The sequence below is a fragment of the Spea bombifrons genome, chromosome 13, assembly GCF_027358695.1.
Source record: "Spea bombifrons isolate aSpeBom1 chromosome 13, aSpeBom1.2.pri, whole genome shotgun sequence".
In the NCBI taxonomy this organism is placed as follows: Eukaryota; Metazoa; Chordata; class Amphibia; order Anura; family Pelobatidae; genus Spea; species Spea bombifrons.
The window spans coordinates 23816276-24090055 of record NC_071099.1 but is presented as its reverse complement, the minus strand read 5'-3'; the positions used below and the strand labels follow the sequence as shown (position 1 = coordinate 24090055).

Here is a 273780-nt window from a genome sequence, read left to right as displayed (position 1 = left end):
CAGGAGTGATGAGAGTGATAAAGGGTGATGAGAGTGATAAGAGACCTCTGTACGCCTATGAAGATTTGCCGTTTCCAGCTCTTGTTATTTTAATGAACAAAAACAAGGACAGTTTGACCCCAAACCTTCGAACGGGACCCTTAAGTAGTCCTGAATGAACTGATTGAAATCTGATTGGAATATTCTTTTATTTTTATTCGCAGTGTTGTCCCCCCGCCATGCACCTGGATGCCTTTACCCTATGAGCCATTCATTTTACATCTTTCAATTCTTTGCAACTTTATTTGTTAATAAATGTATAACAATTTGCAACATTGTTTCTTCACTGCTTTTATTGATCACAGACCAACGTTTATCAGACAAATACATTTTTCAGTGCAAATTAATTTTTTTAAGCTCAGATTTACGTTTTTTTTAAGTCTTTGGGTCACGTGAGGACTGCAGCCACCGTAGAATGTCTTGCAATCCAGTGCCATCGCGGGCACTTATTTCCAGAACTGTGATTGGTTGCTTGGCACAGGAAATGATGTCATCCATTCTGAACAATGATTTAAGTTCTACGAGCGGCATACAGCTCGGCAGGTCCCTGCAATTAAGAGAAGGCATATTTAATGACAATAGGGGACATTATTTGACAGCCAGCATCACACAATTAGAGTGGAGCTTATACCATGCCTCCCAACGTGGTGGAAAGGGGTACGTAATAGTGTTCCCCTTTAAAGGGTTTTAACCCCAGGAAAAGGGGTTTATCGCCAATCAATCCATTGACGGTTCCATTTAAGCTTAAGGAAAATGCTTACATCTTATTGAACATGACGAGCGCCGACGCGGAGGCCAGAAGATCAGATGAAAGCACAGACAGGAGCTGGATACAGGATGCAGACACCTGGACTGGGTTAGAAGCATCGACTACGAACTAGAAGAAGAGGGAGAAATCGAGATATCATTCATAAATACGGCGATCGCGCTGGGAAATCGCCGCCCCGTGGACACAAGAGATCTAGAAAGGCCACCTATTACGAGTAGAGGAACGGTGGTTCCATCTTGAACCGAGAAGTAGTGCTGAAAGTTTGAGTGACGCTCTACCTCCCAAGCTCCAGCCTTCCCCCACTGCCCCGAGTCGAAGTTGGGAGGTATGAGATACTGCTCAAGAAATAAGTGGTGAACACACGCTCACCATCACACGCACTCACCATCACACGCACTCACCATCACACGTTTGCAGTCCCTGTAATAACTGTGCCAGATCGGTCCCATCGACCCACCGACCTCTCGCACGGTGACCCTCGTCCGGTGGACAGCGAGGTCGGTCAGGTTAGTGCCAACCTAGAACAAATCACAACGAGCTTCACCAGGACATAAAAGTTCCCGAGGAGTGTCCGAGCGGTCCATGTCCGTAGGACTTACCGTGGGCTGGGTGGGTGGCACGTCCATCATGTCTTCTGAATCTTTAGAGCTCAGCTTTGGAAGAAGGTGGTTAAAGATCCGCAAAGTCAAGACGGGAAGGTCTGTATTTATAAGGTGATGATGGCCTTAACAAAACTTAACGGGTAGAGGCTAATAGGGTGAGGGTATTAAACATGCATGGGATAGACATACGGCTCTTGAAGACCAACGACTGATTAAGGTTTGAGTCTTTACAGCAGGAGAAATGGGCGACTAGACAGGGGCCGAATGGGGGCCGATCTGCCAGAAGATTATATGTTTCCATGGGACCCGGGTGACGTGTGTAGGTAGAGCTGGAGGTGCCATGACATATATTGGTAGCGACGCTTCGTTTACACCATGAGACATAATGTAGGATTTTACACCCTGCTTTGGGCATATGGCTGGCTGCTTCAGCACCGCAATACAGGGAGTGCTGCAGCCTGGCGCATGCATGCGTTAAATGCAATAACCCAAATACCCCATTAAATGCCCCACTTCTAAAAGGATATTTTGAAGCCTCTTCATTAGCAAGGTCTTCCCGACCCCAGGGGCCCCCAGGAGGAGACACATGGTGGGTGAAAGCGCTCAGGGACCAGGGGTCCCTCTACACGTCACCGGGTATAAGGGCACATCTGTACGCCTTCCAGCTCCTACGTCTCCATGGTTACCACTAGTCCCCGCCCAAGGGCAGAGGAGCTGGCGGTGTGGACATCCTTTCACTTCCGTAGACTCCCGGCTCCAGTAGCCCCGCCCCTCCGGTTCCGGACAGCTTTGACGGAAGCGGAAGAGGAGCTTTGTTTTCGGTGTCTGTGTCACGATTGCCTCCGTTATCGAGATGGGGAGAGGAGCCGGCGCGTTTGAAAGGCTGCTCGGTGAGGACGGGGGATGAGGGGCTGTCCCGGGCTACCCCTGGGATTAGGGTCGTGATATGGGGTAATCCCACCTTCCCAGACACTTACCCCCAGGACTGGATCGTCACACCCTAGTCTGACATTTGCCCCCACCTCTAGACCACCCACCCAAAAACCTATATACCCCCCCAAAAGACTTGTACCCCCCAAGACTTCTCCCCAACCCCACACCTGTAATCTTAATCTCCCTATCTCACCGCCTGGCCTGTATTTTTTTCCACCCCCCAAGACCTCTGTTCCCTCCTCTGTTCGCTCATCTCTTATTTTGGTCAAAACGAGATCTGTTATGGTTTTCTCCCTTTCGTTTTTGTAGATAAAGCAACCAGTCAACTCCTGCTGGAGACCGACTGGGAGTCCATTATCCAGATCTGCGACATGATCCGGCAGGGAGACACCCAGTAAGTGCTGCCTCTTCGTCTGTTAATATTAGTTTTGTTTGTACCGATGACCCCCGCTAAAGGAAACACCGCTCCGTATATCTTCTAAGACAGACGTCCTCCTGGGTCTTTGTCGGGTTAATGTGCGATAATGTTAACTGAGCTGTATTGCCATGAAATCCTGGGGTCTGCAGCCTTAACGGTCTATAGTTCATGTATTAATGTGAGGGACGGGCCCGGGGAGGACATCGAGCTAAAGGTGTGATGAGGCTGCGTCTTGTGTTTCAGAGCAAAGTATGCTGTGAATGCAATCAAGAAGAAAGTCAACGACAAGAACCCGCACGTGGCTCTGTTTGCCCTCGAGGTGAGATGCCAGAATGTGGCTTGATACTCGCTGTTAGAATTGGGTCTATTCACTAAAGGGAGAACTCTCTGGAGAGATGTGTTTCAGCTCCTTGGCTTCACTGTTTGTTATTAAGGCAAGGTACGGTTTATATAGCCGCCAGCAGATCCCGGACTGTCCCGGCCAGCAGGCTTATGTCTCATTTAGTGGCACTGCTGACTGTCCTTCTAGCTCGTTAGGGTTGCTTTGATGATTAGAACGGAGAAAAGGGTCTTCCTGTGTTATATCGCTGAGAACACATCTTGTTTCATGCAGGTTCTGGAGTCTGTGGTGAAGAACTGTGGGCAGACTGTGCACGATGAGGTGGCCAACAAGCTAACCATGGAGGAACTGAAAGAACTGCAAAAGGTAACCGGCGGATAGGAAACTGCCAAACCTCCTCCCTTTAACTGGGGGCTGTCAGGATTCTAGTATGGTTTCTATTCTAAACACCGATCCAGCCGTCTGCGCGTTTTTCACAGTTCAATTATTCCTTAGAATTACTTTATGGGATTGCCAAGCATTCTCGGATCCCATTCACTGCCTCTGGTTTTACAGCCGCCGCCAAAAACATGGGCATTCCCCCCCCATTAAGAGCTAAGCCTTTTTTTAACCCAATGTTACCCGTGGAAAAGTGAATGTGCCTCCAACTCAGGGATAAGCAGTCCTCCGGGTAGCCAAGGGATAAGTGTGAGTTGGGGTTCATCAGCTGCCAGAGAGTTTCATTGTGATAGTTTTCCTAAATTGCTCTCCTTTTAGGAGATCTGCTTTAGTATTGGTTATGTCCCCATCACCCCCCACCCCAGCCGTGTGTCCTGAGCAAACCCTTCCCCCAGTGTCTGTATTTTGTTTCCTGGGGGTGGTAAACCTCGTTGGAAAGTCCTTATAATGGGCGGGCTTCTGAGTCATGTGACCTTGTGTCACAACTTCCTGGTTAGTCAGGTGAGCTGTGTCATTCACACAGTTCCTGGGCTCATGATACCCTCTGACACCTAACACATGAAGATTAGGCTTTGGGGTTTTGCGGAGTATCCCTTTCTTTATCGCAGCAGAAACTAGCAATTTCCTTCAAACCCAAACAGGTCCTTTCTTCACTCAATCATTCTCTTCTCTTTCCCCTTCCTGAAACGGCTTGTTAAGATCCCGGTGCCTTCCTAGAACGTAAGCATGTGACGGCTCTTCTGTTTTTTTTTTTGTCTTCAGCGCCAGGTGGAGCCCAACGTTCGTAACAAGATCCTGTACCTTATCCAGGCGTGGGCCCACGCGTTTCGGAACGAGCCCAAGTATAAGGTTGTTCAGGACACGTACCAGATCATGAAAGTGGAAGGTAAGTAAAGTGGGCGACGTTACTCGTGTTTACAGATAATTAGCCGTACGGTGTGTTGAATACTTATGTGTGAAGCAGGCAGCATATAGCCCTTCTTATGGCTTTTTTGGAATGTTGTTATTGTTCCACTTTTGTTCTCTACCTGTCAGTTTTCTTCTATTCCCTTCCATGTTGATCACAGCTTATTTCACACTCATCGTGTAATCTCCGGTTTTGTGGAACACGCGGTGACGCTGACCTTATTTTCTTCAATGTTTCAGGTCATAACTTCCCTGAGTTTAAGGAGAGCGATGCCATGTTTGCGGCCGAACGGGTGGGTCTGGTAAAGGTTCTGGTTACATCTATATGGGTATAAGAGATTAACCTGGCAGCTAGCGGAAGGATGGAGTACGTGTTCTCAAACAAGCAATGTCTCTTATCCGCAGGCTCCGGACTGGGTGGATGCCGAGGAGTGCCACAGGTGCCGTGTCCAGTTTGGGGTGGTGACCCGTAAGGTAGGTCGGGGTCTTTATATTTCTTCTATTTACCTTCACGGGGCCGAGTGCTGTGTTCCTCAACGCCCCCGTCCCTTTTTACAGCACCATTGCCGGGCCTGCGGACAGATCTTCTGCGGGAAATGTTCCTCCAAGTGTTCGACCATCCCAAAGTTTGGCATTGAGAAGGAAGTTCGTGTTTGCGAGCCCTGCTATGAGCAGCTGAACAAGTGAGTGCCAGCGTGCGGCGGGTTCAGTATCTGAGTGAGCGTCTGCTATGCACTTGCCGATGCACGCTATTCTTCTTGTGAACTTCTGTCTCCCTACTGTCCATCGCACCCAAAGCCTTTGCTCCTTTTCTCGCCTGCCGTGTCCCATGAAACGTTCTCGCTAATCCTGTTCATTGGATCTTGTGTTGCAGGAAGGGCGAAGGCAAACCCGCCACGGCTGCAGAATTGCCTCCCGAGTATCTTACCAGCCCTCTTTCTCAGCAGTCACAGGTGAGTTACAGGGACCCGCGTCTCCTCTGTTAATTTGGGAACTGAACAGAAAACATATTAGATAATAGAGGATTTGAGTTTTTGGGAAAGGTAAGACGAGGCTGTGTTTTACCAAGCAGATCTCAGCCTGTCCACCGTATGTTGTTACCCACTCCATTCCCAAAGGCATTTATAATGTATTTGTGGATGTGATGATTGTGATGATCAGCTAATATTTCCTTCTCCATCAAGGTTATGAGGCTAGGTTTTTTTGGGTGGCCGGTCCTCGCTTTACCTTATTTTCTTTTTCTATAGATGCCTCCCAAGCGGGACGAGACTGCCCTACAAGAGGAAGAGGAGCTGCAGCTGGCAATTGCACTGTCTCAGTCTGAGGCCGAGGAAAAGGAGAGAATGGTGAGTATAACTCACTACCGTTACTATGGGCAGGTGCCGGCGCAGTGTCATTGAAGTCACGGGGTCAGTGGTGGCAAAGGACCATCGCCCGTATAAGACACTGGGATGTGTTCAGGACTTGACTTCTTTGTTGTGGGCAATGTGAGATTGTGGAAGGCTTCTTTTTTTTTTAATTTTACTTATTTTATGTAGCCTGTTTCTTTTCAGAGGCAAAAGAACACATATGGCATATATCCAAAGGCAGATCCGGCCCCTGTTACCTCTTCTGCCCCTCCGGCCAGTACGCTCTACACGTCTGTTGTAGTAAGTAACTCTTGTGACGTATCTGGAAAAACAGTGGTCTCAAAGGACCCTTGGGGAAAGGGCTTCTCCGATATCCAAAAGTCTCCAATGCTCTTTCTTTTTCTCCCCAGAATTCTTCTGCTCCCCTTGCTGAAGAAATTGACCCAGAGGTAAGGAGAAAAGTGTACGTTTTTGCAGCATTTGCGCTTCTGCTCGCGTTTCACCGTCTTTACAATCATTTCTCTGTCTCTCGCAATTCAAACATAGCTCGCCCGTTACCTGAATCGAAACTATTGGGAGAAGAAGCAAGAAGAAGTGCGAAAGAGCCCCACTCCGTCTGCACCCATCCCAGTGGCAGAGCCGGTGGTCCAGCCCAGTGAGGTGCCAACAAGCATGGTTAATGTGATGGAGGTAAGAGTGGGGTAGGGAATTTATTGTTTTATTGTAGCAGCTTTGTCTACATGGGGACGCAGACTGCTGGAAAGGCGTCCCGTGCATCCACCACCCTCTAAGCGAAGCCGGGGCTGACCTTTCCCCGTGTCTTTCAGCAGCAGTACCAGAACGGAGAATCGGAGGAGAATCACGAGCAGTTCCTGAAAGCCTTGCAGAATGCCGTCACCACCTTTGTGAACCGCATGAAAAGCAACCACATGCGCGGCAGAAGCATCACCAACGACTCCGCTGTCCTGTCCCTCTTCCAGTCCATTAACAACATGCACCCCCAGCTCCTGGAGCTGCTCAACCAACTGGACGAAAGGCGCTGTACGTATCTCGTTCGTTGGCAAGAGGACTGCAATTGTACTACATGTTGCGCATGTTACAGGAGAGATGTCTGTGCCACAATGTCCCCTTGTCATCTGGCTTCTGTGCCAGGAGCTTTATGCTCAACGTGGGCACTTTAACTTAATTTTGTAACCTTCCTCCTGCCCCACAGTGTACTACGAGGGTCTGCAGGACAAGCTGGCCCAGATCAGAGATGCGAGGGGAGCGCTGAATGCCCTGCGCGACGAGCACCGGGAGAAGCTGCGCCGCGCGGCAGAGGAGGCAGAGAGACAGCGGCAGATCCAGCTGGCACAGAAACTGGAAATAATGCGGCAGAAGAAGCAGGTAACAGTTTGCAGCGACACTGCGTGACATGCGTTGGTGGTGCAGCGTACATGCGCATGGCGGCACGGTGATGCAGGATAAGGGCAACATGCAGCACAGGTGCAATCTGTTGCTTCATCTGGTAGAGCATTTTATCTCCAGCTTCTGATGTGTGGCATGTAAGATTTAAGGAGGCATGCCTTTGGGAGCCGGGTGTATTAGAAAGTGTGATGGGGTATTCTTTTAAATAAATATAGATAGGGGGTCTCCGTTTCTTCAGTGCTGTTTGACTTTCAGCTGATGGTTTGCTGCCCCTCTGAACCGAGGCTTTGCGTTTGCAGGAATACCTTGAAATGCAGCGCCAGCTCGCCATCCAGCGCCTGCAGGAGCAAGAGAAGGAGAGACAGCTCCGTCTGGAGCAGCACAAGCAGACCATCCAGATGCGAGCCCAGATGCCGGCCTTCTCCCTGCCGTATGCGCAGGTATTAACGGGTCTTACGACTATTGAACGTGTCCAATGATCTCTAGCAAGCGCTAGATCGCTAAGTGCACCTCTCTTTCAGCTACAGTCGCTGCCGCCATCTTCTGGGGGAGTTATGTACCAGCCCTCCGGCCCCAATGCCTACCCGGGCACGTTCAGCCCATCCGGCTCAGTGGAGGGGTCCCCCATGCATGGTGTTTATATGACCCAGCCTGGACAGGCAACCTCTGCACCCTACCCACCCATGCAGGTGGCCGGCACAGGTGAGAACTGCGTGGCTACAGCATCTGGGGCTTGTCCCTGTGAGTTAATGGCTAATGAGGTGCTAAAGTTAACTTTCTGCCGCAGATCCCGGTATGGTGAATGCCTACATGTATCCAGCAAGCTCCTCCGCTCAGCAGGGGCAGCAGGTGCCAACTACCAACCCTGCCTACACCACTTATCAGCCCACGCCAACACAGCCCTATCAGGTGAGTGTGAGCAGAGGGGCCAGGGAAGCAGAAGCTTACGTGTGGAAAGGGGTAGTTGATTTATTTGCATCTTGGGTTTTTTGAGGTTTTTTTTTTTTTTGCATTTAACATCAGAAAACTGGAGGGTTGGGTTAAATTTGAAGGCCCTTTGAAAACGGGGCAGGTAGTGGTAAGATGATGGACAGTATTTTGAGTTGCATTGAATTCATATTTTGACCTCCATAGTTCTGCTTTTGTGTCCTTAGAATGCGGCCTCCCAGAGCCTCCCCCCAATGACCCAGAATCCTCCAGCAGCAAACATGGGTTACATGGGAGCTCCGAATGTCTCCATGAATTACCCGCCGTACAATATGCAGGTAGGAAAAGTAATGGTTTCCCGCTTCACCATTTTGGTTTTTTTTCCCTCCTCTCTTTCTCTACGTTATTGGCAGCCAGAACCACGTTCCCTGTTTATTTATTTGGACTCCATATAATGCTGCAAGTCCTGACATCTTTGCCACGATTCTCTTTTCCAGAACCTCATGTCCACGCTTCCTGGCCAAGACCCCGCTCTAAGCAACATGCCCTCCCAGCAGCCTTTCCATGGAGGGCAACAGCAGATGTACCAGCCGGTAGGTGTTGGCGGAGGTCTGTGCTTGGGCTGTACATTTTACCTGTTTATTTTTAATATGCATTAGGCAGGGTTACTGGAACATAAGGCATGAATCTCTAGTGACTGTCCTCCTTCTTCTTCTAGATGCCAGTAGGATCTGGCCAGCAGCAACCTCCGCAACAGCCGCCGGCACCTGGCCAGCACGGGCCCGGCAGCAGTGAAGCCCAGCTAATCTCCTTTGATTGACCGTCCCTTTCAACATGTCCAGCTCAACGATCCTTGTCTGCCGCTTTCCCCTCCCCAGTGTGTGTAGCATGTAACCTGCCCCGGCAATACACTACATCGATGTGCCCGCTGCCTGAGACGACCCGATCCCGTGCCCGTGCTGACGTAGTATAAAAACTGTTCACAACGCACCCAATAATAAGCTGTATTGATCCACGTCTCACAGATCCTAATGCTTCTCGATGTCTATGTGGAGAGACGAGCCACGAGCAATCGTCTTATCAATTAATACCATCCTTCGCTCTTTAACTGCTGCCTGTCCAGCTGCTGTAGAGCTGCAGTTCCCATCGCTGAGGTCCTAGATGGCCTTATAGGCAGCATCTTGTGTATAGGACGTGTAGATTGGTCTCGTTTCCATGAATGAATGAATACCCCCGGTATTTTCTCTGTCAAGCGTAATGCCCGTAATCTAAAAAATCTGGAATGCGGTTTTGGCTTCCTCATGCGATGGCAGGGAACGGGTTAACTCGAACAACTTAGTGGACTCGTCCCCACTCCGGTCCTATGGCCCCCTTTGTGTTGTTGCTGGCTTTTTGTGATTGTACAATGTGAACGGTCGCAGCCTGTATGCGAGGGATGCACAGCTGTTTGTATTAATCTATGGCTTAGTGCCCCGATACTTATTAGTGAAATAATAAACAATTAAATGACGTCTCCCATGTGTACGGTTATTTAAATCTGTTACTTTTGGCCCATTACATGGATGAATGTCATGCCATATGGCCAAGGTAGGAGTCTCTAAGGTATATCTGGGTCTAGTTCTGCACGTGGGACAATGATGAGCAGATTGGGCCCCCACGCCGTGGATCTGGATCTAAATCCGGTTAGTCTGAGTTTAAATAACTTTATGGAGATAAATAAACATCTGAAGCAGATCTATTACTTCCCCAAATACAATTTTGCAAGCAATCGTATGAAGCGAGCAGAAACCCACGTTACGTAGGCAGTAGGAGCAGTCGAGCAGCAACTTCCTGTTCTGAGGAATGACACTACTACCCTTTGGAGGAAGCTGATTGGCTTTCGTGGGGTGACAGAAGGCAATTAAACTAATTTTGATTGTGAAAATATGGCAATTTACATATTAAAAAATATTCTAGCCAAAATGTATACAGAAACCGACTCTGGATATGTTATTTAAAAATCCGTTTTTCATTAAAAAATAAAGAACAGATTGTTCCTTTAACCCCTTAATGACAATTGCCGGTCCTGGCACGGCACGGAAAAGCATGTGCTTTACGACAATTGACGTGCCAGGACCGGCACGTCTTTAAACGGGTGCAGAAAGCGACCTACTATCGCTTTCTGCACCCAAAAAGCGTTGCTGAATGCCTCGACCTCGAGGCATTCAGCAACGCCGCGATCGGCACGAAGGGGCCATCTCTGGCCCCTCCACGGGGCGTCAACATCCGCCATACTTTGTATGGCGGCGGACGCCCGTTTTAAAAGCGTTTAGAAGGGACGTACTAAACAGCATATTGGGGATGATGGGATGATTGGCTGCAATACTCAGCACTGTCAATAGGTGTCAGTATACTTTTTACACTCATGGTAAATCAAAGGATGTTCTTTTTGGTAGTTCTTGATACTAAGTTGCAACGAATACATTGCAAAAAGAAGCTGCAAATGTTTAACTGTTTACTTGCTGAAATATATACAGTTTTATAAAGGAATCATGGTAAATTCTATAGAAATACTAAAAATATTTTAAGTAATCAACATATTGATATAATATGGTACATGTATGTGCAAACACCATATTTTACCTGTTTTGATTGGCACAATATGGGAATATATATTATTATCATTTTTATATGGGGATTATGGGTGGAATATTATAGTTATACATGCTTAGGAACATATTTCACCCATTCCTGATAAGAATATGGGAATATTATTATTATTTTACATGGGGAATATGGGTGGAATATTATAGTTACATATGCTAAGGAACATATTTGACCCATTTCTGATAAGAATATGGGTATAATTATTTTTTTACATGGGGATTATGGGTGGAATATTATAGTTAAACATGCTAAGGAACATATTTGACCCATTTCTGATAAGAATATGGGTATACTCATATTTTACATGGGGATTATGGGTGGAATATTATAGTTACACATGCTAAGGAACATATTTGACCCATTTCGGATAAGAATATGGGAGTATTATTATTTTTATATGGGGATTATGGGTGGAATATTATAGTTACACATGCTAAGGAACACATTTGACCCATTTCTTATAAGAATATGAGAATATTATTATTTTTACATGGGGATTATGGGTTGAATATCATGGTTACAGATGCCAAGGAACAAATTTGACCCATTTCTTATAAGAATATGGGAATATTATTATTTTTACATGGGGATTATGGGTGGAATATTATAGTTACACATGCTAAGGAACACATTTGACCTGTTTTTGATAAGAATATGGCTATAAATATTTTTTTACATGGGGATTATGGGTGGAAAATTATAGTTACACATGCTAAGGAACATATCTGACCCATTTCTGATAAGAATATGGCTATAAATATTTTTTTACATGGGGAATATGGGTGGAATATTATAGTTACACATGCTAAGGAACACATTTGACCCATTTCTGATAAGAATATGGGAGTATTATTATTTTTATATGGGGATTATGGGTGAAATATTATAGTTACACATGCTAAGGAACATATTTGACCCATTTCTGATAAGAATATGGGTATAATTATTTTTTTACATGGGGATTATGGGTGGAATATTATAGTTACACATGCCAAGGAACATATTTGACCCATTTGTGATAAGAGTATGGGAGTATTGTTATTTTTATATGGGGATTATGGGTGGAATATTATAGTTACACATGCTAAGGAACATATCTGACCCATTTCTGATAAGAATATGGGTATAATTATTTTTTTACATGGGGATTATGGGTGGAATATTATAGTTACACATGCTAAGGAACATATTTGACCCATTTCTGATAAGAATATGGGAGTATTATTATTTTTATATGGGGATTATGGGTGAAATATTATAGTTACACATGCTAAGGAACATATCTGACCCATTTCTGATAAGAATATGGGTATAATTATTTTTTTACATGGGGAATATGGGTGGAATATTATAGTTACACATGCTAAGGAACATATCTGACCCATTTCTGATAAGAATATGGGTATAATTATTTTTTTACATGGGGATTATGGGTGGAATATTATAGTTACACATGCCAAGGAACATATTTGACCCATTTGTGATAAGAGTATGGGAGTATTGTTATTTTTATATGGGGATTATGGGTGGAATATTATAGTTACACATGCTAAGGAACACATTTGACCCATTTCTGATAAGAATATGGGTGTACTCATTTTTTACATGGGGATAATGGGTGGAATATTATAGTTACACATGCTATGGAACACATTTGACCTGTTTCTGATAAGAATGTGGCTATAAATATTTTTTTACATGGGGATCATGGGTGGAATATCATGGTTACAAATGCCAAAGAACACATTTGACCTGCTTCTGATAAGAATATGGGAATTTTATTATTTTTACATGGGGATTAAGGATGGAATAGTATGGTTACACATGTTTAGTACCTTATTTAACAAGTTTCTGTTAAGAATATGGCTATAATTATTTTCTACATGGGGATTTTGGGCGCAATATCAAGGTTACACATGCCATGGAACATAATTGACCTGTTTCTGATAAGAATATGGGTAAAATCATTTTTCTACATGGGGATTATGGGTGGAATATTATGGTTACACATGGCTAGTGATGTATTTCACTTGTTTCTGGTAAGAAAATGGGTATGATTAATTTTTTTCATAGATATTATGGATACTATGATATGATTGCATGTGCCATGTAACATATTTGATCTATTTCTGTTAAGAAAATGGTTTATAAATGTTTTTCTACATGGGGATTATGGGTGAAATGTCATGGTTACACACCTTTAGTAACATATTCGACCCATTTCTGATAAGAATGTTGGTATATTTTTTTCTACATAGGGATTATGGGAGGAATAGAATGATCAAAGGGACACATTTGACCTGTTTCTGATAGGAATATAGTTATAGATATTTTTTACATGGGGATTATGGGTGGAATATCATGGTTGCACGTGCCTAGTAACATATTTGATGTGTTTCTTTTAAGTAAACGGGTATAATTATTGTCATATAAAGGGATTATGCGTGGAATATCATGGTTGAACATGCTAACTCTAATATCTGGCCTTTTTCTGATAAGAATATGGCTATCATGTTTCAACATGGGGATTATGGGTGCAATATCATGGTTACACATGGTAAGGAACACATTGGACCTTTTTCTGATTGAAATATGGCTATAATTAATATTTTTCATTGGGAATAATGGTGGAATAGCATAGTTGCACTATGATGTTTTGATATATTTTTCATTGTAATTGGCCATTAAGCCATCACTTCTAAAGAGGATTGTTTTTTCTTTTCTTATGCCGGTAAATATATAGTGTCCGAGGTGTGGCATAGTGCACCATTTCCACCGGTTTCATTAATTACCTAATTAAGATCGAATCATTGTCCATAATGTATTTTTATATGGCCAAAACATTGCAAAAGTTCTTATTTATTTCTCTAAGCATTTTCATTTGTACCCTGCTGCCTGCTGACTACCACGCTTGGCTACCCTGCCCTGTGTGGCTGAGTACCTTGCACAGCTACCCCATATTCTTATGAGAAAAAGGTCAGATGTGTTCCTTAGCATTTTTAACTATAATATTCCACCCATAATCCCCGTTTAAAAAAAAGATTATACCCATATTCTTATCAGAAATGGGTCAAATATGTTCCTTAGCATGTGTAACTATAATATTCCACCCATAATCCCCATATAAAAATAATAATACTCTCATATTCTTATCAGAAATGAGTCAAATGTGTTCCTTAGCATGTGAAACTATAATATTCCACCCATATTCCCCATGTAAAAATAATAATACTCCCATATTCTTATCAGAAATGGGTCAAATATGTTCTTTAGCATGTGTTACTATAATATTCCACCCATATTCCCCATGTAAAAAAATATTTATAGCCATATTCTTATCAAAAACAGGTCAAATATGTTTCTTAGCATGTGTAACTATAATATTCCACCCATATTCCCCATGTAAAAAAATAATTATACCCATATTCTTATCAGAAATGAGTCAAATGTGTTCCTTAGCATGTGAAACTATAATATTCCACCCATATTCCCCATGTAAAAATAATAATACTCCCATATTCTTATCAGAAATGGGTCAAATATGTTCTTTAGCATGTGTTACTATAATATTCCACCCATATTCCCCATGTAAAAAAATATTTATAGCCATATTCTTATCAAAAACAGGTCAAATATGTTCCTTAGCATGTGTAACTATAATATTCCACCCATAATCCCCATGTAAAAAAATAATTATACCCATATTCTTATCAGAAATGGGTGAAATATGTTCCTTAGCATGTGTAACTATAATATTCCACCCATATTCCCCATGTAAAAAAATAATTATACCCATATTCTTATCAGAAATGGGTGAAATATGTTCCTTAGCATGTGTAACTATAATATTCCACCCATATTCCCCATGTAAAAAAATAATTATACCCATATTCTTATCAGAAATGGGTGAAATATGTTCCTTAGCATGTATAACTATAATATTCCACCCATAATCCCCATGTAAAAAAATAATTATACCAATATTCTTATCAGAAATGGGTCAAATATGTCCCTTAGCATGTGTAAATATAATATTCCACCCATAATCCCCATGTAAAAAAATAATTATAACATATTCTTATCAGAAATGGGTCAAATATGTTCCTTAGCATGTGTAACTATAATATTCCACCCATATTCCCCATGTAAAAAAATAATTATACCCATATTCTTATCAGAAACAGGTCAAATGTGTTCCTTAGCATGTGTAACTATAATATTCCACCCATAATCCCCATGTAAAAAAATAATTATACCCATATTCTTATCAAAAACAGGTCAAATATGTTCCTTAGCATGTGTAACTATAATATTCCACCCATAATCCCCATGTAAAAAAATAATTATACCCATATTCTTATCAGAAATGGGTCAAATATGTTCCTTAGCATGTGTAACTATAATATTCCACCCATAATCCCCATATAAAAATGATAATAATATATATTCCCATATTGTGCCAATCAAAACAGGTAAAATATGGTGTTTGCACATACATGTACCATATTATATCAATATGTTGATTACTTAAAATGTTTTTAGTATTTCTATATAATTTACCATGATTCCGTTATAAAACTGTATATATTTCAGCAAGTAAACTGTTAAACATTTGCAGCTTCTTTTTGCAATGTATTCGTTGCAACTTAGTATCAAGAACTACCAAAAAGAACATACTGTGATTTACCATGAGTGTAAAAAGTATACTGACACCTATTGACAGTGCTGAGTATTGCAGCCAATCATCCCATCATCCCATCATCCCCAATATGCTGTTTAGTACGTCCCGTTTAGAAGGCGATCAACGATCGCCTCCTAAACTTAAATGGTGTTGCTGGAATGCCTCGATCAGGAGGCATCCAGCGACACCAAACACTAACCTTTTGATGGGCTGTGACCGCTCCGGAGAGCGGTCACAGCCGCAGCTGCCGGCAATCTTCGCCATCAAGGAAGATGGCCGCCGTCCTGTAACAGGAACCACAAATTTTAAAAGTTCGCTAGATGGTCCAGACCATCTAGAGAACTCTGGCTCCACTTGCAGGTTGAATACAGGTACTGCATTCACCATGCAAGTCAATGGAGCCCAGCTTTCTAATCACAGTGTGATTAGTAAAAATAAATTAAAAAATAAAATTAATAATAATTAGAAAAAAATAGTAAAAAAACAGTAAAATGTAAAAATCATTTCCCACTGATGTCACTATCAGGGGAACCTCCAAGTTGAAAAAAAAGTTAAAATTTTTTAAAAAAAATTATAAAAAAAAAAAAATATATATCTAAAAAATATATTTTTGTGAGCAAGTCCTAAAATTAGCATATTAGCTTAAAACAATTCTCGCATGGAAAGAGTTAAAATACTGGCATATTAAATGCCCGTGGGGTGTCTACTTTTAAAAAATGTATGATTTGATGGGGTAAATTGAATGGGCCAGGTTCAACAACGTCCCAATTAACACGGGGGGAAGGATGGCCACACATCTAATTTCCAATTAGAAAAATGCACACGTACCAAATGTGGCCTTTTAGTTCCCCCCAAAAATGACAAACCCATGCATGTGGGGTATCACTGCACTCAGGAGATGTTGCTGAACACATTATGGGGTGTCGTGTGACAGCGGCATATACCAGGAGCTGTAAATTCATACATAAAGTAGGTGTGTGTGGGAAAAATACACACACAAAAATATTACTGCAAACTTTGAAAAAATGCTGGTGGTTAAATGTGTGCATGCAAAGAGTTAAAATACCAGCATTTAAAATACCCTGTGGTGTCTAGTTTTGAAAAATATATGGTTTTGTTGGGCACACTGAAATGGCCTGGCTCAAAGATGTACCAAATAGGGCATGGGCAGTGGATCCCAAATGCCAAAGTTCAACATTGAAAAAAGCGCATGCCCCAAATGTGGCCCTTTTGCCCCCAAACAGCCAGGCAAAATCATTCATGTGAGGTATCGCTGTACTCAGGAGATGTTGCTGAACACATATTGGGGTGTTTTGTGATAGTGACATATACGAGAACATTTTAATTCATACCTGAATTAAAATGTGTGTGGAAAACCAAATGCAAACAAATGACTACCACAAAGTTTGACAAAGACTGGTGGTAGATATGGTGCATGGAAAGAGTTAAAATACTAGCATTTGGAATACCCTGGGCTGTCTAGTTTTCAAAAATATATGACTTGATGGGGTAAATTGCATTGGCCGGGTTCAAAGATACCCGAAATGGCACAAGGGGGGAAGAATTACCAGATTTGGAAAAAATGGCTTTGAAATAGCAAAACGCTACCTGTACTTATTGCCCCATAATGGGTAGAAAAAAAGCAAAAAAACATTGGGTATTTCTAAACTCAGGACAAATAGTAGAATCTATTTAGCAGGTTTTTTCATTACCTTTTATAGATGAGTAAAAGATTTTTCAACTAAAAGTTAGAAACAGTCATTTTTTTCTAAATTTTTCACCATATTTTATAATTTTTTTAATAGTAAATAATATGATACAATCAAAACAATGTCATCTAAAGAAAGCCCTTCTTGTCCTGAAAAAAACAATATCTAATGTGTGTGGGTTCAGTAAACGGGAAAGAAGAAAATTACAGCTAAACACGAGCAGCGCAGAAATGTTAAAAAGGCCATTGTCACAAAGGGTACAAAAAGTAAAAGCAGCCTTTGTCTCGAAGGGGTTAAAAGTGTCGCTAACAGTACAGACTCACTCCCGTACCTGATCTGTTCACTTTCCACCAGAAACATTGCGGCGCTGCGCGCAGGGGAGCTTGCTGACGTCACTCCCGAGCGACTCCTAAGCTGTGCATTGCTTGCTTTATAAAGTTGTCCTTGTTGCACTGGTGTCGCGGTGCATCCTGGGTAGGTCACAGTGTGGAGGACTCCATGTGTTGTCGCCGGTGACAGAGTGGGAAGTGGAGCCCTGACCTGTAACGCGTCCCCCCGGAGAAAGCGCTCAGCCATGTTCCCTGCCGCCCGGTGCTGCCTGAGACTGCGGGCCGCTGCCTCCTCCGCCTGCCGGTATTTTACCCCGGGGGGGTATTTTTCCCTCACACCGTATAGCTTTAAATGGGGTCTCTGAATGAATTAGTGCTTTCTCTTTATATACCCCACTTGTACCCCGGGCGTAGGGTTACCCTATCATTATCACATTTGGGGGGCTTTACTAATCAGTCTACCCTCTTTAAATATTAACCCTTTCATGGCACACCCTGCAGATACTATGTAGTCAAATGTCACCCAAATGACCTCATGTAAACCTTGACTTTGTCATTTATTTAAGATCCATTTAATTGAGTCACCTGCATTCAAGCAGGGAATTAACTGTAGCTTACTAGGAGAAAATGCAGCAATTGGGGGGTCTTATGGCCCTAGGGGTTCCAACGGCCCTTTATCACTCCCATCACTCCTGTGTTCCAATGGCCCTTTATCACTCCCATCACTCCTGTGTTCCATCTCCATAAACGTTTGTTTTTCATTAGCTGTGTGATGAACGATCTCCACCGCTTGCTTTGCGGATATCCGTTTAGATCCAGTAATGAGCGTTTTCTTCTCTTTCAGGCTGGAAATATCCGCAGCGAGACTCATCAGGACGTCGTGTGAGTTGAGGAATGAAGCTGTGGCCTCCCCGACCCTGGACAGTGGTCCTAAGCAGTACCCCCCCAAAATCCAGCAGCTGGTTGATCAGATTGCCGCTCTGACTCTGCTCGAGGTCTCTGACCTCAACGAGCTGCTTAAGGTGGGTTTTATTAGCAGGGCACCCCCCCCCGTATTATCGCTTATATTCCCAATTATATATTGAACTAACAAAGCCAGGCACAGATTTAAAAATGGCGAGCTTCGTCGGATGGAGGAGTCGGCCTGTGGGTTTGCGTTATGATGCGTTCTCACTGATGTCATACTTCATATCAGCCGAGTATAGAAAGGAAAAGCCAGCTGTGTGCGGAGCTCGTTGGTAATAGCAGCGAAACCTAGACGTGAGGAAGCAATTCCTGGTTGCCATAGCGACCTTGCACTTGGGGCCATTGCTTAAGACCCTTTGTGTTCTATTGGTTCATTTATAAGGACTATATATTAAAATAAAGCATCCAGTCAGAAAATATTTTCGATACGTTGCTGTTCAACGGGAACTTTGTTCTCCTGACCAGTGCCCACCGCTGTAATAACACCGACTGCGTGCGGCCCGACCAGACAGGCTGATACTAAATGTGCCAAGAAACTGGTAATGAAGTCCTTTTCGTCTCCCCCGTGAGCGGCATTTGATGCCAGACTTTGTGCGAATGGGCCAAAAACGATTTTGATGATTTTTGGTTTTGGTCCATTTGTTTTGGAACAATGAATTTAGTTTCCTACCCTTCTGTTGTCACTCGCTCAGTCTCTAATGCCTCTGTCTGTCTCGCTGTGAGTGTCTGTCTGTCTCGCTGTGAGTGTCTCCCTACCTTTGCCGGCGACCGCTTCTGTGTCCTTTTTCCGCAGCTCCGCTTCTTCTCTTGCTTCTTCTTCTGTCTTCTTTCACCGTCCGCTTCTCCTCGCTGTCGGCTCTGTTAATCAGGCGTCCCGGAGCGCTTCCCCAAAACGGTGAAGACTCCACGCCTGTTGAGGAAGGTCTCTGAGAGGCCTGATTAACGGAGCTGATACTGGGGGGCAGAAGACAGGAGGACATGAAGAGGCAAGAGATGAATTTGAGCTGCGGAAACGGTCGGCTGAGAGAGAGGAAAAAAAAGCAACAAAGTGCAAACTGATTCAGAGGTCTCTGCTTCGTTGGGGTCCCTCCTTGTTTTTGGATAACAGAATTGACGAGTCTAGTTGATAGAATTACTATAGAACCCGCGATCTGTATGAGCGGCAGCAGCCGGCTGACTTTATTATTAAATATTTATTATTTTTATGGCTTTAATTCCACGTCCGCACACCCGGAGTCCGTAAGATCTTCCGTAGACGCCATCAAAGTTTTTACATGTAAAGGTTTAGAACTTGCTATATAATATAGTGTGTGAGGTGTTGACTCAGCCCTGTCTCCTTCCTAGAAAACGCTAAAGATCCCGGATGTTGGGATGATGCCGGTTGGCGCGATGATGCCAGGAATGGCGGCAGCACCTGCGCAGGTAAACGGGTAGAAGGGGGGCTGTCGGTTCGGGGGGGGCGGCCGGTATGCAGACTTTGAAGCTGACGGCTTTCTTGGGGTCGTTTTTTTGTAGGCGGCAGAAGAGGAGGAGGCGCCGGCGAAAAAGGAGAAGAGCCACTTCACGGTGAAACTAACGGAGGTCAGCGCCGTGGACAAAGTCAAACTGATCAAGGAAGTGAAGAACTGCGTGCAGGGGCTGAACCTGGTGCAGGTGAGAAACGCGTCGGCGGGAAGCGAGACCCCCCCGGCAGTCCGCTCGCACCGGCGCTGCTTCTGTGATCTCTTTCCTTTCTTTTAATACCTCTTTTCCCCGATCCTTCGCAGGCCAAGAAAATGGTGGAGTCTCTACCTCAAGAAATCAGGGCGAACGTTTCCAAGGAGGAAGCCGAGAAGATAAAGGCTGCGCTGGAGGCGGCGGGGGGGAAAGTCGTGCTGGAATAAAGCTGTCGGACTGCTTAAGACTCTCTCTTTGTGCGAGGTCGTTACCCGCGGCCCCCGTGATGTCTTGTTCGAGGCGGGGGGGACTCGGCGGAAGCAGCGCGGAGATGCGCTCTCCTCTTCTGGCCTCGCCTGATGATGTCATGGTGGTAACACCCTCTTAGGGCGGGGCTTGGTTTGGGCACCGTGGGGCCAACCTTCCATCCGTGGATGTTGGCCCCCTGAAGCACTTCCCCCCGTTATCATTGTGTTTAATGTCACTCTATCTAATCTCGTTTTATACATTAAACTCTTTCCCGAGGCGGCTCCCTGCGCGTTTACCTTCCGATCGAACGTCTGTCTCTCTGTCCGTTTCTCCTGCCCCGGGCTTTACGATGTCCGTCTGTCTGTGAAACCTGCCATTAAAGAGCTCCGTCATGCAGAATCCCTTCTTTACTGAGGTCCCCGGGATGGAGCGCAGCTTCCCGCCCCTCTGCGGCTGTTCGTTTCTTGTTTAGGAGGTCGGCTGTGTGTTAAGAGAGTTGTAGTCTGATGGCGGTTCTAGAACTTACCCCACAGCTACCTCCACCATAACGCGGCTTCTGCCCTAAATCCGGGAAACAGAGAGTCACAACCAGCGATTACCTCGTAGCGGAGCAGGGAACGGGCTGGTGACATCACACGATGAATCTATTAGGTAATGTTTGACCTGAGCGTTTAGCTGGTCGCTCGCTGCGCGCGTATCCTCTCCCGCCTCCGCTGGGTTCTCGGTGTGTTTACGGGGGTGATTGCTGCCTGAAAAACAAGTTCCGGCAGGCCTTTACTCCACTCCGCTTCACCCAGAGCTGCGGGGCTTCCGTGCCGTCCCATCCCATGTCTCCGATCCGTAGGCGAGCGTCATGATGTCATAATCACACGTATGACTGATAACCCGCTGCAGCGGCTCCATCCTATTTCACAATCCAACGGTTTCTTGTGCAAGAGTAACCCTTTCAGTGCCCAAGCAGAGTACACTTTCTACTGTTTTATTACCGTAATTCTATTAATATGTGCGTCCTTTGTTAAAGGCTTGTACCCCTAAAGGCAAAACGTTACTCAGTTTCCCGAGTAAAATGCGATCAGAGATGCGTCGTACATGCGCTGCGTCCTTAGCGAATCGTGCCTTAGGTTTGTTACGAGCTGCCCTTACAGATCGTGTGAAGGAGAGTATTGGGGCTGTCAGCCCGTCCGTCCTGTCCCGTCCCTCTAGTCTTACTGCGGTGTAACCTTGTGTTATTCCAGTAACCGCAGCAGAGAGCAGGTCGATATTTTGAAAATAGATAACCGTAATCGTCCCGAGGGCCGAAGGTGACACGTCTCGTAAAAGGAAGAACAACATAAGAACTGCAAACACCCTGAACCCGTCCGGCCCCCGTCTAGTCGTTGGTCTCATCTTAGATTCAGGAGCCATGTGTATATCCCATGCAGTTACTATGATTATGGCCCCTGAGGGCCGCAGGCTCCTGCCCTCTATTCCTTGGACGAATATATGCAGGCGCACAGATACTCGGATGAGGTTTCTGAAACTGGGAATGGAGGTCGGGGTCGTCGGGAAGATGATGGGAAGACGAAGGAGATTTCAGCCCGTGTGACGTTTTCATTCCATAGAAAATTGGAGAGTAAAAAAGAAATGGCGCTGAATGTGGGGGAGGAAAATTGGGGTAAATGTGGGGGGAAAGTTCTACGGAGCCGTCGATCGGAATGGGCAATCAGGATGGAGAGGGGAGCTTTTATCGGAGCGCGGGGGCTTTATCTGGAGAGGGGGGGGGCAATAAGATTCCGGAGTGACTCTAATCGGGTTATTAATGGATCACGGGTTGCGGTAAATGCTTGTCTTGTGACGCGTGTGCAGCTCCGCATTATACCCGGCAGGAGGCTGTAACAGGAAGGAGGGGTCCTTGCTCTGTGAGCTTACACTCTAAAAGCAGGTTGAGGGGGAAGAATGTCTATAACTCCCATCATTCTCAGCACGGGTGCATGTGCAGTATGGAAAATGAATCCCGCTGCGTTTCACTCGGCCTAGAAGCAATGCAATGAGGCTCATTCATCATGCATTTTGCATCGCCTGCATACGCAGTGGTGCAGCTCATCCCGCTGCATTTCACATCCCCTGCATGTCGATGTGGCCCTAACAGCAGCAGATTAATGCTTAGGGCCCCTGCATGCAGCGAGGACCGGTGAGAGAGGTCACTTTGCTGCTCGCGGGGGTGAGTGTAACAAACACGAGTGATCTTTCACCCCCTTCGAGTTATGATGAGCTCAGCACAACACGTCTGACTGTGGGGCCCACCCCCGGCGGCGCCCTTTTAAGTAGCAGTCTCTCCTGGCTTGGCAGGGCAAGGGAGGGAGTGGGCGTGACTCGGTACTCGGCTACTTGTGATTGGCTGATGCTGGAGCGCACTGGCTCCTCCCTCCCTGGTCCCTATACTGGGCCTGGAGCCCGGAGAGGGGCACAATTTGTACGCCATGGCGGAGCAGAGGGTGTCCCGCTGGTACTTCGGGGGTCTGGCCTCCTGCGGGGCCGCCTGCTGCACCCACCCGCTGGACCTGATCAAGGTGACGGGCCACATGTGTGTGACATGCCCCGACTGGCATGCATGTGCCCGGGGGCAGGGCATCTGTGTGCCGTATGTGTGCATGAGGAGTATTTAGTACATGTGTGTGAATGCATGAGGGGTATTTAGTGCGGGGGGGTCAAGCAGTTGTGTGTCTAGCTGTCATGCTGGTAGGTAAATCCTGGCTGGGGATCATGGGAGTTGTAGTTCAATAGCTGTATGATGCATGTGTGCTGGCCATGGATGAGTGACTCTGTAAATAAGGTCATAGAGGTTATATGTAGAGAACACGCGTGTGCAGGACCTGCTTACGGTGGATTTTAGAAAAACAATAAATCAAGGAAAGTATTTCTGTGCCTTTATCTATGGGGTGTCTGCGCCCGGGGGTGACCCAATGACCCAGCGATCCAAAACTATAGGGTCAGAGGCTTAGATTTAATGTAAGGACCTTTTACCTTACCGAGAGCGTGGTGGATAAATGGAACAGCCTCCCAGCAAAAGTGGTAGAGGTTAATACAGTGAGGGTATTAAACATGCATGGGATAGACATACGGCTCCTGAATCTAAGACGAGACCAACGACTGATTAAGGGTTGAGTCTTTACGGGCTGGACGGGGGCCGATCTGCCGGCAGGTTCTGTGTATCCGGTTAGTATGATGGGGATAGAGAATGAGTCTGTAGAATGTCCGTGTGCGGGAGACGTTCCGCTCGTATACATATATGACGTTCGCTGTGTTAGGAGAACACGTCTGTTACATGGCGGGTCCCCGTGTAGCCCTTGTCTCGGCTCCCCTAAGGAACGCCCCAGCTCCGTGACCTTTGGGTTTGTCTTTGGTTTTTAAGGAGCGCGGAGATGTTTGGGAAACCAGTCCTGGGCCATACCATGTGTGAGACGGGGGTGCTTGGAGGACACTGTGGGCCCGGGGCACGGCCGTGATGAGGACTCGTTTTTTTTCCCGCTGCTTTTGTTTTTCCCCGCGGTCGCGTTCGGTTTCTAAACGTTACTTTTATTAAATCGGGGGGCTGTGACGACCGGTGGGCACCGTGTTTGGGGCCGGTGGGGGCCGGGCCGAGGTTGGCATTGGTTACGGATCAAGACTGGGTGAAAAAGTGATTTTTGTCATTCTGGGATTCCCAGTTTCCTTGACTTTTCAGTTGACTTCTGCATCATAGCCGTATGCCTATCCCATGTGGCGCATGTTTGTGGGGCGGGGAGTGCACTTTGCTCTCTGGGCTCCGTAGTAAAAGCTCTGCGTGCGACCATGTTATGTAACCCTTTGTGTTCCGTGAAGCCCTTGTTTTTAACCCTCCGCATCCCGTGACGCCCGCTTCGTTTCTGTTTCCTGACCAGGTGCATCTCCAGACTCAGCAGGAGGTGAAGCTGCGCATGACCGGAATGGCTGTCTCCGTTATCCGGAACGACGGCTTCTTTGCTCTGTACAACGGTCTGAGTGCGTCCCTCTTCAGGCAGGTGAGACCCCCTCTCCGCCCGCTCCCCCAACCGATACCCCCACGCCACCTTCTTTAACCCTCTCTGTGCTGGCAATGAGACGAATAAAGCCGGGGAGCTGACCGCACCCCCCCGAGCCCACCGGGTAACGCGGCGCCTCGCCTCATTAACCCCCTCATTTCACAATGAATCCGAATCCGTTGGCTTTCCGCAGATCACGTATTCCCTGACGCGTTTCGCAATCTATGAAACTGTGAGAGACCGACTCGCCGAGGACAACAAAGGGCCGCTCCCGTTCTATCAGAAGGTGCTTCTGGGAGCGTTTGGGGGTGAGGAGCTCAATGCGTGGGGGCAGGAGGAGGGCGTTAATTGCCCCGTCACGGGCGCCACGTGTATAATTAACCGCAATTAGCCGACAAGATCGTCCCGCAATGCGTTGGGGTCCGTGTTGAAACGCGAGAGGACTAAATATAACGTCGCGTGGAGCAGTCCCTCCACCTTCTCCTCCCCGGGCAGTTGCCGCAAGGTCACGTCCGGCGGAGTCTCGCTCGGCAGCTGTCGGTCTCGGGATTCGGGGAAGGGGGTCTGGAAATCGGGGGTCTCGTGTTTACTTTGTTCGTTTCTTTGAAGGCTTCACCGGAGGATTTGTGGGGACACCGGCTGACATGGTGAACGTGCGGTAAGTCTCTTCTGTGAGTTATGGGGGGGGGTCTCAGTGCCCAGAGTCTGCGGGGGGGGGCAAAACCTAATGTCGTCCGTTAACTAAGCAGTGCGAGGGGTGGAGTCGCCGGCGGCAAACCAGGTCTTAGATCATAAAACGCCATCGGCGTCACATTTAGTAAATAAGTCCCTTGAGAAGAATAGCCCGGGGCGATGCAGTTCTCGCAGTCACCAGCAGGGGGCGGCTCTGCCCAGGTTCATGTCCGCTAAACGGTTTGCCGGCTCTGAGGTTCCGGATCTCTTTTGCAGGATGCAGAATGACATGAAGCTGCCGGCACATCTGAGACGCAAGTAAGACGAACGACGGCGCGTTCGCTGCGGCCCCCCGTAGCTGTGTTGTTGTCCCGTGAAAGCATGCGCGCCTCCTTCACCCGCCGGGCTGTAAGTTCTCGCTGTTGTAACCCCCGTTACTCTCTCTCTAGCTACGCTCACGCCCTGGACGGCATGTACAGAGTCATCCGAGAAGGTAAATGGCACGCGTGTGACCCGGGCGCTGTGTATGTTAAGCTGTTGTGTGCTGTGAGGCTGCCTGGGATTAATAGGAGTGTCGCTGCAGTAGTTGCTAGAGCTACACAAATTGAGCCCCTGCCCTGATCTGCTTTTTTTATTCTGTCCCCTTAGAGGGATTTAGGAAGCTGTTCTCAGGAGCCACGATGGCCTCCAGCAGGGGAGCGCTAGTGACCGTGGGGCAGGTAAGAAAACATATACCCCCCCACACACCTAATCCCATCTGCCCCTTAAGCTTTTAGCATGGTCTTCTTCTTATCACTCCCATCACTCCTGTGTTCCAATGGCCCTTTATCACTCCCATCACTCCTGTGTTCCAATGGCCCTTTATCACTCCCATCACTCCTGTGTTCCAATGGCCCTTTGTACAGCGCTGTGGAATATGCCGGCGCTATATCAACGAGCGGTTGTTGTCTTTTGCAGCTGGCGTGCTATGACCAGGCCAAACAGCTCGTCTTGACCACAGGCTTCATGAAGGACAACATCCTCACCCATTTCTTGGCCAGCTCCATTGCCGTGAGTCTCTGATTGTGGTTGAGCCGGTAACGATGTTACATTTCTTTGCCAACACCGTGCCGTTCTTTATGAGTTACAATGTATCGGGTTGTTATGTATTCATTCTGCTTGCTTTTTCCTCCCCGCACGTCATCTTTTAATTTTTTTGGGGGGATTATGGCTTCCGTCTTCGTACTGAGTGCGACCTTTGGGTGAAATATCTTTATTCTTGCAGGGCGGATGTGCCACATTCCTGTGCCAGCCCCTGGACGTCCTGAAGACGCGGCTCATGAATTCCAAAGGAGAATATAGAGTGAGTATCGCAGCCTGTTTGTCCGTTCCCCATAAAGCCCAGGTGTCCCCGGACTCGCCAGGGGATATTTACCCCCCGCGTAGGGTTTCATTGACGTTATTGGGCCGGGCCGCGGTGTTTAGAGTCTGGTGTTCACGCTCCTCGCCCTCCGGTGTGTTTTTTAGGGTGTCGTTCACTGCGCTGTGGAGACCGCGAGACTCGGACCACTGGCTTTCTACAAGGTAAGATCCGGGAGGGTGATGGGTTCTGGACTATGTCCGTACGCCGGGCTGCTTGCCCAAGCGCCTCCTCCCCGATGCTATCAGAAGTGTTCCCTCTAAGGCGACCAATTCCACCTGCGAGGGAACCCCGACGAGTCACCCCCCCCTTCTCTGTTCCAGGGTCTCGTTCCCGCCGGGATCAGGCTGGTTCCACATACTGTTCTGACCTTTGTGTTCTTGGAGCAGCTGAGGAAGTACTTTGGGATCAGGGTCCCGGCATAAGGACCACCGGACCTCTAACGTCCTCCAATGCTGCATCATCCAGCATCACACAAGGACCACTTGTGATCGGAATCACGGCTGCTTTAGGGACTTCTATGCGAGGGGGAGGGGGGGGGCTGACGGGATTAACAGAAACCATTATTATTGTCCGGCTGGGAAGAAGTTAACGTAGTTAGCCCTTAGCCATTCCTCTTATATAGACGTCTAATCAATCTTCAGGATGTGCACAAACTTCTAAGCGAGGAGCATCGTCAGTATTTTAAGTACCTCTTAATCACTGGGGAAACTGGAAAAAATATATATTTTTTCCCTTTTTTTTTTTTTGTCTTTGAGTAATTCCTTACTTTTCCAGGTAATATGTTTTGATCGCGAACCAACATATAAGCTGGCAAAAGTGTTGGTTTCCATCAAGGGGGGGCAGTTTAATGCCCAGATACAGCCTTGGTGCATTTATATAGCAGCCGAAAAAAACACAAAAATACACCGTATTCTATCGAACGAAAACACTGTCGATTTCATATATAAGCGGGAAAAAAATCTTGAATTATGGTTGGAATCAAAGCTTTTGGCACGTGAGCTTTTTTGTCTTTTTGGGTCTTGTCTGCCTTCTCCCCGTGCCCGTCTCACACTCCCCGCTTTATATGTGACGTGCTGATGGCGCTCGTAAATCCTTTATTTTAATTGTATGGACTGTAATTGGTTAATTTTTTTTTGTGTATTTTTTAATGGAATTAATAGGAAATGTGGACATCGTCATAGGACGGTTTAATGTTATTTCGGTAATATAGTATCATGAAACTCACCTATATGGTGCTAACGGAAAATGCATTTACAAGTTTTAATAATGTGAAAATTGAGTAAAATTAATCGGGGTGGAAAAAAAATAAACGAGTGGAAAGGTAACTTTGTGTGATTCGTCTCTTAAACTCTGCCTTGAATTTAGACGCTAGAATTATTGGTTTGTTTTATAAAATGCTCCTTGATGATATTATTATTAATAATAATAATAATAATAATAATAAATAGAACCTTCCATAAGTCAGCATTCCAAAGACATTGTGCTTTATACATTGTAGCTTTGCCTGCACTTCCGAGAAAGTCCACCAGAGGGCGCAGCGTCCACGCTGCGTTTCCATGCTCTGTTCTGAAGGCATCACCTTATTTCTGGCACTTTGGGGGTTAACAGACTGGACCTGATTTGGGGGCTTTTTAAAATGCACCTTTTTTTCTGGATTTTATAGTTTTTAAAATGATTTAGTTCTGTAATTCTTACCACCCCCCCTCCCTTCCTTCAGCCCCCTCAAGTCTCTTCCATTCTCTCCGGGTAAATGTGTCCGGGCCGTAGTGGTGAAGCAGGGCGCTGGCCCCTGTGCCGGTATTTAGTAGCCGGTCCTGATGGATCTGACCCTGCCCTAAATCCATTACAATGAGCTTGCAGTCTAAGTGTCGCTAGGAACGTGGTTAAGCCCGAGGTGTGATCCGGAAATTCTCTGCCGTGATCCTCGGTGTTACCCCAGGGATCGCTCCAAGGTGACCCCCGTCAACTTTATCTCTTCAAAACTCACTTTCACTATAACACCAAAGCACGTCCTGTTTACACGGATAACAAACTCCTGTCTGCAGCCCAGGAGGGGCAATTACTGGGGGGGGGGGGTGTAAATACCCAGACTCCTGGGGTAGATTTACTTAACGGTGAGAAGCTGGAGAGTGAAGACCACTCACGAGACCCCATAGAGTTACGTAAGGGTACCCTGGGGGTATTAAAGGGGTAGTGGGTCGAGGCGTTGGTGTCTGGGGGGGGCATCCGTTTAATGGTGGAATTCACTAATATTTAGAGTCATCACCGTCTCCCGGGCCGAGAAGCTGGAACCGGACGGCTTCTGTGGGGAGCAGACGGGGTGAGACGCCCCAAATAACCTCCGACGGACCCGCTATCTTTGATTCAATGATTCTGGCAAGCGAGGAAGCGGCTGTGCCAGCCGGCCGGTGACTACTACAGGTTCGGTTATGAAATCGGGGTCATAGGACAGGTCTGCCGTTGGTAGCCCAGATGGGCATGCGCGGCGGACTGTGCCCTGGCACGGTTTGGCAGGTCCACCTAGATCTAGGGTGACCTTTGGTCCCGGCTGCAGAATGCGCTCCTGGGCCGGCCCCGGCTGGAGAGGGGGAATGACGGCACGCGGCCGGCGCTTTAAAAAACATGTTTTCCTGCACTATGCCCCCGATCTTTCCTCTGGGAATCAGGGGGCGGCTGCAGTCCCACCGGGTATAAGATCCTGCTAGGGGAGCGTGGGCGTGAAAGGGTTAATGGGCCTTTGTCGGTTGGGAACAGATCCGCCATCTGCCACATAAGAATTTTTTTTTTTGTGAAGAAAGGTTTTCTAAGTTTTCATGTTGTTTGCAATTCCACATGCAGCCACGGGAGAGCAGAGAGTAACCTTTGCCTTAATTTACCCCCTGACTGGATCCTTTCTGTGCTCCAATTTATGGAATCCTATCCCTCGCTCCGGTTTCGCATGGTCTCTGCCAGCCTGTTATACCCCGGGGTATCTCTGCATTTTGCGGCACCCCCTCTACTGTTCTTGTCCTATTTGACCGCGTGGGGTGGATTTGGGGTATTTTGGATTATATTGCCCGTAGTATAAATTGCTGACAGACCCGATAATCTCCACAAATTGGGGGCTCTCCATGCTTTAAATGACTCAGCGCCCCCCCGCACTCTGTGGCTCCCCATTTTCTTTCCCGTGCCCCATCCGCACCCCTCATTGCCCCGGTGTCAGGGTTTTGGGGCACCCCGGGGAGCCTCGTCTTCCTCCTGGGGCTCACCGAGTCCCCGACCCTCCGTGCCGCTGCCACCTGCTGGGGGTGTGGTCTCATTCTGACGTCACGGAGTGGGCGGAGAGCAGCGGCTCCGCTTTGAGAAAGTTCAGTTCGGAGCGGAGGATGCGGCCGGAGAGGGTGAGTGCGGGGCAGGGGGGCGTCTGGGGGTCCCGGGGCCCCGCAGCACCAGAGAGGACTTAGACCGGGGTGCTGAACGCTTAGCCTATTTGAAGGGTACTGAGTACTGGGAGTGTGAGTGAGGGATACGGTGAGCACTGGAGGCTGTGAGTGTGAGATGCAGTGAGTATTGGAGGCTGTGGGTGTAAGTCAGATAGGCAGTAAGTATTAGAGGCTGTGAGTATGAGTCAGGGATGTGGGGAGTATTAGAAGCTGTGAGTATTGGAAGTTGAGTGTGGGTCAGGGATGCAGTGAGTATTGGAGGTTGTGAGTATTGGAGGTTTGTGAGTGTGAGTCAGGGATGCAGTGAGTATTAGAGGCTGTGGGTGTAAGTCGGATAGGCAGTAAGTATTAGAGGCTGTGAGTATGAGTCAGGGATGTGGGGAGTATTAGAAGCTGTGAGTATTGGAAGTTGAGTGTGGGTCAGGGATGCAGTGAGTATTGGAGGTTGTGAGTATTGGAGGTTTGTGAGTGTGAGTCAGGGATGCAGTGAGTATTAGAGGCTGTGGATGTAAGTCGGATAGGCAGTAAGTATTAGAGGCTGTGAGTATGAGTCAGGGATGTGGGGAGTATTAGAAGCTGTGAGTATTGGAAGTTGAGTGTGGGTCAGGGATGCAGTAAGTATTAGAGGCTGTGAGTATGAGTCAGGGATGTGGGGAGTATTAGAAGCTGTGAGTATTGGAAGTTGAGTGTGAGTATTGGAGGATCTGGTTGGGATCTGGGTGTATTCCCTTGTTTTGGGACTTTCTACGTTACAAAAGAAGCATTTACCGTGCTGTGATTGGTCACTGTCACACTGTGATCCACCCGTATTCCTCATTCTTCTAGGAACAGATTGCTTTGCAGATCAGAGTAGAACGATGTATTCTAGGAATGAATCACGGGGGGATCGAATATATATCGATATATTTCGTGATCGAGATCTTGGTGAATGTCGCTCGTTAGATTCTGCAGTTCTCTGTGTTAACATGTCTGGGATCCGGGATCCGGTGTAACTCCAGATACAGGAGATGATCGGCATCTAGATGGATTTCCGTTTGATACAGAGAACAGATTAGATTTATATTAAGATGGTTCCTCTTCCTTTATTAAACATAGAATGTTCTAGGTTTGTTCTAGTGTTGTCTTTCTAGATAGTGATCTGTTACGTTCCATGGTTAGCAGAGGGATCTAATGAAAACTTGATAGAGAAGATCTCGCGTTCCTGTGGGGTGTAAGGTGGATCCTTCGACTTCATTGCTCTTCTATCCAGACACTGAGTTTATAACCGTGTTGAAGCGAGTGACGCTCGGTCCCTTCTCTGCTCTGAGAGCACGTTCTCCGTATCCAGAACGGTCCATCGTCCACCTAGACAGAGCTGAGAAACCCTACACGCCCAGCCTCCACTCGCACGGAACGTTCTAAACCTCATATCTCTCTTTTGTTCCTACAAAAGACCCCGTCACTGGTACTGATCCCCCAGAACCTTACTCCTACTTCCTTGTACTACCCTGCCCACCTGTACAGAGGCTCCAGAACCTTACATCTACCCTGCCCACCTGTACAGAGGCTCCAGAACCTCACATCTGCCCTGCCCACCTGTACAGAGGCTCCAGAACCCCACATCTACCCTGCCCACCTGTACAGACGCTCCAGAACCCCACATCTACCCTGCCCACCTGTACAGACGCTCCAGAACCTCACATCTACCCTGCCCACCTGTACAGAGGCTCCAGAACCTTACATCTACCCTGCCCACCTGTACAGAGGCTCCAGAACCTTACATCTACCCTGCCCACCTGTACAGAGGCTCCAGAACCCCACATCTACCCTGCCCACCTCTACAGAGGCTCTAGAACCTTACATCTACCCTGCCCACCTGTACAGATGCTCCAGAACCTCACATCTTCCCTGCCCACCTGTACAGAGGCTCTAGAACCTCACATCTACCCTGCCCCCCTGTGCAGAGACTCCAGAACCTCACATCTTCCCTGCCCACCTGTACAGAGGCTCTAGAACCTTACATCTACCTTGTCCACATGCACCGAGCAGATAATTTTCATATCTCCTTCTCCACCTGTCCAGAGTTTCCAAAATCTCACATCTTTTCTTCACCTGTGCGCGGCTTCTAGACTCCTGCCTGCTACACATCGTCTGACCCTGAACTTTGCCGACCACGCAGATCTCTCGTTCCCGTGTTCAAATATTACAGGTTCCCTCCTCTGTAAAGAACTTTCCACGCGCCTCATGCTTTCTATTCAATCATTTGGGAAAAAAACGGTGCAGGAATCCAGAAAACAAACGCTAGACCAGAAATGCATTCTTATTACATCTCTCTAAGGGTCGCTGGGTTGTTTGTTGGGTGGGTTCTCTGCTTAGAGTCTCCCTTGAAATGGTCACCTTCTGCTCCAGAACGTATAACCCATGCTTTCCTTGCTCACCCTGCTGCATATAGAAGTACAGAGTATGACTTCTGGAGACCTGAAACATCACCTCATCACCTGCAGACCCTCAGAGATATATTAAAGGGGGTCTTCCTATATCATGGGACCAGGAAACTCGTTACCAGTGTACCACGGTGCATGCGCATAATGATACCGAGTACATCCCGTAGATCTATGGTTCCTGCTGCCCCTGAAGGAGTTTGGAACGCTGAAGTACATGAGATACCATCGAGATTTCACCCGGTGCTGGGGGGGGCACCCGGTGACGTGTTTCAGTAATTTAGGTCACAAGCAGTCGGGTCGGGGTAAGGGTCTCTTTTTCTCATGGGACCCCCCAGGGTGCTGAGCGCAGAACGTGCGTCCCGGTCTGATTTAGTGACCGTCGATGACGTCGTTAGTGACACGCTTTCTCCTGATGTCTGTGTACTCTGTGTGTAATCAGCACGGGGCCCCTGGCACGGCACACGCCAGCCTCCCAGAGACCGTGAGCTTTCGAGAGCCGGCGCCTGCTCGTATTAACCGTTTAAGGGCCGGCACACACCCCCTCCGGCTGTGTAGATGAGAGCGCAGGGAAGTTCTACATTCGGGTTTGCAGACGTGATACAAACGGAACAAACACGCGATGATACGGCGCTAGACAAACACACACCCAACGTTGGGGCTCATGGAGATCTCGGCACGTGCGGGGCTGCGGCACAGCTAGACACGCGTGCGGCACAGCTAGACACGCGTGCGGCACAGCTAGACACGCGTGCGGCACAGCTAGACACGCGCCCAGCAGTGTTGCATTAAGGATACACACTGATATGGCACAAACACACCCACACACGGCATCGTCATGTATGCTACAGTGTGACACACGTATAGAAACACACCCCAGTCATTGTAACACACACAGTCATAACTTCCATTGGGTAAGAGGGACAGCTGCCCCGGGTACCGCAAGGCATTGCCCCAACGCTTCTGCTTCCAGATCCGGCCACAGGTGCCAACATCCCTGTGCTTATACATACCAACCCTGTCATGTGGAATCTACCGTTTCGTAAAATGTCCTAGAATTTTTTTGCCGATTTTTATCAGATTGTATTATTTACGAGGTAACTTAACTGGTTGCTTGATTAAAAAAATAAAATGGAACTGTCAGCTCTTGGGACCAGACGACTATCCTGTACCCTTTCCAGTGTGTTAAAGCGCGGACTCTCGCTTTTTATTAACCTGCTGCAGCTTCCCGGTACACAGAACGCCAGCGCTTTATAAATAATAGGAACGCGGGTATAATGGTCCCTTTTGTTCTGTTTCGGAAATGTTTTCCTCGTCTTCCTCAATAAATTATGCAAATCTTACCTGGCTGCATATTTATTTTAGGGGTGTGGCTGGGGGCGGGGCTTTACCTAAACTTTTTTTTTGGCTTATTGAAACAATTAATTTACACATTATGGGGGCTTTTAGGACCCCGTGATACCCTCCTGCCCAGCAAACATTCTGGGATCCTAGGAAAGAGGGCCATCGGGGAGGAAAGAGGGGCATCGGGGGAGGAAAGCGGGGCATCAGGGATATAGGGACGAAAGAGAGGGTGTCCCTCATAAACAGACACTTGGCAGCTATGGTTAGTAATAGGAGTTAATACTATGCCATGCTGACCTACAACTCCCATCATTCTCAGCGCACCTGAATCTAGAAACGAAGCGCCATGTTAAGTTTGCTGATTATTGTGTTTTTGGCGATGGGCCGGATTTTGTCGTTAAAGGGCCAGGCATCCCCAGGGGGTATGTGTGAAAAGCGAGTCTGGTGCAAGATTAGGAACGCTGTCTTATAACCATGGCAATGGGTTCCTGCTGATTGGACGGCTGCGTTGGTTGCCATAGCAACATTTAAAAAGGTGAAAAAGAGACATTTTTGTGTCAGAGGAAGTGAGTTTAGGCGCGGCGGGGCTGATAACGATATTCTGAAGTAGAATGATGGGTTTCGTTTACCGGATACAATAAATAAACTCACAATGTGCTGTTTATAAACATTTTATTGAAACAATTAAGTTTGTAGAACCCTGCGATCCCCTCGTACCCAGCAAACATTCCGAGCTCCTAGAAAAGAGGGGCGTCAGGGGAGGAAAAGAGGGGCATCAGGGGAGGAAAGGGGGGCATCGGGGGAGGAAAGAGGGGCATCGGGGGTTTGTGGATCAAAGAGGGACTGGTTAACCTATGCAGGGACACTTGGTATGTTGAAATTATTTTTCCGTGGGTGTTGATGAGTTTGCGGACTGGACGCACGGTTAGAGTTGGCTTTGCCGAGGGACCGGGTCACCTCCACCCCCGCCGGTAATCCCCGTGGAATGCGCTCCGGTGGGGGGGGGCGCTCTTTAGGTGTCCTGGGCGAGTGTTTTGGGTTCTGATACCGAGTCACTCGGAGGTCACGGGTCGCACCCCGCGCCGCAGACGCTCCAATTATCCAGCAATTATAAATGTTTCCTGCGCGCTTCGGGAGAGGCAGCCGCTGATCCTGGGATTATTCCGGAGATTCAGACTGAAAATCCGGGGGGAGGGGGGGGCATTTCTAATTCTACTAACCTTAAGGGGGGGGGCAGATTCCTTCCAAACGATCCAGCGTATAAAGGGTGCACTTTGTCTAGTTGCAGAAACCCCCCCCCCCTTTACCCCCCATTGCCCAATTTAATTTGATGACTTTGCTTCTATAGAGCTTTTACACGGAGCTGAATGAGTCATTTGGGGGCCGACGCACGCAGCGGAACGCTTCAGATAAACCGATGATTAGAGACGGTTTTTATAAAGAAAACCACGCTTTTTATAAAGAAATCAAATTCATATTTCTTTAGTATTTAAAGCATTTATTTAATATCTGTATGCGAAATAAGACGAATAAGGCTTTATCTATTGTAACAAGCAGCGTTACGATGGGGTCTCGGCACCGAGTTAGTAGATAAGGCCCACACTTTTTATTACATTTTATTTCATGTGGAACAGAACGTTAAGGCCACGTTTCTGGTTGCAGGTACCGGTTTCCGAATCTAGCCGGATCCGGTGCAGGAATGCAGCCCCCGGGGGGTGAAGTGAGTTGGAGGAAAGTTACGCGTCCGGGTTTAACCGACTCCGGATTACGCGTGAAAATGCGAGAGGGTTTAGGCTGCCTAATGAACGGCTCCTTTTGTTTCGTGAAAATCTAAGTCTCTTTGGGCTGAGATCTCAGAGCCAACGTCCCCCTCGAATGCCGGTCACGACGGCCAAATCAGATTAAAATCCTCGCGCAAGCAGCACCGCCGACTCGTAGCCCACGTGGCCTAAAGAGATCCTCTTAGGTAGCCTCTTGACATGCTTGTTTTGTAGCCTCCTCTTCCCTTGGGTAGACTTGTTGTGACCCCAATACCTGGCGTGTCTTAGTGGGACGATGCCTTCCATTCAGGCCAGGACTGGCCATCTGGGCAGCTGCCAAGTGGGCCACTGGCCGACAGAACCAAACACTTGCCCGATCTGAAGCACATTGGACTGCGGCCATACTTACGTCGTCAGCCGGACCACCTCTGCTTGCTTAACCTCCCACTCTAGCCATGGGAGGTCCTCAACCTCAAGCCTAACGCTATATACCTCTTTATCCATCCCTACGACATTACGTTTATCAACCGAGTTCCACCAAGTTCCATCGCGACATTACCACGGGGGGGCGGTGACAATTAAGGGAAACATTTAAACGAGCCAAATACAATGTGACGATAAGATTAAGTTAAGGCGCCCTGGTATAGAAGAAGAAGAGGGTCCAGCTCTCCCAGGCTTACCATCGATCTTCCTTAGATGCCTCCATTCCAAGAACTGTCACCAAGTATAAATGTTTAGAGTAACGTTTAGAAATATGTTTTTTTTTTCTTTTTGCGGTTACATGAAATAACTTTCCAGCTTAATGGGTCAGAAAAAAACGAGTCCACAGTCTCTGTACAGAATGTATCTTGGGTTTCCTTCCCGTGAGACCTGCTCTCACGCGCTCTCCTCCGCTCGGTGGCTCCCCGTTGGGTTTGAGTTGGGTCGCCGTTGAGGTTACGGGGATCGAGTGTTCCGACCGCAATCAGAGCACAAAATGCATTGTGTGTGATGTCATCGTTCTGCCCTCTCTCCTCGTCCGTTGCCCACCCCGTGTGTGCCGTTATCTCGGTATTAACCCTTAATAGCCATGTACGCTGTGGATGCCGTTGCTTTCCATGGTGACCGATTTGCTGAGGAGGTTCTCCGTTTTTTTCTGCCCCGTGGAAGAAGACAGCCCCTGTTGATTGCTAACGAGCGTCTCTGACTGGCATGGTCCTATCTGAGCTGCGGATGATAGCAGCTGTTGCGTGTGAGCCACGGACAGCAAATCCTTGCTCGGGAGCGTGAAATATTCCTGACATTAGCGTGGCTGTCAACAGTTGGCTTACGTGGGTTATTAATGACCAGGAACGAGTCTCTGATCTAAGCCCAAAGAAACACAAAACATCCTTCATGGATGGTGAGGAGCTGATGACACCTTCTCGTTCCTCCTCACTTAAGAACCGTCGGTTTTCTACATTAAGTGCTTCATCCAACAGAGCAAAGCAGGGCTTGGGGATTTAGAAGCCTCAACTGCCTCATTTCCAAGAGCCGGTTGGAATTTGGAACGTTTTTAGCGAAGAACGTTGCCATCCTGTCGCTGTTTCTGTAGAAACCTCCCAGTTGAGGAGGATTTTTTTATATCATGTGAAGTGTTTTTACAAGTTTTTGGAAAGTCGTGGTGTATTCATTCTTTTTCTTTGTCCCGCCGCAGGATCTGCCCATTCCGCAAACTCTATAAAGAGGGACCGCAAACTTCTCCAGATGAGGTTTCCAGAGCTACGGGATGCCCCGGCCTCTCCTCCTCCGTGTTCTGTGGGTGCTGATAATCCAGTGCCAGGTACTTGAGCTCTTAATGTGTTAATGCCTCGGAGGTATCAGCATTACGTCAGTGGAAGCCCTTACCATGGTCCTTTGTGAAGACCGGCTTATTGTATCCTACGGAAGGTTTCCCCGCAGTGGGATGTATTTTAGTTATCTTTCTTTTGGTTGAAGAAGTGATAACGTCCTCTTACACAGGATGTGAGCGTCTTGTGTGTTTCTGCATTTTTGAGACCGTGAGATGTGTGCTCTCTTTTTAGGCTCCCTCTGCACAGATCATGGATTATTTGATAGAAAGCTGGAGGAAGTATGAGATGGAGTGCCAACACAACATGTCCATAGAGCCACCTCCTACAGGTAAATCTCCAGGATGCCAAGCTCTGCTTCCAATACATTGTAGCTGGATGGGCTTCCACCAGTGATGACCAATGAATGGCGCCCCACTTCATGGGAATCGTACGCCACAGTGGCTGTAGAGCCGGCATTAGCCATCAATGGTTTAGATCCCAACTTTCCAAACACTCACTGTCCCACTGTCCCCACAGGCCTGGTCTGTAATCGAACCTTCGACAAGTTCTCTTGTTGGCCGGACGCAATGCCCAACACCACAGTCAACGTTTCTTGTCCCTGGTACCTGCCTTGGTATAAGAAAGGTAAGATGCCACCAGAAACCCAAGCCCATTTATTGCTTGTTCTTCCGTACAATAGGCTAAGATCTACTCCCAGAGGTGGGACTTCTACAGCAAGAGCTACTGATTGGGGGGCTAAACCAGGTGCCTCTTCTGTATCTGATTTACAGTCTTAATGATTTTGCCCCATTCTTAGTGCAGCACGGCCTTGTCTACAAGCACTGTGGACCGGACGGGCAGTGGGAGCCAATGCTGAACGGAACCTTACTTCGTGACGCTCGGGAGTGCGAGTTGGACAAAAATGACCAGCGTGACCAGGTTTGTTGAGTATGTGTTTTGTTTAATCCAAAATGCTTTAGCTTTAAGAACATGGGTTCCAAAGTGTAGATGATGCTTCTGGAAAGCTCTTTAGGAGAAGGACACTTCTGGTAGACAAAGGGGTTTCTGCCTACAGTGGTCACTCACACTTCCACAAAGGAAGGGAACCTCAAACTACCGTCCTAACAATACAAATCTATTCCAGTACCCAGATCCTCTAGGTGTGGCCCCACTTTCCAGATTCTGAGGGCCCCAAAACTCTTTCGTGTTTCATGTGCCTGCCGTGGCACGGTCAAGGGCTCAGGGTACAGGTCCCAATATTCTGATGGGTGCAGGGGTCCGTGCCGTGACCTTTTCACTGCCGCTCGTCATTCTTGATGGGTACAGGGCTTTGCGTTTTTATTGTGAAGCTGCCAAAAAAGAAACCGTTTTGAGTCTTTACTTCCTGTAAAAGCAGAACACGCAGAATTAAACAAGCAATTCATTAAGAAACAAACCCCAGCCGTGTTTATCTCCGAGCCGCACTCGGCCGCCATACCCCTGCCTGTCCCTCTTGCTCCATCTGACTTTTCCTCTACTAAGGGGTCAATGTCAGAGTCGATCTGATAGGAATGATACATTGAGCAGGGCTGCCAATTCCCAGCCGTCGGCAATCGGATGGGATGGGGAAAAAAGGGGGGGGGCGGTCGTCCTAGAATTGCCAAGGGAGAAGATGTCTATCTGAGGAATTCTGGACAATGATGGGTGGGTTGTGAAGAAGGAGCCATGCCAGGGGCAATCTACAAATACATTTGGCATCTGCAGGGTTCTGAAGGGAGATCAGAGGGGGGTAGATGAGTGGATGGGGCAGAACCTGGTTGGGGCAATATTTAGCTACAGCTACGCAAGGCGATGGGCAGGGGGTCTGAGGGTAGAAAAGGGTCAATTTGTTGAGCAGCATAGGATGGGCACAGATATGAAGGGGAGGTTACGTGGGTTTAGTGGCCATATGGGTTGTGTTGGGCAAGTAGGAGCTATAAAGAGGAGCGAGGGGGCAGTGGGTTGCCCTTGGGGGCCATTAAGTGTTGTCATTTCCTTTGGATGATCCGTTGTCTGCTTTCCAGGAACAATACGGGCGGACGTACAACAGCTTTAAGATCATGTACACCGTGGGATACTCGGTGTCCTTGGGGGCTCTGATTTTGGCCCTAGCGATCCTCGTGGGGTTCAGGTGAGTACCTGGGTGTAGTGGGCTGGTAAAGTTACTGGTATCACCGTAGCTACCAATGGAATGTCCCTGCTCATTGAACGTCCCATTGGTTCCAATGATTATGGGATGTAAATGGGTGGGGATGGGGTTGAGCCCCTCCCTCTTTTGGCTCAATAGGAGCCTCCATAATGCACCGCCATTGGTACGAACCTTATAGGGAATCTGGTCCTGGATGTTGGCATCAGCCCAGTTGCCCCAGTACCCCTCCAGCAGTGATGTGTATGGTTCACTTAGACCTCATCTATACCTCGATACAGCCATACAGTCCAACTGCTAACAATATATACTGTATATGTTTACTGGTAGTAAATTAACCGGGTTCCTTTAAGCGATCACGTATGTTGTACTCTATGGCCATGTGCGTTTATTGGTGTTCTGAGGACAGTAAGAGCTGCCGGTTGCTCCTGCCCGCCGGTTGCCCCTGCCCGCCGGTTGCCCCTGTCCACATAAATAGTGTTTGGTATGATGCGGAGACGTCTGTATGATTAACCCCGCCGTGATTTCGTTGCACGTAGTTGTTCAGCGGGGACCTTTCGCCTGTTCTCAGCCGGTTGCGACACAGAACAGAAGCAACTTTGTTACCCGACGGGGATTCATTTGTATTCAATAACGGCAGCACCCGGATGCATGCGGCTGTGTATCAGAAGCCTGAGGCTTTCCATCTGCTTTGTTGGTGTATAACTCCCATCACATTTAGCCAGCCGGGAAGCTGCAGTTACAGTCGCTCTCTGGGTTTTAGATCTTCTGCCGCTATTAACCCGGGAGACAGCGATGTCTTCCCCGATCCGTGAAGGTCCTCTATCACCCGTACCCATTTTTCTATTTGATTCGCCGGCGATGTTACTGTTAAGCAATGCAGTGGCACTCAAGCTGCATTGGACTACAATTCCCATCATCCACCCATTCAAAATAAGAGGCACTGTTGCTCTGATCTGTGTTTCTTTGGCGCGGTAATTATTATGTATACTATGCTTAACATTGTGCGCACTTTAAAGGGTTAATCTGGTCGTTGCAGAAGCACATTGCTTGCACGAGACCTCTTTAATAGTTGCCCCTGCGCTGGCTGTTCTGGTTTTGAGTCCCCTCGGGGGGATCCATCACCCAGTAGCGTCCCTGTGTCTGCAGAAACCGCATTAGCAGAGACCTTCACGTCCACGCATCGTTCTCGCTGCAAATTTTTTTTTTTTTAGGTTTTTACAGTATTTGCCCTTCTTTTATGCTTGTATCGTATAATTTTATATAGTTTGCTGTACGGAAAATACATTTATTCGTTGCCCTGGAGAGAACGAGGTGTTAGCCTATACATCGTGCGGGCCAAGTTGATGGCAAAAGCGTATAGATAAAAGTGCTCTCTAGGCTCACTTTAAGGTTGTTCCTCCTCTACCCGCCGCACTCTCCCCTCTTACCCCATGTTTACAGACCCCGTTCCTTTATCCATCCCCGCCGACATTTAAAGGGGCAGAGAGGCGTGTCTCTTTAAGAGGGTGTGGTTATGGGCGTGGTTACGGGGCAGGGGGCTTTATCTGTTTTGAAAATGTATTTTTATTTATTTATCACATTTCCTGCTGTTTGTAAACGTAACACTGTAACATTGTAACAAGCCTGTGATAACCAGCAAACATTCTGAGCTCCTAGGAAAGAGGGGGGGCATCGGGGAGGAAAAAGGGGCATTATGGATTTGGACGTTTTATTCATGTTCCCGATAACCGCTAGATCTGTGTTTTCCCCCCCACAGTAAACTGCACTGCATGCGCAACTACATCCACATCAACCTGTTTGTCTCGTTCATTCTCCGCGCGGTGTCCGTCCTCGTGATTGACTCCCTCCTGAAAACCATTTACAACGAGACGATTAACGATGATTATGTGCAGCGCTGGCGCAGTAACGAGGTGAGAGCCTGCCTTCGCACTAAATGATCTGCCTCCCAGCAGAGCCGGTAAACAGACTTTACAAGTAGTGTCTATTTCTAAACTTTTCTTTTTTTTTTATTTAAATTCCTTGATAATTGGCCAATATTGTTCCATATAAGTTCTTTCAGAAGCATTTCAGTTCACCCCGATTACCCCACGTTGTGTCTTTGTGCCACCCCTTTATGCTCACTCTGGCTTGTTGCCCCCCAGGTCGGGTGCCGCGTGGCTACGGTCCTCATGCAGTATGGGGTGATTGCTAATTATTGCTGGTTACTGGTGGAAGGGATTTATCTGCACAACCTGCTCGTCCTCGCCGTCTTCTCGGAGAGAAGTTACTTCGCCCTCTACGTCTGCATCGGTTGGGGTAAGTGTCGCTTCTCACCGTAACGAGCACCGAGTACATGCCAGGCGGGGGAGAGTCTCCTGCATCATTCACTCACTCGCGCCTAATAACCGGTGTCTCCCCCCCCGCAGGTGCTCCGATTATCTTCATAGTCCCGTGGGTGGCCGTGAAGTACACGTATGAAAAAGACGCGTAAGTCCTTCATCACCTGCGTGTGCATAGAATGTCACGGCCCACATTCAGGAGCCGTATGCCTATCCCATGCGTGTTTCATGTTAGTTCACAAGTTTGGGGTCACTTTCATGGAAAACGAGGACATTTCTGGCTGTAACATAATTACAAAAGAGTTTCTAACCATCAATCAGCCTTTTAAACTTAGACAGAATGTGCCATTGGAACACAGGAGTGATGGGAGTGATAAAGGGCCATTGGACTACAGGAGTGATGGGAGTGATAAAGGGCCATTGGAACACAGGAGTGATGGGAGTGGTAAAGGGCCATTGGAATACAGGAGTGATGGGAGTGATAAAGGGCCATTGGAACACGGGAGTGATGGGAGTGATAAAGGGCCATTGGAACACAGGAGTGATGGGAGTGATAAAGGGCCACTGGAAGACGGGAGTGATGGGAGTGATAAAGGGCCATTGGGACACAGGCGTACAGAGGCCCTTTATCCCTCCCATCACTCCTATGAAGATATTCAAAGAATAGTCATTTACAACATTAACCCCGTCTGTGCTGGATTTTGGATCCTTTGTTATTTTAATGGACATCATCTGCTTTTCAATTAAACAAGGACATTTGTAAGTGACCCCAAACTTTTGAGCGGTAGCATGTGTGTATGTGTGTAAGTGTGTGTATGTGTGTGTGTGTCTCTGTGTGTATAATTATATATAAAACTAGATAACTCGCGGACAGAATAAATTATTGCGCATTAGCGGTCTGATTGCTGAGCGGCTCGTAAACCACTTTCAAGAACGATGTTTATCAAACCGACCGCATTCGTTCCACGGAAAAAAAAAAGTGCAGATCAAGAGGGGAAACGCGGGGGTGGGGGGGGCGAGACATGCTGATCTGTGTCAGTTAAACGCATTAAGAGACCACATTCTGCAATAACACTTTTTTTTGTTTACATCTTGAAAACCTATATGTGCCGGAGGTCATCGCTCAGTAACTTAATATACCCTTATAAAGATTAAAAGGATATATACAGCTTCAAAGTATTTAAAGTTAGCTTTAAGGAGCACATAGGGTTAAAAAAAAAAAAAGAAGACATCGGCTCAAACAAGAATAAAAATACCCGCATTTTATTTTAATTTATTTTCATTATTATAATAATATATTAAAATATATATTTCCCAAGTCAGTAGGACGCAGCCTTCAGGGGGATTCAGAACTTCGTTAATCTCCGCCATTTATCGATGTGGACGGGGCCGTTTGCCGGCTTCCGATTGGTTCTTAGGATACTTGCGTGACCGTTTAGCCAATAGGAACTGCCGGGTACAGGAGACGAGAGAACCAATGGCCGTTCACCTTTCGACCTCTAGCGTATAATTGTGGTTTTATGAGCGAGGCTCGGGATCCCATCTTCTGGAAACGACGTATCATCTTAGATGTTGTTGACTGGATTCCTTACTCTCGGGGTTTCTGGATTCTAGAAAGAGAGCAGGAGAGAATTAGCTGTAATAACATTAACGAAAAGGTAAACAGGTGATGCTCACATGCCTCCATTCACGTGGAATGACTTCTGTTTATCTAGACGCTGCTCTAGATAAGACTCATTACCTTCTGTTACACTGATCAACCAATTTCCTGGAGCTCTGGAGATGAGCCAGATGTTCAGATAGCGCGTCTTAACGCTTTGGCTGCTAGGGCCGGGGAGACCTTCCCTCTGGAACACGGGAGGAATATTAGTGTTTATAAAGTGAAAATGGTTATTTTATAGTGTTTTGGGAGAATTTTATTTCTCCTCCACCTCTGGAGATAAGAAATGGTTTATGTGTTTAGACTTTTCAACTGTAGCAGCTTTACCCAAACTACATATTTTCCATGAGGAAGACTTGTGGTGGAATCCGAAGGCAGATATGTTTTGATGAGGACTTCTTTGTTAAGATGGCCAGGAACGGGCAAAGCTTAACCCTGAGATCTCAAACATAACTTAAGGACCTCTTCCTAAAAGTAAAGAGTTAGTTCAGACATAGACACCTCATTATGTTTAAGGAGATGTTGACCAAGTCTCGTTGGTGAAGTCCATCCCAAGTGGGGGATTGGCCATTGGACGTTCTTGGTTGGGTTAGAAATGTTTCCATGGAGTAACAGATCTTTTTCTCTTTCTTTCCATCTCAGGTGCTGGGTCACAAATAATAACATGGCCTACTGGTGGATTCTCAGGACACCGGTATTCATTGCCATACTGGTGAGTCATTAATACATCATCGATGGAGTAGCGTTTGGACAAGTGATTTTTACTAGAGGGTATTTTTGATGATAAAGACTTTTGAGGGTGTGATAGACGCTTAAACGTCTCGAGTTTGTACATTTTTTTTGTTTTGTTTTTAGATCAACTTCTTAATTTTCATCCGGATTATTCAAATTCTGGTGTCCAAGATGCGAGCTCATCAGATGAGGTACACAGACTTTAAGTTCAGGTGAGAGGCTTGCAGGGTCATTCGCGGTCTCGCAGACCATTCGTGACATCGAAGAGCGGGAAACGAATGAGCTAAGATGTGTGACGTCTTTCTAGGTTGGCCAGGTCTACGTTGACCCTAATCCCCCTGCTGGGCATTCACGAGGTGGTCTTTGCACTTCTCACCGATGAAAACGCCCAGGGGACCATGCGTCTGGTCAAACTCTTCTTTGACCTTTTCCTCAGCTCCTTCCAGGTGAGTCCCACACCACTTCTAATCAGTCTTTCCTCCTAATACCCTCCTTCCTCCTATTCCTCACCCCGAGAGAGTCCATCTTTAAGACGTGAACGTATATTGACTTCTCTGACGTTCTCCGCAGGGCATACTGGTCGCTGTGCTGTACTGTTTTGTCAACAAGGAGGTAAGTGTCGGCATTTTCTTCTGGATCTTTAGCCCCGAGTGGGAAACCGATAAGACGTAGAGCAGTTCATTTCTCTTGGCTCCGAGCCGTTTTATCTTCACGGTGACCTCTTTGTTATATGTAGTCATGCAGTCGCATTCCACCGCTCGCCGGGAGGACGTGATATTTTCCGTGTCTGCGGGGCGTGTTCGTTTTCGCTGTCGTTGCCACTTTAACTTGTCATCGGCGACATATGCCATAGCTCAGAGATGTCACTTGTTCCACGGATTCCACTTCCTGCTCCGAACATCTGTATTAGTATTTACCAAACGAGATATATATATATAAACTGAAGTCTCAAGCCAAACCCTAATGGAAATGCGTGGGGGGGGGGGAGCGGTGTCTGAACTGGCGATGGGAGGGAGAGGACAGGGAATGGCGTCTGCCGAGGATGCTTCAAAAGTAAAGAGGGACCATGGAGCGGACGGAGAGTCATCCATCAGAAGGACAATTTGACCGTAGAATGGACTTGGAATAGAGAAGTTACGGCAATTATGGGAAAGGGGGCCAGTATCTAAGAATGGGCTGGGTTCAGGGGTAATAGGGGTAATGCGGTGTCAGGGATGGGGCAGGTGGCAGTAGTGAGCAGTTGTGGGTGCAGGAGAAATTGGGGCATATTTTATTGAGCCAGGGTTCTTACAAAGCATGTGATTAATCGCCTTCTTCTAAAGCCCTTGTGTTCCATCTGGCCGCAGGTCCAGTCCGAGCTGCTGAAGAAATGGAAGCGCTGGAAACTCGGCAAAGACATCGAAGACGAATATAAGCACACTTACAGCCAGACGCCCCGTGCTGGCACCGGCAGTGTTTGTGAAAAACATAAGCTGGTCGGCAGCTGCACCAACGGGACGGGGAACTCAAACAACTGCTCCGGCATGCACTATCGCGATAAGATAGGCGTCAGCACCACCGAGAACATAACACTGAGCGACAGACAACTCAGCTTCGAGTATCCGGACAGCGTGGAGAACGTCCTCTGAGCCCAGAACGGGGAAGCAGAGTCCTCCTCTACACTGGAGAGAGCCGGGCCCATAGGCGGCTGCTGAAGGATCGGGTGCATAAATAAGAAAACAGCTAGAACGGTGAATTTAGCAAACAAGAGACGTGGGGACGTTGTTTGGGCACCCCATTGTACAGCGCTACGGAATTTGATGGCGCTATATAAGACAATAATAATAATAATCTCCTTATGGAAGCAACATCTATGGTAGAACACGTTTCAGCCCCAGTTCTGTCTGGCGGACACGCTCCTGACATGGCTCCCGCTCCTTGCGCATCCTCACCATGGTGGCTTCCCGTTATCTGCTTTGGCCAGGTCAACCAACAGCTGCTCTGGCCTTCTATACCCAGCACATGCTCCAAAAGCACAGGATGAAAGATGGAGAACACGTGTGGCGCATGAAAACACAGGTCAATGTCACTTCTGGCCATATCTTCGAGGATATCACACCCCCCATGGCTCACAAGCTGTACCTGAACTACAACTACTACGATACAGACTTGGGGTAAATTAAGCTGGAGACCACCAAGTGGTGGAGAGTCATAGGTTGGTTTTCCTCATTGGTTGAGGTACAGCGGTTGATGTAACCGACATCTTCTCAGACTGATACAGTGTTACACATTACTGGTGTCCAGTAGATATCTCAGTGACTTCTGCTGGACCTCCAGAAAACGTTGGGCGTTGGTAAGCACGTTGGTGTCAACTGGAACCAACTTAAGACCAGGCATCCCAAATACTACCCTGAAAGAGTCCTCATACACCCTGTTCTTACACAGCTCTGGCCCCCTGATACATGGTGCAGACTCCGGCCCCCTGATACATGGTGCAGACTCCGGCCCCTGCTCCTGGGGTCATTGGCCATGGTCAATTATTAATGAATATTTGCGCTGGGTCTGTGTATTTACCTGCTCCAAGATAATCAGATATAACGAGCGCTCTTCTTTTATCCGTTACAAATTTACAACCCCCCTCCTCAACAACCTATAGCTGCAGATATATCGATTCCCACCACTTATATAACAACTTATACAACATCCCAGAGTATTTTCTCAGAACTAAGTGCTTTGCTCGTGGTTTTATACATTTTCCAGTCTCTGCCTCGCGTTGTACGGTCGTTTCGCGTGATGGGAATATAATTATCCTGAAGGTCCATCTACGCATCAACCAGCCTTCCCTCCGACGTTCCACACCTAATTATAGTGTCGGTGCCTGCCCCTGCCCCTAGCCCCCGTTTCTGCACAACGTTCCCTTGAGGTTTTCTAAGTTTTTTTGTTTTTCCATTAGTCCCGTTATCCCACTTCTGGCTCGACTCAAATATAACCCCCAACCTCCCCCCCATCCCATCCCTTCCCTTTCTTTTATCTCCTAAATGTAAATTCTGTCACCACGGAAGTAGCTTCTGTAAAGACGGTTTTGAGCCGGGTCCAAATCACAGAATTCTCCCCATCCCCCCCTTTTTGTTGGCCGTGACCCCTTTCTGGCTTGTATTAAAGCCTCGGTCTGAGTAACCCTTTCAGTGCTGCTTTTGTGACTCCTCCAATCAACTCGCGCCTTCTTCCCGACAGCGAAAGTGGTCAAGTGAGTCCAATAAGCCAAAAAAAAAGTTGGATTATCCAACCCCGAGCGTTTGAGCATAGCCTGTATTTTACTGAATTAACCTACTTTTGACCGGTTGCATTGTCCGATGGCGTTGGGTTGAAATCTGCCCTTTTTGGGTTTAGTCGCCGTACGACCTGTGCTTAAATGTAAATATGTATATATGAAAGTATATAATATTCCGTTTTCTATGTGAAAATCCGGTTATTCTGCAGATTATTGGTAATAAACATCTCTCCGCGGATTGGATTTCATGGTGTCCGTGTTGTTATTGAGTACGGCAACGCCGGGAAGAACAAAAATTCCCCAACGTTCCTCTACGGAACGTTCAGATCCGTGAGCTCGGTTACCGAGGGGGTAGTAGATAAGTAGCCCAGCCTCCCCGCAGACAGAAATGGTAGAGGACGGTACAGTAAAGGAATTTAACGGTGCGTTCAGAGACCCGTAACATTATATAAGATAAGACCGCGGCCGACCCCGGGTCTTCCCAACAATCGCAGCTCTGTCCGCCATATCCGTGCGATCTCTCGTTTGCGTTAAACAGAGCGGCGCTCCTTGGAAACGGGAAGCTGCGGTATTTATGGGAACATCGATCGTTCACCGCGAGGAAGGGGTCGAGAAAAACATTTGAATAATAATTTGGTTTCCTAGCAAAGAATGGAATATTGATCCGCCGTTAAAGAGAAACGCGTCTTTCCGTCCATTAAAAGAGAGAGAACCTCCGACGCGGCCAAGGGTGGGAACCGGGGGGTTTGATGGAGCGAGGAGGCGGATGGAAGGGTGAGAGAAAACAGACGACGACGAGCGAGAACGCGTAAAAAATGACTTAAAGGCACAGAAAAATTATCCAAAATTATCCAATAATTTAGATTATATATTATTAAAAATAGTAATAAATATGAAAATATTATTACTATTTAATCATTATTTCAAGTAAGCTATTTAATAATACATTATATAATATATATATATATATAAATTAAGCATAATTATTAAATAAGGCATAATTTAATATAATAAATTAAGCAGATTTTATTAAATTAAGCATACATTTATTTTATAATTGTATTATAATAAAGCATTTTTTTATAATTATATTAAATTAAAAATAATTTTATTATTAAATAAGGCATAATTTAATATAATAAATTAAGCATATTTTATAATTACCGTATATTAAAATTAAGCATAAGTTTGTTTTTATAATTGTATTATAATTAAGCATTTTTTTATAATTATATTAAGTGTAATTTTATAATATTAAATAAGGCATCATTTTATAATAAATTAAGCATATTTTATAATTATATTAAATTAAGCATACATTTATTATTTTAGAATTGTATTATAATAAATTAGGCATTTTTTAATAATTATATTAAATTAAGCATAATTTTTTTATTATAATGTATTATATTAATCAATTTTATTATTTTATAATAATTGTATTATTAAATTAAAGCATGATTATTTATAAAAGTTCTCTCGGATAGAGACACAGACTTTGACGGCTCAAACCTTAATCAGTCGTTGGTCTCGTCTTAGATTCAGGAGCCGGATGTCTATCCCATGCATGTTTAATACCCTCGCTGTATTACCCTCTACCACTTCTGCTGGGAGGCTGTTCCACTTATCTCCCACCCTCTCAGTAAAGTAAAACTTCCTTGCATTACAGCGAAGCCCCTGATCTAACACTTTTGGTGACCTTCCAAGATATTTCTCTTTGAGAATAATTCCGACTTTCTCCGAGTCGCGGATATTCAGTCTTTGGTTTGTTTAAAAAGCTGTCAGCGCTCTTGTATATACCGACAGCGGACGTTAATCCACTGTTTATTCGGTACGATGCTTTAGAGGGGCAAGGGGGCTTTGAGCACGACCGACGCAGAACGGAGCGTGCTGATTGGCTGGCGAGCGAAGCTCCAATGGGCGCAGATTTTTTTTTTTATTCTTTTAGGAGAATACGGAACATCGATCGGCTTTTAAGGAAAATCGTTGGAAACGTCCATTTGGCTCAGCCGTGTCTGAGCAGACGGTAAAAGCGGCTATAATGAGAAAGATGTTACAGTCATCCAAAGAAGGGACCTCTGAGGTCTTTACACCGTCAAATACCAGTCCATTAACACCTATCACAGCTTAATACAATCTCCCTTTACTATTAAGACGATCACATTCTAGAGCGTTTGGTTACAGTGAACCTAGAACAATCTAGAAAGGCATCACCCTTTCACATATCAAATGTCACTCTCATATGAGACGACCTTGAAGAATGCAGTTGATGCACCCGATTATTCCTCCCCAATAATTTATTTCATTTAATGGCGTCTTTTTATGTAATTATGCAGAATTACCCCCAAAAAAGGCACAAGGTTTTTTCTCATCCCTTGACACAGACTGCTTGCCTACTAAAAGATGGAGCATACCTTCTAAGTGTCCCTGTTTAGTTAGGCCAGTCCCTCTTTTCTAGGCGCTCAGTTAGTTTGCTGGGTAGGAAGGTATCGCAGGGTTCTACGGCCCTAAAAAGGAATGGCTTTATACATGTAACCCGTAAATAAAATATATTCTTCTTCTATGTGTCTTACATTGGTTCAAAGTCATATAAAAAAAAATGGTAAAGCCCCACCCCTGGCCACGCCTCCAACCACACCCCTAGAATATAAGGGGCCCGTTTTGGAGCCCAAGAGCGATGCTTTCAAGGCTTCACATTCTATGGCGTTTTAAATACGACCGTCCTACATACTCACGCACCGGGGAGGAATTCCTGGGATCTTTGTGTATACATTTCCGCGGAAGGCCATATATCTCGCCTCGTTTACTGCGTTACTATCCAGACGGAGGTGTAAATTTATACCAGCGCGGGGATTAAACGACGACAGCTAAACCTCCTCGCCTAAACAGAGCCGTCCTACAGCTACACGCAGAATAGACCGATACATCAGCAGGGGCAAAAAAATCCCCCCCGTCAAGAATGGGGTGTGGCTTGATAGCCCCACCCACAAGCTACCATGCTCCACCCAGGTTAATAATCCTTTAAATTCTCACCAGTATCAATCCTTTAGAATTCCTACAAATTGGGTAATTTTGTCAAATTCTGCCCCGTTGATATCTTGTGGACTCGCAACTTCTACCCTAGGAAAAGAGCTTTTAGTTAAAAGATGTTGCCATAGCAGCAGAAAAAACTGCTTAAACAGGATGAGAGTTGGCATCATGGTTATTCTCGGTCTCATTCTGGTTGGCTGGGTTATAACCAGCCCTCCGTTCTCTTTAATAATGCAGGAAGGGGCAATTAGAGAAGGCAGGAGACGCACAAAGGCTAACCGCTTTCTTATTGATTGCTGGGGAGACGGGCGCTTGCAGCCGCCGAGGCCGTATTACGTCCGATCGAATTCAGGCAGGATGACTGTTAAGCGATGGATTTGGTTTCACGCGACGCAGATAAAGCCTTCCCGAGGGGCTCACAAAATAAAATTAAGCTATTGCTGGCAATTACCGCAAAAAAAAACACGACCCTGGGGGGGTCCTCCAGAGGCCTTCGCACCACACAGCTGAGCCTTACCTGCACCGTCTGGTGATAATTACATATAATAGATTTATAGGTGAGTAAAACGGGTGTAAGTACTTTCCTTAAGTAGAAGCTGCAGCTCCCTGACTCCCCAGTGGTCCGACGATTGTTGCCACTTATTGTCTGGTTGAAGTAGCCAATCAACGGCAGGAAACCACTCCCGACGGAATCTCTCTTCCCTAATCCTGACGCTTGCACGACTAGCCATAGGGTGACCCTCGACATTCTAGCAACTTATACTGACACATTTATACCAACACCATACACTAAACACCCTACACACATGCTAGCACCATACACTAACACCCACGCTCCCGCTAACACCATACACACACGCTAACACCATACACTAAACACACACACTCCCACTAAGACCATACACACATGCTAACACACACGCTAACACCATACACTAACACACACGCTCCCGCTAACACCATACACACACGCTAACACAATACACTAACACACACGCTCCCGCTAACACCATACACACATGCTAACACCATACACTAATTATTGGGGTTTTAGGGCCGTAGAACCCTGCGATACCCTCATACCCAGCAAACATTCTGACCTCCTAGAAAACAGTGGGAATAAAAAAGGGCAGAGGGGTCTGAGAGAGGGACTGCCATTCTTAAACAAGGACACTTGGGAGGTACACTCCATCAAACTCTCCCTGGTAACCAGTTGGCGGCGAGGGTCGTGCACATCGCCTCTAAAAGTCTTGCTTGTGACAGAACACATGAGATATCGATTCCTCCGCAAGCCATCGCTTTAACAAACACGCTAAACTTAATTTATTTTAAAGATGGCCGCCCCCCGCATTCGCGGTAAAAGCGGACAGGAAGTTATAAAAAGTATATAATTTCACTTTCATTCGCCGACGTCCATCTTCTCTCCATCAAATTACGTTCAATTATCTATAAGGACAAACGAGGATTCATCCATCTGCTACAAAAATAACCGGAAACGTTCTAAGTGCCTCAAAAAAAAGCCCTCGTAATTACCCAGGTAATGTTCTGTCGTAAAGGGATGTTATCGCTATAGGATAGAACTTTAATACACTTTTTTCCATTATTTATTGATTGCAGTCTTGTTTACCTTACGCAGGATGGGTTATCGTGTTCTTTCGTCATCTTTTACACCCTGCTCTTATTAAAATAGTCATGTATAGGTATATTCTGGGGTGGAAAAACCACTGAAGTAACCAAAGCCCCCCCAAAAAATAACCCAGAAATAAGGCGGCAAGAAAGGTAGCTGCCCCAGGGGGGTCACACTAAACTGCCCATCAGCAATACCCCTGTGCCTACTTATGCTTCAACGAGAGGACTTGGTGTCATCAGGGTTCAGGAGGACCTCCGGCCCTGCCCCGGGTGCCAAGAGTTCTGTCCGGAAATATCGGAGTCCACAGTGTAATATGAAATGAGGGATAATATTTGGAAGTTATGGGGTTCCTACGCTCTCTGCTATTCACTAAACCCAGCGTCGTAGCCACCAATACTTGACCAGGATTGAAGTGAATCCTCAACGAGTGCGGCCTCCACATCTACAGCAGGTTAGGACCTCGTCGCAAACTCTACAGCATCTTACAAATCCTAGATTAACCGAGACAGTTTTTCCCCAATTAACGCTGCCAGGTGCGCCAAAACTCGCACCAACGTCCCCAAGATCCGGTTATTATTACTGTAGAGCTGAACTTCGGCCAACACAAGGCTTTAGAACCCTGGCTGCGACGTCTGTCTGTCTCATACTACATTTCAAATTAAACACATAAAAAAAGACTGGATAATTAGCACCAGAATCTGCATTTTCTTCATTGTCTAAAAATCCAAAGCCTACATGAAAGACAAAATCTTATTGCAGTGGGTGCATGATCCCCCCCACAGTCCATGGCGTATGACACCCCCCCACAGTTCATGGCCCATGACCCCCCCCCACAGTCCATGGCGGATGATCCCCCCCCCCCAACAGTCCATGGCGGACGATCCCCCCCAACAGTCCATGGCGGATGATCCCCCCCCCAACAGTCCATGGCGGATGATCCCCCCCCCAACAGTCCATGGCGGATGATCCCCCCCCCAACAGTCCATGGCGGACGATCCCCCCCCCAACAGTCCATGGCGGACGATCCCCCCCAACAGTCCATGGCGGATGATCCCCCCCCCAACAGTCCATGGCGGATGATCCCCCCCCAACAGTCCATGGCGGATGATCCCCCCCTCCCAACAGTCCATGGCGGATGATCCCCCCCCCCAACAGTCCATGGCGGATGATCCCCCCCCCAACAGTCCATGGCGGATGATCCCCCCCCCAACAGTCCATGGCGGATGATCCCCCCCCAACAGTCCATGGCGGATGATCCCCCCCCAACAGTCCATGGCGGATGATCCCCCCCCCCAACAGTCCATGGCAGATGGCATCTCTGCTTAAGGCTGAGCACTCTAACAGTTGATGCTGGATGACTTAGGAGACCTCCAACACTTAATAGTAATGTTCCAGCTGTCTCATCCACAGAGTCTTCATCCGTCACTTTATTCTGCTCATCCCCCTTTATGTTCTTTGTGATCTCCGCCATATCAGTAAAATAGTTGTGGCCCCCCGTATTGTTATCCCCCCCTCAATTCCCTTATCACGGACGTTACATTGAAACTCCACTTTACTTTTACAGGACTACAGTAAATGATGTCACATTGTGCAGCGAGACAGAGGGGTCTGGGATTATGGTCTGGTGTCTCTGCCAGGTGGCTGAGCAGTCACATATACGCGCCATGTCATGGTTTAGTAGGTGAACATGCGCTCCTACATGCCCGTCTCTAGGAAAGGACAAACCTCAGTGTAACATTCAGATACCCTCACCCTAGCTTCTTATCCTTTAATATATAATTAGCTCGGCTACTCTTCTGGATTCCACCTGCTGCAACGCATTCTCAGACCCAGCTTCCTCTAGGGACAAATTTAGCTACTTTTGTTCTTTAATAAGTTATAACCGGTTAATATTTCACTCAGAACAACTGATATTTGCACCACATACAAAAGTTGCTACTTTTAACCCTCTGTGTCCTCAAGGGGCGAGCAATGGATTGGAATACAAAGGGTTACCGGGCTTTGTTTGCACATAAATAAAAAAAGAAGAGGTTAACTCTAAACTAAAAAAAAAGTTGGGTTATTTGTATTCTTCGCAAAGCTGCCCCCCCCCGAATGGCAAAACCAAACTCGCTAATCTTGATAATTGTCACATACTAATTAGACGTGTAATTATTCTGCCTGCGTCCTACAGAGACGGTTTCCAGATGGATTAACACCCTGAAGGTTGGCTACTTGATTGGCTTGGAAACCGACAAAAACAAGGCTGGGAAGGTCTCTCTTTGGACGGGTTTCAAGAATCAAGATGGTCGATGTTGGAGAAACATCTCAGATGCATAAGAGACGCGGTCCCCATTCTTCAAGAACTCGCATTTGAGAAAAATCAGAACGTCCTCCAGACTACTAGACGGTCCCAGGTTCCAGACGGACGACCCACGTATCTCACTGTGTGTGAAAAAAAACATCACACTTCTATGTGGTCCTCAGGCTTTAGAAGTTCCATGGAACACGTGTGGTTCCTCCACCAACAAAAGGCGTCTCCCTCGCAATCCGTGGTTCCTTTATCGCGAAACCATGCCTTGTTACACCGCAAGTAGCTCTTTCAAGATTCTGGGTCGTTCCTCCTTTGTTACAGGTGCATTCTGACTCGGTTATCTCTCCTCAGTCAAGGCATAAGACTTCCCCTATGAGTCACAACGTTTCGTAAAGGAATATACGCTCCAAGTCGCCCAATGGAAAATACATTTACGTCATCGCTTCGGTCTTGGTCTCCACCATTTGAGGCTTGTCCTGGTCTTTTTTTCCTTGGCACCTGTCTTTCTTCTTATCTAAGCAAATTCCAAAAGTAAAAACAGGTCTTATCTGCCATCTTTCACTCTAATTAGTCACCAATTAATTTGTCTAGTTCTCCGGCACAGTGTAAGGTGCCAGGTGGTTTCACGTGATGAAGAGTAGAGGTCATCAGGTTAAACCTCTTACCAAGACCCTTCACCTTACGTGGCCCATAGAAAGGGCAGGAAAGTAGGAACACTGAATAACCGAAATGATATTTTAAGTCCAAAAAGTTCTCCCTAAGAGGGAAAGTAGCTTTTTTTTTTTTTTTTATAGTAGGTCATGAAGTCACCAGGAAGTCCCCGAAATCAAAGTCTACATCTTTGGCTATTTAGAATTCTGGAACGTCAAACTGACCATAGCAACAGAAAAATATTTATGATTTTAAATATATAATTTCTTCCAAATCCAAAATAATCCTTTGTTCAGATGTTTTAGTTGAAGATCCAGATATCTTTAGACGACAGAACTAACCGCGGAAGATCTTTATTAGTCGGTTGCGTTCTGAGGAACCATTAGAACCTTCTACTAATTGGGGATCACTAGAGAAGATCCTTCTTCTGTAGATAATGTATTCCTCGTTCTCCGTCCGGAGTAAAAGTTCCAACATAGTACAGACTCAGCAGGGAATTAAACACCTTTCAAGCCAAGATGGATCACACACATTCTATGAAACCTAAACAAAGACTTTCACATCGGGAAATATTCTTCAATGATAATAAACATACCCCACTGTATAGCCAAACAGAGAAAGAGCTCACTATTCACGGCTCAGAGTGGAGCTTAATGTGTTGTGTGAAGGGTTATGAGTCCATAGATTAGCTTTGGAGGTCTTAAATCAGCCCGCAGCCAAACAGCTTGCAAGGGAGAATCTAATTTAGTTTTATGGACCGCAATGTGGGAAATGAGAGGATTGTTCAGGGAGGGGGGGGTTCGAAGGAGGTTAAAAAGTTCAGAAGACATCAGTATGATTGGTGTAAGTCATGTCTCAATCTCACCAGGTACATTAACTGATAAGTGCTTGCCTTTCGTGTAAAATAATGATAAAGTATACTTGCTTATTGTGTGGAAACAAAATGGAGGATCTCCAGTAAAGGGGCAACTGGAACTTAAGATCATCTACTCAAGGAAGAACTCACGTCTTCAAGGAAAACACCTCATCTAACTGCTATAGAACATGCATTTTTCAGAGCAGAAAAAAACAGCCTCATAAGAAGGTCCAACGATGATTAGATATAGGCTACCACAATTAGGCCAAGATAATCGAGGAGACCTCTTTTATACGTCAAGACGATAATTCACAAAAAGAAGCTGTTAGAACCCAGGCTCACTCTCTGATAGAACCTAAGCTTGTGCTGGGACCTAAACTCCATCACAAAAAGACGCTGTTAGAACCTAAGCCTGTTGAACCACGTGTTGGAAGCTGAGACTCATGGGAGGATTTACCTTCTGCTGGAACCTAAGCTTTTAGAAGGGCATTTACCTTTTTTTGGAACTTGGGCTTCAGGAGATTGCTGAACATGTCTTCTCTAAGAAACTGGGCTAGCAGGAGATACCTGGTAAAGCAGAAGTCCAGCTCAACTCCAGTTTCAAACCAATGCCCAACGAAGGGTCTTGTCTACTGGGCTACAGGAGAGAACTCACTTCTGAGCTTCTGGCAAAAACCTGCCCCTTAGGTTATCACGATCTAGCAGAGCTAGATTAGTCCTAGAAGGGATTTAGGACCTCCAACTGATCTTCAGAATTGCTCTGAAAATTCTTGACTTTAGAATGTTTTAGTTGGGATTGACCAACCGCACAATATAGAACGGGACGCATATACTTAGAACAATGTAGCTAAAAGACAATGGGTTTAGCAATTCCTTGGCATTCCTAAGAGTTAGGACTTTATATGGTGACCAGCGAACCGGGCATCAGAAATGATCGAACGCAGAAGAGGACTTGCATATGCAAGCTTTTTTTGTTTGTTTGTTTGTTTGCTAAGAGCTAAAACCTATTGACATCGCAGCGTGGCAACGAACGTGGTTCTATGGTTCCGGAGGCTTGATGTGTCCTGTATCCTTGTTAATTCAGAGAATTTCTCACAGATTGGAAAATCTTTTTTTTAGGCCACGTTATATCAGGGCCAGTATCCTTGGAGATCATTCAATTAGTACGGACTTTTCCCAGTTTCTTCCCCCGGGGAAGGAGTAACCTGGGTTTAAACATGTCTGAGTGTGACAAACACTTTCAACTAGAAAAAATAAATTCACCCATCTGGATGAGATACTCAACTATTTTACATATATAAGGATACTGATAACGGCACTCGTATGTTAACCCTTTGAGTGTCAGAGTGGTATACCCTACAGGTCAGCATTTGCGCTATTTCTACTGTCCCTCTTTAGAATGCCACAGATCTGCCCCTTCCACTTCTCACCAAGACCCACCCAATACCACCATGCACTCATAGTTTGTATGTCATCACGTGTCTGGTCCCGCTTTACGGGTCGGGCCACACCATTTCCTAAAATATACGTCGCTCTCTTTCCAATTTTCTGCCCAATGGATGAGCCCAATACAACAATGAGAACTGATCTCCTAAAGTCTCTCCCTGTGGTCTTCCCAGTCTATGATACCATTGAAATAAGGTCCTTGTACGCTCAGCCACTGATACACCAAAGCTGAATAAGGACCATCAAATGTCTGGTGACCACCCCTGGACTTCTCAACCCATGCCAGCCCACCTGAAGCATCAGGGGTGTCTAAGGGATAGACGTAAAGTAAGTGACCTAGATTGGAACAGTCCCACCAGGGGCACTAATGAGTGATCACTAGCCCAAAGAGTTACATTGTACAGCGACAACAGAGGGCAACTTGTGGTTATCAAAGGGCCAACAGCAGCACCATAGTCCAAAAATGTCAGCCTCAGTGTTAGTCTTTCCTCTGGCTTTTCCCTCTTTCAGACCTTTACAGCCATGCTTTCTTTGGCCTTTGGCTCTCAGAGTGTTAAGCGTAGTCGTCCGAGTCGTCCCCCTTATCTCTCTCTCGATGTTCAGAGTAGACATTAAAGGGTTGGTATATATTTGGGCCTTGCTGACATCACCAGAAAGCTCTCACTTGGTTACAAGAGTGTAATTGAAGTAAATTAGAGCTACACCAGGCACTTTCTGGTCAGGTAAATATAATTACTCACTATTATCTTGTCCAGATCGTCACGGTAACGTAGGATTATATTCAGTGAAAAGGGCATGACTACACAAACAGCCGGATTAAGAGACGATCACCTGTCCAGAAGAAACCTCCATCGTGGGCCTTGGGTACGACCAAGAAACCCCCAATAACCGACACACAACCGGAGACACCCTCATTGTACAAGGACGGGGCAATCATCCCCAACTGTACCCTAACCTGAATGGAGTAACGAGCCAAAGAAACAGATTAATCATTTAACCTGTTACTTATAATTAGGGCTGATTTTCATACAGGTCATGCCAGGTCGACGATTAGTTCCGTCTGACCGGCCCGGCGTTGTCCCTCCACTATCTTTTATATTCCACTGCCTACTCCATAAAAGGAAAAAAGGGGTGGAGCCAGAGGCTGTGTGCTTTTCTATAAAAGCCTGAAGAAGACTTCAGAACCTGGAGAACTTGGTGAAGGTCAAGCTGCATCTTCACACCCCAGGTTAGGGATAGACATTACCTCTTAGTGTCATGCGAGACCACCCAATTCAGCCATGAAACCAGTTAATAATCATTTGGTATCCACTTAATAGTGATATCCTTGAATAATTTATCTTGGAGACGAGTCAAAGTTCTACTGGTCAGGAGGCAACCCAAGAAGACAATATAGCCAACACATTGGTATAATCGTTCCAGCTGGACCATACCATTAGAACACAATAGTGTTGTTTGCCTGTAAGGCATGTTTTGCGGTGTAAAGGGTTCTATAGAAAGCAAAATGTTTACATTCCGAGTTCTTTATAGGACCACGCGCAGTAAATTCCAGGTGCAAAGTCTGTACATTGATCCCAGAAACAAAATGATCACCTGCGGGAGGGGTGAGACCCAAACAACCGTACAAAGGAGACCACGCTTTAGAAATGGAAAGACAAAGGGGACCACAGGCCAGGAGCACCAAGCTCGCAATCTATTTACAAATCGGCACAATACAGCAGTCTAAAAACGGCTCTCTAAATAATCGCGGATCATCCGGCGGCACAAAGAGAAGACGAAGGCTTTAATGCTTGTGTGCGGGACGGGGAGTGGAGCGAGGCGGTGGTGAAGGGTGGGGGGGCTGGATAGCGTTACCACGTTGGGAGGTTATGTCATGAATGGACATCGCAGAAAAAGGCAGCCTGAGCGCATATTCCATAAATTCTAATGATTTAATACGAGACAGAAGACTCATGTGGCCCCCATACTTAAAAGCTGGCCAGGGCCACCATCAGAAATCTTGGGGCCCGGTACAGGCTTACCATACAGTAACACACACATCCACAATACATGCACACACTATCCACACACACACTGACCCACCGAGAGACGCACGTGGCACAGGCATGGCACAGCATACAAAATAGTGACCAAAGCCCAAGGACTTGGCTGGAAAAAAAACTCCCCGAGACGTCACCCGCGCAGGACTGCCAGAATTACACGGGAGTGTTGGCACTAAAACTCGAATAACGTGCTCGGAGTGTGGTTCGGGATACAGTGTAGCGATCCGGATGAAGCGCCCGTTAGCCGTTCCCTCGCTCGCTTTATCTTTAGAGAACGCTTTCCACGGTTTGTTTATTTAACCCAGAAGCCGGTAAGCGAGGCTACGCCGGAGCGCCAAAATATTTATACAGCGCGCCGGTGGGAATACATGTGCCGGGGCCCGTGGAATAGAACGGGCGCCGCTCTGCGGTACCCACTCCCGGTACCTGCTCCCGGTTTAAGGGCAAAAGTGAACGACAAAAAAAACGGGACTGTCTCTCAAAAACCAGGACTGTTGGGAGGTATGCAACATGTAAAGGGTAAAAACACGTAAGGGCAGAGAAGTTTCTAATAAAAGGGAACGAGGAATGCGAGTGAAGAAGCGTGGGGCGCAGGGAGACTGACAGCGGGATTAGTAACGCAGAAATATTATTTTCATTAAAATAACCAGATCTCCACATTTATTTAGAATCTTATCGCTCGCGGAAACGGACGGAGCGACCAACCCCGCTATACCAACAGAGATAACCGCAGCATAAAACCAGAGCGGCAGAGGCTTCGGTGAAATGGAAGCAAGGTTTACTTTACTGAGACGGGGGTAGATAAGTGGAGCAGCCTCTCAGCAGAGGTGGTAGAGGGTAATACAGCGAGGGTACATTAGAAAGTACATTAAAGTGCGTTTGGAGTAAACAAAATGCATTCTGTAAAAAAAAACCAGCCACTTACCTTAGGGGGGAAGCTGCAGCTCTCCTGCTCAGAGACATTGCACAGGGGCCAAAGAGGGACTGGCCAAATGAAACAAGGTAACTGTGGAGGTATGATTATATCCGGCTTCAGATCCCCATTACATCCCGTCTGATATTATTAAGTAGAATGCGGGTCTGCAGCGGCCCCTGAGGATACGCCGTTATTACCCATCCACCCTGGTTTTGCCCCGCTGATTGCCACACCTGGGAGCTTTCTAAACGAGCTGAAGCTAAGTATTAACCCTTTAATGGCAACAGTGAAGTTTCCATGTAATGAATCTCCAAACGTGGACCCCCCCCCCCAAATGGCTCCAACACCGGCCCTCTTGGAAACCTTGACTTGCCATTATTTAGGGATACACTTGAGTCACCTGCATTCAAGCAGGGAGATGAACCATAACATACTGGGGGGGCAAAAGCACCAACTGGGAGTCTTATATCTGATCCCAGCGGGGGGAGAATAGGAAGGAGTCAGATCCAGACTGTGTGACCCCCACAATCTGCCCCTTCACCCCGAGATGGGGGGGGGCAAACCCCCGAGAGTTCCCGATATGTCCATCAGGGTGAGGGAGAAATACCCGATTGGGGGGGGGAATATTTGGATACATAAAGGATAAGAAATAACGCGCATGCGCAGCCCGTAGAGCCGCCCGGGGGCCGGAGACGGACGCTGATGGTGAAATCATATCTTCTGTGCAAACATTCACTGAAGTTCTGATCGATAAAAGTTCAAGTTTAAAGTCACGCGGGGAGAAGCACTGCGAGCGGGGGACGCAGCGAGCCTCTCCTGCCCCCTGCTGGGCAAATAAAGCACGAGGCGCAGAACACCCTCCGCTGCTGCTGCTGCACGACATCGTGAATCGTTTACTTTACTGAAAGGGTGGTGGATGAGTGGAACAGCCTCCCAGCAGAAGTGGTAGAGGGTAATACAGTGATGGATTAAACATGCATGGGATAGACATACGGCTCCTAAATCTAAGGCGAGACCAACGACTGAAACAATTCATATCACTCTCAGCCATATTCCAGAAATCACTTAGACCGAATGCTCATACCTGCCAACTTCCATGGGTATTTGGTAGAAATGTGCGGCATCATTTGGTGAAAGTTTTCATTTTAAGCAAGATTTCTGAGGCCGGAGACCCCGCAGATGTTGCTGATGGCCGGCGCTCGGTCATCTACGTGCCCCCCCGCTCATACTTGGCCCCCAGAGGGTCCGAAGGCTCTACGTTTATTAAAGTGTCCCGGGTAATGCAGTTGTGCGTGCGCGGTCCACCACTGCCAGGACCCTCTGCACGCAGACGTCACCAGGACTGCTCACTAAACGTCGAGCTGCAAGTCGCATCACAGGGGGAGGTCGACTTAAATCAACCCCCCCCCCCAGCAGCACCAATGTGGCCCTTCACAGAAAGTTGAGTTGGCGTTGAGCCGGGTTGAGTTGGCGTTGAGCCGGGTTGAGTATGGTCCAGTTGAAGATCTCGTGGGTCTGGCTGATTGGCCGCGGTCACTCTGGGGTGGGAGGGGGGTCCCGCTCGCTCTGAACGGTTCTGCTTCCCGGAGTCTCCGCCGGCCGGTCCAGTTGGTTTTGTTAAATTGGATCCATTCTTCAACATGGTGGCCAACTGAACCGGCACCTCGACCATCTAGAGTAATTCCAGGATTAGAGTGTAGAATGCGCGTGTGCAGCGAGGAGGGTTGCGGTACTTTTCAGGACCTTCATTCGACTCTTATCCTGCACTCTAAAAATACTCGGTTACTCTAATCCTAAACCTGCTCTAAATTACCCGAGATTTACTCTGAAACACTCTAATCCTAATTTAGAGTGCAGTCTTAGAGTCCTTGGAGTCGTCGCTCCTCTCCAGTCGCCCCCTGCTGGGGTAATGCAGTGATTATATAGCACCGACATACTCAGCAGCGCAGTACAACGTTTTCCATAACTTCACGCCCTTCTCCGCAATCTAACGAAGGTCCTGAAAAGTACCGCAACCCTCAAGTATCCCCGACACACTCGCTGCACACGTGCATTCTACATCACCTAATACACCGGAGCAACGGCTTCACTGCCGGGTCCAAAACACGCTAACAGAGCAGACGGCCCGAGGATGGTATATAAGTGGAACAGCCTCCCAGCAGAAGCGGTAGAGGGTAATACAGTGAGGGGATTAAACATGCATAGGATAGACATACGGCTCCTGAATCTAAGACGAGACCAACGACTGATTAAGGTTTGAGTCTTTACAGCAGGAGAAACGGGTGACTAGACGGGGGCCGGATGGGGCCGATCTGCTGGCGGGTTCTAGGTTTATTCCCTGGGTGTACCACCTCCCTCAGGCTGCAAATCCCTGCGATGACTGTGCATTTTGTGTGTTTATCGCAATAGGTCTATCTGGCTCTGAAATTCATTCTCCGTGCCGGGTTGGCCCCGAGGAGACGAAACAGCCGTGATCTCACCCCGAGCGGGCGATCATCAGGAGAGCACACGGCCATAAATCAAAGACTCACCAGAAAGGTCACTTCGAGGCGTCGGGCTGAAATAAAGCAGGCATCTCGGCCCCCCCCCCGGACATGTCTACATAGAATATGACGGCAGACAAGAAGCATTCGGCCCGTCCCACGCGTGTTTAAATCCCTTCACTGTATTACCCTCTACCACTTCTGCTGGGAGGCTGTTCCACTTATCTACCACCCTCTCAGTAAAGTAAAACTTCCTTCCGTTCCACCTCAGCCTCTGACGCTCCAGCGCTAGCTTGGGGTCTCTTGTACTTTATTAAACCCCGGTTACATGCCGAGCACAATAAATGCCACACAACGGAGGTTACGGGTAAGGGCGATTCTGGGGCAAAGTGGAGCAACGAGTAGGGGCATTCTGTTGGTTACTATGGTAACTGCATCATAATTGCTCGTTGTACATAATACCCCAGCGCAGCATCCTTCATCAGGTGCCAAGCGATGCGCTCTTACCCCTCTCGCTGGACTGTCTCGCGTCACACGGTGCGTCACACCTGTCCCCAATCACACGAGATACGGAACCACGATGCCCCGCCCACTGCGCCCGCATGAATTAGCGCAAATTATTACTCCAAATAGCGATTTTATTGCTCACTTTGTATCGGATTAATCCGAGGATCATTCTGGTATTTGGTGGCACGGCTGCTTTAACTATTCAGGGTGTTCTTTGATAAAGATGGCGGCAGTTAAAGGGTTAAGACGTCCGGCACGCACGCTTCGCTTTAAAGCCTCTGATGCCGGTCCCTTAACTACCCTGGGTGGTGGCTACAGACCCCCGCTTATCGGAAGCAAAACGTTCCGCCGTCTCGAAACACAAAAGAACGGCTGGAAAGGAGTCATGGGAGTTGTAGTACCGGACCTTGCAGACCAAGAGGCGGGGTGGCGCGAGCTTATGGGGTCTTTTCATCACTTGCTGCCACTAATCCTAACTGTTACACGAAACGCAATGATATCCCACCGATGGAGCTCGGGGGCTTTCCAACCAGCCTCCCCGCCGTAATTATATCCCCCCCGGGGGGGGGGGTTGTGTTTTTCCACTAAGATCAGGCTGACATTGTGCCAAATCAACCACTAAGCGGCGCGGCCCGGGATCAGCGCGGGGTGGATACAGCATCTGGGGGGCTGCCGGACCCCCTCAGCTGCGATCATAACGGCCCGACCCCCCCGGAGATCCAACGCAACAGAATGCGTCACCGGTAACGCCGTCAACCTAACGGCTCCTTCTAAACCGGTGCGCCCGGGACCCCTCTGCTCTCCGCACCGTTCCTCGTCACAGCGGACCCTCATTTCTATAGCATTTGCCCCCTTGTGCGTCGCTAAACACCCCCCCACACCATCTTTTACAGCAGAGGTACAATCACGGGGGACTTTAAAGTTATAATCAGTTTAATAGCCAGTCAAAACGTTCTACGCGGCGGCAGCGAGCGGCAGAACATCGTTCCACAGCCGGCCGCCGCGTCCACATTCTTGTTTAAAACGAGGAGGAAAAAAGAAAAAAAAAAACAATGGAAAAAAAAAAGGGGGGGGCAATGTTTCCTGGAATCAGTCAGTTTGTGGGTGAAGGACGCACGGGCCGCAGGGGGTCCGAGGGGAGTACGGGGCCCATTCCTCACAGTACAGTCTCAGAGCCGCCCCTTTATGTTACCAATGAAGACCCCCCCAAAAAAATATATAAGAACATGAAAGTGCGTCCAAACTGTAAGACTGCGCGTCCGCGGCGTCCCGTTAAGACTTTTTGGGGTCTTGTGAGTTTCTCCTCTTTAAGTCGTTCAGGTCGATGGGTTTGAAGGCTGCGGAGGAGCAGAAGGAGGCTTTAGACGGTCTAAGAATTCACACACTTTGTCATCAATACAGGCGCATGAATGGGCTCATTCACAGCTCACGATCTGGGCGATAAGTGGAAGCGCCTCCCGGCAGAAGCGGTAGAGTTTAATACGGATTTAAGCATGCAAAGGATGTCTATTAAACATGAGACAGAGGATCGAGTCTTTACAGCAGGACTAGACGGGGGGCCGATCTGCCGGCGGGCTGTGTGTTTCTATGACTTACACTTCAGAATGGCGCTGGGGTTCTTCTCTACGTATTCTTCTATGCCGGACGCCTGGCCCCGGAGGTCCCTCTCCACGCACTGCCACACTACGGAAGGCAAAAGAGTGAGCGGAGTAAGAGTGAGCGCTGCGCTCTAACAGACGACGAGACGGGGGTCCCGCGCGCGAGTCTCACCTTCATAGATAAAGCGCACGTTCTCCTCGTGGGCCGGCGTGAAGATCTCGCTGCTGCTCGGAGAGCGCGTGTTGCTCGCGGGGCGCTTGCCGTTGTAAACCACGCGGGACACTGGGGAGCTGCGGAGACACGAGAGAGTGAGAGAGGGTACCCCAAAAACCGTGAACCAACGCACGCGTACCCCGAAGAGCGCGGTCACCTGGTCATCGCGGAGCCGGTAGGAGCCGCCTGGACAGCCGTGTTCTGTTCTGACGGTCTGTAAGAGAGACGACGATGAGATGTAACAGACTGGGGGGCCACAAAACATGTAGATGGGATATAACCCTGACTGGGGGTCCACAAAACATGTAGATGAGATATAACCCTGACTGGGGGGCCACAAAACATGTAGATGAGATATAACCCTGACTGGGGGGCCACAAAACATGTAGATGAGATATAACCCTGACTGGGGGGGGGCCACAAAACATGTAGATGAGATATAACCCTGACTGGGGGGCCACAAAACATGTAGATGAGATATAACCCTGACTGGGGGGCCACAAAACATGTAGATGAGATATAACCCTGACTGGGGGGCCACACAGTACCCAGCCCCCTGCGCAGGTGGAGTGACGGGCGTAGAGGTTTTTGTATCAATGCAAAAACACACGGTTTAGTGAATAAAGCACAATAACAGCATACAGTATATGCACACAATACACACCGTATACACACAGTATATATACACCGTGTACACACCCAGGGTCATATTACTCACCGGCCCCGGAGCCTGCCCCCAAGCCCCGGCCCCCGGCAGGTGTTACCGTGTCAAAGGCCCAGCCCCCTGAACTGTCACACAGACGGGAAGTGGGGAGGGGGTTAAACCAAAACAAAGAGCCCCGGAAGGCTGCCCTGGGGGTCCCTGCTCGGTGAGCTCGCTCCCGCTCCCCCGCCTTACCCCGGTGTATAACTTGAGCTCCGCGTCCCCTTGTCTGCTGCGTTGTTTCCGGTTACTCACCGATCTGCTGGTTGCCCCGGCTTCCCAGCTGGCAGGCCCGGAGCGGAAACGACGACACAAGGAGGCGCGCGAACGTGCACCTGATGCGCGTGCCTGACAGGAAGCTGCTGGCGCGAGGGCTACGTGAGCCTGGAAACGTAGTGAATGTGAAGGGTCTGCCAGGGGGGCAGATACACTGGGGTCGTATGGGGGTCTGCCAGGGGGGGCAGGTGCACAGGGGCCGTATGGAGGTCTGGCAGGGGCAGATACACAGGGGCCGCATGGAGGTCTGGCAGGGGCAGATACACAGGGGCCGTATGGAGGTCTGGCAGGGGCAGATACACAGGGGGCCGTATAGGGGGTCTGAATTCAATAGGATCATATATATTATCTGTGTATACTGCATATATATATAGGCCTGTATATATGTTTATCATATATAAATATATATATACATATAATATTAGCGTGTATATTGCAGGAAATCAGACTGCACAATACCTGAAGAGCTGGATTTTAGGGGGCTGTCACCATAGCAACCCCTGAATATCCCTACCGCCGGGACTGCACTTTATACGTAACCCGATGTTTTAGTAACACGACTTGAGTTGGAAACAAAACCAGTTTAATGTTTGTTTGTTTTTTCAGCCAATAAAAAATAAGCTGATTGCGAAATCAGTAAAATAAATCACCTTCACATACAAAAATATAGCATAGAACGTTTTTGACCTCTTCAGTCGTTTTTCTGGTAATATTGGCGAGGGCGAGAATAACCATCCAGATGCTCTCAGCCGAGTAATAGTGTGTGTGAGTGCATGTGTGTGTGAGGAAGTGTGTGAGTTGTGCTTCAACAATAAAAGTGTCTGGATCAATGGTGCACCAAGCATGTAGTCTGTGTTTTAAAGGTGCATGTAATGACCTGCGCAACACGCCTGACGTGGAGCTTTCTCGTCTTAGATTCAGGAGCCATATGCCTATCCCATGCATGTTTAAATTCCCCCGCTGTGTTAGCCTCTACCACGTCTGCTGGGAGGCTGCTCCGTTTATCCACCACCCTCTCAGTAAAGTAAAACTCACAATGCTGGCACCTGAGTGAATCCAGGCTTACCCAGGGCTTAGCTTATCCTACCTGCTTCACAGCTTTTAAAATAACTAATACGTTCATTTTTGTTTTTTATCTACCTGTAGTTTGTGTAGGTGTTTAGTAATCTGGAAGAGAATTTATGGGGAGGAATAAACATGCGGATTCTGGGAATAGAGGTTATGACGGCTTCTCCCGTGATACACACATGGGGAGGGGGGGTCATATTACATAGTACATATCACTGTGACCTGTAAATAGTATTATATTGGCTTCAGACCAATGATGGACGGGGTGGACGCGCTCCGTAACAACGCAAAAGCCGTTCCTTTAATTTGGGTCGATGGGGTTAATTCTCAGACAATATAAATAAAAATATGTACATCTCTGGGCATTCCGCGTGCAGACATACATTGTATCCTGTGGGAGTTCATGGTGAGTCAGTCTTCCGGTAACGGGGTACAGTCCTCGGGTAACCCCACGCTGGGGGTATGTATTTCCGGACCCCCCACCCCGATACCCCATGTGACCATTTCTTGATTATTATTTTTTTTTAAGCGAGACAGATTCAGAAGAATTTTCTGCAGTCCACCATTAAGTCCCCAACCACTAGGGGGCAGCGAATTAAAAAAAAAAGAGAATACCCCCTGCCGGCTGCTTATTGGGGGGGTCATTCAGCTGTCTTTTTGACATCCTTTGGCCTGAACATCTGCACGAGCTCCTCGCAGTCCGAGTCTACCAGCTCGCTCGGCGTTTCCCCGTCGCTGTTTATGACGTCCTTTCGGGCCCCGAGGGCCAGGAGGTACCTGAGAAAAGAGAGGAACCCCATTAAGATTCTAGAAACGCAGAAAAAAACAACAAAAAGGATGCCAAGAATAGTACTACAGGTCACTCAAGTCATAAGGGTAGGGGTTCGATAAAATAATAATAATTAAAGGGTTAACAGATTGAAGGCACTCGCGGACGGGTGATTCTGGAAGCTCCAGGGTATGCCGGTCACCGGTCAGCGACCTGTTTGTTAGGAAAGGGACTTTGACTTTGGAGCTGGATCTTTTTATTACTTAATCGAAACGTTGTGGGGGGTTGCGGAGTATCTGCCGCCTGCGCGATACAATCTGAACCCGCTCCAAAAAGCTTCTTTGCAACATGAAAAGTCTCCATTTCAATTAAAATTTATAAAAACCCTAAGTCCATGGGTGTCCTTAGGGCCCAAATTCATGTTCCCCTTTTTCCTCCTCTGATACCCCTCTTTCCTCCCCTGATGCCCCCTCTTTCTTCTTCCTATGCCCCTCTTTCCTCCCCTGATGCCCCCTTTTCTCCTCTTTCCTCCTCTGATGCCCCTCTTTCCTCCGATGCCCCTCTTTCCTCCCCTGATGTCCCTCTTTGCTCCCTTAACGCCCCTCTTTCCTCCCCTGATGCCCCTATTTTGTAGGCGTTCAGAATGTTTGCTGGGTATGAGGGTCTCACGGGGTTATGTGTATAAAAACAGCAAGAAATGGCTTTATAAATTAAACGGTGTACATAAAACGTTATTCTTCTTTTTTAACGTTTTGGTGTTAAATGGCACTAAATAGGTTGCAAAATGAAGCCACACCTCCAGCCACACCCCCTAAATAAGAGTCACGTTTCTATATCTCAGACACATATAGGAAATGGAGACTGACAAAGCTCCTATTGTCTCCACGCACACAACGAGACCTAGTATACAACAAATGACTTACACATCACACACGCGCACGCAGCGCGGGTTATACTCGTTATCTGCCATGTGGCGTATCGCGGTGACCTTTATCCCGGTGACATTTTTCCAACGTACACGTCAGAGGCTACCTGCGGTGCCAATCGCTGCGCTTCATCCCATTCCCAACCATAATCACTGAATCATAAGTCTCTTCTTCTCCCGAAAAGAATTCGTTATTCAAACCTCCGCCGTACGATTAAGTCATACGGCTTCTGGCCCTCGCTTTCCATAACTCCTTCTAACGGTTTCATTTACTGACGATTCATTAAAATATTCATTAAAGCCATTTTTCCAGCCTCGTTCGGTGAGTGACATTAGTTTGCCCGACTCTCCATGACATCATAACCTGGCAATCCTCTGACCGTGACGCATCTTCACGTGTCTCAGAAGGTATGAAATGTACCACCAGCGTCTTCTTCGTTATCGCTCTTAAAGGCAGATGAAGGTCAGGCCTTCAAGTCTTAAACTTTTATCTCTGCACACAGCAGGCATGCGACATAATTGCCACTTATAACATTAGCCCGAATGCCTTCCCTGAAAATCCGAGAAGGAAGCCAAGGGGGAGAGAAGCTTCTCATTTTACCGAGAGGGCTGGCTGTAGGATCACTGGTGACCGTGTCTGAAACATGTCAGGCCCATACCCTACCCCCCACCAGCAACTGAATGCTAAGATTATACCAAGGAACAGACTAGCTCCGTGCGTGTTACTAGCTAGCAGGAGGTCTTTGGCCCCACCATAGAGAAGGGCTTTCAGACCAACGTCCGCCTTCTGCAGAGCGCATGTGTATTTACATAGTGTCTATAGTAGGAACGTTTTAGAAGGTCCCTGGTCCTTAAGTCACTAAGTCATTAGGTCCACGATCTTACATTGTTGGGTCTAAGAAGACACCTCTAAATTTGTGATGGACCAGGAACGGGTTGAGGAAAAATGCGGAGCCCATGCAGGGCATCCAAAAACAGATCCCAAATAAGTCATTTTAAGGGTATGGGATTTGGGGGTTAGGTGGTTGACTTTGGCTCCACCAGTCCCAAGAGGTCCACCATGGGAGTCAAGCCATAATATCTGGTGGACTGATCGTGAATCACCCATGTATGTCTGGTGGGGTCGAAGGACATGTGAAGAGAACACACTGGTGGAATAAGTGGGACTCTGGGAAGGGACGGTTGGCCGTTGGGAGTAGAGTGACGATGTAAGTTGGAACATTGTTAGTAACGTGTACACGCATAGGTCCCTGTGTCCCGACGGTACCAAATGTTGAGGTCCTCACCTGGCAATGTGCGGATGCCCATCGCTGCAGGCCATGTGCAGAGGGGTCCAACCATTCTCATCCCGCTGCTCAATATCCGCTCCGTATTTCACCAGTAACTTTACACAATCCAGGTTCCCGGAAAGCACCGCCTCGTGCAGGGCGGCCATACCTGGGCGAGATGTGAAAAGGCTTATCAGTGTCTCGGACGCCTGCGGTCTGTTCCACCTCTAGGACAATAATCTCATAGATTTATACAAATACCCATTTGGGACCTAAGATTTCCTATTGGCTACTTGGGTGGCTTCAACATCACAGCGGCCAATAGGAAACGGAGCCCTTCGGCCATAAGCATGAAAGACGTGTTTATTGACCCAATAGGAAGTGCGGTAGACATTCCCTGCGGGACTGCACCTGCGCGGATACGCACTGGACGGTGCAGGGGGCAATCTGCTTCAGCTCTGGAGCTGCAGCTTCTCCCCCAGATTTATTATTGTGCGCATTGCTAAAAATTAAGCAATCTAAAGAGGCCAAAGCACAAGAGGCGATTAATAAACTTAGTTTTATAAAACAATAAATAATAATTATTAAATCCCCTCACTGTATTACCCTCTACCACCTCTGCTGGGAGGCTGTTCCTATTTCTCATCATGTAGGTGATCTATTAAGGCTGCTGACGGGATCATTCTTGCGCTATTACGCGCCTTCTCGATCTACGCACCTGAGTTTTCAAACCTTGGAAGCCATCCATGCATTGAGTCCACTACGCCCCAGCCCCAGCATGCTAATAACGCAATGTGACATCACACCCCCAAAAAAATCTATTATCATCCTAATAAACACCGGATTCAGCTTCATTATAAGCGGTAATTAACATTAATCCTCGAAGCGCCAGCACAAAAGAAATTTAAATCCTTAAAATATTTTTTATCGAGCGCCCATCGCCGTTTAATCCTTTCGGGACGTCGTGTAGGATTTCCGATTAATCCGGAACCAATGAGCGTTCGGTTCTATTAATTCTCCGTTAATACGGTTCACGTCCAAGCTGCAGCTTCATTATGCAAATGAATCAAAACATGTCCCCCCCCACCGATAATCAGACCAAATTATTTCAGATTTAGATTTAAAAAAAAAAAAAAAAAAAATGAAGATAAAATCGCTAGACATGGAGAATTAACCAAGTTTTTTTGGGGGGGCCTCCTCACCTGATAAGTAAATGGTGTCGATCGTCACTTTCCTCGCCCGGATAAACCTCCCAACTTGTTCCAGGTCACCCTGCCGAATGTGATCCAAGAAGAGTATGTCGTTAGGGAAGCGCACGGTCCGCGCGCGTGAAGCGCGGTGCGTGGGGTAATACCGCATTCTGAGGATGCCGTGATCAGGGGCGGCGGACTGGGAACTTAGCGCCAGCTCTGTAGGTAACGATATCCGCCGGCACAGAATCGGACGGGTCTCCCCCCTTCCCACAAAACGTGGTCCTTCCCAAAAAAACTAAGTTTTTTTTTTGTTTGGTTTTTAAAGCCCCAGGTCCGGGTTCAGCATGCCGCGGGTCACCGGTCGGCGATCTGAAAACGCAGCTCCCACCGAAGGCAGAGTCCGAAAAAAAAACCTTTTATAGCCCTGCCTTGCCGTCTATTTAAGGGACTCATCTCATCGCGCTGCAAGGCAACGGGGCAAAGCAGACGCCCACTGCAGCTCCACCGAGGCTCATCTTACCGGGTCAACTGATTAGGCGAGCAGCTGCTCCCAGCTTCTCAGGGTCACAACAGCAAGAACCAAAACGCAGCAGCAGCAGGGTAAGGGGAGGGGGGCATTCACCAGAAGACCTGCCAAGCTGCCAAGCGATCAGCATCGCGAGTCGCCCGAGAAGCCGCAGGCTTTCACCGCGTCTACGATACTTAAAGTATACGGGACCGAGCAGGGGTAAAATATACTTCGGTGGGAGTGGCGGATACGGTCTAGAGAGGGGATGGAGGGGGTAACACTGCCAGACTACAGACCACCCAAAGAGTTAGACATGGCGTTGGATGGACAGAAGAGTATAGGACTTGAGAACATTTTTTTATTAACTTTGCAACCAGTTTTTTTTAATGGTTTTAATGGATAAGTAGGGTTATAGAGTAAGGAATCTGATTGGTTAAGCAAATGTTTTGGGAGGAGTCAGCAAGGAGTATAAAGTCAGAATCCGCTCAAGGGTCTTCATGGCGTCCTACCGCCCCTGTGCGCAGACCCATCACACCAGACTTATACGAGCAACCTAACAAGACGCGGCTCGGGGCGTTTTACCCAATTTTACAAACGCATCGGAGTGGCGCAGCGTGGTGCGAGCCGATCGAGCCAGAGTGCACCACAGGAGATAGAAGGGCCGACGGCATCAAATACTTTGGCTACCAACATCTCATCTTCCACGATGGACCCTGCCATGCCTATAAAGCCCCTCTTGCATTAAGCAGCCCCATCGCAACAGCCTGCAGCGGTCAGGAGATTTACAAAAATGTATCCTCTAATTACAGGAGGTAGAAGAGAAAGAAGAAATTAATCTAATTTCCCTTGTGACATCGGCGTAGGATTAAAGTCCTCCAGCCCCAGTTATCAGAAGTATCAGAAGGTCGCACCTCGACAACTTTCCCAGGATTTATAGCATTTGTTAAGCTGCATGCACGAGAACCCCCCAGCGTCCCCCCCATTAGCTACACGTACAATACAAAAATGGACAAATTTGTTTTATTTATTAAAATTATTATTTTTTTTTTTAATTTGGCCAACAATTCTCGTTCCATCTTAGGTAGGGTGGAATGCTTCCAGAATCAGACTGCTTCTGATCACACTGTCACAGACCAAAAAAAAACAAGTGTCATTAGTTGCTTTCTCAAATCGTGGGCCCTTCCGGACGGGACAAGAACAGACTAATTTATACAAAGTCGGGGCCGCGGAGGTGTTCGTCAGGGCCTGAACACTGCAGGAGGAGAGTTTTGAGTAGTGTTAGACAGCGAGGGCCTCTCTACCCTCCCAACTGCACCGAATACTGAATTCTGCACGGAGCGCGGGGGCACCTGGCATAGGAGAGTGACTGGGGCTTTAACATGCGCGGCAGGACTAACCTACAGCGGAAAAAGGGAGGCCCAGGGAGCAAGCTACAGTGGCGGTGGGAGGGTAAAAGCCCTTTAATTCTGTCACCAGCCATGGGAGGGATTCTGTCCCATCATCAAGACAAAAAAATAAAAATAAAAAATACAGAAAGCCACAAGTGCCAAAATTTACACAAGTATAAAAAAAAAACTGCATCACAGTGAGGAAGAAAACAAAAAAACCTTACAAGTCTCAGCTCCCTTTACCACAAAAGACCCTACAATAAAATAAAAAGAAATACATATACAGTTTGACAAAACTAAAATTTCCCTGGATTTTCAGAGCTCTGATGTCACAGAACGTCGCCTCCACCCTCTTAGTGTCCTCTAGCTGGTGACTTTCACGGCTAGAAATTATAACTCGTCTTTCTTTGGTTGGTCGTCATCATCATCGTCTTCCAACTCTGGTTCCTCTGCATCTTCCAAATCTTCAAGGTCCTATAGAAATGGGAAAAAGTTAGAGGTTATGGTTTTTAAGGTAACTCTACCAAGAGGGCCGATAGTAAGGTATCACCAATAGTACCCAATGTCATGCCTGCTGGGTAGCCAGCTTCATGCCAAGACAAATTAAGTGCCGTTTGGACCGATGGGGTAATACTAGAGCAGCGAGTTATCAATGAATGGACAGATTCTGGTGTAAAGTCAGAAGAGCGACCCAGTGCCCGGACCATGTACTCAACTTAATGTACTCATCGTAATGACTTAATACAGAAGCCTTTCGTTGAGAACCAGCACTGGATGGCTCGGTGGGCGAGATTTATGATCAGCAGACATAATATCCAACAGATGTCTGAAGTCACAAACATGGCGCAAGTCTCTGCTCTGGGATTCTCCGGCTAGGAAACACTTCTACACCACGTGACATCGATACTCACTTCATCAGCAGCGCCATCCTGGCCCCCGCTTTCCAGGAACTTTGTAAATCCGTCCAGCGTCCTCTCCCCGTTATAATCTACTACCTGGAAGTTAATGCATGGAGAGTTGTGAGCACGCGTGTAAGGAGAACCGCCGCACACACATGACTAGGTAGGAAAGGCGACACCATGTACATACTTTTTTCTCTGCTCCTGCAGGGAAGAATTTTAATGTGGGGAAGCTGTGGATTTTCACAGCTTCAATCTCATTGACTGTTGAGTCCATCTTTGCGATAACGATGTTTTCATTGTCCTTGAACTTCTCCCCTAATTGGTCCCAGATTGGTGCCAGCTGCTTGCAGTGACCACACCACGGTGCATCTAGACGGAGACGAAAAATGTTACATTCCGTTAAAGATCAAATTCAGCTTTTACGGTTATGAGGGGAGGTAAGTAAGAAAAAATAAAACACTTACAGAATTCCACAAATACATTTTTGGACTCATCAAAGGCCACTTCTTCAAAGTTCTTTCCCACCAGTATTTTCACGGGGTTCTTGTCCCAGTCCTCAGGTATATCTTGGCTCATAAGATGAGGCTAAACATAACAAGAGCGCTTACAAGGTGACCCAAGCTACAAATCTCACGTTAGATATGAACATTTGTAGAGTGCAACTCACCTTGACCTTGCCCTGCAAGAAGAGGTCGCAGAACTCCTTGATCTTCTCGGCAGAAAGGTCATCGGACTCTGGCTTGTACTTGGTCATCTCTTCTTCCAGAGTAATGAGACGAACAGCTGGACATTCTTCCTTCTTCAGACCAAAGAACTCAAGGATACGCTGGTTGTCTGTGTGCTCGCTATCGATGAAGATAAAGAGGATCTATGGGGAGATATGGATATCATTAACTGCGCAGATCCCAGGAGAACAACAAATACTGGTACATAGAAGAGAGCGGTCACTTCACCTTCCCCTTGAAGCTCGCAGCAGCTTTCTTGAAGTTGTCCAGCTTGTCTTGGTAGTCAGAGGCACTTTTTGGCAGGAAGAATAAGATATGAGTCTTGATTTCGCCACCAAAGATCTTTGGTGCAGTCTGTGGAACACAAAAGAACATGAGACGACATTGCAAGGATAGAAAAGGGAACAGAAACCCCCCAAAGACAAGACAAAGGATACAACTTGCTCACCTGCTCAGTAAATTCTATAACAAGAGGCAGCTGGTTGGCATTTATGAAGCTCAAGATCTCCTCTTTTGTGGCCTCGCCTTCAAAGTTGTTTCGACCTTCATCAAACTGGAGGAGCAATAAAAAGGAACATGATCTCAAACCGACAAACACTTAAGCCAGTACAGGAACGATGCATGGAAAGTCTTGTATATGCTACACAAGTTGTGACGGATTACTGCCACGCGGTCCGGTCATGCGCACAAGGAACATCTGCCCCTCGAGTCACAGGTGGGCATCAACAGATCCAGAAGGAGCCTCCCGACAGCCAGTGAGCAGCGGCAGTGAAGTAAACTTGGGACATGTTGTAACAGAGGTGTGACCAGAGGAGGCACATGCCAGCAGCACATAAATACACTGACAAACGGGGCAGATGCACAAGACTCCAGAACCGGTGCCAAGACCAGCTTCATCAGAGAAACTTTCCAACTGCCATTTCTGAGAACCCAACCCCCCTTGGCCAGGAATGAAGGTCGACAGCCCAGGACAGAGTGTTAAGCATAACATGTCAGAAGACCAGAGCCACCGAGAATTCATGCTCTTGCACATGCAGCGGATGAATCAAAGCCAAATCTGCGCGCAGTCGTAACGCAGAGCAAAGCACGTCCACCACGTGGGGATAACTTGCCGCGTCATGACAACCAGATGGGTTTCAGAAACCTTGGTTTGCCGCCGCCCCCCCACCAATGAAGAAGTGTCTGGGATCCCGCTAGAACCTTACCTTTTTGAAGAGGACAACGTTGTCCTTCTCGACTTCATATTTGGAGAAAGCAGCTTCGTTGGAAGTTATCCCGAATGGAACGTCGTCCACTGCCTCGGCCGCTTGCAGGAAAGCTTTCGCTAGGTCGGACTCCGTATCCTGAGAAAACCGAAAGCGATGGGGAAACAGACGAGTCAGGCCCTCTGCGCAATAAAGCTAGATCTAGACAGCCTGTGTTAAATAGTTTATAACTAAGGAGTCAACAGAACTACATGTATTCATCTGCCCCGAGAACGATCGAAATCCGTATCTTGGCCTTCTCACTACCCATGCCGACGGCACAGAGGTTTGTATGACAGGCTTGCTTGCTGCCATCTGGGTGGGGCAGTTAAACATATCTGCGGTGTCTACCTAGTGGTAGATATCAGAACAGAGTCCTGTTATCCATCTGCGCCAGCAGACATGTTCCTATGATATCAAGTTCAATGGGGCAAAGTCAAACAGATCCATAACGCCCAAGTAAGTTATCCTACCATAAGCCTGTACTACGCAGCCATGTCCAGATCGGGACTTTATTCATCTACCCTCTCTTGCCGTTTATCGCAGCACGACGGAGGTCTAAATGCCAGCCATACCTGAAGGACTTTAAATGATATTGGGATGTGGAGTTACTGTAACTGACAATATGAATGGCTTAAGTCCATTGGGGAGGATCTAAAATGTAAAAGCTACAGTATTTTGGGTGGGCCGCAGCGTCAGACACACAAAGACCTTTTTATTTTGCTCCGCACCTTAAAGAACCCAATCACTGCAACTTCGTTGGCCTCCACGAGGGCTGCCACAGCGGCTTCATCGCTCAAAGTTGCGGCGGCTGGACCTGTCCGTTTGTTCAGCCAGTTCACGATGTCGGCTGCCTCCCTGCCAGCTGTGTGAGAACCAGATTATTACCATTACACATCGCCGTACAAAACAGGGACCACCACAAGACCCACCTGACGGGCGCAGCTAGTCAGGTCAACATTAGCCAGCCATTAGAACAGCCCCGCCATACTGCTACTAGCCCCTGGTAAGCCCACTCTGGCGCACGTGTAAGCAATTACCTGAATATTCCTTGGGGGAAGTCCTGTCGCCATTCTTGAAGAACTTGATTGTTGGGTAGCCTCTAACACCAAACTGCTGTGCCAGCTCAGACTCCTCTGTGGCATCTACCTTGGCCAATTTGATCTCGGAACCTTCTCCTTTCAGTATCCCGGCAGCCTTCTCGTATTCCGGTGCCAAGGCCTTGCAGTGACCGCACCATGGAGCATCTGAAAACGGAACGCACAAGAAGTTCACCGCCACCGAATTTAGTTAGCCAGCCTAGAACTGCATCGCCAACGATTCTGGAGCCTTCCTGCCGCCAGCTTGAGGCTCACGCGATCAGGAATATCGTAGGAATATTCTCTACATCGCCGATCCAATGCCGTCGGCACGGACGGGACCCGGACAAAGTCCATCAGACCCGAACTAATTCAAACTATGTTTACGAAATAGATCCAGCAAAGCTCGTTGCCGACGGCCGCGATCAAATAGATTTCTCGTGTTGCCAGGGGTTTGCACAGAAGCCAGGGGAACGTGACAACTTTCTTCTGCATTCAGAAGGACTTTCTTGCTTCGTTTCCAAGAAGTATTTCAACATAAACTTACTTCCTCCACTAGCTTCAAAAGAGCTTGCAATTATGTATTCAATTACAAGCAGCGTTAGGGTCTGTTACTTGTTTTATGTAGCGCAATATTCTGGGGTATAAATGTAAATTATATATTATATTTAAAGGATTCTGTTAAAGCCAGCCCCCGAATACAAGTCCCCCGTCGCTGCTGAAAAGTGCTAGAGGTCAATGATCCGTGCACGTACACGCAGGTCTTCGTCTTCTACCCCTTATACACACCAACATGGTATGCAGACCAGATGTCTACGGCGAGTCACGTCTACACATCAGGGGCAAAGTTTAGGAGGGGTACAAGAAGTGATCTCAGGAAGTCAATCCTTTACTAAGGGAGTTTGATACAAAGTTCTCAAAGTTGCATTGATACTCAATAGGAAACCACGCAAAGCAGGAGCACCAGGAACGCAGAAATCTGCCTGTCATTTACAGGACGTAGTAATACCCCCCGGGGTGCTCGTTAAACCCCTCATTAAGCACACAGCCAATGCTGTAACTTTACTAACTCTCCACAAAGGTCAACGTTACTTGCAGAAACACAACGGCTCTTAAACATTGGTGGAGCCATCTTTAGTAACACCCACTGTACTGCACTACAGAATAGGACGGCGCTATGCAACGCAAATAATGAGATTCCCGTCTCATACCTGCCTATTTAGGGGGCATAATTCACCAATAGCTGCCATGAATCCTTAGTGACGTCAGATTTTGCCCTCTTCAGGGTACTTCGTCCACAAGTTGGCATTAACCCATTGAGCGATATGCAATTTCTGGTTAAAAAAGGCAGGGTTACAGCCCCACCAATACCCTCTGCCATTAAGTTATCAAGGGCAGTCATTGTACAGCTGCCCCCCTTCATACCCCCAGGGGTGACATGTCTACTTGGTAAGTACACGTCAACCAAACTTGCAACCACCACCCGCTCCGCTGAGTCCCGCCTCCCCCGCGCGACGATTGGCCGGTAGATTCTAGCGCCATCGCTGATTGGCCAGGACACTTGTAGATCAAATTGTAGCGCGGAGCACTGCGGAGGCCCAACCGGCGCTACCCTGGTACTTTGGAGTCAGTGGAATTAGATTATGAGGCCCAGTCCCCCCGAGTCCCGCCCAGGCCCTATAAGGGTCGCCGCGGTGTCACTCACAGAACTCCACCAAGAGGTACTTGTGTTCCTTCAGCGCCTCATCGAAGGTGTCCTTCTTCAGCACCAGCACATTGTTCTCCTCCGGGATAGCGGCCCGGATCAGGCTGAACACACAGAGAGCGAGCACTAGGCGCAACATGACGGATCCGGTGTACGGGACGTGGCGCTGTGAGGCCGCCCTACGCGCATGCGCCTTATATCAGCGACCCAGCGGCTCGTGGTGACTTCTGACTGGGCCGCGCGCTGCTTCCGGGGCCTGCCCCCTCCCACGTGACCAGAAAAGTGGCGCAGGAAGGCCCCTTATTGGGCAGAGGGTTGTCACTCGGCTATGACAGTCCAAAGCCGCAGAGATTACCAAAGGGGTGGGGAGTTGGGGGTCCCACCAGGGGCGTGACGGGCGACTGGGAGCAAGAGAGTTACCCCCGCCACTCCTCGTATAAGAAGAACCGCAGAGCACCCCAGGCCTTATACAGAACCAGAACTCCCAGTAACAGAACCACACATCTCCCAGTGCCACCAGTAACAGAACCACACATCTCCCAGTGCCACCAGTAACAGAACCCCACATCTCCCAGTGCCACCAGTAACAGAACCACACATCTCCCAGTGCCACCAGTAACAGAACCACACAGCTCCCAGTGCCACCAGCAACAGAACCACACAGCTCCCAGTGCCACCAGCAACAGAAACACACAGCTCCCAGTGCCACCAGCAACAGAACCACACAGCTCCCAGTGCCACCAGCAACAGAACCACACATCTCCAAGTGCCCCCAGTAACAGAACCACACAGCTCCCAGTGCCACCAGCAACAGAACCACACAGCTCCCAGTGCCACCAGTAACAGAACCACACAACTCCCAGTGCCCCCAGTAACAGAACCACACAGCTCCCAGTGCCACCAGCAACAGAACCACACAGCTCTCAGTGCCCCCAGCAACAGAACCACACAGCTCCCAGTGCCCCCAGCAACAGAACCACACAGCTCCCAGTGCCCCAAGTAACAGAACCACACATCTCCCAGTGCAACCAGCAACAGAACCACACATTTCCCAGTGCCACCAGTAACAGAACCACACAACTCCCAGTGCCACCAGTAACAGAACCACACAACTCCCAGTGCCACCAGTAACAGAACCACACAACTCCCAGTGCCACCAGTAACAGAACCACACAACTCCCAGTGCCCCCAGTAACAGAACCACACAGTGCCCCCAGTAACAGAACCACACAACTCCCAGTGCAACCAGTAACAGAACCACACAACTCCCAGTGCAACCAGTAACAGAACCACACATCTCCCAGTGCCCCCAGTAACAAAATCACACAGGTCCCAGTGCCCCAGTGTGCTTCCAGTAACAAAGCACTCCCAGTATGTCCAGTAGCAGAATCTCCACGCTCCTCCAGACCCTTTTCAACATAACCGGCCACCGCTGCTAAGGGTGGGGGTCATTCGGGGAGCTTTTTGGTAACTTCCTGTTTTTATGTAGTTTTTTTAAATTGTTTAAATCAATGAAAACCCGCAACGCACATGCTGGAGCGCCAACGGGGGGCAACTGGGCGCCCTATTTGCTTTCTTGTTATGCGTTTACCGGGACAGCTGGCATTCTAGTAGTTGGGTGATACGTTTTGTTTGCCAGAGACCCAATAATTGCCCCACTAGTCCTAACGGCTCGCAGTGGACTGCGTTTTAACCCTTTTTGCCCTGATGTGACCCTCTAGACCTTCTTAGCTGCTTCGAGATAGGGTGCTACTTCTAGATTGCGAGCTCCTGCGAGGAAGGCTCTCCCAGCCCCTTTAATCAGTGCTAATATTTGGCCAGCAGAATACGATGCCCCTTTTAAATGGATAATGGGGGGCATCGGAGGGTACAGTGGAGGCTGTGTGACGGCAGACTGAGTACACTGTCGGCACGCCGAGCGTCGGGGCTGTCACACCAGAGGCGGGAGTGTTGGCATGTGAGATCACTCAGGACTCTTGCACCATAGGGATGTGCTGTGTTTGCTCAGCGAGGCGTGTGCCGTTTAGGACACGTCACCCCAGTCTGCCAGCGTGCCACCGGGCCAGCAAGCTGCACGGGGGACGAGGGGCAGATCAGCCCCCCCCGCGGATAATCCAGAAGCAGATCTGGTTCCTCCGGACCATCGATGAGATATCTGGAACACCCAATTAGCACGTGGCTCTCCGACCTGCTGATCCTGTTCGCAGTAACACCCGAAGGGTTAACCCATTAAGACACGGCCGCTCCAAACCTGCTGCACGATTATTCAGACAAAGCGATTCCCATCACCGGCTTCCTCGTCTTAAAGAACGCCCGACACTTTCTATAAAAAAAATACGTTTTCTAAAATCTTGTTTTCTTTTTAAAACCGTTCTAGTTTTTGCCCCGTAATATAAAGTTTTGAGGCAGCTGCATAATAGCCGCTTGTTTGAGTTCTCGCTCTGTTATCTGATCCCCGATCTACTAGACAAACACTCCGACTCCTTATTATACTGCCCATGGTAAACAATAGAATACCTCTGTCTTAATCACCCAGCCAGATCCTCTGACTGATAAAAGTCTATGGAGGAACGGACTTCACTAGCGCTGCTGTAAAGCATCAGCTCAGTGTGGTGTTTGAGTCGGGAAAGTCAAAATATCACATGACTGATTCTATTACTGTATACAACGCTGGGGGTTATATTACTGTATACAGCGCTGGGGGGTTATTACTGTATACAGCGCTGGGGGTTATATTACTGTATACAGCGCTGGGAGTTATATTATTGTATACAGCGCTGGGGGGGTTATATCACTGTATACAGCGCTGGGGGGGTATATTACTGTATACAGCGCTGGGGGTATATTATTGTATACAGCGCTGGGGGGGTTATATCACTGTATACAGCGCTGGGGGGGGGTATATTACTGTATACAGTGCTGGGGCTTATATTACTGCATACAGCACTGGGGGTTATATTACTGTATACAGCGCTGGGGGTTATATCACTGTATACAGTGCTGGGGGTTATATCACTGTATACAGCGCTGGGGGTTATATCACTGTATACAGTGCTGGGGGTTATATCACTGTATACAGCGCTGGGGGTTATATTACTGTATACAGCGCTGGGGGGGGGTATATTACTGTATACAGAGCTGGGGGTTATATTACTGCATACAGCACTGGGGGTTATATTACTGTATACAGCGCTGGGGGTTATATCACTGTATACAGTGCTGGGGGTTATATCACTGTATACAGCGCTGGGGGTTATATTACTGTATACAGTGCTGGGGGTTATATTACTGTATACAGTGCTGGGGGTTATATTACTGTATACAGCGCTGGGGGTTATATTACTGTATACAGCGCTGGGGGTTATATTACTGTATACAGCGCTGGGGGGTATATTACTGTATACAGCGCTGGGGGTTATATTACTGTATACAGCGCTGGGGGGTTATATTACTGTATACAGCGCTGGGGGTTATATTACTGTATACAGCGCTGGGGGTTATATTACTGTATACAGCGCTGGGGGTTATATTACTGTATACAGTGCTGGGGGTTATATTACTGTATACAGTGCTGGGGGTTATATTACTGTATACAGTGCTGTTGATATATTTGATATAATTTATATACGTTTTCGATATCAAATAAAATCGTTGTTTAGTAACTGTTGGTTAGTGTTCTCTGCCGATCCGCTCAGGTGAATAAATATACGCGGTGTCTCTTTAAAGATAATTCATATTTATTCTGCTAAGTAAACCGAGGATCTTTAGAGGGAAGAGGAAATTCGCTTCTTCAGTAAGTTCTGATAAAAGGATTACAGAACGCAGCGTTCCGCGCCCCGCGGCTGCCTGCCCAATCCGAGCGCCCGGCTTATCGCCCGCAGTAGATAATCCCGGACAGGCGTCGCTAGATCTTGTTTCACGTTGATGAGCGGACCTCGCTCTCTTGCAGATATAGTCTATAGAGGGTACAGGGGCTTCCTTATAGCGAGCCTGGCCATGCCATATGGACCAACCAGGCGTCTGTTTTGGGCACCACCATGAGGTTCTTGAGGTACGACCCAACGTTTCTCATCATGTCTCGCCTACGAGCCCCCATTTTAACCATGGTGGTCTACAGTAAGCTGTGGTAGCTTCTGGGGGCCCACAGCTGTTGGCGTGCAACCCCCCCCCATCACCCTGAGAGAAGTTGGTGGTCCAAACACATCTCCTGACCAGTTTCCTAACCGCAAGCCGCAGGACCAGCCTGACTCTGAGCACACGGGTCTGAGGACCTCGAAAACCCTGCGGAACGTTCTCATCTTCAGCTGATCCTCAACGTTCTGTCCGACAACAAACGAAACGGCGCAGGTTATATAACCCTGCTTCGGGGCGCAGCCATGTGGCTGCCCTGCTCCTCCTATCATCCTCAGCCAGAGAGGCTCCATCGGGCCGCCTCATTATTTGCGGTCAGCGTGTACAGACGTGATGGTCGTCGGGTCAGTGCCTGGACTTTCCAGCAGCTCGCGGTGACATGACCTCCCCTACTACTCAAACACAGCTGCCCCAGGGGCTGTCCCACGGCCAGCGCCAGTAACATTATCCGCCACGATCCGCCTGACACCCGCACCGGGGATTTTCGGTGCTTCTTTTTAGTTAGAACACCATTTATGGTCATTCTTGGGTCTGACAAGCGCCGGATCCCCTACGGAACTTCTAACAGGCATGGAACACGCGTTACTTTTACCCAAAAGTAATTAAGTAAAAAAGCTTAATTAAGTTCGGGCGCCTTGCCCAGACGTTCACTTGCCCCATGCCCCAGTTGCAAACATTAACCCTTCAATACCAACCCATACATCACCCAATAGAGGTTTCTGCAAAAGCTACAGCTATCAAGTCTTACGAAAGCAGCAAGGTGCTGATCACTTGCAGCCCTAGGATGCCCCCTGCTGGTGGTCACTAGGAGGCAGCTGCAGTTCTGTATCGATGTTTAGAATGATGCCAAATCGGGTTTGACCCTGCAGCAGCGCTCTGCCATACTGGCTAAACAGCAAAGACAGCACTGTGGTCTCTTGGAGGGTGACCTCTTTTCCGGTAACCTCTTGCAACACGCTCAAAGACGGACAGGAAGTGGAACGCGGCCAGTCGGAATACTTTTATTTCTCATAAAAAGGAAAGCAGATGACAATCATGCTGATCTGGCTCGGGGAGAGGTTACAGACAAAAAAAAAACAACAAATACAAAAACAAAAAAGTAAAACACAAAATGTTCTCTCTGTCCACAAGAGCAGGAAGCCAACCCCCCCACCCCTAATATTCTCCAGCCTGCGATGAACAGAGACGGCCCACCGTATCCCGGCTCAAGGCACCAGAAGCTGTCGCCCTAGGGTGGCACGGTGTGTTCAAGGAGCAGAGGAAACACGCGTTATCAAGGCAATAAATATGGGTTATCCAGGAGCAGGGCGCTGTCAGGACATCCCCCCCGGGCGTAAGGCAGCCTGTCTGAGCGACAACTCCACATTCATATGTCAGTTACTAGCGCTAGTCGCTACTAGAAGTCAGACGGGACGCCGCGCGAGATGAAGCGGACGAACCACAGACAAGCAGCTCCCTAACGATGAGAGCGGATAAACCGGCACATAAAATCATAAAGCACATGCCATAAAAAAAAAACAACAAAAAACTGGCCGGATCCAGCACCCCGGTGCCCGGGAAGGGGCGAGGTGGGCGACAAACGTCGGACATCGATAAGCGTTAGTTTGGTCCTACGTGATGATGAAGGAAATAAAATCTCGGGATATTACACAGATAAGTGCCGTGCGACCGTGACAAAAAAATATATATTAATAATAATTAGGAGCAGCTTGTAATTAGCGGGATGGCTCCGCCCAGCGGGGGAGGGGCTACCACGCGGGGCAGATCAGTAAAGCGAGGCGCGCCGAGGAGCGTTACGTTAGAAGAAGACACCGACCCCTGTTGCAACAGATCTACTAATTATTAAGGCAACATGGCTACATAAAAATAAAAACACGCACACACGTTGCAGGACGGGCGGCAAACCAGGAGGCAATCACAATATTTATGAGTCTGGGTGGATGGGAGGAGAGGGGGGCTCGTCACGGCTGACCCTGCCTTTCGGGGAACAGAGAAGCTTCGAACCCCTACTTTCAGCTGAGGTGACAGAAGTGGGCAGACAAACCGTCCCCTCCATCCCAGATGTCCTGCAGCGCATAACACAGGAAGGCAGAGCCGGGTTAGACAGACGGCGCCCACTACAGACGGAAATGTCAAACCCACTTGGCATTTTCGGGGGGGGGCGGTGGGGGGGGGGAGAGGGAGAGGAGACACCACTCTTCTCAGAGAGTGGAAGGAGTGGGGGGGGGCGTCGGGACCCCTTTCGGGAGACTGCTCTGGCTCCGGCCTAGTTCTTCCATTCTTTGCTGATGTTCAGGTTCCACTCCCAGGAGAGGTGGTTGGTTTTGTCATCATCAGTGAAGAGAGATTTCATGTTGTAACAGCCTCGAGCCAACAGGCCTTTGGGAGCCTCCTCGATTGGGGTGAGGAACTCGTACTCGTCGGCACGGGGGCCATAACTGCCAACCATGTAGTTTGACTTGTCCACTGCACATAAAGAGAGGAGCTGGTTATAACACGTCAGGGGGGGGGTTCATCACCTGCTCTCCAGCGTCACCTTCAAGGCTGCAGTAGCTTTACCATAAAGAAGATGGGAATGAAAGGGTTCGGCACGAGACGCAAACAGCGACCTGCGCGGAAAATCCTACTTACGCCTCACGCCTTTTCTGTACGTCTGCTGCTGGTACTTCAAGCCGGATACGATCTCCTTGTTCACCTGCAAAACGAGAACGGCCTCCTTGTAACATAAACGCTCTCCATGCCCCGACCAAGCCCTGCCGACAAACCCCGACCCGGTGGTTTTATTCTGCTTTATTTCTGATTTGTGAGGAATAAAGGAAAATGAGTGGGAAAACAACTTAAAGAATAAGGGTTAGAGGATCTAGTGAATTGTGGCTCCCGGGTCTCGCTTACGTTGGGTTCTTGGGTACTTAATGGACATCGGGAAGCAGCAGCCTCCACTGATAAAGCTCTAATGGCCCATGGAGGGTGCTGATGGCCCAGGAGGCTCCTCACCTTAAAGCTGATTTTAATCCTGTATTCCACACCTTCTTTCAAAGTGAACGACTCCTTTTTGAACTTCTCCAGATCACCTGGTGACAGAGACAGAATCAGTTGGGTTAAACATTTAGATTCCACTGCCACAAAATCTCAGGTGACAACTCTGGAAGCTGTGGAGCCCCCGCGGTTATACAGACTCGTCGGTTACTCGTCGGTTACTAGCATCCAAGTAATAGTGCCGTATTCACTCGCCAGCGTTAGTCTCGCTCCTTCTGTAGCCACGAAGCCATAATGGCTCCCAACAAACGAGTGACATATTTATAAACGCTATATGGCCAGAGGATGAGGAATTGGATGGGTGAATAATCAGCATAAGGGTAAACCCACACCTACCCGTCAAATCCAGCTCCAGCGGGCCAGGGGCGCTCGCACACACCAGGGTCAGTTTGGTTACCACCACATTCGGAGCATGCGGGTCTAAGAAAGACAACGAAGAATAGTTACAGCATATCCGACACCCTATACGTACCCTTCATTTATATACCGCCTCATGCTGTATATAATGCCCCCCCCAAGGCAACGGACTCACCAATGGCAGCCGGCAGCGGCCCCAGCAGCGCCTCCTTGTACTTGCGCAGACTCTCGTCGTCCTGGTCGAGCTCTTGGATTTCCCGGATGGATTTCTGGGCCGGGGGTCTGTAGTTGACGGAATGCTCGTCTTCCTCGTTCTCTGCGGCAATCTGGGCCAGCTGCTCTGAGGTGGGTTCGTGCTCGGCCATGTTTCAGCGTGGCACGCTGGGGAGGAAGAAAGGGCAGGCGATCTCAGCTGCACGTTATTTAACAGACACGTTGCCACCGTTTGCCACCTGCTCAATGTATGCCTGCGCGTGCAAAAAGCTACTTACATGCACAAAAATAAAATACGCGGGGTCACAGGGATCCACAGCCCAACTAATTAACAATATGCTCATCAGACCCCCCCCCGACGCCCTACCCTCCTGAACTCACATCAACGCAGAACGCGTCCCAGTACCTAACCAACCGATATTTACTTATAACGCCCTAAAAATCAACAGATCCGGAAACCGTTTACATTAAACATTTTGGATACTTTGACAACGAGCACTAATTCCTCCCCTGCACTATAGTTCTTATTTTGGAAAAAGTGTGATACATATATATATATATATATATTTTATATTTTTTTAATATCGATTTATATATATTTATTGATATATATATATATATTTTTTTTTAGATATATCTATTTATTAATATTTATATATTTATTAATATATCTATATATCTACTAAGATATATCTATATCTTTGTATATAGTTATTTTTAGGTATTTATTAATATATATCTATTTATATATTTATTTTTAGGTATTTATTAATATGTATCTATTGATATATCTATTAATATATCTGCATAAATATTTTTAGATATCTATTTTTGAATTTTACTTACCGATATCTATTTATTTTTGAATTTTATTTACTGATGTATATATCTATTGATATATATCTATTAATATATTTTTATATATTTATCTATTTTAGATATATCTTTTTATATATCTATTTTTAGATGTTTCTTGATATTTATCTATTTATATATCTATAGATTTTTAGATATCTGTTTATATATATTTTTTATGTGAAATGACTTGTTAGCGTCCGTATTGTTAACGGTGTATATAATGATAGAATATATAATAACTTTGTATATAATCTGTAATATATTATGAAATGAATACATTTAGATACATATATGATTATTAGTGTTTATCATCGCTCGCTACTTTATTGTGTCTTTACGAAAGAGGCTTCAAGGCGCTGAATCGGGCTCGGTGGTAAATAAGTGGTTTTCCTCCCCACCCAGCAGCTGTCACGAAGTCGCTTGTGTTCCCGGTCATTGTAAGCGATGGATATTTATACACAAAACACGCTATGCTGGAAAAACGCCATTTAGATTAAAAAGCCAGAAATCAGCGTTTATAACGAGTTTCCTGCCGTAACGATCGGAACCTTCTGCTTCTTCCGCGCTAACAAAGGCTGGGGAGGAATAAAAACATACATGGAAGCACAGAATCTGCCAGCAGATCAGACCCGTTTGGCCCCATTCCTTGGAAATCAGTGTATAAGTCGCTACCACTTCTGCCGGGAACCTGTTCCACTTATCTACCACCCTAGCAGTAAAGACAAGCTGACAGGGCGGTAGCTACGGCTCTGATCCTAATAATCATGTAGGTCCTGATCGCTCCCATCGCTAACATGGGTTCCTCATACATATTAGTTATTAATTTTGATCCATAATCCCGTTCCATGGTTTTGTTAAGTAAATTTGGGGAAAAAGTGACAGATCTCTAAAGGTGTCATCATTACAGTGCTCTGCTACACAGTCCTGGAGTCTCATAGTTTATTAGGAGAGATTCAAATGTCAGATTTCTTTCAAAATATTCAATTCCAAAATGACAAATGTATTTTATTTAATATCTGAATCATTTGCCCATTTATTTATTTTTTTTTACCCTTTCCTCCCCGCTGCAGGAGCCCTGTCTTGATAAAGATGCCCTGTGAGCTACAAAGGATTGCCCCAGCACCATGGGAAGAGGGGACAAATGGTTACCGGGGCTTATTCTGAAATACCGGGTGCGGCACCGGGCGGGTCCCTTACGGCTTATTGCCGGGACAGTATCATTTATCCGCACACACCGAATTCAGGGGCCGCCCCTCAGGTGTCACCCGCACTGTCACTGCCCGGCTGCCCCCGGCCTGCTCGCTGGGTCACATACCCCGGTTCAGGGGCATCTATTACATAGGGGTTTATATGATATTAAAGACCCCACGGCTAGTCATCCCCAGCAGACACTCACCGGTCCCGGCTCGGATCCCCGCTTTCTCAGCTCCCACCCTCAGGAATGGCGAATGAAGGCCGTACACGCCCCGCCGTGCGCGCTCCTCGCCGCTTCCGGGAAGGGCCTTACTTCCGCTGGGGCGGCCATCTTGCTACACCCACACAACAAACCCGTTCAGGGAGCGCGGAAAGTCCTTCCTGCCAGTGCCCCCAACGATCTAACGCTTCGTGAATCCCCTTCATATTTAAAGACACAAAAAGGAAAGCGGACAGGGTGCGCTTCACGAAAGCGAATGGAGTCCCAATATGCCGGCCGATAGTGAACACAGAGCGCGCGCCCGCAGGGGGTGGAGCTAAAACTGGACTCTTAATCAAGATGGCGCCGTCCACTCCCGCGTGAACGGCCTTTGTAGAAGCCATGACAGCAGCTCATTCATATACCCCCATTACTCATTTTATTTCTGACCTCATTACCCACCATCCCCCCACCCCAAATTCTCAAAGAATCCTGACCTCAGGCCTCCGTCACCCAAGTACCCCCCCTCCATATATCTCATCTTTTATAAGACTTTATTTAAGCCCCCCAGCCACAAGAAGTATATAAAGGAAGGAGTTACAGACAGCTTGAGTCACTAGAAAATACGTTTATTTAAGGTTTTCGCTGAGAACACTAGTCTTTAAAACATTAAATACAGTTACAAGCTAAGTTACCATTAGCAAGTAAAAACCAAGTGGCCCTAGGCCAAAAACTGCATGAATAACCCGGGCTTTCCAACCAGGCAGCTTGATATAGGAGATTGTAGTGGAGTACAGGCTATTGGAACAGGGCAAACATTTAGCCGTCCCAGCACGTTTTGATGCAATCACCATGGAAACAAATGGAGGGATGCCAACCGCTTCACAGTTCTTGGATTAGGGCTACGTTGGCGGCCTGTAAATGGGGTCCCGGGGGCCCCTTTCCCTTTACAATAGGGAAGAGACAGATGCGTTATGTACAGCAAGAGCTTTGAATCATTGGCACTACGCACGCCCTTCAACGTGATCCTGATCAGAACGGACATGCAGACTCTTCCTTCAAGAACATGAAAGAAATACATTTGGGATTTTCTTTTCTTTTTTTTTTATTATTTTGTAAAGTGAAAAAAAATGAGAACCTGCATACACTCAACAAGTAAAACCCATCCTCTGAACAAATGCATACAAAAAACAGGTCTGCTAAAGAAAAAATAATGCAACTTTACACAAGTTTAAAACCCTATCAGAAATAAAAGCCAAAAAAACAAAAATGCAAGTTGGTAGAAAGGTTCGCTGAGCCGACAGCAGCACGATATATGAGGGAGAATCGATTAGCTGGTGTCCATCTGGGGAGGAAAGAGGCGAGCGTTAGACAGGGAAAATATGGCGGTGCCATCAAAGAGACCCCCCCCTATCATTTACAGCAGCTGTTGCGAGACAACAGCTGCAGCAAACATCCAGCACCTAAACGTTAAGGGGGCTTTTATACGACAGACTGGTAGTTCTGTACCCAGCTCCGATAACCCAGGGGAAGATGTATGGCCGGGACGTGGCGAGAGCCTTGGCCAGGACCCAGCTGTTGATACAGACTGGTTTTCTATAAGAAATAATATGGTTGGATAATAACTGCCAGCCGCCTGACGGAATCTGGATGGTTACTTAGTCTTAAGCGGCCAAGGCTACCTTTTTTTCTCCCTGACAGGTTTAGGAAATGTTGCTTACTCTGGCGTTGTAGGCGTCGAGCTGTGCATCCAGTTCTTCTGCTGAAAGCTGCTGCTTTGTGTTTCTCGCGGCCCCTCGGCCACGGCCTCTGCTCCCGCCTCTGCCCCCTCTCCTAGCGCCAACCGCGCCGCCAAACCCTACAGACGCCCCTCGTGGTCGAACCATGCCGCCCCTTGGCTGACTGTAAGAGAAAGCAAGCGTCAGGCAGAGGTTCCACAATACAGAGCTCTTAAATCCCACCAAGGAAGACACGCACCTCTGTACTGGCCGCCTCTGAGCTTCTATCTGTGACGTGACCAACTGGATGTTCATCGGCCGACCTACAGGAGAAAACCACGTGTTCAGAACACATACATGATGGGGGGGGGGTCGTTTGGACACAATGCCTCAATCGCTTCTATTTCCGTTAACTCACCATCCAGGGGAACTCCGTTATACTGCTTCATAGCCTTCAGCGCATCTGCTTTCCTCTCAAAGTGCACATCGGCCGTGCCTAAACTCCGTCCCGACCGGTCGTAGTGTACAGCGGCCTTCTTCAGGGTCCCAAACTCAGCGAAGAGCTCCTGGACAAAATATATCCGTTATTCTACCAGCACGAGACGCAACGCACCATTCCTTTACTACAACGGAACCGCGGGACCCATTCAATAAACCCGGAACACTAATGTTATGTCGCAATCAAGAGCATAAATGGTTAAAGTACCACTAAAGGGGGCAAATAGAGAAGCTCAGGTCAAGAAGCCACAATGAAGACTTTGCCAATAAGTTACTTTGTAAAGATACTCAAACATAGTTGCACTTTTGGTAGAAACACTTTAACTGATCATATCCCAAGAGGCAGGGCCCTCCTCATTTATTACACTTGTGTACTGCGCTGCAGACTATGATGGCGCTATACAATTCCATGAGAGACATTACACTGCATGGAATACTCACAGCATTCTACTTCCAGCCCTTGTTTATTAATGTAATATGACCCCCCCCCCCTCGGGCCGGACACTCACCTGGATATCCGCATCAGACACCCCGAAGTCCAGGTTGGAGACCAGCAGTTTGCCGCCGGTCTCCACTCCGGCTCCCGCCCCGAATCCGCTGTCAAACAGGTCGTGCTGCCACTTGTCCGGGAGCTGTTTGGGCTGAGATAACAAACATGAGTGAGCGGGAACCCTCAGCCAGCACAAGCAGTAACCGCCAGAAAAAACCCGGACTACCAGGCCCCAGCCAGCCCTGAAGAGGGCCTGAACACAGCCCAAGCCCACCTCCCGTCCCCCCGGAGCGGCAGATCCCGGGGCGGCCCCCTCATCCCCCGCTGCTCAAACCTTCTCAGGCCGGGACCACCCCCGGCTCCACGGTCTGCGCCCTCCGGCTGCTCCGGGATCTCACGGCTCCAGCAGGCCTCTCCGAGCGGCTCCCTCCTCCAGGGGCCTTTCCGCCGCCGGCCCTCCCAGCCGGCCCCCTCTCCCCGCCTCTCCTACCCTGCTGTACGGCGTGGGCCTATTCCTGCCGCCTCGGGTGAGCGAAGGTCTGGTCCGCAGAGAAACTCCGGCCCCACGGCCACCGCCTAATCGAGCACCGGCTCCACCGCGGCCTAGTCCGCCGCGGGCGCCGCGTCCTCCCCGACCCCGGCCGGAGGTACTTCTCTGGGTACGGTTCATCTTGATGATGTCGTCCAGGGACATATCCATCTTGTCCCCCATGCTGGCTACGGTGGCGGGTATCCGGGGTACGGGTGACGTGCTCGGGTGCGGCTTCCGCTCCAACAATACAACGACTGGACTCAACCGCGCTTATATAGCTCCGCCCAGCGAGTTCGCAAGCCTGGGGCGTCACTTCCGCCGCTTGGCGCGCAGGAATGCTGTGCGTTTCACGCCTCGTCGTCACTCACTTGACCATGTGAAATGGTTATGTCAAGCAGGCGCCGTATCAAAGCAAAGCAACGAATGGGTTTCGGGGACAAGATTAGCAAAAACGAATGATACTAAAACATTTCATGAATAAAGTCTGTAACATGAATACCAGCTGGCCACGATTACTACTGGTATATATACCACTGGCACAAATCTTTTAGATTTGGGGACATCTATCTATCTATCTATCTATCTATCTATCTACCTATCTACCTATCTATCTATCTATCTATCTATCTATCTATCTACCTATCTATCTATCTATCTATATATATATATATATATATATATGTACTTTTAAAAAAATGCTGTTGCTATGGCAATTGCCCTACTCTCATTTGTCAGGGATTATCGTGGAACAGCTGCTTCGTACTTTCGGGTTTCATCGTAACCCCCCCCCAACCGCTCCCCCAATGGCTCAGAGACTGAAGGCCGGGAACAGGTGGCCGTATCCATGCCGTAACCCAGTACCGGGCCATGCTGGACATTTAGTGTGTTAACCCTTTGATGTGTCACACAGAGTGCTAGATCTCTGTATATATTTTAGGGTTCTACACAGGATGTTGGGGCGCAGAATTAGGCACAATTTAGCGTAAGCTTGCGAGCCGCTGCCTCTTTTGTGAATGTATCGGTTCGTCTGTCGGCTCTAGTCCCGTAAGACCCTCTGAATGTATGGGCTGTAAGATACGCTACGGCAATTGTTGGCGCCATGTACATTAAATACGCCCCGCATACGCTCAGAACTGTTAAGCAGCAATGCAATCATTCCATTAGGAATGTAAAGTAAAGACAAATTGTGTTACTTCTAGAGGGGAGATAAGACCCTCTCGTTACAGAGCTCAGTAGGAATCCATTACTACTCATATAATAATAATACTCCCCTCCCTCTGTCTGAACTAGACTGTAAGCTCGTTTGAGCCGGGCCCTCCTCACCCGTTGTCTCTTTAAGTCAAGTTGTTATGTTTTATACTACTTGTTATGTCCTGTCCACCCATTGTACAGCGCTACGGAATTTGATGACGCTATATAAAACAATAAATAATAGCTAGAAAACTAAAAGTTGCCCATATCAAAGATGTCTCCCGCCTGCTTCAGCCTGTACAGGAAATTACGTCATCATCAAAAGTGTCCGGAAGGGGCTGATTGTAGAGCAGATGGATTCGTAGACCAGAGTAATCAATAAGATAATATTTTGAACGGTGGGTGTAAATAGGGGGTAGGAGTGAAAATGGGGCAACTGCTATGGGGTAATAGTAACGTTTCCAGCTTTATTTCACAGGCTGACATGAAGGTCCATGTTAAGTCCTGGAACGGAGTGGCCTCCTGGCTGTGGGTGGCTAATGATGAGAACTGTGGGATCTGCAGAATGGCTTTCAATGGCTGCTGTCCAGACTGTGAGTATTTCACTGAAGAGCAGCTCCTCATTGAGTGTCCCTCACCCTGTGCATGCTGAGTGCGAGCTGCCACTCCATGCACGGCATCCCTCACCTCACAGTGCAAGCTGCCACTCTACACACGGCATCCCTCACCCCATATAGCACATTTTGATCTATACCTTGATTTATATATAAATCACAATGTATAGATCAAATGTGCTTTCCTACATAAAATGCGTCTTGTTAAAGCTTCACTTTGGGAATGTGGGAGAAAATCCACATTCATCGACATACAGAAAGTTTTTCAAATTGCCTTTTATTTTCTCGTCCTTATAGATTTCTTTCCTTAAGGGCCACGGAAGGGCCAACAATAACATTTAATGAGCTGCCCTGTCTGTGATATAATATACTCATAAAGATTCCATATTCAATCTAGACTGTAAGCTCCTTTGTTTGCCCATTGTGCAGCGTTATGGAATGTGACGGCGCTATATAAATTAATAAATAATAATGATACTAAAACACTTATGGCAGACTGCACTGGTTGCTATGGTAACTGCCTCAAACATAGTACATTGCCACATTTTTTTATTAGAAATTTGTAATTAAATTAACTTTATTGGCTGGATCGCATATGACTGTACCACCGTTTAGTTAAAATACACATTTTTTTTCCATACAAAGCCCTGGAAATGCTCCAATTTCGTCTTTATTCAGCCAGATGATGGAATTGCACATTTTAGTGAATTAATTAGTTACTGTTTGTGTATACTGTCCATTTGAAACATTGTGTTGTGTATAAACATTATCCTTTCACTTTCGCCGGACCCCTCCCTTATAGACAATCGCCCGTCTCGCTGATGTAAATGGCTTCCTTTCACTAACAGACCCCCCCTTAACCGTTTCACGCCCAGTCTTTGTGACGCCCCTGTTATACGTTATACACGATCCGTAACACCTTTTCATTCATCTATCTGCATACCCCCCCCCCGCTGTGATCTCTCCCTACCTGACCCATTCCCGTTCTGGGGGCCATTAGCATTCCGCTGTTTATGTTTTGTATCCTATTTGTTATTCTTATATTCAGCCAATGCCGTGCTCTGTAATGTAGCCGTATTCTTATAGTATTACACCATCATTTGGTTTGCCCTACTATTTTCGTTTGCTTTCTGGATACAAATATCACGGTCATTTTTTTTAGAAATTTTATTTAAAAATAAAAAATATTGTCTATTAAAATAACATTAAATGGATCAAAAATTCAGCGCAGGCGGGCTTAATGTTGTAAATGATTATTGTAGCTGGAAACGTCTGATTTTTAATAGAATTTCTTCATAGGCGTACCGAGGCCCTTTATCACTCCCATCACTCCTGTGTTCCAATGGCCCTTTATCACTCCCATCACTCCTGTGTTCCAATGGCCCTTTATCACTCCCATCACTCCTGTGTTCCAATGGCCCTTTATCACTCCCATCACTCCTGTGTTCCAATGGCCCTTTATCACTCCCATCACTCCTGTGTTCCAATGGCCCTTTATCACTCCCATCACTCCTGTGTTCCAATGGCCCTTTATCACTCTCACCACTCCTGTGTTCCAATGGCCCTTTATCACTCCCATCACTCCTGTGTTCCAATGGCCCTTTATCACTCCCATCACTCCTGTGTTCCAATGGCCCTTTATCACTCCCATCACTCCCGTGTCCCAATGGCCCTTTATCACTCCCATCACTCCTGTGTTCCAATGGCCCTTTATCACTCCCATCACTCCTGTGTTCCAATGGCCCTTTATCACTCCCATCACTCCTGTGTTCCGATGGCCCTTTATCACTCCCATCACTCCTGTGTTCCAATGGCTCTTTATCACTCCCATCACTCCTGTGTTCCAATGGCCCTTTATCACTCCCATCACTCCTGTGTTCCAATGGCCCTTTATCACTCCCATCACTCCCGTGTCCCAATGGCCCTTTATCACTCCCATCACTCCTGTGTTCCAATGGCCCTTTATCACTCCCATCACTCCTGTGTTCCAATGGCACGTTGTGTTCTCTGATCCAGACTTATGGGGTGAATACCATACAATAAAGAGAATTTATCTTAAAAACGGCGCCGTTCCTGGAGGGAATAATACGTCAAGCAGAGACCTGGGGGCTTTGGGTTCTGTGGGTGTCTGTGACTCTCTCTGCCTGTCTGGGAGTCTCTAACCCCCTTTCCTCACCCTACAGGTAAAGTCCCCGGGGACGACTGCCCCTTGGTGTGGGGTCACTGCTCGCACTGCTTCCACATGCACTGCATCCTGAAATGGCTCAACTCCCAGCAGGTCCAGCAGCACTGCCCCATGTGCCGGCAGGAGTGGAAATTCAAGGAGTGATGGCCGCGCACCGCTCATACGTCTCCCTATCGTCCCCGATCTGTAAATATTCATCGACACTCAGACACCCCGAATCTTCGCGATAAAGACAAGGAACGTTCCGGCAGCTCTCATTCCCGTGGTTTTCTAATAAATATTTCTGTCTGGCGTCTACGATGGCTTATTTCGTATGCATTAGCTGCAGATGAGATGTAGAAATGTCAATCCTCATTCAGCATGCGCATCCATCGTATATAAACCATCGTGATTTGTTACCTGCATCCCATGCCGTGTTTTCTATATTAAGGGCGAGGGAATGCGTCCTCATATTGAAGCCATGCTAATTTCATATCCACGGTGGTTAACGTGCCGCGGGTTACCTGCTCCTGAGACCGTGCTTTGCGTAATATCCTTAAATGAAAGGGTCTATTATATATATATACAAATATATCCACTGAGGATAGGGTTAGGCAACCCCCATCATGCTCAGCCAACCAAAGACCATCAGAGCATGATAGTTGTCATCCACAGCAGATAGAGATGGGTTATCCTTGGTATATCACCATTGGGAAAACCAAGCAAGGCTACCCATAGGGCCAAGTCGGGGGCTCCTGCCAGGTGCCACCCACGGCATTAGAGAGTCGCTGTGGCCCCTGCACGTTCCTAACGTGGGGCCCTAATTTGCTATCCATGGCCGGTGACATCTCCTTCTCTTTTATCCTTGCTATAATGTCTTTTATGTTCAATCACACGCGTGTTTGCTCAGGTTAGATCTATCCGTGTTTCCGAGAACTCCCCAAGTTTTGATCCGATTTCTTTTTTTTTCAATAAAATAATCTGCATTTTCATAAAATTTCCCTTTCATCTCTTTATTAAGCTGTTTATCTTTTGATGGAGATGGAAAGAGAGATTTAGCTCTTTTTTCTCTCTCTTTTTCATCATTCCCTGTCACTTTAAATTTGGCTTTTCCCCCTCTGATGCGTGTTGCGTTCCTTTTGATTTGATTCCGTGTATACCTCGTCGCGGTGAGTCACATGCCGGCGTGTAAATTCATACGAGGGTGAATAGTCTGGAAAGACTCCTATCGGAGACATAACGAAGCGAGGGAGGGGGGAAAAAAATCTATATAAATAAATAAATTCCGAGCGTTGAAAATGAAGCTTGCAAATGATCTTGTAAAAAAATGTTTGGCGGAGGAACAGCTGCGCTCTTCTGTATCAGCGGAGCGGTGAGCGGCTCCGCCAGCTGCGGGGTGAGCGCCCTCCTGGGCAAACGGTTTAATATTTGGGACGTCAGCCGGCGCCCCAACGGGGGCCGCTTAAAAAAAAAAAAAAATAACGATTCTCGTAATAATATAATATGCAGCCGTTCCTGGATGCTTGTAACGTCCTCGCTGATTACAAGCCAGAGATGGCGCTTGTTTCAGGTCCTGAAATGGTTAAAATTAGCCGTGGGCAGCGTCGTGGTTAACCCTTTGTACTCGATTATTCTGCACCCCCTGTGTTAGTAGCTACCGGCAGAAGCTATAAGGCTGTAGATGACCATTTCTGACCTGGGCGATAGACCATGGCTGGTGCCCTCATGAGCAGGTTCTAGAATCCCGTAATTGAGAGCGTTATGAGTGTCAGATGAGACCCCCCCTATGCAAAAGTGAGGAATAGGGGGACCTGAGGAGTAGCCGACCCAAAGGGGCTTGTAAAAAAAAAATAGAAGATCTGCTCTTTTGCGTAGGGATAGAAAACAGTCATGTCCCGGCCAGGTGACAGCCGTGAGTCACTGCCACGGTGACAGTTCTTCTGCATAAAATGAAGAGATAAGAAGGGGTCGATCGATTAGCCGTCGGATTAACTGGAAATGCGCGGCACGGCGTATTGGAAATGATAACGTCGGAATTTTAGAGCGATCGGCGTCCCCGCCTGCGGGCGGAAGGGCGACTTCTTAAATCTATTGCAGTTTAATGCGAGAGACAAATCGATCGGAATTGGGGAAAGTATATGAAAGAATTTACAGATGAGACCGTTTATTTATTTATGTTTCCGGGGGGGTGCGCCCGGTGGGGTACCTCGGTATGAGGCCAGTGGTTGTTGAATAATCTAGCTGGATCGGTCTAAGCGAAGATTGAGTCTTCATCAACCATGAAACCGTTTATTGGGCCAACGTAGAGAAACATAAGAAGTCTCTTCTTCTAGAAAAACCTTAATGAAAGTGGGGTTCTAGAGCAACAAGCTCAGGAGAGAGAGGTGTTCTGGACCAGGCATTACAGAGAAAACTAAGCTCTAGAACGGGCTAGAACATATAACAATGTTCTGCCTGGAAGTATGAGTTCTAGAACAGACTGAAACTTCTGTAGCTAAGTCTGGGTTCTAGGATTGGGTTATAGGACTGAATACAACATTTATAGATAAGACTGTTTTTCTGTAAGTGGCTCACAGAAGTCTAGTTTCTAGGACGGCAAGCTTCTTACAGAAGCCTGGGTTCTAGAACAGACAGCAAGCTTCTTACAGAAGTCTGGTTCTAGAACGGACGGCAAGCTTCTTACAGAAGTCCGGGTTCTAGAATAGACGGCAAGCTTCTTACAGAAGTCTGGTTCTAGAACAGACGGCAAGCTTCTTACAGAAGTCTGGGTTCTAGGCCACTCTACAAGTGTCACATTCCACCCTAAAGTCCTTGAAATCCTACTAGTTACAAAAAAATAACATAGGAAGATGGGCTGAGAACTGGAGCTGATTGCACCTCTTGGATGATCTGTATCTAGAAAATAAAACCCTGTCTGGACCAAGTGAAACGCTCTCTTTCATCCAATGATGTTCTTATCTCCAGAGGCTGATAGATACGGCATGGCTGCGTATGGAGCCGGACTATGTGGGTCACCCTTCACACCGTGTCCGGTATCCACGCTTTATCTCGAACTCTCCGTGTTATCTCCTGCCAGTCACCCTCTATCTGTCACTCGCCAGAGTATTTCCATTTACATTGCCGTGGGCTTCTCACTGATTTAGTGACTATCTCGGAGCTGTCATATATTTAATAAGAAAAACACCAGCCCCCCTCCTTCAGACCTCAGTCCCCTGTCTCTCTACTACTCCCCCCCCCCCGATCTGTCGTTGGCACTCGCTGTAGTCTCCTCTATAAAAGCCAGCGTGGTTCCTCGCTCTCGTAGACCCACTCCTGACAGCTGCTAGCAGGCTCCAGACAGTCATCATGCTCTCTTCAAGTTCTCGCTCCTCTCTCCGCCTCACCCTGCTGTGCAGCGTCCTGGCTCTTCTGCTGTCCTGCCAACGAAGCCACGCGTGGTACAAACAGTCCACCGGCCCCAGCTATTACTCCGTGGGCCGAGCTTCGGGGCTGTTGTCCGGCATCCGCCGGTCACCCGACATTCGCAGGTCCGAGCCTGACAACGGAGACGACAGCACCGAAAACATGGAGGGCAACTTCCTAAACAGCCTGGGAGGACAGAGACAAGGAGCTCTCCTTAAGAGTATGGTGAGTATATTTGGGGACAGAATGGGTTTGAGAGCTCGTTTGGGGGTGAAGACCACGAGTGTGACCTGAAGAATGTGAGCAGGACATGTAGTGAGTGGACGTAAGTTGGGAATACGAGTGTGTGAGAAAAGAATGAGTGTGGGTTGAGGGTAATGAGTGCATGAAGGTGTGAATGAATGGTGGCAACAAGTAGGGGACTGTTCTATGAAGGAGATGTGAGTGAAGATTGACCAAGAAGACAATTTCCATGAGAATTGTGAAAAGTGGATATGTGGGGTGGAGAAAAATGTATAAAAGAAGCATTGGGAACCATGTGACTGTGAGCCAGAAGCCCGGAAAAGTGAGAAAGAGTGTATCTCGGGTAGTATCGGCATTGGGTCATCGTCATGAGCACCAACGTTCCGGGCAAGCTTCTGCTAGACGCAGTCCAGGCAGGGCAGAAGGGGTTAAAAAGTGGGCAAAGAAGAAGGTGAGAGGGAGCGCAGAAGGAAGGAGGAGAACTGCCGAGAACACAAAACATTTTACCCAAAGCGAGGGCAGGAAAGGGAGCTAAAGACGGGGCAGGAACTTTGATAGATGGTCTTCCACAAGGTTCTCGGATGTAGAGCGTAAGAGTGGAATTAGAAATTTCCAAAAATTGCAGATTTTTTCCAATATATGGTTTTTATTTTTTTGCGTGCAACAATATTTTACCCCTTCAGTGCCAGAGGAGAGTGCGATACCCATATCCACAATACCGAACTAACGCCAATGACGTTGATCGAGGTGATGACGTTCTAGGTGACCCAACGTCCTTGAACGGAACCCGGTTGACACTAATGGCGTTTTTTTTTATTTTTTCCCCCGAATTTAAATGTCTCTTTTTTTCACCGCTTTCTGTCTCTCTTGCAGGCGCTGTGCGTCAAAGACGTCTCTCCAAACCTCCACAGCTGCGAGCTTCTCCCCGAGACCTCCAGCACCTTCCAGTGCAAGGCTCAGATTTACCTGTCGCTGGACAGCTCAGACTGCCTGAACCCCTGACCCCCCCACAAGAACCCTAAAGACTCTACGACCCCCTCCCCCCACACCGCGTCCCTCCTGCCCCTCGCTTCCGACGTACCCCTAACGTTTGCTCTGGGGATTAACTCTTTGTGTAGGTTCGTTCCGTATCTGCTGCATTAGAACGCGTTTGTTGAAGAATAAGAATAATAAAATGTTCTCCGTCCGTCCGTCTGTCCTCTGAGCCGATAAATAATATTTGTGGTTAAATAAAGTTTATGATACTTTCACGGCAGAAACTGTGCTCGGCTTTCTTTGTCCTTTCATCGCGATCGCTGTTTTGTGTCACTGAATCTCCAAATAATACAAATGGGGTGGGTGAAATCTGCCGGCAGATCGGCAACTATTCGGCCCCCGTCTGGTCGCCCGTTTCTCCCGCTGTAACGACTCAAACCTTAATCAGTCGTTGGTCTCGTCTTAGATTCAGGAGCCGTATGTCTACCCCATGCGTGTTTAATACCCTCACTGTATTACCCTCTACCACTTCTGCTGGGAGGCTGCTCCACGTATCTACCCACAAAGCAGATATGATGTGGTAAAAAAAAAACATATCCAGAGCACCCCCCAAACTCCAGCTTTCCTCTAAAACTCAATAATAAAAATGCAACTTTGATGACTTTATCTCGTGAGGATAATGAATCCCCAGAATCTGAAACAACATTCCCTTTGATAAACTCTCTCTCTCCCTTTTCTCTTTCTCTATCTCCCGCTTACACTCTTCTCTCTCTCTCCCTCTCTCTGTCTCTCTCCCTCCCTTCCTCTCGCTCCCTTTCTTTCTTTCTTTCTTTCTTTCTTTCTTTCTTTCTTTCTTTCTTTCTTTCTTTCTTTCTTTCTTTCTTTCTTTCTCTTTCTTTCTTTCTTTCTCTCCCTCCCTCTCTTTCTCTCTCTCCCTCTCTCTCCCTCTCTCTCTCTCTCTCTGTCTCTCGGGGTCAGTCATATAATAAAATGAGAAGAAGGAAAGTCATTAAGTTGCTCCGGGGCAGGAATCAGTCGCTGTGCAAACAGACTGCGGGTAATTGAATCAGCGGCGCTCTATTGTGTGATAGTTAAGAATATGGTTATACGGCTTGTGGCACTCGCAGGGTTAAACTTCCACTCATGACTTATTATCAGGAGTGGGTATGACAGCTCCTCAGCCCAAACCCAGTTATATTCTCCGCGTTCCCCTCGTCCCCAATCCGCGAAGCTCCGTCTGCGGCCCCCCCGGCGCGGGGTTTATTCATATTTTATATGATTTTTATCCGCTTGGATTTCCGCCTCATTTAGTTTCCAAGCAACGGAATGAGGACCCCCAAAGAACCCGTTTCTGCCCCCCGCGGGGTCCTCTAACTAACCAGACACCTGCAGGAGAATCCGAGCCAAGCCGGCCCACAGGAGAAATATCCATCCCTAGCATGCAGGAGACTTAGGAGTCGCCGAGCAGTTATTATGCCTGCGCCGCCAACGCCACGCCGAGCTAATACCCAGCCCCCTCCTCGTCTCCGGTAGAGTGCAAGCTCTTATGATCAGGAGCCTGCAGCAAGACGATGGCACACAGGGCTGGACTGGGGGGGGGGCTTTAACCCTCTAGACTGTACGCTCCTGCGCGCAGGGCTCTCCTGTTATTGTCTTATTGTTGTATTAGATACTCATTGTCATGTCCTGTCTACTCGTTGTACTTCGCTATGGAATATGGCGGCGCTATACATGAACCAATCATATTAACCGATATAGAATGCCCTAATCGTACCTCTCTTGTGTAGGTCTACCTGTGCCACACCGGCCAAGTGTCCCTGTTTACTCTGACCAGTCCCTCTTTGAGACCTAAATCCCTGTGCCCCCTCCATCTCGCCTCTCTTTCCTCCCCGGATGCCCCTCTTTTCTAGGAGGTCGGAATGTTTGCTGGGTATGAGGGTATCGCAGGGTTCTACGGCCCTAAAAGCCCTGATAATGTGTATAAAAGAATAAATAACATGTTTGTAAACAAATTGCGTAAACAAAATTCTTCACTCGGATAAATATTTCTCGATGGGTCACAGAAGTGGCATAAATACTTAGTAAAGCCCCACCCACGGCCACACCCCTAACCACGCCCTCTAAAAGAAAAGTGCCATCTGAAATGTCGGGCTGGTTAACCGTTACCATTTCTGCTGGGAGGCTGTTCTACTTATCCACCACAGCAAAAACTACTTTCTTGTATTGTTAGTAAACTCGAGTTGTTGCCGTGAACCTCATGGATATTACTGGTTATTAATAGCGTCGGAGGCAGCCGATTCTCCCCGGTTCGCAGATAATTAGTCACGGAGTTTGTAGATTGAAGAATAAACGTCCCCTGCACCCCCGCCCCTCCCCCGCCCCGGGGACGCTGGTGACATTCTCGGCTCGGCGCTGGCGCGGTGATTAGCAGGCCCGTAACGAGGGTCACGGTGAATCTAATGCTCTCCTCTAATCATCAGATCAATTCCCAGGCAATTTTCCACTTTCTGATTTGAATAACTGAGAAAACAGCAAATTAACGGAGAAAAGACGATACCTTGAGAGATCGGGGCGGAAAAAGAGGGGGCGGGGGGGGACCAGGGAAAATAATCATCTAACGGACGGAGGGTTAAAGCTCTGAAAATATAATACAATATAATAATAAAAAATAATAAACATTATAGGGTGGGATGCGGGGCAAAAAACGAGAGGGGGCAAAAGGAACGAAGGTCGAGAAAGGAAAGGGAGTGAAGGGTAATTAGGATTTTTAACCCCTTGTTTTATGCCGCTTATGTCCATACCTGGGAACTCTCACAGTTTTTGCCCCGGTCTCAGGGTGGAGGGGCAGATTCTGAGGGTCACACAGTCTGGATCTGACCCCTTCCTATTCTCCCCCATCATAAATAGATGGGGGCTCTGGCTACCCGGAGCCTACTCTTGCGGGGCACTCTTGGCCACTGACCTTGGTGGGCGTTCCCGCAGATGTTCCTGCTGCTGTCAGTGGGCGTACCCTACAACACCCCCTTTTAAAGAGGAAGTGGGTGGGGAGAGGGGCGTGTCAGGATCCCGCTTCTGGTACCCGGAGGACCCGGAGCCTCCCCAGGTATGTCTGTAAGACTCCCCGTTGGCCAGTTTTCTCCCAGTATGTTATGGTTGATATCCCTGCTTGAATGCAGGTGACCCAATTACGCGTAAAAGCTCTGGCCCCACAGTCACCGCGATATGACGGCCGCGCCGGCTTATGGCATTTTCCGGGCTGTCGGACCCCCGGCTGTAAGCCTTTGGACCCAGCTTTCCTTCAGCAGCACAAACCCTTGGATGATTAAAGACAAGCGAGTGGATAGAGCTCAGTAATTATAGTACCGGATTAAATGCCATCACGCTCTGGGAGTGTTTTTCCTCCCCGGGATATTAAAGCAGCTTCGGTATCTGTTTAGAAATGCCGCCGTTTACTTGCCGGAGACTCTGGAAACCCTGAGCTTGGCCCGGACTCCCTCCCATCACGATTCAACTCCCTTCACCCTCATCCAACGTGACGGGGGGGGGGGGGGGGTCTGATCGACACTAACAGCCGAGCCAAACGAGCCCCCAGCAACAAACAGCCCCCCCCACCATAAATAATTCAGCATTTCCACCTATGTTAGTAACTACCCCCCCGGGGGCTTTTGTTTTCCGCGAAGAGTAAAAGCGCATCTGACTGCTTTACCTTTTAATTACCACAGCTGTCAGAGAGCGTTACCGAGCAGAGAGAGAGAGAGACCGAGGAGGTCTCCCCCGTCACGCAGACAGCGGGCGCGTCTCGTCGCCATTTAGTAGACGTGGGTGGGAAGCGACGGCTAACGTGCTTCAGATCATCGCTCGAGTTGTGATGTCAGGATATTCATCGTTAGGGGCCGCGTTACCATTACAATTAACCCCCCGAATGCCAGAGAGCTGCCAGCCTATCCTGTAAAGCGCCCTCTCTACCCCACAAACTGCGCGGACCCAGACAACCAATTAGAACTCTTTAATTTAAAACGCATACATAAGACGGGTCTCCGGTGAGCCCGGGGGGGGGGGTTGCTTAAAATCACGTAGTCACAAGTTGCCAGTTCGGGACCCCCCTAGTAATGACTGTTGGGGGGGGGTGTTAGGTGGGCAGCAGCAGCTAATAAGACATCCCAGTCCCTGTGAGTTGGGACGATGGGTCAGGATGGAGGGCGAGACTTGTTAATGGTGGGGCATCCTGATACAGGGTTTGGTGCAAGGACCCTGATTAAAGGGCATTTCGAGGTACAGGTGCCTGGTGCAGTTTAGTTGTGCTGATAGTCGCTGACCGGCGGAGGGCAGGGTCTACAGGTAATGAGCGAGGGGCTTCTGGCTCTTGCACCTCCCGGATCGTACCAGGGCCTTATTGCTCTTCCCCTTCAATAATCCTTTCCTGTCTCTGTTGGGCTTCGTAGACCGCAAGCTCCTTGGCTTCCTTCTTCTGGTTTCGAGCCTCGTACTCCAACCTGCGAGGAAGAGCATAAGCAGGCTTAAGGTGGGCGGACATCACATACAACCCATGGGCATCCTCTAAAGTCACCGGGAATTCTCACGCAGAGAGAATAACGACGTTTTGGAGGATTAAGTTAATACTTTTGAAAAAGTTGGATGGCCTTCAAGCCAAAGCATGCATTTAGGGTACGACCAATTTAAAGGGACAACGGACCTGTTCTTTATTATTCTCTGAACGATGTCATCCGTGGTCAGGTTGTTCCCGCTGTCCACTGTCCGGAATATTCCACGCCTTTTGGGTTCCTGAGAAACAGAGAGAAAGAACTCCCTTAAGGAATGGAGAATGCTTAGAGTTATCACGAACGACTGTGATGGACTACCTTCATCACATAATATCACCTCTGGGTGAAGAAGAGAAAAGTTGGGAGAGACGGGTCATTGGGACAGGCCAAAGCATAAGAACAAAGTCTGGTTCAGGGGCAAAAAGACTGATGGGTGAAGACTTACTCCATATGGGTCAGATCCATCCTTATCAGGCAGAACTTCTGTCTTTCCGTGACAAACAATGTCAACCTGAGAGGAAGAACCATGAAGAACATTGTATCAAATGTCTTCTACTCCATTCTACCCAAACCTCTCTGTCCCACAGCCCCTGGTCTTTTACGAGTAACCCACCTTAAAATGATCGATCAGGTCTGCAGTCACAGAATATGGAGCCCCAATGACTACCTCAGAGACGTACTGCGTGGAGGAGGGACAAAAGTGTGATCAGAAGAGGCGAGATGGAGATGGGTATTTAATCCTACTTTTAGGATAAAGATGGCGAGAATTGGAAGCCAATGGAAACTGTGGAGCTCACCCTGCAGGCCAGGACACTCAGTGTCCTCTCATGGATGTTCATGATGGGATAATTCTTTCTCTTGTAGTGGTTGACCTCCTGGAAAGGAAAGGTTAGAGAGTTGACCTTGATGTAAAGAGAAGAACCAACGATACAGCGGTACGGAAAGTGGAGAAATGATGGGCCACTCGTGGAGGTAGCTGGACCTTGTGTCTAAAAGGGTCCTTCTAGATGCAGCACCTGAATGATGAAAAAATGATTTCCCCACTATATATTCTTTTTTTTTCTGAAAAAGAGAAATATCAGATTAAGAACCCTTCCCTCCTGGTTCTTAGATCAAAAGGGCATTGGGATCTCAACCATTCAAGTCAACATCCATGTCCAGAGAAGGACATTGAGGTATGGAACGTGGGGTGTGTTGGAGTGTTCTAGAAGTTTAAAGACTGGGCCCTCCATTGCTGGTTTCTGCTACTGGATGATGTCATTGGAAATATCACCTGGTCGAAATGGAGCCCCGCAATGACGTAAGGTTTGGAAGCCAAACTGTGCACCTTCTCGAGAAAATCTATATGTCCGATATCTGCAGGAAGGTGTTAAGGGAACGTTGGAGAAAGCAAGGAACATGATGAGGGCAAGAACGGAGATGAAAGATGGAAGAACTATAGAGCGAGAGATTAAAGGTATCATTTGGGCTGAAAATCAATCCTTCAGAGGGTTCACAGGTAGGGAAAGAGCCAGCGAGATGACTCGAGGAAGGGTGAGATGTGGTGGAGAGATGAGACGGTCCAGGGATGGTGAGGTAATTGTCGTAAAAGGATACGAAAAAGATCAAAGGCTCCAGCAACATAAATGATGGTATCTCCAGGCTCAGGATCCTTCCCGGAGGCAAACTGCATAATCTTTTGTGAGGTCTGGAGGAACTGAGACACCCCTGTCCAAGGACTGCGGCCCCGAGGGTCCTGCACGGGAAACAGAGAAACATCAGAGAACATCCTTCCCTCTCCTCCAGGGGGCGCAATGTAGACACTAAAGGCCTTAAGTAAAGTAATAAAATATACTAATATACTAATCACAACATTTCAAGCCACGTAGAGGCGGACAGGTATATCCTGCAGGCGTTTGGGTTTTTCCGACTATGGGATCTATCAGGTTCCAGCAGATGCTAACATCAGAGACAGAAATTCCAGGAAAACCGTTTTTTGGATCCACCCAGGCTGAAGTCAGAAGCGATATTTCCTTGAGGATGGACGTCGGGACCCTGACGTACTAACCATCGATCACAAGCTGCATCCCCAGCCCATAATTTGGACAACACAGCGTTTTCTAGATTTCTGTCTCTTAAGAAAAAATTCTGCGGTAATATAACAGATGCCGGTTATCTCTCGTCGTCAGAAGCGCCAAAATAAGAGTTTATCCACAGACTACCACTAGAGGGCAGTGACAGTGAGAGAGACAACGGCAGATGCTGATAGGTCCAATAAACACAATCGTTTGATCTATACATACCTTCCCAAAATTGTCTCTGTGCTGCTGATAATCTAACGTGGCTTCCTTCAAGAGAAAAACGTGGTCAGAGCCTCAACCTACCCACGTACCACACGTCCTCAATACAAAGCGTTACACTCCCACGTTCCGGATCACACAGCCACACATCCTACCTGCGCCATGTTCCCCCAGTACCTTGTGTCCCACCAGCCATATCACAGCTCTCCACCTTCACTTGGTAAAGTGTTCCCTCTGAGGTGAGCGTTCTAGCGGAAAACCTCATAGCTTATTCTTGACCTGCCGTCTGTAGGAGGGACCCTCGCTCCAAGCCACATTGCCCCACCCGGGATTGTCTCCGCAAAGTATTCCCCCCCCCAAAAGTGACCACCCCGTGCCCAGAGGCCAAAGGGCAACTCACTATACTGTGATGAGCCTTAGTCATGAGCAACATCCGTCCCACCAGGTCTGTTGTGGAGACTCCCTGTGTGCGCTGACACTCCCTGAAATAAAGAGACCACGTGAAGACCATGCGAGTGCTCCATGACGCGCCTTCTTATACCGGCCACGACCACTGACCTGTATCGTCCCTTCCTACTGACCTGTATCGTCCAGCCTTCTTCACCTCTTCGTAGGTATCCTTACCATCTACTGTCAGAGTGATGTCGTCTACGGGGGAACAAGACAGGAGTAAAATGGAGTGGTGAGTAGAGCGCCGTCACAATCTCTAAGCTCCTGGCGTGGTTGTCAGAAGCGAGGGAGAACGCTAGTACCCCAAACGCCACATCATGCAGTTCCCATGTGTCTAGACCCACTGCCCCAGAACCCCAATGTAACGTTGTTTAACTGAAGAAAGCAGCAGGAACGTTCCATTGGTTCCCATAGCGACTGCTCCACTTTCAGTTCTTTGCACCACAATTGCTCTTTACACATAAACCCCCCAACGTGAGCATGTTTGGTCAAAACGTCATGGTACGGTTGCCCCCCGTGACACCCCGTCTTCTCTGTAAGACCGATCCCATTTCACGTACTTCCATGGACGCAGAAGTCACAGTTGTGCTTGTCCAGGGTGTCCAAAGTGGTTACGTACGGAGCCCCGGGGACTATCTCATCCACCCATTTGATCGCCCGCACCATCTTGTATCTCTCTTCTTGAGTGAAGACCGGGGGACCTTTGTGACGGGAAATTTCCTCTAAACACAGAAACATAGTTAGAGAAAACCTCAGGTGCCACCAAGAGCGAGACTCACAAAGAAGACAGAAGATGAGGTAGAAGTTCCATTGTGGGAGTGAAGAAGGTTCTGAAACCAGATGACACCAATATGGCGCAGATAGAATCAATGAATGACACACAACGCTAGGGGGATGGGATAAAGGAGCTGAGACTTGGCCCTCTATGTAGGGGAAAAAAAGTTGGCCATGTCCATCAAGGACTTCTTATCACTCGGAGAACAAAATAACCCCTAAATATTGTGAAACGTTCGATAAGTCACCAAATCACCGCGACACGGAAACAAGGTCACAGATTTCACATCGCCCTGAGCCTTGGATATAACGATAAAGGTTATTGCTTGGGCGAGGTCCACCTCGTTCCTCGCCACTGAGGTCAACGAGCCACCGGCCAATCGCAGAGCGGCTTTCATCAACGGCTCGGAAAATGTTACTTTGATTGTATCATGGATTCGTATGGCAATAGATGAAATACATTGGGGGGGAGAATTCTACTGTTAACTCTTAACGCTCTTACCATCTGTATGCACCCCGACAATCAGGTAATCCCCCATGGCCCGTGCTTGGCGTAGTTGGTTGGAATGCCCATAATGCACCATGTCATAGCTGAGAAAAGGAAAAACAAAGAAGTGCTACTGTGATGACCGGCTCATGGTGGCGACCCAATGGTTCTAATAATGGTCAAGGCGTAAAGATATTCTGAATGGAGTCACCTGTACTCAAGCAGGGATTTCAGCTGTGATACAGCAGCCCTGACATTGGCATAAACAATGGAGGCTCTAGGGCAAGTTGTGAATGAGTTCCCAGGAGCAGAAATAACTTTTGTTATTAAGCAACATACAAACGCGGAAACGGCGGCGAGAGAGATTTCCGCACGATGGCAGAACATTGTTTGCTTTGACAAGAAGCCGGGGGAAGCATATTTCCCTTGCACGCTCCACTTCCTGTTGATAAATCAGCTTCCTGCTCAGCGCGCACACCTTATTGGAAAAGGTTTTTGGCAATGGATGTCTGACCACCTCTGGCCGGAGAGACGGGGTACACGTGGAACTGGCCGGCCTCGTTCCCTGCAGACATCGCTCCCCCGTTGAAGGGGACCCTGCCGCCTTTACAAACACCGTTGGCCTCCTTCTTATTTGTCGGATTATTCCTCCTCCTCGGCTCCCCTCCCCGGCCGATGGAATCTGATATCTCAGAGCAGCACTGGAGTACTTCCAAAGAGGTTACATGAGGACAAGTGAATAAATCCCCTGCGCTGGTAGGAAACGGCACAGGGAGGGCCCCCGGAGAGGCCGACTGGCCCCTTCCCCAAAAATCATTTTTAAAACCCAAAGGGAGGGAGACGGCGACCTCTAAGCCGATACTTTATAGAGTAATTCTTTGAGTATTTTGAAGGTTCTGTTCTCTCGCTCTGTCCGGCCCTCGGCGCTCTTGTTTTCATCGTCTGTTGTTTTTACCACGGCTGAAAGGAACCTGAAACTGGATCAACTACTCTACAGCCCCAGGCAGCGGGTTAGTGCGGGGACAGGGGGGCAATAAAACTCCACTCATTTGTTATAGAATGCGCACAGATTTATACCATTCCCACCGAATGTTCAGCAACATTCTAAATCTGTTTACAAACAAAAGTAAACAAAGCAGGACAATGGCGTTGCCACGGAGCCGCTTCCAGAGCATTAGAGCGCGCTGCGGCCAATCGGCTCGCATTTAATGCAGTATTAAATTATTTAAGCGAGCCGGTGGGACGGAATAAACTGCTGCGTGTTTACTGAGAAGCAGCAGAACGGCACAAAGGTCGGCATCACATGACACGTAGCTGGTGAGCGTGTAGCCTGACCCATGATACAGGGATAAACGTGATACATGGGACCCGGTCACGACACCCAGGCTGCAGCAGCATCACGATTCTGGGCAGTTACACCTGTAATAGCATCCTGTAGCCTGGGTGAGAGGGTGGTAGCTAAGCGGAGCTGTCTCCCAGCAGAAGCGGTAGAGGGTGATACAGTGAGGGCATTAAACATGCATGGGGTAGACATCCGGCTCCTGAATCTAAGACGAGACCAACGACTGATTAAGGTTTAACTATTTACAGCAGGAGAACCGGGTGACTAGACGGGGGCCGAATGGGGCCGATGTGCTGCCACTGAGGACACAGACAGGTCACAGGGAGAGACCCCCCCCCATGTGACATACAGAACCAGCAGCTGCCCCAACTGGTAAAGATTCTGTACTTCTTATCCCTCCCCACTTGGCAAATTGTCAACTTTTTGGGTAATATTCTTTTTTTCGCTCTATTGAATAAAACCGATGAACAGGTAAAAAAAAAAAAATTTAAACCCACAAAATAGCTTTACATCAGAGGAGCAACAAAACATATATTACATTAAAAACACTTAACCCCCCGGATTTCCCAGGTTAACCCTTTGCGAATGGACCTGCTCGGGCACCATTGCATTTCTGCTGCCCACTACTGGCACACCAATCCTCTTCCAGCACGCAACTAGTTAAAGCACAATCCATCCCAGAGTCCGGTGCCGGTTAAAGTGCGTGTGAAGAGGGGGTTAACGGACAGGGAACCGATCTAATACCGGGAATGTAACCTTAATGTCTCACCAGCCATCGCACCACACCCGAATCGGCCTGCGCCCGGGATCCCGCTCTGGGGTGGAGCCGCTGTGCCCGTTCCGTATCATCCCGGATTGAGAGAAGTGTCAAGAAACCGGAAGCAGCAGCAAACCCCCACAGGCCGCGCCCCAGGAAGTGACGCGCGCAACTGGCATAGAAACCACAGAGGCATACAAAACAACAGAGCAGCCATCTTTACTGTGGGCAGACATTACAAAGAGGCACCAGCCCCCTTTCAACCCAAACACTTTAAATAATACATTTTCGGTAAAAAAAAAAAGGAACAAATGTCCATAATGTGCAGATTTAAGAGTCCCATTATCATCTTTTCTTCTTCCTCCCCTTGGTGCATCCTTTACCAAACCAGCCCCCGTTCAGAGGCTCCTTGGAAGGTGTAGAGGTCTGTAACAGAGGGTCCTTCTCATGTAGAACAGGCATTATTGGTCGGCGACTGTGGCTGCCTTCTTCCCCGGGGCGTAGAGGTACCGCCGTCGAAAAGATCGGATCCAGAGACCTACAATAAAAAAAAAAAAGGAAAGAGGACTTCAATATAGTAGAGAGAGAAGTGGGCGAGAGAGAGAGGGGAGGAAAAACATTACATAGAGCACCATCTTTTGAAAGATGGTGACCTTTAGTAAAAAGGAGAAAGAAGATCCAAAGTGGCTACAGATACCTGTCATATTCCGGAACATCCAGGTTCAACTCATTCATCACGAGCTGCATGACTTCATCACACTTCCCATTAAGCTTCAAGGTAGCCATGGAGTCTTTGGGCGTCCACTGAGAGGAAGAGAAGGAGGAGGAAGAGGAAGAAGAAGAAGACATCACTGTAACGCAACCATCCAGGCATCGCCACAAAACGCTAGCCAGCAGCCCACCAGACTCATCCCGCCCTACCTGTAAATTCACGATGTAGAGCTTGGGGCGCTTTGCCAGCGGTTTGTTCATACCCCACAGGCAGCGATATTTCTTCAGTACCTGGCGAGACAGAGTTAAGTGAATACGGATTAGATACGTTACTGCGGACAGGGGGGTATTTATAAGGCCAGCGTCAGGAGGGGATCATAAAGCACGAGTACTAAGCAGTGTGATCTGTACTTTGTTGCCCGGCGACGTACGAATGAAGAACAATAATGACCGTACCTTCAGACTCGAGCCCAGACACAGAATGACGTCAGCCCGTTCCGCGGCTTCCGTTGCCCCTGCCCAGTTCAGCGGCTGCGGCAGTTTGCCCCGTTCTCCAAAGTGCACGATGGAGTCGCGGAGCTCCCCTCCGCATTTGTGGCAGAAGCGGCCGGTACCATGCTTATGGAGAGCCGTGCGCTCCGTCACATCAAACAATCGCACGTACTCTCTATCCGGGGAGCAGGAAGTGCACACCTGAGACAGAGGAAAAGCGCGCGTTACCCAGAGTGCCTGGCTTTTACACGTGCAGAGGAGACGGGACGCTGCACACGCACGGCCCTCAACTCACCTCTATGTACATGTTCCCGTGCACCTCGGAGGTTGCTGCTCGGGGTAACCCGCTGCGTAAGTGAAGCCCGTCGCAGTTTTGTGACACCACATGCTGGACCTACATGGAGCAGTCCACGGATAAGCGAGACAACATCTGGCATTTAAGCAAGCGAAAGCAATCTGCCGTGAGCCGCGCGGATCTGGTTAAACAAGCCACGCCACATACTGAGGGGCCTACAGGGCCACTGTGCGGAAGAGCCCACGGCAATGGGAGTGTTAATTAGTATTTAAAACGTGAGAAGGGTAAACAAGCAGGAGGAAGAGCCCCCAGTGAGCCTGAACGTGGCAGCAGCTGGCATAGAGTGAAGCCCTCCGGCTATCGCTAGACTACAAACCCCGGCAGCCGTCAGAGCTCCGTACGGAGCGGCGTTTCTCCCGGAGATGGAGATCTGCCCGCCGTTACTCTACAGGGCGAGAGGCAAAGAGAGAAAAGAGCCTTACCAGTCCGGCACTGTGGAGCCGGGCGATGGACATGTGCGTGAAGGTTGGTTGGGCTTCGCTTAGATCCCCCGAGCTAACGAGGGGAAGAGAGAAAAACACACGTCACAGCCGCGTGAACGCAACACATTCAGGAGCTTTGGTGACATTCGTGGCTCGGCTGAGAGTGGTTTGACTCGACAGCCAGCGATCAGCTGCAAACACTGCCCTGTTAGCCAGTTAGAGCCCCTTACTTACGAAGGGCTTATGAGATACAACTACTGACAGACAGACAGACAGACACACACACTACCATTCAAAAGTTTGGGGTCACTCAGAAATGTCCTTGGTTTTAAAAGAAAAGCTAATTTTTGCCATTAAAATCACATTAAATGGATGAGAAAGCCAACGGAGACGGGGGTTAATGTTGTAAATTATTATTGTAGCTGGAAATGGCTTATTTTGAATGGAATCTCCAATGGCCCTTTATCACTCCCATCACTCCTGTGTTCCAATGGCCCTTTATCACTCCCATCACTCCTGTGTTCCAATGGCCCTTTATCACTCCCATCACTCCTGTGTTCCAATGGCCCTTTATCACTCCCATCATTCCAGGGTTCCAAGGGCCCTTTAATTTCCCGGTTTTCCATTAAGAAAAGCTGAGTGACCCCCAAACTGCTTGAACGTCAGGGTTAGGAGATTTACGCACACAGACATGTATACAAATTGTCACTCGGACAGCACGCAATACATGGAAATTCTGCATTGTCAAAATCTACCCCGCAATCTCTAATATATTATGCTTTTATTTTCATTTTAAATGACAACGTAGCGGCATTGCCTCCGCTGAGGTTTTAGATAGAGCACCGACTCTAACAATAGGTAAACCCCCAATGTGTATTAAATCATTTTATAGGTGGCAATTCTCTCTATCACATTAGGGGAAAAAAGCCACCAAGGGGGTGAATGTCAGCGTCTCCTCACCTCACACTCTTCCCCTTATTCAGCAATGTCCACACACCACGTGGACCCCTGTAATCTGGGATAGCAGCTGCCTGTGGAAAGCAAGGGGACAGGTTGCATTACACACTAACCCCTTCCAATGATCACCGTGGCCTAGTCTGTCTGCCACTTCACTGCACCGGCGGCAATTCTCTGTTATCTCGATCCCCACAATCGTAACTCCGACCGGCCCGCTATCCTTACCGTGCTGATGCCGGCTCCGGTGTAGATCACCAAGTTTTTTGCTCTCCGGACAGCGTCTGCCAACAGCAGAACCTTCTCACGGAGTAACTCTGCCTCATCAACCACCTAAAGAGGAGAAACATAGATGATGCCTCTACTGGCAAGACTTTTCTAGGAGAACAAGTAGAATCACGTGCCAAGCTGGCAGAAAGATACGCGACTCTATCCACCCACGGTAGAAGTCACCAGGCCACCACATCTCTGCTTTACAGAATATAAGTGCAAATAAGCAGAAGTTGGGTTTTGTGGAGGATTCCAAAGATCAGGGTCCTTTACAGCATCGCCTGGGTCAATGAGATGTCTCCTGACTGGATGCCCCAAGACAGGGGCCGACAGGGCTTCTATTGGCAGGACCCCATCTGGCTGTCATGTTCATCCAATGAAGAGCACCCAGATCAAGGAGGTGCCACGAGATGCTGTCACTTCAACCAACGCCAAGGGGGCACATCCAGCACCTCTACAGCTGGGGCACCCCGACCTGGCAGATTAACCACCAAGGACCCCTAAAATGAGAGGTGGGCGCTGCACCCCACAACAAGCCAGAGGAGATCCCACCAACACCCCTCAGACCTGGGGCATTAACGCACCGACCAAACCCCTGCACCCTCCAGCCACTTCCCTAGGAGCTCAGTCCACGATCACCACCCAGCACCCTGGACTGACCTCCAGCTCCCGGTGCCGCTGCCTCTCCCTCAGCTGGATGAGCCGCTCCAGCTCCCGCACCAGTTCCCGGCAGCTGCCCAGCAGCTCCTTCTCCGCGGGGCTCCTCTCATCCGCCGGCTTCCGCAGGATCCGGGTAACCTGCAGACAGACACCGTGAGACTCGGGGACCGCTTCCTTCCGACCCCCCCTCCTCACACCGGGCCCAAATTACCTGCGAGCGGAGGCCCCGGGACATCTCCCGACGTAAGATTTCCTCCCGGGCTTCCGCTTTCCGCTCCGCTCGACCCATTTTACCGGTAACTTTTCACAACAGCTTCACTTCCTCTTCCGGAAAACGAGCGTCTGAGCCCTAGACACATGAATGAACACCGAGCACAAACAACCATTCCATCGAAATGTCGCCATTCCTGAGGGAACAAGCGTATCGATCGGCCATCTTTCCGTAGGCCGAACTTCATACAACTCTATGGGGCTATGACTCCAACAAAATGGAGACCGACAAGGGCGACAAAAGCAGTAGTGTTGGTTTATGTGTGTTTAAAACTCGGGTTGACAATGGCCAGCCAAAATATTATTATTATTATTATTATTATATATTTATTGTTTTTATAAAAACATTCACATTTTATCCCTATTCTTATAGCAGTTTGAGGTTTTACCCTAATTACCCCCACATCAAGATATTTTCACTCTTTGGTTTAACACACGATGGGCGCTCAGTATATCTGGCAACCTTGGGACCCCGGAGCCCCTTTTAAGATTAACCCTTTAATAGCCCACTGTGAAGATTCTATGTAGGGACTCGTGTTACCAAATGGCTCTAAAACCAGCGCTGATGGAAACCTTGATTCGTCATGATTGAAAGATACACCTGAGTTACCTGCATTCAAGCAGGGAGATCTGGAAGTCTTATATATGATCACAGCGGTGAGCAATAACCCCGGGATATGCAGCAGCGCTGAGACCCCATGACGCCCAATCACATTGCCTCGAGTCGCTTAACTTTTAAAAAGTGTTTTATTGACATTATACAAAATAAAATAGACCTTATATCAAACATACACTATATACAGCAGAGGGCAGAACACCTGTCTTCAAGGAGCCCCAAGGATAAGATCCTCAGCACTGTAGCCGGGTGGCTATAAGCGTCCTCTGCGAGATCTTAAGGAGTCCTGAAGACAGAGGCCGGACACCCAGTATATATATAATAAATTAACACCATATAGACTTTACTCTTATCTACAGACGCAAAATGCTACAATAATTTAGCAATAAATACCGGAGACGCCTCTGTGCTGCGGCCCCCGCCGGTCACACGGAGGGTCTCGGTGGGTCGCGCAGGACCGTTCTCACCCGCGGGACCATAAATAAACCAACGCACATCGAAACATTCCCGGGTTTAGGGTTTGGAGACGAGGTAAAGAAACGCACTTCGGAGCGGAGCGAGGGGAGTATCGGATTTCCGGTGGGCATCCACGGTGCTTTGAATTGGGTGGTGGGGGGCCGTTGCTTCACCACCGTGTAACTGCTATGGGGGGGTTATATTATACAGCCCAGCGTCCCTGCATTAAAAGATGGGACCGGAATGGTGGATCCGCTGAGTACTCCCATACCTCCCAAGTGCCCCGCTTTTCACAGGACAGTCACGATTGTTAAGCGCTCTTGCGCTGCCCCACTGAGCACCATGAAGTGGATAAGGCCCATTTCCACTTCTATCAAAGACCCCAAGAGAGGACCCTCGACGCTGACACCTGAAACGTTGAAGGGTACGATCACAGCTCACATCATCAACACGGGAGATAACAACGAACAGGCAGCAACTACCGGCGTTACCATGGCAACAGATCCATATCTGTATTCAAGTCAGTTTCATGGCGACCTCACGCGGTATCAACACCGACATCAGAGCCTGTGCCGGCTCATCTCACTGCCTTGGCTTAGGGTGCTGGGATTTGTAGTAGAAGCTGCGGGGGCCCCCGGGGGCCGCACAGTCCCGACCTGAAGCTTGATACAGTTTGACTCCCCACTTTACACACCAAAAAAAAAAACTATCACAGCAATAGTCACAATCCCACCGGCGACAATGTTCGACCTGACGCCATCGAACTGTACACAGACAACACTGCACGCGGTGACATCACAAGTACGCACCGTTCCCCGACGTGACATCACAAGTACGCACCGTTCCACGACGAGCCCGACGTGACATCACTACGCAACGGCTCATAAGCTACATACTGTCACGAAATCACAGGACGAACCCACAAGCGGCACGGTCCGCAGCCATGGCACGACACACACGCCGGCGGCACGACACACACGCCGGCGGCACGACGCACACGCCGGCGGCACGACACACACGCCGACGGCACCCAACGACTGGCACCAAGGTCACGTTACGCAAACACCACATACGCCACTTGGCAAAGGTAGACGCGGATCCACTAACACACACATGACACGTGATCACACACTCACGCTCACACCTGGTCTTCCAATAGTGAAACCCTATAACTAACAAGCAAGCTCACCCCCCCCCCCCGGAGGGCCGGGGGCCGGACTAAGCGTGGTGGGCGCTGCCTTCACAATGAGCGGTCGCATGAAAGCGCGGCCAGGCAGAGACCCCTCACCGTACGTCACCGGTCCTTTGTGGTGACCCAACTGGGCCGAGTCTCCACCGGTTCATGAGCCGGAGATGAGGAGCCCTCTATCTGGCCTATGTAATGTTATGTGCTTGGGAGGCGGTGGACCAAACCATGCCGACCCCCCCCCGTCCATCGCACCGTCTATGACCGAGCGTCTGTCTTGGATTTGACTATGGTGATTACACTGGTGGCGGCCACCTTGGCTGGGACGAGAGGCCTGATGCCGGGAGTAAAAGGCCCCCCCCTCGGAGAGTTGACGGGACTGCGCGCCACAGAGCGGGCAAAGTTTTGGAGCGCCTCGTATTTGGAGCGCAGGGAGTCGAGTTCGAGGCGCATGCTGGCGTTCTCAGACGCCAGCTTCTCCACCTCCTGCTGGAGCTCGGCCTTCTGCTTCTCCAGCTCCTCCTTCTGGGTGACGCGTTTCACCCGGCAGCTGGCCGCGTAGCCCCGGTTCTTGAGGGTGCGCCTGCGCTGCTTCAGCTGGATGATCTCCTCCTTGGAGAGGCCTCTGAGATGCTGGTTCAGCTCCCGTACGGACATGGTGACCAGTTCCTCGTCCGTAAGGCTCGTGCCATTCTCTCCCGGCTCCCGCTTCACCTGCAAGCAAAGACAACGCGGGTCAACATGGGGCCTGCGGGTCAGACGGCGGGGGGGCCTGCGGGTCAGACGGCGGGGGGGGCCTGCGGGTCAGACGGCGGGGGGGCCTGCGGGTCAGGCGGTGGGGGGCCTGCGGGTCAGACAGCGGGGGGCTCGCCAGCTCATTTACCTTCAGGGCTTTGCTGTTGCCTTTGCTGAGGGTCGTCATAACCTGGGAACCTCGTGTCGGCAAACTATAAACGGGGAGAAAAAAGCAGACAGTGAGAGCCACCTCCAAACCCCCATGGACACATCAGCTGCTCCCACTTACTCGCTGAGGGGGTCTCCCACTCACCCTCACACCATCCGCGTATCAGACGCTAGCACACGGGAACACGTGTGAGCGAGACGCGTTTACACATACATGATGCACATATATAAATACATACATTTGCTATTCAACACACGCGTGTGCAGCTCGGAAGCCGGTTCCTAAAACACGGAGTCCGTGGACGGCTTTACAAAAGGAGAAGCCCAAAACCCTTTAACCCTTCAAGACCTGGCGTGAAAATAACATTTAAACTTCTCTCTCAGCTTAGTTTATGATGTCATAGTTTCAGGCAGTGTAAATAAATAACAGAAACATAGAATCTGCCGGCAGATCGGCCCTATTCGGCCCGTGTGGTCGCCCATCAAACCTTAATCAGTCGATGGTCTCGTCTTAGATTCAGGAGCAGTATGTCTATCCCATGCATGTTTAATCCCCTCGCTGTATTACCCTCTACCACTTCTGCTGGGAGGCTGTTCCACTTATCTACCACGGCCTCTTTTGTTCAACCAAATAAAAGTAGAATTAATTTCAAATTCTCCCGGAGTGTTCGGATGACATCAGAAATGGGGAATGTTGTATATTTTGTATTAAAATACATTACTTTTCATTTAAAAGTCATTTAAAAGTGACAAGACCCCCCAGGATATTCGCAGAGTGATGTTTACACCCGCAGGTGACATCACTGTAATTAAATTGTGGATCAGTCGGGGAGGGGAGGAATAATTCTGGGAATCTGTATTATTACAGTGACAAAAAGGCTTTAGATCAGAGTTTGTAACGCCCCAGGCGGGGTATCGCAACGCGGGATCCGTGCGGCTTTTACACGCCTGGCGTTATGAAACATACAAAGCGCAACTTGGTACGGAGATAAAGGAAAAGACCCAGAGGATAATTGGTTAAGGATCATAACTCCCAAGTGTCTCTGAGTTAGACAGGACAGTCCCTCTCTGAGATCCAAATCCCAGATGCCTCTCTTTTATCCCCCCCGATGCCCCTCTTTTCTACGTGACGTATGCGTGCCCTCTGTGACATGCTCGGCGTGTGAGAAGGAAAGCGTGCTCGGGGTGTGAGAGGGAGGGGAGCGTGCACTCTTGGTGTGAGAGAGAGGGGAGCGTGTGCTCGGGGTGAGAGAGGGAGGGAAGCGTGTGCTCACGGTTTGAGCGAGAGAGGGGAGTGTGTACTCGGGGTGTGAGAGAGGGAAGCGTGTGCTCGGGGTGTGAGAGAGAGGGGAGCGTGTGCTCGGGGTGAGAGAGAGAGAGGAGCGTGTACTCGGGGTGTGAGAGAGAGGAGCGTGTACTCGGGGTGTGAGAGAGAGAGAAGTGTGTATTCGGGGTGAGAGAGAGAGGGGAGCGTGTGCTCAGGGTGTGAGACGCTTTCTAAGGATTAAAAAGAGAGTGAGTAGCTCATGATCTGTAAGTGCAAACTCCATGAGTGAGTGAATGATACACTGAAGGAGAGTCAGATTGAGACGGATGAATGAGAAACACAGGATGTGTGGAGATGAGCGTAACAGTAACCATCCCAACCAGGAGTATGAGTGCACACTCAGCGAGTTACAAAGAAACGAGTGGGCCGTTGTTGTGATGGTCCTGAGGCTGAAGCCCACCCATAATAAGGGGGGTGAAGCAAGCACACAGTGATGGGGAATAGGGAGGAAGGCAAGCACACGGTGATAAGGAGGGCAAGCACACGGTGATAAGGAGGGCAAGCACACAGTGATGATTGGTGGTGAGGAGGGCAATCACACAGTGATGGGGAGTAGTAAGGAGGGTAAGCACACAGTGGTGAGGAGGGTTAGCACACAGGGATGAGGAGGGTAAGCACACAGTGGTGAGGAGGGTAAGCACACAGTGATGGGGAGTGGTGAGGTGGGTAGGCACACAGTGGTGAGGAATGATGAGGAGGGTAAGCACACAGTGATGAGGAGGGTAGGCACACAGTGATGGGGAGTGGTGAGGAGGGTAGGCACACAGTGATGAGGAGTGATGAGGAGGGTAAGCACACAGTGATGGGGAGACAGGGAACGGGGTGAATTATACACTCAGAACCCCCCCATTCTTAGCCCAACAAACCCTAGTGAGCACCTGTCAATCAAAACTCCTCCTTTTCTTCTGCCTCATGACATCACCGGTGTCATGACGTCACACAGCCAACATGGGAGGGGCCCCGAGATGTCACGTCACACCGGCAAGCACCGAACAATCTCACGTGACCGCACAGGTTCCGGAAGTCGCCGATCTGGTCGCGTGAGCCCAGACGCACTATCCGCACGCCATGGGAGACGTCACCTTGTGTTTGGTCACGTGACTCCATTCATGAAGCTCACTCTGTTAGAGGCGTGACCGCTGCTAGGAAGGGCGGAAGCTGCGCATTAGCGAAGTGCTGAGCACGGGGGCGGGGCCGCAGGTCGCCATTTTGTTGGTGGTAAACAGCTGCAACGCCTCTGTAAATAATGATAGCCATATATGGCATGATGTCATTACACCCCAGCTCAGTAAGCGTGTATTGTTTTTCATAAATAAAGCTTTGAATATGTGCAGGATGTGCTACCTGCTTAGTGTCCCCACATCACAAGGATGTTACCAGTAGGTCCCTAAAAACTGGCTTATAATAAAAATGAAAGTCAGGACATCTTATATTGACGGACGGGTCCTGGTTACCTCAGATGTCAAAAGCAAATACAAAGCTGAGCTCCCGGCGCTACCGCAGAAGTAGTGTTTGGTGGTACCGGTGGTTGGGTAGCATTTTGGAGAACATATACGAGAGGCGGTTTGCTTTGCCAAACGCTGAAAAAACAGGAATGTCTAAGGGGTGGTAGGTAAGTGGAACAGCCTCTCGGTAGAAGCAGTAAAAGCTAATACAGTGAAGGTATTAAACATGCGTGGGATAGACATACGGCTCCTGACTAAGACGAGGCAGGGCCGATCTGCTGGCAAATTTTATGTTTCTATGACTACTGAAAAAATTGAAGAAATACAAGATTATAGTAGTACAGACTAGAGCGTGCTCCAGGAGTCAGAGGTTCTGTAAGGACAGGAGGAATATCAGCTAGGTGGTTATCAGCGATCCACCTTTTGAACTCTCCTGTTGTAAAAGTTTTTATGTGGTTATTTCAGGCTCCCGCGGTTGTGATAACGCTCGTTACCAGCGGCTTCTGCGTTCAATTTCCTAACAGACGCACTCGTTTCATCAACTCATCAGCCGACGCATTTCACGCCCCGGCGTCCCGTATCCCACGAATAACAAATAATAAAAATAACAATCAGAGGGGAACAGAGCTTTATTGCCCCAAAATGAACAAATTCCACCCCGGATTGCTCTGTGGGTGTTTCCTGGGTCCTTCCAGACCCCTCGGGTGAGAAATAATCTTCAACAAAACCCAATATTAGCGTATTTACAGACCGGTACAGCCTGACCTGGCGCGGCGGAAAACCGGTTTACTACCCGCTGCGGCTCAAAAGTTTGGGGTCACTACCATCACTCCTATCGCGCTCATCACTCCGGTGTTCCAATGGCACGTTGTGTTCGCCGATCCGAGTTTAAAAGGCCAATTGATTGGCGGAAAATTCTTAAGTCACAGCCATAAATGTCCTTGTTTACCAGGAAAACAGCTTAGTGACCCTAAACTCTTGAACATTACCTTTATGGGTACCGAGTATCACTATCCAGGAGCTCTGTCTGTGGGTCAGACTGGCACAGTATTCCAAATCACGTTAGTTCTTCCATAATAACCGTTGTATTTTTCCATCCCACAGATTATCACCTTGTTGAAGACGCCTTCGTCGATTGATCGTTAGCCTTGAGACCAAGCCAATGTCCACGGAGCCAGAGATATTCCCAGCAAAGGTGGGCACCATGATTACAATTCATTAAATAGTTACATAGATGTCAAGCTACAACCCTGTGATCAACTCTGCTGAATCTATTCCTCGTCCCGACTACTTCTAGAGAGGGCCAGCTCGGTAACCCCACTTGCCCCGTGATGCCAACACGTTTGCCCCTGGTTATGCCACATATGTTATCTGTTCCTGATCATCCGAGGCTGCTTCACAGTACAGACAGACCATTTGGTGGCGTTTTAATAGGCAGTAAGACAGATAACCGTTATAAAAACATTATCACAGCCACAGCTTCCAGAACTTCAAGACAGCACATTGTTTTTTTTACAGTATACATTACATTTTACCAAAACCAAAAGGATCGTCTCCTTCAGGGGTCTTTGAAGGAACATTCACTCCTTCAATGACCCCTTTAGAAGCGCCATAATTATTTGCTTTTAAACTTCGAGATCTTGCAATTTTCCTTAAATGGACCAAAATAAAAACGTAATTTGCACTTTTTAAAGCATCGGATCAAATCTGAACTTGGGGTAAATTGGTTGAAATGCTTTAAAAATCTACTTTATATTTATAATAATAAAAAACACCCTCCCCCCACCACCACGCATACGGTCTGTTATGGTTTTGCTTTGGTTCTTGTAGGGTTCTTGCCGGCTTGCTCAGAATTTCTTGACCCCCGAGGAGTACTTGTTGTTGTTGAAGAGACTGACTTTAGCTCCTGGGGCTGCTGTTGAGATTGTGGGGGATTCCTGCTGCACTTTGCTTAGGGTTGTCTTCTTAATCGAGCCTGCAGGGATCTTCTCCTGGTCTGCCATATACTGGAGCTCCCTGGAATGGTCGATGAGTAAAAGGCATATTATTAGTAATTGTTTCCATGGCAATAGGGGAGAACAACATGGATGATCAGGAAAAATGGTTGGTTTATGAGTTGTGATAGTATCGGTGGTAGGGTCTCTCTGGAAAGGTGTACATAGTCACCTAGAACCCATTAGCTAAAACTAGGATCATCCAAGCGGACATTATTGAAGAGAGCTACTAAATGATGACACAACACCCTTGAGGAACCAATAGTAGGAGAATAGAAGGTCCCGTTTGTAATTCATGTGGATTCATGGTATGGGAAGCAAGGGTTATGGACCAAAAAATGGTGGACATCAAGGAGAAAACTGAAAGATGAGGTCCTGCTCGTGGTGGACACCAGCTGTGTCTTTCAAGTACCTGGTTCTGATGCATGAAGCTTCCACTGCATTGATGAGCAGGGATCGGAATCCTCCGCTCTCCAGAAAGTGAAGAGCATGGATGGTGGCCCCTCCAGGAGAGCACACATTGTCCTTCAGTTGTCCAGGGTGCTGCTCGGACTCCAGAAGCATTTTTGCCGCACCCTACAGACAATAAGAATGACATTCGGAATGATCAAAACCTGATGGAGGATTAAAGGACTCTAAGACAAAGCGAGAGACAAATACTGACCAGCATGGCCTGGGCACCGAGACGAACAGCTAGGCGTCTAGGAAGTCCCATTTTTACCCCTCCATCTGCAAGAGCATCCAGGGCTGTGAAGGCCTAAATGAGGGCAAAAACAACGTCCGGTATTTATCCATTACCTGCCCGCCTTTCATTCCCGATATTTGTGGAACCATATAATGGATAATACTCGACTTTCCCGTCTAGACTCACGTAGGCAGGTCCACTCCCACTAAGACCGGTGACGGCATCAATCAGATCCTCCTCCACCTCTGTACAGAAGCCCACGCTTTGCATCAGCTGCTCCAACAGCCTGCCGTCCTCCACCTCGGCATGGGTCCCTGTGGCATAAACCGTGGCCCCTTCCCTCACGATGACGGGGGTATTAGTCATGCACCGGATCACCTTTGGAGCTGGATGAAAGGTGGTCAGCTTCTGCAGGGAGAAGACAAAGGGTATGTGAGGAGAAGAAAGAACTCGGGGGGAAGAAAGAACGAAGGAGAGGAAGAAAGAAAAAGACTCGAAAGGATCGAACGAAGGCAGAGTAGAGATGAACATGCCCCAAAAGCCCCACCACGTATTACGCACTTCTACTCTCGCGGCTTTTGTTATAGTACCTTCTCGATGGAGCTGATGGTGACACCGGCAGCACACGACACAACCATGTGACGGTCCTCGATGTCGGAGCCAATTTCGTCCAGGACAAAAGGGATGATGGGCGGTTTGACGGCCAGGAACAGAACATCGCTATTCTTCACCGTGTCCTTGTTGCTGGTGGTGAAATTGATGCCAAGTTTCTGGGGGGGGGGGGGGAGAATCCATGACTCCGCCGGTCACAGGAACACGGAATACACTTTGCTGAGTAAGCTTATTCCCTGTTGTCACAGGGCGGCCAAAGTAATCGCTTTCCCATTTAATGCAATAATTAAGTCCAGATAACGCTACATCGAACCCGCCCCATTCGGCCCCCGTCTAGTCGCCTGTTTCTCCTGCTGTAAAAACTCAAACCTTAATCAGTCGTTGGTCTCGTCTTAGATTCAGGAGCCGTATGTCTATCCCATGTGTGTTTAAATCCCCTCACTGAATTAGCCTCTACCACTTCTGCTGGGAGGCTGCTCCACTTATCTACCACCCTCTCAGTGACTCTTGGAGCCATAAAGTATGCCTCACCCTTAAACCAGCCACAGTTGGGAGGTCCGTGTCAGGAGAGCTGGCGGTTATCTTGTGCGCAGCCAACACTCCTGGAAAGAGAAGAGGTTTTATTACAGATTGGACTATGAAGGATGGCAAGCAGCCCTTCATGAAAACAGGTTGAAGCCCGCGATGCTACCTGTGCGGGGTATAGAAGCCCGCTGCCCCTGAAATGACATACCTGCTGCAGTGAAGCCTCTCACCAGGGCGTAGGTCAGCTGCCCGGCGCCTATGAATCCCACGCTCATGATTCCGATCCGACCGTCGACAAACGCAGCAGGGAAGCGATGTCACCTGAAATGACGGAGCGTGCGATATGGATCGGGAATACGTGCATGCGCTGATCTAACATGGGTTTCAATTTACGATTCTGAGAGCTTTCCAACCCGTGATGTCCTGGATACATTTTTTTTGGTGTTCTGAAGTCACCAACGGTCCTGTGATGTAATTCCATCAATCTCATAACCTGAAGTTACCATTACGCTGGTGACATCACCACAGTCCCTGTGTTCTCACTATAGTACCTGCAATGTCACTGGATGTACCTTACTATTTGATGTCACCATAAGACCTGTGATGTCACTGTATTATATATGTCATTATCTGATGCCATTATGAGAATCAGTGTGTTGTATGTGTCTCCATTCAGCTTTTAATGTCATTGGATGTATTTTATTGTCTGATGTCACGCACTGACCTGTGATTTCACCAGATTTATTCTATCTGATGCAACTTTGTGACACGTGGCTTCCTTGCCCATTCTTATTCCCCGGGTATATTTGGCACTGCCCGCTCTTTCTCCGTCCCAAACAAGTGTACTTACCCTCCGAGCCTCCTCCGGTAATCCCTGCAGCCCACGGATCAGTGCAACGACACCGTATCACCGGGAGCGCGCAGAGGACCCACCCACCAAAAGCTTAAACCTCCCCGGTCCCGCCCCTTTACTGTAGCCGTAACCTACCTCCCCGCGCCCCCTAGACACTCCCATACCACACCCCGGAAGTTTTCACAACGGCCGCGTGGCTGACAAATTATTAGTCCCGCCCATTTGTAGGCTTTACTCTGCATGAGTGCAGTTCTGCAGCCACGTGACCATAGGGAGCCAGCAGGCAGCTGGCGAAGTGTATTAAACTACAACTCCCATGATTCCCGGAGCCTGGCTCGATATACTGGCAGATTATTGTTTGTGCCACATGGCGGTTGCTCGGTTACGTTACCCCTGTTAGTCTGCAGCACCTCATACTGATGACTAATAGGATTTATTTCTAGCTGCTTAGACATTTATTAATTATAAATTAATATAAATATTATGTAACGGGAGACACTTTAGGAAGTAAAAGAAAAAGACAGCTTAAAAAGAAAAAAATGAAATATGTTTATTATTATTATTTATTATTATCCTGAGAATCCATGATATATATATTTATTCCTCAGCGCTGTACAATGGACATAATAAGCAGTGTATTGCCTAATCTGGACACCCTTCCCCACGTTAACATTTATTGAAATATAAAAGTTTTTTTTAAAATATGCGCATCTGATTATTCAATGGATTGGGTAATTAAATGTTTTTTATATATACACAAAAAGCATAATTAAGAGAAAATTTAAATCTGATGCGATCAGAAGCGGTTTGCTGGAAATCACCTTTATAATCATTAATTTCTTTGCTTTCTGCTGCTTCTTTTCATATATAAAATATCTGTGTGAGTGTGTAAACGACATCTTATATAAATAACAATACCTTTATAACGGTTTCAGCGTCCTTTACACCAATATGAAGTTACATTCTGTAATATAGCATTGATATGATTCATAGAAAAAACATGTAGCTTAATATAAATGGAATCCAGTGGAAGTAATAGCTGTAGATTGTAAGCTCTTGCACCCAGGGCCCTCCTCACCTGTTGTTTCTGTATGTCATCTTGTTACGTTCTGTCTAGCCTTTGTACAGCGCTGTGGAAACTGATGGCGCTATATAAAACAACAATAATAATAACGTGTCCCCCGGACAGGGACACCTGTCAGCGAGAAGATGGTGTAGATGTTTGTGTGGAACGCCTGATGTTTGTTCGTTCCAGACATTCCATCCATTCTTCTAGTTCCTCCGTTCAGCTGGACCCCGGAGACTCGGAGCAGATGTCATCACAATACAAATTCTCCGGGTTTCTCAACAGTTATCCCAAACACAGCCCCCCCCCACGGTGGAGACACGCTGAGGAGCCCATACCGAGGCATGAAAGAATGAAGAAAAGGGGAGAGAGAAAGGAGAGCTGGAGAAGATATTTTAGGTGGACACAGCAATGCCTACTAGTCACATTTTTCGCATTGCCCGGATTCCACTCTTGTCGCCACTCGGACCGAGTAATCTAGGAAAGGAGCCGCGCCGATCGTAATTGATTTTATTTAGGTAACCCACTAACGTAGTGGTCTGACGGAAACCCCCTCGCCCAAGAGGTTCGGTAAAAGCAACGCAAGTATAAGACGATGCTGCCACGGCACACAAATAAATAAGCACAGAAATGTTTTAAACAACATTGAAAACACTGGATTTTCCATAAAATCTTTAGTTTCTCGGCTGGTTTTCTGCAGTTGGCTGTCCCTACCTATGACATCATCTAACTCGTCGACCCTGTCATTAAAGACCGAGTCAACATTCTGGACCGTTTCATCATTATCTGGTTGTAGGGGTTTTTTTTGGAGCATGTCGATAAAAATATCCCCAAAAAACCCGATGGTTCTGTCACGACCGTCCCGTGTCATATACTTCTGTCTGGTCCCCTTTCAGCGGCTGGTTCCTCTGCTGCCTCTTGAACTAGGCGTGAGATACAAATCGTAGGCGCTGTGTGTACGCAAGGTCGGCTATATACAGGACCAGGTTTACGTGGGTGAAGATCGTGACCACCAGCTGACTGTCCCAAGGGCATCTTCCCCAGGCGCAGTATGAAGGTCTTTTCGGCGATCCGTACTTCGAGTCAAAGCAGTACACGGGCCAGATGACCGAGGCGCTCATGTACATCACTATAGCCAACACGGTGTAGACCACCACGAACCGTTCAAAGGGGCAACGCTGGGTAACCGCCCGTCCAGTGACGTTCATCAGGATCACCAGCACGGTCACGGCAAAGCAGAAGCTATACACGACCACGCACCACTGAGTAGCCACGTACCTCTTATACTGACTTTCAGTGGCCAAAGCACCAAAGATCACACACGCCACGAAGGCTTGCACGACTTTAAGCAGCCCCGAGGCTGTAGCCATGTAATTGCAGGATTGGCCAGGCCTGGCACGGGTCAGATAGATTTCTACGGAGTAAGCCAGGCACAGGAGCCCGGCGCAGACGGCGACGGCCAAGCGGTAGTTCCTGGTGGAGCAGTCTGTGGAGTTACATTTCAGCGACACGAAGTAAAGCGGGTAAATCACTGCAGCGGTGAGAGTCATCAAGGTGGCCAACATAGCAAAGGTGGCCGTGAAGTTTCCCCACGACAGGTTGCGCAGGCAGGACTGGAGCCGCGTCAGCTCAAAGATAACGATGATGGTTGTAAGGGCAAAACAAAAGCACCAAACAAAGATGCAGAAGGCGCCGTACGCGGCGCTGAAGCCAGCTTGGTGCTGCACCAGGCTGAACGTGGTGCATCCGAGCAGCAGCTGCAGCAGGCGGACGCAGCCCACCCGTGACCACAAAGCCTCGAAATTCAGATAGGGGTTACCCGAGGTCTCCATCGGAAGACAAATTCAATTGGATACCGAAAGTCAAGGATATCAGCAACTGACCTTCCACTAAGATACCTCCTTGATCAGCGAGGGTTCCTTGTCTGTGAAGTCTGTGGCAGCCCTGCGTGCCGACTGGGCTGAGGTCCTCGTCTGTGACAGTCCTGCGTGGTCTCTGGGCTGAGGTCCTCGTCTCTGAAGTCTGTGACAGTCCTGCGTGGTCTCTGGGCTGGGATCCTCGTCTCTGAAGTCTGTGACAGTCCTGCGTGGTCTCTGGGCTGGGATCCTTGTCTCTGATGTCCGTCCTGGGTGCTCTCTGGACTGAGGTCCTCGTCTATGAAGTCCGTGGCAGTCCTGCGTGGTCTCTGGGCTGGGGTCCTCGTCTCTGAAGTCCGTCCTGGGTGCTCTCTGGGCTGAGGTCCTCGTCTCTGAAGTCCTGCGTGCTGTCTGGGTGGGGGTCCTCGTCTCTGAAGCCCGTGGCGGTCCTGCGTGCTGTCTGGGTCCCTCGTGTCTGAAGTCAGTGACAGCTCTGGAATCCCTGCTCAGGGTATTAATAGGAGTCAGTATTTATAGTGCTGGATTGGGTTCAGCTCGCGGCTTCACATTGGAGAGTCCGGTATTGCTTACAGACAGACAAATTCCTCAGATCCACCTGTCATCATCCAGAAATACCTTGGGCTGGGAGCACAGCAAGGGAACCAAACACACATCACCAGCATCATACATGTAACATACATGCGCGGAAGACGTGTGTCATCGGTCACGCTAACCAACAGACACCCAAATTATTTTAATCTTGAACATATATGACAATACATGAAAACAGGTTTACGGGGAATTCATCGTGTACTTCACGGGTACAGAAACCCACTGAACCACCCTGGCGCTAAAACAAGTCCCACGAATGCACGCGCCCAGGAACTTTCTAAATGAACCGACTCTATATTAACCCTTAAGAATCCATCGCTAACGGTGGCAGCCAAATAGCGGTCCCCATGAAAACCAGGACTTGTCGGGCGTTAAAGATATTCTAAACAAAGCCACCTGTATTCAAGCAAGGATTTCAGCTGTGATCTAGCAGGGAGAAGATATTTTAGGTGGACACAGCAATGCCTACTAGTCACATTTTTCGCATTGCCCGGATTCCACTCTTGTCGCCACTCGGACCGAGTAATCTAGGAAAGGAGCCGCGCTGATCTTAATTTGATTTTATTTGGGTAACCCACTAACGTAGTGGTCTGACGGAAACCTCCTGGCCCAAGCGGTACGGCTGTCCCCACCTATGACATCATCTAACTCGTCAACCACGTCCGATGTAAAGACCGCGTCAACATCCTGGACCCAAGAACCTTCTAAACGAATGGACTCCTCGCGGATTTACCCTTTAATACTTAGTTACAAAGGATCTCTTGCAATGACCGCTGATGGTGGCAACCAAGAGGTTCTAATAACCATCCTCCAGAAAACTCTGGCTCGTCAGGAGATAAAGATATTGTGAATGAAGTCACCTGTATTTAAGCAGGGATTTTGGCTGTGATATAGCAGGGAGAGTTCAAATGAAGACATTTTTTTTGTGTCATGTGAAAATTAAGTCTTTCCAGCAAACAATGAAAAAAAGGCACATTTTAAACAATTATAGCATTTCTGAGGCAGGTTTATATATAATATATAAGGAGCCCAGTGGACATAGTATGTCCCCAAGTTTAGGACATCTGTCGGCTACAAGATTATGTAGATATTTGTGTGGAATTCCTGGTGTTTTTGACATTCCAGACATTCCGATGAGTTTTGTTCCTTATGGTTAAAAAGTACTCATCCCACAGACCTGGAGATCACCGTGGAAGGTCATCAAATACCATTACAAATAGCTTTCCAGTTGGGGTCCATGGAACCGGACCCCCCCCCCCGAGCTTATCTCGTATTAAATATACCAGATACAAAACTCAAAGCCAATTCATAAATCAGTTATACAATATAGTTTAAAAGTTACCCAAAAATATTTTGCATGTTTTCAATAGTTTTCTTTTTTCTTATTTAGCAATCGTTTTTTTTGGTTTTTTTTTGGTAACTTTTATACATTTTCAATATTTTTTTTTTCCTTTTACTCATTTACTAATCATTTTCTTGAAATATATATATATATATATATATATATATATATATATATATATACATACATACATATATACACACATATATACATACACATTTTTTTTTTTATTTGGTTACTTTTATACATTTCCACTAGTTTTTCTTTTACTAATCATTTTCTTGGAATGTATATATATATATATTTTTTATTTGGTTACTTGTATACATTTCCAATAGTTTTTCTTTTTCTCATTTACTAATCATTTTTTTTATTTGCCAACTTTAATAAATTTCCAATAGTTTTTCTCATTTAATCATTTTCTTGAAATTTATTAATTTTTATGAAGATGACTAAATGAGTGAAAAAAAATAAATAAAAAAAAACGTTATAAATTGTACATATTTGTATTACCAAGAATATAAAGTGCTGAATATGTGCAATAATGAAACCAACACAGGACAGAAAGTTCATTTTTTTAATGAGGGAATATTTCCTTAATACAAGACATGCAGACTTTATTTACATCTGTACACAGGGCAGGCACCCCTACCCGCATTTATAAATAGGATTTACAAGTCCAATAAATAAGGCTGATCCCCCACATCCGGGGTTTGTGTTTTGTTTTTTATAAAAAAAAAATATCTTACAAAAATTTACTAAAAACGTCTTCTCTCGCCAAGTAAAAACTCACTATAAAAAGAAGGGCAAGGGTGGAATATTTCCCTTATTGGTTTGCCGCATCATAATTTGGACGGGGCAGTTGGCCAAAGCACCAAGGATTTTCCGGAGCCTTTCCATTTTAGCCACCAGTTTTAGACTTTTTCATTGGCCACTGTAGATCCTCCTCCATTGGTTGTTCCTCCCCAATTAAAGCCACTGCCGCAGTGGCCAAGGAAAAGGCCTAAAACATAAAATAGGTTGACTGGTCTTCAGCCAACCCTGGTTAATCTACATATATCCCATTTAAATGTCGGCGTAGACCCCAGTGGGGAAAAATAGTCCTATAGCAGGATCCCCCCCCCCCATATACACCAATTTAATTTTGCAAATGTGCTTTTTGTGATTATTTTTGTGTCTACAATTTATCACCCTCAAAAACTGTGCTGTACGCAGTGGGTCCGCGTTCTACACATACCGTGTCCGCTCCAAAATGTGCATATACAGAGCTAAGAGTTACCATAAACAGTGTGCAGCACCCAAAATGTACCGTAAAGGGCATTTCTGTAGCCTAAATGTGCATAGAATAAAGTACCGAGCACCGCTCTGGGATGTAGCGAGTCCCTATTTTTTTTTTTACCAGTCCATGATTAGATTTTAAAATGCCCATTAAAAACACCCCTTCTCGTTTCCAACCCCTCACCCTATTACGTTAGCCATTTTACCTGCACATCAGTTGGGTTCGTCCCCCAAATTCCCATATATGGTCATATCCGTAAGAAATAAAAAGGCTCCTCCTCTTCCCGTTAGACCCCCTCTACCCGATTTCATGGTTCCTTTCCCAGCTGACAGACCCATTCCTTCTTTCCTTGCGCTTGCCCCCCACCCAAGTACCCTTAACCCCTCTGTCAGCTCCTGTTAACCCATTAGAAAGAGTCCATCCTCTTCCCCCTAGCTGCTCAGCACCCCAAGGAGTTTGCCCGGCTCCATGCCCTGTTGGCTGGCCATCTTCTGTACGTCAAAGCCAAGATGCATCAGGAACTGGACGACGCTCATCTCCTGCCCTGTAAAGTGGTCTCGGATGGAGGGGCATGTAGGGTTACACTGTGGCCAGGGGCAGCTGTCCATGAGGTGGAAGGGACAGCCCTTGAGGGGGGTCTTGCTGTTTTTGCTCGTCTCCTGAAGGCTGCGGTCCCAGCAGTGTAGAGCTCGGGGTAGAGAGGTGCCACGAATCTGCACCTCTGTCCAGTGACTGGGGGGGGATAAATAGAAAAGTGAGATAAACAAAACATCACTAGTCACGTTAAAGTGAAAAGGCCTCCGAGCGGAAGGGATAGGCATACGGCTCCTGAATCTAAGACGAGGCCAGCCAGGAAAACAGGCAGACTAGACGGGCCGAATGGGTCTGTCACAGAATGCATAATGATCGGGGTATTTTCAGTATTCTCTTAACCCCTTTGTTTGCTTAATGACGCTGGCGGTGATGCAATTATTATTTTTCACTAAATGTCATTGCATCACCACTAGGGGGAGCTCCATGACCTCTGCCAACTCTCCTAATTTACAAACAAACAATTCTAAGAGAAAACAGGTTCAGTAGACAAGAGATACAGATACATACACACCCACAGCATCCAAACATACATACATACACACCCAAACACACATACATACAACACACATCCCATATCAAAACATACACACATACACACACCCACCTATACAGAGAACTCTGTACAAGCTTTCTTTTACAGTATTTGCCTGTAGCTTATCCATTGGAAGACTATTCCATGTACCTACTACCCTTTCTGTTAAGTAGAATGTCCGCCCATTACAGTTACCAATCTATTTTCTTGTTAGGAACACACGGTCTTTCCCCCATCTTCGAAGATTGTCAGAAGGTGGTTTTAAACAGTTCTTTCCTTTTTATAATGAAAAATTTCCATTTAGTAATGGAAGTTTGAATTAAATTATGAATTTATTAATATGGGCCTGAATTTTACAGCAAAAGCCCCATTCGGAACACAGAAGTAACCTGAATGGGGCGCGCGATTGGCCCATTGATCCAAAATGTCGCGATGAGGAGCCAACCAAGGCTTGGGGCACTCAGTAACTGCCCCGTTAACCCCCTATGGACTGGGCGACCCCTCCGCGGGCATTAGAACTGGATTTCCGGCAACTCGACCTCAAAATCGCTCAAGAGAAGGGGCCAAATTGGTCCTTTAAACCCCTTAATGAGTGGCCTACGAAGGAAACTGTCAGGAATAATAATTTGCGTCGGGGTAGAAGACTAACGACCCCCCCCCGGCTGGCTGCCTGGGGTCTTAAACAGTCAAACTCAATGAAACTTTACACTGAGCGTCTCAAACAAAAGTGAATTCACGTCTCTGGGGTGGGGGTAAAGGGGTCAGAAGGGGGGGGCTACTGTTCCTTTAAAGTCTATTGTAATATTCAAAGGGTAAAAAGGGAACGCTAAACCCAATATGCTTTAATACTTGGGCTCCGGATCAAAGCCAGGCGGCTCCCATTGCAGGTGTCCTATAACTAAGCAGGCAGACGTACAAATGAGCTCAGGAACCCGGGATAAGGAAGCATTTTTAAAACGTTACCCAGCCCACGTCTGGCGTTGAAGCAACAACGCTTTGATCCGTAACACAAGTAGTTTAACATATGTTAGAGTTTTGTTTTTTCTCTCTTTGGTAATACAAGCACTTTAAAATATGGGAAAAATATAAATCGTTCTTGGCTCGGAGCCGTGCGTTCCTGCTATAGATTAGGAATTTTTTTTATCTTGGCTGTTATCGGCCGGCCGTCTCGGTTTACAGAAAATATTACTTGAACAACCATGCGTTTACTGACAGGGTGGTAGATAAGTGGAACGGCTTCCCAGAAGAAGTGGTAGAAGGTAATACAGCGAGTGAATTTAGGCATGCAAAAAAAATTGCTTGCCTGAGAATAGCCATGTAAACACACAACACGCGATCATACAACATACAGAAATACCTACCGATCTCCTAGCAGCAAGGGCAAGAACACAGAGAAATATAATCAGGATTATAATCACACAACATAGTCAGCCTTTCCCACTAGCCAGTGTCCTTCATCAGCCCCATGCATAGCAGTTATAGCCCAATAAGAGGACAAGTCATTATATTAGATTTGGGCTTCCTGGCATTAATAGAATCCTATTCATAACGCCCGGAAGACAGAGCAATCCACAAAATGTGACGCAAACCCACCTGCGGGTGATCACCTCGTGGGCCAAACATGCAGGAGCAAAACTCGCCCTGGGAAAAGAACGTGTTTAGAGGTCAGAGCCACACACTGGAGTACTTGTCGGTCTTTGAGACGATATATCTTTTCAAGACACGTACCCAACGTCCTTCAACGTGCTCCGCAGCTCCCGGCCCAGGTTCTGGATGTAAAGCCACTGGCTCTCCTGCACTGGTTGACCGCTCAAATGGACATTGTCCACGGTCAGCTGAGCTTCGTCAAAGAGCCACTGAACCACAAACACCGGACCTGGGAGAGAAAGAGGATTGTAAGCTCTTTTCAGCAAGCTCCCCCCCATCACCTTTTGCGTCTCTCTAAGTCCTTACTGAGATGCGTACTTGTTATAGCCTTCGTACAACATTCCAGAATACGTCAGTGAAGAATAGACCACATCAACAAAATTAGGGACAAGACGGTCAACCAGTTGCCATTTACGGTTTTAGTGATTGTTGCCAGTATCACTTAATTGTCATGCGCTCTTAATGCTATATCGCTAATACTAGAAAAGTGCAGTTAATGTTTTGTACAAATGGAACTGCACCTTTAACCGGTTCCACTCATACAGACCAGGTGGAAGAAGAGGATGGGGGAAGGCAACGCAAATCCAGTCTTCCTTCTCTACAATCCCCGGCACCAGCGGATGATGGGACATGTTATTACAGAGGAGAACACAACAAAAAGATATATATAATCATACATTCCACGCTGGAGCCTTCTGTAATTACACACCCACCATCAGAAGCGGAGAATTTAAATTGTCTGTCTTGGGCAGGGATGGAGACGGATCAGAGAGGACACTGCGGGGGGGCTAAGGACATCGTGGAAGCTTTTGTCGTCTCGTGGGATGTTCCTCTCCTGTCACCCAATCACTCCTTCCGAATACCCCCTGTCCATGTTTCTCCATGGTAACTTCTCTATCTGAAGCCACCGGACACCTAGGAGCCTTACCTTCCACCACCCGAAGGTGCTACTTGTTGGCTATTATTGGAAGGAGTCACAGTGGAACGTTGAAATGTATTCAATTAGACGAAAGGAGACAAGATGGAACATTTCAACTCCCTGAGTGTATTGGGTGTTAGGAAAGCAAACTCAGACATTCTTGTGGAGCTTTACCAGAGCCGTCCTAAAACATTTAATCTCTCCTAACCTCAGTGTTTAGAGGAACAAACCGCAAAACATATAAGAGGTCACCATAACCGTCTCAGGTTTGGTGCTCTCTGGTTTACTTACTTCGAAGGGTTGGGTAGATTTTGTAGCCAAAGAAACAGTTCCATTCTTCCCCTTCTTTAAACTGCTGCTTGCAACGTTCAGGAACTACCCCGTTCCAGTACCTGGTGTCAGATGAGCAGGAGAAGTCAGAAATGACGGCCAGGGCATGCCCTTCGTATAGCACCCTTAGACTTTTGTACCGGTCTACTGCCTTGCTTGCCACCCAAGCTCTACCTGATTCCTCTCTGGATGGCCTCGGTAGGCGCGCATGTAATGATATCCGCACAATCTGTCCTCCTGTATTGTTTGTTATCAAGGAACCAGCCAGAGTCGGAGAGTCCTCGAACTTGAATCCCAGGGTATCCCAACTCCTCCAGCTGCTCGGCCACCAGGTCCACATTGAGAAGAACTCCAGTACCACCAGCACTGTTAACATAGAAGAGCAGCACTTAAGCCTTTTTAAAAACATAAAACAAAACTATGATGCGATTGACCGTGCTGTTCAACCACAAATTACGAACCCACTCACCTGCTTCCTGCCAGCAGCAGAACCTTTGCCGTGTCCAAGCCTTTCCCTAGGAGTTCTTTCACCACCTCCTGGATAATGAGCGATCCCATGAATGCATAGTCATCTAAAAAGGAAGAGCGGAGTCAGTCCACAAATCCCAACTGACCCAACAACCAGTAGCGGTCTCAAAATTAGAAGTCGTCACCTCCGGTTCGGGGTGAAGGCAAGATATGATAAGAAGCTTAAGTCCCACAGTAAGTCGGAGAACAGGATTATCAGAGTCCATAATGAGATAAATGTTTGTCGCCCCCCCCCCACACCAACTACCTAAATGAAGGGGGTTCAGGGTAGGTACTGCACTAAGGTAGACTGAAAGACGTTCAGTTGTGCTCTAAAGCAGGTCACGAACGGTAGTCCTGATGGACTTAACATTCCCAATTTCTGGGGTGGGAAGGCAGAAGTCCCCGAGTAGGAGAAAAGGCCATAATTTTCTTTTTTTTTTTTGAAAAGTGCAGACGTAAGGGCGCCATCTTCCACTCTGAGCTCAGGGACATGCCGAGATGAGATGGTACAAGGTGAGGGACGGTCAGTTCAGGTCATATGATAGAGGTGCTTAAAGGTTAGGCTCAGGTCTAAAACTAAACACTGGGAGTCAGCCTGAGATCTTTAAACAAGGAGACATTCGACTGCTTCTCATCTACCATCAGATTTCAAGTTTCTACTCTTACAAGACCAATTCAAGGGGTTAAATCACCTCTAACAAGAAATAACAAAAACAAGACAAAAAAAAAAAAAAACCTCACTTTTCTCTGTTTTTGGTGATGCTCCACTCCACACATCGCTTGAACAATACGGGATAAATCTGCGAGGATAGGGGTAATATTGGTTACACAAAGATAAACGGGAGGCAGTGAAGTCTCATATTTTTCGTTGATTAAGTCAGAGGTGGTTAGGTCACAAATAATACATACACCATGTTGGCATTCCACCAGTGCGGATTCTCCTCCGGCTGAGTCGATAAAATCCCTGATGCTGGAATATTAAGAGCAAATACATAAATTCCCATGGGGCCGTGGCATTAAACTCCCCAAAGAATTCAAGGACATGGTTTAGATATCCTCAGCTTATCCAGAGACAAACCAAGAATTATCCTTAGAGAATTCATCAAAAGCCACCCAACCTAAACCCCCGTCTGAAACGTCCCGGGCAAAAGAGACTCTGTAGAAGTCCAACATTAAATTGAAGTCCATTGCTCACCTGTTTTAGTAGCCGGCCATCCTTTCGAACTCATTAGTCGTCTCATTGTGTCATAACGGAGGTCACAGTTTTCACGGCTGATGCAGTACCATCCACCTGAGAAGACAACGGAAGGGCCATCATGGTACAAAAAGTGGACAATAAAAAATAATGAGATGCCATAGTGAAAACACACAAATGTGGATTAAAATAAAGGGGGGATAGTCAGCTGGTCAACCCTTAATGGATTTGGCCGTTTTAAGACAGTCCTGTTTTTGCGGAGCAAGGTCATACCTTTTGACCTCTGGTATGACTGGTAAGTCATTCATTCAAGAACGTGTGTTGGAAGCAAATGGTGTTCTCCTGACCGCTCCACCACAAGCTCTGTTTATTTACATATTTCCCGTTTAGGCCGCGTGCCCAAGTCTCTTGGTTAAGATGAGAAAAAAAAAAAATTATATAAAAACAGAAAAGGGCATAATAAGTTTACCTTCCAAAAAGACGAGCCATCGCCGGCTGCCCTTGGACTCCTTAAGGTAGTAACTGAAAGAGAAGAAATATGGTATGAGTCCTGGATATCGAACATGCGACCGCCATAACCACCGCTCCAAGAACCGTTTTGAAATAAACCTAAATATAAAAGAAGGAAGCGGCAGCTTATCAAATAAGGTGAAAAAAAAAAAAAAGAAGATATTGTGGATGGTTGTGTATGGTCTTAAGGATCAATCTAACATGACTTTATCTTACTGTCCGAGTCTCTTTCTTAACTATGATCTCTTGGCACCTCAAGCCAATGATTTTTATGGCACCTGTTACTGGGGGCATTTGGATGTTCTTGCCTCCTAGGGCACAGTTTACTTCTACAGCTCTACTGCCTACCCTAAAAAAAAAGAAATAGAGGCCAATTAATTCACTTGGATCTCCATACCCCGCTGGGCTCCCGTCGTTGCAGGTCACCGACTGGTTCTGAAGAAGGTGCAGTTTCATTTCTTCATCCAGACGCTGGGCAGAACACGGGTACAGAGACTGCGCCAGACTCTTGATCTGGGCCATGAAATTGTCCATATTCCCCTCCACCGCGGTGAAATCCAAAGGGAAGCTCTCTCCGCCGCCTTCGCTCCGCTCTCGGCTGCTGGGTACCACCTGCTGCCCGCGTCTCCTCCAGCTCTTCCTGCTGCCGGCGGGAATCGCACTGAGCAGGAGTAGCAGGGTCACGCATATGCCACCAGCCATGCCGGGCACCATGTGCCGCCCTGCGGAGAAAGGACATCGGGGGATCAGTATGAGGAGGACCAAAACAAAATATAAGAATTAACATATTTCACAGTAATCAGCGGCAAAAGATTTGGATTCACCAATTTTAAATGAAACTGGAACCACGCCAACTATTGGGGACAGAGTCTTATTCTCGGTTTCTTGGCCAAAGCGATTTTCCATCGTTACCCAACCTACACTTCCTCTTATCCCCCGACTTGTCGCCAACAGGTAACACCTGATCCAGCCAGCAGTGGGCGTCGGATGCATTAACTCATAGAAGAAACACTTGTTAATAATAAACTCATCATTCCTATTATCGAGATGCATCACGATCCCGGATTCTGCCCCCGGAATATCAAATGAGACCATTAGCGAGCGTCACTTCCAGTAACCATTAATCAGTCTGGGTCAGAAAAAGGACGCATTTTAACATTAAAACCGGATACATAGAAGGAGGACAAGTCTTCAAAACACCGAAAATAAGTTTATCATAAAAAAAAATACAATTCGACGTATAAGTTTTGATCCTTTAGAATACGGTGTTGAGATCTCATCATATTTTTCCAGAGACGGGTTCTAGGTTCCTGTTGTAGGTTCCCAAGATTGATGCCTTGTCTTGGAATTTACCATCAAAAGGAATTTTTAGGCGTCTGCAGATATTCAGGTCCAAAACCGTGACCAATCAAAAATACCCCCAATTTCTTAAAGTATTTTGTCACCCTTTCTTTAAGACCATCTAATTAACCTCTAGGACACGGACTTCTATCAAGTATATCCCCCCCCCCCGCTCCTCATATTGGTTTCCTCATTTTTCATATACAAATTTTTACGTAACTTTAGATAGATTTGGGATTTTAAAATTAAATTAGTTTGGAGGAAAAGATATTACTGCTGTGATTGTATATATATATATATATATATATATATATATATATATATATATATATATATATATATATATATATATATATATATATATATATATATTTTTTTTTTTTTTTTTATAAAAGCCTCAAATCTTATAATTTTCTAAAAAGGAAGAAAATATTAATTTTGTTCGGCAATCACATGTTAATATTAATTCACAATTTCTGCATGTAAACCTAGCGATCAGCGTTAAATAAATGAAAAATTAGAGGGAAAAAAATCCACTCGTTACGATTATTTAAGACATGCAAAAATTTGTATAAACCAATTTAAAAAAAAATAGTGATTTATGTTAATCATTTAAGCCTTATATATAATACAGAAAATCTATTTTAATTGTAACAATAAATCCAATTGCAACAGTATTTGTTACAAATAACAAATGTTGGTAAATTACATTTTTCGGGGGTCACAATGAATGAAAGCCAAAAAGGTAACTAAATATTTCTAAAATCGCTTAAACTATGTCACACCACCGGCAGGGAGACCCGCTGGGTCCCCCGGCCGGCAACAGCAACCGCCGCGAGGCAGGGGGAGACCCCCCGCTTCGGTCCGGCAGCCGCAGCTGCCGCGAAGAAGAGGGAGACCCCCCGCTTCTGAACGGCAGCAGCAGCCGCCGCGAGGTAGGGGAAGACCCCCTGCTCCCGCACGGCAACCTCGGTCCCCGCGCAGAAGGGGGAGACCCCCCACTTCTGCACAGCAGACGCGGCCGCCGCGGAGAAGGGGGAGACCCCCCGCTTCTGCAGGGCAGGCGCAGCCGCCGCGGAGAAGGGGGAGACCCCCCGCTTCTGCAGGGCAGGCGCAGCCGCCGCGGAGAAGGGGGAGACCCCCCGCTTCTGCGCAGCAGAGACAGCCGCTGCAGATGGAAGGGGAACTTACCTCTTCCACGTCGCGTTCCCAGCAGCTTCACAGGTCCAGCTCTGGTGTCCGGACGCGTTCTTCTTCACGCCACCTAGTGGCGGCCGAGGAAACTGCACCTGCTTATATAGGACGATTACGCAATCGCCAACCACAAGATGGCCGCGCAGGAAGTGACGTAACGGCACTTTGAAATTTTGGCGGGAGATCTCCAATTAGTGCCTAACTTCCTGTGCCTACTTAAGAGACTTCAGAACACTAAGACCTTGCCTTCTGATGGTCGTCTATGCCCTGTGCTAGCACCCAGATAGCGTTCCTCTGCTTGATTCCTGTATTTGACCTCGGCTTGTTTTTGACTATTCTGATCTCTGGTATCCTGACCTCGGCTTGCTCCTCGTTTATCCTGCTCTCCGGTATCCTGACCTCGGCTTGCTCCTCGTTTTTCCTGCTCTCCGGTATCCTGACCTCGGCTCTCTGGACCATCCCTGCAGTCCTACCTGACTACGGAGTCTCCTCTGTACGCTGTGCCGTGACAGAATCAGAAGGCCTCAGTGTCAATGAATCCAGAATCCCAGACTAAATGAACCGGAACAGTCATTCGGGTGGTGAACAGGTTAGGGGAATAGTTCACCACACCTATGGTAGGTTCCCCTGGCCTACCTAGGTGCGGGCGTTTCCCGGCCTGCTAGGACAGAGTCCGATAAAGTGACCCGAGAGTCCACAGTAAAAGCATAATCCCTCCCGTCTCCGTCTGTTCCTCTCTCGATCAGAGAGTCGAGTGGCTCCCAACTGCATGGGTTCCTCAGATGGTTCGTTCGAGGGGTCGGCAGAAGAAAACTGTGGTAAGAAGCGTGTAGTAGATCTCTCACCCTTGTCACGTAACTTCAAACTCTCCCGTTGTGCTTGCCTTTGGCGGAGACGCAGATCAATTTGGGAAATATACGAAATCACGGAGTCTAGTTCTGTGGGCAAATCTCTGGCAGCAGTCTCGTCTTTGAGGGTCTCAGAAAGTCCATTCAGAAAGGCAGCCACTAATGCCTCATTAGTCCAGTTCACCTCTCCCATCAGGGTCCGGAACTCTATAGCGTATTCCAGAAGTGGACGGGAACCCTGACGGATGGTAAAGAGCGAATTAGAAGCAGTGGTCCTCTCCATCCTTGCGGGTACTTCTCCAGGAGATTCTCCCCGGCGGAGAGGAACTATGATGTGGGAAACAAGGAACTTCTGGCTGTCATCCTCGCGCTGGAAGAGTGGCGTCATCTTCTGGAGGGTGTTCCTATTCCCACGCTGATTCTGACAGATCATAAGAATCTTCAGTATATAGAGACTGCCAAGTGCCTGAATCCCCGGCAGGCCAGATGGGCCTTGTTTCTTTCCCGCTTCTCGTTTGTCCTGACCTATCGTCCAGGCTCCAAGAACGTCAAGGCGGACGCTCTCTCCCGTATGCATGTGTCCCCCGAGGAGGAGGGTCGTGCGCCCGAACCCATCATACCTGCTACCAAGGTCCTGGCGGCTCTACATACTTGTTGCCGAACTCCCTTGCTTGACCGGATCGCTGGTTTTCAAGCCCGAGCTCCAGCCTCCTTGCCAGCTGGGAGACTGTTTGTTCCCGCGCACCTCCGTACCCGCGTGCTTCGCCTGTCCCATGGGTCCAGAACCGCCGGCCACCCTGGGCTAGCACGTACCAAGGACCTTGTTTCGAGGACATTTTGGTGGCCAGAATGGACTAAGGATACTGCCCTGTTTGTCCGCTCCTGTCTCAAGTGCGCCGCCAATAAGTCCTCCAGGAGACACCCTGCCGGGTTGCTTCACCCATTGCCCCGTCCTTCAAGGCCTTGGACTCACCTTGCCATGGACTTTATAGTGGACTTGCCCAACTCTAAGGGGCATACCGTGATTCTGATGATCATTGATCGTTTTTCAAAGATGGCGCACATGATACCTTTGAGGAAACTTCCCACGGCATCAGTATTGGCGGACATATTCTTGCGGGAGATAGTCCGTCTTCATGGAGTACCCACCGAGATCGTCTCCGACCGCGGTACCCAATTTATTGCACGTTTTTGGCGCGAGTTCACGAGGGCATTGGGTGTTACACTAGCGTTTTCATCGGCCTATCACCCACAGTCTAACGGCGCTGCAGAGAGGGCTAACCAGCACCTTGAACAATATCTGCGCATTTTCATCAACCAACATCAGGATGATTGGGTTGACCTGCTTCCTTTGGCGGAGTTTGCTCGGAACAATGCGGTACAGGAGTCTACGGGAGAGTCCGCCTTCTATTGTGTCTACGGTCTTCATCCGCAACCCTTCCCTGGAGCCTTTCCGAATTCTACTGATCCTGCTTTGGAGGAACGACTGACTAATATACAGTCCACCTGGGCTTCGGTGCAGAGAACTCTGGAACTGGCTGGTAGACGACAGGAACTCCAAGCCAACAAGAGACGTTCCGGTACTCCTGCGTATTCTCCGGGGGACCGCGTTTGGTTGTCTACGAGATACCTGCGACTCCGCGTGCCCAGCATGAAGCTGGCACCGCGTTTCATCGGTCCCTTTTCGATCGTCCGTCGGGTGAATCCTGTTGCCTACGAACTTTCTCTGCCTAGGACACTCCGTATCCCTCGAGTCTTTCATGTCTCCCTATTGAAGCCACTGGTCTGCAACCGTTTTTCTACTAGACCCCCTGTCGCGGGGACTTCGGGGCGTATTCCTCAAGCCATCCTGGACTGTCGCAGACAACAAGGGAGTCTTCAGTATCTTGTTCATTGGAGAGGACATGGCCCAGAGGATCGTTCCTGGGTTCCTGAAGCTCGCTTCCACGCCCCTCATCTCGTGCGTGCATTCCATGCTAAGAGGCAGCGTGGTTCGGGCAGGGGTCGCCCTGAGGTCGCCCCTTTAAGGAGGGGTACTGTCACACCACCGGCAGGGAGACCCGCTGGGTCCCCCGGCCGGCAACAGCAACCGCCGCGAGGCAGGGGGAGACCCCCCGCTTCGGTCCGGCAGCCGCAGCTGCCGCGAAGAAGAGGGAGACCCCCCGCTTCTGAACGGCAGCAGCAGCCGCCGCGAGGTAGGGGAAGACCCCCTGCTCCCGCACGGCAACCTCGGTCCCCGCGCAGAAGGGGGAGACCCCCCACTTCTGCACAGCAGACGCGGCCGCCGCGGAGAAGGGGGAGACCCCCCGCTTCTGCAGGGCAGGCGCAGCCGCCGCGGAGAAGGGGGAGACCCCCCGCTTCTGCAGGGCAGGCGCAGCCGCCGCGGAGAAGGGGGAGACCCCCCGCTTCTGCGCAGCAGAGACAGCCGCTGCAGATGGAAGGGGAACTTACCTCTTCCACGTCGCGTTCCCAGCAGCTTCACAGGTCCAGCTCTGGTGTCCGGACGCGTTCTTCTTCACGCCACCTAGTGGCGGCCGAGGAAACTGCACCTGCTTATATAGGACGATTACGCAATCGCCAACCACAAGATGGCCGCGCAGGAAGTGACGTAACGGCACTTTGAAATTTTGGCGGGAGATCTCCAATTAGTGCCTAACTTCCTGTGCCTACTTAAGAGACTTCAGAACACTAAGACCTTGCCTTCTGATGGTCGTCTATGCCCTGTGCTAGCACCCAGATAGCGTTCCTCTGCTTGATTCCTGTATTTGACCTCGGCTTGTTTTTGACTATTCTGATCTCTGGTATCCTGACCTCGGCTTGCTCCTCGTTTATCCTGCTCTCCGGTATCCTGACCTCGGCTTGCTCCTCGTTTTTCCTGCTCTCCGGTATCCTGACCTCGGCTCTCTGGACCATCCCTGCAGTCCTACCTGACTACGGAGTCTCCTCTGTACGCTGTGCCGTGACAAACTATATAAAAAATTTATATCAAATATACCCAATGACACTAATGGTTTTAAAACATTTACTATCGCAATAGCAGGACCCTACATAACCCCTGTCCCGTTTACCCATTGTACTGCGCTGTGGAATATGAGGGTGCTACATAAATCAATAAGATGAAAAGAATTTCATTAAATAATATTCATTATCAGAGCAATTTTTTTATGCATATTATGCTGAATTTATTCATACTGTTCCAATATTCTCTATTTTTTTGTTTTTATTATGAAAATTAAAAAGGTGTTGAATATTTGAAATACTAGACACTATTTGGAAGACAATGGCATAAATAAAAATAAGGTTTTATATATATATTTTTTTTTTATTATTTTTTTTTTATTATTATTATTATTTTATTTTTTTTATTCCCAGATAATTTAAGACATTATTGGTGATCACATTTTCCACGTCTCTGTTGGTTAATCTACATGCATAACATTTCATTATATATAGGGGTGTATATATGTGTGTATATGTGTGTGTGTGTGTGTTGTATACCTGTGTGTGTTGTGTTAAGAAGACGTGCCATATGGGAAGACTTACAATAAAGGGAGAGGAGGAAATAGAGTCGAAAACGATGACAAGCAAATCCAGATGTCCGTCTCATGAGACAGCAGTCACGGGATTTCAGTCCGTCCATCTTCCGGGACATATTTACGAGTAATAAATTCCTAGATGCGAAACGACTTCGCTTTGTAATGCGATTTCCAGTCCTGGCGTTTAAAGACCATTATTGTGGTTTGACGCACGGCTGAGGATTCTGTATTTGGAGCTGAAACGCGGTAGCTTTCAATGAAGCGGCGTTGAAAGATGGATTTGGTACGAAGCCTGTGCTGCACCAGTATGCCATTTATACCCAAGCCTAGACAGGCCACTGGGCAAACCCAGCGTCGCGGGCAAACGGCCCGATGTGGAGATAAGTCGTTAAATAAATCCCGACGCGTTTCGTGGCCTAGGGTGGCGTAGCATGGGCTGGGACACCGTGGTGGCAAATTCACTTGATTTTGACCACGTGTAATTAGACGGGGGCCGAATCGGCTCTGATCTGCGGGCAAATTCTAGGCTTCTATGAGTTCTCTTTAACACATTAAAGCCTTTATTTACGGGCGCGTATACAGCTTAAAATGATTCATGTTCTGTACTAAGTGGCACCGGTATAAAGCTATTCAGAGACAAAACAAACACGGAGGAGAATAAATAGTGAATGCCTTTAGTATGTCGGCCCCTCGGTAATACGAAAAAGCTTTGAGGATAAAAGGGCCTGGATATGAATGGATCGGGTGATCGCCTTGAAGTGTTTAAAATACAGGAAAGCAGAAAAGGTTTAACTCTCAAAGTTGTATCATATCTAAAAAAATACAGCAGTGATTGCGAAATACGGTCAAATCCGAGTAAAAGGGGAGAAAGCATGGAAAAACCTTATTCTGCATGAGAATAATCCCCAGCACTGTGAAGAGCAACAACCCCCCATAATTCTGTATACCTTTATAACCCCCAGCACTGTAAACAGCAACAATCCCTCCCCCAGCGCTGTGTACAGTACTGTCTGTGTTGCCAAAAGCCTGTTTTTATCAAATTTTGTACCAATAAACTCCCTTTATCTGCAGATCTGGAGGCCGCCATTGTTGTCGGTCATGTGACATCTTGGATGGCTTTTCCAGCTCAAACACCACACTGAGCTGATGCTTTATGGCAATGCTAATGAAGTCCGCTCCTCCATAGACTTTTATTAGATAGAGTGTCCAGATGGGTGATTAAGCCCGAGACATTCTATTGTTTCCCACAGGTAGTATGATAAGGAGTTGGGGGGGGGTTGTCTAGTAGATTCAATTTTAGTTTTTAGCTCCACAAATTTCAGTAAAACCAAAAGAAAAAATAGAAGACATTGTATGTGAATTTCATATTCCGAAGATATCCAAACTGAACTGGGAGAGGATTAAGATTCTCTACATTATGCTGGCAAAAAACAATTAAAAAAAATAAATAAATGCCCCCCCCCTTTAAATCACGGTGACAAGTACATTTTTAAAGCTCAAAATGTTGTAATCCGTACATTTGCCAGTAAATAGCCATTAGCTCAAATATTAAAAAGGCGTATAAAGAAATGCTGTCCTTTCCAGTTTCCTCGCCAGCTGTCTCGATTCCCCTTACTTCTATCGTCAGATCTCGTTGAAAGTGAAGAAACGTAGTCGATAATTCCTTACTATGTTTGAGGCCCGGAAGTTTTAATAAGAGTGTCATTGAGCGTGAAGGGCATGCGCTGATCCGGTAAAGCGACTCAAGATGAATCTTCAACGAATTATGGAACTATGGGGGGGGGGGATTTCTTCCAGATTTCAGGTTCTCGGTTTAGGTCCGATGCACCCGCCATTTACCTCTGGAGAGCCCCAGGAGACAAGCGACCCAACCTTGGGCGTTTTATTGAGCTTACCTTATTTCTTCATCCGCTCGACTCTTGATTCCATGGTTTTGGAGACTCTTCTATAACTCGTGTTTATGTCTCTACATCTTTAAAGCGTCCTTTGCAAAACGTTGGCTCGTTCTCCAAGCTTGGCGTTTGGGACACTTCGTCGGAAACCCTCAGCCAGGTTCCATCACACCAAAAGGAGCAGGTAGACCTCTCTTTCTCCATCTTTACATTTAACCACTCAGTAACGAATGGCACCAAAGAGGCACGTTCCTGCTCACGTTCTAGATCACAGTAACGCTCCACGCATTACATGCCCCTCCTGCCGACAAAGAGGGACCTCTATGGTATTGGGTTCTAGACAAACCGCCATCGGCTAAAGCCTCCATGCTTCTGGATGATACAATAGCTGCCAATGAGAATCCAACACTAATACAATATGACCTCATATCTTTACAGAGGGTCTGTGTGTTGGGTAAATAGAGTTCCGAAGACCCCCTCTAACCACAGGATCCTAAAAATCCACACAGAGCAGATCAGTTTATTTGGACTTCGTTTTCTCTTAAATCTCCTTCCACGTTCTGGATTATCCTTCCTAATCTTTGCTGGATTTTCACTTCATCGTTATTTCTCTCTCACTCTCTTTCTCTCCCCTCTTCCACTTTCTATTTCTCCTTCAATCCATGCTTCTTTCAGTCCCATCCCCACCCCCCCCTTTCCTTTTCTGTGGTTCTGGGTGTCTCCACGTCTCTTTGATCTCTGCCTCTCTGGCATCCTCTTTCTTTCCCTCATCAACCGCAGGCTGCGTCCGGGGAATGGGGAGAGGCAGAAGGGAGGGAGGGAGGAATTGGGAGAAATCTCAGCGGTACCACTGAAGGGGAACAGACCGCGTATCTGCTGTGAGCAGAATACGATAAACACGTGGAAGTAAAAAGTCACGATCTGCCGGAGCCTCTCGATAAATACCCCCTGGTCGGGGTACCTCCTCACCGCGTGCACTAACAGTGGGAAAAGAGAGGGGTTTCCGCACACGGGCCGACTCTCGCCGAATACACCCGCATCACCAAAAACCTTACAATCTCCCAGCTTCCCGCATCCGGAATAATTAGAATTTCATGGAAATGGGCTTTTTGGGTATTCCTAAATTCATGTATTCGTTCAGCAAACGTATATACATTTTTTCCCAGAAAGCTAAATAAAGCGAAGGTGGTCAAGTGCCAAGATCAAGTAAAACGTACCCCACACGTGGTCAAAATCAAGTGAATTTGCCACCACGGTGTCCCAGCGCATGCGACGCCACCCTAAGCCACAAAACGCGTCGGGATTTATTTAACGACTCATCTCTTATGGGTTCTGCAGATCCGATCACTGATGGTCCCCAGGAACCATTGATGGTGGCCCTCCTGATGGCACAAGGAATGTTGGACAACCAAGGAAAGGTGTCATAGTTACCAGGACTGGAAAACAAGCAAGTGTTCCATCCAGGTTAACCCTTCCAGGTACCTTTATCCATTTCTAGAATGAGAGATGTCTCCCTGGGTCGATACTGGAGAACGCGGTAGCGTTTGTAATATAATAAGGCGCTCAGCGCCGGCAGGTAATGATGGTAATTAACGAGATTAAAGAGAGGAAGCTCAGTGCGTAAACACGGCAATGACAGCCATCGCGGCCTCAGCAAGCTGTGAACTGACATGCTACCGGGCGCTGGATTCCCACATCGTTACCGCTCCTGCTGGGATGCCGTTCCTAAATCCCTCCCACACCCACCAACATTTCCACCGTCCTCGCAGCCATCTCCACTGCACGTTAATGAGAAAGTGGTAGATAAGTGAAACAGCCTTCCAGTAGAAGTGGTAGACGCCAATACAGTGAGGGGATTTAAACATGCATGGGATAGACATACGGCTCCTGAATCTAAGACGAGACACACGGCTGACTAGACGGGGGCCGATCTGCCAGGTGATCCTATGTTTCTGTGCACCCACTGACATTACCGCTGCTTTCCTATCCACATTGCACCCGCCATGTCCACAGCCCTCACAACCCGTTCCCACAAAACATCCCCGCTGACCCAACAGACATATCCACTGCCGTCGCAAACCATTCCCCCTAAACACGCAAACTAGAATTTTGCTATCTTTTCGTTGCACCCCAAAATATACTCCCTGTCCTTTCATGGCGCCCACAAACTGTTCCACTGCACCTTCAGTACACTCATGAACGACCCACCCGGTCCCTTCACTGCACCCACAACCTGCCGCATTGTACCTTCACTGCGGCCACAAGACCCACCACACAACCATACTTGTTGCCCCTTCCCTGCACCCACAAACCCCCTGGCGTTCCCATTCACTGCAGCCGCACGGTATCCTCACTGCACCCTCATGCCAGGCTGCGGCAGCCACACATGGTCGGTCCTTACCTCTCATTCATTCCCCTCCGCTTTCATCCATCCGGCGCCCACATCTTGGGAGAGCTCATGTAGTCTCCACCACCACTGGTCAGAGAGTCCAAGGTGCTCCAAGATACCCACCCCCACTCCCACTCAGGATCAACATAACACACGGACTAACCTTGAGGACCGCACGTCTCTCCAATACTCCAATGGGCCGGCTGCGAGTCCAGCAGGATATGCTCTGTGGGACAACAAGGATGACCGATGTCCAGGACAAACGATGATGAAGGCAGGTGCAGAGGTGCTGTGGGGTCAGACCACCAGATCCACCATCTAGAGACGTACACGGAATGCAAGATCCACCCCTGAGAGCGCAAGGTGTATGTAAGGAGTGCAATGCGGACCTCTCAGATGTAGGAGAGTCCAGTGAGGACCACCAGATTGAACCCAAGCTCCACCAGACCTGGACAGACCAGACCGCGACCTTCTTCAGAGACAGAACCGAGCACAATGAACCCAAACTCAAGCCCAGTGCGATGGAGCAACACCGAATCCAGATCCCGGGGTGGAAAAAAAACCCCACAGCAGAGGCAGGGTAGGTGAGGAGTGCAGGACTCGGGAGAGGAGCAGGAGTTTGAGGCTCACAGCACAGTCAGGATCTGGAGACTGGCTGCAGCGGAGGAGGGGGGCTTTAAATTAACCCTTTCAGATTAGCCTGGACCTCCCCCTGCCACAGGCTAGCTTGCCATTTCCTCATTAAAGAGCCGTTAAAGTCATCGACGTGAAGTCACTTAGGGGTCTTTTAGGGGTAAATGGGAGTAATTTGAGAGGCACGGAGAGTTTCAAAGGGCTGAATCTCCAGCAGATTAGATCAGAGCTTCCCACATCCGTCCCAGAACTTTAACACATCAAGAGGAGGACTCGGGAGGCAGGGCAGGGAGAGGGGCTGGGGGGAAATTGGGGCATGATATAACTAATAAGCCCGGGAAGGGGGGCATCTATCAGGGTGGGGCAGTTTACTAACACATTACTGTCACCAACAAAGCATGGCGGAGGGGGGATTTCACGTGCGCCTCTCGGAAACCACTCTCTGCCGATTACTATCAGGGCTGTAACGAGGGGGGCAGGTCGGTGATTGGCTGCAGTTACACAATGTATAGATCAAATCGTACTGCCTTGTAAATACACTGCGGTCTCTCCCCACCCAGGTGCGCTCTCGCCAGGTGCGCTCTCGCCTGGGGTACGCAGCAACCTTAACAAAAACACACACACATTTTCTTGTGTGCTCAAGTTTCTGTGTTGGGAAACTCACAGCACTCTCAGCCAGGCTTACCGTTTCAGGGAAAGCGATCTGAGCCACGCGGGGTGCCTGTTTTGTTTCATGGCCAGTCGGTATTGGCCTGAGCTGAAAGTGTTCCCTCTAAGGTGAGAGGCGTTCAGCGCGCTTCCCTGGACGATGGCTTTCGCCGCTCACACGGCTGTTTGATGGTGTCAAGAAGTTTTTTGGGGAGTCCGGTTAAATAGATTGTAAGCTTCTGAGCCCAGTCCTCCTTCCCTAATGTATGGGTTTGTCTTAGTCGGTCAGTTCTAGTTTCGTCAGACCCTTTGACCGTAGGGACTGCAAGAAGAGCCGCAGGAACTGGTGGCGCTATATAAATTAAAGATAATATAATAATAATACTAATAATAATATAATAATGGGTATTATCATCCCTCAACTTTTTTTTTTTTTTTAACCAGGTACAGGTCACTCTGCAGCTGTTCAGGAGCTTCAACTCCCATGATGCTTAGCTGTCGGAGCCAGGTAGGTCGGGCAGCTGCCGGGCTACGGAGTGCCAGCAGAAACTGCCCCAACTGGAATAATAATAATAATTAATAATAATCTATGCTAAATGTATAAATAATAAATGGAGTGTGCGTGCGCGTGTGTGGGGGCTTCTTGCCTGGGGTGCTATCTGGTCTAGAACCGGTCCCGCTGCCCGTCGGCTTCTAGAACCCACAGACGGCAACAGGTTATTTTGCTCCTCGTTTGGGTACAGAAACACACTCTGCGTATCATGAAAGTTCCAGTTTTTATTGAGCCGGGAAACTCATTGTCCTGATTCCTCCCCACGGAGTGTTTGTGGATCACGAGGTTTGCACAGCTGGGGTTTTTTTTTTCACCAACACCTAACGCATATTGTAAAGATGTCCCCCGGGGAGATGAATACACGTTAACGGAACGGACACCGGGGGGGGGGGCACGGCTGCCCAAACGCTCCTCCCCACGTGGGGAAATAAAAAGGAAGCCCCTGAATCTGTATAATTAAAGAAAAGGAGCCTTTGTGCTCGCTGTATACAGGGCATCATGCTCAGAAGTGGCTGAGAGTGATAGGAATTGTAGGCGGTGATTCTGTATTTATCTGTAAGTTGTTTACTATAGTCAATGACATTAAAAACTTGGAACCTGCCAGCAGATCGGCCCCATTCGGCCCCCGTCTAGTCTGCCCGTTATTTATACTTAAACCTTAATCAGTCGTTGGTCTTGTCTTAGATTCAGGAGCCGGATGTCTATCCCATGCATGTTTAATACCCTCACTGTATTACCCTCTACCACTTCTGCTGGGAGGCTGTTCCACTTATCTACCGCCCTCTCAGTAAAGTAAAATGTCCTTATATTACATGTAATATACAGAGAGAATTTTTATATTGTACCTGTCATTATCTGCAACCTTTTCACCTTGTACAGCGCTGCGGAATCTGTCGGCGCTTTAGAAATAAAGAATAATAATAATTATTATATTTTGTCTAGAAATGTCTATGGTCTGTCCTAATATATACAGCCACAGCTCAGACTGATGTACAACAGGCTGCAATTCGTATTTTGGTGTTAATAATAACAATAATACTACTACTACAAATAATAATAATTATTATTATATTATTGTTATCATATTATTATATTGTCATTATTATTTTTATCGTATTATTATTGTTGTTATTGTTGTTATTATTATTGTTGTTATCATGTTATTTATTTATTATTATTATTATTATTATTGTAAGTTAGTATTAAACACAGAATAGTGTGAAATGAGTGAATTGAATGACCTGTCACTGCGCCCAGCAGCTGTCACGCTCGGAATGATCTGGCGTTCTGTCTTTTTGTTATCATATCAATAAAGCTGATTGAATGTTTCGGTGACGTCATGTAAAATGGCAACCGGCGGGCCCGGGGTGTCGGTTTTGGCCCCGAACGGGAGGCGACAGACGGTGAAAGTGACCCCGAGGACCACGTTACTGCAGGTGACGGTGCAGCGGGCTATGAGGCGGGCCCTGGGGGGCTCATGGGTGGTGGGGCATCTAACCAGGGGAGGGGGCATTTATTGCAGGTATAAAACCAGGGGCATGTAACAGTTACTGGAGGGGTATAGACACGTAGAGGGGCCTATAACAAGGGGAGAGGGCAGTTACTGCAGGGGTAGAGGGGTACGGGTTAAATATCTGTCCCGTTGTGAGGGTGTGAAATGTTGCAGGGCTGTCACTGTGCATGTAGAGGGTGTGATATGCTGCAAGGCTGTCACTGTGCATGTAGAGGGTGTGATATGCTGCAGGGCTGTCACTGCATGTAGAGGGTGTGATATGCTGCAGGGCTGTCACTGCATGTAGGGGGTGTGATATGCTGCAGGGCTGTCACTGCATGTAGGGGGTGTGATATGCTGCAGGGCTGTCACCGTGCATGTAGGGGGTGTGATATGCTGCAGGGCTGTCACTGTGCATGTAGAGGGTGTGATATGCTGCAGGGCTGTCACCGTGCATGTAGGGGCTGTGAAATGCTGCAGGGCTGTCACTGTGCATGTAGGGGGTGTGATATGCTGCAGGGCTGTCACCGTGCATGTAGGGGCTGTGAAATGCTGCAGGGCTGTCACTGGGCATGTAGGGGGTGTGATATGCTGCAGGGCTGTCACTGGGCATGTAGAGGGTGTGATATGCTGCAGGGCTGTCACCGTGCATGTAGGGGCTGTGAAATGCTGCAGGGCTGTCACTGGGCATGTAGGGGGTGTGATATGCTGCAGGGCTGTCACTGGGCATGTAGAGGGTGTGATATGCTGCAGGGCTGTCACCGTGCATGTAGGGGCTGTGAAATGCTGCAGGGCTGTCACTGGGCATGTAGGGGCTGTGAAATGCTGCAGGGCTGTCACTGGGCATGTAGGGGCTGTGAAATGCTGCAGGGCTGTCACTGGGCATGTAGGGGGTGTGATGCTGCAGGGCTGTCACTGGGCATGTAGAGGGTGTGATATGCTGCAGGGCTGTCACTGGGCATGTAGGGGGTGTGATATGCTGCAGGGTTGTCACTGGGCATGTAGGGGGTGTGATATGCTGCAGGGTTGTCACTGGGCATGTAGGGGGTGTGATATGCTGCAGGGTTGTCACTGGGCATGTAGGGGGTGTGATATGCTGCAGGGCTGTCACCGTGCATGTAGGGGGTGTGATATGCTGCAGGGCTGTCACTGGGCATGTGGGGGTGTGATATGCTGCAGGGCTGTTACTGGGCATGTAGGGGGTGTGATATGCTGCAGGGTTGTCACTGGGCATGTAGGGGGTGTGATATGCTGCAGGGCTGTCACCGTGCATGTAGGGGGTGTGATATGCTGCAGGGCTGTCACTGGGCATGTGGGGGTGTGATATGCTGCAGGGCTGTTACTGGGCATGTAGGGGGTGTGATCTGTTCCAGGGCTGTCACTGTGCATGTAGGGGGTGTGATATGCTGCAGGGCTGTCACTGGGCATGTAGGATATCACACGGTTCCATCCTATGACGAGTAATCCTGTGCATGTATCATGTGTTTCTTTGTAGGTGCTGGAAGAAGTCTGCAAGAAACAGAATTTTAACCCCGTAGAGTATGACCTGAAGTGAGTGTCCGGCTCGTAACTATCGGGTGCTCTGACTGCACTCGCCATCTCTCGCCACCGGTAGTGTTTTTACGGCCATTTGTCGCCCACGTCCTCCACGTCAGTATCCGTCAGCTCGCGCTAGCCGTGTGTCACAAGATGAGGTTGCTGAGAGGTTGTAAGGCTTTGTTGCCATAGCAGCAGTGAAAGCTTCTTGTTGGTCTGTAGATTTGCTAAATCTTTACTCTTTTAACCTGATCTGCAGGTTTCAGAGGACGGTGCTGGATCTGTCTCTTCAATGGAGGTTCGCCAATCTTCCCAACAATGCCAAATTGGAGATGGTGGGCGCCACACAGCAGAGAGCCGGGGCCGAGAGCAGGGTGAGGGCTTTCCCTGAATGTTGTGTCTCTCTACATGCGTGATGTTACCGGTTTCTGTCCCCTGTAGCCCTGGTAACCCCCTTACCTGTTCCAGCGCACGGATTCCTGTATTTAGCGGGCTAACTGTCCGACTGGCCTGTAGCCAACAGGAGCTCTCCGGTGCTGATGATAATGTGGTAATATGTAGCCATATGCACCCTAATGGCCTCTTCCTGATTGGACGCCAACTTTATACATTTTTTATTTACTTTCTAACTAAACTTTAAAGCATGATGTCATCATGTTAACACCGCTATCGCCCGTCCACGCAGAAGGCACGTGTGGCGCTGCAGCTGGCGGATGGCGCACGATACCAGCAGGAGTTTCTTTGCAGCCAGACCCTTTGGGATGTCGTCTCCCGGTTCCCAGAGACCAGGTGAGAACTCGCTGACTAGGTGAGGACACGGCGCATGTTTTAGGCACGGATACTGACACAAATATCAGTCCGTGCTTTCCTATCCCTCTGACCTCGTTCTGTCTGTTAAGCTTTCTTGATACTTAGTTTTAGATGGAGCTATTCAGTGGCTGAAAAACCTTATACCTGGTCTGACTGCCAGCAGAGGTGGCATCTATTTCAGACTGTGCTAAGAGGCTGGACATTGGTGATATCAATTAGCTAATTTCTCAACTCAGAGCAATATTATGTTCCATTTCTATGATGATAGCATCAGAGAAGTTAGGAGATGAGAGGACCACAAACACACCCCACGCCTTTCCTTTTAGTCTGCTTTTCATCTGCATTTTAAGATGATGATGATGATGATTACTGTTGTATCTTTCCTGCAGAGTTTTCTTGGAGGCTTCAGGACTCGTCCCTGTCTGTATCTACATGAGGGATGAGGTAAGGTAGAGCCCATGCAGGTTTCTAAACCATGCCGGGGGGGGGGCACCACTCATTAATATGTCAATTTCCACATCTCACACTGTTGTGTCTTTCCATCTCCTCTCATTGTGGTGCTAAGTAAGAACTGGGTCAAGTACCCCCCCCAGCTATTGGATTCTGAGTCCTATCACCCGAAATCACTAGAAACAGATTGTGAGAGTTCCTTCTTATGCCTCCAGGTGACCGGGGAGCCGTCCTTAAGGCAAACAACCCTTCAGTCCCTGGGAATTACCGGTGGAAGCGTCATTGTCAGGTAAAGACGCGTTCTCACTTGGTTTCATTAGCGTGGGGGATTCTGCCGTCCGCTGGCGTTCATTGCGATTTCATTTTAAAGGTTTGTGATGAGGAACGTTGATCAGCCTGTGAAAGCCGAGGACTTGGCTGTGCCAAAGGATGCAATCTGTGAGAAGTCCACTCTCTCTCAGGAAGCGGAAAGCACAATTGTAATGGAAGCTGACGGGGAGAAGCCACCAGTGTGTGAAGATGAAAAGGGCCTGTCTAAGAAATCACGAGAAAATGGCTCCAAATCTGAGGCAGATATTCAGGAAAGGAAGGACGAGGTTCCCGTCGTAGAGTCAACCGGTGTTTCTTCTGGGGCTGAAGAACAGAAGAGGCTGGAGTCCAGTGGAACGAGTAGTGTGATGTCTCCAGCCTCCGCTGGCTCTTCCCAGTCTCTTCCTCAGGCTCAGGCCTCTCCATTCATCCCCTTCCAAGGAGGTGGCCACCGCTTGGGAGGTGCCAACTTACCCGCAGAGTCATCCGAAGCAGAGGTGCCACTTGCCACGGCCCAGGGGCCCTTCCACAGTCCGGGGCCTTCCAAGCCAAAGAAATCCAAAACAGACAGGGAGGAGGTTGGAGGATCTGAGGTGAGTGAGAGGGACATTGATTTGTACTTTTGTGGCAGTGAATGGTTTTGGGTCTTGGATCTGTCTGATCCTCCCGTGTTCCTAGTAACTAGTATTCTCATGGACTAACACCCCGTTCTTTTCTGTGCAGCCAATGGACAGGGAGCCACTTGTGTGCCATTTGGATTTGGAGGAGAACCTCAATGTCCGGGTCCAGGAGCCAACAGATGACTTTTTTGAGCTCACCGTAGATGATGTGAGAAGAAGATTTTCTGAACTCAAAAGTGAAAGGTGACGTATACACATAAAAAAATAACTTTAGACATAACAATAAATTCTATTTAGGGAAATAAAATCAGTATTGCAAACCCTAGACTGTGAAGAAACATTTTCCCCAGATCTTCTCATTTCTGTGTGTAAAATGTTGTTTTTTTAAGCTATTGATATCATTTTAATATTTTTATTTCTTCTACACCCCAGGCAGCGACTAGAAGAATCGCCTTTAATGACCAAGGCCATGAGGGAGACGCAAATGAGAGAAAAGCTGGAGCGATACCCAAAAGTAAGGTCGCTGCGTACGAGCTCAGCGGTTAACCCTTTCCTAACAGTGCTGGATAAGGGTCTCTCAGAAACAATGGCTGTTCAATAACACTGTTAACGCAGCTATGTCAGCGGTGGGCCCTCGCTGAGTAATGGCGGCTCGGTATAGAAACATTGACCAGCGGGATTTGAGGAAGATGTCATGCATTATTAGAGGGGGGAGAGAGACTGTCTCGCAGGAGCCAACGGGAGATATGATTTCAGGTGACAGATAAAGCCAAAGGAGAATGTTGGTAACTTCGGGAAGTTCTGTAACATTGTGGATCTCGGAGATCCGTTGGTGGATCAATTAATCGCTGTAATTGCTTTGGCTACTGGCTTAAGCCTAAATGTGGATCAAACTTGACCCAACACTCCAGATCAACTCAGCAGCGGGTTCCTTCCTTATCTAGAAGTGCAGAAACTCAACTGCAAGGCGAAGATCTCTTTATAACTTAAAACATCTCTTTATCGGAACTTTTTCTTGATGCCCTGAACAACAAAATGCAGAGGCGGTTGGCGTTGGGTTGTTTCGGGTGAAGGATTACGCAGGTGTTTGGCGGTTCCTCCAGCTTTTCGTTCTAAGGCAGTTAGCGCATCGCTAGGTGATGTTAAGACGCTCATTAAATCTAATGTGAGAAGGTTGGCCATCCTCGAAGGTTTGGCAGAAAAGAAACTGGCAACGGATTATATTACGTCTGCGGTCGGCGCATGGCTGGAGGATGCTGGTCATCCGTCTAAGAAATCATTTTTTACAAACCGTTGAGTAATTGGTGTACCTTGGTGGTGAGATTCTAGATTTTTACAAGGATTTGGGGACAGTAACGGTGTTTTGGTACAGAGAAGAGATTCAGGTTTTCCCAAAGCCACTCGCGTCCTGAGTACAGCCCCAGAGACAGAAGACCCAAAGTCTATAAGTCAGGAAAGGAGTTTTCCAGGTCCGGATGCCAAATAATGACAAAACAATCGGTTTTTTTATGACATTACTGAGATTTATGAGGTCTTTGAAATATGTGAGGTCAGTCAAAACAGGCCCACTTAGAGCGAGACTCGTAAAGTCTGTGAAGGAGCGTGGCGTGGTTCTCTGCGTCTCCGTGTCTCCTTTTTATCATTTAATAGGATAGCGCATCCTTTTCACAGATCCGCAGCCGCGGAAACCTTGAGTTCTTTTGTATGTATTGGCTGGGAATTGCTTTAGATGAGGCGGCAGGTGTACCGGAGAGACCCCTCTCTGAAGGAGCGTATTTTGATTTACAACTTTAGATCTTTGGTCATCCATAATGGTCGTCTCTGTATATTTTTCTTCTATATTCCTTGTTATATATATATATATATATATATATATATATATATATATATATAGTGTGTCAGTCCCTAACACAAGTGTAGGATAAAACGATATGCAAACTGAGTAAAACATAAAACTATTGGAATTGTGGCTGTTAAATTGAGCAGTAAAAAAAAAATCTTCCACTCTCTAAGATTTAGCAAAAATTTGGGTCGTCCTGCAGTTTGCTGATAATGTTTTTTTTAATATTAATATTATTATTTTTATTTATTTATTTTTACAGGTTGTACTCAGAGTTATGTTTCCAGACCGGTATATCGTACAGGGATTCTTCCGCCCAGCAGAGACGGGTACTTTAGCAATGTTTTTTTTTATTTTATGATATTCCCTGTGTTATATCTACGTGAAGGGGGTATAATTCTTATCTGCTTCCCTTTGATTTGCAGTCGGTTCTGTGAAAGAGTTTGTGCGCAGTCACCTGGATGACCCTCAGCTGCCGTTTTACTTGTGTAAGTAGCAAACGTCGATACTCTCACCTCCTCGTAGCCCCTTATAGACACTTGGGACCCCCCCATCTGATTTTCTTTGAGAAATTCTTCAAGTATGCTACTCCCGTTACACATAACATAGAAATTAAATATTGTGCCATTTTATTCCTGTCTCAATGAACCCAGAAACGTCCAATATTTTTTTCTGCTGCAGTGGCAACAGAGGCTTCTTCCAGTCAGTGCCTACTTCAGATATACAATTCTGTAAACCAGGTTTAAAAGGGTTATGGCTGCGGTATATAAAGTCACATATTGCAGTACTTGTGTTAGGCTGAAGGTCTAAATAGCGACCGGATCGTTTCTGCCTGAAGCTTATGTTTGATTGCAGCCCTCGCTGTCGTTAATCCGCTCTATTTATCTTTTACTGCAGTTATTACACCCCCAAGGACCGAATTGAAGGATGATTCCCAAACCCTGTTCCAGGTAATTATCACACACACCTGTATCACCCACACCTGGTTTAATTTGCATATGGCAGCCGCTGGGTACCAATGATAACAGGGGAGCCCCGAACGCACTGCTGGAGCTCTGTAAATGCTACGGGTGGTACCCAACTCATCCTGACGTGTTCTGTCTGGCGTGTACGTTCACATCCATTTCCCCAGCTCTGAGATAAATAGTCTCTCCGGCGATACGGGGAACGCGTTCGCTCCGCTGGCCCTTATTACCCCAGAGCTGCGGAAATCCGGATAAGCCCTTCCCGGTCGCCGGGCCTGCCCCTCCACCTTTGCCGCGTGCGGACAAGCGCCGGGGGTCCTCGGGCTGGTAAGCGGTTTGTTTGCGGGTGCCACACAGCGGCGCGGGGTCTCCACGTCTTCCTTCCCTGTAGTAACCCGAGCCCCCTGAGCTTGTGTGTTCAGCCCAGACGAGGTTCCTGGGAGGAGAGGGGGCTATCTGAGCTCTTGGCAGCTTGTGAAGGGGTCTTTCTTCTCTGTAATGCTCCGGCAGCGGAGCCTCCCGCCTCCTACTTTCATCTTGCTGGCAGCCCTGTTATTCTTGGCTGGATTTCCATGACTGCTGTTCCTAATAGAGGCGCTTCCACTGAACCTTAAAGCACTCAATAAAAGTGTCACCCAAGGGGGGGGGTTGTGGTCTTTCCCCAGGGCTCGGAGGGCAATAAGACGCATCCTGTCTCCATGAAAGTTGTGTATGTGTTGGGAAGAGGGGACACTTGGATCTAAAGGAGGCAGCACAGGGACGGGTATACTAAGCTGTGCGTGTTTATTTTTTCGCCCCTCTGCAATCATCAATTGCTTAACTCATGAATACCAAAGGGATGAGGAATTTTTATTAGTTTATTTATCAGGGGCCGACATATTCCATAGCCCGGTACAAAGGGAGGATTTACCCTGCGCTAATCTCCACATTAAGAAAAATACAAGATATTAAAATAATTGAATAATAAAAGCAAAATAATTTAATTTAGTGTAAAAAATATCTTCTATGTGATGTTAGAATGTTTGGGGGATTTTTTTTGCTTATTTTCTTTCATAAATATTTTTAGTTTTTTTTTTTTTGTGAATATGTTGTAGGCTGATTGGTCTGGAAAACAATCTTTTTATACTTTAATACATTTAAAACATATATTTCGATACATTTCATACTAGCGCTTTAAAAAATAGGTTAATGATAAAAAATGTTCCACGACGGCTTTATACCGTAACAATACATTTAGTGAAAAAAATAATGCATTTAAATGAGTTTAAAACGTTCTCATTTTTAACCTGTTTCTCCCCCCAAAAAATATATAAGAGAGGAGTCAGATGCAATATTTTTTTTAATTATTATATTTTTGTTAGACCCTTTAATGATTGATACAGCATGATATTCCGCAGCGCTTTGCGCAGAAGAAAGCCCCCCCCACATGCAGCGGCAATAGTTTTTATTAAGAAAAAACCCTTTTTTATTCTTTGGGGGGGGCTGCAGATGTGTAATGAGAGCGCAGTATTTGCGGTGGGCCGCGTCGCCCTCCTCTCCCAGCTCCAGCCCTCGTTCCCTGGCGGTTCCTTCCTGTCTGAGGCTTTTGATCTGCGCCCGTGAAGACATCGCTTAGCCCTTTAACGTCATTTCAAAGCTTGTTTCTCTTTTCAGATCTATGTATGTGTCTCTCTAAATTGTTTGCGTTCTGGATCTTGCCCTTCGTTCCCGGCTCGGCCTTTGAAGTCCTGCGCTCTCTTATTGATCTTCCGACTTCAAACTAAACAGACCTGTGGCACTTTAATCAGCTCCCGTCCCCAGATGAAGGAATGCCTCTCATCCTAGCAGCCCGAGCTCCTTTCTCCGGACACTTTGATTGAAATGTTGCTTTAATACATCAGAGCTGTTTATGTCTGGAGGAACAAACATGTATTTGGTGACAGATAGGGACTGTTAGCCGATTGCCGCCCCGTTCTTTTTTTTTCTTTCTTGCATTTAATCTCTTTTTTTCTCTACCGGCTTCCACCATTTATCTCCTTTTTTCTCTCTCTCCTCTCTTTGTTTTTCCATGACTTTCTTCTTTGTGTATATCTGGCTTGGTGTTGGCGTCCGTGTTTCTTTTTTCCTCTTTTCTCTTTTTTTTTTCTGGGTGTATGTGCAGCCCTGTTTCCATTGCCATGAATTTTCTCTGACCCTGGGGGCCTTTTCCTCGTGAGGCTTTGAAGTGTTTGCCCAGAGATTGACTGACAAGGAAGTTTTTTAGCGGCGGCGGCACCAGGGAGAACGACAAAAACAGGGACAAGCTTTGAACTAAAAGATCTTTCAGTGGAGATACTGGATTCAGTTATCTCCTCCGCTATGTTAATTATTCGCCGCAATAATTGGGGAGGGGGGAGAGGAGAGAGAGGAGGTTATTAAAAAATTCCAGCACCAAACACGCTACCCAAACCTAATTTCCCTGCTTCCAGACTGCATAAAAGAAATTCTGTCTTTTAAAGGGGGGCTAGTGTATTTCCAGGGGTGGGGGTGGGGGGGCGAGGGGGCCCTTTTTTAAGCTGTCGTCTTCTAAATAGCGAAAAAACCCTACAGATGAGAGGGAAAGATCAAAGCGCTGGAGATTGTTCGCTCGCTGAGTTTTGACCGTGTCTGGTGCTCGGTAATTGAAGTTTGCGGAAAGCTGTCTTTGTTTTTCGATGGCATGCAACCTTACACAATACCGACCGGGGAGGAAACGTTTAAAGAGCCCCCATGCTGCTTCTCGTAGCCGCCCCGCTCCATGAAAGCTTGCCCCGCATCTCCTATACCGTAGTCGATACACGCGTCGCCGAGCCGGCCGAGTATGCGTAGACGTTGCAAGTCGGCTTTCTTTCTAGATATGTGTATATAAAATGTCATAGATATTAGGAGCCAGCGATTCAAATCTACTAGCCGTGGCAACCCGCTCCTGGCGAATACATAGCTATGTAACATGCGTCCAGACGCCATGCCTGATCAAGTTGCGTCCGTTTTTTTTTTTCTTCTTCCAGGATTGGTCCATATTATTTAAAGATATTTATATATATATATATATATATATATATGTTTATAAAGTGAATGTATTATAATGTCTGTTGGTATTATTACATTGATATGATATTACATTGAATCGAGGGGTCCATACACATTGATAGCGTATCGGGCTCATCGTCGGTTGCCTTTTTTTTAATTTTATTTTATTAATCTTTTCTGACGTTCAAATTCATAAAAAGAAATGGGGAATTTTGGTTGCGGGGTTACTGAAGTCGCAATTTATACTGTAAAAAAAATATTTATTTAATCCCCAGGCTGATCTGTTCCCCGCGGCCGTTGTCCACTTTGGATCACAAGTGCAAAGAGGTAATGTGTTATGGGTTTTCTGTATCGCTATTTTGGATCTCGGTATATCTGTAGCAGCCGTCCCAGGAGCAGTGGGGGGGCCGTCGTTTAGAGCTCACGTCCTTCTGTCCCGTGTCCCGCACTCGGGGGGGAAACCGTGAAAAGGATGACTTTTGTTAATCCCAGCACCCTGCGCGGGCAGCTCGCTAACGCTCCTGTTAACGTCTCATCTCCGCAGCTTGCAGAGTTGGGAGGTTAACGGCTCCTCGAGTCCTGCACCGGTCACATGCAAGGGCAGATTGGAAAGCACAAGGCATGCGGGGAGCAGGTGCACGAGTCGCATATCATGCAGCTGTAATTGATTTATAAGAATATATGGGTTCTTTTATGTGCTGCAGATTAATGACTGACGTGTAAAGCCTTTAAAGTGAAATTGAACGCTGGGCACCCCCGGGGGATCCAGAGCTCCTATTTCTCCTCTGCCTTTTGGTCCTGGAATCCCTATAAGTGAATCGGGCTGCTTCCTAGTGGCTTTTTCAAAGCTAATTTGGCAAAAAATCACCCACCTGACGAGGAGCAATAGGTCTGTAACCTGCGGTCGCTTCTGTCCAAGGTGGGAGAGCCAATGCCAAAAATATAGACCCAAAACCCCGCAAACTTTCCTTCTTTCTGTAACGAAAAAAGTTATGTTAATGTACTCATTTTTCTGTGTTTTCTGTACTGGAGAGTAAATAGGTTTGGTTACTTAGATCTTTTAATTTTCTTACAGAACATTTTCTGCGCCAGGAACTCCTGAAAGCCCCGGTTCCTCCGTCACAAGCCGATGTCCTGATCGACCGGTAATACCCGCTTCAGCTGAAAGAGCGGTTTTGTTTTTATTGTTCTTGATAAAAACGTACTATCCTGTTTTTTTGGGGAACAGGACAATGCCTCGCCCCCCGGCGTCTCCTCCTGCCCCAGGTTTGGAGAATGCCGCAGGCGTCGGGCCGACAGAAATCCCGACGGCACCCGATAGCTCTGCTGCCTGTGATGAACGCCCCGCGCCTAACGCCCCGCAGCAAGTTCAAAGAGAACCAGCAAAAGTTCCCAAGTGGCTGAAGCTGCCAGGTAATCCTCAAGGCAAAGGGGATATGGCCTAGCCTGATAGCTTGCCCCGCGTAGGTCCTATGGTGGGGGGCTTCTCAAATGCTTGGTCGCTCTTTCAGGCTCTCATGGGCCTAATCAATAAGAGGTCTCTGTAGACTATAGAAGAGTGACTCGGATCCCAACCCATAGAGAGGACGTACATGGCGGTTGGTGGTCAGCCCAGGCGAAGTGCAAGATGTGCCTATTTCCGCAGCATGTGGGTGGCTGATCCCGTGTTTTTTCCTCCCCAGGGAAGAAGTGAGGGAGCTTCCTCGCTTGTGCAGCATTACATCGCTTCCATTAAAAGAAGTCTGGATGCCGGCGTGTTCTGCAGAAGATCTCCTGGATTATTGATTGACGACAGGACCTTTTAAAGGATTATCTATTGCAGATGTGAGTGCCCCCCCCTCTTGCTACTCCTGTTTGCCGCAGCTGTGCTGTGAGACCTAAAGAAATCTGGTTTTTGAATCAATAAAATCATTACATTTAAAAGAAATCAAATTCCCCCCCCCCCTTCTTTATGCGCTCATTTCCAGACGCCCAAACCCGTGATCTTCTGGACAGGAGGTTTGGTCGTTAAGACCTTGTGTCGAGGGCTGTGACTAGATTGATGGTAACATCCTCTTAAAGAGGAAAAAATAACTTTCACGGATGAACGTGTCCTTTTAACAAGTTATTTATTATTTTTTTACTTTTTACTCCGGGTAATCGTCCCAAACGATGCCTCGACCGGCACACACGGCCCTGTGTTAACCACGCAGGAGTCTCCTTCAAATGTCCAAAAGGACTTTGAAGTCAAGTTATTTGGCTCTGATCTCTTTCCACTTCGCCGTATTGACTTTGCTAATTACTCATCTTCCAACAACAAGGAACTTCATCTGAAAAGGTCCTTTCTGCCCAAGGCTTGTCTCCACTCCCCGCTTCCTCCACCATATGCTTTCTTTGGCTGGCGCTTTTCCTGGGTTAAAAATTTGTCCTTTGTTGGCAGGCCTTCTTAAGCGAGGCTGCGTCTTAGCCACACACGAGATGGAGACTCCGATAAAAGCGACAATCCTGACCATTTAGAACCGGCGGGGAAACGGAACGCAACCGCTCTTTCCATGAACGTGAACCCCCCCACCCCCATGCTGGGCTCCTTGAGAAAACAATGGACTCCACAATAGTCCGGGCAACTGCTCTCCCCCATTTAATTAGTGTTTATCTACTTAATTGTGCGCTGTTCATTGTAAAAGTCTTTAACGCCCTCGTACGGGTGGAAAGTTAATTACATATCTACCTTTTTTTCTGACGACGGCTGGCCGAGCATCAAAGCCGCACCTGTCTTTGGGGGACGTCATGTTTTTTGCTTAATGACTTCCAAATGCTTTGAAAAGCGGAGGTGGTTTGGGATGTTAGAGAAGACGGATTGTTACAAGAGGGGCCGACCGGGTGTTGGTTTCAGGGGGGAAGTATTCGGGTGCCGAGAGAGAGAGGCTTCCGTAATTTTTTTGGTAAAGCATCTTTTTGAGATACTTTTAGCCTTTTTTTTTTCTTTGAAGAATGTCCAGAACTCCAAATGATGATCTATGTGTTCTTTAACAGATGAGATAAGCACTTTGAAGGCTTCGCGGCTACGGAGTATGAAACGCATGCTTTGCATTTCTGGGGAAAGCTAGTAATACCGCGGTTTCTTAAGTCACATGGAAGACGGCAGCCATTCTATGCTACGCTCCGCAAGTACAAAGTCAGTAGAAACGTACAGTCTGCCGGTAGATCAGAACCATTTGGCCCCATAAGGTCCGCCTGTTGGTCCTACTGTAAAGACTCAAACCTTAATCAGTCGTTGGTCTCGTCTTAGATTCAGGAGCCGTATGTCTATCCCATCCGTGTTTAATACCCTTACTGTATTACCCTCTACCACCTGTGATGGGAGGCTGTTTACCACCCTCTCAGTAAAGGAAAACTTCCTTACATTCCGTGTAAACCTCCGAACCTCTAGTTTTAGATGATAACCTCTTGGAATCAATGGAATGATGCAGTTTACTAGCAGAGCTCCTGAAGTATGCCTCATGGATTCAGGAACCGGTAAAATATATGGACGAGTCTCTAGAAGGAATGTTCTTAATAAACGTATAATATTTATGATTTTGTCCCCAGGTTGCTGTTTAGCAATTTAATCCTTAAAGATCAATAACAGTACAAACAGAAAACGAGCAGTAATTAGTTAAGTCGCGGGTACCTGGCTTTTGTCACATCCGTTTGTATTTACATTAAAAGTCTCAGAATTCCGGCTGTCTGCTTACGCAGAAGTCGGTAATCGTTCTAGTTCACCGCCGGGAGGAACCAGATACGTATTTATACGTGTTGGCAGGGAACCGGTTAAGGTCTGTTATGGAAAGGGGTGACATTTGCCCCCTCGGGGGGAGTGTAAACGAGGGAGTCACACGGGAGACAACACACTTCTCCAAAGATGTTAGTCTTGGCTGCGGTAAAGACGAGCCGTCGGAAAGCAGACAGACGTCCTAGTGGCATGTTTATTGCTGGTTCCAGGGTGGTGGTGATGATGTGTCGGGGAAGCTTATGACAAGGTATTAGCTCTTGGCTCGCAGGTTTTTTTTTCGAATGAGTTTGGGAGCCTGTAGCATGAAACATGTCATAACACCTTTTTTATTGGTCATTTCTTAGACGTCCTCAAAAACACGACTCCTCATTAAGAGACTTAGATGTAGGAATATAAACCGAAAACATAAGTGCGCGAGTCTTAAGCCAAAGGGAAAAGTCACTAGAATACGGAACGAGGAGGTGGCAGGCTCTACCACTCTCCATCCAGAGGCTGTCCGAGTCTTGAGCGCAAGCAGGTTCTTGTCTTCTCCAAGAGGTTTGATTTGTTCTCCAATAGGGTAACAGAGCAGCTGCTTCCATCCGTACACAAGAGCTAGAAATCTAAGAGCTGAAAGAAAGTAAGAGACTTGTTAGGAGGTAGTTTAGCTCCGTAGAGGAGACCATGCTTATCTGGAACGGCAGAGAGCTGTAGAGGAAGGTCTTACCAGCTGAGGAAGGATTTTTTCTACATGCTCGATGTCGACCACCGGTAGCTCCTCGGCGTGGGCCTGCCGAGCGGCTCGAGCTGCTGTCTCTGTGGGCAAAAGAAAGCAAACAATCAATATCACTAGCAAGATATTCCTTAAACTTGCCTGTCCACTCATTCCATCAAAACCTTCAACCCACTGCCAAAAACGTGCTTTTTCCTGTGAGACATTAATCACCCTTTCGTGTTCTTTATTTCTGCACACCATATCAAGAGCAGCCAACTACACAAGTTAGATCTTTGACTGTTCATTTATTTGAATAGCATAACTATTTTGTTCTATAAACCAGGCCCTACATGACCGAGGACGTAATTGTACGTCCTGCTGGCTTTTTGCACTGGCGAAGAAGTTTCCTCACCGGTACCCAGATGATCAGGGTATCTTTCAACAGCCTGGGGTCTCCTCTGTCAGTAAGGGCTAGCATTGCTAACTTCCTGTTGACCCATCCCATGTAACGGCGGGAGCATTGGTTGCACAGGTAAACAGTGATGTCACCATTGCATTATAAGGGGTACCATCCAGTTCCAAGAGAGATCCCTGAGGTCTTTAAAGAAGGTAAGGTAATAAATAATGTGTGGGTACATTAAACATGGAAAAAAGCTCTGGTCACATGGGGGTGGGTAAACCCCTCGGTCACAAAGGGGTTAATCATTCAATCATCGATGAACTGGAGCTACAGCAAAACGATAGTTACTAGGCTGGTGCTTGCGTGTAAGAGGAAAACTTATCGCAAGGACCAAAATGTAATTCCGAGTCCTCAACGAATAAAATACATCCAGAAATTTCGTGCCTGAAAAGCGTACTTTTAGTTTAAACGCGGGCAACGTTCTCCTTTTAGAAGATACAGAAGCGGGTGACGCGTTCTTCACGTATGCATCTTGAAGGTAGGACCCTACAGATGTTTTCTAATGGCTGAGATGTTGGAAAGGATTAGCCAATGGCTGCGCAGGAGTATTTAAGTGATCGTGAGCCGTGTGCACCGCCTACTGGACCAAGTTGGTATTACCAGTGATCCCTGAATCAGTAACTCACCTTGGACAAAGACCTTCAGCATCTCCGCTAACAGAACCAACGCATCGGAGGTCACTAAAAAAAAGGAGGACATGGTAATTATTCATTATTCAAATATCTGTAGCAATGTCGGGCTGTGTAACGAGAATCCTCATCGAGTCAGACTTAGAGAAAGTTTAAGCCGGCAGGAGGTTCTATGACGATCTCATACACGGGTCAGAAGCCAGGCTCATGCCGGGGGTCTCTCACGCCCCTCGTCCTTACCTCTCATTTTGTCTTCTTTAAGGTGCAGCTGGAGCAGTTTGGAGACCAAGTCCTGGAACAGAAAGACGGAGAGAAATCTTACGGGGACCACAAACCATTCCAAGGTTCAATCAGTATTATTATGATCTCCTAGTTTTATGAGATGTCCTATCTGTACTCTTTGATGCACTGATGTGAATGATAACCATTACAGATGACACAATTCCCAAGTGTCCCTGCTTAGCTTGGCCAGTCCCTCTTCCCCCCCCCCCCCAGGAGCTCAGAACCTTTGCTTGGTAGGAGGCTATCACAGGGTTCTACAGCCCCAATTATGTATATATAAACAGCAGGGAGTGGGTTTATAAATTATACCGTGTAAATAAGATCCATTAGGTGATTTGTTATAAGTTACATACAAAGTATTGGCAAAGCCCCACCCCCTAGTCACACCCTAACCACACCCCTAAAACACATGCCCTTCTTTGGTCATTTAAACGTTGGGGTAAAAGATAATTCTTTTCTGGCAGTCGGTGTTGAGCGTTATTGTCCCTTTAAATATCTTTATTTAAAAAGTGTCAGTTTCATATTCCAGTTGCGATAACAAATCAGACTTTGGAGGGGTACGGGGGCCGTTGGGGGCCAATACTCGCCTTACGAAATGAAACAACCTCTTCCTCCCGCTCCATGCCTCCTGTCTCCCGCCCAAAGGCCTCTCCAATAATAACACGCCCCCAGGTAGCGGCTCGTCCAATCTCGCACCATGTCCTCTACTACTCTCTCGGAACCCCGCCTACACCCAAGGTCTTGTCCAATCGCAATGCTAGTTCCTTCCATTCGACTGCTGCCCAATTAAACAGTCCCTTAGTGATCTGTGATTGGCTTATACAGAGTGCTAACTGGTGAATGAGCCGTATCAGCTGCGATCTAAACACTAGAGACTGCACCAGTAACACAGGCTGAGAAATGACAGTTATTGTAACTGGGATTCGTGGGGCATGCTGGGAGTTATAATGTATCCCGAGATGCCCCTCTCTTCCTGGTTACCTCTTGTTTATATATGGATAGACTGTAACGGTAAGTCCCAGCTGCCTCCCATGAGCCCAGGATGTGAGATGGGGGTCAGGGGTCCGAATAAATGGGGGTTCTATTGCATGCTATTTATTGTCACTAGTGCTTGTCTTATTCTAACGTGTATCAGTGCCTTCCTTGCACCAGCACTCACTAGTAGTTATTATGAGCACCTGTCTAGCACTCACTAGTAGTTAATGTCAGTACCTGTCTAGCACTAGCACTCAATAGTAGTTGCTGTCAGTACCTGTCTAGCACTAGCACTCACTAGTAGTTGCTGTCAGTACCTGTCTAGCACCAGCATTCACTAGTAGTTGCTGTCAGTACCTGTCTTGCACCAGCACTCACTAGTAGTTACTGTCCGTACCTCACTAGTGGAGTTTTGAGACCCTGAGCTCACTAATATACGTTAGTAGTGAGCGGTCGTGTTCTTGTTTTCACTTGAATGTGCTTTTACGTGCTGCGTTGTGTCCGTGCACACTTGTACAAACTAATGCTTAGGATAGCCAGGGTTACGAACACTTGGGATAAACTAGCCGGACCTCCCAGCATCCCCAAAATAGAATATTTTTGTGATGTTTTAATTTTAAATAAATTGGTTCCAGCAATTGGTCGTTAATTGTGATGTTTGTCCATTTTCCACTTCTTGTCTGTAGTGTGTGTGCGCCCAGACTGACGGGTCGTGGGGGTTTGCCCGGATATTAGCCATGGGGACCCCTGAAATGGATGAGCTAAGGCGGTCGTATGTACGGATGTGCCACGAGAGAGGCGTGGAGCCCCAGGAGGGCGTCCTCGGGCATCTGCAGGGCGCGAAAGAGACCGCGGGGAGAGGGAAGCTGGACCTGTCGTCTCAGAGCGTTTCCACGGAGTCGTGCAAGGTGCTCGGGGTCCTGCTGCAGAATGATGTCACGTTCACAGACGTGATTCTCAGCGACTGCATGCTTAGCGAGGATGGTAGGTGCCGCCAGCCATTTCACTTCACTAGGATGTGTCTAGAGCTTAAGAAACGTTCTGTAGATTGTAAGGGAAGAATTGCAAGTAAGCGTATAGATTATAATCTGACTCTCTTTATTGGCAGGAGTTAAAGCACTTCTCCAGGGTCTCCGCACAAATTCACTAATAAAGCACTTAGACTTGAAGGTGAGTGTGAATTATCACGGAATTTCAAATATCATATTTTTAAACTTGGCTAAAAACCCCTTCTGCCTCTCCATAGGGTAACAACCTACGAGCCCAGGGAGCAGAGGCTTTAGGGAAACTACTAACAGCCAACACATCACTGACCAGGTGGGTTCACTTCGGCAGTCACAACCTAGCCGTGTCTGTGTTGAGCCAGACCACAATAACTAACTAGTTAGTCTGCTGTTTTTATGTAACGTTCCCAAAGGACTGATAAATACTTTATTCTCCTTAGCTTGACTCTGCAGTGGAATAATCTGGGAATGTTGGAAGATGCCTTCTCTCTCTTTTGTGACGGGCTCGCTGTCAATCAGACTTTGCAGAAACTTGATCTCCGCAACAATCAGATCAGCCCCAAGGGGGCAGAAGAGCTGTCCATGGCGCTGAAGCGCAACCACACCTTACAAGAACTTGGTATGAGGGACCGAGGGTGATAGGGATGCTGTGGCGTTGTGTGATTTCTTCTATTTCACAAGGGCTTGCATATACATTTAGCAAGCCAACCAGAAAGAAGATCCCTGGCGCCATATTTATTATGTCTCTCTTTCAGACCTGCGTTGGAATAACATCGGCCTGCTGGGAGGGAGAGCCATTCTGAGCTGTCTTTCGACCAACAGAAGTCTCTTGAAGATGGATTTGTCTGGGAACAACATCCCGAGTGACATCCTGAAGCCCATTGGTAAGAGACTTGAGACTTCTATAGACGTGACACGAGAAGACTCCATCAAACATCCCAGGGGTCTGTATTTATCATATTCATACAAAGCATTAGGGACTAGTCACATCTTTCTGGAACAATCAAACGTGTCTCCCGGGACAGTCGGGAACCTCTGATGTTAAACTGAAGGCGTTTTACTTGTGTGTAACAGAGCAGACGGTTGGACACAACCAGGAAAGACTGGTGGTTAAGAAAGACAACTTGACCCAGAGGCAGATCCTCACCAAAGAAGTCCAAAGTCTGAAGCAAGAGAAGAATAAGCAGGTGGGAAACGCTCTACACTATTCTTCTGGCTTCATCTGCTCTTCAGGACCATTCTTCTGACTCCAAGCCCTTCTTTCTTGTAGATCCTGAATCTGATGGAAACCATAGAACAGCAGAGAGAGGAGATGACCCGCAGTAGTAGGTTAGTCTCCAGGAGGAGGTTCTCGATGTCCAAAAAATGCTCTCCTTTTGTTTGCTTTGCTTTTCACACGTATTGTTTTTGGACCAGGACTACCAATTTGCAAATGGGGAAGCTTCACGAAGCACTCGAGGACCGCAAATCTGTTGTGAACTCCTTAACAGCCAAGTAAGGGACTGTTCTTGTTCCTCCTGGGAAGAGAAGCAGGTGAAGGAATCGTTCTAACCCTGTTGTGTCTGCAGGTTGCAGCTGGCTGAATCTAATTTGGCCTTATCACAGCAGAAGGTGCAGGATCTGGGGGAACTCCTGAGCCAAGCGAAACGGGCGAGCGCCAGCCTGAGGGAGCAACAGGCCAAGGAACTGAGGAAGGAGAAGGAGGTCAGGGCATATACTGGACGTTGGTCATGGACCGAGAGCACAAGCTTTAACCTATGCCAGCAGCAGATAAGATAGACCTACTTATCAGTCCTCTAGAGTTCTACACCAGTTATAACTGGACATTTTTATTGTCATCGTGTGCTTTGAACGTTTCCATCCCTGAATGTCTGCATGGCATGAACTAGAAAGATGGTCTTATTATGGGGGTAGCGTGTAAAGTCTGCGATGACGTCTAACACGCGTGTTCAATCTCTCGGTGACAGGAATCTGTGGCGCGCGAAGCAAAACTTAGGCAGGAATTAACGTCTGCGGCCGAGAAAAATCTTTATTATCGCAGCAAGGTGAGTCGTTGGGATGTAGCGTAGAGACCTAAAAAGCGTGCGTTTCTGATTCAGCTTTCGGCTTAAATGGGGAAGCTTCACCATTTAGTACACGGTGCCCTTTTAATGTACAGGTGGACGAGCTGGAGCGGCGGTGCAAGGCACAGCAGGAGCACGTGTTGGAGCTGAAGCAGGAGCTGACCGACACATCGGCGGAGCTGAAGCTACGGGCAATGCAGGCCGAAGGTAGATGCTGCTCACTCGCCTGTGAATGGGGGTAACGGGCCTTTTAATTGGCCACAGGGTAACATTGATAATTTTGTACGGCTCAGTAGAACTATACTTCTGCAGGAAGGTTACCTGTAAAGGATTTAGGTCTAGAATATTTCAGCAAAAAAACATGGCCCAAACTTTCCAAATGGGAATACTACATGCCAGGATCTCCTTGGATTATATCGGTCTAACTCTGTATCCCCCGTAGAACGTCTGGAAGCCGAGAAGAAGAGGTCCCGGCAGTTACGAGATGATGCCGCTGTGTTGCATCAGAAGGAGGTGAGACGACTTCCTATCATCAACCAACAAGTGGTTTCGGGCTGCAGACACTTAATGGTTTTTCGTCTAATAGGTGGATCAGATGAAGCAGTACGTTGACGACGTTGAGACAGCAGCGCAGGAGCGGATGCAGCGTCTGGAGGCTACAAAGTTGGGACTGGAAGAGGTGAGAGCGGCCGACCAGCAGTGTCCGCTGATTGGAGCTGCGGGGTGGCGGAGCAGGGGGTTCCTCGTGTGCAGCAGCAATTCTGCAAATGTTACTGGCCTGACCCTGAGACCTACATCTCATTCCCTCTGAATATTCCTGCAGGAGCTCAACAAAGCGAAGATGACGCTAGCCAACGAACGTATTCACGCAGAAGAGGAGATCCAGAAAGCACGGAGCTCGGTGCAACTGGAGGAGGTGAGGACGACCAATATAAATGCCTGGGAACTGTAGGGTCCATGCGATGAATCCCAATGCGGACAGATAATCCTATACATCCTATATGTAACGTCAAATGTATCTTCCGTTAGAAAAAAAATACCCATGAAAATTAAGACCTGAATGATAAAACCCTCAGATGTTCTACGGAGCGCGTTAAATACCAGAGACTTGGTAAAGCGTGAGCCTAATGCGAACCATCTGTACATCTCCCCTCTCTGCCAGTTGGGGTCGGAGTCTGTCGGTTAGAGGGGGGGGTGGATGTGTGCCTATAGTTTTTATGCGTATCTTTTGTATAAATATCTCCAATTTGGTTGTTTTCGGAGCAGCAGCAGAACTCCGCCGTCCTGCAGGACAAGCTGCGGACGCTCACTCTGTCCCGAGACCAGGCGCACAACCAGGTCCTGCAGGAGAAACAACTGGCGGGCGAGCTGCGGGCTCAGAACAACCAGCTAAGCCTCGAGATCGAGGGACTGAAGAGGAGGATCGGTGGATTCATCGAGGTACGGTGCTGATGGTGTGCAAAGGTGTGCAAACCAGCCGTGATATGACATCACTAATCCAGAATAAAACCGGAATTGCACGTAATGTTTCGTTTAACATTAAAGCTAAAAACGTTATTCTCCTTTTAAATATCGATCAGCTACCTACCAAAAATATCATCCCAAATTTAGCCGCATAAAGGATTTTTGACTGTGACACGGCAAATGTCTTAAAGCTAAAGATATTTAACCCTTTCATTAGAAGCCACTACATTTCTGAAACCTAATACGTTATCAGACTTTGAATGTGTTAACTGTGCCTGTGTCGTATCTTCCAGGAGTTGGCCAAGAAAGACCAAGAGAAAATGGCCGAAGTCACGATGGTCCGCATTGAGCTCCAGCAGCAGGTCGGACACCTCCAGGCTGAGCTGGCGGCGCAGGATGGGCTAAAAGAGAAAATCTGTGCCCTGGAGAGACAGCAGAAAGGTAGGGTGTCTGGCCTTCGGTCTGCCAGAGGGTTCCATGCTGGGATAATGAAGCGATGAGCTTCTGCAGTGGCAGACCGCCTGTAGCGCAGCTAAAGTAGAGCGAGGATAAATGGCATGAGGATAAGGTTGAAGTTGAACGTATCCTGCTGGGGTGCAATAAGCCTTTGGGGAGGAACCGAGGGGCAACAAGAACACAACATGGTTTTTAAAGAGCGCTTTCTTCTGAAACTGGGTGTTTTATCCATCTTCAGCCCAGTCTGTGTCTCACCGCGAGATGATGCTGGACAAGGAGGCGGAAATGTCTTCATTGATGGAGAAGTTGAGGCTGAAGGATGCCGAGATCTTGAGGATGCGCGAAGAGGAGACGCAGAGAGCCACCCTACTGCAGAATGCCATCTTGTCCTACATCCACAGCTCACCGCTGAGCACCACTGCAGCAAAAAAATAAATCCCAGGTTACGGTGCATGACGAGCGCCAACCGTTGGCCAAGACCCAACCGGTTCAGCGTTAGCCAAATTCCGGTGCCTTATTTGTTGTAAAAGCCAGAAGGACTCGCTTTGCGGTGGTTGCCGGCTGGTCTTTCTTTGGGTCTCCCTCCAGTAATGTGTGAGTGGTCTCCGAGCGCAGGAAAGTAATTTATTTTCATATTTTTATAATCAGACTGTATTTTTTAAATAAAGATTTTATTCCCTTTTTACGCACAGTTTTGTTGCAATTGTGGTTCTTAAAGGACAGGGACGGTCTATTTTATGGTTCTGCTTTGAGGAGAGAGAAAAGGGATCTTTCCAACCAGACTTCCCTCTACGTCTCGTGGCTAGAGGTGCTGGGAGTACCTACAGAACGGCTAGGCAGGCAAACCTGCATGAGTTGGACCAAAAGATACTTCAGGAACTATCAGCTTGTCTACTGGAAATGTGAATTGCTGGGCTTGAATCAACAGAGCTCTGAGTCCAGCTGGGCTGTGCCGATAAGCTTAACACTTATTGAGATTTCAGTTGCGTTGAGTTGACCCAGACCTCAAATGTAAAAGAACCGGCACCAAGCCCGACTTCTGACAGACTCGACGCCAACTCAGCGTCGGTCGAGTTCAGCTGGGGAATGGTAAAGCTCAACTCAACAGCAGTTGAGTTCATCTTAGTGGGAGTTCGATGGTAGCCTTGTGATGGCCAGCGTTCCATTTTATGGATAAGCGAGTCTTCTGGGTTGACTTTGTTGAGTGGTTTCCATTTGTTGCATTAAGGACGTCTTAAACCACGGGGGGTTATAGATAAAGAGCAACATGGCGCAGTTGCCGTGGAAACCTGCAGGCTGCTGATCGATCTGTGCTTGAAGCGTTTTGCGCTGGAATAAATGATGATGGGGCAGCCTCCTTACTACGGCAATCATTGGCCATAGGCATATCGGTCTAAGGGGGGCCAACAAAGCCGGTTTATTGAGGGCCAGCGGTTCCAACGAGAGACTTTTATGGCCACGCTGGCCCTGGTTTTTCAGTGCCATGTTTTAGGCTGTGTTATTACACCTGCTAGGGATAAATAGGGCTATTTTTTGGTTCTGGGGGCATCTCCTCTTGGCACAGAGTCCCCTGAGTGGTATTCCTGTGCTGCATTGGGCTTGGCATCTGCCCATCGTATCCCCCTCGGCTCCCTGCATCACCTTCGGGCATCTCCGGAGCCGTCCCCGTCCCATCACTGCCTCCCTTCGGCTATTTCCGTCTCATTCCGACTCTGTGGATCCCTATGCAGGAGCCTCTCTGCCTTCCTTCGGTTATTTCCGTCTCCTTTCGGTCGTCCAGTACCTGGTGCTCGGCTAATTCCGCCTCCCTTCGGCTGTCTCCGGCTTCCCCAGCCTTCCCAGTTCCCGTTTGTCTCCGGTGTCTTATCTCAGCAGCTCGCTGTCCAGCCGGTCCGGCACGCCCGTGACATGCAGGCCATTAAATGCGTGGTGGTGGGAGATGGGTGAGTGAGCCGGGTCGCGGTGACCCGCGGGTGTGTGATGCAGAGGCGGAGCACGGGCGGGATCCTCAGAAGCCGCCGCTGCATCCCCTATATATATATATACCGATACCGAGCATGCACCCAACCCGGTACATGCACATCACCCGGGGACATGCATGCATCATGTGTCGGGGCATACCCAGTGCCTGTTATTCATACAGCTAGCTACATGTATGCATCATGTCTTACACATACAAAGCATCATGTACCAGGTCCCATACATCCCCAGTGTATGCCATTCATATATGTATGTACATATATGTATCATGTATCAGGTCCCATACATACCTTATACGTTCCATTCATATATCTATGTACATGTATGTATCATGTATGTATCGTGTATCAGGTCCCATACATACCTTATACGTTCCATTCATATATCTATGTACATGTATGTATCACTATTATTATTATTATTATTATTATTTATTGTTTTATATACTCTGCAGGGCTGTACAATGTATCAAATCCCATACATACTTATACATTCCATTCACATGGATCATGTATACACATTCAACGCGTGTCATTTATATACCTGTCTACCCAGTATGCACACGCATTACATGCAATGCACAGACAGTATGTACCCAACATGCATCTCATGCTTTCTTATTACACGTTATCTACATGTCTGTGTGTATATATATACATAACAAACATGCAAGCATCACATCCCGTGTACAATTGTTTATTTAATTTACATACATATGTACCCAACATACATGTATCACATCTCAGGCATCTCTAATTACATATATATATACATACTAAACATGTACATATAAATAAATAGCAACAAAATAATAATAATATTAATAATACATCCTTTAATGTATACAAAGGGCATCCATATCAGCGATATATAATGGTAATATATGTGTAATCGTCCCTTACATCAGAACCCTGCCCTGCCAATGGGAAATAAGATGGACAGAGACTCCATCTCCCATTGGCTGCGTCCAGATCTCCTATAGCCCCCTTTTTTTTGTTTGTTTTTTCAGAGCGGTGGGAAAAACATGTCTTCTGATAAGCTACACGACCAACGCCTTCCCTGGAGAATATATACCGACTGTGTGAGTAGTGGTCTGGTTACGTGGCGTGGCCTCCAGGTGGAGGCCAGTGATCAGGGGTTGATCCTGGGGACATGGCTTCTCTTAATTATTCAGGGGTTTTTGATCAAAACTAAATGTGTAACTTGACCTTTTTCAGCCTGAATCTGTAGATAATGGTTATAACACTGCAGGCAGCCATCTTGCTTTTCGAGGAGACCTCTTACGAGGCAGCTCTTCTGAGACCAAGAAGGACCCAACACGCGTCCATATTCCGCCATGTTTTACATGTTCAGCTCCTGGCGCATGTACCCTAGGCCTCTTCCGCCACCTAGTGAAATCTATGAGCATAACCGTTATTGTTTAGCATGTGGGACATTGAGACTTTTATTCCGTCCCTGATGACTTGAACCTCCTTGACCTGAGACTCGTTTTTGTCTTGTTACAGGTTTGATAACTACTCAGCTAACGTGATGGTAGACGGGAAGCCTGTGAATTTAGGACTCTGGGATACGGCCGGCCAAGAGGATTATGACCGACTCCGACCCCTCTCCTACCCACAGACGGTACTCGAGTTAATGTCACCCGTTAATGTGTAGAACCACACCTAGGACCTTTCCAGCTTTTCTCATGACTGTCTCTCGTTTCTTCAGGATGTTTTTCTGATTTGCTTTTCCCTGGTCAGCCCAGCCTCGTTCGAGAACGTCAGAGCTAAGGTAAGTCGTGTGGAACACACCATGCCAAATCATAGCTCCTCCGGCGCTTCTACATCACCCATGAACATTTCATGGTGGTCAAGTTCAGCCCAAGCTCCACCATCAGGCCAGCTCTATCACTAGCTGGGGAGAAGTATCGATGAATATTCTCATTTAACAAGTCATGAATTCACTTAATTCTAGTAAGGTCCAGTGTGGCCTGGTAGCCAACCTCTACCATGTCCTTCAGAACCCTACTGAGATCTTGGAATGCCCATTGGAAGCCACATTTTACTACCTCAACTCAACTGAACTATGTTGTGTATTGATTCATAAATGGTCTATGTTCTCTGGGTGTTCCAACGCCCGCTTACCCTTTGCATGATTGTTCAACACCCTAACTGGTAAATGTTTTACTTGTAGTGGTATCCAGAGGTACGGCATCACTGTCCCAACACCCCTATTATTTTGGTGGGTACGAAGCTGGACTTAAGGGACGACAAGGACACCATCGAACGGTTGAGGGATAAGAGACTTTCCCCAATCACTTACCCTCAAGGTTTGGCCATGGCTCGGGAAATAGGTGAGTGACGTTACTGATACTGGATCACCGGAAGAGGATATTTCAGAAATATATTAACAATCCCCCCCCCCCCAAAATATAGAGCAAGCAGGGCTAGATTCCCATCACATGGACCACTTACCAGAGTCTAGCATCTCTTCAACTGTTGGTTGTCCTCTAGCTGGAGATATTATTACTTCTCTGTCTACCTAGTACAGAAACATGGTTACCTCGATTGTGTGTGTTATATGGAGCACAGGAGAAATTCTATATGATGTGGAGCGTCCACTAAATGTTCTAAATGTATCTTTCACAGGAATGTTCTGTAGGAACGGTAAAGTTGGCCAAAGTTTGGTCGTTAGACTTCAGTGTCTGCATGTTGAGTGGTTTGGAGAGCAGCCCTGAGTATTTCCGCTTTGCGAATCCACTCTTGATCCGTGTAACATTGTAACTGGTTGTGAGAGGGGCTGTAGCGTCACGTTGTATCTGTAAACAATAGTGGAGGTCCATGGTGGAGGTCCATGGCAGGTGTTTTTGGTACAAGACACAGAAACGGGTAGAGTAGACCAGAGCATGATGGTTCTCCGTTGCAAACTCTATGGTATCTTGGACCAACCTCTAGAAAAAGCCCCAGTGGGTGCTTAAGCAGCTGCTGGGGTGCGAGTAAAATGCGTTGGCAGCCCCAGCAGCTCTTTGAATGTAGAGAAACCCGCCATTAATGAAGGATGTTCTCCAGGACTGGGTGTCCATCACAACCATGTCTGTTTATAGAAGGTCCAGCTGATCATGCATTGACTCAGTTAGTGTGAGGCTGGGATCACACTGGAATTTCACAGCAAAAAATTATATTTAAACATTTGTTTAAAATTATTAAAAATATACATTTGTGATGCTGAGTTTGGGGGGGGGGTTTGTGGAAATATTCTTGATATCGAAAAGCCGTAATCGCGTTTGTTTGATCCCCGAAGGTTCTGTAAAGTACTTGGAATGCTCGGCTCTCACCCAGCGCGGTCTGAAGACCGTGTTCGATGAAGCCATCCGCGCCGTCCTCTGCCCTCCGCCCGTCAAGAGGTCCGGAAAGAAATGCACCGTCTTCTGAGCGACCGACAGATCGGACACCGGACCGAACTCCTGCCATCTCTTTCCAAAGAAGCCCAAACCTGCCCGAGAAGAGCGTTTGGAGGCTCGCAGGTGTTTTCCGTGGTGTAGTGTTTTGTGAATGTACGGCGCATGGGGTGGGAGGGGGAACGGGCGTCAGCTGTACCTGCGCAGCGGAGAGCGGCTTCTTCTCTGAGCTCCAAGGACGAGACTTCTCCAGGGGAGGCAGGGTTCTAGTCTTTAGGGACCCCCCCTCCGCACGGCTCGGGACCTGGCGCTGTGGGACGCACTCTTTGCGGATCGCTTGTCACGAGGACGGTCACGCGGACTGTTTGCCACCTGGAAGGAACTGGACGGCGAGACGAGGAGGGCGGTCTGCATGCGTCCCGGCGCGGTCATCATCATCATCGCTGCCCATCTCCTATTTCTATTGCATGGGGATCATGTCTGGTTCTTCGTGTTCTGTGTCCCGGTTACGAGAAATCTGTGAATTCTGTAGTAAATGTTTGGAATTTGGATAATTAGATAAGGCTCTGGTTGTGACGTTCTGTGCGCCGACCTCTCGCATCCCACCAAACGAGATATTTACCCCCCCCCCACGCGGAGCTGCGGCCGTCTCGGCTGTCAGGAGGACTCAACTCATTCACGAAAACCACCGATAGCTTCGCTCTTTCTTTTCCGCTCACTGGATTTATTTAGGGGAGGAATAACTTAAATGGACGCTCCAGCCATCATATGCACCGAGAGGTCCCTTTAAATTTCCCAATGTACCCCTTGCAGATGCATGGGGGGGGGTTCCGCAGAGTTCCCCCTATATGCATTTGCCCCTTTGACCGGACCCCCTAGCAGGAGATAGGTTCAGCCAAACACACCTCCAGGTGTCAGCTCCAGCGCATGCGTGGAAAGGGCTCCCATTGATTACGGTAGGCGTACTTTCCTGCCACTGATTGACTGCTTCAACAACCAATCAGAATGCAGAGTGGGATGGGAAGCTGCAGCTCTAACAGCAAGAAACAGGCGGAGAACTTAACGGGGAGGAATAATCAAGGAGCTCTTGAGACCAGGAAGCTGCTCCTACGGCACCACAAGGCGGCTTTTCTAATACAATTATTTTATTGCGTTTTATTGAAATTACCGAATAACGTAGGATTTGGGGAAAGTTAGGGGTTTGAGATACAATTTGAGGGAATAAGTTGCTGATTAATAAGGAAAGAGACGCAGCGAGCGTGGAACTTGGAAGCGAGGTTCAGATTTCCACGAAGAGTCGGATTCCGCCGATCAGCAGGCGAGGAAGCCGCCGTCCACCGGGAGACAGACGCCGCTGATCATCGCGCTCTTATCGCTGAGCAGGAAGAGAATGCCGTTAACCACGTCTTCAACCTCTGAAAACAGAACAGGACAGGCGGTCGGAGATCTGGAGCCCACCGAGGACAGAACAGGAAGGCAGAAGAATCTAGGGGGGCGGCGGAAGAGACCGGGGGGCATCAGAGAGCTCCGAGAAGAAGGAGCGGTTTGTCCTGTCCCGGTGCAGAGACGTAGAGAGAGGAGACGGACGTTCGGGACGTACAGACGGTAGGACAACGGGTGGTGGTAACGAGGTACTGACCTGCGAAGCGCCCCAGGGGAATCCGGCTCAGCATGGGACCGGCCTTCTGAGGGTCGCTCCATCCAAGACGCCCCATGTCGGTCAGAACTACCGTGGGGTTCACAGAATTAACACGGATCTGAAATGCAGTGCATGCTGGGACATCAGCAACATGGCCGACTATGGAGATTTAACTCAACAATCCAGAGATATCCCCACCGCCTTTAAATAACGCGTAATAAACGGTCCCCTTATGTAACGTTGAGGAGGTCTCGTTAGTCTCTTTCAACACGGCCGCCTTCTCTCCTTTTTATTGGTTGTTATCATCTGGCAATGCGCTCAACCTTCCAATATCTATCCGTTCATTTATCCCAAACCACAAACAAGATGTCACCTTTTTGGGGCCCAGCTCCAGCGCCATCACCTTGGTCAGCATGTCTAAGGCCCCCTTTGTGGCACCTGATCAGAAAAACAAAACATGGAGTCAGCGAGTCCACAACAACATAGAACCTGCCGGCAGATCGGCCCCATTCGGCCCCCGTCCATACTAATACTAATATAGACCTTCCAGGGTCTGTGAGCTCTACGCTGCCCGAAGGCCACACTCAATGCTTACAATATACGGCATGGTCTTGAAGAGCACATTGGGAAGCTTGACTCGATACGTTGACGATAGACCCCGACACCCCGCGGGCAATCATCTGACGGGCGACGATCTGAATGGAGCGAAAACAGCAGAGAAGGATGGGAGTGCACAGAAACGAGAGCGTTTCTTAAAGTTCCAGACCCAACTTACCTGAGACACGAGCAAAGCGGACTTCACGTTCACCGCGAAGCTCCTACAGGACAACAAAAACACAAGAAGTCATCAACTTGGCCGACGAGGAACCCGAGGAGGAAGAAGAAAGACGAAGGAAGAACCTGAGCGGAGGACAGAAGGATAAATGCGTGGATAGACGCAGGTGGGTCCCACCTATGGGGGCAAGAAGGTGGGGGAGGCCACCAGACAATAATAATAATAATAATAACTGGAACTCTACAAACAGCGAAGATCAAGAGAATGCTTTATCATTGGCCTTTTGGGACTAGACCTTTAAATGACCCCCCTGGGGGGTAAAAGTTATCTGGCACAGGTCGTGGGGCCGCGTCATTTAATGTTCATTATTAACCGAGTGCCGGTGAGGACAGAAGTTAATATTCACAGGAGCTACAACGGAGTTTGGACTTTCCCGAAAAGATGGTGGCCGAGCACGATGTGACCGATCCCACCGTTAGGTTGGATAATAAGACGATGTCTTTCCAAATGAGTTCAGCGGAGATGAGAACTTGGTCTCCCGGCGGGTGGTACTCACTGGTCAAACGCCTCCTCGGTGACTTGGAGAAGGGGCTGTAGATGCGCGACGGCTGCATTGTTCACCAGCAGGTCCACGGGGCCAACGGAGCTCAGTGCTCTCTCCGTGGCGTCCCACTGGGACAGATCTACGCAGACGGTCCGGACGCCAGGGCACTGCGGGTAAACGGGACCCCCGCGGACGTTAAAAGGGAGGCAGCATTATACTCTCATAGAAAGGACTTTGCAGTACCCCTCTATAATACACCATGTGGGGGGCAGGACCCCTCTATTATACACCATGTGGGGGGCAGGACCCCTCTATAATCCACCATGTGGGGGGGGTAGGATCCCTCTATAATCCACCATGTGGGGGGGGGTAGGATCCCTCTATAATCCACCATGTGGGGGGCAGGCAGGACCCCTCTAATATACTATGTGGGGGGCAGGCAGGATCCCTCTATAATACACCATGTGGGGGGCAGGCAGGATCCCTCTATAATACACCATGTGGGGGGCAGACAGGACCCCCTCTATAATACACTATGTGGGGGGCAGGACCCCTCTATAATAGCACCTATGTCTGTTCTCCGCTCCCTGCACCCACCTCCCGGGCCAGGCTCTCCAGGTCCCCCGCCGTCCGGCTCAGGGCGGTCACTTCGGCTCCCGCTGCCCGCAGCGCCTTCACAGTGTCCCGGCCGATCCCTGCGGGAAGCGAGCGCTGGTTACTGGCTCAGCTCGGGACCCTCCGCCGGCAGCCCGCCCCGGTCACCAGAGCCCGCAGCCCGCACACTCACCCTTCCCCGCCCCGGTCACCAGAGCCCGCAAACTCATGCCTCCCCGCCCCGGTCACCAGAGCCCAGAGCCCAGAGCCCAGAGCCCTGAGCCCAGAGCCCAGAGCCCGCACACTCACCCTTCCCCGCCCCGGTCACCAGAGCCCGCAGCCCCGCGAAGCTGATCTCCATCTCCCCGGAGTGAACTCACATGACCGGGGAGGGCGAAGAGCCGGGAGGAGCTCCAGCCCCGCGCTGTGGACTGCAACTCCCATTATCCCCAGATGAGTTACAACTCCCATCATCCCCAGATAATGAGAATTACAACTCCCATCATTTTACTGAAGTTTTAGTAAAATGCAAAACAGACCCCAAATTAAAAAGGAACCCCCCCCCTTAGGTCCCCCATCCCAGCAGAAGAGGGATTTAACATCTAATCCAGCGGAGTCACTGACCCTCCCGTTAAAGGCATTAACCCATTAATAGGTGGGCTGTGGGGTATCTGGGGTCAGATGCATGGATTTTAGTAACAGGTAAGGAGGGGGGCATGCACAGCTACCCCAAGTTTAATAAAAGAGACTTGGGGGGCCGGTTCCCCGAGCCACAGTGGACTCACGGGTCTGTATACAAGTCTCAAAAATCCTAGTGGGGGCAGAGATGTACTGATGGGGGCACAGCCCTAAGCCAGTCCAAAGACCCCCAGGTCTTCTCCTCCCGCGACGCATGCTCTGTGCAGGAAGCCCGGGCGAGACCCCCCAACATTCCATACAGGACACATTCTGAGACCCCCAACATTCCATACAGGACACATTCTGAGACCCCCTCCAACATTCCATGCGGGAAACAATATGACCCCCAACATTCCATAGGGAAACAGTCTGAGACCCCCAACATTCCATACAGTACATTCTATATGTCATGATCGCCTCTTCTATGGAAGTTATCCCAACCTCAGATGTTCCACAGGTCACTGACCAATGAGCACACAAGGAATAGCGCATGTTCCTCAGGATGCCGTCTCGGGAAAGATATTTGGGATGCGGATCCAGGAATTTAACCCTTTAAGATCCGGCTGCTCGTCTTAATACACAAAACAGAATAAATTCACACTTCTTAACTCCGGCGAGAATTTAACTTTATTCACATTCCATGAAAAGGCTCCGTACGGAGCAAGCAATTAAAAAAGTGTGCAAAGTCTCAGAGGTTCGATAAAAATACGACAAATACAAGAAAGAGACAAGTTTAGACACAAGAAAAGGAATGAAGCCGAGGAGACTTGGTCACAGTGACTGAGCGCAGGTCAGAAGAAGTCAGGTCCGGGCAACACGACCCAAACGCATGGACCTTGACCACCTTGGCGTCCTTCACCATCATAACTTCAATTGTAGAATAGAAAAGGAAAACACGGTGCGACTCGGACCAAACAACCAAGCACTCGGGTCCAAGCAGCGCTCTAATTATTGGCAGATGTCTCTTCAGAAGTCGCCGGCTCTGCCCAAGTAACATATTTTGGAGATTTATTTTCTCCATTCCCGGACACTCATGGAGTGCATGCGGACGTGTAGGATCTTCAAGACGTGGCCTACACAATTCCAGTCTGATTCCAGGCATTACCCCGGGGCGAAGTCGTCTCTATCGATCAGGAGAACATCCACTTTCTTCTGTCACGTGACCGCGTTCTTACCATCTGTCCCAAGAACGGACATAAACTAGAACGTCGGTCGCTAGACCCAAGAGCACGTCACCGAGACGTAGACCTCCGGTCGGGACACCAGCTTGTGTCCGGGTACAAGAGACAATGGACGGATTTGAATCTGTGGGGAGAGGCAGACAATTAGTTCAGTAAACATAACTGATGTTTGCTGCTGGGGTGGTGCTGCTAACGCGAAGAGGAGAAGCTCCAGAAGGAGGAAATGCTCACCGCGTTGGGTCCTCTTTCACACTGAAAGGTCCGCTGACCCTCACAACATTTCGCTGGTTTTCTGGACCCCCGTAACTCAGCGTAACCTGAGGGTTAAAAGCAAAAATAGACTGAGGTGGCAGATACACCATTAATGATCCATCCCATCTGCCCTCGGTTTATAAATTGCCCTCATAAGACAGAAGAGATGCGACCCTAGGCCGTGCGGGACAAGGCGCTTGGGTTTTGGAATTATTATTGGAACCTGACCTGGAAGGACTGACCTGCTGCAGCAAGGAGTCGGGGGACAGCCTCTCCAAGTTCTCCAGGTGAGAGTGGAACAGGTTACTGTGCTGCATCTTCACCTCCAGAAGCCCCTCGATGATGTACCCTATAGTGCAGTCGTCGGGCAGTCGCACCTTCTCCGCCGTGCTGATGAAGTTGCCCATGCTAAGGAAAGAGACTCGGGTTACCCCGTCACGTCGCCGGTTTTCACGGGATTGGTAAAATGACAAAGCGGTAGCGCAAGTACCTGGCCCAGGGGCTCATCTTCAGAGCGAGACCCCGACTGATGCAGAACCCGGCCCCTCCGGTGGCAAACCAGAACTTCAAGGTCACCTGAATAACGGCCGAGACGCAATCTATCATTCATCAGAAGATCCACGCATTACGCGTCACTGTGTGCGATATTATACATATTACGCCTGCGTGAAATAATTCAATCGTGTAAAGTCTGGCCCCGTTCCTATGGGACGCTAAGTAACTGCACCGGTAGGCTGGAAGGCCTTGTTGCCATAGCAGAGACAAAGGCTCCTTAAAGAGTTTGTGTTTAGAGCGTAAGGGCCATCTGTCTCTACGGAACCCAGATCTTACCGAGCCATCGCCTTTCACTCTGTCTGGAGTTTCAACGGGGTGATTGAGACTCGGCCTCCCCACGTAAACATCACGGCTCGGCGAGAGCGCCGACAAGAGGTCCACCAGAGCGCGCACGTTCACATAATTGTCGTCGTCCACATGACAGAACCATCTACGCCCGAGGAAGAGATCCAAACTTTAGTATCGCAAGCCTTCAGGCACATTTTATCTCGAGAATAAAATCAGCGCGCTGGCGTTAATCAGGAAAAAAGGGGATTTAAACCCTTAAATAAAAATGGAATAATATCGCTTAAAAGGGCAGCTTTTATTATTAAAAATACTAAGTATTGGAATGCTTCTTACTTTTTGCCGGACAGGACAAACTTGTCGTATTCCACCGCCATTTTGCAGCAGAGCGCCTGGCGGGTGTGAACCGAAGAGCAATTGGTGTTCACCATCTGATCCCCTGCAACAACAAAAAAGCTACAATAAAGAGAGGGCCTGTCATGCCCCGCGTTCACTGCCGAGCTCGGCCGTCGGCGGCAGGAAAGGGTTCTCACTGGGATCAATAGGAGCTCAAACACACCGGTCCCGTAAGTGATTTCTTCTCCTATCTCGCTCTCTCTCACTCACCCTCGAGACACGAAGCGGAAACGCTAAGAGGTTGCGTCAGCGCACATTACCTGCTTCCTGACGCAGCTCCTGGTCCTCCCAGTCGGTGAATATGAAGGTCTGATAAAAATCAAATGCAAATAATCATATAATCAGAAATAAAAAGACCCTTAAATCGTTACAAAGCGGCCTGTATTTTAATAAATAGCCTGCAGCGCCCACTAGTGGCCGTGTGATGGTATAGCAACAGGGACTAGACAGCTGCTGGACCATTAAAGGGACAGTTAAAGAGTCACCGACAGCCCCACTGAGTAAGAACGCAGCGATCAGACCCCAAAATCTCACCTGCAACTTGGCCCGAGAGATCCACGTTTGCATCAGGAGGCTCAGACGGCTTTTGTGATATTTCTTGGTGGTTTTTACTGCAATAAATAAGTCTTCCACCCGGAGGGGCTTCTTCGCAAGCTGGCGGTCCTCTGCGGTAGCGGCAGCTTTCACCCCCGCGCCGGGGCTCTCCCATTCTTCCCAGCGGAGCGGGGCGGTGAATCGGGCAGGTTCTGCTGGAGTCTCCAGGTAAGTGTTTGTACAGGTGAGCACGGGGTGAGGCTGTGACAGGTCACGTTGCCTCCATGGAATAAGCAGGAGGAGAGCGGCACACAAGCACACGGACAGGACAAAGCAGATCTTGCTGAATTCCAAGCAGGAGACCTTCATGCTTTAGCCCGCTGGGGATGGGCTCTGCTCAGCGAGCTCCGGCATCGCAGACCCTGGGGAGACGATGGTCAGAGGTTACCCGGCTGAACCTAACGAGGCATAAAACATTTTAGGTGGGCCCGTCTCTTACCCCAAACACTCTGAACAACTCCAGATAGAGTCCGTTCGTTATAATAATAAATTGGGGGTGACACTAGTGGCAGCAGAAAGGCAGGGGGCGTAATAGCCCAGGTGCTGGGGTAACACAGGCAGGGGGGCTTGAGGGTAGTAGGCAGGGGTGGTAATAGCCCAGGTGTGAGGGTAGTAGGCAGGGGGCGTTATAGCCCGGGTATGAGGGTAGTAGGCAGGGGGCGTTATAGCCCAGGTGTGAGGGTAGTAGGCAGGGGGCGTTATAGCCCGGGTATGAGGGTAGTAGGCAGGGGGCGTTATAGCCCAGGTGTGAGGGTAGTAGGCAGGGGGCGTTATAGCCCGGGTATGAGGGTAGTAGGCAGGGGGCGTTATAGCCCGGGTGTGAGGGTAACAGGCAGGGGTGGTAATAGCCCAGGTGTGAGGGTAGCATGCAGGGGTGGTAATAGCCCAGGTGTGAGGGTAGCAGGCAGGGGTGGTAATAGCCCAGGTGTGAAGGTAGCAGGCAGGGGTAAAGCAGACCAGGTAATAGCGCAGGGAGAATATGCCTATACCTTAAGTCAGCAGTAGCAAAACCACATGCGACGTCATAATTATGCGCCAGAATGACGTGTCCGATGCCCGGCGATGATGTCATGTGACCAAGAGCCTTACCCACCGGTGTCACCGGCTGCACCATTCACCCCCCTTCCTCGTCGCGGCGCGTGACGTCATCGCACCCGACCTCACGCTTCAGGCGGAAGTGCCGTGCGTGACCCGGAAGTGGTCGGCCTGGGCTGAAGCTGCAGAGAAGAGGAAAATGCCTCTGCCTGTGCAAGTGTTTAACCTGCAGGTCAGGAAGCCCCTACCCCTATCTGCCCCTGCAAATGCCCCATAATGGGATGGGTGGAGGGTGCCCAGGGTTTCGGTACAGGGGGCAAACCGGTTTAATATGAGTGAAGAGCTAAATGTCACTGCATGGCAGCCGTCAACAGGGGAAGCAGGGCAAATATATACATAGAATATACAGAGAGCTGTGTGGGGAGGCCTGTGGGAATATATGTACAAGAATATATATATATCTGTAGTATGTGTATATATCTATCTATATATATATATCTTGCACAGATATAGAATGGGGGGGGGTGTCTATGCTTGTTCCCCCCATACTGAGTCAAAGCAGTATTATATCACTTATTTGATTTTTATATCGCCATCATATTCAGCGGCCATGTGCAATAAGTAATTTAGCACTTACAGAAACTATGAAATATAGCAATAAGTTGTGATATTCTATTAGTATTATTGCGTCAGGGGATCGCTCCGCTCCTATCTGCATCGGTTAGCTTCTATGTGACGTTGTTGTATTTGAGAGATAAATAAACTCCGTAATACACAGAGATCTGGGTGTTTCTATCAATCTTTAGATATTGCAGATAACGTAGAGAGAGCTGGAGCTTTGAATCTTTCGTCTATAAACATTTCACCTTTATTATAATACAAAGAGATGCACGGCGCCGTTAATAGAATAGGATTTAGGGGCGATGTGGCCTTTATAATTATCGTGCTTTGATCAGCTTGTATCCTCTGGTTTCCTAGACTTTTCTTAACTTTTTCTTCCTTTCAGCCGTGTTAGAATATATCTGTTGATTGTAAGTACTTGGGCAGAGCTGCGGCAGATCTCAGTACACCCCGCAGTCAGTACTAGCAGCTTTGTGCGCCCCTTTCCTTGTCCGTGGTGCTAATATAGGTGAGAAAACCTACAAGGGGCGTCCCTGTTCCCCGACGGTCAATGTATGTGACATATATATATATAAATATATAGTGGAAGGACCGCGCCGACCCCTTACGATGCTGCTCATAACGATACAAAACAAAGAATGGAAATCCTAACGCGACTCACTATTTCTGTGTCATGCTGGCCATACATGTGACTTCATAAACCCGTTCCTAGCCCCCCGTCTAGGGATAATATATGACTCTTCGCTTAGCGGTTAGTCATTTAAAACAACTCATCAACATTAATACATGTTAATATTCGTTAACACATAAAGCTGTGGAGCTAGTTAATAATATGATAGATCCAGCCTGACCGCTCAAAGTAAAACTCGGTAGACCCTTCGTTGGTGAAGGCTGGGAAGATAAAGCTTACAAAGTCCGCCAGACGAGGGATTAAAAGACTCGCGAGTCGCTTCTCTGTAGCTCGCAAGGTGAGCTCCTGGTGGGTTTCAGGTGCAGGCGTTGGAGTTCTTTAGTAGGGCACCTATGTCCTCTCAAAGCGTAAGGAAATGTAAAATGCATCCTTATGAGACGTGGTTCTGACGCTAGACGTGTAGGAGAAGAAGTGGCACAGAACCTTTAATGTTCTTCATCTCAAAGGCCGTCTGTGTGTTTTACCAGCAGGGCGCAGTCGAACCCATGCAGATCGACGCCGACCCGCAGGATGACCAGCAGAACGTGCCGGACATCAATTATGTCGTGGAAAATCCAACCCTGGTACGTGGGTATTTAATAACGGGGGGGGCTTTGTTACCCAATTATTGTATAACTGCGGGTGAAATCACTACCTTTCCATCTCTGCTATTTATACGTTTCTGGTAGAAAAAGTAAAGTCTCTGTAGACAGGGGTAGAAGTTTCCCAAACGACTAAAAAGGAGAATAATTTCCTTCTGTTGCCATGCAGAGAAATTACCCTTGCTGGGTATTCAGGTTTTTTTAACTGTTTTTAGGGGCTAGTGTCTCTTTAACCCATTGCATTGCCTTGGATGGAGCCAGCTCTCTGTGTTCTCCTCTTTGATTGGTTTTAGACGCTTTAATCTCTTCTTACCCCTTGTTGGTCCCGGCAGGATCTGGAGCAGTATGCCTCCAGCTACAGCGGCCTCATGCGTATTGAAAGACTGCAGTTCATCGCCGATCACTGCCCCCAGCTGCGCGTCGAGGCCCTGAAGATGGCCCTGTCCTTCGTGCAGCGCACGTTTAACGTAGACGTCTACGAGGAGATTCACCGGAAATTGTGCGAGGCTTCCAGGTAAGGAGCTTCAGAACGTCAGAGCCGACGGCTCGTTTACCAAGACACACATCCTCTTATATCCTCTCGCCTCCTTACATCCTTTTGTTTCTCCAACCGTTCTCTTCTCGTATCTTTTTTTTTTATCCTCTTCACCAGGTCAAGCTCATAATCTCAGCACTAATCTCTGTGTTTTCGTCCCTCTCCCTGAATTAAGGGAGTTACAGAATGCCCCAGATGCCGTCCCCGAAGGTTCGATGGACCCGCCGCTGCTGGACAACACATGGGTGGAGGCAACCCGCAAAAAAGCCCTTCTAAAACTGGAGAAACTGGACACCGATTTAAAGAATTACAAAGGGAATTCCATCAAGGAAAGCATCAGGTGAGAGGAAGGCGACAGAGGCGCAAGCGGAAGGGATCACTGGTGGAGAATATCTGTCTGATGATTTCATTTGTTTATACAGGAGGGGTCACGATGATTTGGGGGATCATTATCTGGACTGCGGGGATTTAAGCAACGCTTTGAAATGCTATTCTCGTGCTCGGGACTACTGCACCAGTGCCAAGCATGTCATCAATATGTGCTTAAATGTCATCAAGGTGAGCCTTAGACTTCAAAATCAGTCACTTGTCTCAGTGACAGCTCCGCTACTCACATTTTTATTCCTTGTCTCCTGTTACTATATATATATATTTATTAATCTATATATATATATATATATATATATATATATATATATATATATATAATATAATATAATATTGCAACCTCACCTTGAACCGCTTTCCCCTCACTTGTCCGTGTTGCAGGTCAGTGTTTATCTGCAGAACTGGTCTCATGTCCTCAGCTATGTCAGTAAAGCAGAATCAACTCCTGAAATCGCAGAGGTACGGTCTCAGCCTTATTCGAACCTAGAATATAATGTAAGAAGCAAAACCACTCATCCTATTTGTACATTTTTCCATAAACGCTGGAAATTTTCCCCATCCTTACTGAATGTTTTACTTGTTTCAATTCTGTCAGACCCAAACACCATTGCTGGGCTTCCACATAGTTACCCGCCTGCCTTAACACTTTGTAGTCCGTTTAGGTTGAGGTTAATGGGAAATAATACCTGCTGCATCGCATTAACATTCGTTCGGATTGTCGCCGTTTTAATTTCTGTGATTTTTTTCTCTCCCCATTTTCTTTTTATAGCAAAGAGGAGAACGAGATAGCCAAACCCAGGCTGTGCTAACTAAACTAAAATGTGCCGCCGGTAAGCCTCAAACCCCCCGTATTGGGAGAGATTTTATTCTTCGGGCCAATTGACCAAGGAGTGAGAGGTGCCTTTTGAAGATGGCGCCTAGAATGAGTGTGGGCGAGAGGTATCTCTTTAGGGTCCTGAGAGGTTCCATAGAGATAAAGACAGCGATGATCTTGGGAACATCTCTTGGAAAGGCAGATCGGGATATGTAGGGGAAGGTCATAGGTGTGGTAAGGAGGGGGGATGTATGATTGTGAGGGTTCATAGTCGCTGCTGTTGTGATCATAGATGGTCGATGTGATGGAGTTTGGTGTGCAAACATGATGTCATGACCGTGTGATCTCTTGAGGCATGAATGCTACACGTGGACAGAGTACAGATTCCTAATTGCGTTTTCTTTCATTTAAGGTCTAGCGGAATTAGCTGCTCGGAAGTACAAGCAGGCAGCGAAATGCTTCCTACTGGCCTCGTTTGATCACTGCGACTTCCCCGAGGTGAGAGATGCCCTCCTGTGCAGTTTTTCTCTGTCCAACTCAAGTCTGGGGTTAAGGTCGTATGTCCTCGGTTTAGGGTTCTCATCGTCTGTCACTCTTCCTTCGCAGCTCCTGTCATCCAATAATGTTGCCGTGTACGGAGGTCTTTGTGCTCTCGCTACGTTTGACCGTCAGGAGCTTCAGCGGAATGTCATCTCAAGCAGGTCTGGAGGGGAACGTTGAGGGTTTTTTACGTTTTTTGTTTTTTTCCATACTGTCCGTAAAATTCATGACTTTTCTGTACCTTCTGCAGCTCATTCAAGCTGTTTCTAGAGCTGGAACCTCAAGTCCGAGATATTATCTTCAAGTTCTATGAGTCCAAGTATGCTTCCTGCTTGAAGATGCTGGATGAAATTAAGGTGATCTTTCTTCATCCACCGTTATGGACTCTGTTTTGCTCTTTCTCCTCCAGTTCCATGCTGGTTGATTGTCTAATTTTCCTCATTCCCCCCCCCTATAGGATAATCTTCTTCTCGATATGTATCTAGCACCTCACGTCCGGATTCTTTATACTCAGATCCGGAACCGAGCCCTAATCCAGGTATCTATAACTTACTCCATACGTCTTTCTAGTTGCCCTGCGTACTTTTCTTTCTTTATTTTGCTGTCCTTTTCGTTGATCTTGTGCCGTAATCATCCCCTTTTCTCAGTATTTTAGCCCGTACGTCTCCGCAGACATGTACAAAATGGCGACTGCCTTTAACACCACGGTGTCTGCGCTGGAAGATGAGCTGACTCAGCTGATCCTTGAAGGCTTAATAAACGCTCGCATTGACTCTCACAGCAAGGTAAGGCGGCTGCGGGCCGTTTGGGTTTTATGGGAGAGGGGATCTGGTGGGAGTTTGGCTCAATTTGTCTTCATCCCCACGCAGATCCTCTATGCTCGAGACGTTGATCAGCGTAGCACGACCTTTGAAAAATCATTACAGATGGGAAGAGAGTTTCAACGACGAGCCAAGGCCATGATCTTACGAGCTGCTGTTCTGCGGAACCAAATCCATGTTAAGGTGAGGAGGGAGCTTTCTGCGATCTGCGTGACTTTGGGCTCATAATATTATAGAAATAAAAGGGATTTTCACAAAGGCAAAGCCGTAGTTGTGTTCACCTTATCTACATCCCCCTAGGTCTTCCTTTTGTTCCGTCCTCGCCCGTTCCCCGTGTTCCTCACCCGCATATCGTCAGTCTCACTTATTTCTGTTTGCAGTCCCCCCCACGGGAAGGAAGTCAAGGAGAGCTGACGCCAGCAAACAGTCAAACCCGACTCAGCACCAACATGTGACCGCGCCGTTCACCGGCACTCCTGGCTCTGCCGCCCTCACAGAACTGTTTGGGGCGATCGGATGGAACCCCTGAGACCTGTGACCTGCTCCACCTGCTTGCGTCGACCTCCCGTAGGCTTCCTTGTGTGCGCGTGGGCTTGTCGGGGGGCTGCGTGGTTTGCGTCTCCTTGGCATCGTTTTATTGGACACGATCAACTTGCCGTCTCCAGTGGATTTGGTGGAGTTAGTGGCCTAAGCCTCATTCTGTATCTGGTTGCTAGCGACTGTATGGAGGCAGGACAGGGAAATAAGTCTGTGATCGACGCAGTCATTTTTCTTCCACTCGGTGAATTCTGAGTCTCACCTGCCAGATGCCTCCTCGCTCTCCTTCATCAGCCTCTCTGTCCCGGCCTCTGCTTTCCAGCACTTTGCCTGCTTTGGACCCTTCCCTTTATATCCATGTAGTCTCTACCTGTACCGCTTTCTCTCTCCCACTCCTAAAGTATCTATTTTTGTTCAAACCTCCCTCCTTCATCTTTTTTCTTTCTCTGCCTGGCTTGACTTGTCTCTTCTTTCCATCCATGCCATTTACCTCTCTATCCATTGTTTTTTTTGTTTTTTTTTTGCCCGTTCTTGGTCTTCACCGTCCTCAGCTGTCTACCCCGTCCCCGTTTCTGTTCCCTCTCGCGCTGTCCCCTCTATCCTGCTCCATCCCGCTCCCGTTCTTTCGGCTCCTCTCGCCCCCTGCCCATACCTGAGCTCTGGAAATGTTCACAGCGCAGTGCCCAGGCTCTGCTCTCATGCCGTTGGCCCGTGTATCCTCACCTGACCGCTTTACGGGACGAACCGCTCTTGGCCCCCCGGTAGCGTTCATATTTAAATGTTCCCTGTTTCCTCTGGTTTCTGTTTTGAATTAAAATTATTGCTGTTTTTGCGCGTTCTTTTCTCACAGTTTCCTCTTCAATCACCTACCTTCCAAACTCCACCGTTCCTCTAGAGCAGAGAGCTTGGCCAACGCGAGACCCCCGGGGGGGCAACGGCTGGCTAAACATCTGTCGAGTTGTACTTGAGAACTCTTTTAGAAGGTTTGAGTTGTCCAGCAGCGTTCTAAGCGTATTCCTATAGAAATGGCTGTGTTCTCCGACATTCTCATGGTGCTGCCGAGCTCATGGTAGCAGAATAAAAAAATAATTAGCAGGATATTTAATTCTAATTCCCTACAATACGGTGTCAGCATGTCCTTTTTGTTCTAGTGTTAATGATCGGCTTAGTTTTGAGTGCCTTGAACAATGCTTGAGCTCTGAAGATAAAAATAACCATTCCCTTTTTCTGGTTCCCTTAGAAATAAGCATCTCTGGGGGTCCTTTACGGTTTCCTAGTTAAACTATTACCCCATGCTGGGTTCTCTGTACATTTTTAGATGCTTTTCCGGTTGCCGTGGATACGCTGGTGTTTTTTTTTTTCTCCCCCTTTCTGTGTTAGGATTAGATGGTTCTTTGCAGATTTTCAGATCACGTACCCTCTTAACGCAGGAACCGACTCCAGCCAAAATCAATACGCTCTCCTCGGCTTCGAGATGTGCCTTCCCTTTCAGATGCTTCAGCGCGGTCCTGTCAAAGTCTGTCTCTACGGGGCCTATAGCGATGACTGATCCTTAAAGGGTAAAAGTGTCGCCCTGGAAATCTAAATGTAAGAATTATACCCCAAAGGTGCTCTGTGTATCGGTAAATGCCAAAGCGTCTCAAAAAAAAAAAAGAACTTTTAGCTTTATTATTATTTATTATGCAAGCAGGGACATAGCCCCGACCTCCTTTATGGTTGCCGTGACGTAGCTGTAGTCACCAAGAAATATATATATATATATATATATATATATCCTCTTTATGATGTTAAATTTGGTATTTTTTTAATAACATCCCTTTCCGATGTGTACCCCTCTGGTATTAAAAGGGTTAAGGTGCTATATGGTTAGATTGAATTATTATTTAGTGATTTCTATAGCACCAGCATACTCCGCAGCGATGTACAGTAGGATGCAGGCTTATATCTTAATGCCCTAAGGCGCGAGATACCGCTCTGTCCGATTTAGTTGGCACCGTGCCGGTTCGGGGGTCCGGCGGCCATTGTCGAGGGGGAGATATATCTCGGTCTTTCTTTACGCGTTGAGCGAATCCGTTCTCCCTAAACCGCAGGAAAGTGAATAATCATACATTCTCACCCGAATACCTATCCGTCTCCTGTCTCCGGAAGCCGTGAGGTTCGTTATTGTTCTTCGCCGTCCTTTGTTTGGATGATTGACTTCTTCGAGGAAATTACATCCAAAAATAGGTTTATGCGTAATTACATTTAAAATGCTTTTTTATTTTTTTTTTTGGTTAGTTTGTGTCTTAGAAAACTTTGTGGGTGAAGCACAGGCGAAAAGACACAACAAAAAAAAATAATTTCTTCTTTTCATGCTGTGATTCATTTAACCTTCCATCAGTAAATGAACGGTAACTAATAACCAAGACGTTCCGAGAGGCGGGGAGGAAGAAATGATTTAATTAGACGCCTTGACCTTGGTGCCAGCGTAGCCTTCCAGGAGATTAGATGCAGAATATATAATAACCTTTTGCCCCTTATAGGCACTCTTTATGATCACTTGTTTAGCGGTTATTCACTTAGAATCATAGTCCCGATAGGCTGGAAAACCATATAACCCTGCTTGTCAGCCATTGCAACCACCCCTAGGTCTTATTTTATTTAGCATCAGCCTCCTGTCTTTACCGGTGCTAGCTCGTATAGTCATCGCACTTCAGTAGACCTACTCACAGCGTCCAAGCATTGGCACACATGAATGGAATAATCATTGATGGTTTACGAAGCGAGGAGACGCGTTCCTTCCTACCTACGGGAGAAGTAAAGTGTTTAAGGGTTGTCTTCCCTCTTTTGTGAATAGAGCATTTACTCCATAGATCAGATAGACAATGATGTCTTCTTCCATGATTCTTAACCCAGAATGGTCGCCTACTGGCTGAAAATTCTGAGGCTTGTAGGTCAACGGTAGCTCTGGAGTTACCAATTGGTCAACACAAGCAGAACAAACATGGAGCCACATAGAAAACATACCTACCTAACCGTTTGGGACCCTTCCTCCTGTATCTAGAGCTGCTTCTGCGTGGACGAACCAGTCTGAGGTCCTTCACGTTAATCATTTTATTTCCTTGAGCTCTAATTACAGTCTCGTGTGTTTTCTGGACATTTAAGTGACCTCTTCTGGCCGTATCCTTAAACCATGACCCGGACGGCTTTGACATTTCTCCTGATTACAAAATATTCATAGTTCCGAGACCTATTGGAGATCAAATCTAGATTATTTCTCCTTCGCCATGCAATCTGGATTCTACATCGGTACGCCTAATCAAACCTATATCTTGCTTGGACGTTCTTCTTTTTTTTTTTAGAGGCAATAAAACCTCTCTTATTCTATCAAAGAAAATATTTGATGGACGTCTCAGATGGGATCGTTACAACGGGGTCTGCAACATTTGTATCAACCTCTTGCTCTCTGGGGAAAAAAAGAACAAATCTCCAATTTTAAGATATCCTGCCCTATTATTCCGATATTCGTCTTTTCTTCTCAGCTATTTTTAACCGGGAGCCGAGTGCTCGTCCTACTTTAAGAATAGGCAAATGTTCTGTCCTGGCTACGGCTCCGACGGCCGCAGGGTTGGAATTTTCCACCGGTCCGCTCGACATCGGAAGGTATGAGGAAATAATCGTTTTTTGAATGTCGATTTACATATTTTTTGTAAAAAAAAATGCACTTTTTTATTAACATGGCCCATATACCCCAGCAGCCACACAACTTTCTCTTTTTAAGCCTTTGTGATATATTTTAGAGCTAAGGATGTAGCCAAGAACCATAATTGTCTGTTGCCTAATGGGATACGGTTACATTTATTATTGAAAATCTTTTAAAATACTGTATTTTTAAAAATAATACAATATGATTGAACTTCTACACCAATGCCAAGATTCTACAAGACCCAGTGTATTGTTCTGTTAATGATCCAGTTGGTCTTACCCGTCTCTATGTATGTTTCAGTTACACGTAACTCATTGGCCAGTGGTCTTTAAGGTCCAGGGGTAATTTGGGGTCCCAGTCCAATTTGGTCTACACCCCTGCCACCATCAAAGCTGAAATTATCTTGACGTCTGGGATTTTTGCTTTTTTTTTTCTTCGATGAAATCTGAAATTAGCTTGAAAAACGCACAGAAAACAAATATCATGTTGGCCCATTTTACCTGCTGTGAAGACTCCTCTTAATCCGTCCTTGGACTCGTCTTACACCCAGGAGCCGTATGCCTTTCACGGGCAGCTGCCGGTCCCTTAATGTGTTGAATTAATGTTAGATGGCATAATCACTGGTATAGTTGGTTAATGGGATTGGCGACCTCATGGTTCTAGAATCATTGGCAAGGATAGGGCTCACCGAATGGTCATCGTAGGTCGGGTGGGTGGCTTGTAAACCATCAACTATTTCCAAGACCTACGGTATGTTTTCCAGCTTGACCCGTTCCATTGAAAACCGGTGCCCATCTACCTACCAAAGCTTGATCATTTTTCCAAGCGGGTCGATGAGTTATAAATATTCATATGTGTCTGTCTTGTATCTGATGCCAAAGTTCCAAATTAGATCTAAGAACAAACGAACCCCCATGGGCAGCAGCTTGATTTTAGCTCTTTAATTAAATTTGTTCCAATGTAAGCTAACGTTTTGGTAACTTACACCTATTAGCCAATGCCCTTCAGACATCCTTGAAATAAAACATCCAGTGACCATAAGATTTGCCAAGATATAACATATATATATATAAAAAAAAAAAAAAATTATAATAAAAAATATTATTTTATTATAGATAATAGTAATAATAATAATATGAAGTATTGTTATAAATAAGTTTAATATAATCTTCAGCCATAGAGATTTATGTCATAATAAAGTAACACTTGGAGAACTTAACTGGGAATCTCCACCACTTTTTATTACTAGTATCACAGTATTAAAAAAAAAAACACATTTTCAGAAATATTGCAGAGTTTTCTTCTTCAAAACAGTTTTAGTTTTTACATAATATAATGTTTTTTCAGCCCAAGCTACTAGACAAACACTCTGACTCCTTATCCTACTGCCTGTGGTAAGAAACAGAATGACGCGGTCTTAGTCACCCAGATGGACACTCTCACTAATGAAAGTCTATGGAGGAACGGACTTCATTAGCATTGCCATAAAGCATCAGCTCAGTGTGGTGTTTGAGCAGGGAAAGTCACCCAAAATATATACAGCGCTGGGGGTTATTACTGTCTACAGCACTGGGGATTTTACTCAAGGAGACAAATATTTTTTCCATGGGACTTGCCTTTAAATAAAGCAGGCTATCATCAGTGATGGTCAGAATAGCTTTGACGTACAGTTACCCCCTGCTTATCTTACACCTGTTATCTCAGTAATGTCACAGGGGGTCAGACTGAGGCGGACCAGGGCTATTCTCACAGATAGTGACTGAGGAAGCACTTCTTTTCTTCTTAACAGGACCAAACCTTGAGCAAACCCTACCTCTTGTGAGCTGAGGTTCCATCTGCTCTTTGGAAGTTCTATATTGTAGCAATGTGAGTCCAGAAGGGTTCCCTGGGGTTTGGGTCAGCGATAGACTAAAAACAGAAGCTAATTTCTCTCTGTAGCTATTCCTAAACCTTTTAGCAGATCTATACAGGTTACCAACAAAGCAATAACACAAAGGGTTTAGTGCAGAGTTGGTGAGACCAAGCCATTGAGCAAAAGGTCTCACCTGGAGAATCCATTCATGTTGGAGATGACCCAGATTGTCCCTAGAGGGAGAATAAGACATGTTAATGTCTATCCATATGTCCAGAGCATACAGAGGGAGCCAGGACAAGGTGAACAGAAGAACCAAAGCTATCACCATCTTGGCTATTTTCCTGCGGACTTTGAGTCTGGAGCCAGAATTGGACCAGGTGTTGTTGTCAATGAGAACGTCACTATTACCCCAGAGGCGGCGGCTGGTGAGGAAGCAGATTAGAAGGTTGAATAAGACTGGAAAACCATAAAGTGCACAAAAAAGCAAAAAGTTGTAAATCAGTTTCATGTGAAGACTTGGCCAGCTCTCTGTGCAGATTATAACAGCCAGTTTCCCAGGCAGGAGGACCAGGTTCTGAGTCTTGTTCATGAAGATCAGAGGGATGCAGAGACCAGAGGAGGACACCCACACAAAGCAGATCATCAGGACTATTTTCCTGGTAGTGAAGAAAGACCTGGCATGCAATGGTCGATGAACACTGTAATATCTGTTCAGGCTGATGACAGCCAAGGTGAGGACGCTGGCAGAGACAGACACAGCCTGGACAAAGGGGACAGCCCTGCACAAGAAGTCCCCAAACACCCAAGCATTGTGTACCTGGTGGCCAAGGTTGATAGGCATACAGATGCAAATGACCATCATGTCACATACAGCCAGATTGACAAGAAGGTTCCTGGTCCCTGAGACCCTGGAGATGCCACATCCTCTCCTCCTGCGGCACCCCAAGACCCTTAAAGCCATGATGTTCCCCACTAAGCCTGTCAGAAAGGAGACTGAGTACATCACCACCAAAGCAATGGTGCCAGGTTCATGGGTAGACAGCAAGAGGCTACTGGACAGGATAGGTGGACGCCAGAGGGTATCATTCCCAGGAGATAAGTAGCCAAACAGGGACACATTCCAGGGCAGTAGATCCCCAAGACTACGAGGCAGCTCCATGGCAGTTAACTCAAGGAAGGAGCAGCAAACAGGAGGTAAGACACCCTTTGGACTGTGTTTCTGAATAACCCCACCATTGTAATAGCCCCAGCTGCATCAAGAAACGATCACTGTCTCTCTCTATAGCTTTAAGTCAAAGCAAGACCCACCTCATCTCATGTGGCCAGCTGCCATCTCCTCCTGGCACCATAGGCTGGGGGCATAAAGATTCACTCCATGGTCACTTTAACAAGAAATGTCCCTCTTGTGATCATTGATGGAAGAAATAAGGGTGGACATCCAAGAGTAAATTCTTCTGGATCTCAGGAGTCTCCAGGATTACCCAGGTGGGCTGTAGAGGGCAGACACATGCTCCTGGGGGGTCTTCTGTCTCCTTATCAATGAAGCAGATTGCCTTGGAGGGGAGCTGAGGCTGAGGAGCTGAGGCTGGGGAGCTGAGGCTGAGGAGCTGTCCACAGCTCAGGTCCTGAAGCCACACTGTGGAGAAGCCTCTGCCTGCGTTCTATCAGCTGCTACAAAGTATCACGCACCGTGACAGGCAGCTACCTGTGCCTTCCACTCATTAGCATTCATTCTCCACGCTCCTCGTGGACACGCTTCTCCCACCAGGGTCACATATTTCCTTATTAAACCGAGGAAGAGCGACGCGAATGATCATTTCTATAAATAACACCCAAAAAGTGCACAAAGGGATTTCATACAAGAACGTTAAACAGAAATCATCATTTACTGCTGCAAAAAGCAAATGAGATCATCCCCAAGACTTCATGTTTTTAATAATAATAATAATCACCACTACCATCATCATCATCAATATCATCATGATCATCATCATCATCACCCAGGTGATCTAGTAAATAGTTAATTTGTCATTAATTATATATTGATTATTTTTTTATAGAGACCTGGAATCAGAAAATATTTTTATAACTAAGGTCAGCTGCAGTTGGAGTTATGGTCCATTAACCCCTGCTATGCCTCTATATCACAGGAGAGCTTCTCCATATTGTATCCATGGGGTAAATGATCCATGAAGCCATCTTCTAAGGTTTAACATTTTTATAGTATTTTAATATTATTTTTATACATGTTTCAGCCAGAGCTGCTAATTATCCACTTTACATATTAAGGTAAAAATAGCTTGAATATTAAAATGCTCCCTTAGATGATGTTCTGGGATCCAGAAGACTCCGGAGATCCAGAAGAATATACACTTGGATGTCCACCCTTATTTCTTCCATCAATGATCACAAGAGGGACATTTCTTGTTAAAGTGACCATGGAGTGAATCTTTATGCCCCCAGCCTATGGTGCCAGGAGAGGAATGGCAGCCGGCCACATGAGATGAGGTGGGTCTTGCTTTCACTTAAAGCTATAGACAGATCAGTGGTCCTCAGGAGCCCCTAAAAGTGGGATATTTTAGGATATCCTCCCCGGCTGCATATTAATCGGCATGGAGGGATATGTACCCATTGTACAGCGCTACTGAATATGATGGTGCTATATAATAATATTAATAATAATAATAATGTCTCAATTTTGCTGATGGAGCCATCTGTGCTAGTTGGAGGAGATGCTGAAAATCCAAAATGTTTGGGTGTCTTGAGCAACCTACGTTGGGGCAGTTGGCATTGAGACACATTATTAAATACCCATGGGGCACATACTATGCCCGTGGCAGATGGCAAACTGGCTTTGGCCAGGAACTGGATCAGCTCTCCAAACCTCTGGACACCATGAGCTGGCCCACCATGACAGACACAAACTCTACTGGTTTTACTTAAGGACCAATGTATGGAATTAATACATTTAATTGGGTCAACATACAAAAGGATTCAGAGTTATAGAAGCTTTCAGGACCTCAGAGGTCTCCTCTTCAGATGGCGTTCTGGTGATAAAAAATACCATGTTTATGGAAATCATGTCTTCTGCCTTTAAGACTTTATATTTTTGATCGCAAACACATCCTGAAACCAGGAAAAAAGAAAAAAAACGAACAAACTGACAGCTTCCCATCTGTTTAATACTCGTGCTGCAGTCTGTCACGGGAACACGGGGAGGAATTATTCTGTGGCTTAACCTCAATTTTTCATGCAGAAAAGTGTCTCCAGGAAGGGTCCGCAGATGCAAAATGTATTAATCCCAAGGTCAGGCTAGGAGATCGCGTTTTACCCTGAGGCGATGGCCAACAGTATTCCTGATGATAACTTCCACTCTATGACCCTCAGCCAACCTTCGATTACATATTTGATCTACAGGGAGACAAATGAGGTTTTGTTTGTTGGATGCCAGACCGAGCTTCAATGCAATATTTTGCACAACCCTCGGAAACCAAAGAGTTAAACATCGTTAACACGCGCCGGACATAGAATCCCATTACAGAGCAACTGGAGTGAATTTAACAATCCGGCAGGTCGGAAGACGGGAAATCAATGTTTACATGAAAGAGCAGATAACGGTCCATGCGAGCGAGCGGGGGCATCATCCGCAGGGAACATGTGCAAAAAATAGTTAATTATATATATATCCTAACCCCTTCTTTATATCAGAGGCATCCTCACCTTTAGCTTCTTAAACCCTGACTCCTTATCATACTGCCTGTAGGAAATAATAGAATGGCTCAGTCTTAATCACCCAGCTGGACACACTGACCATGGAAAGTCTATGGATGAAGGGACTTCATTAGTGTAGCCATAAAGCATCATCTCAGTGTGGTGTTTGAGCCGAGAAAGCAGAATATCACATGACTGACAACAATGGGCTTCCAGGGAGTTATTACTGTATACAGCGCTGGGGGTTATATTACTGTATACAGCGCTGGGGGTTATATTACTGTATACAGCGCTGGGGGTTATATTATTGTATACAGCGCTGGGGGGGTATATTACTGTATACAGTGCTGGGGGTTATATTACTGTATACAGCGCTGGGGGTTATATTACTGTATACAACGCTGGGGGTTATATTACTGTATACAACGCTGGAGGTTATATTACTGTATACAGCGCTGGGGGTTATATTACTGTATACAGCGCTGGGGGGTTATATTACTGTATACAGCGCTGGGGGTTATATTACTGTATACAGCGCTGGGGGTTATATTACTGTATACAGCGCTGGGGGTTATATTACTGTATACAGCGCTGGGGGTTATATTACTGTATACAGCGCTGGGGGGTTATATTAATGTATACAGCACTGGGGCTTATATTACTGTATACAGCGCTGGGGGTTATATTACTGTATACAGTGCTGGGGGGTTATATTACTGTATACAGCTCTGAGGGGGTTATATTAGTGTATACAGCGCTGGGGGGTATATTACTGTATACAGCGCTGTGGGGTTATATTACTGTATACAGCGCTGGGGGTTATATTACTGTATACAGCGCTGGGGGGTTATATTACTGTATACAGCGCTGTGGGGTTATATTACTGTATACAGCGCTGGGGGTTATATTACTGTATACAGCGCTGGGGGGTTATATTACTGTATACAGCGCTGGGGGTTATATTAGACCCGAGCGTCTCTTAGGGGTAAATGATGGAAATACGATGGTGCAAATATGCTAAGAAGCCCTAATTATAATAAGTAAAATCCACAATTATGATTGGAGGATTTCAATCAATGGGTGGAGAATATGGTAATAAGCCCTGTCCATAAAAGCGTATGTTTTAAACAATTTGGGACCCCCAGACAATTTGAACCCAAGAGAATTGGAATTTGGAACATCACAAAATCTTGGCACCATATTTCTACTCATATAATAACTTTGAGTATCTAACGTATATATAACTTAAAGAATGTTCTCTCTCTTTCCACTTCATTTTTCCACTGAACCTGGATTGATATCTACAAGGACCGGTCGGATCGCAGCAACCAGTGGTGGTAAATATAATGATTTTATTATCCTGAATAGAGGTGAATTTTGTCTACTTCAATATAGAAGAATTTATTCCCTTCTTCTGGGAAATAGTATATGACGTTATTGTATATGATATTATTGTATATGATATTATTGTATATGATATTATTGTATATGATATTATTGTATATGATATTATTGAATATGACGTTGTATATGATATTATTGTATATGACGTTATTGTATATGATATTATTGCATATGATATTATTGAATATGACGTTGTATATGATATTATTGTATATGACGTTATTGTATATGATATTATTGTATATGACGTTATTATATATGATATTATTGTATATGATATTATTGTATATGATATTATTGAATATGACGTTGTATATGATATTATTGTATATGACGTTATTGTATATGATATTATTGCATATGATATTATTGAATATGACGTTGTATATGATATTATTGTATATGACGTTATTATATATGATATTATTGTATATGACGTTATTATATATGATATTGTATATGATATTATTGTATATGATATTATTGAATATGACGTTGTATATGATATTATTGTATATGATATTATTGAATATGACGTTGTATCTGATATTATTGTATATGACGTTGTTGTATATGATATTATTGTATATGACATTATGGTATATGACGGCTTGTGAGACTGCAGCTTATAACCCGTAATTTTTTTTACCTGTAACTGAAGTCTGACATTATTTGCATCTATTAGAAATATCACTAGTGCTCTTTAGATAGCGATCTTTTTGCCGCCCTGATTATTATTATTTTTGGGGTTTATTTTTGGTTGCTGAGTGGATTGGAAATTAATTGGTTTGATATTAAATGCTTTTAATATAAGGTGATATTTGATGAAGCTGGAATGTTGACGCCATGTGCTTGTTCACCTGTTGCATTTTGTATGTTAGACTCATAAGATAATGATTCATATTTGATAACTAATCAATAATACACAGCGTTTTTGACTTGATTCTTTCTGACACGTTTAAAGGATAATTTTTGTTTTTTATTTTCTGCACGGGTCATATAGAGATTTTGTAGATTGTTTTTTTACAATAAATAATATTTGAGTTAACTATTGTGATGGTAAATTACTGTATACAGCGCTGGGGTTATATTACTGTATACAGTGCTGGGGGTTATATTACTGTATACAACACTGGGGGTATATTACTGTATACAGCACTGGGGGTTATATTACTGTATACAGCGCTGGGGGTTATATTACTGTATACAGCGCTGGGGGTTATATTACTGTATACAGCGCTGGGGGTTATATTACTGTATACAGCGCTGGGGGGTTATATTACTGTATACAGCACTGGGGGTTATATTACTGTATACAGTGCTGGGGGTTATATTACTGTATACAGCGCTGGGGGTTATATTACTATATACAGTGCTGGGGGTTATATTACTGTATACAGCGCTGGGGGTTATATTACTATATACAGTGCTGGGGGTTATATTACTGTATACAGCGCTGGGGGGTTATATTACTGTATACAGCGCTGAGGGGTTATATTACTGTATACAGTGCTGGGGGTTATATTACTATATACAGTGCTGGGGGTTATATTACTGTATACAGCGCTGGGGGTTATATTACTGTATACAGCGCTGGGGGTTATATTACTGTATACAGCGCTGGTGGGATTATATTACTGTATACAGTGCTGGGGGTTATATTACTGTATACAGCGCTGGGGGTTATATTACTGTATACAGCACTGGGGGTTATATTACTGTATACAGCGCTGGGGGGATTATATTACTGTATACAGTGCTGGGGGTTATATTACTGTATACAGCGATGGGGGTTATATTACTGTATACAGCGCTGGGGGGTTATATTACTCTATACAGCGCTGGGGGTTATATCACTGTATACAGTGCTGGGGGGTTATATTACTGTATACAGTGCTGGGGGGTTATATTACTGTATACAGTGCTGGGGGGTTATAGTACTGTATACAGCGCTGGGGGTTATATTACTGTATACAGCGCTGGGGGATTATATTACTGTATACAGCGCTGGGGGTTATATTACTGTATACAACGCTGGGGGGGGTTATATTACTGTATATAGCGCTGGGGGGTTATCTTACTGTATACAGCGCTGGGGGTTATTACTGTATACAGCGCTGGGGGTTATATTACTGTGTACAGCGCTGGGGGGTTATATTACTGTATACAGCGCTGGGGGTTATATTACTGTATACAGCGCTGGGGGTTATATTACTGTATACAGCGCTGGGGGTTATATTACTGTATACAGTGCTGGGGGGTTATATTACTGTATACAGCACTGGGGGTTATATTACTGTATACAGCGTGGGGGGTTATATTACTGTATACAGCACTGGGGGTTATATTACTGTATACAGCGCTGGGGGTTATATTACTGTATACAGCACTGGGGGTTATATTACTGTATACAGCGCTGGGGGTTATATTACTGTATACAGCACTGGGGGTTATATTACTGTATACAGCACTGGGGGTTATATTACTGTATACAGCGCTGGGGGGTTATATTACTGTATACAGCGCTGGGGGGTTATATTACTGCATACAGCGCTGGGGGTTATATTACTGTATATAGCACTGGGGATTATATTACTGTATACAGCGCTGGGGGTTATATTACTGTATACAGCGCTGGGGGGTTATATTACTGTATACAGCGCTGGGGGGTTATATTACTGTATACAGCGCTGGGGGTTATATTACTGTATATAGCACTGGGGATTATATTACTGTATACAGCGCTGGGGGTTATATTACTGTATACAGCGCTGGGGGGGTTATATTACTGTATACAGCGCTGGGGGTTATATTACTGTATACAGTGTTGGGGGTTATATTACTGTATACAGTGTTGGGGTTATATTACTGTATACAGCGCTGGGGGGTTATATTACTGTATACAGCGCGGGGGGTTATATTACTGTATACAGCGCTGGGGGTTATATTACTGTATACAGCGCTGGGGGTTATATTACTGTATACAGCGCTGGGGGTTATATTACTGTATACAGCGCGGGGGGTTATATTACTGGATACAGTGCTGGGGGTTATATTACTGTATACAGCGCTGGGGGTTATTACTGTATACAGCGCTGGGGGTTATATTACTGTGTACAGCGCTGGGGGGTTATATTACTGTATACAGCGCTGGGGGTTATATTACTGTATACAGCGCTGGGGGTTATATTACTGTATACAGCGCTGGGGGTTATATTACTGTATACAGTGCTGGGGGGTTATATTACTGTATACAGCACTGGGGGTTATATTACTGTATACAGCGTGGGGGGTTATATTACTGTATACAGCACTGGGGGTTATATTACTGTATACAGCGCTGGGGGTTATATTACTGTATACAGCACTGGGGGTTATATTACTGTATACAGCGCTGGGGGTTATATTACTGTATACAGCACTGGGGGTTATATTACTGTATACAGCACTGGGGGTTATATTACTGTATACAGCGCTGGGGGGTTATATTACTGTATACAGCGCTGGGGGGTTATATTACTGCATACAGCGCTGGGGGTTATATTACTGTATATAGCACTGGGGATTATATTACTGTATACAGCGCTGGGGGTTATATTACTGTATACAGCGCTGGGGGGTTATATTACTGTATACAGCGCTGGGGGGTTATATTACTGTATACAGCGCTGGGGGTTATATTACTGTATATAGCACTGGGGATTATATTACTGTATACAGCGCTGGGGGTTATATTACTGTATACAGCGCTGGGGGGGTTATATTACTGTATACAGCGCTGGGGGTTATATTACTGTATACAGTGTTGGGGGTTATATTACTGTATACAGTGTTGGGGTTATATTACTGTATACAGCGCTGGGGGGTTATATTACTGTATACAGCGCGGGGGGTTATATTACTGTATACAGCGCTGGGGGTTATATTACTGTATACAGCGCTGGGGGTTATATTACTGTATACAGCGCTGGGGGTTATATTACTGTATACAGCGCGGGGGGTTATATTACTGGATACAGTGCTGGGGGTTATATTGCCGGGGGGGTTATATTACTATTATATAAATAATGTTACACATTGATATTCCGGCCGCATCAGAAGATAATTCCAATCCTTGTCAGGCAGAGGATCTGATATTAGAAATACCCTCGCTGGGGATGAAGTCGGTCGCTGTCTCGTCCCGATGATTGATCCGCCTGCCCGGGGTTCCCAGTTGCTTATTTCAAGGATAAGTATTTCCAGCGCAGCCTAAACAGCCGGATTTATGAGAAATCCGTGCCGGGGGGGGTTTGCGGGGGGCTTTTGCTCATTTCTCACTGATGCCCCCCTGGTGCGGGTGGATTATTGATACTCGTTACCTACAGGGAACCCGACTTTTGTCACCATGATCACAGCAGATGAGACCCACTCCAGGCATCCCTTTAAATTCCCATGTTGGGGGGGGGTTGTGCAGAATGCCCCTGTGTGTATTTGCCCCCCTTCCATGTGACCCGCTGCTACGTGATATTCTGACCATCAATCAACCCCGTTGCTGGCTTGAATAGGGTTGATTTCAATAGAACTTCCCTGCTACTGATTGGCTGCGTCAACCAACCAATCAGTGATGTCAGACCGCAAAGGATGCATTCACCTGCAGCCCTGGAGCTGCAGCTTCTCCTGATGTTGTTTTTTGTTTTTTTATTTGCTGTGTGGAGTTTTTCGAACGCCTCCTCAATGAATTCTCTATGCTTTATCCGGGGAGGGGGGGACACCTTGTATGAAAATCTTCCCAGTGTCGGCTCTCTGTACCGTACAATGGCATTTTTGGAGTTGAAACTGCATCTCTGCTGCCAACCCTTCCGTAAATGCCCACTTTAGAGATTATACCCCTATACTGAGCTACCTGGAGCTCCGCAGAAGAGTCGTGGAGGTTGACATAAGACGATATGATTGGCTCTCTAAGCCCGCAGTAAATATTGCGACGTGTTTTCCGAATGATGACCGCCGATAGGTTGTTAGGACGGAGGAAGTCAAAATATCCCATATTGTATCTTATTTTTTTAAATTTTTTTTCCCACAAAACAGTTTTTATTCACCATAATGGGCCGCGTTAGTCAGAGATTGACGGTTCCACCCCCCGCGGGCTGGAAAGGATGGATAATTTGTGTGGTCTGTGAGGCATGAATGGGGAAACGGAGGTCTTTTCACGAAAAGATAACAAGCGCCATTCAGAAAGATGCAACTGGCGCTGCCTTTCAAAGAAACCGAAATGCAGATATTGCGTTGGATTGAAAGGAGGAAAAGGGGAGGAAAAAATAAAAAAAGAGGGCTTTCAGCACTCAGAATTACCTGCAATTTAACCTATTCATTCTAAAGCGGGGAGCGCTTGCACCTGGCAGCCCAGCTGATGTCTTGTACGGGTCGGGGGGAGACGTAAAAGGTCTTTCATGGACCCCCCCCAAGACCCAAGACGTTTCAGAGACGCACCCAGCGCCTTCTCAGCAAAAACAATTATTACTCATTAACTATTTTTATTTCTCCAATCATTGAATTATTCATCGAATATTTCGTAACGTTGTCGCCGTGCCGAATGAGTCCAGATGGCGTGCGGTTTAAATGATTTTTGGTAAAAGGTTTCGTTTTTATATAAAGAAAAATATATAAAAAAAAAATAAACTACCTGCTTGGGAGAGACTGGTTATAAAAATGATCTGCACTGAAATCGAGGCCTTCGGGAGAAAAAAACAAAAACAAAGACAGCGAGATTAGTAAATACTATCCAATCAGCCTATGGGCGCCACAACTGTGATTCAATAGAGCCTGCCTCATCCTGACATCAGCTCATTGCAGTATGACATCATCACGGCATGTATGGGATTGTTAAATTGAGCCGATACTGCATCCAGGCTTGTTATACCGCCTAGTGAGACCGGGTCAAATTCACCATAAGCTTCGTCGCTCAAGCAAACCCAACTGAGTCGGTTGAAAGCAAAGTCTCCCGTTTTGAGCCGCCATCTTGCCCGTGGCTCTTCTTACTTCATCTTTGAAGAAAACTCGACTGCCAAACCCGCAGCGACGCCGGCCTACAAGAACCCAACTAGAGCGAAGAAGATTGACGACTCTCCATTACGCTCCACACAAACTCTAAACACGACGAGGACCTCTGACCAAGCCACCGAATCCCCGACCACTCAACGGGAATTTGGATGAAGACTCCACTCAACTTTCTTTGGCAGACAGATGAGTAGATGGCGTGAGTTGGCTTGGTGGTTAAGCCAGGTGAGCGAGCGACGACCCTCGAGCGAATAGAACCGGCGGATAAGCAAGACGACCACTCATTGAATAATTAAGGTACATCTTTATTTCCGAAACGGTTAAAAGCTTCAGCTCTGCGACGCGTCCAGTTCTTGCCGAGATAAACGTCTTGCGCCCTGGGATTTAAAAAGGCTAAAGGAGCGTAATAATAATAATAATAATGACATCACATCCGTTAAAGCTTAAAAATCTTAAAAAGTCACGAGTGCAAAGACATGGAAGTGCCCCCGGCGACCTGTAAGGGGGGGGCACGGGGCGTCCCCTGGGCACCGCGTAAAAGACCATTTCCCTGAGTAAATCGGCACGGAAGCCTCCGGAAGTAGTTCAGGCTTTTATCTCAGGGGGTTGCTGGAGGAGCTTGGATTCGGTCAGGGCCTTCTCCGCGCCTTCTATGTTCTGGGCACTTTTAAACTGAGCAGACTTTTCATATTTGGTTTTAAAAAGCAGCCCGTGACCTGAGGAAGAAGAGACGGCTTTAAAACGGAACAAAAAAAAAAAGTTACGAGCCGCGCGTGAAAACCTACGAGCCACGGCTACCTGCTTCCCAGGTGTAGTCCAACCTGACATACATGCTAGTGCGATCGCGTCTAAATACCAACCCCTCTTGTCTAGACTACTTCTTTAACAGGCTTTGGTAACGTCAGTTTTTTCCTTATTAATTGGTCTCCTTGCCCCTCGGAATAATCCAAGCCAGAGCAAGTAGGTATTGGCCGAAAAAGATTCAATTAAAACAAAAAGTGCCCGATGTTTATCGGAATCTATTGAGACGAGAAAAAAATATATAAATAATAAAATAAGGATCTTTTTTTAATATCTGTGGGCCGTACGATTATATTTTACAAACTCGCCTCCTTTTTGCGAGTTAATTAATGAAAGCGGCGGACCTCGGGGCGTTGGGAGAAGCGGCCGTCTTTCTAGCTCACCTGCACAGTCTGACATTTCCCTGAAAGCTTGTTTCTTGCAGCAGCTCCGACACAAATTAAAGACGCACTTATTGCCCTAAAGGATAGAAAGGCCATAATTAACGTCATTGTTATTAATATTAATTCAAAACGGCTTTGTACCGTGTTTCCCCGATAGTAAGACACCCCCGATAGTAAGACGTATCGGGGGTTTCAGAGGGGTCGGCTAATATAAGCCGTACCCCGAAAGTAAGACATATGTCTTACTTTCGGGGAAACACGGGGGATTTGCCGGGTCCGCCACTCTAAGGGGCCGGGAAGTCCCCACCAAGGCCGGCCTTACGTGTCTGCGGCCGCACAGGATTTAAATTAAAACATCGGGGTTTTTTTTTAACTTTATTTAACATCCTCCATGTTAAATAAAGTTTTTTTAACTTTATTTAACATGGAGGATGTTAAATAAAGTTGAAAAAAAAACCCCGATGTTTTTATTTAAACCCTGTGCGGCCGCAGACCCCTAAGGCCGGCCCCTTAGAGCAGGGCCGACCTTTGGGGTGTGCGATCGCACAGGGCGCCACACTCCAGGGGGTGCCAACCTGCGGCACCCGGCACCCCTCCAGAGACGGACAGTAATGTCCGCCGCTGGAGGAGCAGGCTCGCAAGGGAGCGGTATCGGAGGTCTTTAACAGACCTCCGGCTCCCTTGAGTGATTTTAAGCCGGGTTCAACCCGGCTTAAGATCACTCAAGGGAGCCGGAGGTCTGTTAATGACCTCCGATACCGCTCCCTTGTGATCCCCGCGGCAACAGCTGTTGTGCGCCGGGGTTTCTTGTCAGATCCCGGCGCACAACACTGAAGCCGCGCCCACCGCTGTCCGTGCCCTCTGACCCGGAAGAAGACAGAACTGAAGAAGAGGAGCGAAGAGGAGGAAAAGAAGCTGAAAGAAGAAAGGAAAGGTAGGAAAGAATTAAGTGAGAGTGGATTGGTGTATATGTGTGTGGATTGGTGTATGTGTGTGTGGATTGGTGTATGTGTGTGTGGATTGGTGTATATGTGTGTGGATTGGTGTATATGTGTGTGGATTGGTGTATATGTGTGTGGATTAGTGTATATGTGTGTGGATTTGTGTATACGTGTGTGGATTTGTGTATATGTGTGTGGATTGGTATACGTGTGTGGATTGGTAGGTGTGTTGATTGGTAAGTGTGTGAGAGTGATGGGTGTTATGCTGTACCATTTCCAATGTCTTTTTCATGATCTAATTATGCTCTAAAAGTACATCATAACTCCCATCACTCTCAATTTTTTCCCAATATAAGACATACCCCGAAAGTAAGACATAGTGGGGCTTTTAGGGATAAAAAGAAAGTAAGACACTGTCTTACTTTCGGGGAAACACGGTAATAGCGGCTCTGCAGGCAGCTAGCTGCCGGGGACCTCAATTCCCACCATCTGTAGCCGGCAGACAGCAGATTCTGTTATCAGTTCCACTTGTTTAAGCTCAGTGGTCTAAAATGTATATTTATATGGCTAATAATACTATTTCTCCCTAAAAAAAACACCAACTGTTTTCAATTCTCCTTTGCACAGTAGGTTCCGATTTATTTATTTTTAACACGTTTCTGAGTCCCATCAGTTTCAAAAAGGGCCAGTTTAACGGGCGAGTTTCTAAGAGGGACCGGTTTGCCGAGGCTTCCGCAATCACAGCCCCCCCACCTCCTCTTCTGTCCTACAACATAGCCACGACGCGTTACACGTCTTCTCGCTCACCTTTGGGTTTCCACATTGATCACATTTTGCATATTTAGCTGAAAAAAAGAAGGAAAAAATAACATGAAATGGATCAGAAATCCAGCGCAGACGGGGTTAATGTTGTAAATGAGTATTGTAGCTGTAAACGACTGATTTTTAATGGAATCTCTACATAGGCGTACAGAGGCCCTTTATCACTCCCATCACTCCTGTGTCCCAATGGCCCTTTATCACTCCCATCACTCCTGTGTTCCAATGGCCCTTTATCACTCCCATCACTCCTGTGTTCCAATGGCCCTTTATCACTCCCATCACTCCTGTGTTCCAATGGCCCTTTATCTCTCCCATCACTCCTGTGTTCCAGTGGCCCTTTATCACTCCTGTGATGGCACAGCTAAGTGACCCCAAACTTTTGAGCAGTAGCGCATATACAAACTCAGGAGACAATTACGTTTTAAAGACGGATCATAACACTTATTCGGGTTGCGCAGCTTTTTCTTCTGCTTGTTCTTTGAAATCTGTTCCGTGTTTCCGCTTTCCTCGTCTTCTAAGGCGCGTTTTCCTCTCGCTCCGCCATCTTCTTTGAGAACATCCTTCGGCCTGCGATTACGACACAAAGTGAGATGGAGCGCCACGCCGGCTCTTTGCTAACCGTACGGTAAATTACTGATAAAAAAAACGTCACAGATAATAAAGCCTGCAAGGATCAGGAGAGGAAGACGGAGACTCACGGAGGCCGGACGTAAGGCTGACAGATCCAGTGAGGGAACGGCAACGCCGTGGCGACAACCTCCCCGTTTCTACGGGCGATTTCCTCCTATGAAACAGTTAAATCAGAATGTAAAATATATTCTGTAACAGGAATACCGTCTTCACCCTAAAAGCCACCGCACACCTACCTGGCACCGGCACTTCAGAGCTTGGTTCACGGCAATGATGCCTTCTAGCGTTTTCGCTTTAGCCAGATCTTCGCGGAGCTCCTGATATACCTGTAGGCTACAAAAAGAAGAAAAGATGAGACAGCTGCGCCTCGCCACGTTCTCCGCACCCTCCTCACGTCCTCCGCACCCTCCTCACGTCCTCCGCACCCTCCTCACATCCTCCGCACCCTCCTCACATCCCGGATACCTAACCAGCCAAGAAGGTATGCTGGAAAAACAAGGACCTGGTTCTATAAAGCACAATCCGGGAAGAAGGTGGTCTCCTCAAAAGCCCTTGGGGGTCTGCAACTGGCCCTGGTGGAGATCCCTGCACATTAATCTGTCTCGGGTGCAGATTAAGGCAAGCGGGAGAGGACCAGGCTTAATCAGAACACTCAGGACTGAGTTTAAACCTCGAGACTGTAGGTTGTCCTATCGGTCAAAAGGACTTTCCATATGAGGTCCACAGACCAAGACTGATCTCGTAGACGCGTTCGACGTAATATTTGGTCATGTAATTAAAATACACGCGTCACCCGGTACGGAAAAAAACCACAGCTTCGGGTTTAGAATTTAAATAAGCCTCTAATCAGACAGAATTCCGTTGCTTTGTAGTCTGGAGACGTCTCCGCGTATCCTTCGTTAGTTCGGAATTTGCCCGCAGATCAGACGCTGTCTCAGAGAAGGTCCGAGGACATTAAGATTCAGACGAGAGAAGATCCCACACACGCTTCAAGTCTCGCTTTAAATAATTTCAGAGAATACCAGCGTAACGAGCGAGATGAGAGACCCTCATTATAACACACGGTGGGGGGAAAAAAATGAGAAGTCTCCCAATTAAATTTCAAAAGGTGGGGGTGGCCCTCTGGGGGCAGAATTACGCATTCATGTTTTCCTGTATAAATGTGTTAAGAGACCCGGCGATGTAACCAGAGGAAAGCCACCCAAGATCACGGATGATTTATTCCTTTGACGCTTCAGATCAAAGCGAATACTTAGGATCTCGAACGTCCCGCCGCAGGGGACCGGCCGAAGCCTCGAAACCCAAAGTTTAAAGAAAGTTTGGGGATTATCCATGATGAAGGGAGTGTTAATCACCCCAAAAAAGCTTAATTACCCCTGTTAGTGACCAATAGCAACAATGTAACAACACACGCGTGCACACACGCACACGCTTACACTTACGTGTGATGCCAGAGTTTAAATAAATGAGCTCGGACGAAGGACAGAGAGCAGGGGTACTGATGCACCAGGTCTAAGTACTCGTCTGCCATTTCCCACGCCGCAGGATTCTTCCCCTCGAACAGGGCCGGGTTGTGAAGGTTCCCCTCTGAAACACACGCAGCAACGGGAAGGGTAAGCCTGGCTTCAATGACTCCATTTTTACGGAGCCTCCGAATTGCAGCCTCGTTTGAGATCTATCCACATCAATGGCTTACCGGCGCTCATGACTCCGTGCACCCCCGTCTCCTGAATGCACCGCTCCACGTCACACAGGTACTGGATGTTCCCATTCGCAAACACGGGTATGTTGACAGCATTCCTAGGAACGGGGAGGAAAAGCTTCAGCACACTCGGCTCCCAGAGGGGTTTCTCCCGTCTCATTTGGCACGCTTACTCACCGGACGGCTTTGATGTGCTCCCAGGACGCCACTCCGGTTAACGGGCCTTTCTGCTCCTTAGTGCGGCCGTGTACCGTAAGCAGCTAAAAGCATAAACAAAGGGAAGAATAAGAGATGTCTCCCAGCAGAGGTGGTAGAGGTGTAGCGGACCCTCCGATCCATACACTAAGTGGCTCTGAGAACCCACCTGGCATCCGGCTTTCTCCAGTAACTTGGCGTATTCTACGGTTTTCTCAATTTCAGGAAAAACTCTGATTTTGCACGTGATGGGCACAGAGAGTTTCTCGTGGGCCAGCTGAACTGCGAATCAAAAAAGAAGAGGAATGAGTACTAAGGATGAGAAGGGGGGGGCTAAGAGGGGTATTGGGGGGCATTATTGAGTAAATACTTACCCATCTTCTTCAGAAGCTCCCACTCGTCCTGCAGAAAGGCTCCGTAGTGACCTTAATAGAAGCCAAGAATGAAATGGTTACAGAGCGGCAGAACTTTAAAGCAGTAAAAGGGGGGACTTCGGATCGCAGAGACTGATGGCGGGTCTCACATTAAATGATTTATTGATCGATGTCACTGGGCCGCCTGAGCGCCGTCGAGCAAGTCTGCGCCTACGTGCTGCAAGCACCTTTTTTTAATAAAGACCCCTGTTTTCACACAAACCCCACATTTTTGAGGAGTGCGCAGTTTTAGTAGGCGCGACAGTCACCCCTTACCCCTCTTTGCAATCATCTGGGGGCAGCCCAGGTTCAGATCAATGGCATCGCAATAATCCTGGGCCAGCAGCGCAGCCTGAACAAACACTTCCGGGTCATTTGCGCAGAACTGTAAAAAAAAAATAAGAACGCAGGTTAGTGTCACTAGACAAAAACAGATCTCCCCTACAGTGACAGGGGCAGATCGCAGCCCTTCTTTCTCCCCCACCCACAGTGACGGATGGCTGCCCTTCTCTCCCTTACTGTGACAGGGGCAGATGTCTGCCCTTCTTAGTCCCCCACCCACAGAGACAGATCGCTGCCTTTCTTTTTCCCCCACCCACAGTGACAGATCGCAGCACTTCTCTCCCCTACAGTGACAGGGGCAGATCGCAGCCCTTCTCTCCCCTACAGTGACAGGGGCAGATCGCAGCCCTTCTCTCCCCTACAGTGACAGGGGCAGATCGCAGCCCTTCTCTCCCCTACAGTGACGGGGCAGATCGCAGCCCTTCTCTCCCCTACAGTGACGGGGCAGATCGCAGCCCTTCTCTCCCCTACAGTGACGGGGCAGATCGTAGCCCTCTCTCCCCTACTGTGACAGGGGCAGATCGCAGCCCTTCTCTCCCCTACTGTGACAGGGGCAGATCGCAGCCCTTCTCTCCCCTTACTATGACAGGGGCAGATCGCAGCCCTTCTCTCCCCTACAGTGACAGGGGCAGATCGCAGCCCTTCTCTCCCCTACAGTGACGGGGCAGATCGTAGCCCTCTCTCCCCTACTGTGACAGGGGCAGATCGCAGCCCTTCTCTCCCCTACTGTGACAGGGGCAGATCGCAGCCCTTCTCTCCCCTTACTATGACAGGGGCAGATCGCAGCCCTTCTCTCCCCTACAGTGACAGGGGCAGATCGCAGCCCTTCTCTCCCCTACAGTGACGGGGCAGATCGTAGCCCTCTCTCCCCTACTGTGACAGGGGCAGATCGCAGCCCTTCTCTCCCCTTACTATGACAGGGGCAGATCGCAGCCCTTCTCTCCCCTACAGTGACAGGGGCAGATCGCAGCCCTTCTCTGTTCTCTCCCAGGTAACACCTCCCCCCGGTGATGCAGGCATCCTCTCACCTGAACGATGAGGGGCCGGTCCTCGGGGCACACCTCGGTGTACAGGTTCTCTTTACGGTAATTTACATCTCGCACAAAGACCTGGGCGTGCAGCATTGGGGTGTAGCAGAGCTGGGCCCCGTGCCTCCGGCTCAGCAGCCTCCAGGCCAGCTCACTCTGATCCACCATGGGAGCCAGCACTAGGCGAGCACCCCTCAGACCCTGCCGCCAGAACTCCATCCCCTGCAGCTTGGTCATGCTGCTGCCGGACACACGGACCCGAGCCTACATCACACGCACCGAATCCCGGCAACCGAGACAAACCTCATGCCCCTCAAGTGGGGGGAAAAAAAGCACACGAGATTCCCAATACAACCTGCGACTTCCGCCTGCGACAAGACGATTTCCGGTAGGTGCGCTCTTCACTTCACTCCCCACGAGTCACAGATTAACATTTCCCTGAACGCTGGAGCGTTTCGTGTCATTCCCTGGCCTGTGAGTCCTTTTTACTCTCCATTAAGAGAAATGTTTGGGGAAACCAAAAATCCTAACGTAAAATGTTACATTTTTTGTTTAACGAACCTTTTTTTTAAGAATATATCATTATCTAAAAAAAAAAAGTGTATTCCTAATTTGTGTCATTTTCCTCTTGTTTACTGGCTGACTCGTTTATCATTTTATTTATTTAAACAAAATGTAGCCTCCTTAAATAAGGGGGGGAAAATCTAGAATATTTAATAAACGTAATATTATATGGATTATTACCCTACTTATGTGACGTATTCTTTATTCACTAGAAAAATGAACGTATTAATGAAATCGCAGTAAATGTTTTTTTGTGTTTTAACCCCTTGGCTGCTAAGACATTTCCCACCCTGGTGCTAAGCTTATTTTCGGCATTTTGGTGCATCTCACGTTTAAACGCGTTTAGAAGTAAACTTCTTGGGAATAAACTATACAAACCATATATTGTATTTTTCAGCACACCCAGCAGATTCCAAATATTCCATTTTTATATGTGTATGTCTCATTAGGTTTGCAAAATAAAGCCAAAAATGGGAAAAAAGTGTAATTTTTCACTTCCGACTCAATAAAAACTAGTTTGTAATGTTATTTTTCTAAACTCTAATATCAAAAGCTGTGTTGCTAAATATTTGTTGTAGGTAACCGGTCTAAAATAAACAGAAATTGAGAACAGTAGACTGTGTTTTTCTAATATTTTATAGCTAAAAGTTAAATTTATTAGACTATCACGAAAGACATCTTTAAATTTAATGCATGGCTGGCGTCAATTAAACAGCTCTAGCTGCCCGGGATGTTAAAATATGCCAACAAAACTATATATTTTTAGAAACTACACCCCCAGCTGCAGCAAATGAGGTCTTATTTGTATTTGTATCACAAATCTGACTTGCACAACAAATAAGTGAATATCACACAAATAAAAATAAAAAATAAATAAAATTAAAAGCGACAAGTTCATTTATGTCTTGCGCACTCCAGTCTTGTGCTACGAATACATGCAGCCCCTCATTTGATGCGCCAAGGGGTGTAGTTTCTGAAAATATATACTTTATGTACCATAACTTAACTTTCCAGCTCTCAGGAGCTGTCTAAATGCAGGCATCACCCCTAAATGTTTTAAGACAATTTTTTTATTCTCAAATCTGCCATATCTGAAGTTAAAGTGGTCTAGACATCTGGGAAGTTAAATTAGGGTACATAAAGTACACATTTCAAGAAACTACACCCCTTGGAGCTTCAAATGAGGGGTTACATGTATTTCTAGGACAAAAGTTGAGTGCACAAATAATGATGGAATATGTCGCTTTGGCTAGAAAAAATGTTTTTTCTATCCATAGCGACATGTTCATTTGTGTCTTGCGCACTCCAGGTTTGTCCTAGAAACACACGCAGCCCCTCATTTGATGCGCCAAGGGGTGTAGTTTTTGCAAATATGTACTTTTTGTGCCATAATTTAACTTCTTACGTGAGCAGTAATGCCACGTCAAGGCTTCAACCCTAATTACTGACCATTCATACGCCTTTCATATCTCCATTCACTCGCAGAAGCACACACCATACTTTCCATACATTCACTCGCAGAAGCACACACCATTCTTTCCCCTTACAATCCCAAAGAAATGATGGTAAAGGGAGAAAAAAAACCACTTTTACAGCAAAAATAAGTTTTGCAGTAAAAATGCAAGGCGCTCCAGCGATGAGATGGTTACTCACGTACCGCACAGGCTAAATGGCTGATTTTAATAATATTTGCAGTTCATCAGGATTTCAAAAATTGCCTTCCTCTACCATTGGCTAAATTTAACCCTATGATCAAAGGGATCATGGGGTTAAAATTTAGTATCGGCCATTTTTAAAAAGGGAATGTGACTTTTTATAGCTATATGATCGCTGTGGTAACATTGGCTACCACAGTGATCATTTAGCTAGAATACTTAAACTTTTTTTTTAAGTTAAACTAGTTTATATTTAGATAATTTAATTTGGGGGTCTCTAGGCAATTTTGATCTTTATTTATCTGCCTTTAGAGACCCCCAAATCATTTTTTTTTTACTTTTTTTGTACATTTTTATTTTTTTAACTGAATATTTTTTACAATTGTTTTACAAGCTATATACCGTTGGAAAGGTGAGGCGATTACCATTCCAACGGTATATATGTTGGGGGTCTGTAGCTGCTTACATGCCTGAGATACAGGCATCTGAGCAGCATGCCCCCATACCTCTTTAACTGACAATTGTCAGTTTTCAATAAAGTTGCGCGGTGACGTCATCGCGTCCTTACGCGTGACGTCACCGGCCGGATCGGGTGGTCCCAGTGATGCCCTTCAATATGAGGAGCAGATCGCCGGGGTAGGTGGTGATGGGGGTCCACAGACCTCCATCAAGGTAAGATAGTGCTAGCGACGGCATGGTGCCGTCATTAGCACCTGACTGGGACTGCTAGCGACGGCACCATGCCGTCGTTAGCAGTCAAGGGGTTAAAAAAAATTCATTTTTTGGAAAAAAAGGTCCGCGGTCTAAATTTTTGGAGATTTTCTTCAAAATCGGTTCTCCCAGGTAGCGTCCAAAGCAAGCCCCCAATACCACTCCTTTTAACTGGGATGTTAATTGGGTGATGTATGTGTAAGGAAACCACATTTTTCATAAAATAATTTGCTGTGGAATTTAAAAAAATGATAACTTTACATGAACAGACCTGGTGTGGGGCGGATGAGACCAGATGATCGGCTTTGAATGGGTTAACTCATGGCTATGACATCCTTTCCAAATGTCCCTGTTTACAAATACAGCCCCAATTTAGATCCCAAATCCCCGTACCCCTCTTTCTTCCCCTGTGTTTCTCTCTCCTTCCCCTGTGTTCCACTGTATTCCCCTGATGCCCTTCTCTCCTCCCATGTGTCACTTTTTTCCTCCCCTGATGCCCCTCTTTTCTAGGAGGTCAGAATCCTTGCTGGGTATGAGGGCATCGCAGGGTTCTATAGACCTAAAAGCCCCAATAATGTTTATAAAAAGTTAAAAATCTTAAGTTAAATCCAAAATACGTGCCCCCCCCCAGCACCAAGAAAAATCCGGACAGGCAACGATTTAAACTTTTTATTTTTAACAACGAGAACGCGACTTTCACAATTCTATCTGCGAAGCAGCAATATTTACGAAGAGGCAGGGAAAGAATGTATGAAAGAAAAACCCATAAAATATATCGCTACGTTAAACCCGTTCCGCTGCTGTCAACAGAGAGGGGGTCGGTGGCAGACGCCGGTACTACGAGGTCATAGGAGAACACCGCGTGTGGCATTACTGACCGGCGACGAGTGACCACAACCAGTGACGAAGACCAGTAACCGGACACAAAGTGAACTCATCTCACCCTCTCTGTGTCATAAGTGCAGCAGAAACTATGTTTCCTTCACGGAAACTCCGGTACGGATACACTTGCAGCAGATACAAGTGTCCAGGCCACTCTCCCAATTAGAAGATGCAACATCTTCCTTATCTTCAGCTCCAGACATAAATGATCCATTGCACAGGAACGTCTTCATCTTGGTAGCCAACGTGGTTGGTCTACAAGGTCCATGGTATGATGGGTCCAACGCCAGCTTCGTAAGTTGATTGCCACCCTTGTGGCTTTTGAAGGTAGGAGGCATTAAATACATATTGAGTGGTCACGTTGGTGCCCACTCTCTATTTCATACAGCATATCACTCAGAAGCGAGTTATGTAGTGGTTACAAGAGAGAAACTGTCAATGTTCTTCCATCGACAAAACCATGGACTTCACGGGAAGTCCACGGCGGTTTCCAGTTAATACAACAGGCGAAGCAGGTTTTCGTGTTTGTCATTTGAGATACCAACTGAGAGATAAACTTGGAATTGGAAGAATATCCCGGAAACGTTAAGGAAAAAGACATTGAAGACGCGTCCCTAAGCAGACAAGGTATATGCCTTGAGTTGAGAGCCGGTAAGCTCGTGATATCGGATGATGCCCGTCCTGATTAGGAGAGTGACCCTAATGAGATATTTTTCAATTACAAATAAAAACTACAATAAATACTTAACATTCAGATAATAAAAATAATAATAAAAAAAAAAATTACAAAATAAAAACCCTACACCAAAGATAGCGGATCGACGCTGGCCTCTGAGTACAGCGGGCCGCGTCCGGGAAACCTGCCGAATTCGTCAAAGGCGTCTTGGCACCTCGGAAGGCAGGTCTCGCTGGCCTCTATCGGTGGTTGCGCTTTAAGTGCTAAAAGTCTTGGCTTTGGAATACTGATAATTACCAACATGCTACAAAATTAAGCCTACTTGAATTTCCTTAGTAGGAATCGTGGAATCGTGTGCGGTGCTTGGTGCAACATTGAGCAAGACTTAGGGGTTTAGGGGTGCAATTAGTCCTTTCAAGGAAGGTCTTCTCCGGAGGGTTTTTGGTGGGAATGGTGCCCTGATCTACATGCTTGTTGGAATGTGTAACTCGATTCATATCCAGCGCACAATGAGACCAAGCCGGCTTCACTGCATACTGTATATGGTAAGAATTGACGGCGTGTCTCTAGCCCTCCCGGACGCTGCTACGAGGCTCGGCTAACGTGCTGTAAATGATGCCGGTTATTTTGTCGACCCCGGAGTCTTGCAAGAACGTGCGATGATCCCCTTCTACGACGTGAACGGACACCTTTCCGTCACAGACCTGTTAAAAAGAAATAATATTCTTTTGAAATCCCCAAATCTTTGCCTAATATATTGTTACAGTATAATGTATAGTATACACGCTACAATTCCTGGCCTTGGGGGTGATAGATCCAGGGGTCTCCCCCATTATAGGAGGGGGGGTAGCGTGTGTCAGCGTGTTCAGAGCTAATTTCCAGCAGTCACTCCTGGCATAAAGCACTTTTTTTTTTTGGGACAGCCTGGTAAGGGTTGCCGTTGTAGGACATCAATGTCTATCCTTGCCAGCCCACCTAGAGATTCCCGTTTGTTCTTTAGCATGTCTCGCATCTCACGTGGGGAGCCTAAATCCTGCGCGACGCCGTTGGAATATTAGTAGGTACTAACCTCTGACAGCTTGTAGTCTGCGCCGAGTCCTTTGCCGTATTCGTTCCGTGTCTCTGCCCGGAGCAGCGTGATGTTCCCGTGGTACTTGTCGACGGGGACGTACTTATCAGCGGCCTTTAGCTTGTAGTAAAAAGAAGAGGCGGCAAATTGAAGAGCCTCGTCGTCGATGTTCTTGTGACTGTTTTTAATCAGCTCCACGGCCGCGTTGACTCTGGCTTCCAGGTCCTTCTGGGGAAGCAGAGCTTCCAAGATCTGCCAACAACAGACAATTCTCATTTTAATGAACGGCGTGCGCGGACAGACGGGGCGGGAAAAGCCGAGGCGGCAGAGGGAATGTTACCTTATTATACTCCATGCCGGTAAACTGCTGGATGAACGCACATAGTGCTTCGGTTTCAGCCTCGGCCTCACTCCCCGGAGTTAATTTGGCACGGTAACTCTGGAAATGGAAGCAGAGCCTTAGAAGACGGGACACAAAGTATGGAAGCCATCAAAGAAAACAAATGACATCTGGTCTTAGAGATGTTCTAAAACTGCTACAATCACCACGGAAACCTACAGAAAGTTCCTGCTGATTAGTCAAGACTGATACAAGTCAAGCAAGCCTCACGGAGAGTAGTTGGGGTGTTATATACATTATACCTGAGTGTACGCCGCTACGTACGAGTGAGACCCATCAAACAGGAACAGGCTGTCCGGAGCCTGGGAGCCGTCCCGCTGAGCTTGCAGCTGCGAGCACATTTCGAAGGCCACGCACGCTCCAAACGAGTAACCCGCGATCCAGTAGGGCCCTTCGGACTGCACCTGCTTTATGCACTGGTTGTAGTAAGATGCCAGACTCTGAATGCTGTCCAGAGGGGCAGCTGCGAGGAAAACAAAGGCGAAAATCATCAGTCTGTCTCCATTCTCCACGGCACGTGTCGTAAAGATAGAGAATCCGCCGTCAAGTTGGATAAACCCGCAGCTGGTTGATTTTGGCGGAAGCTGTGGTTTGAACACCAACGTTTATGTTCCTGAAGCCATTTCAGTCTTCTTCTTCCCAATTACTCCCAAACCCGTTACATTTTGAGGCCACCCTTACCTTTAGTGCACTGCAGACCATAGCAAGGTATGTTGAGTTTGGACGCCAAGGCCTGAAACGCCGCTGTAGACCCTTCTATAGGGTGAACCAGGAAGAGCGGCCGTTCGCTGCCTTCAACGTCATTAAGCTTGCTTATGGTGGAAGCGTTGGGGTTCACCAAAAGGTTATCGAGATCCAGGATGCTGAGTTCTGACTGCGCCGACGTCTTCTGCGAGGGCTTTGATTCTGCAGGACAAGCGAAGATAGGGTTACCATTACTAAACCTTTCCAGAAGAAAAATTATAGTCATAATACATTATTTTTTCTTACGGATAACAGCATTTTTTCTTTTGAAACGCTGAAACAAGTTACATAAAAAATTCTGATACAAAAAGAAAGAACCTGATAATTAACCAGAGATCTAGAAACCGATGTCACTTAATAGTTTAAGTAAAGCATAAAAAAAAAACCAATAACATTTAAGCATTCTTTTTCTCTGCCTCTATAGCAATAGGGCATTGCTACCAATCAGTGCCCATCTGTGTGGGTCATGTGATGATAGGCTAGAACGCAGCAGAAGTTCAGACTTCCTTCTCTGGAGATACCTTCAGTGGTTGAAGACTTGGTGGAGAGCTCCCTCAGCTTGTTGATAGTCAGCTGTCTGACGTCCCTCATCGCCATCACAATATCGTAATCTCTCTCTAGCGTCTGCCGCACCTCTACGCCCATCAACGAGTCCAAGCCGAGGTCGGCCAAGCTGGTCTCTGGATTCAAGCTGCCCACATCTCGTACGCCTGGTAGGACCATGATCAGAAACATAGACGATACATAACAATCCGTTATTCACAGCCTGTCCAACCAAATAACCACAATAGTTTTGAAGCCATACATAAACTTCCTAGACTTTATTTCTCATTTGGAACATAGTGCTGACCTGAAATAAATTGCTGGGGATATAGCGAGGGTTAATATGGTTATGCGTTAAAGGACTACTTTGTAGCAGCAGTGGAACGTTGAAGCTAAACTGATCCAAACCACTTAAGAAATAGTAAACGGGATAAAGATAACTTCATAAAATTCGCACCTAGAATGTGAGCCACGGCTTCCACCAAATCCTGCTGCCCCGCTCCTTTGGTTTTTACGGAGATGGTTTTTTCGGCCAGGACGAAACTGGACATGACGGGGTGCGGCTGGTTCAGGAACTGGTCCAGGACCTCCAGACACGAACTGATTCTCTGAGGTAAGGTCCCACCGATGACGGTGTCGTTACTGCCCATGGTTTCCAGGACTACCCCGACGTCTCCAATGGCTCCCCATTGCACAGCCAACCCTGAGGAGCAAAAACAAAAGAGAGGGGCGACCGCGTTAACTCTCTGTTCTGGGCTAAAAACTAAATAAATTACCCACTAATTGAATTCACTTTGGCTCTGAGATTCTCTCAGGATAGAAAAGGTTGATAATCAAGGTCTGGCAATGTTTCCTTTTATATCATCTGGCATACAGAGGGTTAATACACTAGTGCCACCCCTTTTATCTGTTTATACCCCTGTCAACTGCCCTCCACAACTCATGTCTAGGAGATAAATAGTAAGTCTCTTAGTATGCTGCTCTTTATGGTTCCTCCTCCTTTGATGTCTCGTCTCTTCCTCTCCCCAGACATCTCGTTCGCATTCCCGTCCTAGTCCTTCCACTGTAACAATGTTTCCCTTTTATGCGTGTTGACCTGGGATTGGAAAGGTTAATTCCCCAGCCAGAGTCCCATTCATCGTCGCTGTAACAATGTATCCTTTGATAATTGGGCGGTTGGGGGAGACGGGGTCGATCCCCCTCCGGAGCCACATTCCCTCGCTGGCGGCCCCCACTGGAAACAATGTATCCCTTGATACCAGGTGCCAATCATACAGACGGAGTCTAAGCCAAGCTGTGGGAACCAGGGCTGACTGGCAATCGAGTTGACCTTAGTATACACACAACTCGCACCATGAAAGTCAACTGAGCGGAGGTGGCCTCAGCTACCCTACTGAGCTTGACCTTCAGCGAATAGACTCTAGAAGGAGTTTATGATGCTCTGGAACTCAAAGACCATGTGGGCAACTCCAGCTGGTTACAGACTACAACTCCAGCCATCCAAATGTGCCCAACGGGACCTTCCCACTGGTCTACTTCTACCCCGGACTGGTTCCCACCATGCAAGGCAACCTTCTGGAGGCGCCTGGGAAATCTAGAGACATCGGTGTCTCTGTGTACGGATTCACGTCTCGAGGAGAGGCTGAGAAAAAAAACGACATTTCCCTTATATGATAAATCATGAGAAATTTCACATAAAGCTCTCTCAGAGAAGCGTCTTCTCTGTGCCGGGCAAACACGCTCTCACCACTAGATGGCAGTGTGGTTTAACCTCTGCGCATGGGCACAAACATTGCCGCTATCCAGACAGTCCGTCATTAATAAAATTATTATTGTTTTACAAAGCTCCATTTTACTAAAATCTATCAGGATTGCATTAAAAGACATTAAAATGACGTTAGAGGGAACCCCTACGTAATCTTTTTCTACCCGTAACACATAACCGCGTTATTTTATCACCTGGGAGACCCTCCTGACGCCGCTTCTCACAGATACGCTCCATGGTAGAATTGGCAAACCCGTAATTACTCTGACCGGCGTTGCCTCTGCCGCAGCTCACGGAGGAGAACGCCACGAAATGATCCAGCTCGGGGCAATTTTCACGACTGACCCTAAAAAAAAAAAAAAAGCATAAAAAAAAAGTCAGTATCATCGCATAACAAAGAAATGTTAAATTATAAAAAAGGTTACAGGTCACGTTAAGTTGTTCTACATTCGGAATACCATTTTTATCTTTTTTTACCCCATAAAAATGTATGCACTTACCTGTCGAGATGGAGGGTACCGTTGTACTTTGGTTTATTCACTTCTTGAAAAAGTTTTGTGGATAAGTTCTCGATCATTGCGTCTTTTAGGACCTGATGAGAAAAATGTGGAATTTATAAACGTTGCCTATTTTTCAATATTTATCTTAAATACCATAAAATATAGAATGGTATATATCCGTTATTGCGTCTGCATCGAGGTCTCTCCCTTATTTAGGGAACATCTCCAGAGCTTGACCACTCACCATGGCTAGATTGAAGATACCGCCGACCGCTCCAAGCCGAGAAGCTTCTTCAATTAACTGCCGAGTCCCTTCTTCCGATCCTACATCTTTTGTAGAAACAATGACCTCTATTCCGGATTCTCTCCAGCTCTGGATTTGTTTTGCTTGGTAACCTGTCCAAGAAAAGTAAAGATTAAAAAGGTATAGGTCAAGTTGGAGAACTACAAGTTCACCAAAAATTAGGTTCCTCTAATGTATATTCATCCCGCTTACCATTTCTTATCCCAGAACGAGAGGTTAGGACCAACTTTTGAGCTCCTCTTTCAATCAGCCATTGAGCCAACTCCAAACCAAATCCTCCGAGACCCCCTGTAATGACATAAGACTTTGCCGCGGGGAATGAGGTCCGAGGAATGACGGGAAGAAGGGCATCTGCTTCGCCGAGGGAGTCGCTCTCCTCATCGCGGACCTTCAATGGAATAAATCAAACTTAGATTAAATCCGTTTGATACTTCATCTTCATACTCTATCGTATATTGATGGCTATAGGGGCTCATGCATGAGTTACCCAAAGTAATAAGGTAGACCACATGAGACTTGCCCTTAATCACCTTATAGATACGGAGACGGTAAAAAAACCTCCATGGCCGTACCTTTATAAGCACTTTTCCGATGTGTTTTCCCTGAGCCATGAATCTGAATGCTGGCTCCACTTCTTCGCGAGTAAAGATTGTATTTTTTAGTGGTCTGACCACTCCATCTCGAATCCCGCTCTTTAGGAGCTCAGACACTTCTTCCCATTCCTTGTTCCCTTCTTCAAAGAGGGCGTCCAGCAGAATTCCGTGGAACGCCACGTTCTTCAGGAAGAGAGCCATACCTAGAGCAACAAGACCCTTGTCTTAAAATAGCTGTAAAATAATCTTGTTTCATTTTTCTGCACATCTACAATTTCATAGCCTTCATTTCTTTGAGGTTTTGGGCTTTTAAAGAGCTTTTATCTGTTAATCAAAATTAAAAAGTCGATATCTTTCACTAAATGCTATCAAACAGTAGCATCTGAAAGCGAAAAACTTTTTTAATGGCGGCATCCCATAAAAAGTTACGTCTAAGGTCCGCAAGGGAGGTAAAAACGTTCAAATTACTCAGAATGTTTCAAATAAATGCGTCTTTAGATTTACCCAGAGGGGTGTTGTTGGACAGATCATATTTTCCAATTTCGAGGAAGCGTCCGTGACGAGCGAGGCATCGAAGGCTGGCCTGCAGCTTCTCCTCGGCCAGTGAGTTTAAGATCAAATCGACCCCTTTTGGTAAAAGAATAGAATTTCACATTATGCGCCGCTGGTAACGCCAGCTCTGAAAGCGTTAAAACGAAAAAAAAACCACGCACTTACCTTTCCCTTGAGTAACACTAAGTACGTGCTGTTCGAACGTTGTATTTCTCGAGTTGGCGAAGCAGCTGGCGTCCAGTTGCGGGAATCTGCTTTGAAGGTATTCCTGTTTTTCAGACGATCCTACAGATAAGGGAGGTGACGCTTAGGCTGAAGAACGGGCTAAAGTTAGCGTTTTTAGGACAACCCACCCGTTACTTACCAACAGTGGTGAACACGCGGCAGCCCATGTTCAGAGCTATGGCTATGGCAGCCTGGCCGACCCCTCCGGAACCCGAGTGGATAAGGACGCTCTCCCCCTTCCTTAAACGCCCTCGCACAACCATGGCGTAATAGGCGGTGGCGTAGACCACCGGGACTGTCGCTGCCTCTGCTAGAGACCTGTAAAGTAAGGACTGTGAGATGCCACCTGCACCTGTTTAAAATGTTTGGACGCCGTGTTCTTGAAAATGCGAGACTTTAAATTTCCATAACAAACATATATTTTGTTTGTATAAATAATCAAATATGTTTTTTCAGTCAAAACGTACTTTAGTCTTTAAACATGCAGAATTTGTTTTCCCATTTTATTTCCCAAAATATACATTATATGGAAGCTTTTAAACTTTTACATAAATGAAAAAACCACAGAGGGAATTACCAGCTCTCCGGGACATCCCAAAGGAAACGTATATCGGCGTCCACTGCCGTGGCCAGACCTTTAGCCGGCAGCAGCCCCATCACCCTTCTGCCGGCAGGGTCACGACCCGAAAACTCCATTCCCAGCATGCATTGCTGCAGTGCAAGATCGCCTAGAAAAAAAATTTAAGAAATTACCATTTAAAGCTTGGTCACATAGGCTTTTGGGACATCAGAGGTCGCTTATTGAGATGGAATGTTTCCACCTGAAGAAGAACCTTCCAAGGTTCCGAAAGCTCAGGTAGCTCCGCTTCTTTTTCTATGTAGGCCCACTACAAATCACCTTCCTCTAAATAACTCCATCTTACCGGGAATAGCGTCAGGGGGCAGTTTCCCAGTTGCCAGCATAATGTCCCGGAAGTTGAGCGACGCGTAGTAGACTTTGCAGAGTTGAACGTTGGGGTTTGTAGTCTGGAAATGCCGAAGGGGTGAAGCTATCCACCGAAGGCTAGAGAGGTCCCCTCGCGTCAGGACATTGACGAACGCGTAGGGGGTGTCCACCTGAGATTGTTCTTTGGAAAAATAACACAGAATAATTACTACTGCTGCTCCTGAAACCATTACAGTTCCTTTATCTCCACGATAACCCTTTACACCTTGAAGCTCACTCACCTTTTTCGAATGGAACATGGCGGTAAGACCCCCACTCTCCGTTGCGGCACACGTTCATCACCAGGTCTCTCCGTATCAGCTTTTGCATCTCGTTTTCAGGAAGGGCATTAGTTGGGGCATTTGCTTTCACATCTAAACTAAACAGGCACCTGAGAAAATCACAAAACACACGCAATGACGTCACCAACAACCTTCCGTTCCTCCATTGTAACCAAAAAGCTTCCGCTGTCTATGAAGGTCTTCGTAGTTGGAATTCTTTTTGGATGGAGTCTATACTTCTTATCGCTATATACATAACTGTTTATATTGCGGTACCTAATCCGGTGTCCTCCGGGTTCCTGGCGCAGACAGTTCACCATCCCTACGATGCCACAGTTGCCCTGGTTAAGGGCAGTGAGCCAAATAGGTTTTTCTTCTGAATCTGCCATAACTTCCTGTAAAAGAAGATGGATAATGTGAATTGCTTTCTTTTTTAGCAAATGTATAGTTCAAGGGGACTAGTCGTTTCCTACCAACATAGCCAAAAAAATGCCACAAATCTTACATTAATCAGTGGCATAAAAATGGTTTATATGGGTTTTCTTAATGGTTCTACACTTTTACATCAGATGCTTGGGGTAACTGGGCCATTGTAGTGTTGGAAATGACTTTACCTTCAATGATTCCACCCAAGGACAGTCCATGTCTTCTACAGACAGGAAGACTGGTTTCTTCTCCGGGATGCGTCGCCGGCACAGGAAAATGACCGAACTATAGAAGGACTTCTTCATGGCGACCAGATCCAGGGAGGCGCCGTCAAACACCTCCTGCCACTCTGCCTGTTATGGAAAGGTTATTATGTGTAATTACTGGGTTACAAATACATTCTGTTGTTGGGTATGTCGGTAAAATTATCTCTCGTGGGATGGTTAGCATCCCAAGCGCTTAACAGATGACGCTTATACCCTCGAGACTGGGCAAGATTGGACAGATGAAAGCGGCTGCTTAGGTTGGCTTTATGGATGGACAATGCTGACTACCGACAAATGTGATTGTTCATGGTAAAGGTAAACAGTTTTGTCCTATAGAATGATTGGTGGCACTACTGACATAGGAGAACTTGTCTCGTGACTTAAGAAGGTGATTACGGCATACCTGAGAGAGAAGGCCATCTTTCTGGTGGACGTTCTGAGTTCTCAAGAAAGCCATGGTCTCCCCAATCGTATCTCCCTTGAGGAGCGTGTGCAAGAGAACAAATCCTCCTTCCTTCACGGTGGACGCCATGTTGGGGAGTACTTGTGTTGGATTTTTGAGAAGGTGGGCAGCGCAGTTACAGACCAATAGGTCGGCGTTGGCTAAATTACCAGGGGCAGATCCCGTCGGGTCCCATGGCTCAATGGAACCACCAAAGTCTTTCAGATTATTCTCGATATCGGAGAGGAACTCTATGGTGGGATCCGTGGCAATGTAGTCCAACTGCAGCATTGGCTGCGTATTTAATATGCTCAGGACGTACGATGACAAGTGTCCGTTTCCAGCCAGAGCCTGAATGGAGAGAGAAAAAGAAGGCATTGGAACCATAAAGTGGCTTCAGGAAGATAGTTAAGAAAGGGACGTAAGTAACCCTTAGCTCTCCATCGATCGCTCCCATAATCCACCAGTTTACCAACATTTTGGAGACCTGTGGCTGTTCTACCCCAAAGTACTGAACAGCATCACTGCCCATACCCACCTCCACAACCTTCATTCTGTGTGTGTTGCTGTTCTCCAGAACGGTATCCAGACAGGCTTTCAAATCGGGAGACGCGAGAAGCCCGTTTAGAAGAGGATCCTCTCTGAACTGCTCGTTCTCCTTCACCAAAGTGACTTCCAGCTCAGACTGAAGGTTTCCATTTAATTCCAGGTTGCAAATCTCCGTGAGGACATGAAGAAGACCCTTGCCGAGACCAGCGGCCTCTGGGTCTTTTTTCGGCTCCGTACCTTTGTTCTGGACACCAGGAATTTCAAGTTTCAACCCGTGTTGGGCAACTTTAGATGCTAGTTCTCTGATTTTACCTGCAAGATATAATTAGAAAGCTCATTGAAAGCCACTGAAGTTGATACTATGTATTCACCTAGTAATTGTGCTTTAGCGCTGCATACTGGGGTGGTACCTGTGCATTGTTCTAGAAGGGAACGGAGGAAGGAGTTCTCGCGAAGGCTTCCCTCTTCGAAGTAAGGTATGAATTTAAACTTCTCCAGAATTGGCGGCGTTTGCTGCTGCTGGCGTCTTGGGGCGATGGTTGCATGCAACCCCGATATCTGAACACCTCCAGAAACAATTCTCTCCAGACAGTTGTTAATAGTCACGCGGGTCGCTGGAAAGATAAAAACATTGGAAGACGTGATTGGAAAAGCATGGAATCCGACACGCAGGCCGCAAGATATAACGAGGTTCGCAAGGCAAATTGGCCACCTGCTTCAAAGGAAGTACAACATGGACTTAAAGATCTTAACCAGGGCAGCAGGTATCCGGATTTTACCTTTTGAATTGTCCGAGTGCGCGTGGACATAATCCTCGTGAGTTTTCGGGTCGATATAGACAGAAGAAATTCTGGTGGGGAGTCGGAGGCTGCGTCCTTTTAATCCCAAAACCATCATTTGCAGCATGGTATCCAGGAAGGTGACCCAGTTTCCCGTCCACAAAAGCTTCCCTTTGTCTCCTAGACAAAATAATGTACTGATTAACATAACATTATTTACAAAAAAAAAATCAATTAATAAAAGAAATGCCCCGTGTTCAACGCCGGGGTTTAGCTCGAGGAGCCCGGACCAGACAAGGAAGGACAAGTAGGAAAACTCGTCAACGTCCGCATGGAGGACCAAAAAAACTGATGAAAGGAGGACTCCGAGACGGTTCTGCTGGGGCTTGTTCTCCAGAGCCGAGCCAGGCATAGGGCTTGAACCCATTTAACCATAGAAGGGTTTTCTATCTTACTAAAAACCTAGAGAAAAACCTAAAGAAACCTTCGACGTCTTCACACTTTGTCCAGATAGTGTCCACCGACAGCTGCCAACGTGATGTCCACCCTGCCATCTTCCCCTCCTGGTAACCTACCTCTGCTGTTGGACTCAATAATGCCCTGGAAAGTAGGCCCGTAGTCATAGCCGCGCAGCCTGAGCTCTTTGTAAATATCTTTATCGCTCAGAGGGAAGTCGGACGTCACGTCGTAGTTCTCGTTCTGATGGCTGGTTAGCTGATTCTGGAAATCGCTTAAGGTGTTTTCTTCCATGATAGAAATCTTGCCTGGAGATTGTAAAGCGCGTGAGTAAATTCTCTCATATTCTTTCCATAAAACAGTCTTTTCTACAGATATCGAGTTTTTTTTTATTTTTTTCTTACCGCCGGCTGTCAGGTTTCCATTTTCTGAAACCTCAAACCGTTTGGAAGAGGGCATGAGACGGACCTCCAGCTGGACAGAACCTGTGGAAGAATCACACGTAATGGGGCAACTTGTTGAGGTTTCTATTCATTTCTAGAGAATATGATAAAGATAATTGTACATTTAGAATATTTCATATCATTTTAGTATTTATGCAGAATAGATTCCTGCTTTATCGGGAACTATCTCATTCTGTATGGTTTTTCTTCTGTAGGAAAGGTGGATCCATCTAAGAACTCCTAGGAATGTCGGTGGGATTTACCCAAAGAATGGATTGAGTCGCTTTCTTAATTCTTACCTGTTTTTGGAAGGATCGTAGCTCTGTGGATTGTAACATCTTCAAATAAGACAGGAGTCTGCTCCATAGGAACCCCCAACGACCGTGATAGCGTCTTCCACGCCAACACCAGATATCCGGTAGCCGGGTACAGAACTCGTCCATCAATACAATGTCCGCTCATGTAAGTATCGGGAGAGTCAGGATTCATATCTGTCAAGAAATGGGAAGAGTGGACATTGAGGTTTTTTTTTATCAGTACAATTGATTGAGCATTTGGCCGGAATTTAATAAAACTCAGGCATTTCAGACTCACCGGTCCGCAGTTACATGACTCGTTAAATTAGATAACGGCTGTTCAGTCTATTGATTTTAATACGATTTAATGATTTATTTACCAATATTGTAAATAGTAGCCGAGGTAGATCCCTCTGAACCAGCAGAGAAATCGTCGGGTTTGGGAACATCCCAAGTTTGGCTGTGATCCCATTGGATGAGAGGAGAGATGAGGGGTGTCCCTGCCGGTACCGGAAACTCAACGGCTGGGAATATATTGTTACACTGAACATTAATTCTGTGGGACAAAAGGGGCAAGAATAAGTTAGAGCCATCAAAAAATGATCCAATTCAAAAGAGATGGGTAATTATTATATCCGTGTTTTTGTCGATTTTTTTTTTTTTTTTTCTTGCAGTTTTCTTACCCATTGACATAGATTTTTCCAATGTTTGTAAGGAAAAACTCAAGATTGTTAGGGTGTCCTTTCTTCATAAGCGGGAGAATAGTATTGGTCGGCTTTAAACTCCTTCTTAAAATTGCCTGTTGAAAGAAAGAATACGAAGGGCACAAATTAAAATCCCAAACTTGTATAATATTCCCCAGCGTTGTCATTTTAAGAATAAGGAAGTTCGACTCGAAGTGTTAAAATACCCGAAAATATTAGAAAATCTATAATTTAAGATGAAATAATATGGCTGGGTATTTTTAATGGTTTTTGTATTATCTTTTTAAACAATAGTTCAATTATTGGTGCCATTTGGCTTTCATTGGTATATAACTTCTTGTTGTTCTTGGAATAGAAGTTTTTTTGATGAAGAAACTTATTATTGACCAATTAATTTAGTGGCGACACAGGAGGAGGACCCCTGGATCCGTCACAGCATTGAAATGCCTACAATTCAGGTACAACGGGAAAAAAAAATAATGTGCAACTGGTGGAGCGGAGACTCTTAAAGGGACAACTTTGTCCCTTTACATGGGAGATATACGCTACACGACCTCATACTCAAAGTTATAATTAACATTGTGTAAGAAGAACGGCGCTGTACCTGTATTTACAGAGTACGAACCTGAAGAAGAGCGTGGGGGGCGATCTCTACCACCACTGCGTTTTCCGGGGTGAAGCGCAACCCTTCTTGGAACAGCACCGGGCTCACTAAATTATTGACGTGATACTCGGCCGAAGAGAGCTGAGCCAGGTCGCTCTGCCATTGAGACTCGGGAATGGACGTGCTGATCCAACGGGACGAACGCCGCTTTGGGGTGGTGATAACCTAAAGAGATGGATTCATGCGTATTAGCCCACGTCATGTAAACATATACATTTCCATTTGTGATAGTATTGAATGAAACCTCGATAGACAACGGAGAAAAAACAAAACGATTTTGGGAGCAAGAAATTGGGACATTTTTTTTTAACGGATACTTACTTTTTTCAGGGCACTCAGAAGGGAAGGAGCAATCGACTCCATGTAATACGAGTGGAACGCAACGCCGGCGCTTTGTACCTCCTTGGCAAACACCCCGTCCTCTTTCAGTTTTGCGACAAAGTCGCGGACTGAGTCCTATGACATCGGAGACAGATGTGACATCATCAGCTTCGTACCGCACAGTAACAAATATTACGTCTATTTTTAAATTATAAATATATTGAACCCAAACCTTCTCCGCGTAGACCCCAAAAAACAACCTATCATAGCAGTTCTTCTTATAAAACTTGTGAGTCTTACTTATATGTAGATAAATAATTAGCATGTCATTGTGTATCTTCCCTGTGTCCGTAGGTACAATTGATATGGTATAACATAGTAACAGAGAATGGCGACTGTGTGTCGGGGACAGCTTGTTGGTGATTTAAAGTCTCATGAGGTCTCACCTTGGGGCCTGATATGGTCACAGTGTCCTCGGAGTTATGGCAGGCGGGCACTACCCCCTCAGGGCATTGCATTTTGCATTCCTCCCAGGTCAGCCCTGCCGAGAAAAACACAACAACAATGCGATGATTGTTTATCTTTCACCCATATGAGAGGGAGTTATTTATCACTAGGACCCTTAATTGAGATCTTCTGTCCCACCAAGGGAAAGGACCCATGGAAAATGTACGGGATTCATCGGTTATTGGTTTTTAATGCATATCCCCATTAGCCAGGTAGATTTGGATAAGAAGGTTGAGACGAGTAAAATGACTTGGTTCCGTCTAAGACTATACATGTTACACGGTAAACATACCGACGGCAGCCATTCCACCCGGAGGAAGCTTGGCTTCTTTGATACATCGACCCCTCCAATAAGCAGCCAGGATCGCCTCGCCGTGGGTCAGGGAGCTATCTGCGTATCCGCAGGCTAACTCTCCCACCGAGTGGCCAATGATCCCGTCAGGCTCCAGTTTCATGGATTTGAGCAAATCAATCTGAGCGATCTGGAAACGAAAAAAAAAATAGATATTCTAATCCACGAGTCATGGTATTTCCCATGGATCACGCCACCGGATCACGCCATCTTGAGAAAGAAGTGGAGGTAGATTCCATGATGGCCCCATCCAGTCCAAATACAATACACTTTTTTGTGTGTGAGAGTATGGCCGAGCACCCGTAGAATCTCTGCGTACCATGACCTGTGATGTAAATCCAGAATGGGGTTTTCCAAGATGTGGACCTACATGGATCCTCTATATCCTACCTGGATGGCAGCAAGCCCTACAAAAGAGTTGACGGTGTCCTCGAAGGTGCTGTCGTCTGCGTTCAGCAGGAGCTCCGACACTTTCAGCCCTGTTCCTTTGAGCGCCTCGTCAGAACGCAGGATGGATTCTCGGAATGCGTCCAAGTTCATCAGGCTGTGTCCCATCCCTTTCCATTGACTTCCCATCCCTGCAAAGGGTTCAAGATGGCACCAATTGCTTTGATCCACACCAAAGCTGGATAATAACTCAATTATTAGAAAAACCGATGGTGAACTATTTAATTTACCTGAACAAATATACCAGATTGGTCTCCCGGAAGCTTGAGCCTGTTGGACCTCCTTGATGTCATTCTCGGTTCCGACAATAGTATAACCCCGATACGGCATGGACGACGGAGGAATCCCCGATATATCATTCAACAAGTGTACGAAGGGGTCGTCCACGGCGAGCTGCTTGCTCTGCTCCACAAGGGTCTCCGCTGCTTCTTGCGTCCTTCCGCAGACTTGCACCAATCTGGGAAGAGCCATGGACGCCTGGCCGGAGGACTTCTTCTCGTTGCGCTTAAGTATGACGTGCACGTTTGAGCCACCGAAACCGAAGGAGTTGATTCCGACGATGCCGCCTCTTACGGGGATGGGTTCGTTCACCACTCGGATCCGGCCATCGTGCAGAGCGGGGATGTCGGGGTTTGGGTTTTTGTAGTGGAGATTCGGAGCCCAAACTCCGTGCTCCAGGGACAGAATTACCTATGGTGTAGGGGAAAAAAAGCAAAGAAAGACATATATTAGGTTCCATATAATTCTGCTTACTAAATATAAAAATAAATGTTTTTAAATATAGTAATACTTAATTCTAGAGGATTATTTTTACTGTTTATCGCTGTTGAGAACAACAGAAATAATGAAGTCCAAATATTAACGGGATATTGGTTGTTAATTAATTTGGAGGTACTACCTTGGCCAACGCAGCGAGACCTGAAGCCGGTTCTGGGTGGCCCATGTTAGATTTGGTGGATCCTAATAATAAAGGTTCCCGGTCCGAGTTGCAAAAAACATTGGCAATTCCGTTGACCTCCTGCGGATCTCCGACCTGCATAGGGAAAAAAAAATATTCCTTATTATCCCCCTACCAAAATCCCAAAATCAGATAACGTTAATGCTAATTAATCAATATTAATAATATTCTCAATGATTTTAGATTATACCCCAGCACCACTCTTTTAAGTGGCATTAATCAGAAAATAATTAAAAATAAAATATAACACAGACAGCACATGATTAAAAATGGTTACGGGTGAAAAAAAAACCCAAAAAGCTGACCTTGGTTCCGGTGCCGTGGGCTTCCACGTATTCAACCTCGCTGGTGGGGATGCCGGCTTCTCGGTAGAGAGAACTCAGCAGCCGCTGCTGGACTTCTCCTGACGGGAAGGTCACTCCTGTTGGCAGAGAAACCTTTTAATGGCTGTTATTATTATTATTATTATTTGTTTTATTAATCGTCTATATTTTATTATTCATTTTTTTCTTCCGTATACCGCACCTTGCTCTTTGTAGCCGTCGGTGTTAGTTCCCGCGTTTACAATAGTTGAGTAAATTCTCTTCGCGAAAGACTTTCTGGTGAGTAAAATGGCGACGGCGGCTTCCGAGCGGCAATATCCGTTTCCTATAACGGAGAGAGAAACGGGGGGGAAAAAAACAAAAAAAAACGTTGGGTGGTGAGTGACGGCCGCTGATTTCACACGCGAGCCGCAAATCCTTCTATTCAAAGCCAGCTGGCAAGTTTTGACTAGCAAAGGTCGCGGCTGGTGTTTGTGAAGGTAATACTCGGCCGCGTCAGTCTCAAGAATGTGTATCTATTGTTTGTATAATGTTTTTGTTACGTTGTATTATGTGTTGTATAGAACACATGTTGGTGTTACTCTCTAACCTGAAGCGTCGAATGACTTGCAGGTCCCATCCGGACTCAACATGCCAAGTTTCATGAACTGTACCGAGGTGTTGGGCTTTAACAGCAGATTGACTCCCCCGACGATGGCCGCATCACACTGGCCATGGTGGATCGCCTGGTAAGCGTTCTCTAAAGCCAACAAACTGGACGAGCACGCCGTGTCGATGGCCAAGCTAGGACCTGCCGGGGGAACGGTTATCATTACCGACAGGGTAAATGTCGAGCTCGTGCATTAATGTGATCGCTAAAACTCTTTCATTCTCATCAGGCAATACCCTTTAAGTCGAAGAAATACGAGATGCGATTGGCAAACATGGCACGTTGGCATCCAGTCATGCTGTACCCAACCAGCTCTTCTGGATCTCGGCTGAAGGCTTCTGCTGCTTCCGATCCGCTAACGCCCACCCAGACTCCCGTGTTGGTGCCTCGAAGGTCTGATGGATTAATCCCTGCAGGAGAAAAACAAGGTTTGGTTTTTATAATGACTATTATTCCATGGGAAACGTTGTATTTATGAGCGACGTTCGATGATGTTGTATTGTAAGCCAACGTTCTAAACCAAGTCTGGTGCCATGATGGGCAGATACAAGGCGATATTACTGGGGATTTGTCCGGGTTTACACACAGTAGGCGGTAAGAGGAGAATAGGAGGGATGGTCAACAGTAGAGGAAGCCAACAGGTAATCTTCTACTTGTTGTAGAACAAGAACTCGGATTATGGCCGGCCGGCCACCAAGGGAGGTCATCCCAAACTCAATGAGACGTGACCACCAAGGGAGGTCATTCCAAACTCAATGAGACAGGAGATTGTAGGCAAATAAGTGAGCGAATGTGCGGAGAACTACCTCTTGGCTTAGCCTGTAGGATCATCTGGGGCAGATAACCGTATGTATGGGGACAAAACGTTTGTCTCACCTCCGTCTACTACTGCTTCGTAGCAAACCTCCAAAAGCAAGCGTAACTGAGGGTCCATGGTGTGAGCTTGCTTGGGGTGAACACCGAAAAACGAGGCATCGAACTTGCTAATTTCTTTCAGCTTTCCGTTCCTTGTGGGCAAACCGTAAAGTCCTGGAACACAAACGTTAAATCAGGAGGCCCGTTCCACGTTTCCCACACCCAACCATCGCATCGGCGCTTGTCCCCTTACCTGGTTTCCACCGCCTGTCGTCCTCCGTTACCATGTCTACTCCTCCGATGAGATTCTCCCAAAACTCCTGTAGATTGTCGGATTCTGGCAGCCTCCCTGCTATCCCGGCTATCACGATGTCTTCCATGTTTAAAGTCTAGGAAGATCAAATGTACCTTTATAGAGCTTCACGACTGGACCTGACCTAGGGTCTAAGACCAAATTCTCCAACAGAAGTGACCATGTGTACGGCGTTTAATCCACTTAACTAAAATATGATGCCCCATACGGTACGCAGTCATTTATGAAGCTCGTCCGTAATAATTCGGTGCGGTTGGGTTATTTAAATGGAATAGAACTCGTGACATCACACCTTTTCCTCCTTTATCCCTTCGTAATAGGCTTATTATTGAGCGGAAACGTTGTCTTCACTAATCGCTCACCGGGAACAAATTCTAAGCTTTGACCTTTCACCCTTTAGACCAAATCATTCAGACAGACGGACAGCAGCGAGGAAATCTAATCTGAGTCATTGCTGCGCAGTAAAGATATTAACCGTCTCCTTGTTACTTGTTGGAAAGATATGGAGAACTTTCTCTTTTTTTTTACCTCCAACCATAAAAATAACAATATCTCCCTTAATACAGCGAGGGTATTAAACATGCGCAGGATAGACATACGGCTCCGGAATCTAAGACGAGACCAACAAGTGATTAAGGTTTGAGTCTTTACAGCAGGAGAAAAGGGGCGACTAGACGGGGGCCGAAAGGGGCCGATCTGGGTTTCTTTGGAATTCTCTATTTTCTGAGAGCCGATCTAGTACCATTGAAAGCTGATTCTAGGTATCACTAAAAAGGAACCGAAAAACTATTAATAAAACTCATAATATGTACTGGGGTATATGCTGGCCTGCTGGGATATACTGGGTGGATGCTGGGATATACTTGGTTGTATACAAAGATATACTGGAGTGGATGCAGGGATATACTGGGGTGTATGCTGGGATATATTTGAGTGTATGGGGTATATGCTGGGATATATCGGGGTGTATGCTGGGATATACTGGGGTGTATGCTGGGATATATTGGGGTATATGCTGGGATATACTGTGGTGTATGCTGGGATATATTGGGGTATATGCTGGGATATACTGGGGTGTATGCTGGGATATACTGGGGTGTATGCTGGGATATACTGGGGTGTATGTTGGGATATATTTGGGTATATGCTGGGATATACTGTGGTGTATGCTGGGATATATTGGGGTGTATGCTGGGATATATTGGGGTATATGCTGGGATATACTGGGGTGTATGCTGGGATATACTGGGATGTATGCTGGGATATACTGGGGTGTATGCTGGGATATATCGGGGTATATGCTGGGATATACTGGGGTGTATGCTGGGATATATCGGGATGTATGCTGGGATATATCGGGGTATATGCTGGGATATACTGGGGTGTATGCTGGGATATATCGGGGTATATGCTGGGATATACTGGGGTGTATGCTGGGATATACTGGGGTGTATGCTGGGATGTATTTGGGTGTATGCTGGGATATATCGGGGTATATGCTGGGATATATCGGGGTATATGCTGGGATATATCAGGGTATATGCTGGGATATACTGGGGTGTATGCTGGGATATATCGGGGTATATGCTGGGATATACTTGGTTGTATACAGAGATATACTGGAGTGGATGCAGGGACATACTGGGGTGTATGCTGGGATATATCAGGGTATATGCTGGGATATATCGGGGTGTATGCTGGGATATACTGGGGTGTATGCTGGGATATACTGGGGTGTATGCTGGGATATACTGGGGTGTATGCTGGGATATACTGGGGTGTATGCTGGGATATATTTGGGTATATGCTGGGATATATCGGGGTGTATGCTGGGATATACTGGGGTGTATGCTGGGATATATTTGGGTATATGCTGGGATATATCGGGGTGTATGCTGGGATATACTGGGGTGTATCTATAATAATCTATTGAACATGTAACCTCTGAGACATTCCAAAACTTGTTCTACTACTAAACTAAAAAAAACCTGTGGCCCCCTAATCCCCGTCACATAATGTTCTGGGAAGCACTTCGTCAAAACTCTCAGATGTAACAACAGTGAGAAAGTTACCGCCAACTTAATGAGGGCTTTATCCGCCTGCACACACCTGTCTCATTAACGCCAATTCGGAGAATGGAGGGGATTTTACCGAAACTACAAAGGGACCGGGGGGGGGGGTTACTGAGAATCATTATTAGACTTCTCCTGGCGCTGCTCTTAAGAAACATCCCATAGTCCGACTTACTGCCGGAATTCTCTGCCCATGTATGCTCTTTGGGTAAGCCCCGTTGTGGCATGAGTAGCTGCACTCGGTGGGAACCCAACACTTGGTTCGATTGAGTTCCAACCTGAGTTATGTTCCTAAACCAAAGTCCCACCTGGATTCAACATGGTCTCCAACGTGACGCGCTATGAAGTGAAGCTGCCCAGCAGTAAAGTCGCTTACTTCTCGTCTCTGGGTTTAGCTCGAGGGCTCTTGAGTCCACCTCAGGTTTACCCTTCCAGTTATTGCTGAAAAAGGTTGAGTGACCTGAACAATTTTGCTCAGCTATTCCTCCCCTTGAGACAAAAGCTCAAAGTGTCCAAAATATCCAGCTATGTGTGTTAGAATCCCTTATGTCGGTTTATCTCATAGAAATAGCCATTAAAAGATAAACCTTATAAGGCTATGGTATTAATTTTAGTGACTTTGGGGGGGGGAGTCCCGAGTGGGGTTACCATACACCTTTTCTATCTAAACACTCCCACGACCTCTACCTGTTCTACAGACGGTCAATAACGGGGTATCTTTTCTACCCTTCAAATTCCATTCAACCAAAAGAACTTGGTGTTGATCCTGTTGCCATCGACCTATTTACATTGGCCTTAACCCAAGCTCTGCCACCACTTGAAGGTAATGAATCGACCGTGAAGTGTTTCCCCTGAAACCTGAAACATTCAAAGATCCAAGAATCCAAAACTTTTTTTACTTCCATATCCTTAAAGTCCAATCACCCCCCTTCTTCATCTCCAGGATTGTATCTCCTGTAGATGTCTACCTAGAAGTGGTCTTCAGCTTCTCCAACATCTCCATGTACCAATCCTCTTTCTTTTAACTATCTGTCCCAATATCATTAATCAACACGAGGACCATGTCCTCTGAGAACGTTACAGCAGGAACTTCGTGGGTCTTAGTAAGAAGACCACTGATGTTCCGATTCCTTGGCGCCAACCAAAATCCGTTTGTCTCCTAAATACTGGAAACGGTTCCCAACATCTGGCATCGTCTTCGCTTTTATTTTCTGATCAGCATAAGAGATGCTTTCTTTTTCCTCAAGACCACATCAATGTCAACACGCAGCTAGATCCTCGAACTCGCTAACTTCTCAATACATAATATGTATTTTTCATGGAAGACAGTCCACCCTTTTCTAACCAGTCGTCTTGCCATGGAGTCTCCGTGGCTTATTAATAGAAGGGAGGACATCTAAGCTGGAGGTTCTAACGACGTTACGTTTCACACATTCTGAATGTCTTTTATGTTCATTGAAACGGACAGACGGGGTATGGTGGAGGAGGGGTGGTGCTGTCGCCCAAAGAACCGTATGAAATCCAATGGGGGTTTGTTGAAAAGGACGATGGTGGTTTGTCCTCTGTCCCTCTTCTGGGCCCCATCGTTACTGGTAAAAGGGGCAGTTGTACCAAAGGACCAGTTTGTGAGGGAGGGCGTAACGGGGCCAAACGTCTCATCTAACGTGATGGGGTTGGATGGAGGGTGTTTTTTTTGAGTTAACTCATGAATGGCAGAAGAACGGCCGGATCTACGCATCTCCTCTAGAGAAGGGAGAGAAGTATCTTCTCCCCGATGCTACGGATCCAGCTTAGGGATTTCTATAAGCCGGGCCTACGATGATACGCAGCTCGGAATGTGATGAGAGACAAAGAGAATTCTCGGAACGGGCGGTAAAATGAATAAAAAGGGGATACGTTTCGTTATTTATCTGAGGAAGGATAAGGGCTACAGAGCCGGCGTTTCACCCACTTTATCCAACGTACATGCGGTGATCGGGTCATAGGATTCGGTTTCACAGAGAAGGGAGGAGCGCAGGAGAGGGGCAGATCTTAGGCAAATTCACTCGCTTTGTTAAGGGTAATAAATCCGGTCTACCGGCTTCTGCCTCTCATCTTAAAATTCTGAGGGTCTCTCTCCCCGGTCATGTTGGGAGGGGGGGGGAAATCTCTAAAACCACCAGACGAGCCCAGGGCGTGCAAAATGTCTCCCGGGAACAGCCATTTCTAATAATAAAAAAGAAGCGAGCCCACTCATCTTCTCATCAGCGCACCCAGCCAATGCACCGTAACCTCCATGGCATATATAAAGCCCCCCCGCCCCGGGCGGGGTAATACACAGTCACAATAACCCCCCTAAAGCCAGATTGAATTCACAGAGCGTCATCTGATCTCCCTTCCTCCATATCTGCAGACTCATGTAAAACCAGCCGTTTAACCAGCAGCACGCCATCAGCGAGCCCAGCGCTCAACAGGTTAACCCGCTGCCTTTCCAGATGCCATTTCTTATAATAACAAATAATAATAACAATAAATAACACTAATAATAATAATAAAAATAATAATAATAAAGATAACAATAATAATAAACCTCATCCAATGCAATGAATGGGCATCCCTTCTCCAAGCCCCCACCACTGGTAATAAGGCACCAGGGGGGGCTGATCTGGGGGTCCCACCATTAAATAAAAGCATCTCTCTTTTCCACCCCCCCTGAGCTGTTGCCCTGCCTGTCATTTACCTCCCTGTGCCCATCCTCCACCTGCCCCAGACACCCACCTTATGATGGCAGAATATAGTGTGCACAGCAGTCAGTGGTACCTTGTGGGGAGAGATGCTGAGTGTCTCTTGGCTGTCTCTTGGCTGTCTCTTGGATGTCTCTTGGCTGTCAGGCTGTCTGATGTGCAGGTGTGAGTCTCCTAGATGCAGTAGGCTGGAGGTGCTGTCCCCTCCTCTCTCCGTCTCTCTCTCTCTCTCTCTCCCCTCCCTAATTCTCTCAGTGCCTGTCTCTCCCTCTCCAGGGCTGAGCTCAGGCTATTTAAATGCCACGCCACATGGGCTGACAGCTTCCCCCAGCCAGCAACCAATCAGAGAGGAGGCAGGGCAGGGGAGTGGGGTGATCCCAGTACCCCCCCCCCTCCCCACCAGTGCTACACCAACCCCAAATGTGAAAAGAGGGAGAAGGGGAGAGAAGGGGGCAAAGTGATGAGAGGAGGAGAGCCTGGAGAGCCTCAGTCTTATTAACTGCATCCCATCCACAAGCTGATATTTATTATATGAGTATATTATATGAATGGTGTATTATATGCAGGGGGGGGGCAGGGGGATTTAGGTAAAAACATAAGGTTTTAACATAAAAGATTTTTAGCGCTTAATCCAAAGGTGTAAAGATGCTAAGCCTCTGAGCCAAGGAGCTTGCGATCTAGTGGTTCGCATCCCAAGGAGCACGGGATGGTTGATGACTCTGCCCAGGGGAGTTTTAGGTGCACTGGGGGGGGGTCTCTGTCGCCAAGAGCTAACAATCTAGTGGTATCACTGCAGAGTCTTGTCCTCAGCAGCTGCCAGTCTACTGGTATAATTGCTACCCCTGTCCCAAGGAGCTAGCAATCTAGTGGCATCAGTGGAGCCACGGTCTAGTTCTCTAATAATGCAGCGGTGTAACTGTAGCCCCTGTTACAAGGAGCTTACAATCTAGTAATGTAACCAAACCTGATCAGTAGGGATGGTTACTGTTACTGGAGAAGAGCTTACAATCTACTGATGTATTGGATTACATAAAAACAAAGCACTCTCAGCCAAATGTAAGAATATTTATCAGGGTGCTGGCTGGGAGTCATGAGATTACATCGGGAAAAAACTATCGATATCTTTCGATCATCGAGGGATACTCAGGTGATGCTCGGCGCCATCCAATCAGAGTCCGCTGTTCTATTCAGAGCCCATAAGGATTTTGTAAGCGAGGGCTGAGGTCACATCAGTCTCCGGCATCATTGAGTTTACTTGCGTTCCCGGCTTGATCGGTTATGTAATAAGGGGTGTGAGTGATGTCACTGATGGCCCGTGTACACTGAGGTCATCGAAAGCTCTCATGGAAATACAGCGATGTCCTTCGGCCTCTAAGCAAATCGTTACTGCTAGCCGGCTGTGACCTCGCAGTGCCTGCCGGCTGATCGGCCCCGTCCGGCCCCCGTCTAGTCGCCCGTTTCTCCTGCTGTAAAGACTCAAACCTTAATCAGTCGTTGGTCTCGTCTTAGATTCAGGAGCCGTATGTCTATCCCGTGCATGTTTAATCCCCTCACTGTATTACCCTCTACCACTTCTGCTGGGAGGCTGTTCCACTTATCTACCACCCTTGCAGTGAAGCAAAGCTTCTTTTAATTGCAACTGTGATGAGTCTTGTGACAAGGATTTGAATATTGTACATAACAGAGAAGACGTGACTCCCCTCTTTTATCCAGATTACCTTAAATGTAAAAAACGAGGGTCACACGGTCTGGATCTGACTTCCTATTCCCGCTGTGATCGTATACAAGACTCCCAGCCGGTGCTTTTGTCCCCCCAGTATGTTACGGTTGATATCCCTGCTTGAATGCAGGTGGCTCGATTAAGTGCATCTTTACATAATGACAAGTCAAGGCTTGCATACGGGGGTCAATTATTTTTCCATTCAATCCCCAGTTTGTGTATTAAATCTGAGCTTTGTTAATTCATACAAGAAAGAAAAAAAAATGCGCAGGGACTCCTCCAGAGTCACAGGTGGCTTGGCAGGGATGATTTTCCGCAGTGGCAAAGGGGTAGCAGCAGAAGCTTCTCTGCTGCATCGGACCGTAGGGGGGCATCACTGAGGACGCGAGTGACTTAAGCATGCGCGACAGACAGAAACGACCCAAAATCAGGGTTTTTTTTTTAATACTTTTATTCTAATTTAGTAGTAAATGCTTCATTCTCTGTCCGGGGGAGAGATTAGATCGTAAGCTCCTGTGCGCAGGGCCCTCCTTACCATTTGTTTCTGTAAATTGAATTGTTATATATTAATTGTCATGTGCTGTTTACCCGTTTGTACAGCGCTACGGAATATGATGGCGCTATATGAACTAATAAATAATAATTTTAACAAAAGAAATCATCTCTTTTTTAGTTAAATTTGGTTAATTGATTTTTCTAAATTCTGTTCAAGAATTAATTTAAATAAATCAACAAAAAATCCATTGTCCGATCCACCAAGACCCCCACGGGGTAACCTAATTTTTTATCATAATTGGTAAATTCGATACAAAATATGTGCCTCTACCACTTCTGCTGGAAGGCTCTTCCACCCATCCACCAGCCTTTCAGCAAAGTAAATCTTCCTTACATTCCATGTAATCTTTTGACCCTCTGGTTTTAGATTAACATCTGATAGATAACAGGTCGGAAATCGGGGCAGCACTTTGGAGCGTGATCAGGAAAGCCGGAAGAGCTTTGCCGTGAACATAAAACACACACGCTGTTTAGCATGAATGCTCTCGTGGCCGTGATTTAGTTTCGCTGCGCGGTGAGGTACTTCGCAGATCAGTACAATTAGTTGCTTTTTTAAAGCTGAACTTGGGTAACCCCGATCTTACGACTTTTTCCGCCCCAGTGGGCTGATCTGCTTGAATATGACACAGCGCTGGGACTGTGCAGGCGAGTTATGTTTGCATCTCATATCTCCAGGAAATCCCATCATAAAGCGACAGGACACGTAATGCCACTGGCCATCTGATTAACACATTGCGTGCCAGGGGGGGGCTTGTTAACTGGGCACCTCTTGGCCGCCCATGGCTTAAACGATTGGCGCTTATATAAAAAAACAAACAACAACAACAATGTATCAATATTTCGTGGCACAATGTAAATAGAATGTCATGCTATGGATACATTGTTAATGAAAGGGCTACCCATTCAGACAGGGGAGAGGTGTGCGGCAAGGGGTGTTTCCTAACCAATCAGGAGAGGCGTGTGGGTGTTGCTAGGCGATAGGGTGATGTGCTGACTCTATGCGGTGGGAGGGCTCACTGGAGAAATGAACCGACATGTGATGCAATCACGTCTTCTCTGAATGCAGTCTTATTGCAGGTCGTTCACCTTGTGGGAGCGAGAGCTCTCTGGGGTTATTAAAGTTCAAATAAAAAAAAAGGTTAATTGCACCAGGAATAACTGTTGTTTTTTTTATTATTGCCCAGATGCAGACTATGAAACCCAGCATGGCTGATTTCTCTATATCAGAATAATAAGAGGGGTACTATTGGGGTATTAGTTATTAGATAGGGTATTAGTTGGAGAATTGCGTAATTAATTAAGCAATTAAGATTAAGATGGCGATAGTTGGGTTACCATAACGGGCGGTCGTTAAAGAAAATAACAGCCACCATATTACATTACATTTATTTATATAGCGCCAGCAGATTCAGTAGCGCTGTTACAGTCAGTGGCATAATTTAAAATGCGCTTTAATACATACAATACCTGTGTGGTCCCGGTTGCAGATTCTGGAGAATCCCCCCATATGCATTTGCCCCACTTATACTGTACCACTGTCTGTGTGATGATGGGAGTTGTAGTGTACCACTGTTAGACTGGGTATATACTGATGGGAGTTATACTGTACCACATTCAGGCTCAGTATATAGTGATGGGAGCTATGGTGTACCACCATCACCCCTGGCTCAGTTTATAGAGATGGGAGTTATGCTGTACCACCGTCTGTGTCTGGCTTGCTATATAATGATAGGAGTTATACTGTACCACCGTCTATATGATGAATGGAGTTGTAGTGTACCACTGTCAGTCTCAGTGTATTTTTTATGGGAGTTATACTGTACCACATTCAGGTTCAGGATATAGTGATGGGAGTTACTTATGCTGTACCACCATTGGTGTCTAGCGTGCAATATAATGATGGAAGTTATGCTGTAGCACTGTCAGCGTCTGGCTCAATATATAGTATGTGCTCAGTGTATCATATCTATGTCTGGCTAACCGTATACTGATGAGGGCTATGCAATAACACACGTATAATGGGGTTATAGCACACAACCTCTAGAGTGCCAAAGGTTACTTTATTGTCCCTAATATCCCATTAAGCAGTTGCTTAGGCCCCGACCAGCACAAAATGTGAATAAATCAATGGGTTTTGGAAAGTATTATTTTTTTATTCTCTGCAGCGGTAACTTCATTAACTTGTTATTTCTCTTCTTTCCGCGATATAACAGATGCTGCGCTGTGAATGGATCCACCGCATACTAAGGATGTACGGTAGCGTTGGTGACATAATCTGTGCCATAATAACTGGGCGGAGCTAAATCATGCTTATTGTGTGCATTGGGTATAGTGGGCGGAGCTTTAGGGGAGGGGGTGTGGTAATTTTTCAAGCTGGTAACTATGGTATTTATCCTGTTTACAGCAAGCCGGGTGATTAACCGTTTAAAACACAATGCATTTACCGGGTGATTATTAACACAGCGATACATCTGATATGACCCTATAGCGCATGTCTCTCCTTGTCCCTGTGCTTCTTTTTTCCTCCCCTGATGCCCCCCTTTCCTAGTAGGTCAGAATGTTTGCTGGGTATGAGGGTATCGCAGGGTTCTACGGCCCTAAAAGCCCCGATAATGTGTATAGAAACAGTCGATAATGGGTTTAGAAAATAAAAATGTATTTTATTTGCACAATTTATTTACAAACACAGTTACAAAAATGCATAGGTCACAGAGGTCTCTCTATACCCCGGGGTCTTTGTGTTTAGAGAGATAATGCCCGTTAAGCCAGATGAAAGGTGGGGCAGGTACGGGGGCCACAGGAGCAAAGGGCCACGAAGCCAGACGAGAGCCTGCTTTATAAAAAGCTGCTTCCTGTGACGTGAAACGCGCTGCCACCGACAGCTTAGGACGCAACGAGTGCTGCCGGGAGGAGGAGGAATCCCACCCTGACAGGTAAGCCGCCTTTTTTTTATGCATGCTGGTTGTTGTGAAATTGACCTTTTAAATCAGGGGTTCTCAAACTGCGGCCCTCCAGCTGCTGTAGGACTACATCTCCCATAATGCTCCTTCAGCTAAGGGGCTGGCTGAGGAGTATGGGAGATGTAGTCCTGCAGCAGCTGGAGGGCCGCAGTTTGAGAACCCCTGTTTTAAATCCTGGTTTTTGTATTATTTTGTATTATAGCTTAAAAAGTATAACTTCTAGTTCATGGATTGGCTTCGTAAAATGTTCTACACAGAAGTCGAGGAGGCAGCTGGGGACTCACAGTGTGATATTACTGATTTGCATACCTGCCATATGTCCCTCTTTAGAAGTGACAGTCCCTCTTTGGGACCAAGCTTTTGTTACTGAGCAATGCAGTCCGACCAGAATGGAGACATCTTAACATCCGTGACGTGTCTAAAGGGGTAGTGTTACCTCCACCACCTGAGCTAAAGGCAGCAATGGAAACATGATTCCAGGTCCTGCTGAATACCCAGACCTAGCACAATTTTGACTGATTTCTAGCACTGAATTGCACTGAATTGTCATGTGACACAAAAGCAGTCACTGATAGGTTGTCATAGAAGAAAAAAACTTCTTCTTTTACCCCGTTTCCTTTTTTTACCGTTATTTAATACGTTTATTTTCTGAGACATCTCATTGGGTCTCCGCGGTAAGCGGCGGAGGTCGGCGGGCTCCCTGCTGTGAATCAGTCTCTGACGTTATAGTTGCGGATTTTGGGGGCGTGCTGGCCGTTCTTGGGTTTCCCCCGTGTGACGGCCGACGGCTTGCCGGTCTTCTCTCGGGGGTCTCTGTGCAGAGAGGTTGCTCGGTTTGCGGGGACCCCCTCTTTATGCTGCTTGGGTGCCGACGGTCTGCTTCTTCCGGAGACAACTGTACAGAAATTAGACCGTTAGCAACTAAATAAACACGAGCATCGTGAAAATAATCAAATTCACGGACTTTATTTCATTTGTAAAAAATAAGTAAATTTATTTTAGTAACGTGTTTAGTGTCACTGGGTATTTAGCCCAATCTTGGGGGAAATGGGCAGATTCTCGGGGTCACGCGGTCTGGATGGGTCTCCTTCGTATTCTGCTCTGATTAAACAATATCTAAGCATCCCTATCGGTGCATTTCTCCCCGTTACGTCACAGATAAAATCCCTGCTTGAATACAGGTGACTCTATACATGATGCCATTATTTACGAATGCACTAGGATTGGGGCAACGGGCCATCAAAAGGTTAATAAATGAAAAATCACAGTTTAATTTAACAGAGGTGAGAAAAAAACTCCCCTGAACTTTACAGGTACCAGTAGAAGATCCGAAAGAGTGGTGGTTGCACAGAATTGCCTTTTAGCAGAAGTGGTTGGACTGACACAGCGTTGTCTTATCTAACGTGATAACATGTTGCAAAAGGAGAGATCTGTGTTCAATCATTTACTAAGTCACAGCCACCGGCTGCCATTTCACCCAGACGGATAGCCGGTAATAGCCCAATAGCCTGATGTGACAATCTGTCTGATGCGGAAGGGAGATAACCCTTTGCAGACGGCTCTGTAACCTGGCCTCGTTATTGCGGAATCAGCCTGGGAATGAAGTGCCAAAGAAACAAATATCTGCACTCCCCGATGCATTATTTTCATTATTTCTTTTAAAAAATAATAAAAAAATAATATATATATATACACACCAGTGGACAGCAGGCACCCCTGGAATTTAAAAGGGGTGATCGAAGCGCGGCCGACGCATTCTCGCCAACCAACTGGGATCAGGACTGAACCCAGCTGCGACTCGTCCGTGCCGCTGGCCCGTTGCCCAGTAGTATCACAGGCCAATGTGCAATGCCACCGTGCCCAGGGAGGGGGACCGAGCAGGATTTGTCACATAAACATTCTCGAGGACAGGGGGGGCTGAGAATAATTTAAGAAACGTTTAGGGGGGGGGTCACCTGATGATGACCCGGGAAGGATCCCAAGCCTGGCTCAGAAGATGTCTTTCTGTATCTGTGCCAAGAACGGGGTGTTCAGAGGGGTAAATGTCATCGTGACATCAACCAAAAAGTAAATGTGTGGGGGGGGGGTGGACAGAGTGGGTTGGGTTTGGTTAAATGGGTGGAGCTTGTGGGAATGGGTGGGGCTACAACCCTGTACAGAAAGCATGTGTCATATTTTTCAGTAGAGTCAGGGTTTACCATACGTAGAATATTTTTGGAGAGGTTGCGAAATGAACTGCTGGCCGGACAGATTTCACATGGCACGTCTCGGACGGCTGGGGTTTAGGAAAGAGGCTCTGGCAGGCTGCCAAGTGGGGTGACACGGATCAAGCTCCAGGGCTTCTGTACACAAATATCGCAAAACGCTCCGTGCTTTAGCAAGACAATTACCACGAGCCCAACGACAGGCATAACTCATGGACCAAAGGCAAAGACTTTGTTTACCGATTCCCGAAGCCACCATCATGAAAACAAAATGATCATAAAAGAGTTGTAGAAATGTTTTACATTGCGGTCTTTACAGAAGGCAGATTAACCTGGGGTGTTCAGCACAGCTGTTTTAGAAATGGGGTGATGCTTAGCAATAAACCCACCCATGCATTAATGCTCCACCCACACTTTATCATGACACACCCCTGTAAGTTTGCATCATGCAGGTCCTTCCTTTGTCCTGCCTATAGAGGGGCACCAGTAGCATCAAAGCTGGCCGCTGGGACCGTATTAGGTTAAGGGTGGACGTGCCAACTCTTCTTGGACCACCCGAGTGATAAACATCTCATTGTTGGAGTCCTGCACCAGTGGTTTGGCATTTAATGATGACATCTTCCGACCTTACCTCCATGACTGTCATCTACAGAGCTGATCAAAGATGGACTGGATCCCATATCCAGGATTCTCCAGACATCCTGCAGAGACAAGTCTCCTTCGAGCCAGGAGGCTGCTGGCCGCGGAGATGGAGAGCTGTCCCTCTGACGCGCAGGGGGTGAGGGGGGAGCGTTTTCCTTTTGTCTGGGTTTCTAGTCATCCGAACGAGAAGGTTACATTATATTATAACATCGCTGTCCAATTAACTAAAAGCATTGCGGTCCAATCACCTGGCCGGTACGCTGTTACAGGGACATACCTGTTCTACGGCAGATCCTACGGAGTCTTCGCTGATGCTTTGGCCCTTGGATCTGGGGCCCGTGTGATGCTTAGCAGGCAGTCTGGACGGCTTCTGGTACTGGGCAAACTGAAGTTCCTAAAACCAAAGGCAATAAGACACACTTCACTTCCCTCCAAAGCTCCCGGCTGACTCGTGTTCATATCGTGAGCAGCTTTAAAGCTGCTGTCCCACCTGCTCTGCTTTTATAACTAAACGCAGTGTTAGACATGCCTTTCCAGGTGCTGTTGAACGCCCCAACCCTTCCCCTAAATCAAGTCGCATTTTACGAAACTTGGTCTCGTTAATACTTTTTATCGGGAGCGCGGCATAAAAGCAGGCTCTGATGGGTAGTTGTCATAGAAACGAAAAAATGTTTCTTTAAAGTTTCTGTGTATTTTCTCACACGTTGACACCTTCATTGGAAAGGCTAAAGTGACGGCTTTCCTGAGGTTTATTTGCTTGTTTTTTTCTACATGGAACGGCACCTTTTTCAGTGGCGTCAGGCTGCAGGGACGAAAAGCACATGTACACGGGAAGGAGCGTCTGCCGTACGGCCCCTCAATGTTCCGTGTACACGCGTTGGGATATCTTTTAGATGACTGGGTAATACCATTGGCTTTATTGGAAGCATGAAGTGTCATCCAACAGACGTCAATCAAATGTGTACCTGGGATGTTAGCTGGTACTGAAGATTCTCCAGGGCTGACAGGTGATTTTCTGGACTTTGGGCTGGAACTGTGGATGAAGGAGCGGTTCTGGATGATTGGACAGCATTTTGAGGCTCGATAGCTGCAGGGGAGGAATAAAACAGAAAGTTGAATGTTAGTAATAATGCTCTTGTATGGAAAAAACCTATTTGCCCCCCCAAAACACTCCAAACAGTGTATAATAGTATGTTTTGGACACACAGAGAATGCTTTTAAAAAGTCAGTGGGTTCTCTCTGCTGTCACAACCCTTTCTGCAGGTTTACTGTCCTTTGATACATAATTAATGAAGCTGATAAAGGCACGTCCTTGAAATTTACCCTCATAGACGTCTGTGTCGCGGAGGTGCTGCAGAGTGCGGACACATCACAAATCTTTGACTACGGGACAAAAGCAATCCGCATGACGATACGGATGAGGCAACGGCCAGGATGTGTTTTTTGGCAGGGTTTAGGTATTGATAAGTAATAAGGACAGTGTTATGGATGTACAACTGGAACCGCAGCTTGAAACGACCAGACGTTGCCCGCGTTCTGAGGACCAGTTAGCCACGGCCTTCTGATGTGACTAGTAACTGGTTTCTGGACACTGACCTTCGCATTGGGCCGATGCCAGCTCAGCTCGAAGGCGGTTGCCCATTTCGATGAGCTGCTGTTTTTCTCGGCTGAGATGGGCGATCTTCTTTATGGCTTCTTTCAGTTTGCTTTGCAGCAGGTTAACGTGGCCGCCGGGAGATTCGCCGCCTGGTGCCTCGTACCAGCTGAGCTTCTTCCGTAGGCTTAGGATCTCTTCACGGAGCTGACTTACAGTTTCGGTCTAAAGAAGAGAAATTTCTTCATTATAGAGATTCATTTCAACAAATAAATGTATTTCTTTTATAGACTTAAGAACAATGGGACTGTTTTGGTATTCCAAGGAATAATACTCATCGTTATGGAGGATTTATGCTAAATTTAGAACAAGAACCCATGCATCTGCTCTCAAGCAACTGCAGACAATAAAGGGTTAAAACCTACCTCACTCAGCACGACGGGCAACCTCTGACCGGCCAGCTCCAATTTTAGGGCAGAAACCTTCAAATAAAAAAAAGAAAGATGTTTCTTTAGCTAAGAGGTGTGAACGCTAGGTGATCAGACACTCAAAAAGGTGACATTTCTGCTTATTTATGGATCTACTGAGTTCAAAGCTGATATTATGAGAAATTACGGATTTCCAGGAAATTATTCTTGGGGTGGATAAGGAAACCCGCTGTTAATGGAAGATTAACATACAAAAGACTAAATACTCCATTTAAAGTCATTCTTGTTCTCCTACAAAGGGAATCACAGGCTCAGTATCCGGAGGGGAGAGTGAGTGCCCCCCAATAACACCGCGACCAAGAGCATGAATGGAAATTGCTAGACACGAACTTCATTTCCCAGACCGACGGCTTGGACGTTTTGCTGGAGGTTTCCTTTGAAGTATTCCTCGGCCTCTCTCCTCGCCTCCGATAGCTGCATCTCCAGTTCCAACTGTCTCTGTCGCAAGCTGGAAATGGTGGCTTGGCCGTGACGGGTCTCGTTATTCAGCTGAAACTGCAGCTGGTCTACTTCTGCCTGCTTCTGCTGGACCTAACAATCGACATCAAACACACAATAATTAGGAAACGGGACGATAAATGTGGCTGAAAGACTCCAAGAGGCATCTTTATACAATTACAATTAGGTTCCCAGACTGAAGATCTGCTTGTTTTGTCTGTAGGTTACTAGCGAACATGTAATAAAACTATTAAATAAAATAAATATATATGTTTTATTAAATACATATATAAAAATTAATCAAATAAAAAATGACCTTGAGCGTGAGCTCTGTGACCATCGCGTCGAGGTGAGCTGTCCTGGCCTCCAGCCTTTTCGCAGCTGCAGCTGAGGTGACTTTGTCGGCTCTTAATGCACCTGAAATGCGCAGAATTAGGATAAACCGACGAGAAAAAATGCTTCATCTGTAATATATAAGTAACATCTTTCCTGGGTAGCTGCCAACCAACGATACGGCTAAAAATTATACATTTCTGGGAATAGACTTCCCAGAAGGATTTTTACGGGCGACACTGAAGTCACGTGGATGCGGTCAGACGTCAATCGCAACCATGCTTAGGACAGGTATTTGTGTACAGCTCTGTTTTATGGGCGGAGCAGAAGGTAAAATGGGAGGGGCTTAACAGTGAACAGGTGGTGGAATTTCCCTCGACTATCCCGACATCCTAATGAAAGAATTCTAATGGATCGGGATAAAAAGGAAGGCGGGTAGACCCGTGATCAAGGTGTGATGACTGACACAGGGAATTGCTAGGTTTCAGGGATCGGACGCTCGCATACCGATGGTTTCGTTGAGGCTGCTGATGTAGTTTTGGATGTAGGCGTTCTCAGGCGGTACGGGCTTTGTGGATGATGGACCCTCGTCATTGCTCTTCGGGGTCAGGGCCACTTGCAGCTGTTCCTCCATGATCCTGTTCTTTTGTTTTAAGGTTTGGATCTCGTCTTCGAGTGACTTGATATAATCTTAAATTATAAATTCAAGGAAATAACTGAATGGTAAAATCCTCAGAGCAGAAGGGTAACCGGACTGGTCCCATAGAAATGTACAATACAGGATCTAGGAAAGGGATAGATCCCACTTAAATCTTACCAGGGGTGACCTCGATTCCCTGTGGTTGAGGGGCTTCTGTCGGCTTGGGATCTGTAGGTGGGATCTGCTCACAGAGAGACTCCATCTCTTTCCTCATCTGCCCAATCACGTGTCTCAGCTCAGAATTTTGTTCTTGCAGTTTCTGAATTTCACTGGATGGAAAATCAGACGGGGAAGCTTTGGTGTCCGTCGCAAATCCCTAAATGCACAAAAATCACGAGAAGAGAGAAAATGCCATGTAAGTCTGTTTACTTCATCCCATCAACACGCAAAGATAAGGTGTACAAGAGTAGCCTGACGGAGAAATAATTACTGTTTTCAAACTTTAAATATTACCGCTTACAAAGAGGGATACTTAGTGCTAGAAATGCCTCCTACGTGAAAATACAGCGATACATACAGAATGCGTTAATAGTCTTTTTTATGTTACTAATAAACGTTTCTCCACAGCATGCTTCCTGACGATAAGCTGCCGCTCTTAATATATGGATATAGGAGATCCTGACTCCTTCCCTTGGTAAGTATATCAATAATACAAAGAACCATTAAAGGCAATTAACGCTTTAAATGAGAACGGTCACGGCCATAAATTGTAATCCTCTGTACCCCACAGAAAATATATGGATAAATATTCATTTATACGCGCGTTCTGGTTATTAACACAGCCGAGAGGATGATCTAAATGAAACAAAGATGCTCCTAAATCGATAAGGAGTTTCTAGAGAAACTTTCTAACCTGCTCTCCCGGGTCCCACTTTGCACCGAGTCTTCTGAGCGTATCCGTGGCTCGATCTCTCTCCCAGGTCACAGCGGATACCAAAAGTTTCATTTCGTTCAACTTTCGCTCCATCTCCTTTAATTCAGCGTCAGCCTACAAGCAATCGGGCACGTCAGTCAGGACGCTGCTCTTACAGAGGTATCTTTGTGGGTTATTTTTTATCAACACGGGAGAAAGAATGAAGTTTATTCATATAGCAGAGAGCGGAGGTGAGTAATGCTGATTGAGCCCGTCTATCCCAGGGAGTTTATTTCTCTGACCTGCTCCTTGGCTTTAGTCAGACCCTCGATCAGCTCCTCTGAGTGCCGGTACTGGGCTTTCTCCACCTTCTCACAGCGCTTCTGCCAGTCCAGCTCCAGCTGTATTTTAGCCTGATCCATAAGCCGCTCGCGCTCCACAGAGGCCGCCAGCTGCTGCTGATACCTGCTCATTCAAAAAAATGAAATGAAAATCTGGCTGGGCACTCTTACAAATTATATTCAGATCTTTGAGGGCTAGGGGGAGGAACAGATGGATCTTCTTGAGATATTACATACAATGATAAATAAATTCATTGTATCTAATAACACAAACGGGTTTTCCAGTTGTTGAGTGGAACTGCAGTGCGTGGTTTGTATATTAACCATTAAAAGAGCGACACCTAGTGGTCATACCTGACACCTGCACTTTCTACACTCCAACTTTACTGTAAAATGAGGTATTGCAAATTATTAAAAGTTGAGATGCATTCAAAGTTTTTATTTATGTTTATTTTTTTTAGATGTTCCATTCCTGGTGTTCATTCAAAAATGAAGCAATGCGATACTTACACAACGGATAACATTAATATGGCTGCTGTAAGTATATACCCCCCCCATGCTGCTGTTCCGATGTACAATTAATTCAAGTTCAACAATGTAAGAAAATATACCCTGCACACCAACTACAGCTATTCTGTGCGAATAAAAGAGCTCAGTGACACGAGTGCACCTTATAGTTGGCGTGAGTGGTATAGATCCTTACATTGCTTGAACCTAGAGAAAATGTGCCTGCTTGAATGGCGAACTACATTTCCCATGATGCCCCACTCTGCACAGCCTCTTACTTCTCAATGTCTTTCTGGTACTTGGTCAACTGCGCCTTCAACTTCCCCTCTTCCTCTTGCAAGGCCTGGTTTCGGAGGTCTTTGCTGACATTCTCCTTTGAGATTTGCGCGATGTACGCGTCCCAGCCGGCCCTCAGCGTCTCCACATCTCCTCTGAGCCTAAGGGAGTTATTACAATACAAATATTCATCAATCCCACCAAGAGACCGTATGGCTGTTGAACCCTGGGATATCAGTTGACTTGCTATCACCTTGACAACGAGGTGTTCTCTGGTATTAACTGTCAAGGCAACATTGATCTGAAACACCTCGGTATCCATTTATTCAGGGAAAAAAAATTAACGCCAGCTGTGACATCACAGAGCATTATAGTTAATTCATTCAATTAGCGACTTGCATCATTAATTCATTCATTGAGTTCCTAAAACTATTTGTCACCCCGAGACTCAAACTCACCGGTTAAAGAATTATATGTTAAGCAAGATGACCTGGATACAGTTTGATCCATTGATGCAACATGTGGCATCCCACAATGCATTAGGGGTAATGCTTTGGGTGAACTGCTGTATGCACCCAGCCTACGCTCCAGCAAGGGGAAGTCTTATATTAAGACTTTGTAACGTTAGACCTGGTAGCTATATGAATCAGGTTCTGTACTCCATGAACTGTCCGTGTCTTCCCAACGTAGTCCCTCCCAGAGAGACCTCTGAAGGGCCAGCCCTGGAAAGCTCCCATGCTTATGGGGTCACAGCCTGATCTATTACAGGTTAAACAGAAAGCGTGTAAAGTCTGTGTTTCTCACTTTTCGATAGTGGCGTCTTTCTCCCCCAGTAAGTCTTTCTGGCGGTCTGTGATTCTGCGCTGCTCCATGTGCTGGGTCTCTACGCACATCTGCAGCTCCTCGATCTGCTTCTCCAGCTGCCGGATCTGCTCCGCGTGTGCTTCCTTCATCGACGTCAGCGCCGAGTCCTTCTCCCGCGCTAAGCGGTCTACCTGCGCGTGTCTGAAAAATACGTGAAAAAACAGGACGGAAATATGTGAGTTTGCACTTCTTTCTGCAGTCTAAATGTGTTAAAGGGGGGGTCTCGCTTGGTTGTGTGAAGGGTGGCCACCCTTGGCTGGAGAGGGAATGCGAAGCCACTAGTCCAGAACACCCAGGATCTAGTAATGGGCCACAATTATCACCAATGCATACAAGTCTTTCCCTGGTTCCACATTCACAATAACTGCAGAGCCGAGTAGGAGACTTCACTGGCTTGTCCAGCACCAAACAATCATTTCTCAAATTTCCACTCACTTTCTCTGATAGGTTTCTTCTTCTCTTTTCCATTTAATGTGCGAAGACTGTAGATTATCGTGCAATTCCTTGATTCTAAAACAGAAAATGCATCCTCTCGGTTAACATTTTAAAGTGAGTCTATACCCATGCTTATTGAACTGCATTAAGTTTTAAGGTTATAAATCCCCCTCAAACTAAAATTTGACCCATGATGGACTATATCCTCTGGCTCACAATCACAGGTCAGATGTGCGAAAAACATAAACCTCTCCTTTGGTGTCTCGCACAGACAGAGGGGAAATCCTACTCTTATGAAACCGAAGGGGTTATTACGGTGAGGGTATTAAACATGCATGGGATAGGCATACCGCTCCTGAATCTAAGACAAGACCGACGACTGATTGAGGTTTGAGTCTTTACAGCAGGAGAAACGGGCGACTAGACGGGGGCCGAATGGGGCCGACCTGCCGACGGGTTCTATAGTTCTATGTTTATTCTGTTCAAAGTTCGTAGCCGCATGCACAATATACGTAGCCAGTAGGTGGCGCTGTGTGCTCAGTCACAGTAATTTCCAGCCCTACCTACTCCAGTAATAGGTTTAAAGGGACAGTTCCACCGATCCTCCTGAATATAACGCTTTCACAACTAAACTGGAAACAACTTTTTCTGGGACCCCTTAGTTGTCATGTGACACAAAAGAAGACACGGATTTTTTTTTTACGCGATCAACATGCAACAAAACCTGGAGGACTTAGCTGTATGATATAAGACCAAGTTCTACAATGGTTACAACACATACTATCTTGGGTTTAAGGTCATCTCGAGGACCCCTTTGATGAACCCAAAGACCCCTGTCTGCACCATATCGCTCCTTGAGGACGTTACAATACAAACCTGGCATCTTTTACAGCAGACAGCTCCTTGATTTCAAACTCTTTCTGTTTCAGGGCTTCCTGCAATTTCTGATTTGTGGCTTCGGCCTCCAGGAGGGTTTCGGAGGCCTTCAGCTCCATCTCCTTGAGCACAGCTAGTTCCTTCGACAGTAATTTTGCCTGAGAAATGAGTATCCAAAGCCTTAAATCGCTTCTAGCATGGTTTGAAGTCAGGGATACATTTATTAATTTACTTAAATGAAAATATAGGGGAAAAAGGGGCAAGGAAACCCAGATCTCGTGCTGCCGGTCAGCAGCTGGGGTGTGCGGTCTGGATATAAACGCACGAGGACCTGTCTGGTCATACCTGTATGTATAAGCCATCGGCTCGTGTCATATGACTTTTGTGTCATACCTTAAGCTCATGAGACAGAACCACGGTGCTCAGTTCATCCAGCTGCAGACGAAACTCATGTTCACGTTTCTTCAATTGGGAGTCAAACTCGACAAGCAGCTCCTGCATGGAAAGACTAAATTCAATTCATTTTCCCTGGAAAGCAACATAAAGATTGAAGCAAAAGGCAGGACACGGCAGTCTCAATACTACCCGAACGGACAGGTCAGATATCACTGCTTAATATATGTTATCTCTGCTACAGCGTGTTTCTGAACTGGTTTTCTGCTCAGCAGGCGACGGCGTTTTGTTTTCTCAGGCGCCTCTTGATAGAAATCGATGTACTTAATTATTCCGTCTAATGGGTTCCTCTTTGCGCACCGAGGCCAAGGCAGGTCGAAGAGATATGGAGCTCGTTTGGTTTCAAGCGACTGGGGCCCAGTCCAAAAGTTTACAGAACGTTATACAGGACAGGAACCGAAGAGGAGGTCGACCGGTCCCTGGTACCATGCAGTGATCCGGCTGTAGTTTAAAGGGCCCAGCGTTATGGGAGCCTTTTGTTCACCAACAGCTGGGTCAACCCAAGAATAGAGACAGAGGTGTGGAGTTCTACTTCAATAAGTCTCTACACGCCAGCTTGGGAGCTGTGATTGAGATGAAGCAGACAGGTCTATGAGGACCACTGCTCCCCAAAAGAGGACAGGGGGGCAGTGCTGCAAAATGTGACTGTTCCGTGGAAAATGAGCCACTTGGGAGGTATAGAATGTCAAAAATGGGGGATCAGGGAATTTTCATGGACGGGGAACTCAGCTGCTAATTATGCTTCTAACTAAAATAGATCTGACCTTCCAAGTTAGCCTCGGATTCACCTGTGACTTCATATTTTCAGTTGCTAACCTTAGCATCTCATTTCATCTGAACCTAGTTGTCTGGGTAGAAAGTAAAAGGTCACCAAAGCAATCAGAGCTACACAAAAGAAGAGCGGCCGGCCGAATTTATCGCCAGGTTAGGTGACCCTTCTTTCGAGCCTCGTGGTTACACCGTGTCAGTATCATTCTTGGAAGGATAACGTTCTATGTTCTTGGCGTAAAGGCGAGCTTGTCCGCGCTGAACGAGCAGCTTGCCAAACCGGCAAACACATCGCAGGCAGCTGGAAAGCTCCTCCTTTCAGGCCGGGTGATGAATTGATTGAGAATCCGTACCCGAGCAGCTAAAATGGATCGGTGGGGGATGTGTCTGGGGGACGCGGATCGATACAGCGCAGGGAGCGGTTAATGGCACGGCACGCAGCTGTCTTCTAAAATAAAACGCTAATGAGAATCCCGTAACTAGAAACCTGGCAGCCGTTAACGAAACCGGTAGATGCGGTGACATTATCCTACGACAGCATGGAAAAGCTTCAGATCTATGTTATAAAATAATAATAAAAATATATTATATATATATTTTTTTTTTTTATATAATATATATATATCATATATAAATATATATATTTTTATATAATATATATATATATATATATTATATGTATTATATATTTTATATATATATATATATGCCTCAAAATGGTATTACTACCTTTTATAAAATGCATAATGGATCACAAAATAGATCACAAGCTTTCTAGTATAGTATATCTGATTTGATTTTTTTTTTTACCAGCAGAAAAGAAAAAAGTTCCTACAAATTAAACCACTAATCTGGAACAACGTTAATTTACCAAAATAATTACTCACGATAACATGGTCTGAGAAAAAAAACTGTGACTTTGGAGCCAACTTTGAAAATTGTTTTTATCACCATAGCAACCAATCATCAGGACCATTCCATCGGTAGCCATGGCGACTGGATCCAGATTCATACTTTGCACCAAAGTCACCTACTTTTATATAGAACCCCCATGTATTGATATAATCAATAAAAGTGGGCTGCATAAAAAAATGTGAATAAAGGTTTAATCTACTTTTTTTCGTTTTGTAGTTTGTTACATAATTTTCCATGGATTATATTCGGTAATTCAAGGTCATTGTATTCGGTAATTAAAGGTCATTGTATTTAAAGGGACAATTTAATGTCCCAAACAGCCTTAATGCTTTTCATAACATGCATTCTCTAAGAAATGTCAAATATATATATATATAAATAACTTAAGGAGAAGTTGCAGCTCCCAGCTTCCTCTGTGGTCCAATGTCGGTGGCAGGAAAGTACCCCTTGCCAAAGGACTGGCTGGAGGTAACTATAACTGGAGGTAACGTGGCAGGAGATGTGTTCTCCTGCATGGAAAATAGCTGGGGGGGGATGCATATGGGGGGATTCTGCATTTGCAGGGGGGATGCCATGAACATTTAAAGGGCCCGTCTAAGCGATTTTTTTTGTCTCACCTGTTTCTGTAAGCTCAGGTCTCCCTGAACCTCCTCGATTTTCCTCTCGAGTTGACGTTTTACTTTCTCGTACTCTTCTCGATGGCGGTCGAGGTCGCTATTTTTAGTCCTAAAAAAATATTTAGGGTTCGGCGTTAAAATATAGACCTCCCACCGATTCATCAGAAAATAAATATTCTCTGTGCTTAACCCTCAGAAAGTGGTCGGAAATGTTAAATATTTTGGGTAGAAACGTAAACGCTTGCAAATCAACTGAAACAATATTATTATTTGTAACTTCTGATGTCATAGCATCACCTAACCGGTCACTGAACATGTGTTCTTATGGCTAACCTACCTCCCAGCAGAATATAGACACATGGGTCTGATCCGCGGTCAGATTCTGTGTGCCTATCCCATGCATGTAGCGCCCTCTACCAGGGCCAGAGAGGGCCTGGCCTCTACCACCTCTGCTGGGTGACAGTTCCACCTACCTACCATGCTCTCAGTAAAGTAAATCTTCCTTACATCTAAGCCTCTGTCCCTCTAGTTGTAGATTATGGCCTCTATGACATCTGTTCTCATCTGTTTATGGAATATGATGGCGTATTGTAAAATATATTTGATTGGCCGGCTAGAAAATACCTCTGGATCCTCTCCAGCTCCATCTGGTGTTCTTTAAGCTTCCGTTGATAGTGACCCTGTAATTCATCATAATTCTTCTTCCCTCGTTGGACTTCTTGTTGGAGTTTTTCCACCTGGATCTTTAAATCACTAATTTCTCCCTGTTTCAGGTTTTCGGCGACTTTCAGGCGGCTCAGCGTGAGCTCGTAACGTTCCAAGTCTCGATCTCGTTCGGCCAACACTCTGAGGTTGTGCATGAAGTCTTTCTTAAGGCTGCTGAGTTTCTCTTCTTGCCCTTGAAGGCTCTTCTTTGTTTCCTTCAGGGTCCTCTCCAGATAAAGAACCTGCCGGTGCTGGAGATCCTTCCATTCTTGCTCTTTTTTAGCGAGGAGTTCGCTAAAATCCCCTTCCTCCGCCATAGAGCCTGTGGGAAGAATTCAAATAATTCAAATGATCAGAAAACTGACTCCAAAAAATGTCTGGAACATCAGGAAAAATAACTGGCAATACAGCATCTGGCGTTATTCCCGTAACCGCTTGGTGTCTGGACACGAGGGTCTCTGCGCATGATTGTTCTATCTAGCGATTGCAGTACCCGGAGTATATGAATCGGCTAATCTCTGGGGTCATTTGTGATATGCTTTGGGGCATTTTGACTCGCCAGGGTTTAGGAACAAGGAAAAAAATAGAAATTTGGACCATTTGCTACTTTTCACTCTTCTTGGGATATCTGATACACCCAATGGCACTGTATGACCCGCACGTATTACGTGGGGAGCGTCGCTCATGTAAGACCAGGCTCTGTCCCTTTTTGTACGACAGACAGCTACTGGGACTGTCCTGAGTAACATGGGGCTGTTGGCAGCTATGATTTATTAATAGATGCATAGCCTGATTCACACACATTATTATACCCTATATATATATATATATATATATATATATATATATATATATATATATATATATATAATTTATATAGTATATAAACTCTGTATATATATTCTGTGCAAGAATATGACACAATGACAATGCACAAATATTTATTACAAATCTTTTTAATCACACGTTTTTACGGAAAGCGCCATATGTACGAAGGTGCGATATAATGGGTCAGGCTAAGTTCTGTCTGCATCATCTCACCTCCTGCCTTTTTCGCCTGCGCTTCCTCCGAAACTTCTCTAATTTGCCGATGCGATTCTACGCTACAACTCGGGCTGCACAGCTACACGCAGGCCCCGTATCCATGGCGACATTACCACGCTGCACCGTCACGCACAAGCCTCGTATCCATAGCAATAAGCCGCAGCTCTCTAAATGCTGGTGCGCGGAAAACAGTGTCCGCGGCTCGCAGGGACGGGTTACGTCAGTTCCGGGGCTTTTTCCTTTCCCCTTTGTGTGTGGTTTTTCACTGTTTATAAACATTTATATAAATCAGTGATGTGAATGTAAACAGCCGGAAATCAACAAACACAAATGATACACAACGATCACCACAGCTAAAAGGTTATGGCTCTAATACCAAGGCCCATTTTATTCATGGCTTAGTTACATAATCCTCTGTGAAAGATACTGTTTTTTCATTGGTATCCTTGAGGGTAGTAGATAATTGGAGCAGCCTCCCAGTAGAAGTGGTAGCGGCTTATACAGAATATAGCTCTTGAATCTAAGACGAGACCAAGGACTGATTAAAGGTACAGCAGGAGAAACGGGCGACTAAAAGCCCTAAAACGCAGTTACTTACGATGAAGTGATTCTTGAAATATTAACCCTTTAATAGCCCATTGTGAAGATTCTATGGAATTGCTCTAATACCGGTCGTCATGGAAACCTTGACTTTTCATTATTTAAAGATAGAATTAATCGAGTCACCTGTATTCAAGCAGGGAGATCAACCATAACATACTGGGAGCAAAAGCACCAACTGGGAGTCTTATATATGATCCCAGCGGGGGTAGAATAGGAAGGACTCAGATCCAGACTGTGTGGCCCCCAGAATCTGCCCCTTCACCCCGAGACTGGGGTAAAAAACCTCAAGTATGGAGATCACCTTTATGCAAGTCATATAGTACGTTGGCCTGAAAGAAAATACGATATAAACCAAGAAAAAAGGAAATGTCATTTTTTTTTGACCAGGAAACTAATCCGCGTCACACGCCAATTATAATGAGATTTATCGCGATGCATTAAATGCGCTCAATGTTCTAAACAACAATCCTAATACAAAAACAAAATCGTCTCATTCGTAATTGTTACCTGGAACACTTCATTGTCGCTAATAGGTCGTTGCCATAGAAACACGTCTTAAAATTTTCCGTGATGTTTAAACGTTCAGAAGTTTTATTAGGCGCTTAACATACTAAGCCGCCCGCTTCATGTTTAAGTGGAACAGCACCTTTAAAACCACCCTGTGTGATGTATCTTTTATAATGTTAAATTCATTCCCCCCCCCAAAAAAAATGATACTTTAGAGATAATTCATTGTACAGTTTACAGGGCGAAATTCCAGCTGAGAATTATTTGAGATGATGTCATCCGAGCGGAGATTTATCGGTCTGTATTCGCAGTCCTTCAGACTTCTCTTTAAGGTCATGTTTGAAAATAGGACATAATAGAGCTTCCCGTCACCGCGCCGTCCCTCGGCTCTTCCTGTTAGAACCGCGCCGCTCCACGGAGAATGACAAGTATTGCGGGTTTGAGGATATTAGGGGCCTATTCACTAAACGGAGAGTTGGGTTTCAGCTCCTTTACATAATGAAGGGCCAACCCCACTGAGTGTCTGCTGTAAGAAGAGCTTGGTTGAGAGCGCTCCAAAGCCTCCTATTAAATTATGCATTATACAGGGCCAGCTCTGCCATCCTTGCTGGAGAAACCTGCTGGTGTTGGCAGGCCCGGACTGGCCATCTGGCCCACTCCGGGCACATGCCCCTGGCCGCCAGCCACACGCCAAGTTGGCTATTGCAGGATATGCCCAGTCACGGGCTATCTAAGCAATGATTGAGTAGCCACACGTACCAGCCTTAAAGGGCCGGGGCCACCATCGCCAGTCCAGCCCTTCATAATGTAGAGTGAGGTGAGAGGGTTAAAACCACAACTCTCCCTTTACTACTACAACATATTAATCGGTAGCCAACAAAACCTCTGCCTGGAGTGCAGCCCAACTGGACCGACCCAGACGTCCTTGGTGACAATGGTCCTCCCAAACTAGTGTTAATGGGAAGCTCCTTGGTATTGGGTATAAAGTGCCCCTGGTTCAACGGTGGGGGGGGGGAATCGGTCACCATGGATCAGGGTGAAATAGTAGAGTTTTGGGTTCCTGGAGAGTTTTGAATGCCGTTCCTTGAGCAGTGCGGGTTTTCACCATCTCCCAACACGAGCCTAGGTGGACATCTCATGAAGACCAAGAACCTGATTGAGGCACCTGCATGCGCGTGAAAGCCTTATAAACCTTCAGCGGCTGGGGCTGGTTTATTACTCTCTGGTTGCCCATCTATGCTGGATTTATAGAGTTTAACGGTCTTGGCGTGTCCTCCTAGCAGAAGAAACATCTATCATCCTTGACTAAAGGTGAGTTGGGGCTTTTTGCTCTATGCTGCATTAAACCTGTTGCTGGAATTTGGGATAATTTTATTGTTATGTTTTAAGGTTCAGCAGGTGATCGGCTTCGTTGTATGAGTTCTTGGGGGTTCCCGTGATCCAGAGATGTTATTGTAGCTTCTGATACAAAGCATCAATGTGGACAGCGCTTCATAATTTTTTATTTTTAATGGGGCCAATTCTTTTTATTTTATTATATCTAAAAAAAAAAAAAAAAAAATTGCATGTCGAGCTTCTAAGGAAACGCAAAAAAAAAAAAACCTCATGGAAACGGCTAAATATAGGCCAGTGGTCAGAAAATATATCCGTGATGCGCTTCCTTGGTAGCTGCGGGTTCGTCGCTGATGTTTACGGAGTCCGGTTAGGCGAAAGTAAGTTGGAACCGGCTGGACTGTAATTAAAGCAAAGCCGGTAATTTCCTAGAACCGAGCGGAAGCCGATTTAGCGAGCCTCCCCTGTAATCTCTGCCGCTGACCGCGTGCCAAATGCTTGACTTAGCCGTTATTATCATTAAAACGAGCAAATTGTGTTAATGAAATGAGAGCGCCCGAGCGACCCGGGTGCTGAGGTATCAGCGAGCGGGATTAACTGCGGTTTCATTGTAGTGATTCTGGTGCAAAGTTTGAAGGTGGTGTTATCACCGTAGCAACCGATTTGACTGGTCCAATCAGCAGGGAGATTCCACTGGTTGCTATGGTAATAAGACCGTCTCAAACTTCACGGCCGACTTTCTCTCTGCTGTCCGTGGCTTCTGGATTTGTGTCGGGATAAAGGGATTTGAGAAGGCGGCGTCCTGCCCCCGGATTATGGCGAATACCCTGGATGCTGTGCCATTTGATGGCAGATCAGCCCCATCCAGTCGCTCGTCTTCTGCTTTTTTTTCCTGCTGTAATCGGTCGTTGGTCTCGTCTTAGATTCAGGAGCCATATGCATGCTTAAACCCCCTCAATGTATTCCCCTCCACCACTTCTCCTGGGAGGCTGTTCCATGTATCTACTACTCTCCCAGTAAAAGTAAAACTTCCTTCCATTCCATCTCAGTCTCTAGCGTTAGATTCGGGTCTCTTGTTGTAACTTTTTCTCCTGTACTCTGTATTTAAATGTCTGTCTCCCTCTCTTCTCCGAAGCCGGATATATTGATCGCTTTCTCGTGTAGCCTGCAAACCGCTCCCCGTTTTAGTTGCCCTCCTTTGCTCTCTCTCTCCGGCATGAAGGGTAGGATACGGGGCGTTCTAATATTTGACATGTATTGTATCGAATCAAAACCACAGGGTACACAATGCCCTCTCGTCCGTCGTCTGCCCCTCCCTGTTGCCGCGTTACGGCCAACAAACCCCGATTCTTAGACCGGCCCTTTAAACAAATTAGGATTTTTAATTAAGTGGAAAAGCCTGAAACGTAACATTTAGTGTGTGTGTGTGTGTACACACACGGGGGTCTCGGGTTATCAGATCTGGGACGCGGCGCTCTCTATCCGCTAATGTATTTGGGGATGACACAAGGACCTGTTTACATACTGGAGATAATGCCCTCCGTCCATCGCTTGTTTAATGCCCTTCCCTGTCCACAGGGCAAAATAACTAACTCCGGAGATCGGCTGCGACGATAACTACCCCTCCCTGCTCAGCTCCTGTAATACCCCCTTGTTGTGAAGTAATTACCAGAGGATATTGTACGACAAATGTCCGGGTAATTGCAGATAAACTGCCCCAGAGGCTGATATTGTGGGGTGGGGTAATACCACCTCCCTGCCTTATGTACCCCTCCCTTCCCCCATTAACAGGGGTGTGGTACCCCAGTATTCTATACCCTAGATGAGTGGGGGCAATGTGATATATTACCCCTTAGTGCTGATCTGGGGGGGTGCTGTGTACCCATTTCTCCCAGCCCTGGGGTGTGGGGCTATTGTGCCCCCCCCCCTGGGATGAGCAGGGGATGCTGTGCCCCATCTCTCCCAAACCATGGAGGGGGGGCGGTTAGATGATGTGAGCCCCAGCCGGGGGGGGGGGTTGTGATGCTGCAGCACTGTGACCTTCAGCTTCCCCTCAGTGTCTCCCGTGACGTCACGCGTGGACGTGCCTGGTTAAAGCTGCGAGCGGCCGCCCCACTGAGTGTGGAGATCGGAGTGACAGCGGCTACAGGTGCACGGACTCCCGGGAGGGACAGCAGGTACCGGGGGGCACAGGGACGGATCTGGGTGGGTTTATCTGGTGGGTGTTTTTCCTGCGTGGGTCTGTGTGACAGCGCCGGGTGTCATGCGTGTCGCGGCTGCGGAGTGTGCGATGTGATCCCGTTACTTGTGTGATTCGTGTCCGTTCGGTTACCGGTTCCTTGATACATTGTATCTCCTCTATCTCCGCTTCGATTCATTTTTCTCTCCTGTACCCGGATCCCCCCCCCACCCCAGTAATTATATAATTACCCTGGGAAAGTTGGGGTCCCTCTCCCCAGGGGTGGCAACTAAGGATGGGGAGAACCAATTTGCCCCATAAGGTTCCAATACTACCCTTAGTAGTGTCAATCCCACCAGTGCCCATAGTAATTCCACCAGTGTTAATGTTTGGGTGGGTGTGCGAGGGGGGGGGGTCCCCACAGTGATGGTCTCAGGATCACATTCATCTCTGGGCCATTTCTAGGAGATTAACCCCTTTATGCTGGTTTGTCCTGGAGCTTTCTAACCCATCGAGGAATTGTCTCTCTGTCCAAAAACAAGTAGTTTTAGCCAAAAATCTGATGTCTCCCTGCCAGGCTGGCACACAGTTGGTTAACCAGCCCCGGTTAATGATTTGCTGACACATGAGCCCCATCTGGGCCAGAATAAACAAGAACATTCAGAGATGGACCTCTGTGTCCACCATCCCAACAGATGCTTCCCTGTCCATCTCCAACCCCCACCCCTCCAACCAAGCAGGTGGCTTCTGGTCACTTAGATGGGGCTGAAACTGGGCTGGCCATTTGCATGAAACTTAATGCCATCTGTTATGGGGTCCGCCATGTCTTCTATCACAGCTTGTATATCCAGTATAATTAACCCTTAAGATCTTAAGTCTTCTTTGAATGACTTGCTTTTGTTCCATTGTGAAAGGGCTGGTTTAAGGAATTGGGACTTAAATCCTAATCTAGGTTGTGGGACCTCCTTCTGATGGATGAAGGTTTTATTGCGGTCTTCTGACTTCCCTTAAATTGTATTTTAAGGTTTCTCCTAAGGGTGTTGGGAGGCCATCAACGAGTGAGGTGTAATTCAAGCCTTAAGCCATCTTCTAAGGTGTAAGTTTCCGTCCCAAAAAGAGCCTGTGATAGACTTCCATTTAATTATTTCATGACGTAGTGTGATGCAATATGTCCGTATTAGGCATTGCTTGGGTCTTAAAGCTGTGGAAATGAATGGCGGTTGAAGAAGATAGTCCGTTCTCCCCTTATGGTGCTAGGAATCCTATACGAAAGTATATATGTCGTATAAATGTGTATATTTTTCTGGGTTCTGATGGGCTGCAGGACTCTGAACCTGACTCGGCGTGTTCTAATTTTATTATATTGTGAAATGTGTCACACACATACTGTGGAGTTGGACAAAATGTGCTGGTGAGACAATTCGGGCAACCTTCCAGCCTAAAGAGCACTGTTCCAAAAATAGGGGCAGCACTTGGCATTATTTGGCCCGGGTTATTTCTGGTGTGCGTGTCTAGGGGGTTTCTTTCTTTTTTTATACTGAGACCCAAAGGTCGTAAGAGCGCACTGTCTACCCCAGGAGGTGAGCTGGACAAGAGTCCTGACCCGGGACTAAAATAGTAGAACAGTTTGGTGGCTCTTGAAGGGTCAACTTATCTTCTTGACCCTTCATTAGCAGCCTATGGCGGTTCACCGGCTGTTGTGATGGCAACTGCAGCCAGACGAGTCTCAGCGTCAGGCCTCCTTGATGTGAATCCAGAGAGACTTCAATAAAATTAAAAATGTATGTTTTCTGTAGACATGGGAGCGGCCATCTCCTCATCCTGGCTATGAGAAGTCCTCCCTTTCTTGTGGTGTTGCTGCTCCTCTGGGTGGGAGGACTGGTTTTGGGAGATGTAGTATCTTCGTCATAATGTTCTGAAGAACAAAAACCCTTTGTATGTATTTTATTAATAAGGGGAACTGAAGACTTCTCCTTTTTTTTGTCTCTGATTGTATGACCTTATTGGTGATGTCACTGATGCCGGAAAGTGAGGCAATGACGATGACCACAGTATGATTTCCAAACCCGGTTTCCTGCGGTTTCTGTACGTGTTATTGTGACTTCTAGGGCTACAGAACCCTGTGATAGCCTTCTTTTCTGCGTGGTGAGGGTATCGGGGATTTGGGACCAAGGAAGGGACTGGTGCTCTTACAGAAGGACGTATGGGAGGTATGCTTGTGGCATACGCACTTGCACAAAAAGGACTGCGAGGAGTTTAGCCCTCTGGCTAGAGATGTGACGGCCGCTTATCACGTGCTGCAGCTGCTATCTGTAAATAATGGGGTGGGAAAAAAAACCAAGCACTTGATATGGTTTCATGAAAGCTTCTTGACAAGCAAACATTTGCAATGCAGTATAATGAAGCTGAAGCTTTCTACTGCAGCTCGGGAGTCCAGTCTCTGTTTAAGGAACGATTTTTGATTGGTTCAATAAGTTGTGCGATGGCTTGTTTGAAATATACCTGTGAATCTGCCCCGAGGGGGGGAATAAATCCACTGGGCCCTGTCTCTGAAACCAGGAACCGGTGTGAATTATTAATCAGAACAGATCCAGAGCCAAGCGATGGCGTGATGGGCCTCCTCTGAATAACATTACCAAGCATGCCTCCCAACAGTCCTGTTTTCTTGCAGGAAAGTCCCACCCAACAGGGTGGCAAAAAATAAATGGAGGTCTGCGCTGTTTGATGCACAAACCTCCATTGCAGCTCCCACGTGGCCGCTAGTGTCGTCGATGTGGCTTAAGACTGGTCGGTGCCCCCAGCTCATGTGCTGCTCACTTCTGGGACTGGATGCAAGCCTTCCTGCCTCTCCTCACACTCACCCCCCCCAACAAAATGTTGATATGCTGCACTCGTTGTACCTCGCCCTTTACTTGTAAAATTATGTTTGTTAGAGCTTAATGTAAACAAAATATATCTACATGTTGGCCTCCGTATCTTCTAAGATAATGTGACAGGGATTTTTTTTTTTATTTTTACATAAAAAATATTTTTATATAAACTATATTCTCTTAAATAAACTATTTAACCTATGACAGGGAGGTAGGAAGTATAAAAATCCATACATGTAAGTAGTGGAGGTTCCTTATCTTCATATAAATATTAAGTGCCCAGAAAGTTGCGTGTCGTTTCAGGAAAGGGTGTGGGATAAAAATATAATGGGGACAAAATATTGGCCGGATATACAGCCTTTATGTTAAGGCTGTGACCCCCTCGTTGGGATTGGGGGTTCGTGTGACGAGGTGGCAGCAGGTGATCCTCTGGATGGGGAGAAACCTTAGATAATGTCAAGGGTAAACCTTCCCTAAATATAGAAAGGGACAGGGGTCTCGTATACCAAGAAGTCCTCGGTTACTGAAAGGTTGACCCCGCAGAGGAGTTCAGAGGTCTGGAGTACGTGTCAGAATGTGTCCCGGTATTTATTGACGTGTCGCCCTGCATAAAACAACTCGTCACGCTATAGAAAGAGGGTATTTTAACACCAAAATGGACAAAGATTTAGTTCCACTTAGACAAAACTTTAATTGCACTTTCCATAACTAATGAATCTGACTTTTTTTTTTTTTTTTTACTGTATACAGTATTGTGGCGTCATTTAACCCAAACTCTGATTTACCGTTTCTCTCTCGTTGCAGGAGGTGAGATTTAGTGCACCATGGGAGGCGTTGTGGTGGATGATAATCCGTCTGGCGTTAAGGCCCCTGATGGCGGATGGGGCTGGGCCGTCCTCTTCGGCTGTTTCGTGATCACTGGATTCTCCTACGCGTTTCCCAAAGCCGTCAGTGTCTTCTTCAAAGAGCTCATTCGGGAGTTTGACGTTGGGTACAGTGACACGGCATGGATCTCCTCCATCCTCCTGGCTATGCTCTATGGGACAGGTGGGTATTGTCTGCAACAGACCCTACGACGGGTGCTTCGGTAGACACAACCGAAATGTAACGCTGTAGGCCAGGAGTACACAAAGATGGGATCCAGGGTTCCAAAAAGCAATTGCTCCTTTACATTGTAGCCAGTGAGCAGATACATTACGTCCATTAATGGTCAGATATGGACACTCTTATCTGAGGGTCTACAATGAAACCCCCTGTAGGGATCTGTCTGGCTGGGCCATGTAGGCCTGATGACCTGCTAGAAGTGCCAAGTCTCAACACCCTACATTGGCATTGCAGGCAAAGGCTTGACTCAAATCTTATCTGCTGTATGCCATAGGAGACACTCCCTACCAACAAACAAAATAGTTTAATAGATTGGCAGATATGATTGTTCTATGAATGTTTACTTTCTCATTTGGACTACGTACCTGGAG

The 273780-nt window shown here is 47.1% G+C and overlaps 31 protein-coding genes across 42 annotated transcripts in view; 12 read left to right on the top strand and 19 right to left on the bottom strand.

The window, feature by feature from the left end:
- TMC6 (transmembrane channel like 6) overlaps window positions 1–312 on the top strand; it is a 9250-nt gene extending 8938 nt beyond the window's left edge. For all 4 annotated transcript variants that reach the window (XM_053453185.1, XM_053453183.1, XM_053453184.1 and 1 more), the window contains exon 21: window positions 1–312. This exon is cut by the window's left edge and continues 457 nt beyond it. The gene's annotated coding sequence lies outside the window, so the exon portion shown is untranslated.
- Window positions 313–314: 2 nt separating this feature from the next.
- Window positions 315–2147, bottom strand: ARL16 (ADP ribosylation factor like GTPase 16). Its single transcript, XM_053453190.1, has 5 exons — window positions 1940–2147; window positions 1408–1465; window positions 1210–1326; window positions 801–916; window positions 315–586 (listed from the first exon to the last, which is right to left on the bottom strand). Exons 1-5 carry the CDS (start codon window positions 1996–1998, stop codon window positions 415–417), a joined length of 522 nt encoding a protein of 173 aa, XP_053309165.1. The 5' UTR covers window positions 1999–2147; the 3' UTR covers window positions 315–414.
- A 41-nt stretch (window positions 2148–2188) lies between these two features.
- Window positions 2189–9104, top strand: HGS (hepatocyte growth factor-regulated tyrosine kinase substrate). Of its 4 annotated transcripts, none has more exons than XM_053453189.1 (21): window positions 2189–2300; window positions 2653–2737; window positions 3005–3080; window positions 3375–3467; window positions 4302–4425; window positions 4686–4738; window positions 4851–4919; window positions 5004–5128; window positions 5320–5398; window positions 5693–5791; window positions 5999–6094; window positions 6205–6243; window positions 6341–6484; window positions 6625–6835; window positions 7008–7180; window positions 7501–7641; window positions 7723–7903; window positions 7989–8110; window positions 8356–8466; window positions 8626–8721; window positions 8847–9104. In XM_053453189.1, the coding sequence occupies exons 1-21, from the start codon at window positions 2264–2266 to the stop codon at window positions 8946–8948; spliced, it is 2256 nt and encodes a 751-aa protein (XP_053309164.1). In that variant the 5' UTR covers window positions 2189–2263; the 3' UTR covers window positions 8949–9104. The 4 variants fall into 4 exon arrangements, with proteins under 4 accessions (XP_053309164.1, XP_053309163.1, XP_053309162.1 ...); XM_053453188.1 differs by having other exon boundaries at window positions 6622–6835; XM_053453187.1 differs by having other exon boundaries at window positions 5984–6094.
- Window positions 9105–17627: 8523 nt separating this feature from the next.
- Window positions 17628–20763, top strand: MRPL12 (mitochondrial ribosomal protein L12). Its single transcript, XM_053453035.1, has 5 exons — window positions 17628–17797; window positions 18338–18515; window positions 19804–19881; window positions 19975–20112; window positions 20226–20763. The coding sequence occupies exons 1-5, from the start codon at window positions 17739–17741 to the stop codon at window positions 20340–20342; spliced, it is 570 nt and encodes a 189-aa protein (XP_053309010.1). The 5' UTR covers window positions 17628–17738; the 3' UTR covers window positions 20343–20763.
- A 1995-nt stretch (window positions 20764–22758) lies between these two features.
- On the top strand, window positions 22759–27767 carry SLC25A10 (solute carrier family 25 member 10). The gene is made up of 11 exons (XM_053453040.1): window positions 22759–22913; window positions 24264–24383; window positions 24577–24691; window positions 24993–25041; window positions 25332–25373; window positions 25505–25548; window positions 25704–25774; window positions 26013–26105; window positions 26320–26397; window positions 26562–26618; window positions 26778–27767. The coding sequence occupies exons 1-11, from the start codon at window positions 22824–22826 to the stop codon at window positions 26877–26879; spliced, it is 861 nt and encodes a 286-aa protein (XP_053309015.1). The 5' UTR covers window positions 22759–22823; the 3' UTR covers window positions 26880–27767.
- A 9297-nt stretch (window positions 27768–37064) lies between these two features.
- Window positions 37065–45789, top strand: GCGR (glucagon receptor). The gene is made up of 13 exons (XM_053453957.1): window positions 37065–37204; window positions 37446–37542; window positions 37731–37838; window positions 38011–38132; window positions 39236–39342; window positions 41117–41270; window positions 41502–41655; window positions 41766–41826; window positions 43981–44050; window positions 44194–44282; window positions 44378–44516; window positions 44641–44682; window positions 45417–45789. The coding sequence occupies exons 1-13, from the start codon at window positions 37151–37153 to the stop codon at window positions 45696–45698; spliced, it is 1479 nt and encodes a 492-aa protein (XP_053309932.1). The 5' UTR covers window positions 37065–37150; the 3' UTR covers window positions 45699–45789.
- An 18300-nt stretch (window positions 45790–64089) lies between these two features.
- MCRIP1 (MAPK regulated corepressor interacting protein 1) lies at window positions 64090–66036 on the bottom strand. 2 transcript variants are annotated; one of them, XM_053453965.1, is made up of 5 exons: window positions 65945–66036; window positions 65144–65200; window positions 64945–65063; window positions 64771–64857; window positions 64090–64511 (listed from the first exon to the last, which is right to left on the bottom strand). In XM_053453965.1, the coding sequence occupies exons 2-5, from the start codon at window positions 65149–65151 to the stop codon at window positions 64447–64449; spliced, it is 279 nt and encodes a 92-aa protein (XP_053309940.1). In that variant the 5' UTR covers window positions 65152–65200; window positions 65945–66036; the 3' UTR covers window positions 64090–64446. The 2 variants fall into 2 exon arrangements, with proteins under 2 accessions (XP_053309940.1, XP_053309941.1); XM_053453966.1 differs by having other exon boundaries at window positions 65885–65997.
- Window positions 66037–67312: 1276 nt separating this feature from the next.
- Window positions 67313–71457, bottom strand: PPP1R27 (protein phosphatase 1 regulatory subunit 27). The gene is made up of 3 exons (XM_053453963.1): window positions 71198–71457; window positions 70014–70164; window positions 67313–67810 (listed from the first exon to the last, which is right to left on the bottom strand). The coding sequence occupies exons 1-3, from the start codon at window positions 71352–71354 to the stop codon at window positions 67675–67677; spliced, it is 444 nt and encodes a 147-aa protein (XP_053309938.1). The 5' UTR covers window positions 71355–71457; the 3' UTR covers window positions 67313–67674.
- A 1245-nt stretch (window positions 71458–72702) lies between these two features.
- On the bottom strand, window positions 72703–78928 carry P4HB (prolyl 4-hydroxylase subunit beta). Its single transcript, XM_053453956.1, has 11 exons — window positions 78740–78928; window positions 76996–77202; window positions 76687–76820; window positions 75917–76054; window positions 75160–75264; window positions 74940–75065; window positions 74654–74854; window positions 74451–74571; window positions 74174–74355; window positions 73996–74079; window positions 72703–73558 (listed from the first exon to the last, which is right to left on the bottom strand). The coding sequence occupies exons 1-11, from the start codon at window positions 78876–78878 to the stop codon at window positions 73475–73477; spliced, it is 1521 nt and encodes a 506-aa protein (XP_053309931.1). The 5' UTR covers window positions 78879–78928; the 3' UTR covers window positions 72703–73474.
- A 5763-nt stretch (window positions 78929–84691) lies between these two features.
- Window positions 84692–88837, bottom strand: ARHGDIA (Rho GDP dissociation inhibitor alpha). Its single transcript, XM_053453962.1, has 6 exons — window positions 88731–88837; window positions 86439–86644; window positions 86243–86326; window positions 85865–85941; window positions 85502–85565; window positions 84692–85336 (listed from the first exon to the last, which is right to left on the bottom strand). The coding sequence occupies exons 2-6, from the start codon at window positions 86626–86628 to the stop codon at window positions 85137–85139; spliced, it is 615 nt and encodes a 204-aa protein (XP_053309937.1). The 5' UTR covers window positions 86629–86644; window positions 88731–88837; the 3' UTR covers window positions 84692–85136.
- Window positions 88838–89814: 977 nt separating this feature from the next.
- Window positions 89815–92254, bottom strand: ALYREF (Aly/REF export factor). Its single transcript, XM_053453961.1, has 6 exons — window positions 91924–92254; window positions 91453–91584; window positions 90864–91011; window positions 90705–90768; window positions 90449–90629; window positions 89815–90072 (listed from the first exon to the last, which is right to left on the bottom strand). Exons 1-6 carry the CDS (start codon window positions 92143–92145, stop codon window positions 90058–90060), a joined length of 762 nt encoding a protein of 253 aa, XP_053309936.1. The 5' UTR covers window positions 92146–92254; the 3' UTR covers window positions 89815–90057.
- A 1193-nt stretch (window positions 92255–93447) lies between these two features.
- Window positions 93448–96252, top strand: ANAPC11 (anaphase promoting complex subunit 11). Its single transcript, XM_053453967.1, has 3 exons — window positions 93448–93554; window positions 93635–93749; window positions 95954–96252. Exons 2-3 carry the CDS (start codon window positions 93641–93643, stop codon window positions 96097–96099), a joined length of 255 nt encoding a protein of 84 aa, XP_053309942.1. The 5' UTR covers window positions 93448–93554; window positions 93635–93640; the 3' UTR covers window positions 96100–96252.
- A 3003-nt stretch (window positions 96253–99255) lies between these two features.
- On the top strand, window positions 99256–100838 carry NPB (neuropeptide B). The gene is made up of 2 exons (XM_053453964.1): window positions 99256–99561; window positions 100453–100838. Exons 1-2 carry the CDS (start codon window positions 99280–99282, stop codon window positions 100579–100581), a joined length of 411 nt encoding a protein of 136 aa, XP_053309939.1. The 5' UTR covers window positions 99256–99279; the 3' UTR covers window positions 100582–100838.
- Window positions 100839–104545: 3707 nt separating this feature from the next.
- Window positions 104546–111324, bottom strand: PCYT2 (phosphate cytidylyltransferase 2, ethanolamine). 2 transcript variants are annotated; one of them, XM_053453959.1, is made up of 13 exons: window positions 111197–111324; window positions 109101–109189; window positions 108385–108546; window positions 107956–108022; window positions 107775–107856; window positions 107378–107422; window positions 106692–106830; window positions 106369–106451; window positions 105893–105970; window positions 105709–105774; window positions 105541–105606; window positions 105248–105336; window positions 104546–105047 (listed from the first exon to the last, which is right to left on the bottom strand). In XM_053453959.1, exons 1-13 carry the CDS (start codon window positions 111274–111276, stop codon window positions 104945–104947), a joined length of 1149 nt encoding a protein of 382 aa, XP_053309934.1. In that variant the 5' UTR covers window positions 111277–111324; the 3' UTR covers window positions 104546–104944. The 2 variants fall into 2 exon arrangements, with proteins under 2 accessions (XP_053309934.1, XP_053309935.1); XM_053453960.1 differs by lacking the exon at window positions 107378–107422 and having other exon boundaries at window positions 111197–111260.
- Window positions 111325–111379: 55 nt separating this feature from the next.
- SIRT7 (sirtuin 7) lies at window positions 111380–115372 on the bottom strand. The gene is made up of 10 exons (XM_053453958.1): window positions 115260–115372; window positions 115049–115186; window positions 114347–114451; window positions 114125–114195; window positions 113165–113237; window positions 112683–112781; window positions 112352–112588; window positions 112106–112186; window positions 111882–111988; window positions 111380–111722 (listed from the first exon to the last, which is right to left on the bottom strand). Exons 1-10 carry the CDS (start codon window positions 115335–115337, stop codon window positions 111530–111532), a joined length of 1182 nt encoding a protein of 393 aa, XP_053309933.1. The 5' UTR covers window positions 115338–115372; the 3' UTR covers window positions 111380–111529.
- A 2248-nt stretch (window positions 115373–117620) lies between these two features.
- MAFG (MAF bZIP transcription factor G) lies at window positions 117621–120875 on the bottom strand. The gene is made up of 3 exons (XM_053453383.1): window positions 120685–120875; window positions 118460–118523; window positions 117621–118290 (listed from the first exon to the last, which is right to left on the bottom strand). Exons 2-3 carry the CDS (start codon window positions 118496–118498, stop codon window positions 117835–117837), a joined length of 495 nt encoding a protein of 164 aa, XP_053309358.1. The 5' UTR covers window positions 118499–118523; window positions 120685–120875; the 3' UTR covers window positions 117621–117834.
- A 1778-nt stretch (window positions 120876–122653) lies between these two features.
- PYCR1 (pyrroline-5-carboxylate reductase 1) lies at window positions 122654–126022 on the bottom strand. Its single transcript, XM_053453381.1, has 8 exons — window positions 125918–126022; window positions 125276–125388; window positions 125074–125144; window positions 124521–124700; window positions 124117–124338; window positions 123910–124002; window positions 123658–123821; window positions 122654–123267 (listed from the first exon to the last, which is right to left on the bottom strand). Exons 2-8 carry the CDS (start codon window positions 125340–125342, stop codon window positions 123099–123101), a joined length of 966 nt encoding a protein of 321 aa, XP_053309356.1. The 5' UTR covers window positions 125343–125388; window positions 125918–126022; the 3' UTR covers window positions 122654–123098.
- Window positions 126023–127482: 1460 nt separating this feature from the next.
- Window positions 127483–128931, bottom strand: MYADML2 (myeloid associated differentiation marker like 2). The gene has a single exon (XM_053453382.1). It carries the CDS (start codon window positions 128816–128818, stop codon window positions 127910–127912), a length of 909 nt encoding a protein of 302 aa, XP_053309357.1. The 5' UTR covers window positions 128819–128931; the 3' UTR covers window positions 127483–127909.
- Window positions 128932–132459: 3528 nt separating this feature from the next.
- On the bottom strand, window positions 132460–149819 carry NOTUM (notum, palmitoleoyl-protein carboxylesterase). The gene is made up of 12 exons (XM_053453992.1): window positions 149676–149819; window positions 138710–139034; window positions 138272–138324; window positions 137803–137898; window positions 137517–137577; window positions 137349–137407; window positions 136567–136669; window positions 136272–136463; window positions 136059–136159; window positions 134930–135077; window positions 134795–134842; window positions 132460–132807 (listed from the first exon to the last, which is right to left on the bottom strand). Exons 2-12 carry the CDS (start codon window positions 139024–139026, stop codon window positions 132507–132509), a joined length of 1479 nt encoding a protein of 492 aa, XP_053309967.1. The 5' UTR covers window positions 139027–139034; window positions 149676–149819; the 3' UTR covers window positions 132460–132506.
- A 2838-nt stretch (window positions 149820–152657) lies between these two features.
- ASPSCR1 (ASPSCR1 tether for SLC2A4, UBX domain containing) lies at window positions 152658–164327 on the top strand. Its single transcript, XM_053453746.1, has 16 exons — window positions 152658–152782; window positions 154334–154389; window positions 154634–154748; window positions 155060–155163; window positions 155574–155628; window positions 155850–155923; window positions 156005–156536; window positions 156667–156806; window positions 156996–157077; window positions 158666–158732; window positions 158829–158891; window positions 159301–159353; window positions 162671–162722; window positions 163471–163540; window positions 163624–163808; window positions 164078–164327. The coding sequence occupies exons 1-16, from the start codon at window positions 152693–152695 to the stop codon at window positions 164086–164088; spliced, it is 1749 nt and encodes a 582-aa protein (XP_053309721.1). The 5' UTR covers window positions 152658–152692; the 3' UTR covers window positions 164089–164327.
- Window positions 164328–166454: 2127 nt separating this feature from the next.
- On the bottom strand, window positions 166455–168864 carry CENPX (centromere protein X). Its single transcript, XM_053453073.1, has 5 exons — window positions 168799–168864; window positions 168170–168221; window positions 167927–167980; window positions 166853–166941; window positions 166455–166755 (listed from the first exon to the last, which is right to left on the bottom strand). Exons 1-5 carry the CDS (start codon window positions 168832–168834, stop codon window positions 166741–166743), a joined length of 246 nt encoding a protein of 81 aa, XP_053309048.1. The 5' UTR covers window positions 168835–168864; the 3' UTR covers window positions 166455–166740.
- Window positions 168865–169874: 1010 nt separating this feature from the next.
- Window positions 169875–174864, top strand: LRRC45 (leucine rich repeat containing 45). Its single transcript, XM_053453167.1, has 17 exons — window positions 169875–170170; window positions 170295–170356; window positions 170433–170503; window positions 170631–170809; window positions 170946–171074; window positions 171265–171377; window positions 171461–171519; window positions 171607–171684; window positions 171759–171894; window positions 172158–172235; window positions 172349–172460; window positions 172696–172766; window positions 172840–172932; window positions 173077–173169; window positions 173520–173693; window positions 174011–174158; window positions 174412–174864. Exons 1-17 carry the CDS (start codon window positions 169924–169926, stop codon window positions 174606–174608), a joined length of 2040 nt encoding a protein of 679 aa, XP_053309142.1. The 5' UTR covers window positions 169875–169923; the 3' UTR covers window positions 174609–174864.
- A 1108-nt stretch (window positions 174865–175972) lies between these two features.
- Window positions 175973–180094, top strand: RAC3 (Rac family small GTPase 3). Its single transcript, XM_053453368.1, has 6 exons — window positions 175973–176116; window positions 177163–177234; window positions 177659–177776; window positions 177864–177926; window positions 178329–178488; window positions 179436–180094. The coding sequence occupies exons 1-6, from the start codon at window positions 176082–176084 to the stop codon at window positions 179564–179566; spliced, it is 579 nt and encodes a 192-aa protein (XP_053309343.1). The 5' UTR covers window positions 175973–176081; the 3' UTR covers window positions 179567–180094.
- A 565-nt stretch (window positions 180095–180659) lies between these two features.
- DCXR (dicarbonyl and L-xylulose reductase) lies at window positions 180660–183472 on the bottom strand. The gene is made up of 8 exons (XM_053453367.1): window positions 183394–183472; window positions 183088–183185; window positions 182503–182657; window positions 181947–181989; window positions 181767–181866; window positions 181545–181609; window positions 181172–181289; window positions 180660–180947 (listed from the first exon to the last, which is right to left on the bottom strand). The coding sequence occupies exons 1-8, from the start codon at window positions 183443–183445 to the stop codon at window positions 180844–180846; spliced, it is 735 nt and encodes a 244-aa protein (XP_053309342.1). The 5' UTR covers window positions 183446–183472; the 3' UTR covers window positions 180660–180843.
- Window positions 183473–184371: 899 nt separating this feature from the next.
- On the bottom strand, window positions 184372–188141 carry RFNG (RFNG O-fucosylpeptide 3-beta-N-acetylglucosaminyltransferase). Of its 2 annotated transcripts, XM_053453289.1 has the most exons (9): window positions 188119–188141; window positions 186966–187387; window positions 186692–186740; window positions 186372–186474; window positions 186027–186180; window positions 185686–185771; window positions 185438–185603; window positions 185175–185260; window positions 184372–185067 (listed from the first exon to the last, which is right to left on the bottom strand). In XM_053453289.1, exons 2-9 carry the CDS (start codon window positions 187332–187334, stop codon window positions 184995–184997), a joined length of 1086 nt encoding a protein of 361 aa, XP_053309264.1. In that variant the 5' UTR covers window positions 187335–187387; window positions 188119–188141; the 3' UTR covers window positions 184372–184994. The 2 variants fall into 2 exon arrangements, with proteins under 2 accessions (XP_053309264.1, XP_053309263.1); XM_053453288.1 differs by lacking the exon at window positions 188119–188141 and having other exon boundaries at window positions 186966–187417.
- Window positions 188046–194422, top strand: GPS1 (G protein pathway suppressor 1). 2 transcript variants are annotated; one of them, XM_053453286.1, is made up of 14 exons: window positions 188046–188292; window positions 189840–189935; window positions 190286–190467; window positions 190664–190828; window positions 190911–191046; window positions 191257–191334; window positions 191645–191705; window positions 192102–192187; window positions 192296–192390; window positions 192480–192585; window positions 192687–192767; window positions 192877–193014; window positions 193099–193233; window positions 193431–194422. In XM_053453286.1, exons 1-14 carry the CDS (start codon window positions 188260–188262, stop codon window positions 193503–193505), a joined length of 1467 nt encoding a protein of 488 aa, XP_053309261.1. In that variant the 5' UTR covers window positions 188046–188259; the 3' UTR covers window positions 193506–194422. The 2 variants fall into 2 exon arrangements, with proteins under 2 accessions (XP_053309261.1, XP_053309262.1); XM_053453287.1 differs by having other exon boundaries at window positions 188201–188292; window positions 189843–189935.
- A 4064-nt stretch (window positions 194423–198486) lies between these two features.
- LOC128470960 (QRFP-like peptide receptor) lies at window positions 198487–200286 on the bottom strand. Its single transcript, XM_053452806.1, has one exon. The coding sequence runs from the start codon at window positions 200284–200286 to the stop codon at window positions 198982–198984; it is 1305 nt and encodes a 434-aa protein (XP_053308781.1). The 3' UTR covers window positions 198487–198981.
- A 10273-nt stretch (window positions 200287–210559) lies between these two features.
- On the bottom strand, window positions 210560–217902 carry DUS1L (dihydrouridine synthase 1 like). Its single transcript, XM_053453269.1, has 13 exons — window positions 217533–217902; window positions 216439–216547; window positions 216124–216174; window positions 215919–216031; window positions 215732–215814; window positions 215549–215652; window positions 215295–215439; window positions 214089–214185; window positions 213921–214006; window positions 213641–213789; window positions 213208–213245; window positions 211460–211535; window positions 210560–210991 (listed from the first exon to the last, which is right to left on the bottom strand). Exons 1-13 carry the CDS (start codon window positions 217767–217769, stop codon window positions 210861–210863), a joined length of 1419 nt encoding a protein of 472 aa, XP_053309244.1. The 5' UTR covers window positions 217770–217902; the 3' UTR covers window positions 210560–210860.
- Window positions 217903–221116: 3214 nt separating this feature from the next.
- On the bottom strand, window positions 221117–244814 carry FASN (fatty acid synthase). 2 transcript variants are annotated; one of them, XM_053452969.1, is made up of 43 exons: window positions 244603–244814; window positions 239672–239807; window positions 239440–239592; window positions 238800–238973; window positions 238504–238704; window positions 238117–238239; window positions 237897–238012; window positions 237532–237666; window positions 236864–237323; window positions 236577–236764; window positions 236127–236316; window positions 235774–235868; window positions 235328–235462; window positions 234968–235171; window positions 234322–234437; window positions 234019–234194; window positions 233642–233833; window positions 233304–233384; window positions 233019–233207; window positions 232444–232623; window positions 232075–232278; window positions 231654–231976; window positions 231077–231466; window positions 230596–230760; window positions 230258–230376; window positions 229943–230091; window positions 229639–229842; window positions 229293–229443; window positions 228855–229033; window positions 228656–228775; window positions 228443–228565; window positions 227918–228141; window positions 227538–227733; window positions 227286–227437; window positions 227042–227133; window positions 226736–226887; window positions 225234–225479; window positions 224755–224943; window positions 224171–224395; window positions 223732–223952; window positions 223430–223528; window positions 223090–223341; window positions 221117–222724 (listed from the first exon to the last, which is right to left on the bottom strand). In XM_053452969.1, the coding sequence occupies exons 2-43, from the start codon at window positions 239796–239798 to the stop codon at window positions 222587–222589; spliced, it is 7548 nt and encodes a 2515-aa protein (XP_053308944.1). In that variant the 5' UTR covers window positions 239799–239807; window positions 244603–244814; the 3' UTR covers window positions 221117–222586. The 2 variants fall into 2 exon arrangements, with proteins under 2 accessions (XP_053308944.1, XP_053308945.1); XM_053452970.1 differs by having other exon boundaries at window positions 244561–244794.
- Window positions 244815–250392: 5578 nt separating this feature from the next.
- Window positions 250393–264923, bottom strand: CCDC57 (coiled-coil domain containing 57). Its single transcript, XM_053453968.1, has 20 exons — window positions 264812–264923; window positions 263690–264092; window positions 263066–263174; window positions 260706–260807; window positions 260313–260470; window positions 259437–259511; window positions 258942–259142; window positions 258140–258298; window positions 257316–257478; window positions 257014–257148; window positions 256278–256476; window positions 255968–256150; window positions 255444–255544; window positions 255020–255220; window positions 254627–254683; window positions 254204–254426; window positions 253573–253694; window positions 252885–253001; window positions 252597–252777; window positions 250393–250656 (listed from the first exon to the last, which is right to left on the bottom strand). Exons 2-20 carry the CDS (start codon window positions 264085–264087, stop codon window positions 250472–250474), a joined length of 3069 nt encoding a protein of 1022 aa, XP_053309943.1. The 5' UTR covers window positions 264088–264092; window positions 264812–264923; the 3' UTR covers window positions 250393–250471.
- A 4387-nt stretch (window positions 264924–269310) lies between these two features.
- SLC16A3 (solute carrier family 16 member 3) overlaps window positions 269311–273780 on the top strand; it is a 7439-nt gene continuing 2969 nt past the window's right edge. Inside the window, exons 1-2 of the mRNA XM_053453639.1 lie at window positions 269311–269433; window positions 273110–273352. Of these exons, the coding sequence (XP_053309614.1) occupies window positions 273130–273352 (223 nt within the window). The 5' untranslated portion in view covers window positions 269311–269433; window positions 273110–273129. The remainder of the gene's footprint in view (window positions 269434–273109; window positions 273353–273780) is intronic.

Excerpts from the sequence above, each read along its gene's own strand:
- ARHGDIA (XM_053453962.1), bottom strand. The coding sequence starts at position 86,628 with ATGGCCGAGCACGAACCCACCTCAGAGCAGCTGGCCCAGATTGCCGCA. Across the intron at positions 85,942-86,242 it reads GCTGGAGCTGGATTTGACGG|GTGATCTGGAGAAGTTCAAA; the intron begins GTAGGTGTGGGT and ends CTCTGTCACCAG. Across the intron at positions 85,337-85,501 it reads GTACAGAAAAGGCGTGAGGC|TGGACAAGTCAAACTACATG; the intron begins GTAAGTAGGATT and ends CTTTATGTGCAG.
- ALYREF (XM_053453961.1), bottom strand. The coding sequence starts at position 92,145 with ATGGGGGACAAGATGGATATGTCCCTGGACGACATCATCAAGATGAAC. Across the intron at positions 91,012-91,452 it reads TGTCTGATGCGGATATCCAG|GAGCTCTTCGCTGAGTTTGG; the intron begins GTGAGTGTCCGG and ends TATTTTGTCCAG. Across the intron at positions 90,630-90,704 it reads CAGAGGCGGCCAGTACAGAG|TCAGCCAAGGGGCGGCATGG; the intron begins GTGCGTGTCTTC and ends TTTCTCTTACAG.
- LOC128470960 (XM_053452806.1), bottom strand. The coding sequence starts at position 200,286 with ATGGAGCTGCCTCGTAGTCTTGGGGATCTACTGCCCTGGAATGTGTCC.
- GCGR (XM_053453957.1), top strand. The coding sequence starts at position 37,151 with ATGCCCCGGCCTCTCCTCCTCCGTGTTCTGTGGGTGCTGATAATCCAG. Across the intron at positions 38,133-39,235 it reads AAAATGACCAGCGTGACCAG|GAACAATACGGGCGGACGTA; the intron begins GTTTGTTGAGTA and ends TCTGCTTTCCAG. Across the intron at positions 41,827-43,980 it reads TACACGTATGAAAAAGACGC|GTGCTGGGTCACAAATAATA; the intron begins GTAAGTCCTTCA and ends TTTCCATCTCAG.
- PCYT2 (XM_053453959.1), bottom strand. The coding sequence starts at position 111,276 with ATGATACGGAACGGGCACAGCGGCTCCACCCCAGAGCGGGATCCCGGG. Across the intron at positions 108,547-109,100 it reads TGTCGGGGTGCATACAGATG|AGGAAATTTCCCGTCACAAA; the intron begins GTAAGAGCGTTA and ends TTCTGTGTTTAG. Across the intron at positions 106,452-106,691 it reads TGGAGCCTTTGATCTTTTTC|ATATCGGACATATAGATTTT; the intron begins GTATCCTTTTAC and ends ACCTTCCTGCAG.
- DUS1L (XM_053453269.1), bottom strand. The coding sequence starts at position 217,769 with ATGACCAAGCTGCAGGGGATGGAGTTCTGGCGGCAGGGTCTGAGGGGT. Across the intron at positions 216,548-217,532 it reads ACCGGCCCCTCATCGTTCAG|TTCTGCGCAAATGACCCGGA; the intron begins GTGAGAGGATGC and ends TTTTTTTTACAG. Across the intron at positions 215,440-215,548 it reads GCACGGAGTCATGAGCGCCG|AGGGGAACCTTCACAACCCG; the intron begins GTAAGCCATTGA and ends CGTGTGTTTCAG.
- SIRT7 (XM_053453958.1), bottom strand. The coding sequence starts at position 115,337 with ATGGGTCGAGCGGAGCGGAAAGCGGAAGCCCGGGAGGAAATCTTACGT. Across the intron at positions 114,452-115,048 it reads AGCGGCACCGGGAGCTGGAG|GTGGTTGATGAGGCAGAGTT; the intron begins GTCAGTCCAGGG and ends TCTCCTCTTTAG. Across the intron at positions 111,723-111,881 it reads GATGTTCCGGAATATGACAG|GTCTCTGGATCCGATCTTTT; the intron begins GTATCTGTAGCC and ends TTTTTATTGTAG.
- MRPL12 (XM_053453035.1), top strand. The coding sequence starts at position 17,739 with ATGTTCCCTGCCGCCCGGTGCTGCCTGAGACTGCGGGCCGCTGCCTCC. Across the intron at positions 18,516-19,803 it reads ACCTCAACGAGCTGCTTAAG|AAAACGCTAAAGATCCCGGA; the intron begins GTGGGTTTTATT and ends TCTCCTTCCTAG. Across the intron at positions 19,882-19,974 it reads TGGCGGCAGCACCTGCGCAG|GCGGCAGAAGAGGAGGAGGC; the intron begins GTAAACGGGTAG and ends GTTTTTTTGTAG.
- SLC25A10 (XM_053453040.1), top strand. The coding sequence starts at position 22,824 with ATGGCGGAGCAGAGGGTGTCCCGCTGGTACTTCGGGGGTCTGGCCTCC. Across the intron at positions 25,549-25,703 it reads GTACAGAGTCATCCGAGAAG|AGGGATTTAGGAAGCTGTTC; the intron begins GTAAATGGCACG and ends CTGTCCCCTTAG. Across the intron at positions 26,106-26,319 it reads TCTTGGCCAGCTCCATTGCC|GGCGGATGTGCCACATTCCT; the intron begins GTGAGTCTCTGA and ends TTATTCTTGCAG.
- CCDC57 (XM_053453968.1), bottom strand. The coding sequence starts at position 264,087 with ATGGCGGAGGAAGGGGATTTTAGCGAACTCCTCGCTAAAAAAGAGCAA. Across the intron at positions 260,808-263,065 it reads ACCTGAGCTTACAGAAACAG|GAGCTGCTTGTCGAGTTTGA; the intron begins GTGAGACAAAAA and ends CTTTCCATGCAG. Across the intron at positions 255,545-255,967 it reads CAGCCTCAACGAAACCATCG|GTGCATTAAGAGCCGACAAA; the intron begins GTATGCGAGCGT and ends TGCGCATTTCAG.
- MCRIP1 (XM_053453965.1), bottom strand. Across the intron at positions 64,858-64,944 it reads CGTGCGCTTTATCTATGAAG|TGTGGCAGTGCGTGGAGAGG; the intron begins GTGAGACTCGCG and ends TGCCTTCCGTAG. Across the intron at positions 64,512-64,770 it reads CCCCAGCGCCATTCTGAAGT|CCTTCAAACCCATCGACCTG; the intron begins GTAAGTCATAGA and ends GCTCCTCCGCAG.
- PPP1R27 (XM_053453963.1), bottom strand. The coding sequence starts at position 71,354 with ATGCGGTATTACCCCACGCACCGCGCTTCACGCGCGCGGACCGTGCGC. Across the intron at positions 70,165-71,197 it reads CGACACCATTTACTTATCAG|GTATGGCCGCCCTGCACGAG; the intron begins GTGAGGAGGCCC and ends CATCTCGCCCAG. Across the intron at positions 67,811-70,013 it reads GGGCATCCGCACATTGCCAG|GTACCTCCTGGCCCTCGGGG; the intron begins GTGAGGACCTCA and ends CTCTTTTCTCAG.
- MAFG (XM_053453383.1), bottom strand. The coding sequence starts at position 118,498 with ATGACGACCCTCAGCAAAGGCAACAGCAAAGCCCTGAAG. Across the intron at positions 118,291-118,459 it reads GCAACAGCAAAGCCCTGAAG|GTGAAGCGGGAGCCGGGAGA; the intron begins GTAAATGAGCTG and ends CTTTGCTTGCAG.
- RAC3 (XM_053453368.1), top strand. The coding sequence starts at position 176,082 with ATGCAGGCCATTAAATGCGTGGTGGTGGGAGATGG. Across the intron at positions 177,777-177,863 it reads CCCTCTCCTACCCACAGACG|GATGTTTTTCTGATTTGCTT; the intron begins GTACTCGAGTTA and ends TCGTTTCTTCAG. Across the intron at positions 177,927-178,328 it reads TCGAGAACGTCAGAGCTAAG|TGGTATCCAGAGGTACGGCA; the intron begins GTAAGTCGTGTG and ends TTTTACTTGTAG.
- NOTUM (XM_053453992.1), bottom strand. The coding sequence starts at position 139,026 with ATGGTGCCCGGCATGGCTGGTGGCATATGCGTGACCCTGCTACTCCTG. Across the intron at positions 137,578-137,802 it reads ATGGCCGGCTACTAAAACAG|CATCAGGGATTTTATCGACT; the intron begins GTGAGCAATGGA and ends TTAATATTCCAG. Across the intron at positions 132,808-134,794 it reads CACGAGGTGATCACCCGCAG|TCACTGGACAGAGGTGCAGA; the intron begins GTGGGTTTGCGT and ends ATCCCCCCCCAG.
- CENPX (XM_053453073.1), bottom strand. The coding sequence starts at position 168,834 with ATGGAGCGGGAGGAAGAGGTTGTTTCATTTCGTAAG. Across the intron at positions 168,222-168,798 it reads AGGTTGTTTCATTTCGTAAG|GACTTGGTCTCCAAACTGCT; the intron begins GCGAGTATTGGC and ends TTTCTGTTCCAG. Across the intron at positions 166,942-167,926 it reads GCTGAAGGTCTTTGTCCAAG|AGACAGCAGCTCGAGCCGCT; the intron begins GTGAGTTACTGA and ends TTTTGCCCACAG.
- MYADML2 (XM_053453382.1), bottom strand. The coding sequence starts at position 128,818 with ATGGAGACCTCGGGTAACCCCTATCTGAATTTCGAGGCTTTGTGGTCA.
- NPB (XM_053453964.1), top strand. The coding sequence starts at position 99,280 with ATGCTCTCTTCAAGTTCTCGCTCCTCTCTCCGCCTCACCCTGCTGTGC. Across the intron at positions 99,562-100,452 it reads GAGCTCTCCTTAAGAGTATG|GCGCTGTGCGTCAAAGACGT; the intron begins GTGAGTATATTT and ends TCTCTCTTGCAG.
- HGS (XM_053453186.1), top strand. The coding sequence starts at position 2,264 with ATGGGGAGAGGAGCCGGCGCGTTTGAAAGGCTGCTCG. Across the intron at positions 2,301-2,652 it reads CGCGTTTGAAAGGCTGCTCG|ATAAAGCAACCAGTCAACTC; the intron begins GTGAGGACGGGG and ends TCGTTTTTGTAG. Across the intron at positions 5,399-5,692 it reads CTCTTTCTCAGCAGTCACAG|ATGCCTCCCAAGCGGGACGA; the intron begins GTGAGTTACAGG and ends CTTTTTCTATAG.
- FASN (XM_053452969.1), bottom strand. The coding sequence starts at position 239,798 with ATGGAAGACATCGTGATAGCCGGGATAGCAGGGAGGCTGCCAGAATCC. Across the intron at positions 230,761-231,076 it reads AAGATGGCCTTCTCTCTCAG|GCAGAGTGGCAGGAGGTGTT; the intron begins GTATGCCGTAAT and ends TTTCCATAACAG. Across the intron at positions 225,480-226,735 it reads GCGTCAGGAGGGTCTCCCAG|GGTTGGCTGTGCAATGGGGA; the intron begins GTGATAAAATAA and ends TTTGCTCCTCAG.
- ASPSCR1 (XM_053453746.1), top strand. The coding sequence starts at position 152,693 with ATGGCAACCGGCGGGCCCGGGGTGTCGGTTTTGGCCCCGAACGGGAGG. Across the intron at positions 152,783-154,333 it reads CGAGGACCACGTTACTGCAG|GTGCTGGAAGAAGTCTGCAA; the intron begins GTGACGGTGCAG and ends GTTTCTTTGTAG. Across the intron at positions 155,924-156,004 it reads GGTGGAAGCGTCATTGTCAG|GTTTGTGATGAGGAACGTTG; the intron begins GTAAAGACGCGT and ends TTCATTTTAAAG.
- PYCR1 (XM_053453381.1), bottom strand. The coding sequence starts at position 125,342 with ATGAGCGTGGGATTCATAGGCGCCGGGCAGCTGACCTACGCCCTGGTG. Across the intron at positions 125,145-125,275 it reads GAGAGGCTTCACTGCAGCAG|GAGTGTTGGCTGCGCACAAG; the intron begins GTATGTCATTTC and ends TTCTCTTTCCAG. Across the intron at positions 123,268-123,657 it reads GCTTCATGCATCAGAACCAG|GGAGCTCCAGTATATGGCAG; the intron begins GTACTTGAAAGA and ends CGACCATTCCAG.
- ARL16 (XM_053453190.1), bottom strand. The coding sequence starts at position 1,998 with ATGTGTCTCCTCCTGGGGGCCCCTGGGGTCGGGAAGACCTTGCTAATG. Across the intron at positions 1,466-1,939 it reads TTGCTAATGAAGAGGCTTCA|AAAGCTGAGCTCTAAAGATT; the intron begins AAATATCCTTTT and ends CCACCTTCTTCC. Across the intron at positions 587-800 it reads CTCGTCATGTTCAATAAGAT|GGACCTGCCGAGCTGTATGC; the intron begins GTAAGCATTTTC and ends TCTTAATTGCAG.
- P4HB (XM_053453956.1), bottom strand. The coding sequence starts at position 78,878 with ATGTTGCGCCTAGTGCTCGCTCTCTGTGTGTTCAGCCTGATCCGGGCC. Across the intron at positions 74,356-74,450 it reads AAATGTATTTGTGGAATTCT|ATGCACCGTGGTGTGGTCAC; the intron begins GTAAGTGTTTTA and ends GTCTCCGTCTAG. Across the intron at positions 73,559-73,995 it reads AGGATGGCGCTGCTGATGAA|GACCTTGAAGATTTGGAAGA; the intron begins GTGAGTATCGAT and ends CCATTTCTATAG.
- DCXR (XM_053453367.1), bottom strand. The coding sequence starts at position 183,445 with ATGGAGATCAGCTTCGCGGGGCTGCGGGCTCTGGTGACCGGGGCGGGG. Across the intron at positions 183,186-183,393 it reads GGTGACCGGGGCGGGGAAGG|GGATCGGCCGGGACACTGTG; the intron begins GTGAGTGTGCGG and ends CGCTTCCCGCAG. Across the intron at positions 180,948-181,171 it reads TCCCCTGGGGCGCTTCGCAG|AGGTTGAAGACGTGGTTAAC; the intron begins GTCAGTACCTCG and ends TTCTGTTTTCAG.
- ANAPC11 (XM_053453967.1), top strand. The coding sequence starts at position 93,641 with ATGAAGGTCCATGTTAAGTCCTGGAACGGAGTGGCCTCCTGGCTGTGG. Across the intron at positions 93,750-95,953 it reads CAATGGCTGCTGTCCAGACT|GTAAAGTCCCCGGGGACGAC; the intron begins GTGAGTATTTCA and ends CTCACCCTACAG.
- LRRC45 (XM_053453167.1), top strand. The coding sequence starts at position 169,924 with ATGGGGACCCCTGAAATGGATGAGCTAAGGCGGTCGTATGTACGGATG. Across the intron at positions 172,767-172,839 it reads CTGTGTTGCATCAGAAGGAG|GTGGATCAGATGAAGCAGTA; the intron begins GTGAGACGACTT and ends TTCGTCTAATAG. Across the intron at positions 172,933-173,076 it reads CAAAGTTGGGACTGGAAGAG|GAGCTCAACAAAGCGAAGAT; the intron begins GTGAGAGCGGCC and ends ATATTCCTGCAG.
- RFNG (XM_053453289.1), bottom strand. The coding sequence starts at position 187,334 with ATGAAGGTCTCCTGCTTGGAATTCAGCAAGATCTGCTTTGTCCTGTCC. Across the intron at positions 186,475-186,691 it reads GGAGCTGCGTCAGGAAGCAG|GGGATCAGATGGTGAACACC; the intron begins GTAATGTGCGCT and ends TTGTTGTTGCAG. Across the intron at positions 185,772-186,026 it reads GAGTGAAAGGCGATGGCTCG|GTGACCTTGAAGTTCTGGTT; the intron begins GTAAGATCTGGG and ends GCCGTTATTCAG.
- GPS1 (XM_053453286.1), top strand. The coding sequence starts at position 188,260 with ATGCCTCTGCCTGTGCAAGTGTTTAACCTGCAG. Across the intron at positions 193,015-193,098 it reads GCATTGACTCTCACAGCAAG|ATCCTCTATGCTCGAGACGT; the intron begins GTAAGGCGGCTG and ends ATCCCCACGCAG. Across the intron at positions 193,234-193,430 it reads GGAACCAAATCCATGTTAAG|TCCCCCCCACGGGAAGGAAG; the intron begins GTGAGGAGGGAG and ends TTCTGTTTGCAG.